This window comes from Oncorhynchus mykiss, chromosome 29, assembly GCF_057628025.1.
Source record: "Oncorhynchus mykiss isolate SJ-2025 chromosome 29, ASM5762802v1, whole genome shotgun sequence".
Lineage (NCBI taxonomy): Eukaryota > Metazoa > Chordata > Actinopteri > Salmoniformes > Salmonidae > Oncorhynchus > Oncorhynchus mykiss.
The window spans coordinates 33,112,594-33,365,000 of record NC_143050.1 but is presented as its reverse complement, the minus strand read 5'-3'; the positions used below and the strand labels follow the sequence as shown (position 1 = coordinate 33,365,000).

At 42.5% G+C, this 252,407-nt stretch overlaps 5 protein-coding genes across 28 annotated transcripts in view; 2 read left to right on the top strand and 3 right to left on the bottom strand.

Moving 5' to 3' along the window:
* LOC110509694 (microtubule-associated serine/threonine-protein kinase 3) overlaps positions 1-19,520 on the bottom strand; it is a 178,209-nt gene extending 158,689 nt beyond the window's left edge. For all 3 annotated transcript variants that reach the window (XM_090227064.1, XM_021590733.3, XM_021590734.3), the window contains exon 1: positions 18,756-19,520. In XM_090227064.1, the coding sequence (XP_090083190.1) occupies positions 18,756-19,007 (252 nt within the window). In that variant the 5' untranslated portion in view covers positions 19,008-19,520. The remainder of the gene's footprint in view (positions 1-18,755) is intronic.
* An 18,129-nt stretch (positions 19,521-37,649) lies between these two features.
* On the top strand, positions 37,650-60,454 carry LOC110509696 (interleukin-6 receptor subunit beta). The gene is made up of 16 exons (XM_021590738.3): positions 37,650-37,980; positions 38,343-38,396; positions 43,474-43,530; positions 43,640-43,763; positions 43,914-44,074; positions 44,251-44,396; positions 45,499-45,640; positions 45,782-45,864; positions 46,040-46,244; positions 54,016-54,195; positions 54,387-54,518; positions 54,790-54,951; positions 55,343-55,486; positions 55,588-55,681; positions 55,807-55,888; positions 56,014-60,454. Exons 1-16 carry the CDS (start codon positions 37,941-37,943, stop codon positions 56,455-56,457), a joined length of 2,250 nt encoding a protein of 749 aa, XP_021446413.3. The 5' UTR covers positions 37,650-37,940; the 3' UTR covers positions 56,458-60,454.
* A 5,404-nt stretch (positions 60,455-65,858) lies between these two features.
* On the bottom strand, positions 65,859-194,603 carry LOC110509697 (erbin). Of its 4 annotated transcripts, none has more exons than XM_036967586.2 (27): positions 193,937-194,603; positions 172,165-172,240; positions 126,907-127,104; positions 126,159-126,276; positions 121,822-121,900; positions 120,954-121,043; positions 117,820-117,876; positions 100,358-100,421; positions 100,075-100,149; positions 98,976-99,120; positions 98,086-98,158; positions 90,815-90,944; positions 90,507-90,622; positions 88,698-88,767; positions 85,951-86,050; positions 83,005-83,126; positions 81,829-82,002; positions 81,111-81,284; positions 80,862-80,994; positions 80,407-80,590; positions 78,419-79,955; positions 76,351-76,503; positions 74,155-74,211; positions 71,709-71,894; positions 69,833-69,925; positions 69,503-69,577; positions 65,859-69,343 (listed from the first exon to the last, which is right to left on the bottom strand). In XM_036967586.2, the coding sequence occupies exons 3-27, from the start codon at positions 127,093-127,095 to the stop codon at positions 69,236-69,238; spliced, it is 4,302 nt and encodes a 1,433-aa protein (XP_036823481.1). In that variant the 5' UTR covers positions 127,096-127,104; positions 172,165-172,240; positions 193,937-194,603; the 3' UTR covers positions 65,859-69,235. The 4 variants fall into 4 exon arrangements, with proteins under 4 accessions (XP_036823481.1, XP_036823484.1, XP_036823485.1 ...); XM_036967589.2 differs by having other exon boundaries at positions 80,877-80,994; positions 193,937-194,594; XM_036967590.2 differs by lacking the exon at positions 76,351-76,503.
* A 13,190-nt stretch (positions 194,604-207,793) lies between these two features.
* LOC110509699 (small glutamine-rich tetratricopeptide repeat-containing protein beta) lies at positions 207,794-223,898 on the top strand. The gene is given in 12 exon segments (XM_021590740.3): positions 207,794-207,852; positions 209,110-209,213; positions 209,943-210,046; positions 210,236-210,317; positions 210,483-210,582; positions 210,938-210,954; positions 210,957-211,041; positions 211,259-211,397; positions 216,587-216,649; positions 218,690-218,727; positions 220,751-220,834; positions 221,135-223,898. Coding segments are annotated over 11 exon segments (924 nt in total). The 5' UTR covers positions 207,794-207,852; positions 209,110-209,113; the 3' UTR covers positions 221,247-223,898.
* A 1,445-nt stretch (positions 223,899-225,343) lies between these two features.
* Positions 225,344-252,147, bottom strand: LOC110509700 (trafficking protein particle complex subunit 13). Of its 19 annotated transcripts, XR_016493354.1 has the most exons (18): positions 251,843-251,973; positions 248,568-248,648; positions 246,420-246,478; positions 245,725-245,787; positions 241,958-242,093; positions 240,068-240,136; positions 234,776-234,875; positions 232,743-232,827; positions 232,499-232,626; positions 232,215-232,287; positions 231,715-231,759; positions 231,284-231,301; positions 229,441-229,574; positions 228,975-229,173; positions 227,897-228,793; positions 226,825-226,925; positions 226,390-226,537; positions 225,344-225,646 (listed from the first exon to the last, which is right to left on the bottom strand). XR_016493354.1 is itself a non-coding variant. In XM_090227048.1 (17 exons), exons 5-17 carry the CDS (start codon positions 241,998-242,000, stop codon positions 225,539-225,541), a joined length of 1,251 nt encoding a protein of 416 aa, XP_090083174.1. In that variant the 5' UTR covers positions 242,001-242,093; positions 245,725-245,787; positions 246,420-246,478; positions 248,568-248,648; positions 251,843-251,973; the 3' UTR covers positions 225,344-225,538. The 19 variants fall into 19 exon arrangements, 15 of the variants coding, with proteins under 15 accessions (XP_090083174.1, XP_021446418.2, XP_090083180.1 ...); XM_090227048.1 differs by lacking the exon at positions 227,897-228,793; XR_016493355.1 differs by lacking the exons at positions 246,420-246,478; positions 248,568-248,648 and having other exon boundaries at positions 251,843-251,909.
* Between the last annotated feature and the right edge of the window lie 260 nt (positions 252,148-252,407).

Genomic DNA, 252,407 nt, shown 5'->3' with positions numbered 1-252,407 from the left:
GCAAAGGTTTCTGTACCAAATATTAAGTTCTGCTTTTCTGATGTATCAAATACTTATGTCATGCAATAAAATGCAAATTAATTATTTAAAAATCATACAATGTGATTTTCTGGATTTTTGTTTTAGATTCCGTCTCTCACAGTTGAAGTGTACCTATGATAAAAAGTACAGACCTCTACATGCTTTGTAAGTAGGAAAACCTGCAAAAATCAGCAATGTATTAAATACTTGTATATCTGTATATACTGTATATCTGTTCCTGGTTTTTTTTTTTTAATAATGGCGCTTGCTTATTTAAGATGGTGAGGAAAGCACTTTTAAAGAATAACTTCTTATGGCTAGCGGAACCCCTCGACAATATTCCTCTGAAAAGGCGAAATTCAAAAATATTTTTTTGAAATATATAACTTTCACACATTAACAAGTGCAATACACCAAATTAAAGATAAACTTCTTGTTAATCTACCCATTGTGTCCATATTTCAAAAAGGCTTTACAGCGAAAGTACAACATATGATTATGTTAAGTCAGAGCCAAGTCACAAAAACACACAGCCATTTTTTTCAGCCAAAGAGGAGTCACAAAAAGCAGAAATATAGATCGAATTAATCACTAACCTTTGATGACCATCAGATGACACTCATAGGACTTCATGTTACTCAATACATGTTAGTTTTGTTCGATAAAGTGCATATTTACATACAAAAATCTCAGTTTACATTGGCGATTTATGTTCAGTAATGTTTTTCTTCCAAAATAGCCGGTGATTTTGCAGAGAGCCACATCAATTTACAGAAATACTCATAATAAACATTCATAAAAAGATACAAGTGTTATTCACAGAATTAAAGATAGACTTCCGCTGTGTCATATTTTTAAAAAACTTAACGGAAAAAGAAAACCGTGCAATAATCTGAGTACAGCGCTCATTCGACAAAACAAGACAAACAGATATCCGCCATGTTTGAGTCAACAGAAGTCAGAAATAGCATTATAAATATTCACTTACCTTTGATGATCATCAGAATGCACTCCCAGGAATCCCAATTCCACAATAAAATGTTTGATTTGTTTGATAAAGTTAATAATTTATGTCCAAATTCCTCCTTGTTGTTAGCGCATTCAGCCCAGTAATCCAAGTTCATGACGCACGAGCAAACGAAAAGTCCAAAAGTTCCGTTACAGTCCGAAGAAACATGTCAAATTATTGATTCTATACATCTTTAGGATGTTTTTAACATAATGTTCCAACCGGAGAAATCCTTTGTCTTCAGAAATGCAATGGAACACGAGCTAACTCTCACGTAAACGAGTTTATGGCACTCTGCCAGACCACTGACTCAAAGAGCCCTTATGAGCCCCTCCTTTACAGTAGAAGCATCAAACAAGGTTCTAAAGACTGTTGACATCTAGTGGAAGCCTTAGGAAGTGCAATTTGACCCCATAGACCTGGTTTTCAATAGGCCAAGCGTTGAAGAACTACAAATCTCAGATTTCCCACTTCTTGGTTGGATTTTTCTCAGGTTTTCGCCTGCCATATGAGTTCTGTTATACTCACAGACATCATTCAAACAGTTTTAGAAACTTGTGTGTTTCCTATCCAAATCTACTAATAATACGCATATATTAGCAACTGGGACTGAGTAGCAGGCAGTTTACTCTGGGCACGCTATTCATCCAAACGCCCCCTATCTTAAACAGAATAACCAGGCATCCTCTACTGATGGAATGAGGTCAATCCTAATGAGCAGTAATTCTGAATGCAACATTCTAACAGTGTTTTTAATATATTTCACAAGGCTTTGGGTAACGGAATATGATTTGTATTTTATTTCAAATAACACAATTGCATTTTAATTTGTTTATATGTTACGACTATGAAACAAAGCATATGCGTTGGAAGATGGTAACAGCTTAGGTTTATAACAACAACAAAAAAACACCAAGAAGCATGGTCAGATGACACGCTGTCAAATTATGAAAACATCAGTAACAACACTAGAATCGCCAAGTGGCCTTGATAGTGAAACTCAGCACAAAAGAAATAATGGCATAGTAATGAATATAAGTGTCTATATGATATCAGTAAAAAAATAGTACATTTTTGCCAGCTCGTGCTTGTGTGCGTTACTTCAAGCAATGTCATCAGTTGGATTTAACTTTTTTGTGACAGGGGGCAGTATTTTCACGTCCGGATTAAATGCATGCCCAAATTCAACTGCCTGCTACTCATCCCCAGAAGATAAGATATGCATAGTATTAGTAGATTGGGATAGAAAACACTCTGAAGTGTCTAAAACTGTTTGAATCATGTCTGAGTATAACAGAACTTATTTAGCAGGCAAAACCCAGAGGACAAACCATTCAGATTTTGTTTTTGTTTTGAGGTCAATCTTTTCAATGGGTTTTCATTGGGAATCCAGATTTCTAAGGGACCTTCTTGCAGTTCCTATCGCTTCCACTGGATGTCAACAGTCTTTAGAAATTGGTTGAGGTTATTCTTTGTGTAATGAAGAAGTACGGCCATCTTGAACGAGGGTCACTTGAAGTGTACTGTTAGATAGAGGCGCGTGACCAGAAAGCATGCTTCAGTTTATTTTCTTCCTGTATTGAACACAGATCATCCAGTCTTCAATGTTATCGATTATTCACGTAAAAAAATACCTAAAGTTGTATTACAAAAGTAGTTTGAAATGTTTTGGCAAAGTTTACCGGTAACTTTTGAGATATTTTGTAGTCACGTTGAGCAAGTTGGAACCAGTGTTTTTCTGGATCAAACGCGCCAAATAAATTAAAATTTTGGATATATTTTGGACAGAATTAATCGAACAAAAGGACCATTTGTGATGTTTATGGGACATATTGGAGTGCCAACAAAAGAAAAAGGTAAGGCATGAATTATATCTTTATTTCTGCATTTTGTGTTGTGCCTGCAGGGTTGAAATATGGTTTCTATTTGTTTACGGAGGTCTCTCCTCAGATAATAGCATTGTTTGCTTTCACCGAAAAGCCTTTTTGAAATCTGACATGTTGGCTATATTCACAACAAGTGTAGCTTTAATTTGCCATCTTGCATGTGTGATTTAATGAAAGTTAGATTTTTATAGTAATTTATTTGAATTTGGCGTTCTGCATTTCCCCTGGCATTTTCCCAGAGGTTAATTTAGTTATCCCATACCGAACAGTTGACACAATTTTCGTAACTTTCACTTGCTAGAGACACTGACATACCTTTGTTTGGTTGTAGTGTGTAATAGTATAGGGTAATCTTGATTGTGTCTAGTTGTCTTGTCATTCTTCAGCAGAGTTGTGTACAACGGCTGTGCAGGTGCCTTATTTTGAGCAGAGGAAGGGAGCTCCTAATTATAAATACTTATTTTCCACCATGATTTGCAAATAAATTCATTAAAAAATCCTACAATGTGATTTTCTGGATTTTTTTTTCTCATTTTGTCTGTCATAGTTGATGTCTACCTATGATTAAAATTACAGGCCTCTCATCTTTTTATGTGGGAGAACTTGCACAATTGGTGGCTGACTAAATACTTTTTTGCCCCACTGTATATTGAAGCAACATCTCAATACTCACAGACATAAATCAAACAGTTGTAGAAACTTCAGAGTGTTTTCTATCCAATACTAATAATAATAATATGCAAATATTAGCAACTATGACTGAGGTGCAGGCCGTTTGATATGGGCACCTTTCATCCAAGCTACTCAATACTGCCAGTGCAGCCATTAAAAGTTCATCCTGATTACAGGTTTTTCACATGGACGATACACTGGAGATGATATAACACAATTGCGTGAAACAATAGAACTATATGAAACCAGGCCTGGTCTTCATAGCAGATTTGGAAAAGGCATTTGATAAAGTACAACGAGAATGTATATATACATTCTGGACTCTGTTCATTTTGGTGAATCTCTTGTACAATGGGTTTAAGTTATATATGGTAACCCCAGATGTAAAATAGCAGTAGCGGGAAAAGTACCCAATTGTCATACTTGAGTAAAAGTAAAGATACCTTTAAATGACTCAAGTAAAAGTCAACCAGTAAAATACTACTTGAGTAAAAGTTCAAATGTATTGTGTTTTAAATCTACTTAAGTATCAAAAGTAAATCTAATTGCTAAAATAGACTTAAGTGTAAATCATTTCAAAATCTTCATACTTAAACCAGACAGAACAAATGTTTTTTTTGTTAGTTTACATTTACGGATAGTCAGGGGCACACGCCAATACTCACACACAATTTACAAACTAAGCATTTGTGTTTAGAGAGTCCGTCAGATCAGAGGCAGCAAATGACCAGGGATGTTCTCTTGATAAGTACGTTCAAAATGTAACGAGTACTTTGGGTGTCTGAGGAAATGCATGGAGTAAAAAGTACATTTTCTTTAGGAATGTAGTAGAGAAAAAGTAAAAGTTGTCAAAAATATAAAATAGTAAATTAAAGTACAGATACTCCAAAAAACGGCATAAGTAGTACTTTCAAGTATTTTTACTTAACTTCTTGGATATAGGGGGCGCTATTTTAATTTTTGGATGAAAAACGTTCCCGTTTTAAACAAGATATTTTGTCACGAAAAGATGCTCGACTATGCATATAATTGACAGCTTTGGAAAGAAAACACTGACGTTTCCAAAACTGCAAAGATATTGTCTGTGAGTGCCACAGAACTGATGTTACAGAAAAAACCCAGATAAAAATCCAATCAGGAAGTGCCGCATTTTTTGAAACCGCCTAATTTCAATGACTCCTTATATGGCTGTGAAGGTGCTAGGAGTCAGCTTACGTTTTCCATGTTTTCCCCAAGGTGTCTGCAGCATTGTGGCGTATTTTTAGGCATATCATTGGAAGATTGACCATAAGAGACTACATCTACCAGGTGGTCGCTTGGTGTCCTCCGTCGCAATTATTGCGTAATCTCCAGCTGCAGTATTTTTCCGTTTTCTTCTGATGAGAAGGCAACTGCCACCACTGATAGATTATCGAATAGATATGTGAAAAACACCTTGAGGATTGATTCTAAACAACGTTTGCCATGTTTCTGTCGATATTATGGAGCTAATTTTGAAAAAAGTTTGGCGTTGTAAGTGACTGCATTTTCCTGTGTTTTTCTTAGCCAAACGTGATGAACAAAACGGAGCTATTTCGTCTACACAAATAATATTTTTGGAAAAAATGAACATTTGCTATCTAACTAAGAGTCTCGTCATTGAAAACATCCGAAGTTCTTCAAAGGTAAAGATTTTATTTGAATGCTTTTCTTGTTTTTGTGAAAATGTTGCCTGCTGAATGCTAGGCTTAATGCTATGCTAGGCTATCAATACTCTTACACAAATGCTTGTGTAGCTTTGGTTGAAAAGCATATTTTGAAAATCTGAGATGACAGTGTTGTTTTCATGATTAGGAAACTTTGCGTTATGGTAATGAGCTTGAGGCTATGATTACGCTCCCGGATACGGAATTGCTCGACGCTAGAGGTTAAGGTCCTTACACCACTGTAAAATAGTAAATAATGTCACAAGGAGGTAAACAAGGTTGTCCAATGTCTCCTTATCTATTTATGCAAATCGAAATGTTCGCTATTAAAATCCAATCCATCAATAATATCATGGGGTTAGAAATCCAGGGCTTAAAAACAAGTGTCAACATATGCCGATGACTCTAGTTCTCTTAAATCCGCAATCAGGATCCCTGCACAATCTCATTAGCGAACTAGATGATTCCTGGCCGCTCTAGGAAGAGCCTTGGCCAGGGAAGTGACCAAGAACCCAATGGTAATTCTGACAGAGCTCCTCTGTGGAGACGGGAGAACCTTCCAGAATGACAACCATCTCTACCGCACTCCATTTGGCCTGGCTCGCAGTCAGGGTTTGCAAGGGGGGTTAAAGAAAGGAAAGTAGAGAATCATAGTAGTCACAAACCACAGTTGGGTTCACAAGCTTGGACAGTACAGTAAAGAAAGGTAGAGTACAGTTCACAGTAGCGCACACTAGAGTTGAGTACACTATAATGTACAGAACTCTGCTGTGCTGTACTTTGATTTCCAAACTTGTGAAACAGACATTAATGATTTGGTTCATATTTAGTCCCGTCCAACCAACTTTGCATCAGTAAATCAGTAAAAAAGTAGTCCTTGTGCATAGAGCTGCATGGTTTGTTAAATTTTGAAATCAAATGGGCAGCGGTCTAAGATCCTGGTTCGATCCCAGGCTGTATCGCAGCCGGGCGTGACCAGGAGACCCACGAGGAGGCGCACAATTGGCCCAGCGTCGTCTAGGGGAGGGTTTGGCTGTCCAGGTTGTCCAGGTTGTCCTGTCCCATTGCACTCTAGCGACTACTGTGGCAGACTAGGCGCAATGCATGCTGACACGGTCACCAGGTGTACGGCGTTAAGTGGGCATCGTGTCGAGAAGCAGTGCAGCTTGGCGCAGTAGTGTTTCGGAGTACGCACGGCTCTCGACCGTCGCCTCTTCTGAGTCAGTCCGGGAGTTGCAGCGATGGGACGATTGGATATGACATTGGTGAGAAAAAGGGGTAAATATTATTTTTATTTTTTTACATTTCATAAATAAAAAACATATTATTTTTTTGATTCGCATAGATTATAAGTGAAATATCTGGAGACTCTGTTTCCGTGCATTTGCCCATGACACATTCAGTCGACTACCTCTCAGATGATATAGCATATTGGTGGGTTGCTGAAGAAATAAGCACCATCTGATAGATGGTCCACTTACAAGCAAAGTGGAGAGACAAATATAAACAAACATTAAGGCAGACTGGCCAATAAAAAGACAAAATTAAGATGGGCAAAATAACACACACTGGACAGAGGAACTGTGCCTAGAAGGCCAGCATCCCAGAGTCGCCGCTTCACTGTTGACGTTGAGACTGGTGTTTTGCGGGTACTATTTAATGAAGTTGCCAGTTGAGGACTTGGTCTGTTTCTCAAACTAGACACTAATGTACTTGTCCTCTGGCTCAGTTGTGCACAGGGGCCTCCCACTCCTCTTTCTATTCTGGTATGAGACAGTTGGTGCTGTTCTGTGAAGGGAATAGTACACAGCGTTGTACGAGATCTTCAGTTTCTTGGCAATTTCTCACAAGGAATATCCTTCATTTCTCAGAACAAGACTGACAAGTTTCAGAAGAAAGGGCTTTGTTTCTGGCCATTTTGAGCCTGTAATTGAACCCACAAATGCTGATGCTCCAGATACTCAACTAGTCTAAAGTTGTATTGCTTCTTTAACCATGACAACAGTTTTCAGCTGTGCTAACATAATTGCAAAAGGCTTTTCTAATGATCAATTAACCTTTTAAAATAATAAACTTGGATTAGCTAACACAACGTGCCATTGAAACACAGGAGTGATGGGTACTAGAGGTTGACCGATTAATTAGGGCTGATTTCAAGTTTTCATAAATCGGAAATTGTTTTTTTTTTACACCTGTATTTAATCTTTATTTAACTAGGCAAATCAGTTAAGAACACATTCTTAGGTCAATCCAGAGGTTTAATCCACAGTAAAACTATATAAAACAATGATAGTAAATGGTTGAAAACTGTATCTTAAAACGGCGTCTTCTATACAGGCACCCATCATCTGTTCCATGTAGATTTCAACTGACCCCGTCTTCCCATAATACAACTATAAAAACACACCCACAATGGGCCACTAGGGGTCATGACAAATAAACAACTTCCATACAACGCTGTACACAGTCAGCATTTCTATATTAATTCTATATACTTTAAATAATTCTATAGAAACATTCTATTCAATAACAAAAATATCTACAAATACTTTCTGATGCCAAAATGTTTAACAGTTTAAGTCTGGACATGAGACAGTCATTAGTTACAGTGCCTTGCGAAAGTATTCGGCCCCCTTGAACTTTGCGACCTTTTGCCACATTTCAGGCTTCAAACATAAAGATATAAAACTGTATTTTTTTGTGAAAAATCAACAACAAGTGGGACACAATCATGAAGTGGAACGACATTTATTGGATATTTCAAACTTTTTTAACAAATCAAAAACTGAAAAATTGGGCGTGCAAAATTATTCAGCCCCCTTAAGTTAATACTTTGTAGCGCCACCTTTTGCTGCGATTACAGCTGTAAGTCGCTTGGGGTATGTCTCTATCAGTTTTGCACATAGAGAGACTGACATTTTTTCCCATTCCTCCTTGCAAAACAGCTCAAGCTCAGTGAGGTTGGATGGAGAGTATTTGTGAACAGCAGTTTTCAGTTCTTTCCACAGATTCTCGATTGGATTCAGGTCTGGACTTTGACTTGGCCATTCTAACACCTGGATATGTTTATTTTTGAACCATTCCATTGTAGATTTTGCTTTATGTTTTGGATCATTGTCTTGTTGGAAGACAAATCTCCGTCCCAGTCTCAGGTCTTTTGCAGACTCCATCAGGTTTTCTTCCAGAATGGTCCTGTATTTGGCTCCATCCATCTTCCCATCAATTGTAACCATCTTCCCTGTCCCTGCTGAAGAAAAGCAGGCCCAAACCATGATGCTGCCACCACCATGTTTGACAGTGGGAAAGGTGTGTTCAGGGTGATGCGCTGTGTTGCTTTTACGCCAAACATAGCGTTTTGCATTGTTGCCAAAAAGTTCCATTTTGGTTTCATCTGACCAGAGCACCTTCTTCCACATGTTTGGTGTGTCTCCCAGGTGGCTTGTGGCAAACTTTAAACACTTTTTATGGATATCTTTAAGAAATGGCTTTCTTGCCACTCTTCCATAAAGGCCAGATTTGTGCAATATACGACTGATTGTTGTCCTATGGACAGAGTCTCCCACCTCAGCTGTAGATCTCTGCAGTTCATCCAGAGTGATCATGGGCCTCTTGGCTGCATCTCTGATCAGTCTTCTCCTTGTATGAGCTGAAAGTTTAGAGGGACGGCCAGGTCTTGGTAGATTTGCAGTGGTCTGATACTCCTTCCATTTCAATATTATCGCTTGCACAGTGCTCCTTGGGATGTTTAAAACTTGGGAAATCTTTTTGTATCCAAATCCGGCTTTAAACTTCTTCACAACAGTATCTCGGACCTGCCTGGTGTGTTCCTTGTTCTTCATGATGCTCTCTGCGCTTTTAACGGACCTCTGAGACTATCACAGTGCAGGTGCATTTATACGGAGACTTGATTACACACAGGTGGATTGTATTTATCATCATTAGTCATTTAGGTCAACATTGGATCATTCAGCGATCCTCACTGAACTTCTGGAGAGAGTTTGCTGCACTGAAAGTAAAGGGGCTGAATCATTTTGCACGCCCAATTTTTCAGTTTTTGATTTGTTAAAAAAGTTTGAAATATCCAATAAATGTCGTTCCACTTCATGATTGTGTCCGACTTGTTGTTGATTCTTCACAAAAAATACATTTTTATATCTTTCTGTTTGAAGCCTGAAATGTGGCAAAAGGTCGCAAAGTTCAAGGGGGCCGAATACTTTCGCAAGGCACTGTATATATATATATATATGCATGCATTTGGAAAGTGAGGCAGGTTGGACGTACTGCCAAATTCTCTAAAACAAGGTGAGGCGGCTTACGATAGAGAAATTAACATTAAATTATCTGCCAACAGCTCTGGTGGACATTCCTGCAGTCAGCATACCAATTGCATCTTCACTCAAAACTTGAGACATCTGTGGTATTGTTGTGTGACGACAACTGCACATTTTAGTGTGGCCTTTTATTGTCCCCAGCACAAGAAGCACCTGCATAATGATCATGCTGTTTAATCAGCTTCTTGATACGTCACACGTGTCAGGTGGATAGATTATCTTGGCAAAGTAGAAATGCTCACTAATAGGGATGTAAACAAATTTGTGCTCAACATTTTAGAGAAATACGCTTTCTGTGCACATGGAACATTTTATTTCAGCTCATGAAACATGGGACCAACACACGTTGCATTCATATTTTTGTCCAGTGTTGTATTTCTGATTGGCTTAATGCACCACCACTAATGAGCTGTTGGGCCTCTCAAAATAAATGTTTTCACCTCAAATCAGCAAGCAAACAAAGACTGTTTTTACATCCATTGAAATGACAATTCCTCAATGCATTTGAAAAATCTTTCCAGCCCTCTCCTTTTCGATAACCACTCAGCGTGAAAGGGAAAATGTCAAGCTCTGATCCAGTGGAAACGTCATAAAATAGGATTACCTGATTACTTGTTATCCCTTGCACAAATAGCCTACAGCTGTGTCTGTCCCGAGGTCACTGGGTAGAAAACTCTGAGGGCCCAGAATATTTTATACAAAGTTGCAAAGTGCTTCAGGCCAGACCCAAGTTAATAGCTGATACAATGTTTCAAGTTCATTACAGACAGGCCATGCGTAGCCAATGTGATTGATAGGATATACATTTTTAAAAATCAGGATATTTTCTACCTGCAGGCTGCAATGTTTTTATTTGTTGGCTTAAGGTAGGCTATTTTTACAGTTGGAAATGGCAATAGAAGTAACCTTTTAGGTTTGTATTTTTATTTAGATGTGGATAGAATTTTGATTAACCACTTGACAATGATTGAGATACAAAGACGTGATTCTAAATTAAACTGATCCACGAAAATGTGCATATGAAAACCATAACTGGCACGCAGATCGGTAGAAACTGAAATAAATTGGCATTCAACATGAAAGTTTGCGGACTCCTCCTCCTTGTTTTCCCAATATTTTGCCCCAGGAGCATCATTAACTTTCTTTGGTATGAAACAATACGTCCGTTGTGATAATTTACAATTATGGACTGTTAATGAAACCATAGGATGTGGTGAAAACAAGTCATCTTGGCATTACAATCTTGTTTTTATACATCATATTCTTCCATCCAACGCCACCCCCTGCATGATGAAGAGAAAGAGAACAGATTTTTTCAAAAGCTGATATTCTCTTTACCCAGCCAGGGTGAAAAAATTAGAGCAGATATTTTCCATAGTCCCATATAGAAGGTGAATAACAAGCTGTGGTTACATAACAAGGCATTAATCCTTCAAAAGCACCGAAATCCAGGTAGACTCCAGCAGCAGATTAAAATTCCACTGCTGTGTTATACTGTAGTAGACGGTAGAGCCCACAGCCCACACAAAACAAGGACTTTAGAAACACCACTAACCACTTGCAATCCAGAGTCGACTGCTCCAACGTGTCTTACCCATAGAGACACAATAACACTGTATTACTGTACTATATTTCATCACGTAGTCTTACCTAATGTGATTTGAATTTTTCAGAGCATTCTATGGTCCAACGCTCTCTGATAATGCACTGGACAAAAAATAAAACGCAACATGCAACAATTTCAAAGATTTTACTGAGTTACATATAGGTCTCCAGGGCCTAAGGGATTTCACAGGACTGGGAATACAGATATGTATCTGTTAATCACAGATACCTTTAAATAAAAAAATATTTTTAAGAGTAGGGGCGTGAATCAGAAAACCAGTCAGTATCTGGTGTGACCACCATTTGCCTCATGCAGCGCGACATCTTCTTCGCAGAGTTGATCAAGCTGTTGATCGTGGCCTGTTGTATGTGAACCCAATCCTCTTTAATGGCAGTGCAAGTTGCTGGATATTATTTAACTAGGCAAGTCAATTAAGAACACATTTACAATGACGGCCTAGGAACAGTGGGTTAACTGCCTTGTTCAGGGGATGAACCAGATTTTTACCTTGTCAGCTCCAGGATTAGATCTAGCAACCTTTCAGGTTAATGGCCCTAACCACTAGGCTACCTGCCACCCCATAGGCGAGAACTGGAACACACTGTCGTACATGTCGATCCAGAGCATTCCAAACTGCTCAAAGGGTGACATGTCTGGTGAGTACTCAGGCCATGGAAGAACTGGGACATGTTCAGCTTCCAGAAATTGTGTACAGATCCTTGCGACATGGGGCTGTGCAATATCATGCTGAAACATGGAGGTGATGGCGCCGGATGAATGGCACGACAATGGGCCTGAGGATCTCATCACGACAATGTTCCCTCAAAATAGTTTTTGTTCATCACTGAACTAATTTTAGGTCGGCTGAGCGCAAACTTGAACGTTGTGAAAATTCTGTGCAACTTCCAGTGAGCATTAAAGTTAGAGTTGTAACAGTGGCCAAGTAGGCTACTGTGGCTATTTGATCCTAAGGTAGTGCTACCAGTGGCCTACCATAAAAAATAATGGATAAAATGTATCCAATAACATTTTTAACATAGAAATAGCTGTTCTATCATTCAGCCTACAGTAGCAGCCAATGTGAGGTGTTCAATGTAAGCCTACGTTCCATGAGACTTTCGGAAAATCTGACCACGACTCCATTTTGTTGCTCCCAGCCGATAAACAGAAACTAAAACAGGAAACGCCCGTGCTCAGGTCTGTTCAATGCTGGTTCGACCACTCGGATTTCACTCTTCAAGATTGCTTCGATCACGTGGACTGGGATATGTTCCGCAAAGCGTCGGACAATAACATTGAAGAATACGCTGATTCGGTGAGCGAGTTTATTAGCAAGTGCATCGGTGATGTTGTACCCACAGCGACAATTAAAACCTTCCCCAACCAGAAACCGTGGATTAATGGCAGCATTCGTGCAGAACTGAAAGCGCAAACCACTGCTTTTAATCAGGGCAAGGCGACCGGAAACATGACCGAATACAAACAGTGTAGGTATTCCCTCCGCAATGCAATCAAACAAGCTAAGCGTAGAGACAAAGTAGAGTCGCAATTCAACGGCTTAGACACGAGAGGTATGTGGGCAGGGTCTACAGTCAATCACGGACTACAAAAAGAAAACCAGCCCCGTCGCGGACCACGATGTCTTGCTCCCAGACAAACTAAACTTCTTTGCTTGCTTTGAGGACAATACCGTGCCACCGACATGGCCAGCTACCAAAACCTGTGGGCTCTCCTTCACTGCTGCCAACATGAGTAAAACATTTAAACATGCTAACCCTCGCAAGGCTGCCGTCCCAGACGGCTTCCCTAGCCGCGTCCTTAGAGCATGCACAGACCAGCTGGCTGATGATTGATTATGTCCAGTCTGCTGTTACCACATGCTTCAAGAGGGCCATCATTGTTCCTGTTCCCAAGAAAGCTAACTGAGCTAAACGACGTAGCACTCACTTTCGTCATCATGAAGTGCTTTGAGAGACTAGTCAAGGACCATATCACCTTCACCATACCTGACACCCTAGACCCACTCCAATTTGCTTACCGCCCCAATAGGTCCACAGACAACACATAATACCTATGTAAGAATGCTGTTCATCAACTATAGCTCAGCATTTAACACCATAGTACCCTCCAAACTCGTCATTAAGCTCGAGACCCTGGGTCTCGACCCCGCTGTGTAACTGGGTCCTGGACTTCCTGACGGGCCACCCCCAGGTGGTGAGGGTAGAAACAACATATCCACCCCACTGATCTGCAACACTGGGGCTCCACAAGGGTGCGTTCTCAGCCCTCTCCTGTATTCCCTGTTCACCCATGACTGCGTGGCCATGCACACCTCCAACTCAAATCATCAGGTTTACAGACGACACTACAATGGTAGGTTTGATTGCCAACAACGACGAGACGGCCAACTGGGAGGGGGGGAGGGCCATCGGAGTGTGGTGTCAGGTAAATAACCTCACACTCAATGTCAACAAAACAAAGGAGATGATCGTGGACTTCAGGAAACAGCAGAGGGAGCAGCCCTCTACCCACATCTACAAGACAGCAGTGGAGAAGGTGGAAAGTTTTAAGTTCCTCGGCGTACACGGAAATGGTCCACCCACACAGACAGAGTGGTGAAGAAGGCACAGCAGTGCCTCTTCAACCTCAGGAGGCTGAAGAAATTCAGCTTGTCACCAAAAACACTCAAACTGTAATAGATGCACAATCGAGAGCATCCTGTCGGGCTGTATCACTGCCGGGTACGGCAACTGCTCCGCCCACAACCGTAAGGCTCTCCAGGGGGTAGTGAGGTCTGTACAACGCATCACTAGGGGCAAACGGCCTACCCTCCAGGACACCAACACCACCCGACGTCACAGGTAGGACAAAAAGATCAAAGACAACAACTACCCGAGCCACTGCCTGTTCACCCCGCTATCATCCAGAAGGCGAGGTCAGTACAGGTGCATCAAAGCTGGGACTGAGAGACTGAAAAACAGCTTCTATCTCAAGGCCATCAGACTGTTACACAGCCATCACTTACATTGAGTGGCTGCTGCCAACATACTGACTCATCTCTAGCCACTTCAATAATAAAAAATTGGATGTAATAAATGTATCACTAGCCACTTCAAACCATGCCACTTTATGTTTACATACCCTACATTACTCAACTCATATGTATATACTGTACTCTGTACGATCTACTGCATTTTGCCTATGCCGTTCAGCCATATATTTTTATGTACATATTCTTAAATCATTCCTTTAAACTTGTGTGTATAAGGTAGTTGTGAAATTGTTAGATTACTTGTTAGATATTACTGCATGGTTGGAAGTAGAAGCACAAGCATTTCTCTATATTCGCATTAACATCTGCTAACCATGTGTATGTGACAAATAAAATTTGATTTGTCAGTTAAAGCTTGGTCGCAAATGGGTCTTCCAAATGGACAATGACCCAAGCATACTTCCAAAGTTGTGGCAAAATGGCTTAAGGACAACAAAGTCAAGGTATTGGAGTGGCCATCACAAAGCCCTGACCTCAATCCTATAGAACATTTGTGGGCAGAACTGAAAAAGCGTGTGCAAGCAATGAGGCTTACAAACCTGACTCAGTTACACCAGCTCTGTCAGGAGGAATGGGCCAAAATTCACCCAACTTATTTTGGGAAGCTTGTGGAAGGCTACCCACAACGCTTGACCCAAGTTAAACAATTTAAAGGCAATGCTGCCAAATACTAATTGAGTGTATGTAAACTTCTGACCCACTGGGAATGTGATGAAAAAAAACAAAAGCTGAAATAAATCACTACTATTATTCTGACATTTCACATTCTTAAAATAAAGTGGTGATCCTATCTGACCTAAAACAGGGAATTTTTACTAGGATTAACGGTCAGGAATTGTGAAAAACTGAGTTTAAATGTATTTGGCTAAGGTGTATGTAAACATCTGACTTCAACTGTATATATATATATATATATATATATATGCCTTAATTTCTCCAAAATAGACTTATCTTTCATTTGACACCCAATTTTAAATGCTCTATTGAATTTCACATGTTGGTGCTCCTGCATGGATCCTTTTACATGGAAATGGCCTACTATCAATTCATTGCTTGAAAATTACCATCACTTGGAAGTGCTATAGATTGGAGAAGAGATGTGTGTTGGAGGGATGATTTGTGTGTAGGCCTGCACAGCTCATTAGACTCACAAAAGGAGAATCCACCACAACGTTATTGGTGTAAAAATAAGAATAAACATATAAGCCCATTTCTCTAACACAAGGGAAATCATGCAGGGATATTGAGGAGCAGCAAACAAGCTGTTCTGATCTAGAAGGAACACAGAATTCCTGATCAGCCCACAGACATGAAAAAACATGACTGTATAAACACCTGGAAAATGTTTTAGTTCTAGTGTTCAAAAGGAGGACATTTTCACATGGCATAGTGGTAGAGTAAGTAACATTCCAGGGACCTGGGCTTGTGGAAGGACCACAAGTTGACAAAACTGTTCTAGTCTGGTATTGAAATCCAAAAAGGGTTGTTCCACCTCAAAAAGTACAAGAAAGAAGATTAACACCCACCATCTCAGATAGTTCTGAAATCGTTTCTGTAGTTCGATACGATTGGCATTCCTGAAAAATTATATTGTTTAAATATAATCCGATCTCAGAAAAACAGAGAACTGATACTGTATACTGGATATTCGGTGTGATTGGCAAGGGTGTGAGGGGTCCATGGGTGTCTTTTTTTGGTGGGGGGATTCCTCATGTCTCACACCTTAGTAGGAAAATCTGATGTTGGGTACTACCTTTATTGAATATGATCTGAATCTTACACATTAAAATGACAATTTTGGGCGTAATCAATAAGCGTAATTTCCCAAAGATAAAAATGTAATTTCAACAAAATAATGTTTCAGGAATGCCAGTGTTACCTGTTTCTAACTACAGAAACCATCTGATGTGGGTGTCATGGCTTGCTGAAATGACATGGAACAACTCAAAAAGGTAAAACCACATCCTTTTTGTCAATCATCCCACCAGGATGTTGGAAATGTATTGCTACGTTTTAGGACACTGAAATAATCTGCTGTGTAAATTGCAGAGGGGCACAGGATCATCCGTTTTATTACTCTGGACAAAACTCTGAGTTGTGTGTGAGCAACTGCAACAATGTTTTCCAAGTTCGCCGATATTTCATAGAATCAAAACATCTGTCTCCAGATAAAAATAACTGTTTCATTTACAAGGGCTCTTTCCAACATAGTAGCCTCCAGGACCTGTCCTTACATGGCAAACATACATAACTAGCCATATCTGGCTGGACCACCAGTTCGCAGCTTTCATGAGGTAAGTATAGACAGACAGTACTGCTAAGATGCAGCTGGACTGATGAACACAGGGTTCAATTCAAATTTGCAGCATTTCATTTTTCAGGCAGTAGACTTCGGCCGGTTAAATGGCGTCGAAGAGAGAAAGAGGGTGAGCTTGAGTCAGTAAAAAATGTCAGGGGAAAAAGGGAGATGATTTTTTTTTAAAGAAGAATGGTAGAAAGTGTAAGCAGAGTGAGCTGTTCACCAGATCGAAGACAGGAGGAGAAATTAAAGTGATTGAGGGCAAAGTATCAGAGCTGGTAGGTTTGGTGAATTTCTCGGAGCTTGAGGCTAACAAAGAGGGTCAGGATGGAAAAAAGTGGACCCTTGCCTTTTGGCTGATCCATTTGTGGAATAAGGGTGGGTGAAAACAGAGTTGGGTGCTGCGGAATCGGTGAAGGTAGCCAGAAGTGGTCTTGTGATAATTGTTTGCGTTTCTGCTGGTCAAAGGGAGCAGGCAATCCGCGTTAAACAAACCGGGACAAGAGGGGTGAATTGTTTTGCTCTCAAGGATAGGGCGCAATTGAGGAGTAATTACTGAGGTAGGGGTAAATGTGAAAGTTTGACCAACTGAAGGGGAAGATACCCGGTGTTTGTGGTGCTCGTCTGATGGCGCGGCGCAGACAGAGTGGCGTGAGTGGTAAAACAGAAGAGTCGTTGTCTGTCCTTTGGAGTTTTGATATTGAGTCTTTGCCCGACAAGGTGATGTTCGCATATAGAAGGTTTCCGGTACGAGCTTCTGTGCCAAATACATTGCATTGTTACAGGCGTCAAGCGTTTGGGCATGTGGCAGCAATGTGTAGGAGGGAGGTTCCTAGGTGTGAGAAGTGTGCAGAAGTGCATGAGACAAAGGAATGTGTAGCATTAGGGAAAGTAGTGGTATGTGTTAATTGTAGGGGTGCCCATGGGGCTGGGGACCAGAAATGTCCAGTGCGAGAGTGGCAGTTTAAGGTTTCCAGGGTTAGAGTAGTGCAGAAGTTGTCGCATGCTGAGGCAGTGAAGAAAGAGGAAGATGGCTCAAGGGGGAGGGATCCTGAGAGGAGTGGTGAAAGTAGTAGATCTGTACCAGTACAGAGGGATAGATCAACAAATGCTATGTTTCAGCAAGATTGGATTTGTAGCATTTATAACAGAAAATTGAGGTTGTGGTGACAAGTCTTCTCAACAAAGCCTGGATACATACACCACAGTTCAAAAGTTCGGGGTCACTTAGAAATGTCCTTGTTTTTGAAAGAAATGTACTTTTTTTCTCCATTAAATAACATCAAATTGATCAGAAATACAGTGAAGACACTTAATGTTGTAAATGACTATTGTAGCTGGAAACGGCTGATATTTTGGAATATCTACATAGGCTTCCAGAGGAACATTCTCAGTAACCATCACTCCTGTGTTCCAATGGCACATTGTGTTAGCTAATCCAAGTTTATTATTTTAAAATGCTAATTGAGCATTAGAAAACCCTCGTGCAATTATGTTAGCATAGCTGAAAACTGTTGTCCTGATTGAAGGCTATTCCATGTGAAAAGTTGGCAAGAAACTGAAGATCTTGTACAAAGCTGTATACTACTCCCTTCTCAGAACAGCGCAAACTGGCCCTAACCCGAATAGAAAGAGGAGGGGGAGGCCCCTGTGCACAACTGAGCAAGAGGACAAGTACATTAGTGTGTCTAGTTTGAGACAGACGCCTCAAGTTCTCAACTAAATACTACCCGCAAAACACCGGCCTCAACGCCAGTGACGAGGCGACTCTGGGATGCTGGACTTCTAGGCAAAGTTCCTCAGTCCAGTGTCTATGTTTTGCCCATTATAATATTTTATTTGCCAGTCTGCGATATGGCTTTTTCTTTGCAACTCTGCCTAGAAGGCCAGCATCCCGGAGTCGTCTCTTCCCTGTTGACATTGAGACTGGTGTTTTTCGGGTCAAACATTTCTATTTTTGTTTCATCAGACCAGAGGACATTTCTAATACTAATACGTTTTATTCAGCTAAAATATTATACTCTGAATAATACTTTAGCTGAAATTAAGTAACAATTTCTTATTTCTCACAAGCAGTGCGCACACATACGCAACAAGGCATGATGGTTGTCACCTTTGCGAGGGCGCACACACACCTGCCATTCAAGCCACTCCACCCAAAGACATTATTACTAACGTTTAATGGGTAAATTACCATTTTGTCGCCTCCTTCACCATGTTCTTTATTCCCCGGTTCCACCGCCTCGTCTGCCACACTCTTTTCTTCCTTCCCTTCTGTTTTTAGAGTGACGAAGTCTGAAGTGTCTTGGTTGTTGAAATACTCGTAATATTGGTGCACTTCTTCTAAACAGATGTCTATACCTTCTCCCTCTGACAAGGTTTCGGAGCCTGAAGAGGACTGGCTCCCGCTGTCGCTTCCAAAAGTCTCCAAGTGTTGCGCTTCCATAATGTCAGAGTCCACTAACACCCATCACGCCAGTTTAGGTCAATCAATATAAGTCACCGCGTATTATTGGTTAAAATGTTAACCCAGAGCAATGTCTACCTGTACACCGTTTAGGTCATATTGCGGTTTGAATGCACCGTGTTGCATGAACACCGTTGAAAAGTTCCATTCAGTGGAAGTTCCAATGCTACAACACGGACACAACCGTTTCATCTTTGGCTGCGTGAAATGCTGTTCGTAGCAAAAAGTGCCTGGAGTCGGTTTCATTTCATATCTCTGCCGACCAAAAGATCCGCTGTGCGCCGTCAATCTTGTAGTATGAATTCTAACAGACAGACTGACATCCACCAGTGGCGTGTATCCATGGTTTCCCCCAACAAACTACTAATTACAAAAACGAAATAATGAATCTTTCGTCTCTCTGTGTCATCATTTCCCTTCAATTCTCAAGAGGCAGACTGTAGCTCACATGAGAAAACACCCGAGCGAGCGAAACAACGCCCCTCTGTCTCTGGACGTGTAGGCCATCTATCTGATGCTGTCTGGTCCAAACGAGTATGACATTGTTGCTGCCCGTAGCATTGAAAGCAAGGGAAGCCAGCGAACATTTGGCCTCCCTTGATAAAACAAAGTTTACAAAATTAGCCAAGCTCAACAGCCACATCGTATTTAGCTTACATTGATTGGACTAAATTGTTTTTGGTATCTTTTAGTTGTCACTGTATTAGACTAAGCAGAGGTGATTTGATGATGTTGAAATGGCGTTGGAATAGTGGAGGCAGCTCCTGTTTTCTTTGCGACTTGCGGTAACTCTCTGTGGTTCTAAATCAATAGTTTAATGGTTTGTAAATGTCAGAAACATTAACTTGCTTGACCGTGCTGTAGGTCATGTAACTGTTGTTACATGCAATATGCTTTGTGGACTTCACCGGACAGAGGTTGCTATCCGGTTTTGTGATAAAACAAAGGTGTGGTTGAATTTATTCTGCCACTGTGTCTTCTTATTGTCTCAGCGTTTAGGCCGACAGGCTATATCACGGTCGCAAGACATATGAACTAACAGGTTATAGAGCAAACAACGCAATCATCACAACACCGGTTGTAATATGGCTTTTTTTTGCAGGGGTGGGGCTTGGCTTCCCCAGTGATTTTTACCCACGCACCACTTCTGACATCCACACTCATCATATTACATTGGTACCATGTGTGTCACGTTCTGACCTCTATTTCTGTTGTTTTGTATTTATTTAGTATGGTCAGGGCGTGAGTTGGGTGGGCAGTCTATGTTTGTTTTTCTATGTTTTGGGGCATTTCTATGTTTTCGGCCTAGTATGGTTCTCAATCAGAGGCAGGTGTCATTAGTTGTCTCTGATTGAGAATCATACTTAGGTAGCCTGGGTTTCACTGTGTGTTTGTGGGTGATTGTTCCTGTCACTGTGTTTGGTGTCACAGGATAGGACTGTTTTGCGTTTTCACATTTCTTGTTTTTGTTAGTTTGTTCATGTGTAGTGATTTATTAAAACATGAATAACCACCACGCTGCGCTTTGGTCCGCTTCTCTTCCTCCTACAGACGAACGCCCTTACAGAATCACCCACCTACCAAGGACCAAGCGGCGTGGTAAACAGAGGCAACAGCAGCAGCAGGAGAAGCGACTGGTGCAGCAGGAGCAACAGCAGCAGCAGCAAAAGCAGCAGCAGGAGGAGCAACAGCAGCAGCAGGAGAAGCGACTGGTGCAGCAGGAGCAACAGCAGCAGCAGCAAAAGCAGCAGCAGGAGGAGCAACAGCAGCAGCAGCAAAATCAGCAGTGGGAGAGGCTGCACTACTTGGAGAGATGGACTTGGGAGGAGATTCTAGACGGGAAAGGACCCTGGGCAGAACCAGGAGAATATTGCCGCCCCAAGGCCGAGCTGGAGGCAGCAAAAGCAGAGAGGCGGCATTATGAGGAACTAGCACGGCAGAGCGGATGGAAGCCCGAGAGTCACCCCCAAAAATTTCTTGGGGGGGGGCACAGGGGGAGTGTGGCAGAGTCAGGAGTCAGACCTGAGCCAACTCCCCCCGTTTATCGTGAGGAGCCAAGGAGGAGCTCAGAACCAGAGCTGGTGTTGGAGGTGAGCGAAGCAGAGACTGTGAAGGAGTTAATGGGGAAATTGGAGGAGAGTGATATGAGGGACTTGCTGGTTTGGTGCATGAGGCACGACATTCGCCCGACGGAGCGTGTCAGGGATTTAATGGCACCGGGGTCAGCTCTCCATACTCATCCTGAGGTGCGTGCGAGGGGTCTGGTGAAGACTGTGCCAGCCTCACGCACCAGGCCTCCTGTGCATCTCCCTAGCCTTGCACGTCCTGTGCCATCTCAGCACTACAGTGCTCCTAGCAGTGCTAACTGTGGCGGGCGTGGTGCTGGTCAGGAACCGTGTTATGCAGTTGTGCGCACGGTGTCCCCAGTACGCGTGCTTAGCCCGGTGCGCTACATCCCAGCTCCCCACATCTGCCGGGCTAGGGTGAAGATCCAGCCAGGGCGGTTGGTGCCAGCCCTGCTCTCAAGATCTCCAGTACGCCTTCACGGCCCGGTCTATCCGTCACCACCTCCACGCACCAGCCCTCCGGTGGCAGCCCCCCGTACCAGGCTGTCTCTCCGGCCCATCCTTACAGGGGCTTCCTCCTCTGTCCGGCGCCGCTGCCGGAGCCTCCCGCCTGTCCGGCACCGCTGCCGGAGCCTCCCGCCTGTCCGGCGCCGCTGCCGGAGCCTCCCGCCTGTCCGGCGCCTCTGCCGGAGCCTCCCGCCTGTCCGGCGCCGCTGCCGGAGCCTCCCGCCTGTCCGGCGCCGCTGCCGGAGCCTCCCGCCTGTCCGGCGCCGCTGCCGGAGCCTCCCGCCTGTCCGGCGCCGCTGCCGGAGCCTCCCGCCTCTCCGGCGCTACCAGGGCCTTCCTCTTCTCCGGCGTTGCCGGAGCTTCCCGTCTGTCCAGCGCCAGCTGAGCTTCCCGTCTGCCCAGCGCCAGCTGAGCTTCCCGTCTGCCCAGCGCCAGCTGAGCTTCCCGTCTGCCCAGCGCCAGCTGAGCTTCCCGTCTGCCCAGCGCCAGCTGAGCTTCCCGTCTGCCCAGCGCCAGCTGAGCTTCCCGTCTGCCCAGCGCCAGCTGAGCTTCCCGTCTGCCCAGCGCCAGCTGAGCTTCCCGTCTGCCCAGCGCCGCCAGCGCCGCCCGTCTGCCCAGCGCCGCCCGTCTGCCAGGGGCCGCCAGTGCCGCCCGTCTGCCAGGGGCCGCCAGTGCCGCCAGTCAGCCAGGGGCCGCCAGTCAGCCAGGGGCCGCCAGTCAGCCAGGGGCCGCCAGTGCCGCCAGTCAGCCAGGGGCCGCCAGTCAGCCAGGGGCCGCCAGTGCCGCCGGGCCGCCAGTGCCGCCAGTAAGCCAGGGGCCGCCAGTAAGCCAGGGGCCGCCAGTGCCGCCAGTCAGCCAGGGGCCGCCAGTAAGCCAGGGGCCGCCAGTGCCGCCAGTCAGCCAGGGACCGCCCGAGCAGCTGCCCCTCTGTCCAGAGCAGCTGTCGCCCCTCTGTCCCAAGCTGCTGCCGCCCCTCGGTCCCGAGCAGCTGCCCCTCTGTCCCGAGCAGCTGCCGCCCCTCTGTCCCGAGCAGCTGCCGCCCCTCTGTCCCGAGCAGCTGCCGCCCCTCTGTCCCGAGCAGCTATCGCCCCTCTGTCCCGAGCAGCTATCGCCCCTCTGTCCCGAGCAGCTATCGCCCCTCTGTCCCGAGCAGCTATCGCCCCTCTGTCCCGAGCAGCTATCGCCCCTCTGTCCCGAGCAGCTATCGCCCCTCTGTCCCGAGCAGCTATCGCCCCTCTGTCCCGAGCAGCTATCGCCCCTCTGTCCCGAGCAGCTATCGCCCCTCTGTCCCGAGCTGCTATCGCCCCTCTGTCCCGAGCAATTGTCCCTCTGTCCCGAGCAGCTGCTTCACCTCTGTCCCGAGCTGCCCCTCTGTCCCGAGCAGCCCCTCTGTCCAGTGGGGTCATTGAGAGGGGTGGCCATGGTGAGTAAGCCAGGGAGGCGGACAATAAGGCGGACTAAGACAATGGTGAAGTGGGGTCCGCGTCCCGCGCCAGAGCCGCCACCGCGGACAGACGCCCACCCAGACCCTCCCCTATAGGTCAAGGTTTTGCGGCCGGAGTCCGCACCTTTGGGGGGGGGGGTACTGTCACGTTCTGACCTCTATTTCTGTTGTTTTGTATTTATTTAGTATGGTCAGGGCGTGAGTTGGGTGGGCAGTCTATGTTTGTTTTTCTATGTTTTGGGGCATTTCTATGTTTTCGGCCTAGTATGGTTCTCAATCAGAGGCAGGTGTCATTAGTTGTCTCTGATTGAGAATCATACTTAGGTAGCCTGGGTTTCACTGTGTGTTTGTGGGTGATTGTTCCTGTCACTGTGTTTGGTGTCACAGGATAGGACTGTTTTGCGGTTTCACATTTCTTGTTTTTGTTAGTTTGTTCATGTGTAGTGATTTATTAAAACATGAATAACCACCACGCTGCGGTTTGGTCCGCTTCTCTTCCTCCTACAGACGAACGCCCTTACAATGTGTGTAACACTCAATACGATGAGAGAGAATTGTGTGAGCTTCGCTCCTGTTGACACCCAGATCATTTTGATCTGAATTTCCAACCACATTTTAGCATGGAACCTTTTTTGCATAGTGGTGCTTTTCCATCAAGATCCCTGCACCAGTGTGTCGCCAGTGTCTTATGTTAAAGTAAGCTCTAGTGTTATTGTGTTTACATCAGAAGTTTGACACCAAAACTGCATTTCCAAAACTGGGGGTCGCGGCCTGATTTGAAAACGGGGTTGCGAGAGAAACTCAAAGAAATGTGTGGTTAAAGTAGTCCTGTCTAGCTAGCTAGCTTACAAATGTTGCTCATATTCTAATAACACTATCTACCCAGCATATAGTTTACAATATGACTGCCTTCATATATTTGATTTAAATAATCAACTTTGCTTACCTTATTAATAAATGGATAAATAACCCCTTTGTTAATCTAAGAGTGTATTATTTTATTAAACACATTATTTCCTCTTGCATCTAGCTAGCATTTAGTTTGCAACAGCAAAGGTTTTTATGAACCTTGCTGTTTGCCACTCTGACCTCGGCAACAATGTTGCAAAATACGAATTTGCTCTCCCCTTGCTATAGAGAGTTAGCAGTGTCAACGGTCAGCTAGTCATTTTTCTGATCAGGCAAAATCATGCAGCATTAATATGGATATAAATGTCAATGCAAAACAGCTAAATCAAATGAAAAGGGAGCTAGTTAGTCATTTCAGAGTTTGATTTGGCTGGGTTAAGTTTAGTTAGCTGTTGTTTGCTCAAACCACATAACATAGGTTCTTTGCTTTCACAGGGAATATACAGTACCAGTCAAAAGTTTGGACACACATACTCATTCAAAGGTTTTTCTTTATTTTTACTATTTTCTACATTGTAGAATAACAGTGAAGACATCACAACTATGAAATAACAAATATGGGATCATGTAGTAACCAAAAAAGTGTTGAACAAATCAAAATATATTTTATATATTTTATATATATATTATAAAATATATATTTTTTTATTCTTCAAAGTAGCCACCCTTTGCCTTGTCAGCTTTGCACACTCTTGGCATTCTCTCAACCAGCTTCACCTGGAATGATTTTCCAACAGTCTTGAAGGAGATCCCACATATGCTGAGCACTTGTTGGCTGCTTATCCTTCGCTCTACGGTCCAACTCATCCTTGTCACCTATACTCCCTCTCTGCCCTCTAGGTCATCAGGCTACTGATTATCCCGCACACCTGTCACCATCGTCAAGCACACCAGCGCCTTATGTCACTCACCCGGACTCCATCACCTCCTGGATTATCTTCCCAATATCTATCACTACCCTTGGTTCTTTCCTCAGGTGTTTTTGACTCTGTTTCATGTCGATGCGTTGTTTGTGTTTCGTGTTTGTTTTTATTTATTAAAACACTCACTCCCTGTACTTTCTTCTCGACTCTCAGCGCACTCGTTACAATCCCAAACCATCTCAATTGGGTTGAGGTTAGGTGATTGTGGAGGTCAGGTCATCTGATGCAGCACTCCATCACTCTCCTTCTTGGTCAAATAGCACAGCCTGGAGGTGTGTTGGGTCATTGTCCTGTTGAAAAACAAATTATAGTCCCACTAAGCGCAAACCAGATGGGATTGGGGTATCGCTGCAGAATGCTGTGGTAGCCATGCTGGTTAAGTGTGCCTTGAATTCTAAATATATCACTGACAGTGTCACCACCAGCACCTCCTCCTCCATGCTTCACGTGGCAACCACACATGCAGAGATCACCCGTTCACCTACTCTGCATCTCACAAAGACACGGCGGATGGAAACAAAAATCAAACATTTGGACTCATCAGACCAAAGGACAGATTTCCACCGGTCTGATGTCATTTGCTCATGTTTCTTGGCCCAAGCAAGTCTCTCCTTATTATTGTTGTCGTTTAGTAGTGGTTTCTTTGCAGCAATTCATCCATGGCCTGATTCACGCAGTCTCCTCTGAACAGTTGATGTTGAGATGTGTCTCTTACGTGAACTCTGTGAAGCATTTATTTGGGCTGCAATTTCTGAGGCTGGTAACACTAATGAACTTATCCTCTGCAGCAGAGGTACCTCTGGGTCTTCCTTTCCTGTGGCGGTCCTCATGAGAGCCAAGCTTCATCATAGCGCTTGATGGTATTTTGAAACTCTGGGTCTTCCTTTCCTGTGGCAGTCCACATGAGAGCAAGTTTCATCATAGCGTCTCACCTTTATGCTAAGGGTCAAAATGCACTTTCAATGGGTTATGACTTCCAACACCACCCCAGGTATTCCTACTGAATCACTACATTGGTGGCAGGCAGTAGTGGGATAACCCCCCAGTCTCTCAGGCCTGTGTTGGACGTGATTTTCGTTTAGCTTGTTCGTAATCAGATATCTCTATCAATGCTGAGGTCTTTAATCACATTGTTGTTTGCTGATGTGTTTTCTTTCCCTAATGCACTGTATCATCTGTAGACGTTGACTCACATACTGTAATGAATGACATGCCTCTTAGCCTCTTAACTACTACCACACAAACACACACAGAGGTTAGGAGAATTGGGCACCGGAATCATTTGAAATAGTGATAAACAACTGAAAAACAGGTCTGTTTCATTTGAGGAAGTGAGTAATATGCGATGTCCCGGTGCTCGTTTACGCAATAATGATTTGTAATCGTTACAGAAGATGGATGCAACCAGCTCCAAAGCCTTCAGAATTGGGTCAACATACTGTAAAGTATACATGGAATTGTTTTAAGAAGGTTATACCAAGGATGATTTTGCTATTTGATTTGGAATTGTAAGACCCCTTGAAGTATAAAAAATAAAATACAAAAAAAAATTGGTTCTGAAATGTCGCTCCTATTTCTGAGAGATATTAGAAAGATCAGGAAATTGTACCATTTTTTAGATGTATTCAACCCCTTACTCTTGTCACTAAACAGGCTCTATATATACAGTACATTACAATCATACCTTATTTGTCACATGCCCCGAATATACACAGGTATAGTAGACTTTACAGTTAAATGCTTACTTACAAGCCCTTTACCAACCATGCAGTTTTAAGAAATAAGTGTTAAGAAAGTATTTAATAAAATAAACTGAAGTAAAAAAGAGAAATTGAAAAATAAACAATTAAGGAGCAGCAATAAAATAACAGAAGCGAGGCTATATACAGAGGCTACCGGTACAGAGTCGAGGCAATTGAGGTAATATACTGTATGTAGGTAGAGATAAAGTGACTATGCATGGATAATAAACAGAGGGCAGCAGAAGCGTAAATATGGGGGTGGGGGAGGGGGATAATGCAAATAGTCCAGGTAGCCATTTGATTAGCTGTTCAGGAGTCTTATGGCTTGGGGGTAGAAGCTGGAAAGAAGCATTTTGGACCTAGACTTGGCGCTCCGGGTATCGCTTGCCATGCAAGTAGCAGAGAGAACAGTCTATGACTAGAGTGACTGGAGTTTTTTCCCATTTTTAGGGCCTTCCTCTGACACCGCCTGGTATAGAAGTCCTGGATGGCAGGAAGCTTGGCCCCAGTGATGTACTGGGCCGTACGCACCACCCTCTGTAGTGCCTTGCGGTCAGAGGCTGAGCAGTTGCCATAACAGGCGGTGATGCAACGAGTCAGGATGCTCTCGATGGTGCAGCTGTAGAAAGTTTTGAGGATCTGAAGACCCATGCCAAATCTTTTCAGTCTCCTGACGGGGAATAGGCGTTGTCTTGCCCTCTTCACAACTGTTTTGGTGTGTTTGGACCATGATAGATTGTTGGTGATGTAGACACCAAGGAACTTGAAGTGCTCAACCTGCTCCACTACAGCCCCATCGATGAGAATGGGGGCGTGCTCGGTCCTCATTTTCATTTAGTCTTCAATCATCTCCTGTGTCTTGATCACGTTGAGGGAGAGGATGATATTCTGGCACCACACTGCCAGGTTTCTGACCTCCTCCCTATAGGTTGTCTCATCGTTTTCGGTGATCAGGCCTACCACTGTTGTGTCGTCGGCAAACCTTAATGGTGGTGTTGGAGTCGTACGTGGCCTTGCAGTCATGGGTGAACAGGGAGTGTGTCCCCCCCCCCCCTGGGGGTCCACCGTGTTGTGGATCAGCATGGCATATTTTTTTTAATCCATTTTAGAATAAGGCTGTAACATAACAAAATGTGGAAAAGGGTAAGGGGTCTGAATACTTTCTGAATGCACTGTATTTACCCCAGTGGTCAAAATTGGTTGGAAGATATATTTTCATTGTTTTTTGACTGTCTTTTCATCCAAAAAGTATTGTGTTCACATGCTGTTTTTTGTTATTTCCTGTCAATTCATGTCCAATTAAGATCCTGCTGAGGCAAAGATCCTGCAATGGCTTGTTGTAATGTACCTCCTTTGGTGCTTAGTAATGATCATAACAACTCAATGATATCGTTTAGATTTGGTTTTTATTTAATCCATGTAGATGTATTTATTGAATCCATACTATCATTCACAGCATGCACTATGATCATGTTATTTTTCCATTTACCTGTGATTCCCCCCTTTCTGAGGAGGTGAAGGGAGATAAGTATTTATTTGTCATATTGAATATTGTGTTATGGTGCAATGCTCAATGGCCTGCTTCTTGACATTTGTACTATCATGTTGTCCACTAGGGTGTAGTGTCAACCAAGAGAATAATGCCAAATACAGCATGAGTGACGGGGACCAGTTCTGAGAGGGGAGTCAAACTCAATTCCTGGAGGACTCAGTGTCGATGGGTTTTCACTCCTACCTTCTATTGGATTGATCAATTAAGGTAATTGATTGGTTGGGATTAGGAACTCCCCTCACCTTGTTAATAGGTCTTAATTGGACATGAATTGAAAGGAAATAACAAACACCCTATGAGCACAATACTTTTTGGTTGAAAAGACAGACAATTTTGATCACTGGGGTAAATACAGTGCATTCGGAAAGTATTTATACCCCTTCCCTTTTTCCACATTTTGTTACGTCACAGCCCTATTTTAAATTTGTGTTTTATTTTTTTATCCTCAATCTACACGCAATACCCCATAATGACAAAGCAAAAACAGGGTTTTTTTAAATTTGCAAATGTATTTAAATAGAAAACAGAAATACCTTATTTACATAAGCATTCAGACCCTTTGCTATGAGACTTGAAATCGAGCTCAGGTGCATCCTGTTTCCATTGATCATCCTTTAGATTTTTCTGCAACTTTATTGGAGTCCACCTGTGGTAATTCCTTTGAATGGACATGATTTGGAAAGGCACACACCTGTCTATATAACGTCCCACAGTTGACAGCTCATGCACGTCAGAGCAAAAACCAAGCCATGAGATTTAAGGAATTGTCCGTAGAGCTCCGAGACAGGATTGTGTCGAGGCACAGATCTGCGGAAGGGTACCAAAACATTTCTGCAGCATTGAAGGTCCCCAAGAATACAGTGGCCTCCATCATTCTTAAATGGAAGAAGTTTGGAACCACCGCCTGGCCAAACTGAGCAATCGGGGGAGAATGGCCTTGGTCAGGGAGGTGATGGTCACTCTGACAGAGCTCCAGAGTTCCTCTGTGGAGATGGGAGAACCTTCCAGAAGGACAACCATCTCTACAGCACTCTACCAATCAGGCCTTTATGGTAGAGTGGCCAGACGGAAGCCACTCCTCAGTAAAATGCACATGACAGCCCGCTTGGAGTTTGCCAAAAGCCACCCAAAGGACTCTCCGACCATCAGAAACAAGATTCTCTGGTCTGATGAAACCTAGATTGAACTCTTTGGCCTGAATGCCAAGCGTCACGTCTGGAGGAAATCTGGCACCATCCCTACAGTGAAATATGGTGGTGGCAGCATCATGCTGTGGGGATGTTTTTCAGCGGCAGGGACTGGGAGACTAGTCAGGTCCTCAGACTGCGACGACGGTTCACCTTCAAACAGGACAACAGCTCTAAGCACCCATCCAAGACAAAGGCAGGAGTGGCTTCGGGACAAGTTTCTGAATGTCCTTGAGTGGCCCAGCCAGAACCCAGACCCCAGATCGAACATCTCTGGATAAATCTGAAAACAGCTGTGCAGCTCGAGAGGATCTGCAGAGAAAAATGGGAGAAACTCCCCAGATACAGGTGTGCCAAGCTAGTAGCGTCATACCCGAGAAGAATCAAGGCTGTAATCGCTGCCAAAGGTTCTTCAACAAAGTACTGAATAAAGGGTCTGAATACTTATGTAATTGTGATTTCATTTATTCTTATGTTTATAAATATGGAAACATTTCTAAAAACCTGTTTTTACTTCATCATTATGGGGTATTGTGTGTAGATTGAGGGGGGGAAACTATTTAATCCATTTTAAAATAAAGCTGTAGTAGCAGCTACTGCTGTAGCTGTAAAAAGTAAAGGGGTCTGAATACTTTCGAAATGCACAGTTAACTTATTTCACAGTTTTGTCTTAGTTCTCCTCTATGTAGACACATATATGAACAACTTATTTTTGCTTTCTAATTTTATGTACAAAATCCGACAATAATTAGAGTTTAGTACATTTGCTAAATAAACTGTAAGATTGAAAAATATTGTATACTATTCAGGCCTCTTTTTAGTTGTATTAATAGTCTGAGTTATGAGTGTTGATTTTACAGTAATCTCCTAAAGATGATCAGTAAATCCTCATATGCATAACATAAGACCTCACATTTTCCTCACTCACTTTCCTCATTAGCCAGAGAAGGAAATGTATTTTGGAATCTTATTGTCTTACCATGTTCCCTCCATTTTGAATCACACATTGGGTTTATAGTTTAATCATACTCTCTCCACAATTGAAAAAAAAAAATGAAAGTACTAACTAACTACAGTCATTAGGAAGATTTCATAAGTTCCATCACAGGTTCCATCATCAATAAGATATGTGAAGATTACTATGCTCTCTTGGTATACACTTCAAAGTGAGCTGTTATAACTCTTCAGAAGGTTATGATATCCTGTTCTCAAGAAAGACCAGCAGTTTCTAACAACAACCCACTTATCTTGCTACATGATCTTTTAGTCACCCACACATGACACTGATTTCCAGGTTGATAAGTACAGTATTTGGGTGGGGAATTTCACAAACACACACGCTTTTGCTAATTTAGCACAAATCAGTTTAGAAATTAGTTTAGTTTCAATGAGTAACTCTGCGAGGGTCCTCTCTTCTTGTATGCTGTACAGGGACCACCATTTTTAGACAGGGGTTCAAAATGAAGACATGTTCAAAATTAACCCTATACATTTTCATATGCCACTCAGTGATGTAGTAGTAAAAAAAAAATAGGTGGCTAAACTCCGATCTCCGGCCATGGTGAAAAAAGTAACTCTTCCTATACTTTCAATGCATTCTTCTGCAAAAGGTGGGTAAACTGTTTGGCAAAGAAAAAGCCGAAAAACTGTGTTTACTTGCGTTAACCTGCAACTACAACACTGTGAGATGTGCCTCTAAATGCAACATTCCAGATCCAACCCAAAATGAGTATATTTACATTGTTCAAAAAGGTGCTTTCGGGCAACTTCTGCCACCAATCAACAATGAACATCAGATACAGTAACAAAAATACAAAAAGCTGAATTACTGTACAATGACTTCTTTACTTCTCCCCTGTCAGCAAGTGCAGCAGTTTTGAGTTTACAATGAAGAGAGTAGAGCACACTAAACAGGGACATTTCTGTGTTAAGGTTTCGGTTTTCTCAGAACCTTATCCAAGTGTGTGATCTCCTTTTATATGAAACCACATTTTAGTTAGAAATGACTTACTAATGGAAAGTATGATATGGAAGTGATAATATATTGGCCCTTCTATACTGACTGGAATCAAGTTACTAGCTTGTCCTATTACTAGCTTGTTCAACCTCTCTTTTGTATCGTCTGAGATCCCTAAAGATTGGAAAGCTGCCGCGGTCATCCCCCTCTTCAAAGGGGGAGACACTCTAGACCCAAACTGATACAGACCTATATCCATCCTGCCCTGCCCTTTCTAAAGTCTTCGAAAGCCAAGTTAACAAACAGATCACTGACCATTTCAAATCCCACCGTACCTTCTCCGCTATGCAATCTGGTTTCAGGGCTGGTCATGGGTGCACCTCAGCCACGCTCAAGGTTCTAAACGATATCATAACCGCCACAGCCGTCTTCATCGACCTGGCCAAGGCTTTCGACTCTGTCAATCACCGCATTCTTATCGGCAGACTCAACAGCCTTGGTTTCTCAAATGACTGCCTCACCTGGTTCACCAACTACTTCTCAGATATAGTTCAGTGTGTCAAATCAGAGGGCCTGTTTTACAGACCTCTGGCAGTCTCTATGGGGGTGCCACAGGGTTCAATTCTCGAGCCAACTCTTTTCTCTGCATATTTCAATGATGTCGCTCTTGCTGCTGGTGATTCTCTGATCCACCTCTACGCAGACGACACCATTCTATATACATCTGGCCTTTCTTTGGACACTGTGTTAACAAACCTCCAAACGAGCTTTAATGCCATAAAACACTTCTTCTGTGTCCTCCAACTGCTCTTAAATGCAAGTAAAACTAAATGCATTCTCTTCAATCGATCGCTGCCCGCACCCTCCCACCCGACTAGCATCACTACTCTGGACGGTTCTGACCGAGAATATGTGGCCAACTAAAAATACATAGGTGTCTGGTTAGGCTGTAAACTCACCTTCCAGACCGAGATTAAACATCTCCAATCCAAAATTAAATCTAGAATCGGCTTCCTATTTCGCAACAAAGCCTCCTTCACTCATGCTGCCAAACATACCCTCATAAAACTGACTATCCTACCGATCCTTGACTTCGGCGATGTCATTTACAAAATATCTTCCAACACTCTACTCAGAAAACTGGATGTAGTCTATCACAGTGCCATCCGTTTTGTCACCAATGCCCCATATACTGCCCACCACTGTGACCTGTATGCTCTCGTTGGCTGGCCCTCGCTACATATTCGTCACCAATCCCACTGGCCTCAGGTCATCTATAAGTCTGCTAGGTAAAGCCCCGCCTTATCTCAGCTCACTGGTCACCATAGCAACACCACCCGTAGCACGCGCTCCAGCAAGTATATTTCACTAGTCATCTCCAAAGCCAACACCTCTTTTGGCCGACTTTCCTTCCAGTTCTCTGCTGCCAATGACTGGAACGAATTGCAAAAATCACTGAAGCTGGAGTCTTATATCTCCCTCACTAACTTTAAGCATCAACTGTCAGAGCAGCTTACCGATCACTGTACCTGTACACAGCCCATCTGTAAATAGCCCACCCAACTACCTCATCCCCATATTGTTTTTTTTTTGTTGCTCTTTAGCACCCCAGTATCTCTACTTGCACATCATCTTCTGCACATCTATCCCTCCAGTGTTAATGCTAAATTGTAATTATTTCGCCACTATGTCCTACTTATTGCCTTACCTCCCTAATCTTACTACATTCACCCACAATGTATATAGATTTTTCTATTGTGTTATTGTTACGTTCGTTGAAAGATGGATTGGACCAAGGTGCAGAGTGGTAGGCGTAAATGTTTCCTTTATTTTAAATTACACCGAAAAAAACAACAAAATACAAAACCGAACATAAAGTTCTGCAGTGCTAGACAGCAACTATGCAAAAACAAGATCCCACAAACTAAAGGTGGAAAAAAGACTGCCTAATCAGAGGCAACAATAGACAGCTCCCTCGGAACCATACCTGGCCAACAAAGAAATAGAAAAACTAGAATGCCCACCCAAATCACACTCCGACCTAACCAAATAGAGAAATAAAAAGGCTCTCTAAGGTCAGGGCTTGACAGTTATCGACTGTACATTTTTTTTATCCCATCCCTTTGTTGTTTTTGTCGCAGTGCTTCACTTTATCTTGGCCAGGTCACAGTTGTAAATGAGAACTTGTTCTCAACTGACCTACCTGGTTAAATAAAGGTTAAATAAAATAAAAATAAAAGGTTTGGGACTAATAGCTGATCCGACCAAGCAACGACCTTCGGTAGGGCATGCTCATGTTTTAGCTTCAAAATACCAGACCAATCAGCCAAAGAATGGCCACACAGAACCTGTTTAACAAAATCAAACATGCATTCTCACAGCACAAGAAACAGACAGCACTTTGAGATTTCAGCTGATGTTAGAAGGGCTATATAAATACATTTGATTTCATAGTAACAAGACCTTAAAGGGAAACAAAAAATAACCCCCATGAATTACACTGAGTGTGTACATAGAACAGGTCAGATCTATTAACCTTGTCCCCTGTCTCAATTGCTGAGAGAGAACCGGCTGGATGACATTAGGTCTGTATCGGTAGGTATTGTAAGTAAGTGAACAATATATAACAGTTGAAAGGTCAACTTCCCTATTTTGGCCTATTTGTGTGTATACCCTTCATGTTGCGGTGGATTACTTTCTGAATGAGGTCATGAGGTCCAGTAGGGGCCTCTTCATGCTAACTGAAGCCTGTGAAGTGTGAATATGCCTCTTCCTGTGTGTGCTCACTGTAAGGACAGTTCAGCCTGGAAGAACACACAGTAGCCTACAGTAGGCCAGTGGAGGCTGGTGGGAGGAGCTATAGGAAGACAGGCCCATTGTAATGGCTGGAAGGGTATAAATGGAACAGAGTCAAACATGTGGTTTCCATATGTTTGATACCATTTTATTCCATTCCAGCCATTACAATGACCCCTTCCTCCTATAGCTCCTCCCACCAGCCACCACTGCAGTGCGTGTGTGTGTTTGTGTTTCAAGTTTTATTAGTCCTATGTAAGGGATGCACATGGTATACACCGTCCAATGAGGGAACAATATTGCTCAGCCCTCTGTTTCCTGTAGTCCACAATCAACTCCTTTGTTTTGCTGACATTGAAGTAGAGGTTGTTGTCTTGGCACCACACTGCCAGGTCACTGACCTCCTCCCTATAGGCTGCCTCATCATCTTCGGTGATCAGGCCTACCACCGTCGTGTTGTCTGCAAACTTAATGATGGTGTTGGAGTCGTGCGCAGTCACGCAGTCGTGGGTGTACCCCTGAGGGACCCCGTGTTAAGGGTCAGTGTGGCGTATGTGTTGTTTCCTACCCTCACCAAAGTGTGTGCCCTCAGGCCTGGAGGGAAGCTAAAGCTACCCAAGAATAGTAAAGCCCCCTTTAATGGCTCAAATAGCCAAACAATCAGCATGTTACCAACCTTTAAGTAAATCTCTGGAGAAAAAAAATTGTGTTTGACATGCCAGTGGCTTTGAGCAAAGCCAGTGTGTCTATGTATGCGGATGACTCAACACTATACGTCAGCTACTAAAGCAACTGAAATGACTGCAACAGTGTCGCATCTGGACTACTGTTCAGTAGTGTGGTCAGGTACCACAAAGAGGGACTGAGGAAAATTGCAATTGGCTCAGAACAGGGCAGCATGGCTGGCCCTTAAAAGTACACATTAATAAAAGTAACATTAATGACATGCATGTCAATCTATCATGGCTCAAAGTGGAAGAGAGATTGACTTCATCACTACTTGTTTTTGTAAGAGGTGTTGACAAGCTGAATGTACAGAAATGTCTGTTTAAAATACTTGCACACAGCTCGGCCACCCATGCATACCCCACAAGACATGCCACCAGAGGTCTCTTCACAGTCCCCAAGTCCAGAACAGACTATGGGAGGCGCACAGCACTACATAGAGCCATGACTATATGGAACTCTATTCCACATCAGGTAACTGATGCAAGCAGTTGAATCAGATTTTTTAAAACCTGGTAAAAATACACCTTATGGAACAACGGGGACTGTGAAGAGACACACACAAAGGTACAGACACATGTATACATTGTGATATTGTTGTATGGTGGTTTTAAACATTTTGTGTTGTAGATATGCGGTGGTGTAACAATGTTACATGATGCACTGTTTTATATTTTGTCGTATATGTAATGTAAGTGCTTTAATATGTTTGGACCCCTTGGCAGCAGCTAATGGGGATCCCTAATAAATACAAATACAAATATTGTTCCTGGGGGCGGCCCGTCAAGAACTCAAGGATCCAGTTGCAGATGGAGGTGTCCAGGGCTCTGAGCTTGTTGTCGAGCTTGGAGGGAACAACAGTGTTGAATGCTGAACTGTAGTCAAAGAACAGTACTTTCACATAGGTGTTCCTCTTGTCCCGATGTGTTACGTCAGCCTCGGAGAGAGAAAGCACCTGGTCGTACCAGGGAAGCGAGAGTCTTCCTGGATGGATCGGCATCGTCTGCCTCGAAGCAAGAATAAAATGTGTTAATGTCGTCTGGGAGGGAGTCATCGTTGGGCACCACACAGCTGGATTTGCCTTTGTAGTCCGAGATGGCCTCAAACATCAATTCAAGTTTGAGTCTGTATTGTCTTTTTGCATCCCGAATGGATTTCCGTAGCTCGTACCTGCTTGCCTTGTATGTGTTGCGAGCCACAGAGTCATCTTGGTTTGTTCTGCTGCAGTACGGGTTCTAAGCATGGTACGGATATCTCCATTCATTCAGGAATTTTGGATGGGTTATGTCCGGATTGTTATTGGGGTACAACATCATCAACACATTTCCTAATGAGCAGAAAAACAAGGAACATTTGGCCAAGTGGGGACATTTCACCGGTCCCCACAAGGAAAAAGTCAATTTTAGGCTTAGGGGTTAGGGTTACGGTTAGACTTAGTGTTAGTGTTATGGGTTCGGGGTTAGGAGTCAGGGTTAGGGGTTTGGGGTTACGGTTGGTCACGGTTAGGTTAGGTTAAGCGTTAGGGTTAGGGATAGGGATATGGAAAATAGGATTTTGAATGGGAATCAATTGTTTGGTCCCCACAAGAATAGTAAAACAAACGTGTGTGTGTAAATATATATACTGTGTGTGTGTGTGTGTGTGTGTGTTAATTTGTCAACTATTAAAACACTAAGACAATGTTCTGATGGATGGAGCGAGACATGATGTCCCAGATGTGCTCAATTGGATTCAGGTCTGGGGAACGGGCGGGCCAGTCCATAGCATCAATGCCTTCCTCTTGCAGGAACTGCTGACACACTCCAGCCACATGAGGTCTAGCATTGTCTTGCATTAGGAGGAACCCAGGGCCAACCTCACCAGCATATGGTCTCACAAGGGGTCTGAGGATCTCATCTCGGTACCTAATGGCAGTCAGGTTACCTCTGGCGAGCACATGGAGGGCTGTGGAGGGCACATGGAGGGCCCCCCAAAGAAATGCCACCCCACACCATGACTGACCCACCGCCAAACCGGTCATGCTGGAGGATGTTGCAGGCAGCAGAACGTTCTCAGACCCCATGTCATCATGTCTTCATGTCTCGCTCCATCCACCAACGCCACGTTGCACCACAAACTGTCCAGGAGTTGGCGGATGCTTTAGTCCAGGTCTGGGAGGAGATCCCTCAGGAGACCATCCGCCACCTCATCAGGAGCATGCCCAGACGTTGTAGGGAGGTCATACAGGCACGTGGAGGCCACACACACTACTGAGCCTCATTTTGACTTGTTTTAAGGACATTACATCAAAGTTGGATCAGCCTGTAGTGTGGTTTTCCACTTTAATTTTGAGTGTGACTCCAAATCCAGACCTCCATGGGTTGATAAATTTGATTTCCATTGATAATGTGTGATTTTGTTGTCAGCACATTCAACTATGTAAAGAAAAAAGTATTTCATAAGAATATTTCATTCATTCAGATCTAGGATGTGTTATTTTAGTGTTCCCTTTATTTTTTTGAGCAGTGTGTATATATATATATATCTATATATATATATATATATATATATATATATATATATATATATAGAGAGAGAGAGAGAGAGAGAGAGAGAAATTTGGCGAAGTGAGTAGTAGATAATTGACTGTAAGCAATTTGAGTTAAACTTTTTTTTTGTTCACTTTAAGCACTTGCCCCTACAAAGGTCTGTGCAAAGGTCTGTGTTGTGTTCTTAGTGGGTATTTGTTGTTTTTCAGAGAATTGCGAATACAATTCCTTGAAAGCAGAGAGAGAACTTGTTAGAAATCCTGAAATAGCTGAAACTTGGGCTATTTCTTTGTCTGAGTAACACTCAGTTCATACCAGTCATTTGTTCTGAATAGAAAAGAGAAGTCAACTCATCCAGATAGATTTTCATTTTTTTCTCTCTCTTGCTCTCTTTCTGTGGGCTTGCGCATGTGGGTGGTGAGCACACATGAATGGTTAGCTACTGCTCATCAAGCCACTTCAACACCACACAGACCTTCTTGGCTGTCAGACACAAAACCAGTCAGACATCAAATATGGCTATGAATGTGATGCTGTGACTTGGAGCTCTATTCTATGAGACACAAAGACCAACAATGCATTTTCTGCACAAACCTCTGCCCTACTTACTCTTTGGTAAGTACTTTTCTTCTCATTTTGTGTTAGAACATTTTACAGAAAATTTAAAGATCTCCACATGAATTCTGTAAAAGTCTAAAGACTACATCTAAGAAATCTACATTTCCAGCACACGGTGTATCCCATCCTCCATTCCCCAATCTACTGTATGTCAATGAGGTTGTCTTTTGAACTATTTCCTCATTCTAGACTCCTCCACTCAGTATATCTAATTTTGAGTAAGCAGGTGTCCCAGGAATGATGACGATCTTCGATTATCTGTTACTGCTGTCTTGGTTACTGCTGTCTTGGTTACTGCTGTCTTGGTTACTGCTGTCTTGGTTACTGCTGTCTTGATTACTGCTGTCCCTTTTTTTTAGGTGTTCTCTTTGAATATTTTACCACACTCTGTTCCCCTCTCCAAGTTTCTCCAGGTATGTTTGAACTATTCTTAAATAATGTCTTCCAGACAAAACACTGTTTAAAACAAAACATAAATGCAAAGGCATGCATATATAGTGACATAGTGCATATATACATATATATATATATATATATATATATATGTGTGTGTGTGTACATACACACATATGTAGGTCCAGTGTTTTTTGGGGGGGTAACGTTAAAAGTAAGAAATGTGTTTTAATCAGTTTTGTGGAGTAGTGAACTATATGAAGTTCAAATAGTAATTATAATGCATTTTGCAGTAGCTTGGTGCTAAATGAACTAAACTAAAAACCTGGCAGTGTTTTCAGTAGTTCATTACTTTTGTGCCATGTAGCGGTGCAGCTAACTACTGGAACTACCTATTGCTATTTTGCAAAAAGAGAAGAAAATCTGGGTGAAATAGGCAATCATTTTCTTTGTTTTTCGGCATCAGACCTGCTTAATTCTCACTTGACACATAGTTTTTGTCTTTACTAATAGGCTAAACAACATACTGAGTTATCACTTGACCCCAGAGTAATCTGTTCTTGCAATTTGTATTCTATGACATTGTAGATTTAGATATAATTTTTCCCGAAGTAGCGTACTATTATTTGAAAGTATCTTTAGTTAAGTAAACTATGTTTATCTTAAGGGTAGCTTTAGTGTAGCTTAACTTCAAGTGTGAAGTAATTATTAAACTCAGCAAAAAAAGAAACGTCCCTTTTCAGGACCCTGTCTTTCAAAGATAATTAGTAAAAATCCAAATAACTTCACAGATCTTCATTGTAAAGGGTTTAAACACTGTTTCCCATGCTTGTTCAATGAACCATAAACAATTAATGAACATGCACCTGTGGAATGGTCGTTAACAGGTAGGCAATTAAGGTCACAGTTATGAAAACTTAGGACACTAAAGAGGCCTTTCTACTGACTTTGAAAAACACCAAAAGAAAGATGGCCAGGGTCCCTGATCATCTGCGTGAACATGCCTTAGGCATGCTGCAAGGAGGCATGAGGACTGCAGATGTGGCCAGGGCAATAAATTGCAATGCCTTACTGTGAGACACCTAAGTCAATGCTACAGGGAGATAGTATGGACAGCTGATCATTCTCACAGTGGCAGAGCACGTGTAACAACACTTGCACAGGATCGGTACATCCGAACATCACACATGCGGGGCAGGTACAGGATGGCAACAACAACTGCCCGAGTTACACCAGGAACGCACAATCCCTCCATCAGTGCTCAGACTGTCCGCAATAGGCTGAGAGAGGCTGGACTGAGGGCTTTTCGGCTTGTTGTAAGGCAGGTCCTCACCAGACATCACCGGCAACAACGTCGCCTATGGGCACAAACCCACCATCGCTGGACCAGACGACTGGCAAAAGTGGTCTTCACTGACGAGTCGTGGTTTTGTCTCACCAGGGGTGATGGTCAGATTTGTGTTTATCATTGAAGGAATGAGCGTTACACCGAGGCCTGTACTCTGGAGCGGGATCGATTTGGAGGTGGAGGGTCCGTCATGGTCTGGGGCAGTGTGTCACAGCATCATCGGACTGAGCTTGTTGTCATTGCAGGCAAGACATCCTCCTCCCTCATGTGGTACCCTTCCTGCAGGCTCATCCTGGCATGACCCTCCACCATACTGCTCATTCGGTGCATGATTTCCTGCAAGACATGGCAGTGTTCTGCCATGGCCAGCGAAGAGCCCGGATCTCAATCCCATTGAGCACGTCTGGGACCTGTTGGATCAGATGGTGAGGGCTAGGGCCATTCCCCTCAGAAATGTCTGGGAACTTGCAGGTGCCTTGGTGGAAGAGTGGGGTAACATCTCACAGCAAGAACTGGAAAATCTGGTGCAGTCCATGAGGAGGTGCACCGCAGTACTTAGTATCTGGTGTGGCCACTAGCTGCATTGACTGTTACTGTTGATTGCGCCCCCCCCCCCCCCCCCCTTTGTTCAGGGACACATTATTCCATTTCTGTTAGTCCCATGTCTGTGGAACTTCAAACTTCAGTTTGTCTCAGTTGTTGAATCTTGTTACGTTCATCAAATCAAATCAAATTTTATTTGTCACATACACATGGTTAGCAGATGTTAATGCGAGTGTAGCGAAATGCTTGTGCTTCTAGTTCCGACAATGCAGTAATAACCAACAAGTAATCTAACTAACAATTCCAAAACTACTGTCTTGTACACAGTGTAAGGGGATAAAGAATATGTACATAAGGATATATGAATGAGTGATGGTACAGAGCAGCATAGGCAAGATACAGTAGATGGTATCGAGTACAGTATGTACAAATGAGATGAGTATGTAAACAAAGTGGCATAGTTTAAAGTGGCTAGTGATACATGTATTACATAAGGATACAGTCGATGATATAGAGTACAGTATATACGTATGCATATGAGATGAATAATGTAGGGTAAGTAACATTATATAAGGTAGCATTGTTTAAAGTGGCTAGTGATATATTTACATCATTTCCCATCAATTCCCATTATTAAAGTGGCTGGAGTTGAGTCAGTGTCAGTGTGTTGGCAGCAGCCACTCAATGTTAGTGGTGGCTGTTTAACAGTCTGATGGCCTTGAGATAGAAGCTGTTTTTCAGTCTCTCGGTCCCAGCTTTGATGCACCTGTACTGACCTCGCCTTCTGGATGATAGCGGGGTGAACAGGCAGTGGCTCGGGTGGTTGATGTCCTTGATGATCTTTATGGCCTTCCTGTGACATCGGGTGGTGTAGGTGTCCTGGAGGGCAGGTAGTTTGCCCCCGGTGATGCGTTGTGCAGACCTCACCACCCTCTGGAGAGCCTTACGGTTGAGGGCGGAGCAGTTGCCGTACCAGGCGGTGATACAGCCCGCCAGGATGCTCTCGATTGTGCATCTGTAGAAGTTTGTGAGTGCTTTTGGTGACAAGCCGAATTTCTTCAGCCTCCTGAGGTTGAAGAGGCGCTGCTGCGCCTTCTTCACAATGCTGTCTGTGTGAGTGGACCAATTCAGTTTGTCTGTGATGTGTATGCCGAGGAACTTAAAACTTGCTACCCTCTCCACTACTGTTCCATCGATGTGGATAGGGGGGTGTTCCCTCTGCTGTTTCCTGAAGTCCACAATCATCTCCTTAGTTTTGTTGACGTTGAGTGTGAGGTTATTTTCCTGACACCACACTCCGAGGGCCCTCACCTCCTCCCTGTAGGCCGTCTCGTCGTTGTTGGTAATCAAGCCTACCACTGTTGTGTCGTCCGCAAACTTGATGATTGAGTTGGAGGCGTGCGTGGCCACGCAGTCGTGGGTGAACAGGGAGTACAGGAGAGGGCTCAGAACGCACCCTTGTGGGGCCCCAGTGTTGAGGATCAGCGGGGAGGAGATGTTGTTGCCTACCCTCACCACCTGGGGGCGGCCCGTCAGGAAGTCCAGTACCCAGTTGCACAGGGCGGGGTCGAGACCCATGGTGTTGAATGCCGAGCTGTAGTCAATGAACAGCATTCTCACATAGGTATTCCTCTTGTCCAGATGGGTTAGGGCGGTGTGCAGTGTGGTTGAGATTGCATCGTCTGTGGACCTATTTGGGCGGTAAGCAAATTGGAGTGGGTCTAGGGTGTCAGGTAGGGTGGAGGTGATATGGTCCTTGACTAGTCTCTCAAAGCACTTCATGATGACGGAAGTGAGTGCTACGGGGCGGTAGTCGTTTAGCTCAGTTACCTTAGCTTTCTTGGGAACAGGAACAATGGTGGCCCTCTTGAAGCATGTGGGAACAGCAGACTGGTATAGGGATTGATTGAATATGTCCGTAAACACACCGGCCAGCTGGTCTGCGCATGCTCTGAGGGCGCGGCTGGGGATGCCGTCTGGGCCTGCAGCCTTGCGAGGGTTAACACGTTTAAATGTCTTACTCACCTCGGCTGCAGTGAAGGAGAGACCGCATGTTTTCGTTGCAGGCCGTGTCAGTGGCGCTGTATTGTCCTCAAAGCGGGCAAAAAAGTTATTTAGTCTGCCTGGGAGCAGGACATCCTGGTCCGTGACTGGGCTGGATTTCTTCCTGTAGTCCGTGATTGACTGTAGACCCTGCCACATGCCTCTTGTGTCTGAGCCGTTGAATTGAGATTCTACTACAAATACTTACACGTTACGTTTGCTGAAAATAAACGCAGTTGACAGTGAGAGGACGTTTATTTTTTCGCTGAATTTAGTTTGGTAAACTATGATTTGAAAGTAGCTTACCCAACACTAGTTTTAGTTGACCCATCACCCTCTTGCATGATTTCTGCAACAAAGCTGATCTTATTGTTGGCATTAGAGTAGGCACCCAAAGGACATGGGTGTGGACCCATGTTCCTGTAAGTGTTGTCTGGAAACTATGGTAAAAGCACAACACGATTTATATGTATTTCTGTTACGGTAACACTGTTTCCTTTGTACAAAGTAGTTATTGCATCACCATATACAGCGTACCTAGTATCTAAAGAGAGTTGTCATGGAAATTCTTACACAGGGACACTCAAAGTCAATCTTAAATTCATTTTTGTTTATTTGTCAGTGCGCTGGAGAGGTTCCAACCAACTCAATGCACCACAGTAGACGTCTGTCAGAAACCTCTGCCAGTGCAGTCCCAACAGTTGTTTTATATACGGCTATACACAGAACTTATATTTGCATAATTAATTCATCATTACCGGTTTGTTCTATTCATGTGACCGACCAATACTGTTTCATAACATTTGACAGACCAACACCTCACAAGGTTTCTCCTCTCGAAGCCAAGATCTTGAAACTGAGATATCTTTCGTTTGTTCTCAAAACAAAGTCTGGGCGTACTGCCAAATTGCAGCTACTGATAGTTGTGATTTGTACAGTCAGCCACTTGCATGAACACAGATATTGCTTTATAGAACAGCACATGAATAGAACACAGTAATTAGTCATAAGAATAGCACAAACATAAAAATTCCCCTTACAGGGTCTTGGAAAATGTTTACTTTATATTTTGACATAATATCTGTTATTTCTTCTGTTTATTTATGGTGTCACATCATTAAATCTTTTGATACATGATGTATTGACAATACTGTACATTTCAGTGTCCTGTGGGTCCAAGAATATCTCTTCATATTACGGACACTGTGTCACATCCCAAGGTAATGACATAACCATTCCAACCACTAAGATTTTGTTCAGATACAGTTGAGAGGGTTGATAAATCTTTATTGTGACAATCTAGTTGCTCTTTTCAACCTTTCTTTTCAGAGGGAGTCCGTGAATTAGTTTGCTTTGTACCTATGGGCTTAAGTAGGAATGGCTGGGAATGTGTGTGGACACCTAGAAAGCATCTTGTCTACCAAACACACAGATACACACTCATTATAGAACAGTAAGTAGTATCAACAGAATTCAATAGCACAGTAATTTAATGTCTCTCTACGGTTGTATTGTATCATTGTAGACTAGACAAAATAGCAAAACATATACATAAAATAAATAATAAAATACTAAATCCTATTCCATTTGATATTCTTCACAGGAAAATGATTCACCATTGCAAAATGTATGCAAACATATCAGGTACATCTCAGACTTTCAATAATCTGTCAAAAAAACGCAACATGACGGCTCAGGTGTTTGACGAGAGTGATCCGAAGAGCTGCACAAAGGACGTTTTCAGAGGTTCACCTCAACAATTGGGTCTGTTTATGTTAATCATCTATGCATCTATTCCCTTCCATTATGTGACAGAAGGATGGCCTATGGGTTTACAGCAAGCATAAGATGTGACCAGTCCTTTTTATCTATTGCTGAATCAAAATAGAGTATAACAATGATACGTTATCACATTAGCCTATGTTGTCTTAACATTGCAGTTCGATGCGGCCCTCCATCTAACGTCGACTTAAATCGCCATTCAAGACAGCTGGATATCCAGGCCTCCTGGAGGAAGGAGGAGAACAAACATATTGCGCTGTACTCTGTGAGGTACAAGGACCTGAAGAGCCAGTCATGGAAAGAGGTGGGCTTTAAAAAGTCAGATCTGAAAGGTACTGGCTACATGCAGCTCATAAAGAGATGCAGGTAATTGGCAAAATAAAGCAAACACTTGAGTAACTGGGCAACCACACACTTGTGGTTCCTGAGTTTATTAAGCAATTAACATCCCATCATGCTTTGAGTCATGTATACAAGTATCCCAGTTGCCCATTATTTTGGCTACCATGGCTAGAAGAAGACTTTGAAAAGGGGACTTCAAAGGATCATAGGGGGTTTAAATGATGTGTGTGTGCACTTTTGGTTTTACTACCATTCTGGGGACCAGAAGACATCACAAGGATAATAAAACAATGAAAATTTGGACAAGCGGGGACATTTCGCCAGTCCCCAAAAGGAAAAAGGCTATTTTAGGCTTAGTGGTTAGGTTTAGAGTTATAGTTATGATTATAATTAGAGTTAGGGGTTAGGGTTAAGAGTTAGGGGTTAGGGTTAAGAGTTAGGGGTTAGGGTTAGTAAAAATAGGATTTTGAATGAGAATAAATTGTTTGGTTCCCACAAGGATAGAAAAACAATCATTCAAGCATGTGTGTGTGTGTGTGTCTCAGCCACCAGATCGAAACCCAATTGAACCCTTATGGGCACCTGAGACAGCATTTTCCACCACCATCAACAAAACACCAAATTATGGAATTTCCCATGGAAGAATTGTGTCGCATCTCTCCAATAGAGTTCCAGAGACTAATGGAATCTATGCCAAGGTGCATTGAAGCTGATCTGGCTCGTGGTGGCCCAATGCCCTATTAAGACACTTAATGTTGGTGTTTCCTTGATTTTGGCCGTTATAAAATAGATTATAGACTTGAAACAAACTGGCATGAATAGTGAAACTCTTGGGGCCAGTTCACCGGTCACAAAATAAGACTAGTCCTGAACACAGATTAAGCCTAGTCATTGGAGAATCTTCATTGAAAATTCACTTCAATCCAGGATTAGGCCTAATCTGTGTCCGGGAAATCTAACCTAGTTTTCCAAGACTGGAGAAGACCTTGTAGGATATACAACTTTACACAGTTTTTTTTCTCTTAAGGTATACTGACCTAACCTCTCATTTGTGTTCTCTATAGCCACCAGTGCAATCCAAGGATAGCAATAGGTGCTCTCTGGGTAATCTTAACTCCTCACTGTCCTATGTGGTGCAAATACAGTGTGTGGCCAACAACAAATGTACCCAGTGCCCCTGGAGCAAGAATTTCACTGTTCCACCTGGTGAGTTTACCTTTGACCTAAAGCTGCAATTTAGAAATCTTCAATGGTCTTACCAAAAATAGTCAATCAATTCTCTACTCTACTGATCTACTGACGTTCAACATCGAAAAACAACGTGTCGTTTCGTTCAATCTTTTTTAGAACTTACTGATAAGCCTGTCATTGAGATGGTAGAAGATTTTCCACAAACCAAAGGAAGTAGATTAGTGATCATAAAATGGAAGGTAACTTATACAGTACTATGTTTGTTAGTTAACCTGCATGCTTCATAAACACAATATCTACAACAGCTGTAGGTATAAAGTAATACAATAGTTTATTGCACTACACTATACGTGACACATGTTGTATAAATCTATGGGTAGGCCTGTAACCTTGCACCGACAATTTGCATTCCAGTTTGCAGCCAGTGAGTTAGCGGAGGGCTACAGTGTGACAGTGGGGAAGGCCTCAGGAGAGGACCCCATTGAGGCCTTCAACACCAGCAGGACCCTACTCCGACTGGCCCTGTCTCACTCAGCCTACCACCTCACTATCACAGCCTTCAACAAGGCGGGGAACTCACCTGCAGCACAAAGAACTATACCTCCACTGGACGACAAAGGTAGAAATAGCTACCGTTACCTACCGTTATATAGCTACCGTTATCTACCATTACCCTCCAATATCGGGATCATACACTCAGGCCATGTTAGGATTTATTAACTATTTTTGCCTGAAGTATTATTAGTTAAGTTCAGTTTTTGCATCGGAAATGAATTACTAGTTGCTCTCCTGCTTAACAGTACACTGTTAAAATGATGTGTTTTGTAACATTAAAACTAGAGGCAACTGAGCTGCCCCCCCAGTGTTGAGACGAAACCTTAACTTCGCTGGAGTTTTGAAGCGCATGGGTGTAAGGGGTTATGAGACATATTTAACATGTACTTAACCATTCACCCTAAAGTGTTCGGAACCATGACACGGTGTGTTGCAACACCACTTAATCAAGAATTGTGCAACACCTTGCAACAGACTAACGCGTAAAAGGTTGACAACACTATTATGGTGTTTCGAGTCCCGTTTAGTGCATAATTAGAACCCTTCTTTTTTTTGGAGTAATTTCCTCTCTCCAAAGCTCCTAAGCATGGTGTTTTGTATTATGGTGTTTTGAATCCAAACAATGTAAATGGGAGTCTAGTTGAGTGAATTCCTTTTCTGTTGCCATTGCCACATACTTTCTTGGATTGTTTTGGAGAGTTTTACCTGAACGTTTGGTGTGTTCTTTCCTGAGTTCGTGAAGGACCTGAATACAGTGGTGGCGTACACAAACTTGCTTGTTTTTAATACTTGACCATAGAGTTTGCTAGATGGCACACCTGACTTGAGTCCCCTCCCTCCAAATCCATTTCCCAGACTGGGGGAATTCTAAACAGTAGGGCAGCACAGTGTTTGAAGTTCACATTTGGCCTTTAATAATCTAAACATTTGTCTTCTGATATGGGGGCCCAAATTCCTCACACGGTAAGTTGCTGTGTGGTTGAGTGTGACAAATTCCAGATCAATTTGCCATCTTACAGAATTCCTATTCAGACTTGAGATTTGAGTTGATTTAACATGGACTTAAACATGTTTTGACTTAAGTCCATGTTTTATTGAGTCCATGCTAAGTCTACTTATCTCAAGTCTGAATTGGGTACCCCATGTGCTGAATGTAACAAGGGTGGTTCAGCAGAACAGTTTAGTCCTGCAGACTGGCTGAGTAGACTAAGGGAGTGTTTTGATAAGCAGGAGACCTGGGTTCACATCAATCTTCTCACATAAAGGCATACTTTATACATGTTACCTCATGTTATCCTTGCTATAACTTACATAGCCCTAAACACTATGAATGTAACATCATTTATAATTTCACAATGGGCCTGGCAACTGTAGCCTATAATTAGTGCCCTAGGAAAAGTATTCATTTTGATCCCACTTTAAATGACGTGCCACTTATAAAGGTTTCATAAAGCCTTCATAAGCCTTCATAAGCACTACATAAAACAAAATAGGATTGTATGTGTTCACAACAATGCATAAACCAAGGATGACTAGTGTAGTCAGCGCACATGTGATGTGATTCGGCCTCCAATGAAATGGGTGGAGTAAAAGGCCAGCAACATGTATTATTTGGAGCCCCATGAAATGATACCATATATACATTCTACTGACCCTACTGAGTATTCCTTACAAAACTTTTACTGTAGCACCCAGAATAGTTATTGCTCTTATAGGCTGACCAGACAGCTCATGTCGCAAAATAAATGTAGAAATCCATGTTATTCAATTATTGCACCCACACTGCTCGCGCACGCCAACGAGCGTCTGCATTGCCATGGGCTAAAATAGAAGTCGTTCCTATTTCTGAAACAGATCGCACTGCAAGTCCTGCCTCTCGTGGTACCCACGTGCCATCTCCTCATTGGTTATATCCATGTGGGTGATTGAAAGACGTAATGTTTTGCCAGTTGTCGTGGTAATACTATGAAAGTGTAGATGCCAATCACCATATAAGTTCAAAGATGAAAAAGCCTAGAAGGAGGAGAGAGGACTAGAAATTATTCAGTTGTGTGGATTAATTGTCGGAGTAGAGGACCTTGTGCATTTCAGGTAAAATAACAACTCAATGTTTATATCCCAGGACAAATTAGCTAGCAACATCAAGCTTGCTATATAGGACAAATTAGTTAGCAAGTGCAAGCTAACTAGCTAAATTGCCATACATTATTAATGCTTTTTGACCTGTCCCCAAATTAATGTCATTGGCTCAGAGTTTGTTTTGATATTTTAACCTGCGTGTCGTGATCGTGTTTGGTGTAGGGGGACAAAATAAATGTATGCACGATAGCGCACGATGGCGCACGTGCACAGCCGGTTTGGGTTCCGTGTAAGTCTATATGTATTCCATATTCCAAGGAAGTAGCTACTCTTCCTGGGGTCCAGCAAAATTAAGACAGTTTATACAATTGTAAAAACATTACCATACTTTCACAACACACTGTGTGCCCTCAGGCCCCTACTCCACCACTTCCACATATCTACAGTACAAAATCCGTGTGTGTGTACGCATGTGTCTGTGCCTGGTTTGTGTTACTTCACAGTCTATGTTATATAAGGTGCATATGTAACTGTCTTTTAAATTGAATTTAATTGCTTGCATCAGTTACTTGATGTGGAATCAGTTACTGAGTTCCATGTAGTCATGGCTTTATGTAGTACTGTGTGCCTCCCATAGTCTGTTCTGAACTTGGAGACTGAAGAGACCTCTTTTTCCCTTTTTGTGGCACCTAACCACATGACTGAACAGTAGTCCAGGTGCGACAAACCTAGGGCCTGTAGGACCTGCCTTGTTGATAGTGTTGTTAAGAATGTAGAGTAGCGCTTTATTATGGACAGACTTCTCCCCATCTTAGCTACTGTTGTATCAATATGTTTTGACCATGACAGTACAATCCAGGGTTACTCCAAGTAGTTTAGTCACCTCAACTTGCTCAATTTCCACATTATTTCCTCAATTTCCACATTATTTCTTACAATGTTTAAGTTTAAGGCTTAGTGAATGATTTGTCCCAAATACAACACTTTTAGTTTTAGAAATATTTAGGACTAACTTATTCCTTGCCACCCACTTGAAACTAACTGCAGCTCTTTGTTAAGTGTTGGTCAGTTCAGTCGCTGTAGTAGCTGACGTGTATAGTGTTGAGTCCTCTGTATACACAGACACACTGGCCTTACTCAAAGCCAGTGGCATGTCATTAGTAAAGATTTTTAAAAGTAAAGGGCCTAGACAGCTGCCCTGGGGAGTTCCTGATTCAACCTGGATTATGTTGGAGAGGCTTCCATTAAATAACGAAAACATATGTTTTTCCGGCAGCAGACTATAATGTCAAAAGCTGCACTGAAGTCAAACAAAATAGCCCCCACAATATTTTTATCATCAATTTCTCTCAGGCAATCATCAGTCTATTTGTGTAAGTGCTGTGCTTGTTGAATGTTCTTCCGTATAAGCATGCTGAAAGTTTGTTGTCAATTTGTTTATGGTAAAATAGCATTGTATCTGGTCAAACACAATTTTTCCCCAAAGTTTACTAAGGGTTGGCAGCAGGCTAATTGGTATTTGAGCCAGTAAAGGGGGCTTAGGTAGCGGAATGACTTTTGCTTCCCTCCAAACCTGGAACACACTTTCTAGGAGGCTTAAATTGAAAATATGGCAAATAAGAGTGGAAATATCATCTGCTATGTCCTAAGTAATTTTCCATCCAAGTTGTCAGACCCTAATGGCTTGTCAATGTTGATAGACAACAATCATTTGTTCACCTCTTTCACAATCACTTTACTCAACTCAAAATTTCAATGCTTGTCTTTCATAATTTGGTCAGATATACTTGGATGTGTAGTGTCAGCGTTTGTTGCTGACATGTCATGCCTCAGTTTGCTAATCTTCACAATTAAAGAAATCATTAAAGTAGTTGTCAATGTCAGTTGGTTTTGTGATGAATGTTTTTACACTGCTGCTACTCTCTGTTTATGATCTATGCAGGGTCACTTTACCCCTACCTACATGTACAAATTACCTCAATTACCTCGACTAACCTGTACCCCCACACATTGACTCGGTAACGGTAAAATAAAATAACAATAGCGAGGCTACATATAGGGGATATGTAGCCTCGCTATTGTTATTTTATTGTGCAACATTTTTTACTTTAGTTTATTTAGTAAATATTTTCTTGAAACTGCATTGTTATTTAAGGGCTTGTAAGTAAGCATTTCGCGGTCACTTTTCTACTGTTACGTGGGGGACTTTTATTTAGAATATTTCAGAAATTCCATGACCCAGAAGTACTTTTGTAGTGTTGCTGACGAGAAGCAGATCATGTGATGAGTTCGCAAATCAAAGACCCACTTGTGCTACCATTGGACAGCAAAAAAACAAGTAAGTTAGCCTTTTATTTATTGTAATTTAAATTTGTTTGTTGTAGTTCAGTGTTGAATTAGATTGCATACTGTAGCTACCTCAATCGTTATTTCGGTGACTTCACAGCAATTGATAGTTAGCCAAGATTTTGCTAGCGAGCAGGCTCAGCGAAATACAAATCCCCCTAGATACAACCACATCTCATAGTCAAGTCGTGCGATTTGTAAATGAAAGAGGAAAATAATAATACGAATTGAATGGAGTTTCCCATCATCCCATTAGAGTTTCTGGCGCAGCACAGAAATGACTTTATTCAGATGGTGTGACAAAGGCATTTCCTAACAGAACTGCTAACTTTCTTTATTGTTACTTTTAAGGTTGGAACCAACATGCAGTACCTCCAGCAGGAAGATAGGCAAGAACCATTCGTCTGCCAGCTCAGGGACAAGCTACACTATTCACAGCCCTGTGTAATGTTCAATGTAATTGCTGGACTTTTTGAAACTTCATTTATTTGTATTGTTTAAAAAAATTACAAATAAAAGGAAATGTATGGTTTAAACAGGTCTTTAACATTTATTTGTTTTGGTTGTTAGTGATAATTCCCTAAGTGTTAATACATGTGTGTTTACATCATTAATCCTTTATGTATGCGTTATGATTATGACCAAATGTGTCTGACTTTATAGTAGGTACAGCGTCATATGATACAAGGCATCTATGTATGTGCTATGAATGACTAAAGGAGTCGGACTTTAAATTAAGTACGACGTCATGCGATACGTTTCCCTCAGGAGACTGAAAATATTTGGCGTGGGTCCTCAGATCCTCAAAACTTTCTACAGCTGCACCATCGAGAGCATCGTGACCGGTTACATCACCGTCTGGTATGGAAACTGCTCGGCATCTGACCGTAATGCGCTACAGAGGGTAGTGTGTATGGCCCAGTACATCACTGGGGCCAAGCTTCCTGTCATCCAGAACCTATAAAATAGGCGGTGTCAGAGTAGAGCCCATAAAACTGTCAGACTCCAGGCATCCAAGTCATAGACTGTTTAATCTGCTACCACACGGCAAATGGTAGCGGAGTGCCAATTCTAGGACCTAAATGCTCCTTAACAGCTTCTACCCCCAAGCCATAAGACTGCTGAACAATTAATCAAATGGCCACCGGACTATTACATTGACCCCCCCCTCCTCCATTTGTTTTGTACACTGCTGCTACTCGCTGTTTATTATCTATACATAGTCACTTCACCTCTACCAACTTGTACAAATTGCCTCTAACCTGTATCCCCGGACACTGACTCGGTACCGGTACCCCCTGTATACAGCCTCGTTATTGTATTGTTATTGTGTTACTTTTTATTATACTATTATTTTAGCCTTTACATTTTTTTTTTTACTTTAGTTTAGTTGGTAAATGTTTTCTTAATTCTTCTTGAACTGCACTGTTGGTTAAGGGCTTGTAAGTACGCATTTCACAGTGAAGTCTACTCTTGTTGTATTCGGCGCATGTGACAAAGTTTGATTTGATTTTGTTGTGTGCATGTTTGTGTATTGGACGAACATGTAACTTGGTTCCAGAAGAAAGACACATTCAATTTCGTTAGGGGGCTTTCATTAAGGTAATTGTTCCTTGGTGTAACGTCGTCCCCAGACTATTGCACACACTGCACATATAAGCCTGGAACATCAACCATTCAAAGTGGCCCTTGTGGGAGTGACCAGAGAATGGCTAAACCCGTATCTTCTTAAAATGTATTTTAAACCTAACCTTAACTAATGAAGGCCTAGTTTAATGTGTTGGTCCACCAGACCATTTGGGGCAGAAGTGTCTGGGAACAAGATTAGGTGTTATGTGACTAACATGACATCACTTTAGAACGTGTGCCATCCTTCAGCACAACATGTCACCCATTATAAAGCACATGTCTATATCATATTCAACATAGTGGATTATGTCACATATGGCATTGGTGATTGTCACAGTCATGCCACATGTATGAACCCTTTATAAAGCATGACATACGGTTATAGGTGCTTTGTAACATATTTAACGTGCTGCTTATGAACGCTTAATGAAGCCTTAATAAGCTGAACATCATTTAAAGCGGGACCAAAAGGGTCAATTAAAATATTGTCTGAAAATCATCACCAATCAATATTTACAGTATAAAGAATTGGCATTTGAAAACCATGTGATTGTATAAGAGAGACGCAGTCTGCCATTTGTGTTTTGATGTTGCCTTCTACATGCACTGAAACACCAACAATGGTTCACAAGACTCTCAAAAAAAAGGTTCTACTAAGCTACATGGAACTGAAGGTCAAACTAAGGATCATTTTGCAACTTGATTTAGAATTTTAAGACCCCTTGAAGTATCTCCCAAAAATGTTGATAAAAAATTGTATTTGCCGTTATTGCTACGAGCCCATACAAACGCATTGAATAACAGATTCACTACATGGAACAATAGATAGTCACCCCTAAAATGTATTTATTTTTGGCACTTAAGTCTCCAAATACAGTACCAGTCAAACGTTTGGACACACCTACTCATTCAAGGGTTTTTCTTTATTTTTACTATTTTCTACATTGTAGAATAATAGTGACGACATCAAAACTATTAAATAACACATATGGAATCATGTAGTAACCAAAAAAGTGTTGAACAAATCAAAATATATTTAATATTTCAGATTCTTCAAAATAGCCACCCTTTGCCTTGATGATAGCTTTGCACACTCTTGGCATTCTCTCAACCAGCTTCATGACGTAATCACCTGGAATGCATTTCAATTAACATGTGCGCGCCTTGTTAAAAGTTAATTTGTGGAATTTCTTCCTTAATGCTTCACAGTGAGAACCACACATGCTGACATCATCCGTTCACCTACTCTGCGTCTCACAAAGACACGGCGGTTGGAACCAAAAATCTCAAATTTGGACTCATCAGACCAAAGGACAGATTTCCACCAGTCTAATGTCGATTGCACGTGTTTCTTGGGCCAAGCAAGTCTCTTCTTATTATTGGTGTCCTTTAGTAGCGGTTTCTTTGCAGCAATTCGACCATGAGGCCTGACTCATGTAGTCTCCTCTGAACAGTTGGTGTTGAGATGTGTCTGTTACTTGAACTCTGTGAAGCATTTATTTGTGCTGCAATTTATGAGACTAGGATCTCTAATAGTTTGGGTCTTCCTTTCCTTTCTTGTGGCGCTCCTCATGAAAGCTAGTTTTTCATAGCGCTTGATGATGAAACACCACATCTCAGCTTAGGTGCACTACTTTTCATGGTTTCATGACACAATGATGGGGTTTCGAGTCTTTCTATTTTAACAGTGCTTGAAATCAGCCTGTTGAAGTGGGACATCTCAAAGACATCTCGGATGCAGGAGAAAGGACCTTGACGTGTTGTTTGGCTTGTCTCTACAGACTTATATGGGAGGCTGAATGTGACATTCAATGGCAACACGTCCTTCACTGTCTCCTGGGTGGATGACCTGATCAAAACCTACTCCTGCTTCTCAGTGGAGTGGTGGAGGAGAGGAGAGAAAGCTGCTCACAAGTCCTTCTATGAGGATGAGAACAACTATGAAGTCATACACTTGGAGGGTAGGGTACATACCTCTCTCCTGCGTTAACATGAAAGCAACAGTGGATTCACATATCCAGACACAGCATATTATTATAACCAGAACTACACATTGCATATGTTTGACAGATTTAAGCCGCCTACCCCCAGCTTGTCCTGATGAAAAATGTTTCCCCATTTAAAACCACTCTTGTTGCTTTTTGAATTATAGAGCCATTAGAGCTGTATAAGAAGTACACTTTCACTCTGCACACAAGGCCACATAAAGAACCCTGCAACCTGAAGTTCATCAATAACAGCGAGAGCACCTATGGGAGCATCCAGTCCTTCTTCACTGAAGGATGTGAGTCTAAAATTAAACTGATTTTAAGGCCACACTTAACATTTCCTTGGGGTTGTACTAGATGAAACCAGTGCTGGAGTAGAACACAAGTCGCATCTCATCGTCACACAAACACATACCATAAGCGCAGACACAGGGAGCCACTTCATATACTTACAAGCTGGTTGCAGTATAAGTACATTACACCTTAGCACCTGTATGTCTAAATCAAACAACCCTACCAATTAGTCATCAATGCATTGCAATAAGATTCAGTGTCTTTTCCTCTCAGCCCCCATCAGTGCCCCAGGGAACATCAGCAGCAGTAATGTTAGCCAGAGTTCCATGGTGCTGGAGTGGACGGCTGTCCCCGAGGAGGACAATAGAGGTTTCCTGCTGGGCTACTTCCTCCATTACACAGAGAGGCTGCAGGACTGGACAGATACTGAACCAAGTAAGATTAATTGATGAGGTCTTTATTTGGATGCTCACAAACAGGTGCCAAGATGATGTTGGCCCAAGAGACGTGCAGTGAGTGAGTATTCATACAGTAGAATGTGAGCAGCGTGCGACTTCTCCTACTGTCTTTTCCATGTCACACGTAGACTGTTTCATAGTTTGTGACTAATATCTGATAAATATGTACACTTCTTTTTTTTTTTTTTAAGTTAAGCCTTCCTGCACACTAACAGATATTCTTACCACCACGTCTAGTTCCCGAAAGGCTAGAGTTTAAAACGAGAAGCGTTGTTGAAGTGTTAACTTCCTTTCCTTTCTTGTGAGGTTACTACTTCTTATTCTGAATGTGTCACTGACTTTAACTATTGGTGTTCTCGCTGCAACAGACATCACTGTGGATGCTGGTTCAACCAGCTATGAGTTGGTAGACCTACAGAGCAGTACTGTGTACCGGGTCCAGTTGTCTGCCTTCACTGGTGCAGGAATGGGAGTGAGAAGCTCAGCTGCATACTTTGAAACCAAACCTGAAGGTTTGCTTGTTGATCTATCAACAGTGGTTATATTGCAATTAACATCTCTGATATCCCACATTTTGAATGGCAGACCAGTACTGTCTTCTGTCCCTCCCCAGCATCCCTGACTGTGGGTGGTGTGATAGCGGGGGCCATTGTTGGAGTAACTTTACTCTTACTGGTGGTTCATCTCGGCTCTCAGTTGTTAAAAAGGTACAGTCGTCATGTTTCTAGGTCAAAGGTGTATTTATATCTATTCGTTTTGCTTTGTTCTTAACTGTTGTCCAGTGAAATTCAAGTGATGGAATTAATTACATGTCAACGTGTTGTATTTTCAGAGCAAAGAAACTACTTTGGCCAAATATCCCCAATCCAGGTAACAGCAATGCCATCCAGAAAATAGATGGGGTCTGCGATCTGGTAAGAAAATGCTATAATGATGCAGGAGAGTTTCATAGCATTTTTACAGCATGTCTCAGATCATGCCCTGTTGCTGTTGGTTTTCTTCCGCCTCCGGGACAATAAAAATTGACTGATTCTCATAGGAACTCCTGGAGCTCATCAACCGACAGATGTTGAAAGAAGAGGAGGGGGACTCCAACAGTCTACACATTGTCAATGGAAGAGAAGAAATGTCTCCCGTTGGCAACCTCCATCGCAATGCTGACTCATGTCTACACCTCAACACAGACCATGGGGAGAGCCAAGGGCCTTCTCTGTCAACCATAGCCACAGACAGAGCTCAAGATCCAACTTCTGACACCATTACATCTATTCCCACAGACATGAGACAGACAGACCCTGTCCTCATCAGTACGGTGGCCCACCAGTGCCACCCGTTGGCCTTTCTAAGTGATTACACCACCATGGAACTCTTCCAACAGGCTATGCCACACTGTGTTCCAACCAATACGTCGTCATCATTGGAATCCCAGGATCAGTCAAGCCAGATCAGTCAAGCCAGATCAGTCAAGCCAGGCCAGAGTTAGATTACATCCACCAGACACAACGCAGCACCAGTCCATCTCTGAACACTAAGGTGGTTCTTTGAGAATGTTTACTGTAGATTCTAGAATCTGCTTTTCTCACTGAGATGCTGTGCAACCATTCTAGGCCTTTCTCTATGTAACAGAGCCACCGGCTGCCATCAGTGTCACCCTGTTAACCAGCATATTCTTAGGTGTTTGAGCGGTTCTGGACTGGTTCCGACTGACATGTTGGTGTAAAAAGCGCTCTGTTAACGCCGTAGGGTCCCGTGACCTATAATGCCAAAAAGCCTCATCTGCCTGCTCTCCGTATCCACTCTCTAAGCAGAGCTGACTTGAAGTGTCAGGTTTCAGACCCACATTTGCATAGGCAGTGAGGTGTCACATTTCTGGCCTATTCAAACAATGAATTGATTATCTCTTCCCCTGAGCCCAGCTTGGGAGATGGCAAATGAACAGTGGACAGTCTAGCGAGGCCATCCATTGTGGATTCATCTCACTGTGATATTCTCAGACGGATTTAGCGCTCTCAACACGATGGGATTGTCATAACTCTGGAATGAGAAAACGTTTAATGATGTAGGGGAACTCATAACAAACTCAAGCTGTTATCCTGTCAATACATGTATTGATAGCTGCTATGTGGTAGCCACAAGATAGTGTGTTGAGGGATTGTCCAAGAAGCAGACATTGCACAAGAGTGGCGTTGATTGACTGCTCTTTATATGAATGGGACTTTTTAATGGTTTTAAATGAAATCATGGATTAGAAACCATTTTATTCTCTGTTTATGTAAACTGGCATAGTGGACCTGTTTTGGTGTTTTCTTGATGGAGGAAAACGATGTCTCAGACACCGCTGCTGAGACTTCCATAAGTGTTTACTTGGGTTGAGATCTGGGGACACACCCTTTAAAACACCCTATGCTCCTTTGAGACCCCTCTTACAAAGTCACTGAGATCTTGTCTTCTAGCCATGGTAGCCAAAATTATGGCCAACTGGACATTTTATACATGACCCGAAGCATGATAGGATGTTAATTGCTTAATTAAGTCAGAATCCACACCTGTGAGGAAGCACCAGCTTTCAATATACGTTGAATCTCTCATTTACTTCATTTTGGCAGTTACCTGTAGATACACTATATATACAAATGTATGTGGACACCCCTTCAAATTAACGTGATTTGTCATTTCAGCCACACCCGTTGCTGACAGGTACAGTGCCTTGCGAAAGTATTCGGCCCCCTTGAACTTTGCGACCTCTTGCCACATTTCAGGCTTCAAACATAAAGATATAAAACTGTATTTTTTTGTGAAGAATCAACAACAAGTGGGACACAATCATGAAGTGGAACGACATTTATTGGATATTTCAAACTTTTTTAACAAATCAAAAACGGAAAAATTTGGCGTGCAAAATTATTCAGCCCCTTTACTTTCAGTGCAGCAAACTCTCTCCAGAAGTTCAGTGAGGATCTCTGAATAATCCAATGTTGACCTAAATGACTAATGATGATAAATACAATCCACCTGTGTGTAATCAAGTCTCTGTATAAATGCACCTGCACTGTGATAGTCTCAGAGCTCCGTTAAAAGCACAAAGAGCATCATGAAGAACAAGGAACACACCAGGCAGGTCCGAGATACTGTTGTGAAGAAGTTTAAAGCCGGATTTGGATACAAAAAGATTTCCCAAGCTTTAAACATCCCAAGGAGCACTGTGCAAGCGATAATATTGAAATGGAAGGAGTATCAGACCACTGCAAATCTACCAAGACCTGGCCGTCCCTCTAAACTTTCAGTTCATACAAGGAGAAGACTGATCAGAGATGCAGCCAAGAGGCCCATGATCACTCTGGATGAACTGCAGAGATCTACAGCTGAGGTGGGAGACTCTGTCCATAGGACAACAATCAGTCGTATATTGCACAAATCTGGCCTTTATGGAAGAGTGGCAAGAAAGCCATTTCTTAAAGATATCCATAAAAAGTGTTGTTTAAAGTTTGCCACAAGCCACCTGGGAGACACACCAAACATGTGGAAGGAGGTGCTCTGGTCAGATGTAACCAAAATTGAACTTTTTGGCAACAATGCAAAACGTTATGTTTGGCGTAAAAGCAACACAGCTGAACACACCATCCCCACTGTCAAACATGGTGGTGGCAGCATCATGGTTTGGGCCTGCTTTTCTTCAGCAGGGACAGGGAAGATGGTTAAAATTGATGGGAAGATGGATGGAGCCAAATACAGGACCATTCTGGAAGAAAACCTGATGGAGTCTGCAAAAGACCTGAGACTGGGACGGAGATTTGTCTTCCAACAAGACAATGATCCAAAACATAAAGCAAAATCTACAATGGAATGGTTCAAAAATAAACATATCCAGGTGTTAGAATGGCCAAGTCAAAGTCCAGACCTGAATCCAATCGAGAATCTGTGGAAAGACCTGAAAACTGCTGTTCACAAATGCTCTCTATCCAACCTCACTGAGCTCGAGCTGTTTTGCAAGGAGGAATGGGAAAAAATGTCAGTCTCTCGATGTGCAAAACTGATAGAGACATACCCCAAGCGACTTACAGCTGTAATCTGAGTCTGAGTTGAGTCTAAGGTACTGCAGTGCTTGAGGTGTCACTACAGACCCGGGTTCGATCCCAGGCGGTGTTACAGCCGACCAGGAGGCCCGTGAGGCGGTACACAATTGGCCCAGCGTACCCGGGTTAGGGGAGGGTTTGGCCGGCAGGGATTTCCTTGTCCCATCGCGCTCTAACGACCCCTTGTGTTGGGCCAGGTCCCTACAAGCTGACTCCGGTCGCCAGCTGGACAGTGTTTCCTCTGATACGTTGGTGCGGCTGGCTTCCGGGTTAAGTGAATGGTGTGTCAAGAGGCAGTCCGGCTTGCAGGGTCGTGTTTTGGAGGATGCATGGCTCTTGGCCTTTGCCTCTCCCGAGTCCGTAGGGGAGTTGCAATGATGGGACAAGACTATAACTACCAATTGGATACCAACAAATTGGGGAGAAAAAGGGGGTAAAAGTACAACAACAACAAAAAATATATGTACTTCCTCGGTTGCAACACTCACTTACGAGTTCCAAACTGCCTCTGGAGGCAACGTCAGCACAACAACTGTTTGTCGAGAGCTTCATGAAATGGGTTTCCATGTCCGAGCAGCCGCAGAGCACGTCGGCTGGAGTGGTGAAAAGCTTGCCGCCTTTGGACTCTGGAGCAGTGGAAACGCATTCTCTGGAGTGACGAATTCCGCTTCACCATCTGGCAGTCCGACAGACAAATCTGGGTTAGGCGGATGCCAGTAGAATGCTACCTGCCCGAATCCATAGTGCCAGCTGTAAAGTTTAGTGGAGGAGGAATAATGGTCTGGGGTTGTTTTTCATGGTTCGGGCTAGGCCCCTTAGTTCCAGTGAAGGGAAATCTTAATGCAACAGCATACAATGACATTCTAGATGCTTCTGTGCTTCCAACTTTGTGGCAACAGTTTGGGGAAGGCCCTTTCCAGTTTCAGCATGACAATGCCCATATGCACAAAGCAAGGTCCATACAGAAATGGTCTGTCGAGATCGGTGTGAAAGAACTTAACTTGACAGGCCTGCACAGAGCCCTGACCTCAACCCCATCAAACACCTTTTGGATGAATTGGAACGCCGACTGCGAGCCAGGCCTAATCGCCCAAAATCAGTGCCCGACCTCACTAATGCTCGTGGCTGAATAGAAGCAAGTTCTTACAGCAATGTTCCAACATCTAGTGGAAATCCTTCCTAGAAGAGTGCAGGCTGTTATAGCAGCAAAGGAGGGATCAACTCCCTTTTAATTCCCATGATTTTGGAAAGAGATCTATCTATTAGAATATCGATGGCAAGACCTGAAATGGTTGTCTCGCAATGATCAACAACCTATTTGACAGAGGTTGAAGAATTTTGAAATTAATAAATGGGCAAATGTTGCACACTCCCGGTGTGAAAAGCTCTAAGAGAGTTACCCAGAAAGACTCACAGGTGTAATCTTTGCCAAAGGTGCTTCTACATAGTATTGACTCAGGGGGGTGAATAGTTACAGTACTAGTCAAAAGTTTGGACACACCTACTCATTCAAGGGTTGTTCTTTATTTTTTACTATTTTCTACATTGTAGAATAATAGTTAAGACTTCAAAACTATGAAATAACACATATGGAATCATGTAGTAACCAAAAAAAGTGTTATGACAGCTTTGCACACTCTTGGCATTCTCTCAACCAGCTTCATGAGATAGGCACCTGGAATGCATTTCAATTAACAGGTGTGCCTTGGTAAAAATTAATTTGTGTAATTTCTTTCCTTCTTACTTTGAGCCAATCAGTTGTGTTGTGACAAGGTAGGGGTGGTATACAGAAGAAGCCCTATTTGGCAAAAGTCAAAATTATGGCAAGAACAGCTCAAATAAGAAAAGCCAATTGGAACTCCATCATTACTTTAAGACATGAAGGTCAGTCAATCCGTAACATTTCAAGAACTTTTAAAGTTACTTCAAGTACAGTCGCAAAAACCGTCAAGCTCTATGATGAAACTGGCTCTCATGAGAACCGCCACAGGAAAGAGAGACCCAGAGTTACCTCTGCTGCAGAGGACAAGTTCATTAGAGTTAACTACACCTCAGATTTCAGCCCAAATAAATGCTTCAGAGTTCAAGTAACAGACAAATCTCAACATAAATTGTTCAGAGGAGACTGTGTGAATCAGGTCTTCGTGGTCGAATTGCTGCAAAGAAACCACTACTAAAGGATACCAATAAGAAGAAGAAACTTGCTTGCGCCAAGAAACACGTGCATTGGACACTAGACCAATGGAAATCTGTCCTTTGGTTTGATTAATCCAAATTTGAGATATTTGGTTCCAAGAAGGAAAGTGATGGAGTGCTGCACCAGATGACCTGGCCTCCACAATCACCTGACCTCAACCCAATTGAGATAGTTTGGGATGAGTTGGACCGCAGTGAAGGAAAAGCAGCCAACAAGTGCTCAGCATATGTGGGAACTCCTTCTAGACTGTTGGAAAAACATTCCAGGTGAAGCTGATTGAGAGAATGCCAAGAGTGTGCAAAGCTGTCATCAAGACAAAGGGTAGCTACTAATCTAAAATATATTTGGATTTGTTTAACACATTTTTGGTTACTACATGATTCTATAATATGTGTTATTTCATAGTACAATGTAGAAAATAGTGAAAATAAAGAAAAACCCTTGAATGACTAGGTGTGGCCAAACTTTTTTTTGACTGGTACTGTATGTTTATGAGATATTTCTCGTAAAAAAAAAAAAAAAAACATGTTTTCACTGTGTTTATGGGGTATTGTGTGTAGATGGGTTAGAAAAAAAATCTATTGATTCCATTTTGAATTCAGACTAACACAACAAAATGTGGAATGAGTCAAGGGGTATGAATACTTTCTAAAGGCACTGTCAGAAAGTCATATTGAGATTTTTCAAATGGGCCCTGGCCAAGAAAAGCACCAAATTGTGTGTTACACAGAATTAGAAATAGCAGGAGTCATGATAAAAAAAAAGGTATTGCGCCAGCAATGTTTCTACTGTGATTAAAATCCTCAATTGTAATAAAACGAGACAGCATTGCTAAAAGCACTCTTGGCTAAAAAAGGGCCTAAAATTGCCACGTTCATCATGATTTTCCCCCAAATTGTTTGTGATACAAATGTTAACTTTTTCAAACATCCTTCCTCCCAATTAAGTTTATATGTGAGAATTGACAGAAAAATCTGAGATACCCCCCAAAAAATCCCCTCCTAGGTCGTGAAATTTCCCTCTTGCCAAACTTAGACCTTGACCTTTAGCTTGCCTCACCTCAAACAAATGATTTGAACATCCTATTCTATTGCACGCCACATACTTTTTCTTTATTTCATACTTAAAGATTCCAAACAGATATTGCAGGCAAGTATGGGTGAGGCCTAAAACCTCTAAACTAGAGTATGGCTATGCGCAACACTGTTCAATCTACACACACATTGTACAAAACAACACTTGCAATGGCACGTCCCCATGTAATTAAAAAAAAAAAAAAGTGTTAAAAGCAAGTATGCTGAACACCAAGTTAGCTGTCTGCAGATTGTTATCAATTCTAGAGATGAAGAGCAGAGTTTCACAGAGATATGATCTTTAGAGCTGTCAGTGAGAAGTAGGTCAGTGTTCCAAGACAGGCTCGGTGACATGCAGATAGTATGCTAATTTTCACAGTGATAATAAGCATTCAAACAAAAAGCTGAAGATTACAATAAGACACAAATTCAGTGAACCACACTTACGATTAAGGCTGGATTTGGAAATCAGTAACTATACCACCTACACTATACCGCCTTCTCACCTTCATAGGTTTGTGCTTGTACTCCATCCTCTCTTAATATCTGCTGCTCTTCATCCTGGAGGTGCACCTCTGCCTCCTCTCCATGCTGCCATACCTTGCTTTATTTTTGTATTTCTTACTTCTGTAAACAGACAACACAACCATTAATAACCACCAGATTTATGTAGTCCTAGAAGAAATAATTTTCTGTACAAATTTCCCAGAGACCACCACAATGCATGGTTGAAGTTCCACACGTGTACCTCAAGTTATGATTTACACTCTATGAGCTTGCTTGTGGTGGTGTTAGGTGTTGTTGAGTGTTATGTTTGGATGGTCCTGTTGTTCTACATGGTTTTACTGTACCTCTTTAGTGAGGGAGATCTGGCTTACCTTCTGGGACTCCTAGAGCGATCCCTGCTTTTCCTTCCGTGTTCCCTGAAAATAATTCACACCAACAGATCATATAAATAACTGGGAGATTTTGTCAATATTTAGAGCTCTCAGACAAGCCTACTGATTTTGTCCAAGTGTGTACATAATTTCAGACCCCGTTTTATATAGTGTTTTAGCTGAACAATTTAGCTGGCCTATTTTTATTCCATCAGTCTTGCCACACCCCATTTAAGATCTGTGTATAACTATAAATCAATTAGCAAGGAATCAGCTATATAGGGTTGGGCGATATTACGGTAGCATCGTCTATCGACGATGATTGGCAGCTATCATCAATGGTGACGACATTGTGATGTGACAGACGATGGTTTAGCCTATTTTAACTTGACTGGTGGCACTCAGTAAAGAACGGAGTCTCGCAGCACACAAGTCACATTCCGAGTAATTTGGCTATTTCTATTTTTCCTATTTTAGCATGTAAATCTTGGTAGGGCAAACTCACCCCCAAATGTTTGGGGATGCATGCCAGCAAAGCCGCTACCCAACACTAAGCAATACATTAATTGCACTATAACGGTGACAGGTGGTGCTCACAAACTGTTAAGGCCTACATAAAGCTGTCCCAACAGCAGAGTCCCAACAGCAGTCCCAGAACCTTACCACTGCTACACCTGGCTATCAGCGGAGCCTTGTCTGGCAGCGAAACAGTTATTTCAGCCTCATTTACTGCCTTTAAAAAAACACAGCTGATATGGCTGACTTGCATAAACAAATGTGGTTTCAACTGACAATTGAGATGTACAAACTATGGCATAAGGGGACATCGAGCGGAAAAGAGACAATCCATAATTTCGATTAAGACAATGAGTGAGCTAGGACGGACGTAGTCAAAATAACTATTTGTTCAGCACTTTTTAAATGTACAGCGACATAACATGGGCTATTCTTACAGTATTCTCCCTGTACACCAAGTCAGAACAGTAGGATAAATAAAGGGGGCATATAAGCTGACAATTAAAGCGCTTACAAAATTCGATGACTACACTTCTCTAAAACAGGCTATAAGCTAAATGTGCACTACCAAGTCAGAACAGTAGACGAAATAGAGGTTTAACTTTATTTTACTATTTTCTACATTGTAGAATAATAGTGAAGACTATGAAATAACACATATGGGATCATGTGGTAATCAAAATATATTTGAAATTCTTAAAAATAGCCACCCTTTGCCTTGATGACAGCAGTAAGTTCACATCTCCTTCCATCCAAAATGCAAATTATACCTTGACATTCAGCGGGTGTCTATTTTTTTTGTACGGGATCTCCTATATGGGCATTTTTTTATTTTTTTTATCGTAGACATGTAATTTCACTGTAAATGGTATTACTTTTTAATGTGTTATAACCGCAACCAGTCATACTTTCATCTGATTGTCAAACTTCATAAAGTATATGTTCATATATAAAAAAAAATAATCCACCATCCGAACTACGCATTGTGCACCCGCCATTTGAATTGTTTATTTTACCTTCAATTAATGAAGCAAGTCATTTAAGAACAAATTCTTATTTACAATGAGGGCCGAACCCAAACGATGCTGGGCCAATTGTGCGCCGCCCTATGGGACTCCCAATAACGGCTGGATGTGATACAGCCTGGATTCGAACCAGGGACTGCAGTGACTCCTCTTGCACTGAGATGCAGTGCCTAAGACCGCTGCACCACTCGGGAGCCCAATGGAAAGGGACACCTACTACAAACACCATAAGTATAATGACATTCAGCCTACAAAGTGGCTTGTATTCATGGAGGATGCCAAGAGAAGCCAGGCTCCGTGTTTTATAATTTGCCATCAAATTTGCAAGAGGCTGAATCTATTTCACCAGAGAAAGCATCCAAGTGAGACAAACAGCGCCCCTCTGCTTTAGTATCTGTAGCCCATGTCTCTGATGTTTGGCCAAAAATAATATGATGGCATCAGATACATACACATTCTAAAACAGAGGGGCGCAGTTTCGCTCGGATTCTTTCTCCGGTGAGATTGAGGAGTGGTCAAAATTAGGGGGGCGGGGGTCAATTCAGATTTCAGGGAGGGTTACGTTCTGTGGGTGTCACAGAGTAGGCTGATTGATACCTATGGGTCTTGAGTCCATGAAATGGGGTAAGGCATTGCAATAAGAACGTTCAATACATACAATAGGCTGACCAGATGGAGCTGATTTCCCACAGTTAAAAGTCCAGCAATCAGAGCTAAGACGCTAATGTTTGTGGAAACTCTTCACAGTTGTGTTCAGTGGGTGTTACGGAGTAGGCTGACACCCCATTTCATGGACCCAAGATGCATATGTAATGCTGTACTTTGCATAAGTATGTCCCCAATGCAATGATGAAGTCTAATACAGCCACAGAGCAATTTCAACTGATTTATTTTACTTTGGTGTCAAATTAACTACTTGTCTTCTGTTCAATTTATTTAAAACAGAATTCCAACCTTTTTCAGCATTATCTAGTCCAAATATATTCTTAATCCTAATACATGGCTGTATTGTTTTAAGAAGCATTTCTTACAACTATCTTCAACATATTACTGTCAGTCTCTGGCATGAGGAATTCAAGCCTTTGGGAAAGAAAGGAGAGAACGTCATTCAATGAAAAAAACTATTGTAAAGAGCATTAGTTTATTTCTTATTTTCCACAGGTTAACTCAGAAACAGTATTGTTATATACAAAATCTGGAATGTTGAATGAATGCATATCAATCATCTTACTGTAGCCGTTTCCAGAGAAACCTTTGAAATAGCTATACATTAAACGGGTTGTGTCTGCATTGCAATTTATTGCTGGTTTTACAAACTCTGAGTGACTAATGCCATGATTAATTGATTTCTTAACTTTTTAAAAAAGTATTTACATTTTGATTAGTAATGTCTAAAAAGTCACAGGAGACTGAGCTAAATAAATAAAAACAAGGTGGGAGAATGAAGAGAAGACCAGTTTATCTTGGATATGGCAGATAGGTGACCCCCTAGGTTTTAGTCCCAGATTGTACAAGGTCTAAATATGACATTGACCCAAGAAATCTCATTAGATTGTTCCTATTCCCAGAAAGAAAGTAACACAGTGCCCACAACAAAATAGCACAAAAGCATAATTACAATGTTCTAATTTAAAACATGATGTACAGTAATCTTGCAAGGGGGAAATGCAGGAGAGAAACCTTAACAAGTCAATATGTTACCTCTCTAGGCTAACATTGACCAATGACAAATATCTGCAGTTATGAGCGTGCCACTGGGTCTGCAGTTGCTAAATAAAAATGGTACAGTGTCATTTGGGGGCAATGTTCAGTTGAAATTCAAAATGGAAAAAAGGGGAGCAAACATTGACAATGTTTTCTATTCAAGTCACAAGTTGACAGTAACATGAGTATAATCTTTAGCTGTACGCATAAAGTAACATTGAATTACATGCATACCTTTTGGAATTTGCGAAGGATTTGGATAACGACATTGCCATTAAATGTGTGGGAAAAAAACTAAACAATGATCAATCTCTGATAAGCACTTTATATACGCTCTGTCACAATTCAGTGTTTGCATTACAATCGATTGACAAAAAAGGTTCAGTGGGGTAATAAGATGGGTGAATTCATGCAAACAACACATACATCTATAGACTGTTGATTACACCAAGTGGACATAGCGTAAAAGGTTTTAAATGCATTTTTATAACTTGACACTATTCAATTAGAAACATTACAAATGACTTTGCAGCTCGGATTGAGGTTCTTTTACACTGGGGTAAAATGTATTAATGTTTGCACAGATACACGTAACCAGTTGGTTTGAACAGTTTTCCGAGCAGTCAAGTTTGGGAAGGCCTGCAACTCATATGTAAGCCTAGGGCTGAGTGACGCAAGAGCATTCACTATTGTACAATGCAGACTTTTACATTCTACTTTCTTTGCTAAAAATGTAACTCCCCATGTTGTTTTTTCATTAGAAAAGATTCTTTACAATATAAAATCCTGTTTAACAATCAGCGATCACTAAAAGGGTTTCTTCTTGCGTTTTTTTCCTTTTATAGGTCTAAAAAAAATGCAATTGGATGTCTTTCTGAATGAAAATAAAGCCGCTGACTATTGCTATTAAACCATTGTGTCGAGTCACACGGGGTGTACTCAAGAAGAGAGCGTTTAGTTTGTTGTGAAGAGAAATATGTGAATATTGCTTGGGTCTCAGGGTAGTCACTCCCTCCACCCCCTTGTTCAAACAGTTCAAGGTCTATGGCACTTAACAGCTCAGTCCCCCCCAGCGTAGAGCAAAGAGTCCATGCATGAAACACTATCCCAACACAAAAAGAGAGTGAAAAGCCTAGATTGATGTCTAAAAAATATGATTTTTATACACAAAAAGGCAAACTATGGTTGTTTTCCCACACTTAAACACAAATATGTTAGACAGACATGAACCCCTTTTTAATCTCAAACCGTTTTGTGAGTGTTTTCTAGTTACAAGTGGCTGAGTTGAGGGAGAAGCCCTTTCAAATCTTACCAACATGAGTGGAAGGGGCCCAGAGACCAGGCCTAAACCTGCTCGGAGTCTTGAGTGGAAGGGGCACAGAGACCAGGCCTAAACCTGCTCGGAGTCTTGAGTGGAAGGGGCACAGAGACCAGGCCTAAACCTGCTCGGAGTCTTGAGTGGAAGGGGCCCAGAGACCAGGCCTAAACCTGCTCGGAGTCTTGAGTGGAAGGGGCCCAGAGACCAGGCCTAAACCTGCTCGGAGTCTTGAGTGGAAGGGGCGGCGTCTGACAGGCTGCATTTCAAAATCACACCCTATATCCTTTGTATATAGTGCACCACTAGTATGTAGCGCACTTTGGGGAATAGGGCGTTACTCTCATCAGCACCTCCCCAACACCTGACCATGGTCTCAACACATGTTTTGGTGACCTGACATTACCACTCTGCCTCCTGACCCACTATCTCACATCCTGGCTAGGCTAATTAAGGCCAAGCAAAGACATTCCTCTATTGTTACTCCCAGTCAGTTTCCCCACAAAATAAATATCATGATCTGTTCCATATCCCAGTCCCAATTCCATTTCACATACGAAGAGTGTTTTACAGCATCCAAGTAGTCAGCAACCGGAGTAGCTGATTCAGTGACGGAGTGAGTGTCCTTGTCTGTCAGGAGTTCAGTGACGGCACAGGCAGGTCTTTTCAGGCGAGGGACATTCCAAGCCAGTGGTTCCACGGAGGCTGCTAAAACTGTTCCTAGACTGCGGACAGTATATAATAAATGTATGCAGTGTGTGGCTCACAGGCTTTATGGAGGCAGAAGCAAATTCATTGTCCTTCTCAACTATCCACCATGTGCAGGACCTGGTCGAAAACTGTCACAATTGCAAGTAGGCGGGGGATTCTTAAACATCGTTCTGAAAGCGCAACCCAGCACTACATTCATCTCCACAAGAAAGCACATAACATTGTCCCCCAGATCAAATGTCGCCTAAGTCTCAGCATCTATTAAATAAAATAAAAAATACATGATTTAAAAAGGAGGGCAGAGAGAGACAGACGGACCCTGCCCTCTAGTGGTCAACTACAGTTAATGCTCAACTACAGCAACTACAACTCCGGAATGATGTAGGAATATTATTTTCTTCAAAAAAACAAAAGTCTAACGATACAGAAAGCACTTTTTGTTGTTGTTGATCTCTGTGTCGTTGGAGCACACGCCGTCTCTGCAGCGCCCTCTGTGTAAAAAATAACCGGCTATCCCACAGTGACTTCTTCTTTAAGACGACTAAGTCGACAACGCATGCTTCCAGATGTTTGCTCCCCCTCCCCAGGTCCCTCTCCTCCCTCACTAAGTCCACTTGATGCAGTGGTTCGGCCCCTGTTATCCCAAAAGCTCTAGAAGGTTCTCTTCCCCATAAAGCAGTTCAGCTCTTTTATTTATAGACCAGGCTCCTCTGTATATAAAAACAAGAGGGATTGGAGGTCGTCGCTCCACAGTCCCGTCTGTCTCTCTCTACGCCGCCAACTCTCGGACGATGATCATATCCACAGTGGTGGGAAATGTCTTCAGCAGGGCCACGGCATTCCCATGGTCAACGTTCACAAAGCTATATCCGTTTGCCTGGGGGGAACAAGGAGAGATATAGCTCAACACCGAGATGGCAACTTTGGCTCTGATGTGTATGGTATTTTGTACTAGGTAAACGTGTTCAGCAAATAATCGCTACAGTAAAGATTTATAGTGATGGGGAAATAGAGGGAATGGTATTATTGGGTTCACCTGGAGTATCTTGTCTCCAGGCTGGAGTATCTTGGAGGCAGGTCCCTCAGGCTGGACCCTTGTCACAAAGATGCCCTGAGAGAGAAGAGCGAGACGAATCACGCCCATCTGGTTAACACTAGTGACGTTTCCTCACCGATTGTTTGCAAAAATCCGTACAAATGCAGTAACAAGCTGAGTTGCTCTACGGTGAACTACTAACATAATGCAATGCTTAACTTAGAGGCCTCAATTGTGTAAGTATTTAGAGTACATGTCACATGCAGTAGGCTGGAAAAATAGACAACACCATATTGCTATGGGAAAAAGAGGGCTGATGAGTGAACATACATTATCGTCCGGACGAAAAGGGTTTCCACGTCCTCCTACTCCTCCTGATATACTGAACCCGAGCTCTGGGTTCTTCTCCACTTTGACCCGGAACTGAAAAACAGACACCAGCAGACATTACCTTCACAGGGGACGTTACTTTGAATATGAGTCGCATACAGTACATTCGGAAAGACCCCTTCCCCCTTTCAACTTTGTTACGTTACAGCCTTATTCTAAAATGGATTAAATAAAAAAAATGTTCCTCAATCTACACACAATACCCCATAATGACAAAGTTCTTGACATTTTTGCAAATGTGCTAAAAATTAAAAACAGAAATACCTTATTTACATAACTAATTAGACCCTTTGCTATGACACTTGAAATCAAGCTAAGGTGCATCCTGTTTCCATTGATCATCCTTTAGATTTTTCTGCAACTTTATTGGAGTCCACCTGTGGTAATTCCTTTGAATGGACATGATTTGGAAAGGGACACACCTGTTTATATAACGTCCTACAGTTGACGGGGCATGTTAGAGCAAAAACCAAGCCATGAGGTTGAAGGAATTATACGTAGAGCTCAGAAACAGGACTGTGTCTATGCACAGATCTGTGGAAAGGTACCAAAACATTTCTGCAGTATTGAAGGTCCCCAAGAACACAGTGGCCTCCATCATTCTTAAATGGAAGAAGTTTGAAACCACAAAGACTCTTCTTAGAGCTGGCCGCCCGGCCAAACTGAGCAATTCGGGGGAGAAGGGCCTTGGTCAGGGAGGTGACCAAGAACCCAATGGTCACTCTGACAGAGCTCCAGTGGTCCTCTGTGGAGATGGGAGTATCTTCCAGAAGGACAACCATCTCTGCCGCACTCCACCAATTAGGCCTTTATGGTAGAGTGGCCAGACGGAAGCCACTCCTCAGTAAAATGCACATGACAGCCTGCTTGGAGTTTGCCAAAAGGCACCTAAAGACTCTCAGACCATGAGAAACAAAATTCTCCATCCTTGATGTTTCCGAAATAAGTCTATATAACACACTGCCGTTGATAGAACAGAGAGATCCTTCATGAAAACCTGCTCCAGGGCACTCAAGACCTGACTGGGGTGAAGGTTCACCTTCCAACAGGACAATGACCCTAAGCATACAGCCAAGACAATGCAGGAGTGGCTTTGGGACAAGTCTCAATGTCCTTGAGTGGCCCAGCTAGAACCCGATCGAACATCCCCGGAGAGACCTGAAAATAGCTGTGCACTGACGCTCCCCATCCAACCTGACAGAGCTTGAGAGGATCTGCAGAGAAGATTGGGAGAAACTCCCCAAATACAGGTGTGCCAAGCTTGTAGCGTACCACCCAAGAAGACTCATGGCTGAAATCGATGCAAAAGGTGCTTCAACAAAGTATTGAGTAAAGGGTCTGAATACTTACGTAAATGTGTTTATATATTATATATATATATATATAAACAAATAAAAATAAATGAGCAAAAAAATCTATAAACCTGTTTTTGCATTGTCATTATGGGGTATTGTGTGTAGATTGAGGAGGAAAAATAAATTTTAGAATAAGGCTGTAACTTAACAAAATGTTGGGTCTGAATACTTTCAGTCTAGCCAGTTAATTTATGTAACAAACAAACCCCCATTAACAATTACTAAGTGTAATGCTATGCATGCTTTAACACAGTGGTCAACAACCCTATTCCTAGATGGTGTAGTTCAAGCCCAGCACTAAAACACACATTGGTGTTTGACCTAATCATCTTAGTTAATCAAGGTTTTGATGATGAATGAGGTTTGTAGCTGCGGGCTAAACACCCTATAGCTCTCCAGGAGTAGGGATAAGGAGCTTCGTTGAACTGTAACTCTTCATCCATCCACCCCCCCCACCCTACCTCCTGCTGCAGTGTGTCGTGGTCGGCCCGTGGTGGAGGGGGCCCCAGGGGCTGCTGGCCATGGGAGACCTTGAGCATCAGGTAGTCGATGAGCTGCTCTCTGGAGGGGTGGCGGGCCATGGGCGTCTGGCACGACGTCATCTGGCCACGCACCGGACCGCCCAGCTGACCGTTCAACGAAGGCACCTGGCAAAAACACACAGACACACACAGAGACAGACAGGTGTTGTTAGAGTTGACGTTCCAACAAAATGTATTAAAAAAAAGAGAGAAGAAGAAGACGTATCTAAAACGCTCACCAGACAATACACTTTAATGTTCAGCAGGGTTTGGGAATACACAGTACTCAAATTCATACTTTCACAGCACTTAGAACAAGATAACAATATACTAGGCTATAATCCAGCAAGAGAGAAAAAATAAGGGTAAGCTAAACTGCAGGCCCGGCATACAGATGAACATGTGACAGAACAAGAGTGCAAATTTCAGTAGAAGCTGCTGATTTACCAGCAGCAAGGTGCTCCGTCTAAAGCAGCAGGCCAGGGGGATTGGATCCACTGACTCATTGCCACTGCCCCCAAAGCAACAAAATCATGGAAATAATTGACCTCTGACTAGTGTGGAGGATGAATTTCAGAGATGAATCAATGAGGTTTTATTAGATGGTGGTGTGATTTTTGGCAGGTTCCACTGATGTAGCTGGGCCGGCAAGGGTTAGGCTTTCTTCACTGTGACTTAGGGCAAATCTGAAATGACATCCTATTCACTATATACCATGTAATAGGATAGGCTAGACTAGGGCTCTTGTCTATAGAGGTACACTATATGTGCAATAGGTTCTTTACGGAGCGACTGAGGAGTCATTATCAATGCCGGGTCTGAAGGACCACGACAGAGTCCACTTCACCTTCGTAAACGTCGAGGTAGAATGTGAAAAAGTCGATATATAACCCCAGTTCAAAAACATTTGTCCTTAGTATTCCTATTCCACAGTGAGATCCATTTTCTCTCCGTATGTCTAAGAACATTGAGTAAATTGAACTCAAGCAAAAAAATACATTGCGTTAGTGCGTTCGAAGGAGACATTTATATGAAAGGCCTCATCAAACGTCTGATAAGGACTTGCAGTCCGTATAATAAAATGGCTCTCTATGAGTCACGCTGTGGTTCTCCGTACGACATCTCTTGGAACAGACCATTTCAAATTCTCCCAGACAGCCGACTGACCTCATTCTGCGGCTCTGTCTGAGCCGGTTACTGGAAAGAGACAGTTGCGGTACCACCGGAGAACCTGCAGGTGGCAGGAGGAACTCCCCAAAATGTCTACATTTCTCTCAAATTCAATTCTCTCAGTGTAAATGGAATTTTATGTCAGTGTAAATGGAATTCTCTCTCAGTGTAAATGGAATCGCAAAAAAATGGGCCTGTTCTAATTATTTCACAGGTCATGGAAAGGGAGAGATTTCTGGGTATCAAATATTTCAAATGAGCCTCTTCACATTCAGTCCTCAACTGAGAAGTTCATATGGAAACACTATATCCTGTACATACGGTAGAACTCCACTAATAGTCTCGCATATTACTCTATTAAATCGCAATTCCTCGACTAGTCCACGGACACCGTACCATACAGTATCTAGCCTAGCGATGAAGGTCAAGAGCCCACTGGGGCCCGGACTGAGGAGCTTTACTACGCTGAGCTTCCCCCACCGTACTCCACCCAGCATAGCTATTAATAATAACAGTATAACAGACGCGGCGCTCCTCCAAACCTCACTGCGAGGCACCGGGGACCCTGGTGGAGGCAAGAGGGGCCACCGTGAGAATAGATAGGCCTGAACAATAATCTCTTTCAAGGCAGATCTTGTTAATTAGAACTCATTAAATCACTGGTGGGGAGGAGGATGGTGCTTCTAGGTACAGCTACTGGGTCAATATCTTAGATCTCAGCTAGCTCTACTCAGGGTATTGGGCTGGGGCAGGGCAACGTTCTACTTATAGCGGTAGAGAACAAAGCCATGGGTCAGGGAATGCATGTGCTGAGATGGGACAGACAGGCACTTCCAGTTATGGTGGGGTTGTATGATTGATTTGTAGAATTATTGCCCTCGTTTTGTTAAACTACTCCAAACTGTATGGGCCTATGACTATTCCATGGGCTTTATGGTCTGCATTTCTAAATTATAGTAGCAAAACAAACCAATTTGAGGAGACCATCTTTGAGGAATGTGAAAATGATCAAACTAGTATTTGCCACATGTGCCGAATACAGCAAGTGTAGACCTGACCGTGAAACGATTCCTTACAAGCCCTTAACCAACAGCGCAGTTCAAGAAGAAAACATTCACCAGGCAGGCTAAAATAAAAAAGGTCATCATTAAAAGTAACACAATAGGAACACGGTTGATTGGTTCAGGGGTATCCTCTACATATAGTGTGCACTTACTTGTCGGAGGGTGTCCATGGTGTAGCCCTGCTGCCCTTGAGGTCCAAACACGTCATCCTGAAGAGGGAACCATGTCAGATGATTGGTAACAAAGCCCATGTCCTGTCTGTGACAAACCCACCTCTCCTATTTTAGGCAAGTCCCTGAAGCCGTGTACTATTAGATAATGTTGAGGTCATTCTTCATTTTGAAGCTGAATTAGTCGTCCATGTTCTGGTCGAGGCTAATAATGTTTTGTCGCATGTTAGGTTAACAAAAAAATATAATATTTCTCCAGGTAATTCCCATGAAACGTACATCTATAGACAACGTTCTTAACAATGAGGATGATTATTCCCTACGTCGGGCACTAGAGACAAAAGTAGTGTCCTTTAGAGAATAAACAGAGGAAAGGAAACGACGATTCATTAAATCGTAAGACTACACGTTGAGTGGAAATCAGTAGGCCGCCATTTGACACCACAAATCAACCTAACACCCCCCCGTACTTACCTTGGACAAACACAGTGCTCATCGCCACAGAGAAGTGAAAAGGGTTATGAAGTGATTCTGAAGTGATCAACAGTGGGAGTGAAGAGGAGTCATTAAAGCGAGCTGATGACGATTGATGAGTCAGCGTGTCGTTAAAAAGGGGAGAATCAATTTGATTGAGGAGGGAGGCACGCTACCTGATTGGAGTGCGTGGGTGGGTCTGGTGGATAAAGCCCTGGGATAAGTGAATTATAGGTTGGGAGGGAAACCTTGTTTAAAAAAGGGGGCATTTTGTACCGTGCAACATGCTAATATTATTATACTACTGCTCATGATCCCAGGTGATATTTATTTAGAACGTTTCGACCCTTAGGTCTTCATCAGGCATCCATATCCCAGGTGGGGGTGGAAGGTCCTGTATATAGAGGCAGTACAGTGACATCATGCCAATGATCATTTTGAAGGACTAACACAGTTGGAAAGCCTAAAACCAAAAGTAAAAGCAAAACATGTCCCATCATGCTTCACCCAATACTCACCATTGGGGGAAGGCATTTAAGGACATTAGCAGGAAGCACTAGTACATTTTTGATACTGACCCACAATTGAAACCCATTTTTAAATATCCCCCACGTATGGTTTTTAAAAGATCTCCAAACGTGAGAGATAGTGTGGATAAATCTGAGTCCCCACCATAGCAAAGGGAGAAAGGGGCAAGGTTCCGGAGGGTAATTACAAATGTGGCCAATGTGCTCAATGCAGATTTGGCCTGAGTTGGCCTACAATGAGTTATCCATGAGTTGGCCTACAATGAGTTATCCATGAGTTGGCCTACAATGAGTTATCCATGAGTTGGCCTACAATGAGTTATCCATGAGTTGGCCTACAATGAGTTATCCATGAGTTGGCCTACAATGAGTTATCCATGAGTTGGCCTACAATGAGTTATCCATGAGTTGGCCTACAATGAGTTATCCATGAGTTGGCCTACAATGAGTTATCCATGAGTTGGCCTACAATGAGTTATCCATGAGTTTGTCTACAACTCCAGCACCTGCGGAAAGTACCTGGATGTGCGATGTTCTTCAGCTTTTTTTTATACTATTAATCTACACATCCAACTGTACTATTCAACATGAATGTTATTTCACATCAGAGATGACACTTGTAGCATATACAACTAATCAAAGGCTTCCGACGCAATGTCGTCACTGGATAAATTAAATTCCTCGACGTCAAGCCAGTGAAATAGCTGTTCGGTATCTCACTGTCAATTATGTGCACAGACAAAGGATGCCCCCTTTCAAACAAGTTAGGTTGCGTCACACTACAGCAAGGAGCTATACAGTTCAAAGCCCCTGTCCCAATAGTTCTAAATGGCATCCTTCCTTGAATCCTTCTGTGAAGTCATCCCAGATCTGAGGGTTGAAGCGATGGAAGCAAACAAGGTGGAGAAAACTTGTTTCCATCCAGCACAGATCAATGGCAACATCAAGGACTGAACATCACAAAAAGGCCACGCAACAAAATGATCAATCTTAACTGAGGAAGTCATTGTATTCTGAATGGAGCAACGAGGAAGCCAAGGATGCCTTTGAAAAGTATTGGAAAAGGGCCCCAAGCTGAAAAGCAGTATGAGGTAAGAATAAGATCTGCCTGGATAGGAGGCAGCTAGGAGCTAGGAGGCTGAGCTGTAGTCTAGCTCCAGTCCAGTCCAGTACTCACACAGTGGCCCTGGGCTCCATAGGGCCGTCCGTCTGCGGCAGCACTAAAGACCAGAGAGCCTTGACTGCCAGAGTGGTGCACGTCCCGAGAGCTGCCGTAGTGGGAGCAGCTCAGCGGGGCACAATTGGAATTATAGGACCGAGACAAGGCGTTCTGAACAGAGGAGGGCAACACACCACATTACATATACAGTAGGGTTTCCGTTAGCCGGTTATAGCCGGCTTTCGTCCAAAATATATTTTGTTAAACCGAAAAATAAATAAATATTGACCCTGCCAATTGTCTGGGAGAAGAATAATAAATCCCATTGCAAAATAATGCTTTCTAGCCTATTCATTGATAGAAATACATTTGACTGGTCATTTCTATCAATCTATAGGGCATCTTATTTATCACATGCTTATAGCATACCGATACAGAGCCCTTTAGTGGAAAAATATATGTGATTTCTATCATTCTGAGCACCGTGGGTGGACGCCCTAATCAGGTTACGCACCCAATCCATATGGGTCTGGTAAATTTCACCACATTAAAATGTTGTCGGTCAAAATGTCCGGGCGCCACATTTTCCTAACGGAAACCCTGACATGCAGCCAACACACACATATACAGGCAAGACGCGTACAATTGAGTGGGCATGCATTTCACTAAGTGGTAATGAATGATAAAACAATGGAAATAATATTGTTAATGTTAACATTCCACATGCTCTAACAGCAGGCAAGCATGCAGCGAATCACAAAACATTGGATTTCATACATCGAGTTAGTAGCAGCTTGTTTGCTTGTTACTCCAAACATACTGATGCAACATGGACATGCTGAAGAAACAATACGTGTTATACGTAGACCCTTGACAAGCCCAAACAAGTGCAAACTGTTTAAATTTCAATATGTAGCTTTCCTGTACAAAGCCGCTCCATTTATCAGGAGTCGACTGCACTGCCATTGACTACATGTTACAGTCAAACTCAGACCACAGAATCTGTTAACGTGGTTGTGTTATTTAAGGAGATTTCAGCACGTAGCAAGTTGATGCTCTACAATTTAATTAGGAAGGAAATGGAATAAAATTAGACGAATCTCGCTTGTGAACAAGTGATTAAATGGCATCTCCCGCATCATGTCTTCCTCTGTCTGTTCTGACGGGCCTCGACTAATTAAGGATCAAGTGAGTAATCTCTCCTTTTCAAACCGAGGCCATTCATTCCGCGTTCTAAGTCACTTCACTGATTAAACCATGCGTCTGCGATAACATCACGGCGGTCACTTTCATGTCTGCGTTCTAAAAAGGTGCCCACTGTGGTGATGAAGTAGACAAGGAGAATGCAGACTGTAGCCCCCCCCCCCCCCCCTCAACCGGTGGTACCTAGGGAGCCACGTATTCATTACTTGTCCCATTCCTTTGCATAATTCTGAACTGACGTCGAGGAATGGGACAAGTAACGAAGGTAAGAGAGTGAAAACAGAAACGCCACTATGATGTGGGTCATGAGGTTTCTGAATGGACGGTGTGAGGTCATCTCGGCAATGACGTGATCAAATCGAACGGACCTAATAACAACCTGGGCCGGTGACATCAGAACAGAGTGATGATCTTAACACGTTCTCAATCAAAAACACAAGTGACCTCTATTAGAGCTGGGACGATAAACCAAAAATGTAAAAATCGGCACCAACCAAACCGACATTTATCGAGGACATTTTACTGCTTTCGACAATAATGATAAGTAGCCTTTACTAGGAATGAAATAAGTCTGCTAATATGGGCTATTGCTTACAGAACAATTGATAACTACCATATTCAAAGTAGTAGTAGTAGTTTTAAAGATAATATAGACAATTAACTGGTGCACTTAAAGGTATTCACTTTTTAACGTTGCGATAATTCAGTCAATGTAGAGAGAGATGGATTTTTGTCCATATCACCCATGTTTGACCTCTTATCGTGGCTATGCCTTTATATCATACTGGATTTCTCTTAGTGGCAATTAAGACTATTATTAAACATACTGAATGAAAAGTACAATCAAATGGATTGCTCATTAAATATTCATCAAATACTCTACCTTTTCCATCTTCTTGGCCTCGATGTGGCGCATCACCTGATCTCTCCAGTCCACCGGTACCCTTCCTCCTGCTCCCGGTCCTCCCGGCCCATCCAGCAACGAGTGCTCAGACTTCACCCTGGCGTTGGGCCTCTTGCTGGGGCTGACGTGCTGGTAGTTGAAATCGCTGACTGACATGGTCCTCTCGGGCAGCTCGTGGGGCTGTGGCCTGGAGCTCTGGGGCCTTGGGGTGCTGGGCCCGTCAATGCTGTAGGTACGGGCCGACAGAGGCCTCTGCATGGCCTGAGCCACGGCCAGCGGCCCCCGGCCCAGGGTGTGGATGTCCCTGTACGTCATGTACTCTCCCTCGGGCACCTGCATGCGCCGGGGGTCCCCCATGGAGGAACTGCTGCTGCTTTGCCTCTGAAGGGTGCCGCTCCGTGGCTGACCTCCGAGTGACAGGTGTCTCTCCTTAGCCCACATATCACCGGGCGTGGGCCCCGTGGGCGGGCCTCTCTGCTGGGCCTGGAGGAGGTAGGGAGGAGCCTGGTTGCGGTTGGAGTAGTTGGTGTTGGCCAGAGAATGCTGCGGCGGAGGAAGGAAGCCCTGGTCGGGGAGGACGGGGGTCCTCTGGGTCCACAGGCCGTCTTTGGGCATGGTGCTGCTGGAGTACTGGACATTGTACTGGGGCGGCGGGCCCATGGCCATGCCAGAGGGGACGGGGTAGCGGCCGGTGCTGACGGGGGGCTTGGAGGAGCTGGAGAGCAGGTCGGAGGAGGAAGCTGAGGAACCGGAGTAGACCTGGAAGGGCTGGTCGTTGAGCAGGGAGGCTGACTTGCTGCGGACGATGCTTTGGCCCTGGGCTCCCGGGCCGGCTCCGGCCATCCTGCCCACAACGCCACCCTCATAGGAGCCCCCCTCAGCGTCCAAGGAGTACAGCTTCATCCCCCCCGCCTCAATGTTGGTGATGCTCTGAGCCTTCGCCACTACAGGAGGGGAGCATCGTTTCTCCGGGGACAGCTCCTCCGTGCTGCGAGACAGAGACATGTTGCTGCTGGCCGTCACGCCCGCAGAAGCCGTCCGCACCATCGACGTGGCAGAGTCCACCCTCATAGGCGACACAGCCAGTCCCTCGCTGGAGTGGCTATTGAAGTGGTCGCCCAGCTGGTTGCCGTTCTTCAAGTGGTCCGTGATGGGCGCCGTAGAGTTGTCATTGTTATATGGGGGAGGCAAGTGGTTAAAGTCCTCCTTGGCGCTTGAGCCGTTCGGGCGGTCGTCTGGTTGGACCACCATGTTGTCCGGGTGTGGCGGCAGCTTGGCCAAATTCATGTTGATCTGGTCCCACTTGGTGTAGGCGTCACCCATGCCGTTGTTGTTGCCCTTCTCGATGAAGGCCAGCCTCTCCATGGACAGGTCGTAGTCAACCACCATCTTCTCGGGCTTGGACTCGTAGCCCTGCTGGGTCTTCAGGAGGGCCTGCAGGGACGTGGCTGAGCCATTGCCGTTCTGGAGGAGAGGGGTGCTTTCCTTCCGCTGGTTCATGTTTACATCCTCTTGCCTGGAACAGGAAGCGCAACATATTGGTTTGTTGTTGTTGACGAGTATTGTGCCATACAGAGTATAAGGGGGCGGCGGCAGGTAGCCTGGTGGTTAGTGTTGGACTAGTAACCGAAAGGTTGCAAGTTCGAATCCCCGAGCTGACAAGGTACAAACCTGTCGTTCTGCCCCTGAACAAGGCAGTTAACCCACTGTTCCTAGGCAGTCACTGAAAATATGAATTTGTTCATAATTGACTTGCCTAGTTAAATAAAAAGGTCAAATAAAATTAAAAATACAAATAAATAAGGAAACAAACAGACTACCACGCAGCTTAGCAGGAACCCCGGCCTACATCCCTATGACTAGGAAATCCCACCGGCTTATTTACATTGAGTGTGAGCACACCTAATAGCAAGGAAATCACACCCTCCATCCTCAAGAAACCTAGAGAGGAACCATACTGCGCCCACCTGCTTTTGGGTAGGAAGGGCATCTTGGCCTCTCTCTCGGGGGTGCACAGGGAGTTGTCCTGGCTGCTGTCCGTGGTCAGAGACACAGAGTCCGACATGCGCGACGGGGACGAACAGTTGCTGTTGTTCTGATTGCTGTTGGCCACCGTCTCGTCCAGCAACGAGTCAGCGTCTTTACCGTCATCTGTCAGACGAAGAGAGGAGAACTCGGTCAGCGTGAACACATGACGGGCTTTACGACAATTTCGGGGGGTATACTACCAAGCGGTGTCCCCATGATGTAACAAATGTGTCAATACTACATAGAACTACTTAACTCAAATGAGGATTTGTCCATAAGTAACAACTTTGTTACATATGGACAAACCCTAACCTGAGTTAAGTACCAGCGTTCTAGCCATGTACTACTTCTAGAGGTGGTGAATCCCGCAAGGAGCCGCTGGTCTGGGTGGTACCTTTTTTGTTCTTACTTAGGGCCACCACTTTGGGCTGGTTGATGGTGATCTCGATCAGAGGAGGTCTCATCTCCGCCATCTTCATCTCCTCCTCCTCAGACGAAAGCTCCTCGGAGTCCTGCAGAGAAAAAGACTTGACACACACACACACATTTATTTATAATTATTTTTTAAATCACAAAATAAATGTGCAAGGGTCATAATGTGTATGGCCAACGAGGTGTGTAGCATGTTTCCGTAGTAGCGTACCTCCAGGGTGTCCTCATGGTTCATGGTTCTGGTGTTGTCGGAGGTTCGGAGAGAGGTCTTCTGGGAGTTGTAGGATTCAGAGGTCTCCAGGGGTGCCGTGGAGTCCTGGATACAGACAGGCGCTTTGGGCTCCATCTCCACTGGCTTGCCGTTGGCACAGGGAGCCTCAATCACCTGGTTAAAACCCCAAAACAACAGAAGGTTATATAAAGGAGACGTGTTTCTATCACAAAAAAAGAGTCATTATTAGGTTACGTTATTTGTTACCCATTTAACACAACCGCGAATTCCTGTTGATCTCAGGTTTATTACGGCTGATTGTAATTCCACTCATTTCCAATATATTATGTTTAACATATCAAATCAAATGAAAATATTTGCAAATACTTGGACATGTGGAGCAGTCTTTATTTTCTCTCATGCAATCGTCCAATACAACACCACAGGGTTCCTCAACTGGAGGCTTGCGGGTGACTTTATTTGCCCCCCCCCCCCAAAGTTTTCTGAGCAAAAAAAATGTATTAAAAAAATTGTCCCGCAGCTGAATCTAGTTGATCCCTGCAATACACTGTATACAAGTTGTTTGTTGTATTTACGGAAAGCAGAAGACTAGAAACTAGACAGTGTGTGTGTGTGTGTGTGTGTGTGTGTGTGTGTGTGTGTGCAGTTTGCATGTCTGCCAGTGTTTCCAGACAACAGGGCTCAGATGGAGGCCAACCTTGACTCCCACGTCCTGCACTCCCACATGGTTACGCTCGCTAGGTCTGGCATCCTTCCCTGACTCGTTGCCTGACTCGTCCTCCTTCAGCCTGTGGGCGACTGACTGGGCCGTCTTCACCATGTTCTTCAGCTCGTCTGGGTATGGTGTCGGGTAGCGCTTCAGGTTGCCCTCCTGGAAACACACACACACATGCGTCACACACACACGTGCATAGTGGAGAGAGAACGCGACACGCGCATTAAAACCAGTGATCACAGAAGGTCCCTCGACCACGGGGTAGGAGGTCGGTAGGGAGGGGGAGTTGGGTTTGCCTGCCAAGCGGAGGTGACGCCACCGCTCCTCAGTCAGACTGACCGTTTGAAAGGCGGTGTGCCTTTTCCCGGCAGGCCAGCCCCCTCAGTCTGCTGGAGAGACACTGCAGCCAGGCGGCCATATTGTGCCAGTGGGAGACGGTGTGAGACGGCACAATTGGTGGGAAGGAAATGATTTAGAACCACCGCACCATGAGCTTCAGGCAGCTTCCATTTCACAACGAGACGGTAGACACCAAACAACTAAATGGAAATTCTGTAGAACTTGGGTGCAGGCACACACATCTCTCTTGAATACAAGGGACAAAGGGAAAGGCCAATCTTTTATGGGTTGTAGCTTGAAGCACAAGATGACTAACAGATCTAGGCTTCGTGCCAAATCGCACCCTATTACCCTATGCAGTGCACTACTTTTGACCAGAGCCCTATGGATTCTGGTCAAATACTGTGCACTAAATAGGGAATAGGGTGCCAGTTGGTACACAACCTAGATTTTCCATTATAAGAAGAGGAGATTGAAAAAAAGCTTGCTTTTGTGCCAGAAAGCCCATTTGTAACCCTTGCTCCAGTGTTTTAACAGCCTTAACAACTTAGTAATGAGAACTGTGTAATGTGCAAAAGCAATGAGAGTACAGAGCAGCGTTATTTGACCCTGGTTCTCAACGGGGCCAAATGGACATCGTTTGTCATCTCCTTTCATTAGCTTGCATTTGCATAGTGTCACCCTCAGTTTGTCATCCGCGCTAGCTACAATCTATAGCACAGCAAGTTAGAGTTTGTTTTTCTTGGCTGTGTGCATACACAAGGGTGTGTGCTTGTGTATGTGTTTGTTTGTGTCTATGCATGTGTGTGGGGTACTGACCCGTGGAGGCGTCTCCCTCTCATCCTTGTCCTCGTCACACTCAAAGGCCACCTGGGCCCGCTGCTTCCTCTGCTCCTCCCACAGGGAGGGGTTAAAGCTCTCGCTGTCAGAGCTGGGGATGTCTGGGGAGGAGAAAGACAACCAAACGTCAACCTTTATGCAGAATTCCAATGACATTTGTTAAACATACATCTAGAGATAAAATAATTGAGTAAAATATGAAACCTTAGAAGTTATGTACCACTAATTAAAACATTGTCCCCTGCCTAGAGTAGGTTTTTCAGTTTCCCCCCTGAAACCACATGGTATGCGGTATCAATATCACTTGATAGCCTCAAAAATGTATGTTAGGTAAATTCATAGTGTTGACAAAACTGGTGGGAATTCTGTTTGTTTTTGACAGCTTAGCCTAGTCATGTTTCTGGACCAGTTTTCTCTAAGCCTGGGCTGCATTCGAAGCAAAGATTCCACTTCAGAGTAGTACAAAAGTAGTCTTGCTAGGAAACAGATTAAGACGTTTTAGTCTCTCTTCCTCCAGAATCTATTTAGTTTCAATTTTGGAGATTTACCTCTGTCTAGGCAAACAATGGGAGCTACAAAAGGTAGTGCGTACAGCCTAGTACATCACAGGGGCCAAGCTTCCTGCCATCCAGGACCCGTATACCAGGCGGTGTCAGAGGAAGGCCCTAAAAATTGTCAAAAGACTCCAGCCACCCTAGTCAGAGACGGTTCTCTCTGCTACCGCACGGTAATCGGTACCGGAACGCCAGTTCTAGGTACCAAGAGGATTCTAAACAGCTTTACCCCCCAAGCCATAAGACTCCTGAACATCTAATCAAATGGCTACCCAGACTTTCTACACTGCTGATACTCTGTTATTATCGATGTATAGTCACTTTAATAACTCTACTTACATGTACATATTACCTTAATTACCTCAACACCGGTACACCCTGTACATAGCCTCGCTATTGTTATTTACTTTTTTTATTTGGGTATTTTCTTAAAACGGCATTGTTGGTTAAGGGCATGTAAGTAAGCATTTCACTGTTGAATACTATATTTCCTTCAGTGGTAGGTTTTTAAATCCAAAAGTAACATAACATGTAGCATATTTTCAGTATTTTCACGAGATTTAATTTCCCCTGCAACTTCACCAGACAGCCGCTGTGTCAGACTTCATGGTCATTTGATCCGACTGCTATTTGTGGTGCAGAAAATATGAAGTTGCCGCTGTTGCGCTTGAAAAGGGCTCATATTTCTTATGCGGCTTCCACAACACTTTTGACAACCCCTGGTCATTCCAATTAACGGGCTGAGTAGATCTGGCGGGTGCCACAAAAACAAATTGTAATGCAAAAGCAGTGCACTGATAACGGATTCACTATTTCCCCTCCAAGAGCTAGCACCTGTGGCTCTCCTGAACACCGATTCTGCTTGTTCACTATAAAAACAAAAGTAATAGGTGAGAAAGTCACTATGTTTTTGCTTCTCTTTGCACTTGATCTAGCTTGCATGGCGCAAGGAAACAAATGGAACTGTCCCAAAAGCCTTGTCCCCCCCAGCCCCGTTCAAAATGTCAAGCTAAATCAGCTAAAGAAAATAAAATATATTTTTTATATCTAACCTGTAGTATCCTCGACCAACAGGAGGTCAGAGAGAGCAGGCTGGCTAACCTATGTAACAGTACACCTAGTGTCCCAGGTAACAGGTAGTGCCCCAGGTAACAGGTAGTGCCCAAGGTAACAGGTAGTGCCCAAAGGTAACAGATGCAGAGAGGGAGTGGTAACGGATAGTGTTTCTACACGGTCCTCCTCCTCAGAGTAGGCCGTGACTGACGTCGATGGTGGCCCAGTTCTATTCGATTGATGAACGTATTCGGAGGGGAAACGTGGCATTCGTGTATCTAAACACATACTATATAGATCCGTGAATACCTCGAGGAGAGATGCATTGTCGAGATGTTTGAACAGGACCGAGCCTACAGCAGATCTTTTTAGTATTAGTCTAGGTTAGCAACACGCATGCGCATCTGGTTTCTCTTAATGTTTTACTATTTTATACACTGCAGAATAATAGTGAAGATGACAAACGATGAAATAACACATAAAGAATGATGTTGTAACTAAAAAAGTGTTTAACAAATCAAAATATATTTGATAATTCTGCAAAGTAGCCACCCTTTGCCTTGATGACAGCTTTGCACACTCTTGGCATTCTCTCAACCAGGTCAGGAACAAAGGGACAATGTATCCAAGACCCCTTGATAAAGTTGCTTGGATTCCAAATTTGAGTTGTTGACCAATAGCATTACTGTTGCGTTAACCTTCAGGATGTTACCACACCAGAACCTACCCAGAGGTGTTAGACAATGGAGGATGGCAAGAACAACACAGAGAAGGCTGATTTTCTGAGAAGACAATAACACCTTTTCAATAGAGTGTAAAGAGTCACTTTGGGGGATGGGCTACCCTACACAGTATAATAAAATATTGATTATAATCAAACCTTCTATTTGATTATAATAGTTGTGTATCTGGGTTTCATTATTCAATGTCTTGGCTTGATGTGGGTATTTCAATTAAATCACTGGAGAACAATATTTTCTTCGTTGGTAGGTTTATAAATCAAAAAGTAACATCTCTCCTGCAGCATATTTACAGTATTTTCACGAGATTCAATTCTCCCTGAAACTTCTTCAGACAGCCGCTGTGTCAGATTCTGTGGTAATTTGATCAGACTGCTATTCGTGGTGCTGAAAATCAGATATAGCCTCGATCGAGCTTGTAAAGGGCTTGGATTTTATATGGGGCTCCCTTAATACTTTTTTTGGGGGGGGGCTGGTCTAGGTTGTCTAGTGTAGGATGTATTGTAAAAGTGAACAGAGCCTACCCCACAGATAGTAGGCCTTAGTATTAGTCTAAGACTCGGTTGTCTAGTACTCACAGTCCTCTGTCCTGGTCTGCTGGGGGAACATGTAGTTGGTGAGAACTGTCTTGTGGGTTTCTTGATCCTCCTCCTTCTGCAGAGGGATGAGGGGCTTCGACTGTGGGGGGAGGGGAAAGAGACAATATAAGACCGTGCTATAAGAGTAAACGTTGAACATCCTTATGGCTTATGAAAACTGTCAGGAAAATGCAATTTCTTGACAAGTAATAGTTTGTCAAATAAGCAAGGGAGAGGACAGTCATTAGGAATCTAATCTGAATATGTATTCACTGGGGTTGTCACAAGTTACCACAGCCACAAAGTAAAAACAATCGTTTGCATTTTTGGTCTTCATTTAAGGTTAGGCATACAATTAGCAGTGTGGTTAAGGTTAGGTTTAAAATCACAATTTAAGAGAAATGGTAGAAATAGGCGGAATTTATGATGTTGTGGCTGTGGTAACTAGTAACACACATTCACTGGTGGAAATCATCCATTTAATTTGGTTTCCAAACCTACTAAAGCCTTTGGACAGTAACATTAAGAGATGATCAGAGGTGTATTTCTTTGGAGGAGATCTAGTGTGGCAGGAGTAGGGCTGGGCAATATATCACATTTATTTGAATGTATGTTTTTACGTGATTTTCCAAATGCCTGTATCGCAAGAATCAAGTCATCTTTTTGTTTTTATGCGCCTTTATGCATTTTATGCGCCTTTATGCGCCTTAATTCTTGTGTTGTCTTTTTGGTCTCGTCTCCTTCGCTCCTTCTGTGCTGTTTGCACCTTCCCATTTACACCAGAGATTTGTATCTAATGACGAGACGCTCATGTCTCCGCAGTATGTGAGAGAAGTTGGAGCGGAGCGTTCCCAATTTGACTGGAGCGTGGAGCGAGATTCCCAAAGGCTGGAGTGTCGGCCTTCTCGCCCTCTCCAATTTCACTCCAGTAGCGCTCCCTTCACGAGCTCAGGGCATGCCCGGACCAGCATGCATTTGTAGTCTACTTGTGTGCTCCTATAGCCCCTTGCTTTAGCTACTGTCATGGAGTTAATAAATATTCTCATAACGAAACTGATAAAAAAAAACACAGGTGCTAAATCAAGGTGACTTGATGACCAAGAGCAAGAGAGGGAGTGTGGTGATGTAGTGTCCACAACTAAAGAATCATTGCGGAATCTGAAAGACAAGTATCCCAAAAGCATGATGGTGTACTTTCTAGATGCACATGCTAAAAGAAAGGAACAAGGTGGCTAGATAACTAAGTGTGTCATTGCAGCAAAGTATTTAAAAAACGTTTAGTTCAGAATCTAGTTTCTCATGATCAGAGTCTTTAGGTACCTTTTGGCAAACTCCAAGCGGGCTGTCATGTGCCTTTTATTGAGGAGTGGCTTCCATCTGGCCACTACCATAAATGCCTGATTGGTGGAGTGTTGCAGAGATGGGAGAACCTTCTAGAAGGACAACAAACTCTAGAGCTCTGTCAGAATGACCACTGGCTTCTTGGTCACCTCCCTGACCAAGTCCCTTCTCCCCAGATTGCTCAGTTTGGCCGTGGTTCCAAACTTCTTCCATTTAAGAATGATGGAGGCCACTATGTACTTGGGGAACTTCAATGCTGCAGAAATGTTTTGGTACTCTTCTCCAGATCTGGGCCTCAGCACAATCCTGTCTCGGAGCTCTATGGACAATGCCTTCAACCTCATGGCTTGGTTTTTGCTCTGACATGCATGAGCTGTCAACTGTGGGACCTTATATAGACAGGTGTGTGCCTTTCCAAAACATGTCCAATCAATTTAAATTTACCACAAGTTTACTCCAATCAAGTTGTAGAAACATCTCAAGGATGATCAAAGGAAACAGGATGCAGCCGAGCTCAATTTAAAGTCTCATAGCAAAGGGTCTGAATACTTCGGTAAATAAGTTCTAGTTTAGAATAAGGCTGTAACGTAACTAAATGTGGAAAAAGGGAAGGGGTCCGAACACTTTCTGAACGCACTGGAAGCCACTCAACCAAAACATGCTTGTTTTGTTTTAGAGAGTGCTTCTCCCTCTCTGGTCAAATCTTCTCAGCACAGCGAACGGTCAGCGGCTTTAAGTTTTCAGCTTTGGAGAAAGGCCCTCTGTGCCATATGGTGTGTCTGCAGGATTAGACGCCATGGAAGTGTTTTATTACGTTTAATCTGAGTTTTTGGCGGGTTGTACTGTTTCCAACGGGATTAGTCCATGGCTGGCTGGCGGGAGCTGTCGGGTTGCACCACTATACTTGGGTCGCTCGTTTTCTTGCCCCAGAAAATGACCACCAATCGCCATGCTTTCCACAATGACCACCATTGTGTGTGAGGTAACAGTGGGTAAAGCTATCGATGCCTCCGTCAGCATTGGCTGATTGTTAGGCGTAAAAAATCACAAGATGAAATATGCCATGGCGTGGTATCTGGAGTTACTGTAGGGGTTTGACATGTTTTATTACGCCGTTTGAGAAGTAGAGCGACATGGAAGTGCACTGGCTCCCACACGTTTGAGAACATCTCAGAGACCACGTGTGCGTGTGTGTGTGTCATTCAATTACAGATTTCAATTACAATTCTCATGACACTGCAGGGAGGCTTTTGAAACAACAGGGTCATACAACAAGCACCTTGATGGTCCATACAAACAATGAACAGAGATTTCCCCACGAGTAAAGAAATAAGCCTATATGGAATACAGCACAAAGCACTGAAATACCCTTAGTTGAGGTGAAAGCCAAGAGGCTGTGTACACACCTGGTTCTCAGACAGCCACATAGCAGTCATCTGGTTGAGCTTCGTGAAGCTGTAGGGAAGATTCCTCAACCTGGAGACACAAACAGAGAAAGAATTACAGTTAAAGTCACCCTGCACATTACCGACCTGAGAAAGATATGGGACAGATATCAACTGGCAACGAAAAGCACTATTTAGAGAATAGGCTGTAATATTACGCATCCATAACAACTTAATTTAAACCACACTTAATTGTACAGATACTGCTATCCGATATTAATAATGCCCCAAATCTTTAAGTGCTATTGTCTAACGTCTACAGGATAACTTTTTAAAGTGCACATCGAGTTGCATTCCATGTCTGAAATATGCTGTATAAATAAAGCTTGATTTGATTACATCTTGAACAGGTAGGAAACAGGTGCTGTGTCAAATGTGTCTCCAAGGCCAAAGTGGGAATGAGAAATAAGTGGTCCTGGGGTAATAAACAGGTCTCTTTCTCGCTGTAAAAACTGGAGGATAGGAACTCATTTACAGCAGGTTACAGGGTTACTGCTGAGTCATGGTAAAATCTATTTAGTGCTGCTGGCAGTGAGAGGACTGGAGCGGCTAGTGCGTCTGTGGCCATGCCTGGAAAAACACCTGGAAATAACCCCTATTCCTTCCTGATGGAGGTTTTGTGAGTGTCTGAAATCAATCCACTCAATCTTCCTGGTCCAAACGTTATCTTCCTGGTTCAAGGCTTTAACTCCTGTATCATTATTCACCACTGATTTACTTCCAGGGTCTCCGGGAGTTTGGGTAAGTGTGTGCAAAGTGGGGGAATGCATTCTGATTATTTTTTTCTCCATTGTTGACACACACACGTGTGTGTTTCTTCAGCGCCTTATATAATCCACTTTGGTGGCGGACGCAGCAGAGAGAGATTGCTCTGGTGCCAGCGCTGGTTCCGATAAGCTGGATGGACATGTTTTACAAGGCACCATGTGGCAACAGTAGAGTGGCTTTGCACAATAAAGGGAGCAGCTGGTAGACCGGTACCCATTTTAACTACTGCGTTAAACTGGTATTTCGACTGTTCGAGTGCTCCAATGAAAACCCTCTGAGAACACCAGAACCAATGGGAAAAGTTAGAGGAGATCAGATTGATTTGAGTGATGTTCACAGCAACAACATAAGCGAAAGTTGCCGTAATACATTGTGTCGTCAAGTTCCACGGATTAAAGATTGGGTTAACGTGATGCTGTGAAGCTTGGGCTTTTGCCATGGTACCACATATGGATGTTCAACCATTTGTTTTATTCATAAACATCTCCATTTCAGCTGCATGTGAACCAGGCTAAGTAAAGTAAATACTGTGTGTGGAAATGTGTGACGCCTCCCTGGGGGAGGGGGGTTTAGAGCATATGCGTAGCCTCTCCTGCAGCGTCTGTGACTCTCCATTCAACCCTGACAAATGTGCTGCCTCCTCCCCACTAGTACTACAGATTAATTTGCAATGCAGTCATATTTTCAACAATGCCTATACTCATTTGTAATCCATGTTTTATGTGATTAACGTTCCCCCATCTTAGCTGGGATAAGGAGTGTTGCGGGTTGAGATGGTGGTGACGAGGGCCCAAACAGGAGTACAGGGGGGATGTGACATGGGAGAGTTGCGCCGAACCTGGATAAGATTGTGTGATGAAGAATGACAGACTTTCTCAATAAAAGAGGCCCCATCAACACTGGTCTCCTGCCTATCTGGCTGCTTTCCAGAATGCATCAACAATCTGACTGGACTGCCACCCGGCTGAGACGGGAGGAGTAGAGACAGGAGGCTAGACTCACTTGTTGTCACTGAGGTTGATGACCTTGAGCTTGGTCATGTCTCCCATCTCCTCGGGCAGAGACTCCAGCTTGTTGGAGTGCAGGAACAACACGGTGGCACTCTTCCAGCTGCCCATCTGAGTGATGTGCAGATAAGAGGGATAGGACAAAGGGATAGGACATCAGCACACAGCTGGGGCCGGACACGATAAGTTGATGTGAAACACACACACACAATTGATGTTTTGTACATAAGCACACAGCACAGCGTGCACATAATAACACAAACCGACACTCGTAAACACACTGCGTGGGACTCCAATGCTCACCTCTGGGGGCAGTTGTGTGAGGAAGTTGTGGTCAGCTGCGAAGGTGCGTATGCTGACACACTGTCCGATGGAGGAGGGCAGAGCCTCAATCTCGTTAAAACTACAGTCCAGCTCATCCAGGGCTGCCAGCCTACCGAGGTGGAACAAGAGGAGGAAGAAGAAACAGAGGGAAAGGAAGAGGACAGGCAGAGGAAGAGGAGAAGAGAAAATAGGTGTTTAGTGTGGAGAGGGCTTTGGTTGATTTATTCATTCTAGAGGCATTTTATCATGAGGGACAGGAGACAGCTTTATACCATAGTGAGGGAAGTCCTATAAAACGGTATTTTTCCGGCTCGAACTATCCAACAGTCCTTGGAATCTTTATCCCCTGTCAAATGTTCTATTTCTGACTGACTCAGCTACCATCACTATCTAGGACTGCACTACATGGCATATGACCCTTCATGAAAAAAAGAGTGAGCGATTATTCTGTGACTGGAAGACTCGCTGGAGAAGAGGTTACTCTATATCCAAAACTCTTCCATACTCTATCTGGTTCTCATTATTCTGTTTTTTTCATGCTAGCATACAAGCTAGCACACACTAAATATATATGGTGTTTTTATTCCAGCATTAATACAAAAAAGACATACTGCGTCTGCGGATAGATGTTTCACATGTGAAATTTAAGCTGGAGTTGAGCCAGAGTAGCCTCCGCTGAGGTCCCAACAACCGGATGTTCCGGTTATTGTCTGTGAGTATAACAGAACTGATGTTGCAGGCGAAAGCCTGAGAAAAATCCAGTCCGGAAGTGCCTCCTGTTTTGAAAGCGCTGCGTTCCAATGAGTCACAATTGAGCAGTGAATGGGCTATCAACCAGATTACTCTTTCTCCGTATTCCCGAAGGTGTCTACAGCATTGTGACGTAGTTTTACGCATTTATGTTGAAGAATACCCGTAAGCGGCTACATTGCGCAAGTGGTCACCTGATGCTCCCAGAGAGATTCTCACGTAAAATACAGAGGTAGCCATTACTCCAATCGGTCCTACTGAAAAACGAATTGTCCTGATGGATATATTATCCATATATAAATATATAGATATTTGAAAAACACCTTGAGGATTGATTATAAACAACGTTTGCCATGTTTCTGTCGATATTATGGAGCTAATTTGGAATATTTTTCGCCGTTTTTGTGACTGCAATTTCCGGGCGATTTCTCAGCCAAACGTGAAGAACAAACGGAGCTATTTTGCCTACAAAAATAATATTTTTGGAAAAAAGGAACATTTGCTATCTAACTGGGAGTCTCGTGAGTGAAAACATCCGAAGCTCATCAAAGGTAAACGATTTAATTTGATTGCTTTTCTGATTTCCGTGACTAAGTTACCTGCTGCTAGCTGGACAAAATGCTATGCTAGGCTATCGATAAACTTACACAAATGCTTGTCTAGCCTTGGCTGTAAAGCATATTTTATATCTAGTTTCAGACGCTTATTATACTACATTAGATAAAGCCAGAGTAAGCATATGTGACCAAAAACGTTGCCATGCGACCAGCAGTTTCATTTTGGGAACACTGTGCACCCAATAGAATATCTCTCAGATAATAATTGTTGTAATGATAAGGCTTCGCTGTGCCATTGTTTCCGAGTGCCCTAAAGGGGAAAAAAGTGCAGATTCGTCAGTGTCCTGGTTGCACCATTACTACAGTGAAAACAGCTGGCTTTTAGCCCAAACAGGGCAAAGGATCGGATCCATATTAACAAATAAAAACCTTCCTATAAAAACCACATTTTACATTCATAAACCAGGTCGTGTGCCATTCTAAAACTACTTGCATGCCGCTAACAAAAATCGTGATTTTACACAAATGTAGAAACTTATATTGCACAAATTACTTTGTAAAATGATAAGACAGGTATTCGCATCAACATTTGAGCTTTTATAATAAACTGAAGTATTTACAGTGTTACATATTAATTTCTAGAGCACAACATGTTCTTCAAAAGTAGCTAGATTTCATATAGGCTATCTCAAAACAATTAAAATAAAGATTTGCTACTAACTACAATTTTGGGAGCACCAGTGATACCAATGAAAAATATTAATTTAGAACCCTGGTCACCAGTAGACCAGAAGGCATTGCAGGGGTGCTGCAATCAAATCAAATAATTGTATTTGTCATATGCTTCGTAAACAACAGGTGTAGACTAACAGTGAAATGCTTACTTAACTTTTCTAGGGTTGGGGGCAGCATTCTCTAGGGTTGGGGGAGCATTCAGAATTTCGGATGAAAAGCATGCCCAAATTAACGGCCTGCTACTCGGGCCCAGAAGATTGGATATGCATATAACTGGTATATTTGGATAGAAAACACTCTAAAGTTTCAAAAACTGTTAAAATAGTGTCTGTGAGTATAACAGAACTGATTTGGCAGGCGAAAACCTGAAACATGGGGTACCAGTACCGAGTCGATGTGCAGGGGTATGAGGAAATTTAGGTAGATATGTACATCCACAGTATCAGTCAAAAGCTTGGACACACCTACTCATTCAAGTTTTTTTTTTAACATTTGTAAATTATTTTCTACATTGTAGAATAATAGTGAAGACATCAAAACTGCCAAGAGTGTGCAAAGCTATCATCAAGGCAAAGGGTGGCTACTTTGAAGAATATAAAATATATTTAGATTTTTCAACACTTTTTTGGTCACTACATGACTCCATGTGTGTTATTTCATAGTTAGTTTTACAATGTAGAAAATAGTACAAATAATGAAAAACCCTGGGATGAGTAGGCGTGTCCAAACTTTTGACTGGTACTGTAGCTCGGGGTAAAGTGACAAGGCAACAGGATAGATAAACAGTAGCAGCAGCGTATGAGTCAAAAAAACGGGTCAATGCAGATACTCCAGGTTTGTTTAACTATTTAGTAGTCTTACGGCTTGTGGGTAGAAGCTGTTCAGGGTCTTTTTGGTTCAAGTCTTGCTGTATTTAATGCCGCTTCACACGAAGTAGCAGAGAGAACTGTCTGACTTGGGTTGCTGTAGTTCCTGGTATAGAGGTCTGGTATAGAGGTCATGGATTGTTTTATATTGAAACTTTATTTAACGAGGCAAGTCAGATAAAAACAAATTCTCGTTTACAATGACGGCCTAGGAACGGTGGGTTAACTGCCTTGTTCAGGGGCAGAACGACAGATTTTTACCTTGACAGCTCGGTGATTCGATCTAGCAACCTTTCGGTTACTGGCCCAACGCTCAAACCCCAAGGCTAACTGCAGCCCCGATGGCAGGGAACTCGGCCCCAGTGATGTACTCCGCCTTGCGGTCGGATACCAAGCAGTTGTCATACCAAGTGGTGATGCAGCCAGTCAAGATCCTCTCAATGGTGCATCTGTAGAACTTTTTCAGGATCTGATGACCCACCATGCCAAAAACCCTTCCAGCCTCTTGAGGGGGAAGAGGTGTTGTCGTGTCTTCACAATAGTGTTGGTGTGTGTGGACCATGTTAATTCCTTAATGATGTGGACACCGAGGAACTTGAAGCTCTTGACCTTGAAGCTCTCGACCATCTACAGGCCCGTCGATGTGGATGGGGGCATGCTCATCCCTCAGTTTTCTGTAGTCCACAATCAGTTCCTTTGCCTTGCTGAGGGAAATGTTGTCCTGGCCTTGCTGAGGGAAATGTTGTCCTGGCCCCACACTGCCAGGGCACTGACCTCCTCCCTATAGGCTGCCACATCATCGTTGGTGATCAGGCTTTACCACCGGCATGTCGTCAGGAAACTTAATAATAGTGTTAGGTGAACAGGGAGTACAGGAGGGGACTAAGCATGCATCCCTGAGCGACCCCCCCGTGTTGAGGGTCAGCGTGGCGGATGTGTTTTTGCCTACCCTCACCACCTGGGGGCGGCCCATCAGGAAGTCCAGGATCCAGTTGCTGATGGAGGTGTTTAGCCCCAGGGCCCTGAGCTTAGTGATGATCTTGGAGGGCACTATGGTGTTGAACACTGAGCTGTAGTCAATGAACAGCATTCTCACACAGGTGTTCCTCTTGTCCAGGTGGGAGAGGGCAGTGTGGAGTGCAATAGAGGTTGCGTTATCTGTGGATCTGTTGGGGCGGTATGTGAATTGGAGTGGGTCCAGGGTGTCTAGGATGATGGTGTTGATGTGAGCCATGACCAGCCTTTGCAACCATTTCATGGCTACAGATGTGAGTGCTACGGGGTGATAGTCATTTAGACAGGTTACCGTGGTGCTCTTGGGGACTGCTTGAAACATGAACGTATTACAGACTGGGTCAGGGAGAGGTTGAAAATGTCAGTGAACAGCTGGTCAGCGCATGCTTTGAGTACGTGTCCTGCTGCAGCTGACCCTGTGCCTCAGTATGTGTGTACGCATGCATGGGTTGGGAAAAGGCAGAAATCTCATTTCGCAGAAAAACGGACAATAAAGTTCTATTGAAAACAGAGAAGCTAGGAGAAAAGGCTGCATACGCAGCTGGGGATTTCTGCGCTATGAAAAATGTAAATGCATGCTTTTCCAAAGGCAAAGTAAGAGGGACCTGCTGCTTGCTGGCCAGTCACCAAAGGCTGTGGGATAAAAATAGCTGATAGAGGAGAACAACTTGTGTTCTAGTACTATCATTCCCTATATTCTCTATGCAGTGGTTCCCAAACTTTTTATAGTCCTGTACCCCTTAAAACTTTCAATCTCCAGCTGCGTACCCCCTCTAGCATCATGATCACTCTCAAATGTTGTTTTTTGCCATCATTGTAAGCCTGCCACACACATACACTATACATTTATTAAAACGTGTGAGTTTTTGTCACAACCCGGCTCATGGGAAGTGACAAAGAGCTCTTATAGGACCAGGGCACAAATAATAATAACCAATCATTTTGCACTTTATTTAGCCATCTTACATATAAAACCTTATTTGTTTATCGAAAATGGTGAATAACTCACCACGTGTTAACGAGCAGGGTGTGCTTGAAAGGATGCACATAACTCTGCAATGTTAGGTTGTATTGGAGAGAGTCTGTCTTAAATCATTTTCCACACAGTCTGTGCCTGTATTTAGTTTTCATGCTAGTGAGGGACGAGAACCCACTCTCACATAGGTACGTGGTTGCAAAAGGCATCAGTGTCTTAACAGCACGATTTGCCAAGAAACTCTGAGCGCAGCCCCATCCAGAAATCTGGCAGTGACTTCTGAATAAATTCCATTTTCAAAGAACCACTTGTTGCAATTTAGATGAGGCTCTGTTGTTCAGATATCAGTAAGTGGACAGAGGCAGGGCATGAAAGGGATAACAAATCCAGTTGTTTGTGTCATCTGTTTAATGAAATTACCTGCATAGTTGCGCACCCAGCTCACTCAGATGTTTCGCTGTACCACATTTGACATTGTCCGTCAGCTTGAGTCAGGGAGTAACTGCTTGCATGCGCGTTACCACTCCACTATGTCTCCCTGTCATGGCTTTTGCACCATCAGTACAGATACCAACACATCCATCAGTACAGATACCAACACATCCATCAGTACAGATACCAACACATCCATCAGTACAGATATCAACACATCTTGACCACCAAAGTCCATTTGATGTCACAAAGCTGTCCAGTACTTTAAAAAATATCCTCTCACGTTGTCCTGGTTTCCAGTGGTTTGCGGAAGAGGAGGTCTTCCTTAATAGACCCCCCATAAACGCAACGGACGTATACCAGGAGCTGTGCCAGGCCCTGTCACCCAGCTGTAATGCATATAATTCACTGGCTTGTAATAATAAGCAGTAATAGTTTCAAAACATCTCCTGCCATGTCAGTGATGTGTCGTGAAACAGCGTTGTTTGATGAAGGCATTGTCTGTATAGTTTTTTTGGGGCCTTTTCCCCCAAGCATTGTCCCAGCCATATCCACAGCAGCAGGAAGAATGAAGTCCTCCACAATAGTAAGGGGCTTGCCTGTCCTAGCCACTCAGTAGCTCACCATAAAAGACGCTTCTAGCCCCTGCCTAATAATGTTATCTGTTGCTTTTATACATGTCTTACTACTCGAAAGTTGTCTTCATTCTCGCTCAGAAAACTTGTGGCTTATTTTTTACAAATGGTCATGTTTTGTTTCTGAATGTCTGAGCAAGAGTGAAGGTTTCCCGTGAGAGAGTAACGGTTCATGTGATTGGATGTTAATTATTTGACATAGACCTGACATTGTATTGTTACTTCGCTGAACACTAGATGGTTTCATTTTATTTTGGGCAGTGAAACGAGACTACTCAGGCCAGAAAAATACCTCATCCAAATGTATAGCCCCGTTGGATAAAATAAATATACTGTTTGAAAACGTGAAGGGAAAAAATGAATAATAATTGTGTGAATCACATTTGTATTTGGCGTACCCCCGACAGCATTGCACATAACCCAGTTTGGGAATACCTGCTCTATTCCAACCAAGTAAAATGAGGAATCTGATTCCCCTGCTCAGAAGTCAAGACCAGGGACAAACAAGAGTGTAGGACATCAAACACAATTCAAGATCTAAAGAAAATTCAATTAAATACAAGATTAAATGCATTTAATCAGTTTGCTTTACAATCCTGGTTTGGGATTAAACCACGGTTCCCCTTGCATTCACTTATTTATAATCCCGCCAAGAAACTTTTCCTAATCCTGGACCAGGAAATACAAGATAACATACTAATTGGCAATGTTGGGAAACAAAAACAAAAATGGACCAGAAGGGGAAAAAGAGAAAAGAGAAATGTCAAAAATACAGAAAAATTATAAACCAAGTTGCCAAGATCTTTAAACACAATTTGGCTACCACACATACTATGTTGATGGTTTAAAATAATAATGTAATTTGTCTTTGTTGCTCCATACAGATGATCACGTCTATAGTCAGAGTTCAAGTCTTACATTGGTAAATTAGAGTGTGCGGCTTTTCCTTTTCTTCCACAGAGGTCAAATCTAAACTTGGTCAAGTCCCAGCCTGTATTGACTTCCGTGTTACCAGGAAACAGCAGTCAACTGCCAACAACTGGCCTAACCTGTCGTAAGTAGTTGAGTATTGGCGAAGCAGACTTAAACGGCGGCTTTAATCTGTCAATATGGTTTTAGGAGGTTCCTGGGGTCAGGGATTACCATTGCACCCATCCACAATAGAGCAGTCAGGATTTGTTCAATCACCTAAATCATTGGGAGTAACGCCTCAACCTCTACAATCAATGTGAACCAATCAGGATGGGTCTGGTTGTTTTAAAACTATGGCAGTAGTAGTACTCACCCTCCGACAGAGTCGGGAAGATACATGAGCTGGTTCTCATCCACTTTCAGAGCGGTTAGTTTCTTCAGGGAGCCTGAGAGGGAGGGAGAGATGGAAGGAGGAAGAGGAGGAGGGAGAAGAGGGAGGGAAGGAGGAAGAAAGAGAAAAGAGGGGTAGAGAGTGAATAAGAGGGCGGTAGGACGAGCGAGATAAAGATAAAATAATACATTAGGTAACAGCACACTGCTGCAGTGCACACACAAATTGATTCTGATTCTCAGCTAGATCACCAAAAGAGTATGCATTACAGTAATGCAACAGATTAATAATTAATACCAGCAACAATACTGTAACTGGCTTTACGGCCATCGCTTGGGGCTTAATAAATTGCTTACTGAATCCAGCTGTACGCATTTGCTTCATCTTATTTTAATGGGAAAGCAAAGTATCTCCCATCAGAATGAGAGCTGGAATGCTTAGACATAAAATTCCAAGAGGGCTGCCATAAACACATATCCCCGTAAAATGTTATCATATATTTAGATGTTCAAACCATATCACCATATAAATTAAAAAATGGCGGCTGGAACAGAAAACTGCTTTGGTGAAGAATCATGCTTCTGGAAGTCCACTTCTTCAATATGCATCCAGGTGAGTCATTCATTCCAGAATGAGATTCAATTAAAGCCAGTATTCCTCTTCGCCCCAGAATAACAACCAACGACGTCCATTAGACACACATTAACAAGGGCATGGCAGAGGCCCCATGGTCTGGTCACTGGGCTTCGTCATACAGCCTTTATCACGAGGTAAAGAGATGGGCACTTTGTGTATTCATGCCGGTCTATCTGTTGGTCTTTGTCCATCTTTCGGTCTGTGGGTATATACAGTCTGTGTGTGTAGCCACTCACCTATGGATCCGGGCAGCTGTGTGAGTGCGTTGTTGGAGAGCAGCAGGTCCTGCAGGCTCTCACAGCCACAGATCTGCTCGTCCACCATCTCCAGGTTGTTCTTGGACACGTCCAGGTAGGACAGCTGCTTCAGAGTGCCCAGCCTCTGGAGAACAGAAACATGCGTGAGTACACACACACACACACACACACACACACACACACACACAGCTATGTCTTACAATACTTGGGGACTTTAGGGGACCAAATATTGATTCCCATTATCCCAAACCCTGAAGCATAAAAAAGCTAAATGTCCTCACTTCAAATCATTTTTGTTGGTTTACTATTATTGTGAGGACTTCTGGTACTCAGAAGTATAGTCAAACGTGTACACACACACACACACACACACGTGTACAAACAAACAGATCGACAAAAGTACAACCTAATATAAGCCTGCTTTCATGGAAATGAACATAAGACAAAAGGAAAGGAGAAAGAATGGTCTGGCTGCCGTGTTTTGATGAGCGTTTGGTTTCTTAATTAAACAGTCATTTCAATGTCATTATAACAAACACTAGCGCAGTGAAATGCAGTGTACATCACAGCATTCCTAGGCATGGTTTATGAGGCATTCTTTAATAATGTTCTACAGTGAGGCCAGGCAGTATTCAGTAATCCTAATCTAGGGAGAGCCTGTGATTACGGGGTTGCTGTCGAAATGCTTGCGGCGCGCTAATGTTTTAATTATGACCTATTTATCAAACAAGCTAGCCATTTCCATGAGCGAAAAAGAGCGAGAGGCATTACGCAACACGTACTGATGACGACGAGCCACAGCAAAACAATTGTTTGGATCACACAATGACGTCGAAGCAACAGATTAATTGGTCTGTGGATCCGTCATTAGCGACATGACTCTTATGACGTTGGACAGGGAGCAAAACGTCTTTAATAATATCGTACTGTGTTGGCTTTAACAGTTTTGAGTTAACACACAGTTTGTGTCTCTGGGGAATGTTTTACCACCATACTGTATGTAGGACAGGACAGACGGTGTGAAGGTGCACAGGAAGAATAAGCCTGTGGGGAGTTGAATGGCAGTTTATCATCTTACCCCTGGTAGGAACGTCAGTCTGTTTCCATCCATCCACAGCTCTTTGATTCCAGTGAGCTGCTCCAATACCTCAGGCTGGGGGTAGGGGCAAGAGAGGGAAAGAGAGTCGGGAGAGACAGTGAGACAAAGCGTGGATGGAAAGAAAGAGTGGGGAGAGCGAGAGACACAGAGAGAGGGACAGAAAGGGAGAGAAATGAGAGCTCAATTCATTTACAACCATTCAGGAAGCCAATGACTTTAGAGGACTGAGGTTCAGCCGAGGGCAGGACAGAGAGACACTCACCACTTCAGTGAACTCGTTACTCCCCAAGTCCAGCCTCTCCAACTGGGTGAGCTTGTGCATACTTCTGCAGAAAGAGAGGGAGAGAAAGAGATTGATGTTGAGCTAAGGAACTGGGAATAGTCAACCACAACAGCAGCATCAAAGGATTACCCTGCCATTCTGCAGGGTTACTTAGAAATCCTTAAAAAAAATAATTGCCGCCATCTCCGTACAGAGATCGAATACAAAACATGCATAGAAAATGTATGACGAGTTAATTATTGAGTATTATGTGTGAGTGTGTATGCACAGTGCCTATAGAAAGCCTACACACCCTTGACATTTTGCTGCCTTAAAATTAAATCTGAAAAGGGATTAAATAAATAAAAAAATCCCTACAGATCTACACAACCTACTCCACATTTTCAAAGTGAACGAAAGTTAGAGAAAATGTTTAAAAAAATAATAAAAAATATGACTGACATAATTGGATAAATCTCCATCCCCGAGATAATTGGTGGAAGCACCTTTGGCAGCAATTACAGCTGTGAATCATTTGGTTCTACCAACTTTGCACAACTCTTAGGGCAACATACAGCCATTGTTTATGTCAAAATTGCTCAAGCATTAGGTTGGGAATCATTGACGGACAGCAATATTTAAACCTCGTCTCTGATTTTTAATCATATTTAAGTCAGGATTGAGAGTAGACCACTCAACACCTCTTGGCATGTCTTTGGCATTAAAATGTGTAGAATTGTCTTGCTGAAAAATACAACCACCCCAGGATTAGGTTTTCAGAAAACTGAGGCGGGTTTTCCTCAAACTCCTTTCATATTAGTTTTGATCCTGACAAACTCCCCAGTCCCTGCCGATGACAAGGATATAACATAACATGGTGCTGCCAACACAATACTTGAAAATAAAATAGGGTTTCACTCTGTGTTGTTGGATTTGACCCAACCCTGTAGTTTAGGCAAAAACGTTACATTATTTGCTGTGATGTCTTGCAGTATTACTTAACAGCCTTGTTGCAAACAGAATGGATCATTTGGATTGGATTTTTTATATTTTAAACACAGGCTTCTTTCTTTTCACTTTGTCATACAGGCCAGTAACGGAGTGAATGCAATGTTGTTGATTCTTGAGTATTTCCAAGTATCAGGGTGGCAGCATCATGTTATGGGTATGCGAGGTCAGTACAGGTGCATCAAAGCTGGGAACGAGACCGAAAAACAGCTTCTATCTCAAGGCCATCAGACTGTTAAACAGCCATCACTAGCACAGAGGCTGTTGCCCTATATACATAGACTTGAAATGACTGGCCACTTTAATAATTGGAACACTAGTGACTTTAATAATCTTCACATATTTTGCATTACTCATCTCATATGTATTTACTGTATTCTATACTATTCTACTGTATCTTAGTCTGTCACTCTGAAATTGCTCATCTAAATATTTATATATTCTTCATTCCATTCTTTTACTTTAGATTGTGTGTATTTTAGATATTACTTGTTTAATATTACTGCACTGTTGGAGACAGAAACACAAGCATTTCGCTACACCCGCAATAACATCTGCTAAAACACGTGTATGTGATGCATAACATTTGATTTGATGCTCGTCATCGGCAAGGACTGGGGATCAAAATAAATATGAAAGGAGCAAAGTCCAGGTAAAGACATGCCAGAATGGCTTTCCAAGAGATGTTGAGTGGTCTAGTCTCAGTTTTGCCCTAAATATGCTTTAAAAGAATATTGATGTCAATCAATTACTACCAAGCAAATGTAATGAGCTTGAGCAAATTGACAAAAACAAATGGATATACACAGAGTATACAAAACATTAGGAACACCTGCTGTTTCAATAACAGACTTATTAACAGGTGAAAGTTATGCCTTATTGATGCCACTTGTTCACTCTACTTCAATCAGTGTAGATGAAGGGGAGAAAACAGGCAAAACAATGATTTTTAAGCCAATTGAGACATGGATTGTGTATCTGTGCCATTCAGAGGGTGAATGTACAAGACAAAAAGTTGAAGTGCCTTTGACTGGTGTATGGTAGTAGGTGCCAGGAGCACCGGTATGAATAACTGCAACGCTGCTTTCATGCTCAACAGTTTCCTGTGTGTATAAAGAATGGTCCACCACCCAAAGAACATCCAGCCAACTTGACAACTGTGGGAAGCATTGGAGTCAACATGGGCCAGCATCCCTGTGAAACACTGTTGACATCTTGAAGAGTCCATGCCCCAACGAATTGAGGCTGTTCTGAGGGCAAAAGGGGTGCAACTCAATATTATGAAGGTGTTCCTAATGTTTTATACACTCAGTGTATGTTGCCCTAAAAATTGTGCAAAGTTGGTCAAATCTTATTCCAAATGATTCCCAGCTGCCAAAGGTGCTTCCACCAAGTATTAACTCAGGGGACGGAGACTTCCAATTATGATATTTCATTTGTAATTTTTTTGTGTTAAATATTCATTCACTTTGAAAATGTGGAGTAGGTTGTGTAGCCCTGTAGGGGTAAAATATATCTATATATATACATAGATATATATATATTTTTTAAACTTCTTAGGGCTGGGCTAGGCCCCTTTTTTCTCCACTTCCTGTCTGAATGACGTGCCCAAAGTAAACTGCCTATAGCTCAGGCCCTGAAGCCTGGATATGCGTATAATTGGTACCGTTGGAAAGAAAACACTGAAGTTTGTAGAAACATTCAAATAATGTAGGAGATTGTAACACAATAGATATGAAAGAAGAAAATCCAAAGAAAAAAACAATTCAAACTTCTTTTTGGAGAGACCATCCTCTTAGAAATGCAAGAGTAAGAAAATTAGCTCCCTGGATGCTATTCCTATGGCTTCCACAGGGTGTCAGCAGTATATGTTCAAGGTTTCAGGCTTGTAACTTCAAAAACAAATAAGAAATATCAGTTTTAGCAGAAGGACAGTCTTGGAAAATCGTGTTTGCGTGCGACATGAAGACATTACGCACCTGCTAAAATCATTTCCCTATTGAACATAGTTCTTTCCGTAAGAAATATTATAGTTTGATTACATTTTAGGATATCTGAGGAGTAAATAGAAACATATTTTGACTTGTTGAAACAAAGTTTAGGGGTAGATTTTCAGATTCCTTTCTCTACATGTTGAACGAGTGGATTACTCAAATCAATGGCGCCAACTAAATGTACTTTTTGGGATATAAAGAAGGATTTTATCTAACAAAAACGACACTACATATTATAGTTGGGACCATTCGGATGACAAATCAGATGAAGATTATCAAAAAGTAAGTGAATATTTCATCGTTATTTGTGAATGCATGAAACATTAGACAAATATTTTGATGTGGGGCGCCATCCTCAAACAATCGCATAGCATGTTTTCACAGTAATAGCTACTGTTAATCAAACAGTGCTGTTAGATTAGCAAGAATTTAATCTTTCAGCCAAAATAAGACACATGTACATAAATGTTTAAAATCCATAATATTTATGATTATTTATTTGAATTGCGCACCCTCCAGTTTCCCCGGAAGTTGTCCCGCTAGCGGCTAACTTTCTATATGCACTGTATGTTAGTGATGTGCGGGTTAACTCATAACCCGCAGTCCCATAAAAAAAAATCCATGAATGTATCATTCTTACGCAAGTTCTAACTACAGGCTACATTGAGGTTCTCTTTCATTTTTTTTGTAGGTTATGTGGCATTAGTGCATAAGCCTAAGCTTTAGGGCCTAACTGTACATGAGCCAAATAGCCTTCACTCCAATCACCAAATGCTTCTGGGAACTAAAGAGGCAAAAAAAGACAATGTCAGAGTTGAATTCAATAAGAGAAAAGCTGTGAAATGTAGAGCTGAAAATAAAGAGAAGGGAGGGCCAGAACAGTAATGTTTAGGAAAGATTTGGTGAAGTGGTAAAAGAGGACGATAGCAGTGCCAGCTACTGTACGTTAAGTGTGATGATTGTGAGGCGCTGTACAAATTCAACTGTCACATGACGGGGAAGTCATATTGACCTATGGCACGTCAAGGGGACCTGTAGCCTACTGTACTGATGGGTTAAATGGATACGGAAATCTGGACACTGACTGTAGGTCTATAACCTCTTACATAGCCTTAATATGAACTCCTGCAGAATTAAGCATTACTTGCGGTAAAATGAATGATACACCAAATGTAGGCAAAATGTTCTCTCTGGAACAAGAGTGGAGAAATATGATTTTCTTCCAGCGTCTTAAGAGAACACAAATGTGCAGTAATATACCGTCTGTAGAGGTGCTATCTTTATCAGCATCATAAAAGCTAATAGCATGTCATCCACATAGAATATGCACCCAAGCTGAACCGAAATCTTATCAAAAACATGTTGGGTCGTTTTCAGAGCTTTCTATTTCCTTACAACCTGTCAAACTGATGTTATTTAAACATTTTGCACAGAAAATCTTTGCAGTTTTATTTAAAAAAAAAGTTTGCTTTTGTATTTTCTCCTCAGTCCCTAAACGTCTTTGCACCACGAAAGAAGCAGAGATGACAGAGAACTTTACCGATATCAACTAGATTGAAGCACTCATTCTATCGATTTATGACGGCCTGGTGAGCAAGGGTTAATTTAGTCTTCTAGGGCAACATACGAGGACAGAAGAGGAGCTGCATGAAATGTAATTATAGATTATACAAATTATAAGCAGAAACATATCTAAATCAGGCAAAATAAATCCTACACCCCCTGTCAATAAAAACATTCTGCAGTCTCTGACAGTACCTTACAGTGCATTTTCTATAATAGCGGGTTAGGGTTGGGACTCAGATTTTCACTTTATCACATAGTTGGTCGGCTGTGGATGGATTATTAGCCATTCCTGGCGGGTGCAGGTAAACCAACAGCTACCAGCACACTACTACTGTATGTGCCTGCTCGCTGTGTACTAATCCATTTACAGTGCATTTGGAAAGTATTCAGACCCCTTGACTTTTTCCACATTTTGTTACTTTACAACCTTATTCTAAAATGGATTACATTGTTTTTTTCTCGTCAATCTACACACAATAGCCCATAATGACAAAACAAAAACAGATTTTTGAGATTGCAAATGTACATATAAAAAAACAGATATATCACATTTACATAAGTCTTCACACCCTTTACTCAGTACTTTGTTGAAGCACCTTTGGCAGTGATTACAGCCTCGAGTCTTCTTGGGTATGACGCTAGAAGCTTGGCACACCTGTAACTTGGGAGTTTCTTCCATTCTTCTCTGAAAATCCTCTCAAGCTCTGTCAGTTTGGATGGGGAGCGTTGCTGCATAGCTATTTTCAGGTCTCTCCAGAGATGTTCGATCGGTTTCAAGCCCGGGCTCTGGCTGGGCCACTCAACGATATTCAGAGACTTGTCCCGAAGCCACTCCTGCGTTGTCCTGGCTGTATGCTTAGGGTCATTGTCCTCTTGGAAGGTGAACCATCACCCCAGTCAGAGTCCTGAGCACTCTGGAGCAGGTTTTCATCAAGGATCGCTCTGTACTTTGCTCCGTTCATCTTTGCCTCGATCATGACTAGTCTCCCAGTTCCTGCCGCTGAAAAACATCCCCACAAGCCTGATGCTGCCACCACCACCCCTGTCATGTGCCTTTTACCGAGGAGTGGCTTTCGTCTGGCCACTCCACCATGAAGGCCTGATTGGTGGAGTGCTGCAGAGACGGGAGAACCTTCCAGAAGGGCAACCATCTCCACAGAGGAACCCTGAAGCTCTGTAAGAGTGACCATAAGAGAGTGACCACTGGTCATCTCCCTGACCAAGGCCCTTCTCCGCTATTGCTTAGTTTGGCTGGGCGGCCAGCTATAGGAATTATCTTGGTGGTTCTAAACTTCTTCAATTTAAGAAGGATGAAGGCCACTGTGTTCTTGGGGACCTTCAATGCTGCAGAAATCGTTTGGTATCCTTCCCCAGATCCATGCCGACACAATCCTGTCTCGGAGCTCTATGTACAATTCCTTCAACCTCATGGTTTGGTTTTTGCACTGACATGCACTGTCAACTGTGAGACCTTATATAGGCAGGTGTGTGCGCATTTCCAAAACATGTCCAATCAATTGAATTTACCACGTTGGACTACAATCAAGTTGTAGAAACATCTCAACGATGATCAATGGAAACAGGATGCACCTGAGCTCAATTTCGAGTCTCATCGCAAAGGGTCTGAATACTGATGTAGATAAGGTATCTGTTTTTTATTTTGAATACATTTGCAAAAAAGATTATATAAACCTGTTTTCGCTTTGTCATTATGGGATGTGTAGATTGATGAGGAAAAAACAATTGAATACAATTTTGAATAAGGCTGTGACGTAAAAAAATGTGGAAAAAGTGAAGGGGTCTGAATACTTTCCGAATGCACTGTATGTGTATGCAAACTTTCACCTAGTGTCCCTGTAGTCTAGTTTCTTAAAATAATAAAACAATAAATACTGCTTTATATCACACAAGGGCCCTGTTATAGTAGGCTCACTCCCAGGTCTCCTTCTCACCCATTTAAGGCCGATTTCGTCACAGGAAAAAGCATCGCAAACATTTGACACATATAAAATTGTTATGTTACACCAGGGGGACATGAAAAATGTTATGACACATGCCAAAGACATTTGTTCAAATAACGTCCTGGGATTGATGCTGGTCTAACTTTACTCCATATCCAGGCTTTTCATTCAGACTTTTATCGATTTCTAACAAATTGGCAGCAATAGATTTTCAGGTCTGGGGGAATTCATATGCATCTAGTGACAGACTTGTGGCAAGATATTGATGGGCGATTTAACAACCATGAGATCATCTGGCCAACATCCATCCCACTTCACTGACAGGTGCTACAGATCCATGCTGTGTCGATCGACGCATATAAATACAGGAGAACTGGACGCTATACGACATAAGCTAAATTACATGAGTATAACATAACGTGTTATTGCATGTGTTACTAAGACAAACAAAATCTAAACACGACCTATAACATGAGACAAAATGTGATATAGGCGATGGTTTCTCAGTGAGGATAAACCTCTAGGGTTGCGTCGCAAATGGACCCTTTTCCCTTTATAGTGCACTACTTCTGACCAGAGCCCTATGGGGCTCTATGAAGGGATTAAGGTGCCATTTGGAACACAGCCCTAGTCCTCAAAACACCCGTCAAACCAAACGCAGCTCGGCGCTAGCCTTGACAGTTACGCGCTTCCCCCCGTGGAGGCTGTTTTGTCTTCGCTGCTCCTCAAAACATCCCACTTTAATCCATACCATGTACCTGTCTGTACAATCAAACTACACAACGAGCCGGTTTCATGGCAATCTCTGGGTTTGGTGTAGTAATAAATGTTGGGGTCGATATAAAAACACGGCCTGTGTATTCGGACCGTGATATGGAGAAAGTAGGCTTAATGAAAGCATGTGTTCCTGCTCTACCAGGCTCTGTTTCAGAGCTGCTGTCAGAGACACTGGGTTTGGTACAGGGTCCCAGAGGAATAAGTGAGTAAGAAGAGGAACGCGTGACGGTGCTTTCGTCATAAAGCGCCTGGGGTAAGATGAGTGTGTGGGTGCGTACGTGCAGTTGTGTGTGTGTGTGTGTGTGTGTGTGTATGTGTTTATTTATATCCAGGGATGTTTGTGCATCTCTGGCATCCATCCTGCCATTAGGCCTTCTGTTTGTCAGAGCTCCAGCCCCTAACAGGCCTGGCTGTTGTCTCAGACACAGAACACAGAGGACCAGTCAGCTAGGGGACAACAGAAGAACTGGACCTAGATACACCGGATAGGCTTCAATTAGACAGAAATAGAGGAGACACACAGAGAGAGGGTAGAGAAAGAGAACAAGGTAATGAGACCGAGCAGAGGGGAAGAGCGAGACAGAAAGAGAAAGGGAGACTTCAAAACCACCTGCGGCCCTCTGGATCCTCTTAATAATCATCGTTTTTAATGTTAAAGAAGAGGCTTTCAAAAGATGAAACGGAACAGGAGCTACGGTCAGAATTTCATGATTTTTACATGACTTCACGACTTTTAACCACATTTCCATGATCAACAAATAGGCGGCGTAGCTATGCAAGTATAAAAAATTAAGCAAACATGTGGTATCAACACTGGGAGGCTAACCTCTGATCCCATGTACCATCTCCTGTTGCTGTGAAAAGCACTTAATCCCCCCCCCCACCCCCCAACAAAGTAGAATACATGTTAGGTAACTATATAAAACATGTGGTCAGTCAGCTTGGAGAGCTACTGCTCAAACACATCAGTGTCATTTTATCGAGGTCTGGTTGAGCAGCTCATTTCTGAAATGGGGTTTGTTAGAGGGGGACTGGAAAGAAACCCAGCACACCCAGTAGCTCTCCTGGAGGATGGTTGACCACCCTTGTTGTAAAACATTGCAACATTACAACTGAATCCATTTTATGCCTTTATAAAATCATTTCTTCATTCAATGTATCAAAGTTCAAATGGCTACAGAAGGCAAAAAATATTTTAATACAGCTGAAGCAAGCCCACTTTTTTTTCGTTTTCTTCCAGGAACTGCTCCCTTATAGTACAGTCAACTGTATCTTAACTACCTTAGAAGTGTTTCGTGTGCAGGCTGACTAGCATCTACTGAGCTGCAATACATTGGAAGCCCAAATCAACTGGAAGTATTGCTGCCACATAATCCAAAAAAGGCTACATCCAATAATGTTTCAAAAAATTACTGTTCGTGATTCAAAAATTTGATTCAACTTGAGCAGAATCCCAAGGAACACAATGGCGAAGTGAGTTGTTTGTTTTGTTGGTTCCAAAAAGGAAAGCAACTTTGTATGGCCTTACAGTATTTGCGAGTGTCAGTGTAAAGTTTTTGGGGACATGACAAAAAAATGAATACATGCTAATAATAGCTAAACCGATAACTAGTCAGGCTACAATATACACTAAAGAAAATTATAAATGCAACAATTTCCAAGATTTTACTGAGTTACAGTTCAAATAAGGAAATCAGTTAATTAAAATAAATGCATTAGGCTCTAATCTATGGATTTCACATGACTGGGAATACAGATATGCATCCGTTGGTCATAGATACCTTAAAAACAAAAGTTGGGTGTGGATCAGAAAACCAGTTAGTATCTGGTGTGACCACCATTTGCCTCATGCTGCAGGACACATCTCCGTTGCATAGAATTGATCAGGCTGTTGATTGTGGCCTGTGGAATATTGTCCCACTCCTCTTCAATGGATGTGTGAAGTTGCTGGATATTGGCGGGAACTGGAACACGCTGTCGTACATGTCAGTCCAGAGCATCCCAAACATGCTCAGTGGGTGACATGTCTTGTGAGTATGCAGGCCATGGACAGTTTCAGCTTCTAGGAATAGCGACATGGGGCCGTGCATTATCATGCTGAAACAAGAGGCGATGGCGGCGGACGAATAGCACAACAATGGGCCTCAGAAACTCGGCACGGTTTCTCTGTGCATTCAAATTGCCATTGATAAAATGCACTTATGTTAATTGTCCATAGCTTATGGCTGCCTATACCGTAACCCCACTGACACCATGGGGCACTCTGTTCACAGCATTGACATCAGCACACCGCTTGCCCACACAACGCTATACACACTGTCTGCCATCTGCCGGCCCCAGTTGAAACCGGGATTCATCCATGAAGAGCACACATCTCCAGTGTGCCAGTGGCCATTGAAGGTGAGCTTTGCCCACTGAAGTTAGTTACGACGCCGAACCGCAGTCCGGTCAAGACCCTGGTAAGGAGGACGAGCCCCCAGACGGTTTCTGACAGTTTGAGCAGAAATTATTCGGTTGTGCAAATCCACAGTTTTATCAGCTGTCTGGGTGGCTGGTCTCAGTCGATCCCGCAGATGAAGAAGCCAAATGTGGAGGTCCTGGACTGGTTGAGGTTACATGTGATCTGCGGTTGTGAGGCCAGTTGATCAGCTTTAATATTGTTGATAGAAGCCACAGTGTAATTGTCTGCATCATTTCCAATCCCCTATATACTTTTTGGTAAATATATATTTTTTTTTATTATTTTCCCGGTAACCCCATCATCCCTAATTGGAGTAAACTAACGGACAAAAATACTTGGGCTTCTACTACCTGGTTATACATAATATATACAGTGCATTCAGAAAGTAGTCAGACCTCTTGACTTTTTCCACATTTTGTTAATTTACAAATCCTAAAATGTATTAAATAAAAAGGGTTTTCCTCAATCTACACACAATACACCATAATGACAAAGCAAAAACAGGTTTAGATTTTTTCTCTCAAATGTATTAAAAATAAAAAAATCACATTTACATAAGTATTCAGACCCTTTACTCAGTACCTTGTTACAGCACCTTAGGCAGCGATTATAGAGTCTTCTTGGGTATGACGCTATAAGCTTGGCACAACTGTATTTGGGGAGGTCCTCCCATTCTTCTCTGCACTGCAGATCCTCTCAAACTCTACCAGGTTGGATGGGGAGCGTCGCTGCACAGCTATTTTCAGGTCTCTCTAGCGATATTAGATCGGGGTCAAGTCCATGCTCAGGCCAGGCCACTCAAGGACATTCAGAGACGTCCCGAAACCACTACTGCGCTGTCTTGGCCGTGTCTGAGGTCCTGAGTGCTCTGGAGCAGGTTTTCAACAAGGATATCTCTGTACTTTTCTCCATTCATCTTTTCCCCAATCCTGACTAGTCTCCCAGTCCCTGCTGCTATAAAACATCCCCACAGCATGATGCTGCCATCAGCATACTCCACCATAGGGATGGTGCCAGGTCTCCTCCAGACGTGACGCTTGGTATTCAGGCCAAAGAGTTCAATCTAGGTTTCATCAGACCAGAGAATCTTGTTTCTCATGGTTGGAGAGCCCTTTAGGTGGCTTTTGGCAAACTCCAAGCGGGCTGTCGCGCATTTTACTAAGGAGTGGCTTCCGTCTTGCCACTATCATAAACGCCTGATTGCAGCACTCCACCAGAGACGGCTGTCGTTCTGGAAGGTTCTCCCATCTCCACAGAGGAACTCTGGAGCTCTGTCAGAGTGACCATCGGGTTCTTGATCACCTGCCTGACCAAGGCTCTTCTCCCCAAATTGCTCAGTTTGACCAGGCGGCCAGCACAAGGAAGAGTTTGGTGGTTACAAACTTCTTCAATTTAAGAATGGAGGCCACTGTGTTCTTGGGGACCTTCAATGCTGCAGAAATTGTTTGGTACCCTTCCCCAGATCTGTGCTTCGACACAATCCTGGAGCTCTATGGACAATTCCTTCAACCTCATGGTTTGGTTTTTGCGCTGACATATCAACTGTGGGACCTTTTATATAGACAGGTGTGTGACTTTCCAAATCATGTCCAATCAATTGAATTTACCACAGGTGGACTCCAATCAAGTTGTAGGAACATCAAGGATGACCAATGGAAACAAGATGCAGTTGAGCTCAATTTCAAGTCTCATAGCAAAGGGTGTGAATACTTACGTAATTTATTTTTTCTATATTTGCAAAAATGTTTTTATTTTATTTATTTTTTAAACTTTTTGCTTTGTCATTATGGGGTACTGTGTGTAGACTGACAAGAAAATAAATGAATGCATTTTAGAATAAGGGTTTAACATAAAATGTGGAAAAAGTCAAAGGGTCTGAATACTTCTGCAACATGCTCTGGTTAGGCCTAAAATTAGCCAATGTGACCCATCAGAAGTGCCATGGTGTTTCCTTGGCATCTCTATATAGCTGACCATCGATGTACAGTTTATCAAACACCCTAGAGACGCTGCCCATCAATATACAGAACCAGTCAAACGTTTGGACACACCTACAAGGGTTTTTCAGTTTTTTAAAACTATTTTCTAAATTGTAAAATTATAGTCAAGACATCAAAACTATGAAATAACACACATGGAATCATGTAGTATTTTGTAATCATGTAGTATCATGTGGTATTTTAGATTCTTCAAAGTAACCACCTTTGCATTGATGACAGCTTTGCACACTCTTGGCATTCTCTCAACCAGCTTCACCTGCTTTTCCAACAGTCTTTAAAGAGCTCCCACATATCCTGAGCACTTGTTGGCTGCTTTTCCTTCATTCTATGGTCCAACTCCACCCAAACCATGTCAATTCGGTTGAGGTCGGGTGATTGTGTAGGCCAGATCATCTGACGCAGCAATCCATCACTTTCATTCTTGGTCAAATAGCCCTTACACAGCCTGGAGGCGTGTTGGGTCATTGTCCTGTTGAAAAACAAATGGCTAGTCCCACTATGCACAAACCATGAGATGGTATATCGCTGCAGAATGCTGTGGTAGCCATGCTGGTTTAGTGTGCCTTGAATTCTAAATAAATCACTGACAGTGTCACCAGCAAAGCACACCCACACAGCTCCTCCATGCTTCCGCGGAGATCATCCGTTCACCAACTCTGTGCCTCACAGACATAGCGGTTGGAACCAAAAACCTCACATTTGGACTCATAAGACCAAAAGGACCACTTTCCACCCGTCTAATGTCCATTGTTCGTCTTCTTGGCCCAAGCATCTATTCTTCTTATTGTTGTCCTTTAGTAGTGGTTTCTTTGCAGCAGTGATTCAATCAGTCTCCTCTGAACAGTTCATCTTGAGACGGGTTTGTTCATTGAACTCTGAAGCATTTATTTGGGCTGCAATTTATGATGCTGCTAACTCTAATGAACTTATCCTCTACAGCAGAGGTAACTCTGGGTCTTCCTTTCCTGTGGCGGTCCTCATGATTGCCAGTTTCATCATAGCGCTTGATGGTTTTGCGACTGCACTTGAAGAAACTGTCAAAGTTGTTGAAATGTTCTGAATTGACTGACCTTCGTGCCTTAAAAGTAATGGACTGTCATTTGTCTTTGCTTATTTGAGCGATTATCTCCATAATATGGCCTTGGTCTTTTACCAAATAGGGCTTCTGTATACCACCTCTACCTTGTCACAACACAACTGATTGGCTCAAACGCATTAAGGAAAGAAATTCCACAAATTATCTTTTAACAAGGCACACCCGTTAATGGAAATGCATTCCAGGTGATTACCTCATGAAGCTGGTTGAGAGAATCACAAAAGTATGCAAAGCTGTGATCAAGGCAAAGGTTGGCTACTTGAAGAATCTCAAATATAAAACATATACACTGCTCAAAAAAATAAAGGGAACACTTAAACAACACAATGTAACTCCAAGTCATTCACACTTCTGTGAAATCAAACTGTCCACTTAGGAAGCAACACTGATTGACAATAAAGTTCACATGCTGTTGCAAATGGAATAGACAACAGGTGGAAATTATAGGCAATTAGCAAGACACCCCCAATAAAGGAGTGGTTCTGCAGGTGGTGACCACAGACCACTTCTCAGTTCCTATGCTTCCTGGCTGATGTTTTGGTCACTTTTGAATGCTGGCGGTGCTTTCACTCGAGTGGTAGCATGAGACGGAGTCTACAACCCACACAAGTGGCTCAGGTAGTGCAGCTCATCCAGGATGGCACATCAATGCGAGCTGTGGCAAGAAGGTTTGCTGTGTCTGTCAGCGTAGTGTCCAGAGCATGGAGGCGCTACCAGGAGACAGGCCAGTACATCAGGAGACGTGGAGGAGGCAGGGTAGCCTAGTGGTTAGAGTGTTGGACTAGTAACCGGAAGGTTGCGAGTTCAAACCCCCGAGCTGACAAGGTACAAATCTGTTGTTCTGCCCCTGAACAGGCAGTTAACCCACTGTTCCCAGGCCGTCATTGAAAATAAGAATTTGTTCTTAACTGACTTGCCTGGTTAAATAAAGGTGGAGGAGGCCGTAGGAGGGCAACAACCCAGCAGCAGGACCGCTACCTCCACCTTTGTGCAAGGAGGAGCTCTGCTCAAACGGTCAGAAACAGACTCCATGAGGGTGGTATGAGGGCCCGACATCCACAGGTGGGGGTTGTGCTTACAGCCCAACACCGTGCAGGACGTTTTTGCATTTGCCAGAGAACACCAAGATTGGCAAATTCGCCACTGGCGCCCTGTGCTCTTCACAGATGAAAGCAGGTTCACACTGAGCACGTGACAGAGTCTGGAGATGCAGTGGAGAACGTTCTGCTGCCTGCAACATCCTCCAGCATGACCGGTTTGGCGGTGGGTCAGTCATGGTGTGGGGCGGCATTTCTTTGGGGGTGTGGGGTGTCATAGTGTGGGGTGGCACCTCCATGTGCTCGCCAGAGGTAGCCTGACTGCCATTAGGTACCGAGATGAGATCCTCAGACCCCTTGTGAGACCATATGCTGGTGCGGTTGGCCCTGGGTTCCACCTAATACAAGACAATGCTAGCTCTCATGTGGCTGGAGTGTGTCAGCATTTCCTGCAAGAGGAAGGCATTGATGCTATGGACTGGCCCGCCCGTTCCTCAGACCTGAATCCAATTGAGCACATCTGGGACATCATGTCTCGCTCCATCCACCAACGCCACGATGCACCACAGACTGTACAGGAGTTGGCGGATGCTTTAGTCCAGGTCTGGGAGGAGATCCCGCAGGAGACCATCCGCCACCTCATCAGGAGCATGCCCAGGCGTTGTAGGGAGGTCATACAGGCACGTGGAGGCCACACACACTACTGAGCCTCATTTTGACTTGTTTTAAGGACATTATATCAAAGTTGGATCAGCCTGTAGTGTGGTTTTCCACTTTAATTTTGAGTGTGACTCCAAATCCAGACCTCCGTGGGTTGATAAATTTGATTTCCATTGATCACTTTTGTGTGATTTTGTTGTCAGCATATTCAACTATGTAAAGAAAGGTATTTAAGTATTTAATAAGAATATTTCATTCATTCAGATCTAGGATGTGTTATTTTAGTGTTCCCTTTATTTTTTTGAGCAGTGTATTTCAATTTGTTTAACCATTTTTTACTATATGATTCCGTGTGTTATTCCATAGTTCTGATGTCTTCACTAGTAAAAATAAAGAAAAACCCTTCAACGAGTAGGTGTCCAAACTGTTGACTGGTACTGTACAGTTTATCAACCACCATAGAGAAGCTTCTACTCATTTGTCTGCATTTTATTTATTTTTTTACATTGGGTAAAGTATTTTCGTTCTTTCTCTGATTTCTTTACGGAGGTGGTCGTTCATTCCATAGTTTGTGCCTTTGAGCTGACTTCCTTTCTTTGTACCTTGATTTTCTGCTGGCAGTGCTGAAAACAAGCTACTATGGGGCACGGGCCATGGTGGGATGTGCTTTCTATTCTATGTACTTGTGAAAATGTAATTCATTGTAGCTGGTCTAGTGAAATTGTCAGATCAGTAGATATGAACTCGCGCACAGACGCCTCACGGTTTCTAGATTTAACCTTTTCAGTGCCAGAGAATATTAAGTTATCCCCTCATACTGCGTATCTAGCACGGTCTCTTGAAGGACTCCGTTGTCACGGTCAACATTGTTTACTTTGATTTCCAATTTGTCGACAGTGCCCCTTAGCGTTTTATTCTCTTTGAGCATTTCCTCAAGTTGTTTGTTATTGAAAGCGATGGCAATGTTGAGGTCAGCTAGGTTCTTTCTCAATTCATCTAAAAACAGACAGCTTTTGAGTTATGGAGACCAGAACACTTACTTTGGAAGCGTTGACGTCATCGCCAGTGGAGTTGTTTAAATCCACCGTGTCACTGGATGAGTTCCTAAATCTTTTGGCAGGCTTTATGGCAGAGATCCCAGTGTCTTGGTTATTATGGCCAGCCTGAGTTAAGGAATCCCCGCAATCCATGTCGCAGTCGGAATGGTAGTATTGGTCAATGAAAGATTCCAGATCCCACAGGCTGTCATGTGATTTATCCAGCTTCTCCAGTTTGGGTAAGCTCAAAGTTGTTAATAGCACATTTTCTGGATTTTTTTGCACACCGCAAGGTATTGGTAAACTTTCATTAGTAGGGCTTGCAGGAGAACTGCCTATTGCAATATAACATATTTATCAGAAATGTTTGTATTTTGGAGTGCCGCTCCGCCACGCTGCTTACCTGCTCCTCCCGTACGGTTGTACGTACTGCCAATTTTTCTAAACCGACGTTGGAGACTGCTTATGGTAGAGAAATTAACATTCAATTCTCTGGCAACAGCTTTGTAGTCAGCATGCCAATTGCGCGTTCCCTCACACCTGTCAGGTGGATGGATTATCTTGGTAAAGGAGAAATGCTCACTAAAAAGGGATGCAAACTAATTTGTGAACAGAATTTGAGAGAAATAAGCTTTTTGTGGCTATGGACCATTTCTGGGATCTTTTATTTCAGCTCATGAAACATGGGACCAACACTTTACATGTTGCTTTCATATTTTTGTTCAGTAAAAAAGATGGACTTTACATTAATCAAAATTCTCAACTTAATTGAGCGAACAGTAGGCCTAAAAGCCTATCTTATTGGCATCAGCTGAGAGCATCGGCCATATCCCTGGTGAGCGCGCACTGCGCATATCCACTCTATCATTGTTGGGTCAGTGCCACTTAAAAGTTGGTTTTCGGACAATCATTTCCTCCTCCAGTTTAGATGAACGTCATTCTAAGGCGTCTCTCTCCTTCTCATTGGCCTCTTATATGGACATTGTTTTTATTGATCTGTTTATCAGTGTCAGCAGAGTAGGCTACCCTGTAATTTGCCATAATAAAAACAGATTCTGCTTATGTCTCCAGTCATATAAAGTGAACTATAACTGCGTGAAATGTGTTTTTCCTGTGCAAAGAAAAACTTCTGATATAGCCTATAGCCCAGGTCTCTTCTACACTATACACGCTCAGCCATGCATTGAACAGTCTTTTTTGCAAACAGTGATTGAGTTCTATTATTTGCCTAAAGTATGACTATCCAATCTACTCATCACATAAGTCTGCAAATGTGATGACGCATGGAATGCTTTATTATAAAAAGGTGCATTCTTTTAAATGGTGAAAATGTACTTCCCCAAACTTAACTCACGCTCCGCCTGCAAAGGCTAGTGATTTAGCTGTTCATTACTCGTCTTGTTGGCTGAGGAAAAGTAAACGTGGACAGTTATTCTAACAGCTTCAAAGTGAGCGGTAAGGACACACGGCGTTGCATCCTCGACTTGCATGTTCTGTTAAGATTAATTACCATAATCTAAATGCGAGTTCGGTCATTCTGAACACCGTGGGTGGGCGCCCTAATCCGGTTACGCACCCAATGCATATGGGTCTGGTAAATTAAAATTCCATACGGTGAAATTCAATGCCACAGAGAAAAAGTGAGAGAGACTGAGAAAGCAAGAGTGTGTAGGGGAGAGAGGGAGAGAAAAGAGAGAGCGAGATAGAGGACAATAGAAAGGCACTTGTCCTTTTTTCTCCCTCCCACAAACATGGTTGCTCACAAAGAGCCACCTCTTGTTCGTCCGTGGACTGTGAGCTGTGAGGTCTGCAAGGGCTTTGATATGGGGAAAACAACATGTGAAACAGAGACAGAGAAAACTTACTTTGGCAGCATCTTTAACTGGTTCTCTCTCAGCTCCAGGATCTGCAGTTTAGTCAACCTGAGGGAGAGTGAGAGAGGAAGAGGAGAGCGAGAGATAGAATACAAGTCAATGACATAACACTCACTGTGTATACTCAAAGTGAAATCTATTGACCAGCCTTCAGGGACATGGGATAGTGTTGTTTTACTGGATAGTTTTGTCTAAAAACAAAGGCTTATCCTGGAGCTGGATCACTGGGGCCTGACCAACGATGTGAGCCATACAGATATGAAATTCAAGATTCCACATGACTCCTGCTAGTTTGAAACCCAGCTGTGATTCAGCTGTAAAGTGGGGGAACTGAGCCCAAGAGAAAGCTACATAAGGTCAGAAGCAAGGTTTCCTCCCATGTCATAAACCTATATGATCTAGCCATGATTACATACTATATCTTACAGTAAGTTCGGAAAGTATTCAGACCCCTTCCCCTTTTCCAGATTTTCTTACGTTAGTCTTATTCTGAAATTGGTTTCATAAAAAATGTCTCAGTCTACACACAATACCCCATAATGCCAAAGCGAAAACAGGTTTGTAGATTTTTTGCAAATGTATTACAAATTAAAAAAACTGAAATACCTTATTTCCATAAGTATTCAGACCCTTTGCTATGAAACTCAAAATTGCGCTCAGCTGCATCCTGTTCCCATTGATCATCGTTGAGATGTTACTACAACTTGATTGGAGTCCACCTGTGGTAAATTCAATTGATTGGGCATGATTTGGAAAGGCACACACCTGTCTATATAAAAGGTCCCACAGTTGACAGTGCATGTCAGAGCAAAAACCAAGCCATGAGGTTGAAGGAATTGTCCGTAGAGCGAGACAGGATTGTAAAAGAGGCACAGATCTGGGGAAGGGTACCAAAACATTTCTGCAGCATTGAAGGTCCCCAAGAGCACAGTGGCCTCCCGAGTGGCGCAGCGGTTTAAGGCACTGCATCTCAGTGCTAGAGGCATCACTACAGACCCTGGTTCGATTCCAGGCTCTATCACAACCGGCCGTGATTGAGAGCCCAAATAGAGCGGAGCACAATTGGCCCATTGTCATCCGGGTTAGGACGTCATTGTAAATGAAAATTTGTTCTTAACTGACTTGCCTGGTTAAATAAAGGTTAAATAAAATTTTAAAAAATACATTCTTAAATGGAAGAAGTTTGGCACCATCAAGACACGCCCGGCCAAACTGAGCCATCAGGGGAGAAGAGCCTTGGTCAGGGAGGTGACCAAGAAGAGTTCTTGGTCACTCTGACAGAGCTCCAGAATTCCTCTGTGGAGATGGGAGAACCTTCCAGAAGAACAATCATCTCTGCAGAACTCCTCAGTAAAATGCACACAACAGCCTTGCTTGTAGTTTGCCAAAAGGCACCTAAGATTCTCTTTTCTGATGAAACCAAAATTTAACTCTTTGGCCTGAATGCCAAGCGTCACGGGACAATGTCCGTGAGTGGCCCAGCCAGAGCCGGGACTTGAACCCATTTCGAACATCTCTGGAGACCTGAAAAAAGCTGTGCAGCGACGCTCCCCATCCAACCTGACAGAGCTTGAGAGGATCTGCAGAGAATAATGGGAGAAACTCCTCAAATACACGTGTCAAGCTTGTATCATCATACCCAAGAAGACTCGACGCTGTAATCACTGCCAAAGGTGCTTCAACAAAGTACTGAGTAAAAGGTCTGAATACTTATGTAAATGTGATTTTTGTTTTATGTTTTTTTTTATACATTTGCAAAAAAATCTACAAAACTATTTTTGCTTTGTCATTATGGGGTATTGTGTTTAGATTCATGAAAAGAAGAAAAATAACAATTTAATCCATTTTAGAATTAGGCTGTGTAAAGTAACAAAATTTGGAAAACGTAAAGGGGTCTGAAAACTTTCCAAATGCACTGTATATACAGTTGTGATCTTCACCCTGGGAGAGATGAGTTATATGATAAAGAGTTAGTCTCTATAGAGACAGGGGAGTGTGGAAGTTGAAGCAATTGAAGAAGAAAGAGGGTTCTAGCAGTTGATTTTATCTCAAACTTTAACATCACACTGCATTCATACACATATTGGTTCCTCTGACTTCTAACCTCACACACACACAAACTGCAACACACACAACTGCAACACACACAACTACAACACACACACGCTACTGCAACACACGCAACTGCAACGCACACACAACTGCAACGCACGCACGAACAACTGCAACGCACAACTGCAACGCACAACTGCAACGCACAACTGCAACGCACAACTGCAACGCACAACTGCAACGCACAACTGCAACGCACAACTGCAACGCACGCACAACTGCAACGCACGCACAACTGCAACGCACGCACAACTGCAACGCACGCACATTCCCAGTTTAAAACATTTCCATGGGGAGGTTAAGGTCCCCAACTCTGAAGATGAGATAAGAAAACATGGATTCATGCCCGTCATTCCAACATCACTATAAGGTAACAGCTTCCTGTCTCGAGGGAATAACCTACAGTACCTTGCCATGCTATTTTTTGTGACTAAAATTTCACCCCTTGAGTCCATTTTCAATACCTGCCTGCTTCCTTGCATGTGCGCACTTGTGTACTTTAAGGCCAACAAATGCAGTGTATTTGCTTTTGGAGGTTTGCTCCCCTTATGCCCTCAGAACAGCCTCAACTTGTCGGGGCATGGACTACAAGATGTCGAAAGCGTTCCACACGGATTCTGGCCCATGTTGACTACAATGCTTGTCACACTCGTGTCAAGTTGGCTGGATGTCCTTTTGGTGGTGGACCATTCTTGATACAGACGGGAAACTGTTTAGGGTGAAAAATCCAGCAGCGTTGCAGTTCTTTACGCATAACCCGTTCAAAAGGCACTTAAATATTTTTGTCTTGCCCATTCACCCTCTGTCTCAAGGCTTAAAAATCCTTCTTTAACCTGTCTCCTCCCTTCTAAACTGACTGAAGATTTAACAGGTGACAATAATAAGGGATCATAGCTTTCACCTGGATTCACCTGGTCAGTCTATGTCATGAAAAATGGCATGTTCCTAATGTTTTGTACAGTCAGTGTATATGAATTGTGATTGATTGATTGATTGATTGACTGATGTCTTACCTGCCGAAGCTGGCTGGAAGGAACTCGAGGAAGGCGTCATTCAGGTAGAGCTGTGACAGGCTGAGGAGCTGGGTGAAACCCTCTGGGAGCCTGCAGGGGAGACAGGAGCAACATGATCACGTCACTAACATAAATCACTAACATTGTAAAGACAGAGGAAATAAAACTGGAGACACGCACAGGAGCCGGACGAAACAATACAGGCCATTAGTTGTAGGACAGTGTTATTTTTCTATTTTTAAAAGAACCATAAAAAAAGAGACAAATTACTGTATCTACGCACATCTCGGCTAAATGTGGCATAGGAGTCGGGCAGAAAACTATATCAATACAACTCAAATCAAAGTTGAATGGTCACGTACACAGTTTGGCACACGTTTTAGCAGGTGCAGCGGAACGCTTGTTACACTAGCTCCTAACAGTACAGAAGAAAAATGCAAAAAAGTACACAAATGTCACGCAAATAGACAATAAGAGGTTTTATTGTTTTACAGAAAAGTATTGTGTGTCCAGTGTCCAAGACAATTTCCCCTTTGGGAACACTAACGTTTATCTTATCTTTGTAGTGGAAAGTATATGTCTGCCAACTTTTTGCTGTTCCCAAGAAATATCATTTTTTGAACCATCTTGCTTTGAATATGATCTTTACTCATTGCCAGTGGTAGCATTAGCTCAAATGAAAATCACATTTGACAAGAGCAAACATTCACTTCAGTCAGTGAGAACAATGAACACGAGGGGCCTTATTTCGTGACTGGTCTAGCCAAAGGTGTTTACGAAATGAACATTTCAAGGCCGTAGTCATATCCTTCGGCGTGTGTAGGTAAATACACAGGTGTGGCTTTTAAAGTATTTGAACCGAACTTACTTGGAGATGGGATTCACACTCGCTTCAACGATAGCCAGGACTTTGCAGTTCTTGATATTTTCTGGAAACTCCTGGATACCTAGAACACGAAGCAGATGTACAGTTACATCATGTCATCATTTAGGGGGTTTAATTATTTAACCGTGTTACAATTCCTGGGGGATATTTAACAGAGCAGTATCAAAACATCTCCCTATCTCGTAGATCTAAAGAGCAATATCGACTTGATCGTATAACTTATTCAATATTTTCAATATCCCACATTCAACTCCGGCTTGTTTTTCTTTTATAAACAGGAAAATCAACCGCTTCTACAGTAGCCTATACATTGCCTTCAGAATGTATTCATACCCCTCGACTTATCCCACATTTTGTTGCCTTACAGCCTGAATTCAAAATGGAGTCAATTGATTTTATTCCTCACCCATCTTCACGCAATACCCCATAATGACAAAGTGAAAACATGTTCAAAGAAATGTACTGAAAATGAAATCTCATTTAAGTGTTCACACCCCTGAATCAATACATGTTAGAATCACCTTTGGCAGAGATTACAGCTGTGAGGTGTTCTGGGTAAGCGTAAGAGCTTTGAACACCTGGATTGTACAATATTTGCACACTATTCTTTAAAAAAAATCTTCAAGCTGTGTCAAGTTGGTGGTTGATCATTGCTAGACAGCCATTCTCAAGTCTTGCCATAGAGTTTCAAGAAGATTTAAGTCAAAACTGTAAATAGGCCACTCAGGAACATTAAATGTCATCATGGTCAACTACTCCAGTGAGTATTTGGCCTTATGTTTAAGGTTATTGTCCTGCTGAAAGGTGCATTTGTCTCCCAGTTTGTTAGAAAACATTCCTCTAGGATTTTGCCTGTGCTTAGCTCTATTCCACTTATTTGTATCCTACAAAACTCCCTAGTCCTTGCCTATGACAAGTATATCCATAACATGATGCAGCCACCACCATGATTGAAAATATGAAGAGTGGTACTCAGGACATTGTTAAATTTCTTTGCCACACTTTTCACAGTTTTATTTTAGTGACATATTGTAAACAGTTTTGTAATATGTTTTGTCCTGTACAGGCTTCCTCCTTTTCACTCTGTCATTTAGGTTAGTATTGTGGAGTAACTACAATGTTGTTGTTCCATCCTCAGTCTTCACCCATCACAACCATTAAACTGTTAAGTCAACATTGGCCTCATGGTGAAATCCCAGAGCAGTTTCTTTCCTCTCTGGGAACTGAGGACACCTGTATCTTTGTAGTGATGGGTGCATTGATACACCATCCAAAGTGTAATTAATAACTTCACTATGCTCAAACGGATATTCAATGTCTGATTTTTTTAAATTTTAATATTTAACTAGCAATAGGTACCTTTCTTTGTGAGGCATTGGAAAACCTCCTTGGTCTTCATGGATGAATCTGTGTTTGAAATTCACTGCTCGATTGAGGGACCATACAGATAATTGTATGTGTGGGGTAAACAGATGAGGTAAAAAAAAATCATGTTAAACACTATTATTACCTACAAAACGAGTCCATGCTCCCGAGTGGCGCAGCAGTCGAAGATACTGCATCTCAGTGCTCGAGGCGTTACTACAGACAACCTGGTTCGATTCCACACTGCATCACAACCAGCAGTGATTGGGAGTCCCATAGGGCAACGCACAATTGGCCCAGCGTCGTCCAGGTTTGGCTGGTGTAGGCCGTCATTGTAAATAAGAATTTGTTCTTAATAAACTGACTTGCCTAGTTAAATAAAGGTTAAATTACAAAAATAAATTCTAACATTTAAGCAAATGTCTTACTCCTGAACTTATTTAGGCTTGCCATAACAAGGGGTTGAATACTTACTGACTAAAGACATTTCAGCTTTTCATTTTTAACACATTTCTGATAATTACACTGACGTGTGTTGGCCAATGACACAAAATTTAAATTTAATACATTTTAAATGCAGGCTGTAACACAAGGGGTATGAATACTTCCTGAAGGCACTGTATATGATTGTATGTGAATATTTATCAAAAATAGCAGGCTAACATATTGATCTTGATTTGTGAATTGCCTATCCCTCAGAACCCACATCTAATGTGTTGACACAAAACATACAGATGTACGCCATCATTTTCCATTTAGACCAGGGATGGGCAACTGGCCCCCACCCCCAAATGTTGCCTATCCCTGATTTAGGCCAACATTTAAAAAAAAGATACCCTCCAATCTTTGTAAAGCATGTTCACAAATGTTTCAATAAGTGGTGGGCAGAGGATAACATTTTTTTTGTTTTGTTATGATGTGTCAAACTTTGAATTATTATGAAAAGGGGATCATGCAGCAGGAGAGTGGCGTAGACTAGTACCAGCCAGCCAATCAGTCAGTTAGTCCTCTGTGAGAAGTGTCTGGTCTTAGCTCTGCATTACAGCGCCTGAGCTGCACCTTTCCTCTGTAAACAACCACAGGGCTGAGTGCTCGAGGAGTTGACACATTAGCAGAAAGAAGCTGACAGAGTGTGTCTGGCAGTTCTCACCAAAAACATCCGCTCGACAGTGGCTCAACTCGAGGGGGGAGGGGGGGGTCGTGAGCACGTCTCGAGGTTTATTTCCATATACTTTGATTCGTGTTCACAACACTTAGCCCTGAGTACTAGGTGAAGGAGGGTAAGCTTCTATTAAGTAAACAGACATGGCCTTAAGTCACTAAAAACTCCCCAGATGTTCCTTACTCTGTTGGATTAGTCTGGTACGGACTCCACTGTGGTGGATGGACACAAAATACCAAGTGGAGATCAAGAAACAATATGGTGCTACTTTACTTTCTTTGCTACTTGTTTATTTAGCTGCCCGTCCCTCAGTGCACTGGAGCAGTAGAACAGAAAATGGTGTGCGTGTGTAGCAGTGTGTGTTTGAGAATGTCTGTGTGCTGAGGCTGGACTCTGATCTTTCAGTTTCGATCAGAGATAATGCAATAACTGTAATAAAGGCAGTACGAGTCATTGTCTCAAAGCACAGCAATCTGAAGGGACTGGCCATTACAGCATTTCTATCAAACTCAACAGTGCTCAAATGAACAGGTGGCAGATTATTTGGGAATAGTGTTCTAGTTGTTTTTCAGATATGATATTTTTCCCCAATCACGACAGCTAGATGAAGTGAACAAACTGAAAAACTAAATGTCACTCAATAGTAAACGTGTGCTGATGCAACTCTGCGGTTTTAGAATCTTAGAGAACGTCTGGGAGGCCCGTATTTGGTGTTAATCCCATTTGATCAATCCAGAAGCCATCAACACATACACATGCTTTCTCTCACACTGACAACTAGCAGTGAGCGGCTCCTCCATTAGACTGGAGATGAGAGACAGCTCTGCGGAGCTTCATTCACAGTTGGCACCGGTTCAGTCTCAAATGACACCCTACGTAGTGCACCACTATTATATACATGAACGAGGATGTCATTTTCGATTTTGGCCAGTTGTTGTAAGGTAGGTGCTAGGCCTACATATTCTAGTGTACAGAATCATTTGCAGGCCTCAGCTTGTCCTGTCATAACTTCCTTGTATTTTTGTGTTTTTTTTACACAAGGGTTTTGTCAGCGGTGTGATCTTCTGTTGGGTGTAAAAAAAAAAATGTGGTGAAACGGCACTTCTGTGTGGCATTGAAACTTTTAAGGGTTTTCTTTGTTTTAACTTCTCAATTTAAAAAATGGAGGAATGATGGTTGAACTGACACAGAGACACTTTTTACATAATCTAATCCACTTTATGTTTCAGTAATTTTCTTTGACAACAGAGGGACACTAAGGGGCAATTAGTTAAGTAGACTGAACATCCCACTGCTGATAAGACACTGACTTGCACACAAACTTAAAACTACGGTAATTCAACGGCAGGGCTTTTTCACTTTCAAGCTGGCCGGTATTGTCTGGTCTCTTCCAGTCTAGCACGCAAGTCTAGTCCAGAGACGGTAGAAACAGTCTCAAACTATTATTGAACCATCCATCTCTAACTAGCCATTGTCAACTTCAACATTCTTTAGTCATACTGCACAAATATGGAGAAGCGGGATGGCTCTTCAGTCAAAATCCACTTTTCAGAATGAGTGGCTTGATAAGTGATGGAGAGGCCTAAAATAAAAGTTGAATGGGAGACAGCAGTCATTCTAAACATAAACACCGTACCCAAAGGGGCTAAGGGGTAGGCTGCAACTCCTTAAAAGACCTCAACAAAATTATATTATGTTATTGATCTGGTCATACAGTGCTTTTGTATTGAATGAATGGTCATTCTTGTCATATTATTTTTGAAAGAGTGGTCATTCTGGTCATTGTGCTTACTGTTCTTGCTGACGTCCAGCTCCCTGAGATTGACGAGGTTGGCGATGGCCGCAGGCAGCACCGTGAGGTCATTGTCTGGCATGCTCAGCCGGTGGAGCAACTGGCAGTTGAACAGTTGCTATGGAGGGAGGAAGAGAGAGAACGGGAGAAAGAGCGAGAGATAGGGAGAACGAGAGAGAGGGTGGGGAATAAGACAAGTTGACTTCGCAGCATGACTCAGCCAGGACTCTGGCTTGTAAAGGAAGCTGCAGCTCATTCACAGCCAAGCATCAAGTCGCTGGGCCCCAGCAGCCAGCCGATGCTGACTTCGTTACAACACACTTGGAGAATTATAGACTGATTGAGTGTGTGGGGAGAGGGGTAAGCACAGGGCAGTACTGTGGATTGGCTCCGTTCTATCGGCAGGATATTCTCGCCTTATATAACCACTACAATCATCCCTTGGTAATGTACTCCGTGTTGTAAGCAGCAGGAGGAAAAAAGGCCCAACTGACATCAGAGGGCGCAACTAGATCAAGTCCTACAGCCTGGTGCCGTCCTTACGGACTGATTTCATTGTGTCACTCTACTGAGATAGTGTTTGCCAGGGAGTGGTCACTGCAATTTGGAAAGGTTCATGTTTCTAAACCATTAAATACACATTACAGGACCACCTTTGTTTATAAAAAAAAAAATGATCAGGGTATTTGGGTGTGTATCATTCTGAAATGATCATGAACACATCCATCTGTGTGTGTCTGCGTCCTACTTTGGGCAGTTCCTCGATCTGGTTGGCGTCCAGGTAGAGCTCCTCCAGGGTCTTCTCCAAGCTGAAGATCTCCTTGGGCACAGTCTCCAGGCTGCAGTGGGAGTAGTCCAGAGACGTCACCGCCTCCTCCTCCCCCCGCAGGCAGCGGCACGGCACCAGGCGCACAAACAGGTTCCGCTTGCTCGACATCCTCAGGCACTGCAGAGAGAGGGAGAGGAGAGTCAGGTGTCAAGACAGCTCAGTGAACTACTGGTGCATCTTGGGGCTAAAGCTACTACAGCTAACGTCCTAAGGCAAGAGAGAAATGTCAGAGGGAGAGTGTCAGATTGAAGAAATTGAACTAGTGGGCAGGTAAGGCAGTTTTTTTTTTTGTGATTACCTACCAGCTTATGAAAAAAAAAAACGACTAACATTTTGAAAACATCTACTGCAGAATTTATTTTGCTATAAAATGTCATGCTTCTATTTTTATTCACAAATGCGAGTAAAATGCTTGCACTCTGGAGCCCTGACTAAATCGCCAGCCTGGGCACTAGATGTTTGAGTGCTCTGGAAAAAAAACAGTACAAAAAAAATGTTTTTATGGCCATCCCTAGTATGGCTCCACTCGGTGCTTCAATAACAGTCCAAGACGTTTAACCAAAACGTACAAAGACGATCTAAGGGCGAAGGCAGCATCCGTTATGATCTGCTAGTTTTCCACAGCCGCCCTGAACTATGGGCATAAATTGCACTGGAAGCAGTTACATAACAGGGCTGGCAGAATTATCGCGTAACCGACAATTATTAACAACCGTAAGCTTACATTTTTTTTGTCATAATTGGCTTAATACATTATTTGAGTATTTTTATATTCAAGTTAATAGTTTACTCAAACACAGTTTTTCATTTTTACATAAAGTGGGTACATTTGGCAATAATTTTACGAGCAGAACGGCACGGTCAGGAGGAGATGCTTCATTCCCAAAACGTCCAAGCGATCAAAACCATTCGGCTTTGAGACAGGGGTGTCACCAAATCTGTGTGGTATTCACTAGGTATGTCTTAGCAAAGATGCATTAGTGGCGCAGCGGTCTAAGGCACTGCATCTCAGTGCTTGCGGCGTCACTACAGACACCGTGGTTCGAACCCAGGCTGTATCACAACCGGCCGTGATTGAGAGTCCCATAGGACGGCGCACAATTGGCCCAGCGTCGTCGGGGTTTGGCCGGTGTAGGCCGTCATTATAAATAAGAATTTGTTCTTAACTGACTTGCCTAGCCATATAAATATTATGTTTTCTATTTTACAAACTACAAAAACATCTCACAAATAATTAATTATGACAATAACCATGGCCATTTGCTTGACAATCGTTACCCAAGATTCCATAATCGTCACAACCCTATTACATAGACTAATCGTTTGTTCTCCGAGACCATATTGACACATAATTAGGATCTGCAACGCATTATCATGTACATCTGTGTTGTGTTGAAAGTGCTGGAGCAAAAGGGCCAGCTATCATCAACACAATGCCCTCTGAGCGTTGTTTAGTATGGAAACACATTGCAGATAAACGGGCCCCTTTAAAATCTCTTCAGAAAGAGAGCTGTGTACATTTTGGTACAGAACGTCACTAGATAATGAAAGCAAAGCTCTTCAACAGGTTTCACATTACTTTCAATAAAGCTACAGAGCCACAGCACGGTAGTGGCACTCATCTGGCCCAGAGAAGAGACCTAATCTGGACAAGCAAAGCATACCTCATGGATATGCCTCCCCAACTCCCCATTATTTTACCGGAGGTATAAACAGTGAGCTGGCACTTGAATTTGCATATAGATTACTCTGTTGCTCATCAGTGCACTGACAATGCATCTCCATTTAGACACTAAGCCTAAGGCAAACATATGAAAAGGTCAGAGCAGTGTTTTCTACAAGCACATGGAGTCGCCAGCCAGACAGACAAAGTAGCCAGCCATTTTTGTCAAACAAACTATTTTGGTTCCCTCTGGTACATTCTAATGCCTAGATTCCGTCCGAAACCCATAGCAACATTTTGGAATACTTCATTGAGTTTACCTCCCAGATTGGAGAAAGGAGTTGTGGTCTTGTGTTTACAATTGAAATTGACAAATTGTGACGGCAGTTCTTCAAACGACAAAATGGGTTTCTAAAATAAACAGAACAGATGTTCAATTAAGTTCTGGGTCAATGCCTGTTAAGAGAAGAGACAAAACCTCAATTAAATTCCTGAAAGAAGTTCAACAAGTGTTTTCAACTCTGTGAATTGCAGTACGTCATTTTGTTTAATTAAAAATACTTGTTTTGCAACTGACCCACAGATTTCTTATTAAAGAATCCTGTAAGAGTCTGCCGACTTCCACAGGCTTCAAGCTTCCTTTTAAGAGCCATTTTCTCAGTTACCTGCGATACAGGTATGATTGAAGAATGAAGCAGGTATTAGTCATGGGCTTTGCTACCCAGAAAGCAGCAGTTGATGGCTCCATTGTCAACACTTTGACCACAATCAGTAGATCTATATCAATGTCTTTAAAAATACCATAGGCCTATAAGTATAGTTAGCTTTTAAAACAATTCCGTCGGTTTTCTTTGATCATATTAACTTGGCTGTTAAAAGTCAAATAGTTATCCTAATTTCAGCTTGTGACAAAACAAGCAAGTATAGTGTGGAGAATCATTGTACAATTTAAACTGCTATGAAATATATTTTCCATAACCACAAATATTGTATCTTCAGCTGTTTGAAGCTGGTCTACAGAACCGAAAGTAAAAGACAAAGCATAGAAATAGCACACACAGAACAGATCTACCGCTTCTTAGATGAGAATGACAGATCTACAACTCACATTTCCAAAATGTCATAAATATGCCTCCTTTGATTGATTTTTTTTATTATTATGCTTTCAGATACAAAATGTCAAATACATGTCAACAATCCTTCCTCCAAAAGGACCATTCTATGGATTAAATGTTGTGAAAAATCTAAGAAAACACTTGTCATTTTTGTCCTGGTTTTGTGAAGAATCAGGGCCTTCCTCCTTGGAAAACTGCTTAGGCTAAGTTTAACAAAACAGCATTTGAGAACGGACTAAATTGACGCCAGCTAACCATCTAGGGGACTGCTCAGAATCATCTCCGGGACCCAGTGCCGTTCCGAGGACCTGAGGTTGAGGAACATCTAGCAGGTGAAGGTTGAAAATAGCGTCATCAGCTCATTGTGAGGCCAGAAGGCAAAATCAAAATCTCAGCTATTTCTTCCTCCACTAATGACTGAATTATTGCAAACTCTGCCATTGTGAGAGCCTCTTGTTCGAAATGTTTTATTATAGAGCAGTTCCTGTTGGAAGGCGTCCAAAGAAACACCACTTTCAGTCAGGCAGAGCAAGCAGCATCTACAGCAGCTCAATACAGCAGAAGGCTGCAGGCTTAATTGTGTTGTGTTGAAGGATAAACAGAAACAACGTTGTGACGCAAGTCATCCTCCAGAGAATCCAGTCCTTGACTATCGCACTTTGTCATGAAACAACAGTTGGCCCAGGTATGAAACGGCTGACGCTCGACTACTCCTCAAATCAGGAAACTAAAAGGAAACTGCTGGGCGGATTGGAAAGAAACATGTGAACGGCTTACGCTTTCTTCCCAATGCGCGCTCTGCACTCGCTTCTTTGAAGGGGCCACAAGATTCACAGTGGATATTATTGGTCTGATGACAGAGTTGGCTATGGCTGGGGGGCTTTATGGCAGTCCAGAGTACAGTATATATGATATAAATGTATGTTGTTTTATGATGATACCATCTATCTTTTCATATTTGTGCAAATCTTTCTAAAACAGAACACACCAATCAATCGATAATCAATCAACGAAGAGGGAAGAATATGTAGGCTATAAGAATATGTTGAAGGCTGGCTGTATAGCGTGCAGATGACTGAACTGCTCACTTTTGTGTCTGCAGGTATGCAGACAAGTAGGCATAAAAGGTATGTCAATTGGTATGTTATGCAGATCACATGTACCATCCTCCGCCCTTACCTCTTCAAATAAATTCTCATAGGCCTCGACATTATGGTATGTGTATGAAAACCATTATGAAAACATTTTTTTCATTACCACAAAAACCAAGGTATGAATACTGTTGTGTGCATGTTTTGTTAAACATCTGTATAATTACTGTTTGATGAATATAACAGGAAACCTGTTTGATCACCATGCACTGGAAGATCATTCTGACTATGGATACGGAGAACGTCAACACATTAACGTCAACACGCCAGAGGAAAGGTGAAAGGGGGATACCTAGTCAGTGGTACAACTGAATGCCTTCAGGATATACCCATTGGACTTGGGGCTCTGCTGGGAGTTTACCTCATATTTGCATGTTTTTATTCTGCTTTGCAACAAAAATCATAATAAACATTACCAACTAAAATATTGTGTTATTGTTGTGTGTATTAATAATAATTATAATTATTATGGCGGGGGTAGTTCAGAAACTAACCCCAAAAGGTTCTTCAAAAAGGTTATTCCGAGGATCCATTGAGGGGTTCTTTGAAGAAGCATTTTAAAGGGTTCTTCCAACTTATAGGGGTTCCCCCCAGTTTAAATTTGAAGAACCCCTAAAAGGATAGACCAGGCACCTTTTCGAGTGTAAGAGGTGAGAAATACATGACAGACCTCACAAAAAGCTGTGACTCTCCTTTCTCTAACTAGAACTGCATGTTGAGCAACGGTCAAATGCTTGTGCTTCCCAGAATGCTTTTCTCCGTCCTCAGTGCGCAGCGACAAAAGGGAGCAAGAGATGCTCGCTCACGCAGCAGCCAACAGCGAAACAGGGACGGGCAGATATTTTCGTAGCATAGGCTATTACCGTTGACCAAATAATAGTTTTAGAACAATCTGCAGGAACGCCGTGTAGCAAATTCACAGACATACGCAAAATGTCTCGGTAAAAGGAAGGTAATGTCGGTGTCTGTAATTTTTGGTTTATTGCTCTAGCCTCTCCTTATCAGTCAAAATAACACACACACACACACACACACACGACTGGGCCTCTGACGTCTGCACACACTGAGGGCCAAACAGAGGGAAATGATTGCGTGCTTCAGGGATAAAAGGTCAAACTTAAAATGTATGCATGCATGACCAAGCCTTAGATAAAAGTGTCTGCTAAATTGCATATATGATTCTATATTATGAATGCATTCAATTACTACTGTTACCGGGGTTTCCCAGGGAACCCATGCTCCAGTCTGTACTATCCAGATACTAATCACCATGCCTCGTTCTACACACTTTCTCCTTCTGTAATCTCTATACTGACCTACTGTTACTGGCATCTAGCCGTATCATCATGGTTGTTATTTACCAGGGGCTTTCCCAGATAAGTCGGCCTGTCAGGACCCAATCATTGGAGGACCGAGGCATATTTACTATTAGACTGTCAGCCATCAGCAGCTGTTGCGTTGATTTCACACACGAGCACACACACAACCCTAAGGGCCTGTCAGCATCCTACATTGTGAGTAATCAAGTATATCAGAGGAGAACAGTGTGTGTGTGTGTGTGTGTGTGTGTGGAGGTCTGGACTCCATTCACTTCACAGCATGATGGAGTAGCTGGCTGACTACTTAAAAGGTTATTCATGACGCAGAGAGCCAGAGAGCGTGTAGGAGGAGAGGAATAGGTGTTGCAGATGAGGTGTATGAAGGGAAGGGTGAATGTGACCGATGGACGTGAGGAGGAGAGGGCGACGTGAGGAAGAGGGACGCGTGTGAACGGCAGAGAGAAGGAAACGTCATGTCAAAAGGAAGGCAGCGCGCGAAGAGATGACGAACATACTTCAATCGCAGAGGTGAGACTGGACTTCAGGAGGGGTGGATACAGAAACTAAAGCAGGTGAATAGAGGATTAGGTTACAAACAGGGGGGGGGGGGGGGGGGGGAGGGGATAGGCTACACTGAAGAAGAGCCGGTGGATTGGGGAAGGGGATAGGCTAAGGCTAAGCTACAGTGTTAGCATAGCGAGAGAGCCTTAATCAGAGTTAGTGCTAGCTAGCTCCCTGGGAGGATATGCTGCCTGATAGGCTGCTCTCATTAACAAGAAACGTATGCTGCCTGTTGCCTCACCACAGTGCAACATACGTCTTTTCTATGGTTTAGCTAGCCTCTGGGGGCTGATGCCTGCTCTGGCCCTAGTCCACAAAACTTTCCCCAGGCCTTGCCTTTGGAGAGAGCCTTCATGTTTAGAGCATTTCCAGACATGCTAAGCTCTCGGTATTAACCGGTTTTCCCTCTACGTACTCATTTACATGTCTACAGTAGCCCTCATCCTCCACACCTACTGCAGCCCTCATTGTCCACATACAACACCCATTCTGCCAGCCACATTCTGTTAAAGGTCCCCAAAACACACACATGCCGGGGGTCGCTCCTCTTTCCAGCTCGCTGCGGCTAGCGACTTGAAAAGAGCTGCAACAAACACTCAAACCGGACCGTTTTATCTCCATCTCTTCATTCAAAGACTCAATCATGGACACTCTTACTGACAGTTGTGGCTGCTTCGCGTGATGTGTTGTTGTCTCTCTCTACCTTCTTGCCCATTGCGCTGTTGTCTGTGCCCAATAATGTTTTGTACGGCTGCCATGTTGTGTTGCTACCATGCTGTGTTATCATGTGTTATCATGTGTTGCTGCCTTGCTATGTTGTTGTCTTAGGTCTCTCTTTATGTAGTGGTGTCTCTTGTCGTGATGTGTGTTTTGGCTTATTTAAACATATATATTTTTTTATGAATCCCAGCCCCCGTCCCCGCAGGAGGCCTTTTGCTTTTTGGTAGGTTGTCATTGTAAATAAGATGTTGTTCTTAAACTGACTTGCCTAGTTAAATAAAGGTTAAATAAAAACAAATATATAATAAACAAATATTTTTTAATTTTTTTTAAAGTAGTACGTGTGTCAATAATAACTGCGTTAAGTAACAGTGGAGTGGCTCAAGTGAGAGGTGTGTCAATGGTCTCTTTTTAAAGCCCCAGGCCACAGGCATACAAACTCCTTGCAGGCCTCTGCGTGGTTGGTTGTGTAGGTTTGTGTTCGTCTCTGTATGCTTGTGTCTGTCACTGGTCCAGTGTAATGGTGAATGAACTGGGTCAAAGGGCAGGTCCTTAGTCTCCCCCATCTCTCCTCTCCTCAGAGCAGTAAAAGCTCTTCCCCCTTCAGACAGTAACCCATGTCTCGCAGGTGAGTGGCGTCGTCATGGCAACTGCTGTTAGGGGCGGCTAAAGAGACCCCCCCCCCCCACCCCTTGAGTCACACATACACAGTGTGGTAGAAACCTGCTTTGTGTTGCAAGAGTGAGATCCTTCAGTTCACATTCTTCCAACCTACCCTGGTGATGTTGACTATTTTCAGTGTTAAACACAGTCAATTATTTAAGCTAGGACACGCACACATACAAAACGCACACACAAAAATTGGCACCTGCTGTAGTTGTCTTATCCAAACATAGCTCAAGTGGCCAATAAAGCTGGTGAATTAGAAAAGGTGGTAGCTAGGTGAGAGGCAGGAGGAGGAGAACGAGCGATTATCTCCCACTGCAGTACTCTGCCATCAGACAGACATGTCCCCGGTGCCAGAGTCAGTGGTCTGGACAGAGAGGGCGGGGTGATAAAGGAGGCAGGAGGGGCTGCAGCTGACCTGGAACCTGAGCAGATAGAGAGAGCTTCCTGTCTCCAGGGCTACCATTCATCTCCCCATCTCTCACTGTCTGTGTGTTCATGTTCACACGCACTCTGGGCATGTGCAGACCTCCCAACAGTCTCTGCCGGCCAACTGAGACTCGCTGACCCACTTCAAGTTCATCCACTGAAATACACTGGGAACCAATTACAAAACACTCCAGTTAGCTCTCTCTCGCTCCCTCTCTCTCACCTAACCTTACCTAACCTTAGGGGGAGCTAGGGATTCATTTGCGACTGGGTGTCCCTGGCTGGTTCCCGAAATGGCACCCTATTCCCTTTACAGTGCCATAGTTTTGAACAGGGCCTATCAGGAATAGGCTGCCATTTGGGACCCGTCTGAGCTGTTCAAATGAGAGAAGGGAAGTAGTCGGTGAATAGCGCGTGTTTGTGTGTAGAGCGGAAATGTGAGGCGCACAGGGTCTGATGTGACAGGATAGCGTTATTTATAGAAGGTAGTAGCACTTATCTGGTTAATATGCTAGAATGTGATTAGACTAGAAGTCTTGCAGTCTTATGGAAGGAGCTTTATGATCCTGATTCTGTAGGCTGCTGCAGGAATGCTGCCTGCCTGCTGGGTCAATGACAAAACTCGTCACCCAGAGAATTAGGCCCAAAGAAAAGAGAAAAAGAAAGTTGAAAAAAAAAAAAAAAACACAAAACAAATAATCCTACAGTGGGAGGGAAGAAGAGAGGAAAGAAAAGGCTGCTTCCTCAATGTGAAGGAACAGCGGCGGGCCAATGGCTAGGAGGCCTGGCTAGCTGCCATGTAGTTTCATGATTTCACCGCAGACAATGCAGTCTTCTTGATAATGAACTTGTTCACAAACACTGTAGTACGCCTCCATTGAAACGTCTGTCAACGTCTGTCTGAAGTAGAAACAGTATAGCGGCCAGGTTAAAGCCAAGCTGACGTTGAACGAAATCAAAATGCAACTAATGTTAGGTGACATTAGATCAGGCCTACTTGTCGAGGTTGCGATCTCATCACACAGGTGTGCGTGTCACCTCGGTCGCCCGGTGTGCGTGTCACCTCGGTCGCCCGGTGTGCGTGTCACCTCGGTCGCCCGGTGTGCGTGTCACCTCGGTCGCCCAGTGTGCGTGTCACCTCGGTCGCCCGGTGTGCGTGTCACCTCTGCACTGGATTCACCCCCAGCGGGCACCGCAGGAGAGGTGCAGGCAGCTCCTCAACAATTCAGAGATGATATTGGGTTAGGGAGGTCCACACACACACACGGTAGGCCTACTACTAAACACACGGTACACACACACATCCAGCTCTTCCTCTGCTTATGACTCTGGCCAAGAAAACGACCGCACTCAAGTCTCCACTGAGGCACTTGACAACGTGGGAATGCACTAGAAAGGCCCCAGAGTGGAGAAAATAGAAGTGACTTTCAATGGAAATGGGTGGAAAGATGACACTGTTGTAGGTATCAGTGGCAGCAGCATGGGGCCGAGGGGAACCGGCTCTTCCAGTTTCCAAGGTTTTGGTTCTCACCGGTGTCCTCGATTCTCTGCGGTCTTATGGGACCGGGGAGAACAAAACCATGATTGTTTTTCTTTGAATCTCTGGTGCAATGAGGCTTAGTAATCGGATCTTGGTGACAAACACAAAGGGCGGGGGGGCGAACTGAAATGAAATCGAAACTGCAGAAATGATAATGGACGTATATTCATAGAGTTTGACTGCTCTAATAATCCCTGTGCACCGTCAACGGATCTACATTTATCCTGCTTCTTGATTGTCCAGCGCTTTAATAATCACTAGACAGTCAGGGAACATAGAAAATTCCCAAAACGTTGACAATGCGGCCCAGAGGAAAAATGAGTTCGACACCCCTACTTTAAAAGCCTCTTTCCTCCCCTTCTACAGTTCACATACACACTAACCTTCTCACGCCGGGCTAGCTAGAAGACTAGATTATCTCTCCCTCACACACGGACTCTTGATACATGCGCATATCTCTTTATGATTGAGTTCTCCATTGGAATGTTTTCACTAACATCATGTCTTGGTTCTGTCACTCACTGGCACAACATGTTTATGTATCTCTCATTCGCTCTCTCCCTTTCCTCCCTTCTCCTCCCCCTCGGTCTCTCTTGCTAGGATCTGGCAACGGTCCTTCCTTCAGTATCAGAAAGGTCTTGGAACACTCGGTTTTAACTGAGGATGTAGTCGGCCGGCTACTGCAGGACTGATCATTATGAAAGCAAAAACCACAGGCTAATGTTGCAGCACACATCACTCTGGGCCATCCTTGATTATGCCATTCCATACGGCCCAACTAACAGCCATCCTCATATAAAACACAACGTACCCTACCTTACAAGATAATAGTGATGGGGGGAAAAAAAAAAAAATCTACACAGTTCCATATTGGGATTTATTTTTGACAATAGATCGTATTGTTTTGACAATATCGCAATATTTCTGCACTAGATTTCTGTACCTGCACCAAAACAAGGCACTTTAATTTCCATGACTGATGAAAACGTGTTTTGTCATGGCTCTCTCGTCCCTCTGCAGCAGACATATGGTGACAAATATGCTTGTGACATCGAATCGTGTATATAAAAAAATACTTCACAGTATCGAATCGCAATACATATACAATCATGAGAATCGCAATACATATCGCATCGGACACCGAAATATTAGGATATAATTTTCATGCGGTCGCTGGCAATTCCAAGCCCTAGAAGATAAGATGTGCAATACTGCCTAATTTGAGCAGCAAATTCACCTGGGTACGTCTTCATTTCAATTCCCTTTGAGATGCCTATCATAATTATTCTGTTCAATAACTCCCAGTACGTTAACGCTGCTTTAGATATGCATGGCCCCGGGCAGAGGAATGCAGCCTTATATCTTTCACCTTATTGGTTCAGTCTCTCAAAGCTCTGGGGTCACCAGGATGTCATAGCAGCCCCTGAGACTGGAAATACACAGGCACAGGATCGGCTAATCAAACATAAACACTGCATGTTTGATTGACAGCCTGTCAGGCTTTTTTATAGGCTTAGAATGCCCACAAATACAGATTGAATTCCAATGCTAAAAAAGCACTTCACATTGCAATGGAGAGAATTCGCCTCATCCACCACAATGCAACACCAACCTGAAGCTTCTCAAGCTAGCTAGTCAAGCTACATCTTTATTAGCAACACAGGAGGATTTGCCCACTACCCAGTGGGTCCTTTTGACCAACATTTGGGGAAACACCAGTGTCAGTCTTAAACAAAGTTAGAGGCAAAATAACAAGACCATGGTAAACACATGGTATTGTTATGCTCACTTGGTAAAGAAAATGTGTGTGTGTATTTGCTTTCTAAATGGCAGAAACATGAGAGCATTGGCCAATCACACCATGTCCAAAGGCCAAAGACAAAAATATGAGATAAGAGAGCACGTTAAATCACACTGGATATCATCCACAGATCTAAATGTCAAAGTGGAGTCCCTACTGCACAGATAGCCTACGCTGCACAACACAAACTGGGCCCTTCATTTGTTAGAGCAATGCAATATGAAATGCAGCTTTTAAAAGAGCATTAAAACGACATTAAAAACAAACAAGTAAATGACAAACAAGTGAATACAAAAATCATGAGGCAGCCACCAACCTGTTTCTTTTCCTGAGATGGCAAAATGTTTAGGCCTAGTTTGCAGATTAACATGCATAGGACACACCTGGTTTCTTAATCGTGGTCCTGGGGACCCAAAAGGTTGTGTACACAACCGTTCAAACATTTGGGGTCACTTAAAAATGTCCTTGTTTTTGAAAGAAAAGCGCATTTCTTGTCCATTAAAATAACATGAAATACAGTGTAGACATGGTTAATGTTGTAAATGACAACTGTAGCTGGAAACGGCTGATTTTTAATGGAATATCTACATAGGCGTACAAATGCCCATTATCAGCAACCATCACTCCTGTGTTCCAATGGCATGTGGTGTTTTGTAATTATGTTAGCAGAGCTGAAAACTGTTGTCCTGATTAAAGAAGCAATAAAACTGTTCTTCTTTAGACTAGTTGAGTATCTGGAGCATCAACATTTGTGGGTTCGATTACAGGCTCAAAATGGCCAGAAACAAATAACTTTCTTCCGAAACACGTCAGTCTATTCTTGTTCTGAGAAATGAAGGCTACTCCATGTGAGAAATTGCCTAGAAACTGAAGATCTCATACAACGCTGTGTACTACTCTCTTCACAGAACAGCGCAAACTGGCTCAAACCTGAATAAAAACAGGAGTGGGAGGCCCCGGTGCACAACTGAGCAAGAGGACAAGTACATTAGTGACTAGTTTGGGAAACAGACTCCTCAAATGGCAGATTCATTAAATAGTACCCGCAAAACACCAGTCTCAACATCAACAATGAAGAGGCGACTCCGGGATGCTGGCCTTCTAGGCAGAGTTCCTCTATCCAGTGTCTGTGTTCTTTTGCCCATCTTAATCTTTTATTGTTATTGGCCATATGGCATTTTCTTTGCAACTCTGCCTAGAAGGCCAGCATCCCAGAGTCGCCTCTTCACTGTTGACGTTGAGACGGGTGTTTTGCGGATTCAAATGATCAACTCATCAAGCCTTTGGACCTGGGTCTGAGTGGAATCAGGTGTGTAACGCTAGGACAAAAACAAAAATATACATCGCTTTGGGTCCCCAGGAGCAGGATTAAGAAACACTGATGTAAAGTTGAGCGAAGCCACTTGGGTGTGTGACTCTGTGACCACTTCCTATGTGAGACGAGCAGACAACGGCGAGAGCGCGAGCTCCGGTGAACAACACTAGGCTGAGCATGCAGCATGGGAGCTCAACCTTTAGACCTGTTTCACTTTTGTTCTCCACCACAAAATACCAGTAACAAATGCCAGTTTCAAAGAAAAACGAGTGTGTACAGTGGATGGGTATTTGGGTACCCATCCCTAGTATTATTGGGTACTCAATATTGAGTACTCAAGTACTCACATGTTAGCGTGAAAGGGAAGGCTAAAATGCTTGTGAGATGCTATTTGTGGTTTCAATTACTGGTTGTTCAGATACACTAAAAACATAACATTTTCACTGGACTTGACATAGCCTAGCCCAGGGGTAGGCAACTAGATTAAGCCGTGGGTCAGGGGGCCTGAACAGAATTAGAATAATTTGTACACTGCAAATTGATCACCACTAAGCCCAAAAATATATTATTATTTTTTAAATACAATATCTTAATAACATTGAGACATGATCACATCATCTCTCTTTTTTTAGTCATGGGAATATTTGGGACCAGATTTCCTCAAACATTTTTTTTTGCTGAATTCCGGGTCATGTTACAGACCTTTTAGAACCGAAAACTAAAATAAAAACAATTACATTTTCACTTTAAATGTTGAGGCCTGGCTGTTGCCGACCCCTGGCCTAGCCTACTCCAAACCAACACATCTTAGAGTTTGAGATTTTGCCATTGCTTAACAATTAAACTGATTTACTAATAGCATTTCTATATTTTGAGAAATTCATTCTTTAGCCTATCTTATTGCCTTACAATCTGGAATTAAAATTCATTTTTGGGGGGGGTTTGTATCATTTGATTTACGCAATATTCCTAACACTTTGAAGATGCAAAATACAAGTTTCTTGGGGTATGTCTCTATAAGCTTGGCACGTCTAGACACTGGGATTTTTGCCAATTCTTCAAGGCAAAACTTCTCCAACTTAAGTTGGATGGGTTCCACTGGAGTACAGCAATCTTTAAGTCATACCATAGATTCTCAATTCGATTGAGGTCTGGGCTTTGATTAGGTCATTCCAAGACATTTAAATGTTCCCGCTTAAACCGCTCGAGTGTTGCTTTAGCAGTATGCTTAGGGTCATTGTCCTGTTGGAAGGGGAACCTCTGTCCCAGTCTCAAATCTCTGGAAGACTGAAACAGGTTTCCCTCAATAATTTCCCTGTATTTAGCATCATCCAACTTTCCTTCAATTCTGACCAGTTTCCCAGTCCTTGCCCATGAAAAACATCCCCACAGCATGATGCTGCCACCACCATGCTTCACTGTGGGGATGTGGTTCTCTGGGTGGTGAGAGGTGTTGGGTTTGCACCAGACAGCGTTTTCCTTGATTGCCAAACAGCTCAATTTGAGTCTCATCTGACCAGAGTACCTTCTTCCACCTCCTTTGCCTGGTCCGTCAGTTTTGGTGGGCGGGCCTCTCTTGACAGGTTTGTCGGGTTGCCATATTCTTTCCATTTTTTTTAAATGGAGCTCTTTGGGATGTTCAAAGTTTCTGACATTTTTTTATAACCCAACCCTGATCTGTACTTCTCCAACAACTTTGTCCCTGACCTGTTTGGAGAGCTCCTTGGTCTTCATGCTGCCACTTGCTTAGTGGTGTTTCAGACTCTGGGGCCTTTCAGAACAGGTGTGTATATATACACTGAGATCATGTGACAGACCATGTGACACTCAGATTGTGCACAGGTGGAATATTATTTAACTAATTATGTGACTTCTGAAGGTAATTGGTTGCACCAGATCTTATTTAGAGGCTTCATAGCAAAGGGGGTGAATACATACACACCACTTTTACGTCTAGTATTTTTTTTGAAAGAAGTTGGTCTTTTTCCTCTTCAAATTTAGACTATTTTGTAAATGTCCAATACATGAAATCCAAATAAAAATCTATAAAATCTATAAAATCTAAAACACCAAGGGGTTGAATACTTTTTCAAGGCACTGTAATCTGACATATGGAATTGTTTTAAGATCAAATCAAATCAACGTTTGTCAAGTGCGACAAATACAACAGGTGTAGTAGACCTTACAGTGAAATGCTTACTTACAAGCACTAAACAATGCTGCGGGAAAAAAAATTGAAAAAAAAGGTTTGTGTGTGTAGGTAAGTAAAGAAATAACACAGTATAAAGACATTTGAAAAAAAGAGTAGCAAGACTATATACAGAGAACTGTTAGTCAGGCTTATTGAGGTAGTATGTACCTAATACAGTGGGGAGAACAAGTATTTGATACACTGCTGATTTTACAGGTTTTCCTACTTACAAAACATGTAGAGGTCTGTAATTTTTATCATTAGGTACACTTCCAACTGTGAGAGACGGAATCTAAAACAAAAATCCAGAAAGTCACATTGTATGATGTTTAAGAAATTAATTTGCATTTTATTGCTTGACATAAGTATTTGATCACCTACCAACCAGTAAGAACTCTTGCTCTCACAGACCTGTTAGTTTTTCTTTAAGAAGCCCGCCTGTTCTCCACTCATTACCTGCATTAACTGCACCTGTTTGAACTCGTTATCTGTATAAAAAGACACCTGTCCACACACTCAATCAAACAGACTCCAACCTCTCCACAATGGCCAAGAACAGAGAGCTGTGTAAGGACATCAGGAATAAAATTGTAGACCTGCACAAGGCTGGGATGGGCTACAGGAAAATAGGCAAGGAGCTTGGTGAGAAGGCAACAACTGTTGGCACAATTATTAGAAAATGGAAGAAGTTCAAGATGACTGCCAATCACCCTCGGTCTGGGGCTCCATGCAAGATCTCACCTCGTGGGGCATCAATGATCATGAGGAAGGTGAGGGATCAGCCCAGAACTACACTGCAGGACCAGGTCACTGACCTGAAGAGAGCTGGGACCACAGTCTCAAAAGAAACCATTAGTAACACACTACGCCATCATGGATTAAAATCCTGCAGCGCACGCAAGGTCCCCCTGCTCAAGACAGCGCATGTCCAGGCCCGTCTGAAGTTTGCCAATGACCATCTGGATGATCCAGAGGAGGAATGGGAGAAGGTCATGTGGTCTGATGAGACAAAAATATAGCTTTTTGGTCTAAACTAAACTTGCGGTGTTTGGAGGAAGAAGAAGGATGAGTACAACCCCAAGAACACCATCCCAAGTGGAAATATCATTCTTTGGGGATGCTTTTCTGCAAAGGGGACAGGACGACTGCACCGTATTGAAGGGAGGATGGATGGGGCCATGTATCGCGAGATCTTGGCCAACAACCTCCTTCCCTCATTAAGAGCATTGAAGATGGGTCGTGGCTGGGTCTTCCAGCATGAAAACGACCCGAAACACACAGCCAGGGCAACTAAGGAGTGGCTCCGTAAGAAGCATCTCAAGGTCATGGCCTGAACCCAATAGAAAATCGTCGGAGGGAGCTGAAAGTCTGTATTGCCCAGCGACAGCCCCGAAACCTGAAGGATCTGGAGAAGGTCTGTATGGAGGAGTGGGCTAAAAATCCCTGCTGCAGTGTGTTTCAAACCTGGTCAAGAACTACAGGAAACATATGATCTCTGTAATTGCAAACAAAGGTTTCTGTACCAAATATTAAGTTCTGCTTTTCTGATGTATCAAATACTTATGTCATGCAATAAAATGCTAATTAATTACTTAAAAATCATACGTGATTTTCTGGATTTTTGTTTTAGATTCCGTCTCTCACAGTTGAAGTGTACCTATGATAAAAATCACAGACCTCTACATGCTTTGTAAGTAGGAAAACCTGCAAAATCAGCAGTGTATAAAATACTTGTTCTCCCCACTGTAGGTATCGTTAAAGTGACTATGCATATATGATGAACAGAGAGTAGCAGAAGCGTAAAAAGAGGGGTTGGCGGGTGGTTGGACACAATGCAGATAGCCCGGTCAGCCAATGTGTGGGAGCACTGGTTGGTCATGCCAATTTAAATCAAATTTTTTATTTGTCACATACACATGGTTAGCAGATGTTAATGCGAGTGTAGCGAATGTACGTGAATGTATAGTTAAAGTGACTATGCATATAAGATAAACAGAGAGTAGCAGCATCGTAAAAGAGGGGTTGGGGGGTGGCATACAATGCAAATAACCATTTGGGGTCTTTAACCATTTTTAGGGCCTTCCTGACACCGCCTGGTGTAGAGGTCCTGGATGGCAGGCAGCTTTGCCCCAGTGATGTACTGGGCCGTACGCACTACCCTCTGAAGTGCCTCGCGGTCGGAGGCTGAGCAATTGCCGTACCAGGCAGTGATGCAACCGGTCAGGATGCTCTCGATGTTGCAGCTGTAGAACCTTTTGAGGATCTCAGGACCCATGCCAAATCTTTTTAGTTTCCTGAGGTGGAATAGGCTTTGTTGTGCCCTCTTCAGGACTGTCTTGGTGTGTTTGGACCATTCTAGTTTGTTATTGATGTGGACACCAAGGAATTTGAAGCTCTCGACCTGCTCCACTACAGCCCCGTCGATGTGAATGGGGACATGCTCGGTGCTCCTTTTCTTGTAGTCCACAATCATCTCCTCAGTCTTGGTTACGTTGAGGGATAGGTTGTTATTCTGGCACCACCCGGCCAGGTCTCTGACCTCCTCCCTATCGGCGGTCTTGTCGTTGTCGGTGATCAGGTCAACCACTTGTGTCGTCAGCAAACTTAATGGTGTTGGAGTCGTGCCTGGCCATGCAGTCGTGGGTGAACAGGGAGTACAGGAGGGGACTGAGCACGCACCCCTGGGGAGCTCCAGTGTTGAGGATCAGCGTGGCAGATGTGTTGCTACCTACCCTCACCACCTGGGGGAGGTCTGTCAGGAAGTCCAGGATCCAGTTGCAGAGGGAGGTGTTTAGTCCCAGGATCCTTAGCTTGGTGATGAGCTTTGAGGGTACTATGGTGTTGAACGCTGAGCTATAGTCAATGAACAGCATTCTCACATAGGTGTTCCTTTTGTCCATGTGGGAAAGGGCAGTGTGGAGTGCAATAGAGATTGCATTATCTGTTGATCAGTTTGGGCGGTATGCAAATTGGAGTGGGTCTAGGGTTTCTGGGATAATGGTTTTGATGTGAGCCATTACCAGCCTTTCAAAGCACTTCATGGCTACGGACGTGAGTGCTACGGGTCTATAGTCATTTAGGCAGTTTGCCTTTATGTTCTTGGGCACAGGGACTATGGTGGTCTGCCTGAAGCAGATGGTCATACTATGAATAATTTAGCTATTTGATTTGACATTTTAGGACACTTTTAGGTATCAAAATATTATATACTATTATTTGATAAAATAGAATTTGGCCTTTATTACTACAGCCAGAGAAATGCATTGAATAGCACATTCAAAAATGGCAAAAAAGACAGTAAAATCATGTATCATAATCAAAAAGGTTTTGAAGGTTTTGAAGCTCAGGAAATATATATATTTTTTTACACATATACTACATGCCCAAAGTATTTTGACACTTGCTTGCTGCTATAACAGCCTCCACTCTTCACGGGAAGGCTTTCCACTAGATGTGGGAACATTTCTGCGGGGACTTGCTTCCATTCAGCCACAAGAGCATTAGTGAGGACAGTCACTGATGTTAGGTGATTAGGCCTGGCTCGGAGTCGACGTTCCAATTCATCCAAAGGTGTTTCGATGGGGTTGAGGTCAAAGCTCTGTGTAGGCCAGTCAAGTTCTTCCACACCAATCTCAAACCATTTCTGTATGGACCTCGCTTTTTCCGCGGGGACATTGTCATGCTGAAACAGGAAAAGGCCTTCCCCAAACAGTCGCCACAAAGTTGGAAGCACAGAATTGTCTAGAATGTCATTGTATGCTGTAGCGTTAAGATTTCCCTTCACTGGCACTAAGGGGCCTAACTACTCCACCAACAGTTGGCACCACGCATTGGGGCGTGACACACACGCGAGCACACCCATCTCTCACTCCCTTATGCCCACCATCTCTTTCTCTGTCACTCTTTTCTCTCTCACCGGCTTCACCCTGTCTTTTAGACCCAGGCCTGGGCAGAAAAAGAGAGCAAAGCGTGGTGCTGTGCTCTTGTGCTATATTGGTCATAAATAGCAGCCTGTTTAAAAAAGCCCTCCTGCCGGGAAGTCTTTAATTAAACATGCAATGAAGTTAAAACGGCAAGCGATGAGTGGGGTTTGTGCAGAAACAAATGCCTACGGGCTCAAGTGAGACACCCATAAACAAGGACCTCAGCTGCTTTCAACAGCAAGGTCATCATAACAAAAAAGGGCTTTCGGGAAACTAGTACTCAAGTCCATTTTCAGGGGAAGTTGTGTGAGAGCAGTGAAGGAGAAACATCTTTCACCAGCAGCTAGAGGCAGACAGTACGTCAACATGAGACAAAACGGACTACCAGAACACTGCCGATGGCTTGAATGCCAGAACGTTTGTCCTGGCTATGGCTCTTCTTCAGTTAAAAACATATCATGCATTACAGCAGGGTTCCCCATCTGGCCCAGTTCTCTGAGTATTTTTTATTATTATCGTTGGACATAAAAGACTTGAGTTTTTACACCAGCAAATCAGCTCCAAGTGATTTTAATTTTGGAAAGTATTCCCGACACATAAGAGTCATATATGTGATTGTACAAAGGTTTGGAATGATTATGTTTTAGTCAAATATTATATCTGTTTGGGTTTCTTGTGGTCAATTTGTAGTCTACTTATGATTTGTAATTATGGTCCGACCCCTGACCATCTGCTCAAGAAAAAGTTGATGATCCCTGTCCTACATTTTCTCTATTTTTAGAGCAGACCTCCAAAACACTAATATATGGAGTCACATTCATGTAGCCTAGAGTCACAGAGTGAGCAGACATTAATAACCCCGAGATGACCAAACAAACGAGGGTCAAGAGAGAAAGTGACATTTCAGGCAGAGGGACCAGCACCTCGCCTGAGGTCACTGTGTACTCCCTGGGACCTGACCTCCCAACATCCTCCCGGCTTAGATATTATGACTGCATACACATGATATGACAGTCTCAGACCTTGCCTGGCTGGCTTGTTTTGAATTCCAGCGCAGGAGGGCAGACTGCTGTCAGTGTATGAGTGCCACCAGTCAGGGATATGAGTGGGAGTGGTCAAGAGCTCAGTGCGGAATACAGGCGGGCCGTGACATCCTAATCATCTGGGTAGAATTATGATGTGGAAGAGTTACCAGCAGCGTGGGAGAGAGGGGCCCACCTTGCCTCAGGCTCATATGTCACCGATTACCTGAGGAGATCTTATCTGATGATTCACTCCTACACAGGGGAGAGAGGGGTGTGTGTGTGTGTGTGTGTATATCTCTGCATTTGGGCAAGACTGAATAAGATCTGTAAACCAGACAAAGGAGTCCCTTCCCCACCAATCAAAACATCCCAAAACCCTGTACTGTTCCTCCACCTTGTCAGAGCTAAGGCTGAGGAGAGACTCGACTACCCCGGGATGGATCGAAATTTGAAAGCAGCTTCCCCTGTGATGATGCCTTGTAGGTGAGTGAGAGCGAGATGCAGTTCAGAAGTGTGTGTGAGAGAGAGTGAGAGAGAGAGCGAGAGACATAGTTCCCCCAGTCTTTGTAGTTAGGTCAGACACATTCAGGTCAAGTCAACGCTTTCAACATCACACAAGAATCCTGCAGAGCAGAAGACCAGAAAATGGCTTATATATCCCCCAATGTCTAGTTTGAAATCACGTAGACTACTTTTAAAACGCTTTATGAAGCACTGACACTGTCGTCGTTTTGCCTGATCGTCGACAACACAAAGCGCTACAGTCTCCAAAAATAGCCTAGCATCTGTTGGAGCAACAGTGAATATTTAACGACCAATCGAATGAACCGCTCCATGTGAGACACCAAAACATGGCACCAAACACACAACTCTTCTCCCATCAATGGCTTTATAAAACAAGGATTTTACTGTTGACTGTCAACACACCTACATTGAGACATCTCTCCCAATCAAGGCCATTACACTGAAAAGATAACAAATAACACTCAAAGCTTTAAAAATGGGCTCTTTGTTTACGGCCATCAAAGCTGTGCAGACAGAGATATACTTCATTTATCCCTCTGTATCCATTGAAATGCATTCATTATCCAAGTCATTTCTCATTCCAAACTTCAGCCTTCAGGAATTTGCTGCATTTGAAAAGCAGCAGTGATACGGTCTGTATTCTTAATGTCCCAGGGTGCATTTGCATGACACGGTTTGTATGGGCATCAGGTTGCATCGTGACTTCCCTTGGACTCAGCATCTCGCAATACGGATTAGCATGAGGTTTATCATTCCTTTATCATTTGGGTGAAGAAGGTAAGTCAAGAAGCCCAAATCAATCCTATGATGAGCATTGCTGTGTGAATGAGACGGGTTAAGTCCTGTAATTGTCTCCATGTAGCTACAGCCTGTGGCCTGTGCTTGCACAGCTCTGTAATCATGTGCTAGCCCTGCTGTGCCACAGGAGTGAAAGGGGCCATTAGACCACGACGAACACTGTACTCAGGGAAAATGGCTGGAATGTACAGACTAATTTCCCTTTTCAAGGAGGGAATCCCTGTTCTATCTAGAGTCTGAATCTCTCTGCATCGCGAGGATCGAAATCTAGGCCAAGTCCAGTGGTTCCAAATGAATCAGTTGATTACAGCATGGTGTTTTGCAACAGTTGCCGTGCGTTGGATTCCTACATGGGTCATACTGAACTCAATACATGTGCAAGTTGCTTTGTAAAAAACAACCATACCTCAGCTAATGCTTTGGGGTGGACAGAACATGATTCAGCTACCTTTTCTGTGAACTTGTGTGAGAGATCGAGGAAATCCCTGTGATGTTACAGGGAGAGAGTGACGTTACAGGAAATGAGGGATTAGGCTAGGTAATAACCCAGAGCTTTAGAACCAGTTCGCTAAGAACCAAGGATCAAGTTTGAAAGCTTGCCTAGCTACCCAGACTCCTTGCCCTGGCCAAACGCTATGCCACGCCCACAGACGTCAGTTCCTTCTCTGCAATGAGTCTGTATCTGAGTACATGTCCGACCCTTCACCAAATGCAAATACATTCAGGGCCGTCTGATTGGTCCAGAAACCGATGGGTTGGGCCTGAGCCCAAACACACGAGGGTAAAGCTTTGACACTGATTCGTTAGACCACCCCTCGTCACCACTAACGACTAAAAGATGGCAGTCTCAGACTAAAGTCTGTAGCGAACCACAGAGCAGCAGAATTTAGTGTGAGGAGTCAGGCTTATGGAAAGCCTAGGAGGTTAGAAAAAGTTACGCAAAAAAAAAAAAAAAAAAGCCCAGTAATAGGGAATAGGGTGCTATTGCCATTAATAAAAGAGAGAAGTGGGTTTTGTCCAAATCACGAGGGTTAATGGAACATCATTCCGTCTCGCTCTGTCATGTACAGTTCAAGTGCTGACGCCTGAGGCTGATACGTCAACAACTTGGTGGAGACAAAAAAAAAAACACTTATGCTGCTACCACTAACAGGAAGTGAAGACAGAACAGGTCTTCAGATGTCTCCTGTCTGACTGTAACATGCAAAAGAGTAGCAGAGCCCCTTTAACCATTAATAACTGGTAAATCAGATATTTCTATTGAATCTGCCCAATCGTCAAGTTTTCCTTAGCAATGGGTCGGGACCCAAAATGGGCCCTGGGCATGCGATAGGTGTGTTGCGAGTAATGAGAATGCATCTATAAAATCACACTATTCCTTCTTAATGTAAGTTGTTGGAAGACAATTTGGGTCACAGAAGGACAGTGCATTTTTCATTTGGGTATTCATCTAAAAAATAAAATGAAAAGTTTAAACTATTGGAGGCTGTGTAATCTGACCCAAGTTCTGTGTTTAGAACCTCTACCGTGAGCAAGTAGTAAAGGTTGAAAACATGAGCTTCGGGCCGGAGACCCGATTTGTAGAGGCGCACCAGTCAAGATGCGGAGAGGAGTGGAGCAGGATACTGAGCAGCAGAGAGGAGAGTAGGCAGTTAAGGCATAGGTCAAGGAAAGGAAGAGAAGATTAGCTAGAGGAGGAAGCATGAATAGATATCTGGTTCTGACAACAGCCATAACACGAGGGAACACATTCTCTGTCTCGGTCTCTCTTTTTCTTTATTTCTTGCAGTCTAACTTTTTCTTCCTGTTCTTGCTCTCCCTCTCTGCCGACACGGGTTTGATGACAACTCTCTCACTATGTCCAGTGACTGGTGTGGGTAGGCTATATGCTACCTGAACTAGTTGTGCAGGCGTTCCCAAACTTTGGGCTGTAACCCCATTTTGATATTTAAAAAAATGGTTTGTACCCCACCATGTAAAATAATTGATGTAATCAAAAGGCCAATGTAAAAAAAAAATAATAATAAAAAAAAAAATTGGGGCTATGACAGTCTATTACAAATCAGTCTGGCAGTACCTAAATCTGAAGTAAGTATGGTTTGATGTGACTGAAATGCATCTGAAAACCTATTGGAAAGAAGATCAGCAAGCCATAATTGTGTATTATATTCTGTGCAAAAAAAATGATAATGATTGAAAGTAAACGGCCTATTTCTCAGGACCAGATGCTAGAATACGCATATAATTAACAGATTAGGATAGAAAACACTCTAAAGTTTCCAAAACTGTCAAAATATTGTCTGTGAGTAGAACAGAACTGATATTGCAGGCGAAACCCTGAGAAAAATCAAACCAGGAAGTGGCCTCTATTTTGAAAACTCCAAGTTCCATAGCCTCCCTTTGCTCCATTTAAAGGGATATCAACCAGATTCATTTTCCTATTGCTTCCTCAAGGTGTCAACAGTCTTCATACATAGTTTCAGGCTTTTATTTTGAAAAATGAGCCAGAACGATAACATCGCGTCAAGTGGTCACATGAGTTTTGCGAGTTTGGATAGGTATAGCTTTTCCCTCTCACACTGTGAAAGACATTTGCGGTTGATATATTATCAATTATATATTTTAAAAACAACCTGAGGATTGATTATAAAAAACATTTGACATGTTTCTGTGGACATTACGGATATTATTTGGAATTTGTCTGCGTTGTCGTGACCGCTCTTTCCTGTGGATTTCTGAACATAATGCGCCAAACAAACGGATATAAAAATAATCTTTATGGAACAAAAGGAACATTTGTTGTGTAACTGAGAGTCTCGTGAGTGAAAACATCCGAAGATCAAAAGGTAAACGATTAATTTGATTGCTTTTCAGATTTTCGTGACCAAGCTACCTGATGATAAGTGTACTTAATGTTTTGTCGAACGATCGATAAACTTACACAAACGCTTGGATTGCTTTCGCTGTAAAGCATAATTTCAAAATCTGAGACGACAGGTGGATTAACAAAAAGGCTAAACTGTGTTTTGCAATATTGCACTTGTGATTTCATGAATATGAATATTTTTAGTAATATTATTTGACTGAGGCGCTATGCTATTCAGCGGTTGCTGATGACAATTATCCCGCTTAAGGGATGGGTAGCGTCAAGAAGTAAAAACGTTCAAAAGATAGTCACATTTGTAGGAAGAAAACCGAAACTCTGGTTATTACAACCACACCTAGCGGCTAATGGGGTCACGACACTTAGTTTGGGAAATGCTGTATTGGGGGGGGGGGGGGAAATCATTATTTATTTTTATTATTATTTCCTGGTTGGCCATGAGTCAAAAGGAAGAACAATCATCACACAGGGATTCACTGCCTTGTTTGTCAAAGGGAAGGCCTTCGGTCTGTCAACTTAAAACTAGTGATAAAACAACCTCTGAGGTAAAGCAACATGATGACCACCAAGCTTACATAGAAGCAGCCCAGAGTGGTTTATGGTTGATATGAAACTTCAACACTATTCAGAGCAGTAGGAGCAGACAAGGGAAGGCCTAGACAATATCCATGTAGGCACTGCTAAAAAAAAAAGAAAGTAGGTAAATGTACAGCCTAACAAATGGCATCACCACCATATTCTGTCGTGACACATTTCTCTTGTCAATTAGCCTATATGGGGAAAATAACACACACTGACCTACACCTGACCTCTGTTGGGAGTCTGGCTTGGACACATACTTCCGTAAGGTCCACGGCATATCTCCCCCCCACACCACACCACACCACACACTAGCAAGCACGCAATCACAAGGAAGCAAACACACGCAAGTATCGGCAGAAACCAAATCCGGGGACACAGAAAAGCAGACTTCCAGTGGGAACAGATTAACTGCTTCAAATTCATTTAGCAGGGTAAGGAAAGACACTTGCAGTTTGCACAGTCAGAATCTATTCCAAAAGTCTAGAAAGCCCTCACACTAATCCATCAGGCAAAACGGATACAAACTAATTCACCTGAAATGTATCCAGCCTGTCCACCACACGCTATTGCTAGCCAGTTTGCACATTCAGTTTGGACATTCATGCATTGATTCAAACATGTAAATATTCAACATACAGATAAGTCTTGGGCCTAGTATAAAATGCAAGATAAACCAGGTGCCACGTTATTTGCCAGTTCCTTCCAGATAAGCAGCACAGCTAGCTCCGTCTGTCGTCTCCCATTGCATGTGGCCTCGGCCTTATCGACCGTGCATACAGTGACAGGGCACAGTTCATTTGTGTATCACCCATGTTCATGCATTCAAACAAGAGGCCTCAATGTTGGATGCAGATTAGGTTACACTACACAAAGGTAACTCAGTGAAATAGTCAGGCTAAGACATACACAGGCTCGTTCTACCTCCACATTGCTGCTGTGTGTTGCTTTCAAGCAATTGAAAAGCCGTCTAACAATTACGTCTGCAATTCACACCTGCACACACACTTTATCTTGGCACGTTTCTTCCACCCACTGTTTGGCGTACCCCCCCCCCCCCCCCCCCCCAAGACGTTTAATGCGTTTCAAGCCAAGACATTGTAGCTGCAGGGAAAGCGATCCCTCCATAGGACAGAGCTCAACAACATGGCAGTCAAAAAAAAACACACAAAAAAAGCCACAACGCCACGTCTGGTTAATATCGAACAGTGTTGAGGTCAGGCCAGGCACCCTCCTGCAATGGAAAATGCACTGGAAGGGAGCATAGGGAAGAAGTGTGTTGGGATTAATGTTGTCATCACAGAGGAGCTGCTGCTGTTCTGAAGCTTATAATGCACAGGCATTCATCAGCACAGTGCACCCCCAGCATTCAACCTGGATCTCAACCAGCCATTTTCTCCATTTCTTTCTCCACCACATGTTCGTTGCGTAGGTATTTTTCGCTCCCCTATTTCCATTTCTCACTCTGCCTCCATTGTCCTTTTCTGGCACTCTTTCATCTCCCGCCTTTTCCCTCTCTCTCGTGCTTTTCCTCGTTGTCCTTTCTCTGCTCTTTCTTCCTACCTTTCTCTCCCACTATCACTCTCTCTCAGCAGCCCAGCACTTAGCCAACAACGAGGCTACACTTCCCTGTTTGAAGTTAAACAGTGGCTTAAGAGGATTCATTGATCTCTGGAGAAGCCGGCTGCGTTTGATGTTCTGTTCTACACTTGATCCAAGCAACGTAGTGCAGGTATTTGTTGATTAAAAAAGGGAGCGAGAGCGCCAGGAGTCTAAAATGTCCTATTGAAAAACCAACATTGATGAAAGGGACAAAGAACTCATCAACCAACCATCCAAATGTTATTTATTTAGAAATCTTCTCTTGAAGTGCTTCACAGTGACCCGGCCTACATGAGTCTTCCTTCCTCATATAGGCCTGAGCCATGAGTCTACTCTTTTGCCAGAGTGTTTGATCTCCCGTACAGCCTCATTCATTAGGGCTGGTGGGGCTCTGAAGAGGGGCCGACTGGCAAGCAGCCCCAGTTCAACTGGGCACTCTGGAACAGGCCTACATGGAGAACCTCTGGCCCGGGCAGACAGGCTAATTTCAGCTGCTGCCCCAGTTACAACAGTAACAGTTCTGTAGTGTAGACTACAGTACCATCTGCCTGGATCAGACTCTGTGGGCGGCAGGGAGAGAAAGGCAGAGAAATGGTGCATAGAACATAATCCTGTTTTGGTCCAAAAGAGAGTCTGCTGTTTCACTTGGAATGGGTCACAATAATAGAAATAGCCTTTCTCCAGACCTCAGATAAATGAATCAGGCATGTTACTAGGAAAAATACATTTTTGGTCAGTAATGAATGACAGGTTTGGACCAGATCTTGACAAGCTGTCAACCAGGCAAGTTATTGACTAAATAGATGTAAAAAATAAAATAAAAAATATATTTAACCATTAATTAACTAGGCAAGTCAGTTAAGAACAAATTCTTATTTTCAATGGAGAACGGTGGATTAACTGCCTTGTTCAGGGGCAGAACGACGATTTTTACCTTGTCAGCTCAGGGATTCGATCTAGCAACCTTCCGATTACTGGCCCAACGCACTAACCACTAGGCTACCTGCCTCCCAATGTAATACCTTTGTTACTGATGCAATCTTTCTATCACTATCAATCTTTTTTTTTTCCCAAGATGGCATAGCAGTTCAGACGTATTTTTGTCCTCGTCCTGTCGTGTATATAAATATATAGATATATTTACAACTTTTTTTTCACATACATTTTTAATTTTCCAAAAACTCATCTTCAGAACACTTTCCTGCAATCCGCTTCACCAATTTATATTTATATAAAAAAGTATTATTTACCTCAGATCTGTAATCCTCCGAGAGGCTAGCCAGAAATTAGCCAGAAGCTAGCCGGGAGCTAGCCAGAAGCTGGTCCAGAAGCTACTCTGAAGCTGGTTCAGAAGCTAGTTAGCTTATTTACTGGCTAATCGTTAGTACTCAGCTAACCACGGTTTGTGGTCATCGGCTGTCCTTTGGCTCCAGAATCTATCGCCAGTTTTGTACGGCGCGGTGCAGCGCAGCGCGGCTCGGAACGGAACATCCCGGATTTCGGCCGCTGGCTCTGGACACCCATACCTGGATCTCACAGCTAGCTAGCTGCTATCCGTGTGACTATCGGCTTTCGTCGATTCCTGAGCTAACATCAATTGTTCCGGAGCTAGCCAGCTGAAGAGTTCCATCAATCACTCCTGGGCTGCAGTCACCTATCCGGACCCGTTTTGCTGCCTACGCGGAGCCCCACCGGGCCTTCACAGTTGGACTGCCGACGTTGTCTACCCGAGGGAATTGTCCGGCTGGCTCCTCCGGCGCAACGTTGCCTGGGCGCCCATCTGCGGCCTGCTAGCCATTGGCTATCTTATCGGCTGCTATCTGAATAGACAATCGGACAATTGTTATTTTATTTTATTTTTATTTATTTATTTATTTTTATTCTTGGGCCTCTATAACTATATCTATTGTTTTTATTTTTGTTGTTGTTGTGTGATTTGGATTAATCCCCTCTACCACACGGAAACCCACTAATCTACTGACGGAACGTAAGAGTTGGCTAATAACAGACCTCCATTCTATGCTAGCTTGCTCCTATGCTAGCTTGCTACCGATTTAGCTGTCTAAATCGCCGTGACCCCCAACCAACCTCTCCACTCACTGGACCCTTTTGATCACTTGACTGAGCATGCCTCTCCTTAATGTCAATATGCCTTGTCCATTGCTGTTCTGGTTAGTGTTTATTGGCTTATTTCACTGTAAAGCCTCTAGTCCTGCTCATTATACCTTATCCAACCTATTAGTTCCACCACCCACACATGCAATGACATCTCCTGGTTTCAATGATGTTTCTAGAGACAATATCTCTCTCTTCATCACTCAATACCTAGGTTTACCTCCACTGTATTCACATCCTACCTTACCTTTGTCTGTACATTATACCTTGATGCTATTTTATCGACCCCAGAAACCTCCTTTTACTCTCTGTTCCAGACGTTCTAAACAACCAATTCTTATTGTTTTTAGCCGCACCCTTATTCTACTCCTACTCTGTTCCTCTGGCGATGTAGAGGTGAATCCACGCCCTGCAGTGCCTAGCTCCACTCCTATTCCCCAGGCGCTCTCTTTTGACAACTTCTGTAACCGTAATAGCCTTGGTTTCATGCATGTTAACATTAGAAGCCTCCTCCCTAAGTTTGTTCTATTCACTGCTTTAGCACACTCTGCCAACCCGGATGTTCTAGCTGTGTCTGAATCCTGGCTTAGGAAGACCACCAAAAATTCAGACATTTTAATTCCAAACTACAACATTTTCAGACAAGATAGAACTGCCAAAGGGGGTGGTGTTGCAATCTACTGCAAAGATAGCCTGCAGAGTTCTGTCCTACTATCCAGGTCTGTACCCAAACAATTTGAACTTCTACTTTTAAAAATCCACCTCTCTAAAAACAAGTCTCTCACCGTTGCCACCTGCTATAGTCCACCCTCTGACCCCAGCTGTGCTCTGAACTGATTGCCCCCCATCTATCTTCAGAGCTTGTGCTGCTAGGCGACCTAAACTGGAACATGCTTAACACCTCAGCCATCCTACAATCTAAACTTGATGCCCTCAACCTCACACAAATTATCAATGAACCTACCAGGTACCTCCCCAAAGCCTTAAACACGGGCACCCTCATAGATATCATCCTAACCAACTTGCCCTCTAAATACACTCTAAGATCTCAGCGATCACTGCCTCATTGCCTGCATCCGTAATGGGTCAGCGGTCAAAAGACCTCCATTCATCACTGTAAAACGCTCCCTGAAACACTTCAGCGAGTAGGCCTTTCTAATCGACCTGGCCGGGGTATCCTGGAAGGATATTGATCTCATCCCGTCAGTAGAGGATGCCTGGATATTTTTTTAAAATGCCTTCCTAACCATCTTAAATAAACATGCCCCATTCAAGAAATTTAGAACCAGGAACAGATATAGCCCTTGGTTCTCCCCAGACCTGACTGCCCTTAACCAACACAAAAACATCCTATGGCGTTCTGCATTAGCATCGAACAGCCCCCGTGATATGCAGCTGTTCAGAGAAGCTAGAAACCATTATACACAGGCAGTTAGAAAAGCCAAGGCTAGCTTTTTCAAGCAGAAATTTGCTTCCTGCAACACTAACTCAAAAAAGTTCTGGGACACTCTAAAGTCCATGGAGAATAAGAACACCTCCTCTCAGCTTCCCACTGCACTGAAGATAGGAAACACTGTCACCACTGATAAATCCACCATAATCGAGAATTTCAATAAGCATTTTTCTACGGCTGGCCATGCTTTCCACCTGGCTACTCCTACCCCGGTCAACAGCACTGCACCCCCCACAACAACTCGCCCAAGCCTTCCCCATTTCTCCTTCTCCCAAATCTGCTCAGCTGATGTTCTGAATGAGCTGCAAAATCTGGACCCCTACAAATCAGCCGGGCTAGACTTTCTTTCTAAAATTATCTGCCAAAATTGTTGCCACCCCTATTACTAGCCTGTTCAACCTCTCTTTCGTGTCGTCTGAGATTCCCAAAGATTGGAAAGCAGCTGCGGTCATCCCCCTCTTCAAAGGGGTGACACTCTTGACCCAAACTGCTACAGACCTATATCTATCCTACCATGCATTTCTAAGGTCTTCGAAAGCCAAGTCAACAAACAGATTACCGACCATTTCGAATCTCACCATACCTTCTCTGCTATGCAATCTGGTTTCAGAGCTGGTCATGGGTGCACCTCAGCCACGGTCAAGGTCCTAAACGATATCTTAACCGCCATCGATAAGAAACATTACTGTGCAGCCGTATTCATTGATCTGGCCAAGGCTTTTGACTCTGCCAATCACCACATCCTCATCGGCAGACTCGACAGCCTTGGTTTCTCAAATGATTGCCTCGCCTGGTTCACCAACTACTTCTCTGATAGAGTTCAGTGTGTCAAATCGGAGGGTCTGCTGTCCGGACCTCTGGCAGTCTCTATGGGGGTGCCACAGGGTTCAATTCTTGGACCGAATCTCTTCTCTGTATACATCAATGAGGTCGCTCTTGCTGCTGGTGAGTCTCTGATCCACCTCTACGCAGACGACACCATTCTGTATACTTCTGGCCCTTCTTTGGACACTGTGTTAACAACCCTCCAGGCAAGCTTCAATGCCATACAACTCTCCTTCCGTGGCCTCCAATTGCTCTTAAATACAAGTAAAACTAAATGCATGCTCTTCAACCGATCGCTACCTGTACCTACCCGCCTGTCCAACATTACTACTCTGGACGGCTCTGACTTAGAATACGTGGACAACTACAAATACTTAGGTGTCTGGTTAGACTGTAAACTCTCCTACCAGACCCATATCAAACATCTCCAATCCAAAGTTAAATCTAGAATTGGCTTCCTATTTCGCAACAAAGCATCCTTCACTCATGCTGCCAAACATACCCTTGTAAAACTGACCATCCTACCAATCCTCGACTTTGGCGATGTCATTTACAAAATAGCCTCCAATACCCTACTCAACAAATTGGATGCAGTCTATCACAGTGCAATCCGTTTTGTCACCAAAGCCCCATATAGTACCCACCATTGCGACCTGTACGCTCTCGTTGGCTGGCCCTCGCTTCATACTCGTCGCCAAACCCACTGGCTCCATGTCATCTACAAGACCCTGCTAGGTAAAATCCCCCCTTATCTCAGCTCGCTGGTCACCATTGCATCTCCCACCTGTAGCACACGCTCCAGCAGGTATATCTCTCTAGTCACCCCCAAAACCAATTCTTTCTTTGGCCGCCTCTCCTTCCAGTTCTCTGCTGCCAATGACTGGAACGAACTACAAAAATCTCTGAAATTGGAAACACTTATCTCCCTCACTAGCTTTAAGCACCAACTGTCAGAGCAGCTCACAGATTACTGCACCTGTACATAGCCCACCTATAATTTAGCCCAAACAACTACCTCTTTCCCTACTGTATTTAATTTATTTATTTATTTTGCTCCTTTGCACCCCATTATTTTTATTTCTACTTTGCACATTCTCCCATTGCAAATCTACCATTCCAGTGTTTTACTTGCTATATTGTATTTACTTTGCCACCATGGCCTTTTTGCCTTTACCTCCCTTATCTCACCTCATTTGCTCACATCGTATATAGACTTGTTTATACTGTATTATTGACTGTATGTTTGTTTTACTCCATGTGTAACTCTGTGTCGTTGTATGTGTCGAACTGCTTTGCTTTATCTTGGCCAGGTCGCAATTGTAAACGAGAACTTGTTCTCAACTTGCCTACCTGGTTAAATAAAGGTGAAATAAAAAAAATACAAATAAAAAAAAATCACAATGTGCAATCTGCGTATCCCTCTATAGGCATACTAGGGATAGCACAATTACTGTATAACCGTGTAACCAACGGTTACGGATGAAGACTCATGAAAATAAAATAACCGTCAAAACCGTTTCCTTTTTTTTTTATAAACCACTGTCTGAAGATGGGACGGCCGGGCATTTGAGGTAGTTTTTGAAATAACATGGACTCTACTGTGATGAAACTTTGTTGCAAAAAGCAAGGTGTTGTAGCAAACGATAATAGCACACGTAGAATGTTCATTTAAATTATGAGCCATATACCAGAGCCATATACTTACGGGGTGGGGGTGTTCGTAAATTCACTCTGGCTGTCTACTCCAATAACAATCTGTATTTTTGGACACCGATTTGGCAATATTTTTTTTTTTACACCTTTATTTAATCTTTAATTAACTAGGCAAGTCAGTTAAGAACACATTCTTATTTTCAATGACGGCCTAGGAACGGTGGGTTAACTGCCTTGTTCAGGGGCAGAACGACAGATTTTTTCCTTTGTCAGCTCGGTGATTCAATCTTGCAACTTACAGTTAACTAGTCCAACACTCTAACCACCTGCCTCTCATTGCACTCCACGAGGAGACTGCATGTTACGCGAATGCAGTAAGCCAAGGTAAGTTGCTAGCTAGCATTAAACTTATCTTAGAAAAAACGATCAATCATAATCACTAGTTAACTACACATAGTTAATGATATTACTAGTTTATCTAGCGTGTCCTGCGTTGCATATAATCGATGCGGTGCGTATTCGTGAAAAAGGACTGTCGTTGCTCCAATATGTACCTAACCATAAACATCAATGCCTTTCTTAAAATCAATACACAGAAGTATATATTTTTAAACCTACATATTTAGCTAAAAGAAATCCAGGTTAGCAGGCAATATTAACCAGGTGAAACTGTGTCACTTCTCTTGCGTTCATTGCACGCAGTCAGTGTATATTGCAACAGTTTGGGCTGCCTGATATGCCAGAATTTTACTTAATGATGACATAACATTGAAGGTTGTGTAATGTAACAGGAACATTTAGACTTAGGGATGCCACCCATAAGATAAAATACGGAACGGTTCCGTATTTCTTTGAAAGAATAAACGTCTTGTTTTCAAGATAGTTTCTGGATTCGACCATATTAATGACATAAGGCTCATATTTGTGTGTGTCATTATGTTATAACTAAATCTATGATTTGATAGAGCAGTCTGACTGAGCGGTGGTAGGCACCAGCAGGCTCATAAGCATTCATTCAAACAGCACTTTCGTGCGTTTCAGCCAGCAGCTCTTCGCAATGCTTCAAGCATTGCGCTGTTTATGACTTCAAGCCTATCAACTCCCGAGATTAGGCTGGTGTAACTGATGTGAAATGGCTAGCTAGTTAGCGGGGTGCGCGCTAATAGCGTTTCAAACGTCACTCGCTCTGAGACTTGGAGTGGTTGTTCCCCTTGCTCTACATGGGTAACGCTGCTTCGAGGGTGGCTGTTGTCGATGTGTTTCTGGTTCGAGCCCAGGTAGGAGCGAGGAGAGGGACGGAAGCTATACTGTTACACTGGCAATACTAAAGTGCCAATAAGAACATCCAATAGTCAAAGGTATATGAAATACAAATGGCAGAGAGAGAAATAGTCCTATAATTCCTATAATAACTACAACCTAAAACTTCTTACCTGGGAATATTGAAGACTTATGTTAAAAGGAACCACCAGCTTTCATATGTTTTCATGTTCTGAGCAAGGAACTTAAACGTTAGCTTTCTTACATGGCACATATTGCACTTTTACTTTCTTCTCCAACACTGTTTTTGCATTATTTAAATCAAATTGAACATGTTTCATTATTTATTTGAGGCTAAATGGATTTTATTGATGTATTATATTAAGTTAAAATAAGTGTTCATTCAGTATTGTAGTAATTGACATTATTACAAATAAATACATTTAAAATATATATTATCTAAATAAAAAAAATACATATATAAAAAAAAAAATGGGTATCAGCTTTTTTTGGTCCTCCAATACTCGATATCGGTATTGGCGTTGAAAAATCATAAATCGGTCGACCTCTACTCTGAACACTCCAAGAGCGAAACACTGTGCACTTACGAAATTGAATTTACGAACACACCCCTAAACACTCAGTTTTAGTATTAAAGAATATACATTCCCCATGGCTGCCATAGAATGTTGAAGTGTCATGCAAATGCCTCATAACGCAGAAACTGCATTTGCCCAACTTTAAATACATAGAAATACTGTTAACTTATGTGGCTAATGCAATAGAATGTCTTTTTTGTAATGTCAGGTGAGTTGAATCAACAAATCACAGCACATATTGATGGGTACAGCTCCTTTTTTTACTTCCTGCTTTGCTCCTATGGGTACACTCACAATGGCCGCCAGTCCACCCATTATACCATCAAAACTTCAGGGTTTTGTGCCATTTGAACAGTTATTATAGAAAGCTTGGTCATTTGGTTGGCAAATTACCGTCATCTAAAATTACACGACCATCACAGCCCTAAAGCATACAATCCAGTGTTTCCACTATATGCATTCAGCAGCTGTATGTAGATATATAGGTTTGTGTCTGTGTCCTCAGACAAGTTTGCTGTCACTCAGTCAGAACGCGCACCGGCGGTTCATCGTTTTCCTATACCCTCGCCCGCTTGTTAGATATTATGGACATTAATAGCTTGACGATCATCCTATGGTCCTCAGACACTTGATCTAAAGATGTACCTTACATGAATAGCCAATCCCTGCAAAACGGTTCATGATAGTGCTAACAGGAGGCAACAACAATCTAAATGATCAGATCAAAACATGTGAGAAGTGATAGGGTAAAATCATGACGCAAAGTGAGTAGATTACGATACTTATCCTACTACTCGCCATACCTCTAGTAAAGAAGTTGTGTGACCAAGTGTGGATGAGTGTATTGAATGATTGATCTCCATCAATATGACCTTTTTGACTTGGGCTGGCGTCATCGCCTCGCTATTACAGCCGTTAACAGCCATTCGACCCACTGACTAATAGGCTACCAGCTCACTAACAATACAGTGGCTTATAAATCAAGAGTTCCTCTTGGGCCACAGCTATAAACAGTACAGTTCGCAATCATGCAAGGACGGAGAAGGACGACAAGACATCGTCTGCTGTAACCATTTTCTCACAGGGCCTGAGAGGCTACAGTACTGTAGCATGGTACAGTACAGTATATGTACTCCACAAACGTAACCATTTCCTACAGGGCTAACTTCAGTTGAACATGAGGCAGGTGCTAGTTAACCTATCAACCACCAAGCAGACTATTGGCCATAGATTACACCTCTACATTCGACTGTTTTCAAACACAAAATTACCCCCTGCTGCCGACCAGTGGGGCTTGACACTACACAGAGTCAAGGTGACAGTAATCAATAGGCTTTAGATAGTGAATAGATGAATAGTCATTGTGGTGTTTATATACAGAGGCTTACACAGATAGCCTTCAACTTCAAGTCACAGTGACCATTGATTTGGTGATTTACCTTTATCCCACAAGTCAAATGATCATACAAATAGACATCCTTATTTCTAAACAGAGAATCAGTGCTATATTTCAAAGAAACACACCGAATGGTCTACTAGAGAAACACATGATGCAAAAACGTGGGATGGGGTCAGTTTGCAATTAGGTGGTTTGGCTCTTGAAAGCATTTTTAAACCTCCTGCGACACTAGGTTTTCTGAAAGAACTCGCAAAGGTTTTTATGCGACAGCAGTATAGCATAAGCACAGGTTCTCCTTGCAATATGTCTACCCTGGGCTTGGTTATTAGCAGAGAGCTTAACCCCGACACTGTGTTGATTGAAGAGTGTGTCGGCGTGTATTAAGAGTGTGTAGGTAGGCCCACATTTGCATTCGAGTGGTTACATCCTCTTCCTCTTGGTGATCTTACAGATCCATGACGATCAGTTTTCACTACCTGAGAACATTAGACTGATACTCCCAGAGGAGAGTGATACACCCAGAGGGCTGCTTTTTCTGCTGGTGTGTTCATGCAAAACATGAGTAAAACCTGACAAGCGTCAACAAGAGCAGTATCCCACCCTGTTCCCCTGGCGCCCAAAAGATAGTGCACATCTGACACGTTGGCCGATCAAAAACAGGGTAGGAAGCTCTTCTGCATCACTCAAACCAGCATCATGTTTCCTCTCAGAGAGGGGAGAGGGAGAGCGTAGTTTTATCTCGGCCCTGATTGTGTTGATCCCCTTTTCAAACAGCTGCACGCATCACAAGCGGTGGGCGGAAATGAAAGACTTAGCAACGGGGTCTTGAATCAGACCTCTTTAGGTGAGCTATCACAGAAACTAGAACGTCACCCTTTCCAGGACTTGTTGCATATTCCATATGCTTGACAAAGCTAAAGTTAGACCAGTAACCAAGCAAGGCTATCTAGGATTATATAATCTAATTTTCTTTTTGCCCGATTCAGTTTAGTCTTTCCCAAATTCCTTTTTTCCCCCCCATTTAGTTTTTCTAGGTTTCCGTTTCCCCCATTTTTAGTTTTTTTTTTGCGCTCAAAAATCACACTAATTAAATAGAAGAAAAACGAACAAAATTGGATGTTCTAAGTCTACAACAATCCTTAAATCACATCAGGAGACAACGTTTGAGTAGGGATGTGACAAATAAAATTTAAGAAAATGGACCAGTTCTCCATTAAAATTATAAAAACACATCATACAATTGCATGTAAAATCCTATTGTGTGGTATGACCGCTAGGGGGAATGAAGTTATACCGCAATTATACAGTAGACAACATCTGGAATCTGCATTGAGCAAGCGAAATCTTGTCACAGACATCCGTTGCATCATGTTGACCTTAGCATTAGCAACTCAAAAACAATAAATAAACCTAGCCAGGTGATCAGTTATTCTCCCTACATTCACTCTTTCCTCAGTTACTTGACTCTTAAATTTAGATCCAACCACTCATTATTTTAATCAGATGGCTCTTCCATCACAAAACCCACTGATATTGCCAACTATTTTAATTACTTTTTTCATTGGCAAGATAAGCAAACTTAGGCAAACTCAGCAACAAACACTGACACTACACATCCAAGTATATCTGAGAAAATTATGAAAAGTCAAGAAATGTACTTTTGAATTCCGTAAAGTCAGTGTGGAAGATGTAAAAAAAAGTATTGTAGTCTGTTGACAAGCCACCGGGGTCTGACAATAGATGGAAATTACTGAGGATAATAGCGGACGATACTGCCACATCTTCAATTTAAGCCTACTAAAAAGTGTGTGCCCTCAGGCCTGAAGGGAAGCAAAAATCCTTCCACTACCCAAGACTAGTAAAGCCCCCTTTACTGGCTCAAATAGCTGACCAATCAGCCTGTTACCAACCCTTAGTAAACTTCGGGAAAAACATTATTTGACCAGATACAATGCTATTTTACAGTAAACAAATTGACAACAGACTCTCAGCACGCTTACAGGGAAGGACACTCAACAAAGCACAGCACTTAGCCAGTCATCAGTCATTTGTGTGAGAGAAATTGATGATAAAACGATTGTGGGAGCTGTCTTCTTAGACTTTAGTGCAGCTTTTGACATTATTGATCATAGTCTGCTGCTGGAAAAACTTGGGTGTAAAGCAATAACACCACCTGCTATAATGTGGATAAAGAGTTACTTGTCTAACAGAACACAGAGGGTGTTATTTAATGAAAGCCTCTCAAACATCATCCAGGTAGAATCTGGAATTCCCCAGAGTAGCGGTTTAGGCCCCTTCCTATTTTTACTAATGACATGCCACTGGCTTGTGTGTCTATGTATGCGGATGACTCAGCACTATAAACGTCAGCTACTACAGTGCCTGAAATGACTGCAACACTTAACAAATAGCTGCTGTAAATTTTGGAATGGGAAGCAAGGAATAAGTTAATCCTAAATATGTCCAAAACTAAAAGCATTGTATTTGGGACAAATCCTTCACTAAACCTTAACTACGTCACATAATGGATAATGTGGAAATTGAGCAAGTTGAGGTGACTAAATTGCTTGGAGTAATCTTGGATTGTAAACTATCATGGTCAAAAAAAATATTGATACAACAGTAGCTAAAATGGGGAGAAGTCTATCCATAATAAAGCGCTGCTCTGCCTTAACAACAACACTAGTAACAAGGTAGGTCCTACAGGCCCTAGTTTTGTTGCAACTAGACTACTGTTCCGTAGTGTGGTCAGGTGCACATGCATACGCACACATTGTGATATTGTTGTATGGTGGTTTTGAACATTTTGTGTGGTGGTGTAGGGATGTTATATGATGTACTGTTTCATCTTTAGCTCATTCAGTACAAACATAGATCACTGTTGTATCTTTTATTTTATATGTTATGTGGGTGCTTTGGTGTGTTTGGACCCCAGGAAGAATGGGGATCCCTAATAAAGACAAATCTACACCAGGGGTTCCCAAACTTTTGATATCTGAAAATTCTCATGACCACCAACCATGTGGGAAAAAAAACGTAATTTGCAAAACATTAACATTATTTCTGATTGTATTCTCAACTCACCATCATATACTTTTAATGTGGTGCTATGAAAGTAAATTGCAAATTAGTCTGACAATGTATCTTATCTCACGACCACTAATGAGATGGGTGTGCTTTTTTTTTTTTTAAAGTTCCCCCCCCTTATAATTTTCCCCTAATCCGACCACCCTCCCCTAACTTGAATAAACTAAATGGACAACACCACTTAGGCTTCTATTTCACACGTATAGATAATTTGTCCTTTGTTTGTTTTTAGTCCCATCCTTCAGCTACCCTCAACCCCTCCCATCTATCTCTGAAGCCCACCCAGTTTTGATTTCTATTTGCCATAGTTTTATCAACTGTGCCGTTTCAAAAGATCTGAACCTATATACATTTCACGCACACAGTATATTTTTACATTCGTTATCTTGTTATTTTTAGTCCCACCCTTCAGCTACCCACAACCCTCCATCTCTGAACACCATGCAGTTTTGATTTCTATTTGCAATATATTTTTCAGAGATGGGTGTAATTGATGCATGATGCGTCAGAGCTTCTCAAAGTCATGGGGTTTGGTCGACAGTGCACACCATCTCTCCTGTCACATACAACATGGATCGATATTTGTTTTTAATGCAGAAGAGAGCACTGAAATCACGTACCATGAGTTTTAATGCGCAGAGGGAGAAGGCACAGTATTCCCTTTGAGTCAGTAGCCAAAACCCCTCCATAGATACCCATGAATGTGTTGTCTACAGCATTTGGTGACGACAGCTCGATCTGCTGCTCGATGACTGTCATTTCAACAGTCAGGATCACTGTCAAAATTATTTCGCTGATTCGGTCACGCATCCTTAGATTTTTTTTGTATTTCCCCTGCATGCTTGCGTTCAGTTAATTCAGTTCCCAAATATGTCTGTTACATAGGCAAGGAGACACATTTTCTTTTAATTACACAGAAAGTCCCTCTCTCAATTTAAAAAATCTTACTAACAATCCCCCTCGAAAACCACCAAGCCTCAATAGAACATTGTCATGGTCTGATCCCATATCTCCACATAGTTTTGTGAACAGGAGTGCGCAATGTAGTTTGCGATCAAAGCTACCTGCAGCATATTCCAAGATGGCGTAGCAGTGGGATGTCTGTTTTGATTGTCTTGTCCCGTCTGTTTATATACTGTTTTTCTTCGTTTGTATTTAAAAAAAAAAAAAGTAATCTCAATTTCCATCTACAGACTGGACATACTCTCCTGCAACCCACCAATGTGGTATGGATCTGCTATTTTTTAAACTTTAGAACCGGAACTCCCTTCAGAAGCTAGCCAGCTAACTAGCTACTAGTCAATTAGCCACTGCTAGAGGTCATCACCGATAACCCGGACATCTGCCAGCCTCAGCCCGGTCAATTCCTGCCAGTCTGCACAGCACGAAATTAAACCAGAGCATATCGGACTGCTTTTCTCTACCACGTCTTTGGATTCCTACCGCAAGCTCTGAACCTTTACTCCGGATCATCGCAGCTAGCTAGCTGCTATCCGACTGGCTACTCCTGGCTAACGTCTCGGTCCCGAAGCAAGCACCAGTTAGCCTTGAGCTAGCCTCAAGCCAGGCCCATCTCCCGGCTAGCCAAAGAGATCCATCAGACAATTCCTGGGCTTCAATACCTCTTGACAATTGGCCTGGACCCTTTGCTGCCGACACGGAGCCTCGCCGATCAATCACTACTGGTCTGCCGAAGTAACCGTCCAAGGGAGTTTCAACAGGCTCTCCCGTTGCGACGTCCCCGAGGCCCATCTGCTAGCCGCCTAGCAACTCACTGGACCCTATGATCACTCGGCTACACATGCCTCTCCCGAATGTCAATATGCCTTGTCTATTGCTGTTTTGGTTAGTGATTATTGTCTTATTTCACTGTAGAGCCTCCAGCCCTGCTCAATATGCCGTAGCTAGCCCTTTTGTTCCACCCCCTACACATGCGGTGACCTCACCTGGCTTAAATGGTAACTCTAGAGAACAAAAACCTCTCTCCGTCACTAAATGCCTAGGCTTACCTCCACTCTACTCACATCCTACCATACCCTCGTCTGTACATTATGCTTTGAATCTATCGTTCCGCGCCCAGAAATCTGCTCCTTTTACTCTCTGTTCCGAACGTACTAGACGACCAGTTCTTTTAGCCTTTAGCCATACTCTTATCCTACTCCTCCTTTGTTCCTCTGCTGATGTAGAGGTTAACCTCGGCCCTGCAGCCCCCAGCATTACTCCCGTTCCCCAGGCGCTCTCATTTGTTGACTTCTGTAACCGTAAAAGCATTGGTTTCGTGCATGTTAACATTAGAAGTTTGTTTTATCCACTGCTTTAGCACACTCCACCAACCCGGATGTCCTAGCCATGTCTGAATCCTAGCTTAGGAAGGCCACCAAAAACCCTGAAGTTTCCATCCCTAACTATAAAATGTTCTAACAAAATAGAATTACCAAAGGGGGCAGAGTTGCAATCTACTGCAGAGATAGTCTGCAGAGTTCTGTCATACTACCAGGTCTGTGCCCAAACAATTCAAGCTTCTACTTTTAAAAATCCACCTTTCCAGAAACAAGTCTCTCACCGTTGCCAGTTGTTATAGACACCCTTCAGCCCCCAGCTGTGCCCTGGACACCATATGTGAATTGGTCGCCCCCCCCATCTATCTTCAGAGTTCGTACTGTTAGGTGACCTAAACAGGGACATGCTTGACACCCAGGCCATCCTACAATCTAAGCTAGATGCCCTCAATCTCACAAATGATCAAGGAACCTACCAGGTACAACCCTAAATCCGCAACCATGGGCACTCTCTTAGATATCAACCTGACCAACTTGCCCTCTAAATACACCTCTGCTGTCTTCAACCTGGATTTCAGCGATCACTGCTTGCATGTGTAATGGGTCCCCGGTCAAACGACCACCCATCATCACTGTCAAACGCTCCCTAAAACACTTAAGCGAGCATTCCTTTCTAATCGACCTGGCCCGGGTATCCTGGAAGGATATTGACCTCATCCCGTCAGTAGAGGATACTTGGTTGCTCTTCAAAAGTGCTTTCCTCTCCATCTTAAATAAGCATCCCCCATTAAATTTTTTTAGAACTAAGAACAGATATAGCTCTTGGTTCACCCCAGACTGCCCTTAACCAGCACAAAAACATCCTGTGGCGTTCTGCATTAGCATCGATATGCATTAGCATCGATATGCAGCGATATGCAACTTTTCAGGGGAAGTCAGGAACCAATATACTCAGCCACTTAGCTTTCCTAAGGCTAGCTTTTCAAACAGAAATTTGCTTCCTGTAGCACTAATTCCCCCCCCAAAAATGTGTGACACTAAAGTCCATGGAGAATAAGAGCACCTCCAGCTGCCCACTGCACTGAGGATAGGAAACACTATCACCACCAATAAATCTACAATAACCGATAATTTAAAAAAGCATTTTTCTATGGCTGGCCATGCTTTCCGCCTGGCTACCCCTACCCCGGCCAACATCTTGGCACCCCCTGCAGCAACTTGCCAAAACCCCCCCCCCCCAGCTTCTCCTTCACCCAAATTCAGACAGCTGATGTTCTGAAAGAGCTGCAAAATCTGGACCCCTACAAATCAGCTGGGCTAGACATTCTGAACCCTCACTTTCTAAAATGATCTGCCGAAATTGTTGCAAACCCTATTACTAGCCTATTTAACCTCTCTTTTGTACCGTCTGAGATCCCTAAAGATTGGAAAGCTGCCGCAGTCATCTCCCCCTTCAAAAGGGGGAGATACTCTAGACCCAAACTGTTATAGACCTATATCCATCCTGCCCTGCCTTTCTAAAATTTGCGAAAGCCAAGATAACAGATCACCGACCATTTCAAATCCCACTGTACCTTCTCCACTATGCAATCTGGTTTCCGACCTGGTCATGGGTGCACCTCAGCCACGCTCAAGGTCCTAAACGATATCATAACCACCATCGATAAAAGACAGTACTGTGCAGCCGTCTTCATCGACCTGACCAAGGCTTTCGACTCTGTCAATCACCGCATTCTTTCGGCAGACTTAATAGCCTTGGCTTCTCAAATGACTGCCTCGCCTGGGTCACCAACTACTTCTCAGATGGAGTTTGGTGTGTCAAATCGGAGGGCCTGTTGTCCGGACCTCTGGCAGTCTATGGGGGTGCCACAGGGTTCAATTCGACTCTTTTCTCTGTATATATCAATGATGTCGCTCTTGCTGCTGGTGATTCTCTGATCCACCTCTACAACACTCCTTCCGTGGCCTCCAATTGCTTTTAAATGCCAGTAAAACTAAGTGCATGCTCTTCAAACGATTGCTGCCTGCACCCTCCCGCCCGACTAGCATCACTACTCTGGACGGTTCTGACCTAGAATGTGGACAACTACAAATGTCTAGGTGTCTGGTTAGACTGTAAACTCTCTTTCCAGACTCATATTAAGCATCTCCAATACAATATTACATCTAGAATCGGCTTCCTATTTCGCAACAAAGCCTCCGTCACTCATGCTGCCAAACATGCCCTCGTAAAACTGACTATCCTACCGATCCTCGACTTCATTTACAACATCGTCATTTCCAAAATAGCCCCTAACACTCTACTCAGCAAACTGGACGTAGTCTATCACAGTGCCATCCGTTTTGTCACCAAAGCCCCATATACTAGCAACCACTTCGACCTGTATGCTTTCGTTGGCTGGCCCTCACTACATACCCGTCGCCAAACCCACTGGCTCCAGGTCATCTATAAGTCTTTGCTAGGTAAAGCCCCTCCTTATGTCAGCTCACTGGTCACCATAGCAACACCCACTCATAGCACACGCTCCAGCAGGTTTATTTCACTGGTCATCCCCAAAGCCAACACTTCCTTTGGCCACCTTTCCTTCCAGTTCTCTGCTGCCAATGACTGGAACGATTTGCAAAAATCTCTGAAGCTGGAGTCTTACATCTCCCTCTCCAACTTTAAGCAGCAGCTTACCGATCACTGAACACAGCCAATCTGTAAATAGCACACCCAACTACCTCATCCCCATATTATTACATAACCTCTTGCTCTTTTGCACCCCAGTATCTCTACTTGCACATCATCATCTGCACATCACTCCAGTAGTAATGCGAAATTGTAATTATTTTGTCTCTATGGCACATGTATTGCCTACCTCCCTACTCTTCTACATTTGCACACACTGTACATCAATTTTTTTTCAATTTTTCTTTCCTATTGCGTTATTGACCGTACGTTTGTTTATGTGTAACTCTGTTGTTTATGTCGCACTGCTTTGCTCTATCTTGGCCAGGTCGCAGTTGTAAATGAGAACTTGTTCAACTGGCCTACCTGGTTAAATAAAGGTGAAATAAAAAATATATTTTTTAAATCTCAGAGTTCTGCGCTAAGCTCTTTTGCCGCCAGCTTCTCTCGGTGTATCCATTATAGCTCAGTGGGTGTATCATAAAATGTATCCATATGGCAGAGGGAGACAAATTCATAACTAGAGTGCAGAGGCCAGCCTTCCGTCCCGCCATAGATGGAGCCCCATCTGTGCAAAAGCCCGCCATTCGATCCCATTGAATCTGTTTTTCATCAATATAGCCAAGCAGCACATGAACATCTCCATTGCATGCACGGTTATCATGATAACAATGTGTTCTCGTGAATAGAATTCCCTGACATGTAGAGAAAACAAAAGTCAATGAATGGGCATCTCGGCCCTCACAGCTAACATCAGGTGGGGAGATTGAGTTCTTCAGTCAGTTTCCTCTTGATTGCTAGCTAGAGCATAAATTCCTAGTTTAACAGTGTTATCTGACAACAGTATTGATGCGAGTTTCTGCGTCTCTGCCTCCCCACACATTGTTTACACCATATTAATTGCGGCCAGTAATATCAGTCTCTGCAATAGTGTGTGGTTTCATAGCGTAGTGGGCTTAGCCAATTACCGTGGGAATGATTCAAGTGAAACGGTCAAGTGCCGTCTTTTCCCCATGATCTAAGAGCGCTCTCTGGTTGAATTTTAAATGTTGGATTTTAATAATTTTTTATTTAGATTAAGGTTAACCACATTACAATGACTGAGTCAAAAGACGTTACAATGTTAAACCAGGATTTTGGAAATTCTCCCACGACCCCATTTTCATATCAGGTGACCCCACATTGGGTCTTCACCCCTAGTTTGAGAACAGCTGTTCTACACACACACGTACTGCACACCCAAGCTCCCATAAGCCTACGGAAATGACTGCCTATGCAAACATTTTTTAAATGAAGGGATACACAAAAACTGTAGACAAGCTACATTGCTTGCCAAATCACAACAGCTATATCACACATTCAAAATGGACTGGTTGATTAAAGTAGGGAATATATTTATCTACCTCTACCACTCCAGTATCCTTGCACATTGTAAATATGGTATTTGCACTGACCCCAGAACTGTATATATAACAAATACAAATATAAAACACACACACACTTTAACCCTACATATATGTACATGGCTACCTCAATTACCTCATACCCCTGCACATCGACACCGCACTGGTATATTTAGAACATGAATTCATTTTCTAATAACTTCAATACAACGGATTTCCTACTAAGTTCAACAAATACTTAAATATTGTTGAATTCTGTTTTAATGTCTGGATTAAGGTTAACACTGATTTTATGAGGCCCTAGCTATGCAGACTAGGCTATAGAGAATCCCTGCATTGCATTGTTACAGGAAGGATCTGGGAAAGGTAGGCACTTGGATAACAAATGGAGGTTGTCCAAAAAAAACGCTTCTTTATCATTCAATGCCACCATTGTTCAGAGTCACGATGTTATCCAGAGCCATGTTGTACAGAGCACGGATCAAGGTCAAGTCCAGTAGGTTGCTTATCATCTCTGTATGACTTATCGTAGCCACACATGGCTTTAACCAGCAAATCGGGAATGTTGACTATAGTAAACAGGAAAGTATAAACATGGGCGGTCTACACTGCAATGCTTTTCTTACCTTGTCATTTATGACCTAGGCCCCTGGATCCCAGCTGATGGCAGGTGAGAGACCCAACAGCAGCACAGGTGCTTATCTGGAGAAGGGAATAAGCAGATTTGCTGTGTTAAGTACAGATGCACTTACGGTAAATCTTGTCAATCTAAGCGTTAAGACTAAATTACCTGTTATTGGCCCATTACCCATATATTATTAGTAGGGTTTTTACATTTTAGAGGCCCCCCTGTTGGCCGTAGTGACAAAATGTTGCTTTTTTTAAAAGCTACTTTCATGCAATTCTACACATTTTGTCATGCGGTGGAGAGAAAAATGTACCGTTTTGTAATTTCCTTCAATTCTACAGTTTATGCTATGAGTGACTCAAACATTAAAACAAAATCAACAGGGGCCCCATGCCATGAATTTTTGATTCTCCCTGGCAGTCTAGCTTTTCTTTTAGGGATTGCTAGTTCTCAAAGATGGTCTCATAAAAAATATATAGGTCCATTATCTTTTCTACATATCTGGTTTTAGTCATTTAGGTTTACAATTGAGTTGTTTTTTCTATGCAGAAAAAAACCCTGATTAGGCAGGATTATCTGAGCCAAGTTATCTTTATCTACTTAAACCAATATGGAGAAAGATAGGGGAGTCTGATGTAAGGCTTTTGAAAAAGAGCTCATAGTAACACTAGGTGTCCAGGATTTCACCATCCCCCACTCTGAAGCTGGGGCGGCAGGTAGCCTGGTGGTAAGAGCGTTGGGCCAGTAACCGAAAGGTTGCTGGATCGAATCCCCGAGCTGACAATGTAAAAATATGTCGTTCTGCCCCTGAACAAGGCAGTTAACCCACTGTTCCCCGGCAGGCCGCCATTGTAAATACAAATTCGTTCTTAACTGAAAGCTCTGAGGCAGTGCATATGTCTACATTTAATTTGGTGTCGTTTTGTATATTGACTTTTGTGAGCCCCCCCCCCACAAATTGAAATTCTACAATAAACTTAAAACATACAAAATAACCTATATCTTGGGCAACAATTACATTTATAAAACAGAAAGGTAAGCTGTGTTTACAATTTGATTCAATAGTCAATGTAACCTAATAAGCTATCTTTAATGCATGCGAGCTAAATAGAAATGTAACTAGCCCATTATTATTATTATTATTATTGTTGTAAGGACATGCCTGAATACAGTATTGGTGAATGAAACATTTGTGAGACGTCAGATGGATGACAATAGCTCTATTATTATGACTACGGCAGGGAGCGGGACGAGAAATATGCATGACATCGTAGGCAAACAACTGGATTGCGGCATTATTTTAACTTGTCACAAAGAAATATATCCTGTTTGACAAAGAACCTCTAGTTCAAAACGAGTCAGAAAACATTTATTCTGAATAAAGCATATCGCAGTATGATAATCCTCCACTGTTGTTGTGGGCAAATTAATGATACTATCCTATTCCATTATGGTGGAATAACTAGGCTTTTTTTAGGCTACATATGTGGTTTGTCATCTCAAAAAACATTGCTAGATTAGCTGTATGTTTTGTCAAGATTGGGGCTAAAGGATGCTTTATCCTAAACTACATTATGAAAATATATCCAAACACCTCTTGGAAAGCCATAGGAATAAAGTAGCATTAAAATACACAGCCTAGTGTAGACTAGAGTGTAGCCAGTAAGGCCCATTCTGTGGATAGACACTACACAGTGTAGAACATCCACACAGGATGGGGCTCAACAGTACACATGGATATTTCTGCCATTGAAAGTATACATTTTGGGGGGGTGGAAAAACCCTTTCAGTGTAAACTTAAAGCAGATATTAAGTATGTAGAAGATATAGTGGACCTAGATATTTGTAAATAATATAATCGTTAAGAACTAACAAACACCAAACTAAAGAATTGAAAAATTCCCATAACAATTTAGCAGAATTTATTAGAAAAATAACAGCATTAGCCATTGCAAAATGCATAGAGTTGCAGATAATTAGCTTTTCTCAGCTACATGGATAAGTCTGTAGAATTTAAGGAAATTGGCACAAAAAAAACCAGCCCACTACCTAAGCCCCTTTTTGATGCAGAAAAAACCCTGGGATGATAATGATCATTCCTCTTGGCCCAGCGTAGCATGCCCTACATCAGGCCAGTATTGTCTGCCTGTTCATGTCATTGCGGCCCGTGGCCTTGCCAGCTGATCTGACACAAACCCAAATCAGCCCTGGGCTCATCCCTACCCCCCGACTATCCCTGTGCCGATACAGCACAATGGAGCTACAGTGCAGCCCAACGCAGTGTGTGTATGTGTGTGAGGGGTTTTAATTGCACACAGGCCCTGACTCTCACAGTCAGCTGAGCACACTATTGGGCTGCATCATCGCCACTTATTACATTCTGCTCCACTTCCTCCGTAGAGCTTTTATGTCTGTCATGTATTAAGGATTTACTATGGCAACACACACGCAGCATCCATTTATAGGCCTACAGAATACACACACAGTGCATGTATATGCAAAAATACAAGAACTCACGTATGCACCACTCGTAGGTGCACACTCACAAGTACAATGGGGTTACTGTAGTACTCTCCCTTTGGTGTGCTGTGGAGTGAATAAAAGCCTGTCTGCCTGACCTGCACCTAGCAGACACCATCACATACACAGGGCAGATCATTAGAAAGACTGGAGGAGTGGAGGACACAGTGTGGTGAGGGGAAGAGCAGGAGATAGCCACCATTACAATGGACGCAGTGTGTACCGCATAGGCCTGTCTGTCATTCCTGGCACGTGTTTCGGCTACATGTAATATTGTGGTGTGCTTATGCATAAATATGCTCCTAGAATGTCTCTCTGTGTAGGCACTACATATAAAATAAGGATGTGGGTTTGTGAATATGTAACAGCCATGCAGTAGTAGTGAAAAGGGGAGGAAGGGAGAGAGAGAGAGAGCGTGAGTGAGACAGATGTTCTCTAAAGTGGGTCACAGAGGCAGGCAAATTAGTAGGGAGAGGCAGAGTGCACAGATGTGAGTTCAATTTGACAGACTGGCATGTCAAATGTTTCACAAACTGACACCTCCCAACAAATATTAGGGTTATATTATAAAGTCAACAAAATATTGTGAATCGCCTACCAATAATGTTTTTTTGGCTGAAATTAAACAGGCTACTGGCTACTTTTCAAAATGCGCATTGAGGCATAATCGGATGGTGTGGCGAGCGATGGCAAACAACCAGCACATCAAACAGAATATTCAGCACAAGATGCGGAATTCAACATCATTGCGCACAGTCTATTGAAAATTAAATCAGGCAGATTCAGAAAGGTGTGAGATAATAAGAGGAGGAATGGAACTAGGAGTCATCACATCAATCTAATGGTTAGTTCTGACACTGTCATCTGTGAGATAATGGTTAATTTAGCCCAACACAGCCAAGTGAAGGGGATTTTGTGTTGCCTCTTTCAACAACAACTTGTGTACAGCTACCAAGGCTTTCACCCCTCTAACACACATCATTATCTTCTACAAACAGATGCAAACAAATCTCTCAATGCCTCAATGGCTCATTTCTGTATACAAACAAATCAAATTCTCTTCTCCATTTTTGTCCCAGTATCACTCTCTGAAATGTCTTACAAAAGACACTTACGGTAAAGCACACCCAAAGGAAGCCCAGAATTGCAAGAAAATGGGCCGCCATTTAACGTTAGCATCAATATTTCTGAGAAAACTATAGTGCTACATCGTCCGCTTTTCACTTATCTGCTCAGACATAGGTCTATCCATAAACGTACCGTTTTTTACTGTATAGAATCCTGCTGTTGGCCATTTTAGTCAAACAACCCAGTCTCCTCAGCAACATACAGGTCAATGCCTGTAGATGAGCTGTCCTGGTCTGACCCAGGGTTTCCGTTGGGTCTGAGCGGAGCGACTGGTGTTTAACACCATCATGTGTCCGAGTCCTACAGAGAACAAGGCTCTATCCTCACTAACCCAACAACCGTTTCCATCCCTGCTGACTTGGCACACAAAATGAAAACCTTTTTAAAATGTTGATTGCTCTTTCCTCCTTCGGCAACCCGAACACAACCACCCGCCCACAGCAATGAGAAAATCGCATTCCACAAACTCCAGTGAATTACTGCCCTGGTTTTAAGACACCCTTTGCTCCTGCATGGGGTGGGAGTTAAGTTAGGGAGCTGGAGCTATGAGGTTTCCATTTACACCAGCCAGCCATCAAGTGAAACTGGCCAAATGCCATTCTCTTGACTCAGGGACAATAGCAGTAGGCCTACAGTATGTACTTCAAATCGACTTGGGGTTTAATAGGCTGAACACCTTAAAGGGCATTTGTTTACTCAGTGCAGAGTGTAATCTCAACTAGTGATGCACTGATATGACAATTTTTGGCCGATACCCAATATTTTCCTTGCAAAAAACCCCCCCAAAAACAATACCGTTAACAGATAAACATTTTAGTGGCCTTTTAAGCATTCTAGTACAGTTAAATAGTTAACACACACGGACACAGCGGTCTAAGGCAATGCATCTCCGTGCAAGAGGTGTCACTACAGTCCCTGGTTCGAATCCAGGCTCTATCACATCTGGCCGTGATTGGGAGTCCCATAGGGCAGCACACAATCGGCCCAGCGTCATCCGGGTTTGGCCGGGGTAGGCAGTCATTGTAAATAAGAATTTGTTCTTAACCGACTTGCTTAGTTATAAAAAAAGGTTACACACACCAAAAAATGATTTTGTTGGCATTTACGCATGTCCCCATTACCAGTAAAATATTATCAAACCTATTTCTTTCACTTACTTGCTGTGCTGTTTCGTTGTTCATTTCTTCAGTTGTTTCACTCTCAACCAGGATTTCTATAGAACGCCGTTTGGGTCTTTACGTGTCAAAAAATATAATTTTATTTTGAAGGCAAACAACAAATTCCACTATTGTGCCTAATCCTTATTGTGGCTAGCTCTACAACAGATAACCCGTCCGGTCGAGCCTCACTAGCCAGATGACGCTAGCTGGCGGCTTATAACATTAGCTTTGAGAAACAGGGTTAAGTAGCTGGCTAGCTATTTATTTTCATGAACTGAAGTTCAATATCAATAGGCAAACAACAAGTGGCAACCTAGCTAATACTTACAAGGATTCCAAAATCATTGCTAAGAATAATGAAAATGACTGCAATTTCTACTGGTCATTGTTTTCAGGCTGGTTGTATTGGTGCTAGCTAGGTACCAAGCTAGCTACCCCAGAAGTTGCGGTCAAACAAAAGATGCTTTATTACCAACTTGGAAATTTTAAAACACATCGTTCGTGGCGGGTGCTTGCAGACTTTTTTGTAGCTTTGACAGTGCTACTGCATATTTTTTGACACGCAAAGACCCAAACGGGGTTCCATAGAATGCATGTCATGAAGCTAATAGCAGTGACTATTACTGTGCAACTCTGTTAGGGCAACATCGGACTAAATAGTGTACTTGGTAGTGTGTACCGGTGCTCGACCAGGCGGTGAAAGCCCACATCACCCACGACAGAGAACGGTTGATTGTCAAGGACAATGAATCCCATTATCTTGGATTTAATGGATTTTGCCTTTGGAGTTGTCTCGTTAAAATGTTACTCTTTCAAATGACTGCTTGACTTGTTGACTGCTCGATCCACACAGCAGACATTGTGGGCTAGTTTAGGAATGCTGTGTTGCACGTATAGCGCAACATTTTACGTGGCGTCATTACGTAATGTACCTACGTTATATAGGTGCGCATGTCGGCTTTGACATCGGTTTTGCACATCGGGCGTTAAACTAGACATTGGCCGATACCAATGTTGGCATTTTCTAGCAATTACGGTATGTTCACCGATATATCGTGCATCTCTACTCTCAACCCTGTGAGTGTATGCAGGCTTTTGACTACATCGAGCTTAGCGCTATACCACCAACTAATTGTTGAGACCTAGTGCTGGGGCTGGGACAAAATCCCCCACGGACACTGCAGCCCACCGAGACCGGGAGCAAAAAGTAACTGTCATTGTGTCCCACTATGCATATGTATTGGTTTTGTTGACAAAGCCACACAACCAAGTGAACATAGAGATAAAAGCATTCTCTTGGGCCTCCTGATGACTTCCAGTTTGAGAAATGTCAGTTAACTGGCTGTTGATGAGTTGAACAAAGGGCAGATGTAAGGGGAATCAGTGAAAGGGGTGGACAGTGAACTTGACAATGTCAAAGCCAAAATGACTGAAATAGGCCCCATTTCTAGAGAGGAGCCACAGGGGAACAGTCACTGATGTGCTACAGGGGGGACATTTATACATTAGCAGTCGAAAAGGCCAGACCCTACTCCCTATAGATGATGAATGGGGTTTCAATGTCATTTCTAAAGTGATTCAGATTAAAGAGAGTGTGGGAGAGAGAGCAGGGAGTGTGGGAGAGAGAGAACAGACTTGTGCATATTCTTAAGGACGCAGATAGAAAAATCCAACGGTTCCAAAGCTGCTGTCACAGGCAGCAGAAAAATGGGTGATAGATACACTGAATCAAAATATAATTTGTGCACACAAAATTTGAGGGAAATAAGGTTTTTGTGAGTATGGATCATTTCTGGGATCTTTTATATTTCAGCTCATGAAACATGGGACGAACACTTGATATGTTGCATTTATATTTAACATGTTATAGATATTTTTGTTATACAGTACCAGTCAAAAGTTTGGACAGCTACTCATTCAATGGTTTTTCTTTATTTTTACTATTTTCCACATTGTAGAATAATAGTGAAGGCATCAAAATTCTGAAATAACACATACGGAATACTTCCATTTTTGCAGTAATGCTGCAATTAGTTGGTTGTAATTTTGAGTTGAGCAGACATTTCCATATATTTTTGTTTGCTGCATGTGTGACCTAACTCCACCAGTCCTATTTATGATATAATTTCCAAAGATACATTTTTATGAAAAATATTTTAAAAATATCAAAAACAAGACATTTCTAAGTGACCACAAACTCTTGAATGGTAGTGTAGAACTTTTCAAAGAAACGTGGGTCATCATTATTTGGTCCGTAAAGGTTAATGAGCCATATTCATTTATGGCCCAATAATATATTTAAAATAATCCATCTACCATTCAGATCGGTTTTGACAATTCGCACATTCTTTAGAGAATAAACCCCTTTAGAGTTTATTTGCCCATGGCAGAAGTATTTCACCCCCTAGTCCTTTTTCCACACAACTTCATCTGAAATTGTTGAATGAGTTTCCTGTAAACAATAGCTATATTACTTCTTTAAGCCAGGTAAATATTGTTAGTCTTTTCTTACTATCTCCTAAGCAATTACAATTACAACTGGCTGTACTTATTTCACCAATTACCATAATGAGATACAAGTTTCAAATCTATTTTTCATAATATATGTTTGTAAATGTACCATTAAAAAGTACCACACTGTAGTGATTGAGTGTCCATAAAGCTGTACCATATTAGCATTGCTACTAAGTAACACTCCAATTGTTATCCACTATTCCACCCGCTAAAGCCCCTTGCCATCCCAAGATGGGATGTCCTCCCAGTGACCGGCATTCTACCACCGCCCCCCTCCCCCCATGAAAGGCCAGGACCCATCCTTCAAAAAGAGCACACAGTGCCACCCACAGAATAGAAGCAGATTAACCGCTAAAAGCCTTTCCAATGCTCTCACCTCAATTTGCTTTATAAATAGTGTTAGGTTATAAATAAAACAGAGTTAAAAACTAACAGACAACTAGAAAAAGCTCAAACAGACAGCTGAACAGAAAGACATATGCACACAAGCAGTTATTTAAAAACCTTCTTCATATGCCGAGTCTCCTTACACATCTGGACAGCCAATACATCTCTGATGCTAGACAGGACTTCAGTGATGTATGTTCTTTCTCACTTCATCTGACCTCGGCGCAAATTCGTCACTCCTCCCCAACTTATGGCTGTCCTGTTGACTTGTACCAGACTGTGGACCTTCTCCTTTCCATAGGAAACCTGATGTCAAATAATAACATGTTTGGACAGAATGTAAACATTCTGCATTCCCTTCTCTCCCTCAGTCCCACGAACAAGGATTTCAAGTTTAGAAGCCAGAACCCATCAGTAGCGATTAAAACACTACACCCAGATGGTTGAATATCTTAATTTCCATCATTAACAATGAATATGCGTAATAATATCGACCCGTAGCACTAACATCTGTAGCCATGAAGTGCTTTAAAAAGGCTGGTCATAGCTCACAACACCATTATCCCAGAAACCCTAGACAAACTCCAATTTGCATACCGCCCCAAGAGATCCACAGATGATGCAATTTCCATTGCACTCCATACCGCCCTTTCCTTTGCTGTTCTGGGATTTATTTGCACTTTTCGCACCAAAGTACGTTCATCTCTAGGAGACGGAACGCATCTCCTTCCTGAGCGGTATGATGGCTGCGTGGTCCCATGGTGTTTATACTTGCGTACTATTGTTTGTACAGATGAACACGGTACCTTCAGGCGTTTGGAAATTGCTCTTTTGATTTTCCCATGATGTCAAGAAAAGAGGCACTGAGTTTGAAGTTAGGTATTGAAATACATCCACAGGTACACCTCCAATTGACTCGAATTATGTAAATTAGCCTATCAGAAGCTTCTAAAGCCATAACATCATTTTCTGGAATTTTCCAAGCTGTTTAAAAAAAAGGCAGAGTCAACTTAGTGTATGTAAACTTCTGACGCACTGGAATTGTGATACAGTGAATTATAAGTGAAATAATCTGTCTCTAAACAATTGTTGGAAAAATGACTTGTGTCATACACAAAGTAGATGTCCTAACCGACTTGACAAAATTATTTGTGGACTGGTTGAAAAATGAGTTTTAATGACTCCAAGCTAAGTGTATGTAAACTTTGACTTCAACTGTATGTGAGAATGCTATTCATTGATTACAGCTCAGCATTCAACACCATAGTGCCCTCAAAGCTCATCACTAAGCTAACATCTTCCTTTGCAACTGGATCCTGGACTTCCTGACGGACCACCCCCAGGTGGTAAGGGTAGGTAATAACACATCTGCCACACTGATCTTCAACACGGGGGCCCCTCTCCTCCTGTACTCCCCGTTCACCGATGACTGCATGGCCAAGCATGACTCCAACACCATCTTTAAGTCTGCTGACGACACAGGTGGCAGGCCTGATCACCTACAACGACGCGACAGCCTATAGGGAGGAGGTCATAGACCTGGCCATGTGGTGCCAGGACAACAACCTCTCCCTCAAAGTGATCAAGACAAAAGGAGATGATTGTGGACTACAGGAAAAGGAGGACCGAGCACGCCCCCAGTCTCATCGACGGGGCTGTAAGGGAGCAAGTTGAGAGCTTCAAGTTCCTTGGTGTCCATATCACCAAACTATCATGGTCCAAAACACACCAAGACAGTCGTGAAGAGGGCATGACAATGCCTATTCCCCCTCAGGAGACTGAAAAAATTTGGCATGGGTCCTCAGATCGTCAAAAAGTTCTACAGCTGGCCTCCCGGGTGGCGCACTGCATTGCAGTGCTAGCGATGTGCCACCAGACTCTGGGTTCGAACCCAGGCTCTGTCACAGCCAGCTGCGACTGGGAGGTCCATGGGGCGACGCACAATTGGCCTAGCATCATCCGGGTTAGGGAGGGTTTGGCCGGTAGGGATATCCTTGTCTCATCGTGCACTAGTGACTCCTGTGGCGGGCCAGGTCGCCAGGTGCACAATGTTTCCTCCGACACATTGGTGCGGCTGGATTCCGGATTGGATGCGCGCTGTGTTAAGAAGCAGTGCGGCTTGGTTGGGTTGTGTTTCGGAGGACCTTCGTCTCTCCCGAGCCCGTACAGGAGTTGTAGCGATGAGACAAGATAGTAACTACTAACAATTGGATACCACGAAATTGGGGAGAAAAGGGGGTAAAATTAAAAAAATAAGAAGTTCTACCATTGGGAGCATCCTGACTGGTTGCATCACTGCCTGGTATGGGAACTGCTCAGCCTCCGACTGCAAGGCACTGCAGAGGGTAAATTAGGGTAGTGCGTACAGCCTAGTACATCACAGGGGCCAAGCTTCCTGCCATCCAGGACCCGTATGCCAGGCGGTGTCAGAGGAAGGCCCTAAAAATTGCCAAGGACTCCAGCCACCCTAGCCATAGACTGTCTCTATGCTATCACACGGCAAGCGGTAAGAGCGCCAATTCTAGGTCCAAAAGACTCATGAACAGCTAATCAAATGGCTACGTTATTCTTCTTAATTTTTATTTTTTAATAGGCATTTTCTTAATAAAACTGGGTTGTTGTGGCTGGCTATAGGGCTTGTCAGTAAGCATTTCACTAAGTTTTATTCAGCGCATGTGACAAATCAAAATTGGATTTGATTGTTACCTATAAATCAGGATTGCCATTGCATTTTTCTCAAGCAGATCCTTACCCCCTAGCAACAGATGGGTTGTGTGTGTGTAGCCCACAACCCCTCTCCCCACAATCAACTACAAGTTCAGATGCTCAATGGTTGTTACATACCAGAGCCCAACTCAAGGAAGGACTTGATTTACAAATGCATATAGTTACAGCTGTTTGAGAAAGCACGCAGGATTGAGCAGAAATGGGGAGATTTGATTTACCAATGTCAAGTCCTAGGTGATGAGATCAGATACCACCCCTTCCCCTGAAAAACACACAAACAGGCCCCCATTGTAACCATTTTCCCAAGCCTCTCAGATCTTTATTTTGTGCCACCAGGGTCACAATAATATGCCCCTTCTCTGATTGTCTGAATGTGACCACCTCCCCATGGGTTACTGCAGCCAGTGTTGCCAGCACTGCCACAACCGGAATCCCCACCAGCTAGGTACAAGGTTGTCATTAGCAGCTTTGAGAATGTCCTTGTATATTATGCTCTCCCATCAGAGGGATCTGGCTTGGTAGAACCAACCCTGCCAGGCAGGCTCAGAATCTTGAGGGGGCTGTGCTGCTCAGTAGGCCTCTGTCCACATTCCTCTTTATGTTTTGGCTGCATATAGCCAATTTACAGGAAGTTCATAAAACAGATAAGGACTTCTCTTTAGTGTATGGGTCGCTCAGGTGGGTGTCTAGGGTATAGGGTTGGGGACCGTTCCATCATGATAGGACAACAAATAAATAAAATTAGATGTATCATTTATATAGAAATGTATATCCCTCAGGTGCACAAAATTGTGTTGCCTGTTTTTGTAATATTTCAAATCAATACATTTCTCAAACCTTATGATTTGTTTAGTTATCCAGATTGAATGTTACGATTATATGAAGTACTAATATATAGTCTAACTTACAAATATTGAATATTACGATTTTATCTTGAGGAAATCTGCACCGCTGTGTTCAGTCCGCCATCTTTTTTCGAGAGCCAAGTCTGCCTACAGTCTACCCTAGTACTTTGTGATAATATGCAGACCATAACTCAAAATATGTTGATTGACACCAAAACTTTATTAATTTACTTATATTGTTCCCTCTTTCACATCTCTCCCAAAGATGATCTATTGCCAGCAGCGTCTGAAAAGCATTTTCCTCACGTCCTCTCTTTCCACCTCCGTCAGAGGGGAGGGACCTCTGGCTTCCTCATCCAATGGATTTTGAGAATGAGGAGGCTGCAAGGAGTATGCAATTGAGATTCTCCCTGTTGGTATGCATGTGAGAGAGAGAGAATAGAACTCCGATGGGCCACACTCTTGCCTCGTTAATGATGTCATTACTGGTTACAGCGCACACTATAATAAAATAAGGTACTTCTATACAAAGGTTGTTGATCAGTACATTAAAATAAGTCCCAAATGGAAGAGAAATACATTTTCATAGGGATACAGATGACATCAGCTAAAACCACCTCAATAACTCAATGCATGCACACTCCTATTGAATATGCATTCACCTGTATTGTGAATAGGCCTAGGCTACATCTTGATTTACCCAGTTAATCAATAGAGATACCATTATGTTACATTGTATAATTGATTCATTAGGCTAATGCATACATCAAAGTCAAAAGTCTGGTATCGTGACAACACTAGTCTCATGTGAGTGAATTTATGTAACAATGAGTTGAAATCCACTTAATTGTTGTGTGGCACATTATTTTCTTCTGTTGTGTTTCATAGGCCTATAGCCAGCCACGAAGTCGCGCTCACAGGCCATTTACTGTTCTTTGATTGATGACAGAACAGCTCGTGTTTACAAAAAGGTGTCAATCTCCTTCAACCAAATGATCTTGTTTGTATTTTCCTAGGATATGAATCCCATGTCAAGACTTTCCAGTGACTCGTCGGTGTAGCCCAGTGATGGATAGTTTTTGAACTAACGTCTCCTTCTGAACAGATCTGTGATGAACTGAACCAAATTGCATTGAGAGAGCCATTGATTTGGCTCCCTAATAATTTATGAAAACAGATGAAGATGTTGAATCTGGAGGCCTCCCAAGTGGCACAGCGGTCTAAGGCACTGCAGTGCTTGAGGCGTCACTACAGATCCGGGTTCGATCCCAGGCTGTGTTGCAGCCAGTAAACGGGACACGCACAATTGGCCCAGCATCATCCGGGTTAGGGGAGGGTTTGTACGGTGTGTTTCCTCTGACACATTGGTGCAGCTGGTTTTCGGTTTAAGTGAGCAGTGTGTCAAGAAGCAGTGCGGCTTGGCAGGGTCGTGTTTCGGAGGACGTATGGCTCTCGACCTTCGCCTCTCCCGAGTCCGTACGGGAGTTGCAGTGATGGGATAAGACTAACTACCAGATGGATTTCACGAAACTGGGAAGGTATGTGAACCCCTAGGCTAATGACTTCTCCAAAAGCTAATTGGAGTCAGCTAACCAGACGTGGAATCAATGAGACGAGATTCGAGATGTTGGTTAGAGCTGCCCTGCCCCGTAAAAAAAAAAAACTCACACATTTTGAGTATGCCATTCACAAAAGGCATTGACTGATGTGAACCATGCCTCGAACAAGAGATCTCAGAAGACCTAAGATTAAGAATTGTTGACTTGCATAAAGCTGGCAAGGGTTACAAAAGTATCTCTAAAAGCCTTGATGTTCATCAGTCCACAGTAAGACAAATTGTCTATAAATTGAGAAAGTCCAGCACTATTGCTACTCTCCCTAGGAGTGGCCGTTGTGCAAAGATGACTGCAAGAGCACAGCACAAGAAGGCTCAATGAGGTTAAAAATAATCCTAGTATCAGCTAAAGACTTACAGAAATCTCTGGAACATGCTAACTTCTCTGTTGACGAGTCTACAATACGTAAAAACTAGAAGAAGCCACTACTGTCCCCCCCCCCCAAAAAAAAGACATTGCTGCCTGTCTGAAGTTCGCAAAAGAGCACCTGGATGTTCCACAGCGCTAATGGCAAAATATTCTGTGGACAGACGAACTGTAAAGTATGGTGGAGGAAGCATCATGGTTTGGGCTGCTTTGCTGCCTCAGGGCCTGGACAGCTTGCCATCAGACAGAAAAAAAATATTCCCATGTTTATCAAGACATTTTGAAAGAGAATGTAAGGCTGTCTGTCTGCAAATTGAAGCTCAACTGAAGTTGGGTGATGTAACAGGATGACCCAAAACGCAGAAGTAAATCAACAACAAAATGGCTGTAACATAAGAGTCTTGACCTCAACCCGATTGAGATGCTGTGGCATGACCTCGAGAGTGGTTCACACCATACATTCCAAGAATATTGCTGAAACGAAAGTTTTGTAAAGAGGAATGGTTCAAAATTCCTTCTGACCATTGTGCAGGTCTGATTCGCAACTACAGAAAACATTTGGTTGAGGTTATTGCTGCAAACAGAGGGTCAACCAGTTATTAAATCCAAGGGTTCACATACAATGAAGAGATATAATTGTGTGTGTTTAATTAGATCAAGCAGACTATCTATTGTTGTGACTTAATTGAAGATCTGATCAAATGATGACCAATTTATGCAGAAATCCAAGTAATTCCAAAGGGTTCACATACTTTTTCTTGCCACTGTATATTGATAGGCCTACTGATTTGATTAAAATTGTCGACAACAGAGTAGTCAATTGCTGCTTTCTGTGTAGCAAAGCACATGTTTAACACCTGCTGAATTTTTCAATCATTCATGGGCGTCTGACTTTGTATAAAAATGGGGGCGCACAATCTGGCAAGGGTCTAGGGGTCTTCCCCCTGAAAATGGTTGAAAGAGTAGACTAGATTTAGTTGTCACAAATTCAAAGGGTAGACGAGTAATCTAGTTGGAAAAACTAGTCTAATCTATCGCCTTCCCTCAAAGTCCCACCCACAGTGATTGATCAACAAGTCTGACTCTGAAACCCTACCAACTCTGTGACTCACAAACATCCTGCCCCATTTTTTTTCAAAAGTAACAATTGTCCCAGAAATGTCACTTAACAGAATGCTAACAAGTACTAAGGCATTCTCATAGCGGATGCTAGGTAAATGCTAATGAGCGCATGTAAACATTTACTGTTAGGACAGAACACCCAGCTCATAAAGTTATGCAGGTATCTCAAAAACACACAGTTTGCAGCACACACTCAAAACAAACATTAAGCAGCAGGGATCTTAATCCAGAAGGGGATTGTATTTGCTGCTCTTAACAAGAAGCTTAAACTGGCATGCTAACAGAAACCAGATGGACAGAATTTATTTGGCACATCTTAGACAGCTAACTTAGTTATAATCTATATAGCTGACAAACAGTCGTGAATTTCATACAAGTGTAAACTGATCTCACTTAAGTTCTGCTGCAGGAGTGACTTACCTTTGCTCATTGTGCTTTTTTGTAAACAAACACGTGACTGGCTCAAATCGCTGTTTTGGGAACCCCGAAACCCTAGTATACCGCCCAAGCCCCATTTTTCTGAACATTTTATTGCAAAGTCATGTCTTTCTAGTCAATATCACAACACATTTTACCAATCAGTGAGGTAAAGTTGTCAAAATATTCAATAATTTAGCAGTGTATTTCAGATGGAATCACCAATATCGAGCTCGTTCTGCAACCCCCCCCCCCCCCAGTGAATACACTAACACTCGGGAGAAAGGGTTCCGTACATCTTAATAGAAACATTCCATTGCACTTACACACTCACTCAGACCCGACGCATTGCTCTGTAGTAATGGATCTGGAGGATGCGTCTAAATATTTCCTTTCCAGGGGGAGAAAAAGATCAGGTCATTGCGAAGCAGAAGATGGCTCCATGGAAAATGCCATAAATCACTACGGTAAGGTTTGACTGGTGAGAGGGGCCTTAACTTCAATGCATCATTGTTGCCGTGTCAGCTTTTTGCCATGCTGAGGAAGCAATGAATCTAGAACTATTTGTTGAGAGAGAGCGAGTGCTAAAATAGAGATACAACAACCAATTATGTCCAGAGATAGAAACACTGAGCAAGGCAAAGGGAAAATACATGGGGTGTGTTTACAACAACATTGTCAGGGACATAACATCTTGTTCTGAGTGTCTAGCTTTGTATTGCTCCACCGATATCCTATTTTGTAAATGCCCTTTGATATTCTTCTGTGTTGTTTTGCAACTACTGAGTGACATGCATGGGTGGTTAGAGCAATACAGCCCAACACACGTTCTCGGTCATCAAGCAAGACAATATCAACATCTTCCTCAAATCAGAAATGTGGGAGTCTGCCAAAAATAGCCACAACGTCTTCCATTGGAGAATAGTGTGTTGGGTTTAGTGGAAAATCTTGGCGAATTCAAGTCAATTTCACATGAAATCTCTCTACATAATCCTCTTACACAGCTGGTTATTTGCACAGGCGAGCCAGTGGAACTGGCATGATCAAAGATGGGCTTACACCCATAGAAATAGAATGAATAGAGTGGGCGTCCCCATTCACGTCAATGATAGCATAATGGTTGGACTGGTGGCCATTGTGAGCAGAGCCATATAAATAGAGAGTTAGGCCAGGTTTTAGAACAGCCGACATGTTAGAACCCATATAAAACTTTATTCTTGAAATGTTGGCGATGTAACAATACGAGAGCGCCTATGACAGTTCCCTAAGAAATGACCCGCTGTAAACAAGCAAAACAGAGCAGCGAATTTAACATACATTTGTATTGATTAGCATTTGGGATAATGCATATCCAAGTCTTTACTGTGTTGTAGTGTCAACAAATTGCATATCTGGGTCTTTCTATAAATAAAAATGGGGCCAACGTGCTGACATTAAGATCAAAATGTCAAAATGGGTTGAAACAACAAAAAAATATATATTTTCCATGCAGTACCACATGTACTTAGAGGAATAAAATGTAATATATGCAAACTGACCCACAACTCCACCTATACACAGTGAATAGTCCTGAGCCTGAATATACAAAACATTAAGAACACTTTCCTAATATTGAGTTGCACAATCCATATCTACATTTTCTCAAGGCTTAAAAATCTTTATTTAACCTGTCTCTTCATCTTCACTAATTTAAGTGGATTTAACAAGTGATATTAATAAGGGATTCACCTGGTCAATCTGTCATGGCAAGAGCATGTGTTCATAAATACATCATCAAGTCAAATTCAAGGACATTTTCAAGCACTTATTTGTCATTTTCAGGGACCTCATGTTATACAATTGTATAATATATATAATTCTACATAAGGCCTAATATAGAACCCCTCCATCCCCACAAAAAGCATGAAAAAAAGCATAAAAAGAAAAAGTAGGCCATTACCACTAAGAATAATTCATGTTATAGACCTTGGCAATGCATTGATAATCAAATTATTATTACGTTCTAAAATATGTGACAATGATATGGACATTGGCTCCAGAAAGATTGCCATGCCTGCATCCAATGTGGCCAACGCAGGCACACATAATAAATCCATGAATAGCGGTAGCATTAATCTCACCATCACTGATTTCATAATGTGAAAGTGGCCAAAAACCAGGTTCCCTTTTTTAATGGAGGGATGTACGGAAAGCCAAGTTGAAGTCAACATGTGTTGTCGTCCTCATAACAACCACACGTGATTTAACCGCAACAGAGTAGCGCAACACCCTTCAATTAAAGCGGCGAGAAACAAACTAAAGCGGCCACATCTCTCACAAAAACTGTAAAAAAAAATATATTTTGTTTTAATCGTGGACCAGGAACTTCTAAATTGGCTACAATAATTACAAGGACTTTTCAAGCACCAAATTGAGGAAATGTCTGATTTTAAAGGTAGGCCCATTCCAGTAAACCACTTCAAGTCAGGTATTGTTTAAAATTGCAGGTCTAACATGGAAAACAAATGTCATGTTATTTCATTACCAGATCATGTTGTGAATAAGCCCACTAGGCTACGTAATTTGTAATCATTATATCCAGAATAATTCATAGGAATAGCGTTGAGTGTTGCTCTAGTCTATTTTACACAATTGCGCAGTGTCCAATCCGAAACACAAAAACATGAAATCATTACCTTGATATTTTCTCTGTTAAATCTAATGACAACCTGCTGTAAATCAAGCAGAAAACAGATTATCAACAATTGGCTAGGGATATTAGATCCAACGTGGATCCAGCCACAAACCGTCTTCACCGGCATAATGAATGAGACACCAATATATTCTGGACATTCCTCGCAAACACCTTTTTTCAGCACTTGGACTGTTGTTGCATCACATGCGCTATCACAACTGCTGTTCATCCCTTGACAGTCATTCGGAAAATTCCTACCTAGATCTGATGATGACGATGTGTGAAAATATCACAACGTAACTAATCAGCTGGACACCAGATACACATCCAACAAGTATTACGCAGAAGTATTGAAGAACCACTTAATTGTTAGTATCAATATAGGTTTTAAATATCAAGGTGACTCGTTCGTTTAGAAGCATTCGATTTTGCAATCCGATATATTATTTTGGACTTGTGTGCCCCATCCCCACAACATACTGCTGCTGTGTCATTTTGGGAACATGATGAGCATGAGGGGTAAGGGAAAATATATAGTATGCATGGAAACCATCCTAATTATCTAATGTAAATGTGCATTATGTAACACTTTCACCTACAATAGTAATTAGCCTAATGTAAGCCCTGCCTATGGCTTCAAAATCTAAGTGGAAAATGAAATAATCATAGAAACATTTCAATTGTAATAGGTAGGGCCCTAACGAGTTTATTTTCAGAGACAAAACGGGCTGAATCACTGAGTCAGCCAGGTGTCGGGAACATATCCTCTTTGTTCAACACCATCAGAACAAGACATCTTGTCTCGTGGAACATGAAAGCAGGAATAGTGATACAAATTAGAAATACAATTTAAATCGAGTTACATATCGGGATATTATTTGACGATACACCGTATCTTTTTGACAATATCGCAATATTATTTTTGAGCTAGTTGACTAACTGCACCAAAACTCAGTATTTTCCCTTCCTTTCTCCATATTTTTACATTTCGAGCCAATCCGTTGTCAGCACTTTAATTACCATGACTGATCAAAGCCATGAGAAAACAAGTTCACTCTTGTCCCTCGGGAGAAGACATATGGTGAGCAATATGTTTGGAATATCAAAATGCAAAAATCACATTCATGAATTGCAATACATACCATATCGGCACCTAAGTATCGTGATAATACTGTATCGTGAGGTCCCTTGCAATTCCCATCCCTAAGCAGGAAGTAAACAAAAAGGTGAACAAAAAAGTTGAGATGGGGGAAGAGTACTTCCATATTGAGTCAATGTGGAGGTATTGGTTCTATTTGAATAAAAATTAATGAGAGCAAGAACAGATTATTATTTTGTTTAGGCTACATGTGGCTTTGGCTATCATCTAGAGCAGTGGTCACCAATAGGTCGATCGCGATCTTCAAGACATTCTTAGTTGTTTACCAAACATTTCTGAAGAAAAGCCAATGATAAAGGCATTAAAGGCCTGCGCTGTTGGCAGTAGGTGCACTTGATTCAAAAGCCCTGCACATCGGGTAGGCAGTGTTCCCATTTTGAATCATTTCATTAGTCTGAAAAGAAGATGAGAGAAAAAAAAAAGTGAGAAAAAAAACAGCAGGCTGTGGCTAAATCGAATGGCCCACACAGTAGGCACAATCAGATAGCTTAAATCACTGTCAAATCACAGTGCCTACAGCTTCCACGACCCCGGCCACAGCAAAGTTTGATACCAGCCTACATGAGATTTCATAACTTTTAAAATCATGACCAGAGAGCGACTCAAAGAATACAGCAAAGAGCTGCTGTTTTTATGAGTGAGTTCACGTCTAAGTTTTTAATTCAGCACCGTCACTGTTTTTATTCAACACTATTACAAAACATGCCTCTCCCTACTTCCACTCGGGCTGCAATGAATGAGTAGTCAAGTGTATCGATAGCCCTGCGTTTTCATAAGGAAGACTGTGTCCCCTCTCTCTGGTCAGCCTCATCAGAAGGAAGGAGAGAGCAGTGACCATGAGAGGCGGACCATCCGCTGCTCTCTACGCTGAGACTTATTCCGTGTTCAAAACAACTGGGAACTAGGAAATATCTAACTTCAGTGCATTCAAGACAACTGGAAACTCCAAAAATAAAAAATAAAAGCGAACCGGTCATCCAATCCAAGTCGGAAACTCTGGCATCTTTCCAGAGCTCAGACTTTCTGACCTGAAAATCACTGACGTCATGATTTGACCTCTTTCACTTGACCTCAGTCATTTTCTATTAAAAAAAGGTATCTTTACTTTTACTAAAGAATGACAATTAGGTACTTTTTCCACCACTGCCAAAATACAAGTGGCCCACTTCCTTATAGCAAGGCTTGGTTGGTCAAATCTGATTATACAATCAAATCACCCTCATAAACTTTATCTTATTAAACCTTGCATTGGTAACCGGTATGAACATGCCAGGAAAGGAAATGCTACAGCCTACACTTTGCCTACAAGACTTCAACAAAATCATGGTCAGTCTCAAACCAAAAGCACAATAAATCTTACCAATGAGCCAAGTCAAAGAACAAATAATTCAACATGGGCCAAATTTGAATTGGCTGTTCTACAGGAATGCAATCTGAGAGGGAGCTGAGGACCATTGTGTGTAATATGCTCACTCACGTCTACTGCTGTACATTGCTATGAAATTCTAAACTACCTGTAAGAGGATGGTGCTGTTACCAAGAAGCTTAAACTTACAGGCTAACAGAAACCAGATGGACAGAATTTTTTTAGCACATCTTAGATAGCTAACGTAACAGTTATAATCTATATAGCTGACAAACAGTAGTGAATTTCATACAAGTGTAAATTGATCACCTCACTTAAGTTCTGCTGCAGGAGTGACTTACCTCACAAAGCTCCCATTTCGCTCCTTGTGCTTTTTTGTAAACAAACACGTGACTGGCTCAAATCGCTGTTTTGGGAAACCATCCCATGTCTTTTTCCAAATACCCTGGTATACCGCCCAAGCCCCATTTTTCAGCACTCGAGAGAAAGGGTTAAAAACAGACCCTGTTAATGAGAGGACTTGAGCAGTGTTACCTGAACTGTGCCTTGTCTTGCATTTTCCCGTTACCAGGATGACTCAGGATGTCAAATCAACAGGATCACCTTTGGACAGTTCTAATAACCTGAGGTGTTAGTTTGGCCTGGGTAAGTGTGTGTGTGCTGGTGCTGAGTAGTCAGCCTGATAATCCAGTGAAGATGAGCCTGCCTACTAAGAGCCTACAATCCCCTGAATCAACCTTATCTTGTTAGCTAGATTCATCACCTGCTAATTGCCTAAACTCACTAACAGTAAAAGCAACACAAAGCAGTCATTTTTTAAAAAGACAGGTTTTACTTGGCATAGACAAAGCATATGGTGACTCACAGATAAAGCTTGTAATGGCCTACTTATCCAGGGTAAATACAAAATCATAGATGTTTGCATTTTAAAAAGAAATTCACAGCTTCATGGTTTTATAAAATGTTCACCTCCCATTTTAAAATCCCAGAGTCATTGTAGGGTTCCGGTCTAGCTAGCTAATCATTCTAGAATGACATTGGATAGCTCCATTTTTAACACTAAGGTTACCATATCAGATAAATCCGTTGTGAGATTAGCCTCATTAAAATACATTATCAAAACCAGCAGATCGAAGTTAGCCTGGGATTCTAGCTAATCGTATTAGTAAAGGTGAAAGCTAATGAAAATGCCAAGATGTCGAGTACAGGTCAAGACATCTGTCCTAAAACACGAACTGAAGGTATTCGGCAAATGAAGTGATGAACAACATGCATTTAATCTCGTTATTTACAGTTCTTTGTCCTCTTATTTCCTTCCGCATTATACTGATTGTCAATAAAGAGGACTCGTGCCTTTATCTGTGTCACGCCTATGGAACGACTGCATTATCCAATACGTTAGACAGCATGAAACATTGTCAGATAGTAATTAATTGGGTTGTTGGTCGCCTACTAGCTAGTAGGGTTACCTAGTTAACACAGAAAGTACACGGTATATTTGACATTGCAGTTTAGGAAAACAAAACAATAGTAATTGTCATAGTGATATTCCAGTCTGTAAAACTAACAACCTAACAGCATATCGCTAACTAGCCAAAGCCATTCCATTAGTAATTGTGAGCTTGCCCACACTTTCGTAAGGAAATCCACCTGTGAAGAGTGCAAGTTAGCGAGAACACACACACGCCAACCGCTAGTTTGCTAGCTAGCTAACACGTTACAACAAAGTGGTTATGGTATAACAAGTGTCGTTAACTGACTTCACTTACCGTAAAATGATGTCGAATTAGTTATATAGTCCAGAAATTGCTGAAAAACCACGAAACTTTTAAACTGTATCAATTCGCTGGCCGACTACGTTTTCCCCTTCAAGGATCCACTCAAAAGTACACTTAGCGTTAGCTAGCTAGATAACTGGCTAGCTATCCAGTTAGCAAACGCATTCTTTCGCGAGAGACCAATCCCCTCGAAAGTTGTTTAGCATTCCGAGTTTGCGTCTCGCTGAAAAACAGTGTCCAGTGTGTCAGACAATAAACTAAAAGTAATGACTAAAATAAAACGGGGGACACAAGTATTCGATTTGATAAGATATTTGGGTTAAAAATATTTAAAAAGGAACATTAAAATGAATCCAAAATGTCCACAACAGCCAATGAAATTGCTACAGGCAACAACAACAAAATCCACCACCACGAAAGAAGAATCCTTTCCTCTGAAGAACGCTGCGCCGAAATGTTTTCAATCCTAATCTCCCGTTATTTTTGCCATTCAAAAAATTATACATACATCTTGTTTGTAGCAAGAACACGCTACAATTCACGACGAAACACAGAGTTGGCCACAGACTGTCAAGCCAACACCAGTGTATGCTGCTGTATCGTTGGCCCAGTCAGTAAATCCAGTGGGGGCAACGACAACCCTGCATCTGATGGACATGTTGATGTAACCAATGGAATAGGTGTATCAGTCGTTCGTAAATTATGTTCACCAATACGCTTTGTGGAGAGGTAGCTAGGACATATTTTACAGTATATTTTTCGCTGTTGTGATACTTACTGCTCACAATTACTTGGAAGGTTATTTTAGATGTTATTTTACAACAGAAAACAATGTACATTTGTTGTGTGAACAGGACTTGCATTAGGTCCATTGAGGGATATGCACATGACAAAGGGGTACAGTCACTCAAACAGAGTAAAGTGATGATAGTGATGGAATGTGTCACTGATGCATAATCATAATCGAGTTATTTTCCCTCCCTTCTTTGATGTAATAACCGCTGATACCATTTGAATAGATTAAAGTAATTATCCAATGATCCCCTGTGAAGATAGATTGGGAAATAAGCGTTGTTTTGACATGACATAAATAATTACTCCCAAATACAACAGAGAGACTGAAGAACATCAATGTAGCTACAAGTGCAAAAGCATATACTGCATTTGAACGAATATGAACTGCAATTGAACGAATATGTTTTAGACGTCATCTTGTGGGCAAATTCGATTTAAAATGGTGATTTTTCTACGATGTTCCAGCCTTTAGCCAAAGAGTGGTCTCCCAGACGAGGATTACATCTACCTCTGGACTGAAAAGCACGCCCAACTGAGAATCTCCATTGAAGTGCTTTTTAGTTAAGGCTTAATCTTGGTCCCAACCCTGGAAACTGACCGTAATGTACAATGGTCAGTGTAATGTGATGATGTATGATGTTTTGTCTCCCCCTTGTGGACACACACACACACACACACACACACACACACACACACACACACACACACACACACACAAAACAGTATTTGTATTAATTAAGGATCCCCATTAGCTGCTGCCAATCTTCCTGGGGTCCAAACACATTAAGGCACATTTAAAAATAAAAAAAACAGTACATCATATAATGTCATTACACCATTACACCACTCCCTGTATACCAAGACTTCGTGGCCTCACACAGTTCCCACTTCATCAAGTTCGCTGACCCCTTACAAAAAAGATTGCAGTTTTGAAACTGTTGTAAAATTGCAGTAACTGCAGTTGACTGAGGTATTTTGGATGCAGTAATTGCAGAATACTGCACCGTAAGTGCAGTTACACTGCAAAATTACAGCAGAATTTGTATTTTATTTTGGACGCAGTATTTTCAGCTCTACTGCACACTACTGCCGTCAAACTGCAGTTATACTGTACTCTGACTGCAATCTTTTTTCATAAGGGACAACACGACAGTAGTAGGCCTGATTACCAACAACGACGAGAGAGCCTAGGCACTCTGACGGCATGGTGCCAGGTAAACAACCTCTCCCTCAACGTCAGCAAAACAAAGGAGCTGATTGTGGACATCAGGAGGATCCAGATTGGGCATGCTCCCATCCTCATCAACGAGACTTCCGCGGAGATGGTCAAAAACGTCAAGTTTTGTGGCCACACATCTCAGAGGAGCGGAAATGGTCAAACGACACAGACACTGAAGTAACTCTGCCTGTCCTCGAGGGCCCTCACAGTGTTCTACAGGAGCATCATTGAGAGCATACTGTCGGGCTGCATCACAGCCTGGTACAGCAACTCCATCGCCGCTGGAGCAACGGATTTTTTCTGGCCACTCTTCCGTACAGCCCAGCTGTGTGGAATGTACGGCTTAAAGTGGTCCTATGGACAGATACTCCAACCTCCGCTGTGGAGCTTTGCAGCTCCTTCAGGGTTATCTTTGGTCTCTTTGTTGCCTCTCTGATTAATGCCCTCCTTGCCTGGTCCGTGAGTTTTGGTGGGCGGCCCTCTCTTGGCAGGTTTGTTGTGGTGCCATATTCTTTCCATTTTTTAATAATGGATTTAATGGTTCTCCGTGGGATGTTCAAAGTTTCAGATTTTTTTTTATAAACCAACACTGATCTGTACTTCTCCACAACTTTGTCCCTGATCTGTTTGGAGAGCTCCTTGTTCTTCATGATGCCGCCTGCTTGGTGGTGCCTCTTGCTTAGTGATGTTGCAGACTCTGGGGCCTTTCAGGACAGGTGTATATATACTGAGAGCATGTGACAGATCATGTGATACTTAAATAAAGTCCACCTGTGTGCAATAAAACTAATTATGTGACTTCTGAAGGTAATTGGTTGCACCAGATCTTATTTAGGGCCTTCATAGAAAAGGGGGTGAATACATATGCATGCACCACTTTTCAGTTAAACATTTTGTAGAATGCTTTGAAACAAGTAATATTTTTTCCTTTCACTTCACCAATTTGGACTATTTTGTGAATGTCCATTACATGAAATCTAAATAAAAAATAATTTAAATTATAGGCTGTAATGAAACAAAATAGGAAAAACGACAAGGGGGTGAATACGTTTGCAAGGCACTGTAATATTACACACGTGGTAGCATTCAAAGATGCTTGCCAATCAAAGGGAACTTGCAGGCTTAAATTCTCTTTCTTCTTAACTATAGATGCATAAAAAAAGGAATATGGTAACTCAAGATGAATGGTGAGTGGACTGGATTGACTGTGCCATACCTAAGGATTCATTATTCCTCTCTATTTTAAAACGACTGACAAAGATGCCCATGGAGTAGACCTCGGTCCACAGGTAGCCATAGTACTGGCCATCGTAGCCCCCAGCCAAGTGACTGAAACTGGTTGTCATATTAGTGCCTGGAGGGAAAGTAATACTTTTGTGTTCTTTGAGAACAATACATCCTTACAGGAGGAACATTGCTTTAAATTGTCCATTCATATCTTAATTAAAATGGCATTATATTGTCACTGGTGTGAGACCTGGAGTAGCGGGGATCCCCAGGATGTCTTGGCAGTGCTTGGCGAACACCCTGACAGTGTCCGCTTGGGACTTGGTGTGCAGAGAATGGTCCACTTTACTGAGCACTACCTGATGCTGGTTCATCAGGTAGTGGGAGTGGGAGTATATTGGATGTCAAGTTATTTTATGTTTTTTTAACAAATATTTTAGATTTGAAGGGAACAGACATGCATGCTATCCAGTAGATATATACAGTACAATAGACCCAGTAGGATAGATCCAGTAGGATAGATGCACTACTTATTTCTTAGTTAACTTATTACATATGAATGGGTGAATTGGTGGAGAGGTTTCTATATGTGTGACATCTGACCTGTATTGGCGACTCGGGAGGAAATTAGTTTGTTGAGCAGATTGTCAGAGATGGGGTTCCTTCTCCCATACCCAGTTCTCCAGTATCTGAAATGACACCTCCACAAAGTCTGTCTCTCCAAGGGTCCCACTGAACTCTGAGAACGTCATCCAGGGAGGGATTCATGGAGATTAGAAAACACTGTCGATTTTCAGGACCAGGCTGGTGATTATTGCGTCGAGGGTCAGTGTTGAATGTGCACCCAATGTGCCTACCCTGGAGCAGAGCTTGTGCATGATGTGGCCAAACTCACGGAAGAAGGTCTCCAGCAGAGAGGGCAAGCATTTCGTAGGCTTGGTTAAGTTGGCCACCACCGCCACTGCCAGCATCCTACGTTTCCCATCAGCCCACCGACAGCCGGACTGAAGCCCGCAGAAAGGACACAAGATCAACGATTCAAAATCAAGCACAGTGTGAATCATGCTCTGGACCTTATAATTAGCCACAATAGTATGATATCTGCTATGGAAGCTTCGAACAAAGCAACTAGCTCTGCATCCCTACCAGGAGTGTACAACTATAGCCCCAATAGCCCCATACAGTCCTGCTGATGTTCATTCTTCCGTGGCCTTTCAGCTGGACTATCTGGGATGTAGAACTGGCCAATCTTCTCCCCGGTGGCCGTGTCCAGTACGGAGTAGAGGCTGACGTTATCGTATCACACGTGGGCGTTGTTTACCCTCTTGAAGGTGAGCCCCAGCAGGTCCTGTTAGATACTGAGCAGCCCCTCCGTCACCACCTCGGGAAGAAAGTACTCGATCAGCTTGTCCTTGTCCGCGGCAAACTTCACCTGCTCCACCTGGTTCATGTAGTAGGGCATGTCCCAGGCATTGATCTGTCCATCAAAGGCTTTTCACCGCATTGCACAGTCCCTGTTCTTTAGGGCCAGGATGTACTTCCTTTCCTTCAAGCACACCGACTTCAGTTTCTCCTAGAACTCACCTGTAAAGTAGAAGACATGGAAATTATATCAACATGGAGTGGATGCCACCTCACCTCGATTTCAATTAGCTGTTTTATTTTAAAGTTTCTTTCCACAATTTGTGATTATAGTGCTAGAAAAGTTATTGAAGCACAGAGGCTGCTGACTCATAAACATATTCCGGATCTGACTATTGGTAAGACATTACATATTTATTAAATATCTATTGCATTTATATCTGAATACTGTGTAATACAGCTCTACATTGATTTACTGATAGGCCATGAATACAGAAAGCATGCCATGTGTTGGTATTCAAGTACATTCTTGGCGTGGGTACTCATTGCCAGTAGCTGTGCCACCTTTGACCTCAGCTCAATCAGCTGCTCCAAAATGACTGTGTTAAACCTCCAACAAGACGTAAAACATTAAACTTTCAGGAAGTCTGGCACATATGGTCATAAATACTGCATGTTGACTTCTATGAGAACTCTCTGAACTCTATCAATAAATTTTTGAGACTTGAGAACAAGGGTATTCAACAGCACAAACTTGTCGTGGGGATAGAAATAGATGGTCCTGAAATAGATGGATAAACTTAAAACTTTTTTTTTTTTTCTAGGGTGCCTGGATTTCTGAAGGAACTGCACCCCTTGGCACCCTTATAATTCCAAACTTTGTTATAGTAGATGCCAAGTGGCATACCAACATTGCAGATTTAAAAGATCAATCAACCAACCAAACAAACAATAAATCAATGAATAAAACAATATATGAATCTATTATCAATATGATTTGTAGAGCACTTTTGTACAAGTGGACCAACAGCAGGAGGTTACCTCTTTACACTGCTATAAAAAGCAGTCTCCATCTTCCTCTTCATTTTTATTTATTTATTTATTTCACCTTTATTAAACCAGGTAGACTAGTTGAGACAAGTTCTCATTTACAACTGCGATCCGGCCAAGAATAAAGCAAAGCAGTTCGACACATACAACAACAGAGTTAAACATGGAATAAACAAACATACAGTCAATAATATAGTAGAAACAAATCTATATACAGTGTGTGTGTCACGTCCTCGCCATAGAGAGGCTTTTATTCTCTATTTTGGTTAGGCCAGGGTGTGACTAGGGTGGGCATTCTAGGTTCTTTATTTCTTTGTTTTTGACAGAGTGTGGTTCCCAATCAGAGGCAGCTGTTTTTCGTTGTCTCTGAATGGGAACCATACTTAGGCAGCCTTTTTCCCACCTGTGTTTTGTGGGTAGTTAGTTTCTGTTTAGTGTCTGCACCTGACAGAACTGTTTCGGTTTTTGACTTTTTTATTTTGTTCTAGTGTTTTTTTGAGAAATAAAATATCATGAACACTTAACACGCTGCGCTTTGGTTCGATCATCATTCCGACGAGAGCCGTGACAGAACTACCCTCCACAAAAGGACCAAGCAGCGTGGTCATGGCGGAGAAGGGATCCTGGGCACGGGAGAGAAGGGAGTTTAGGAGATCGTGGACATGGGAGGAGATCATGGCAGGCGACAAAAGCCTGCCATGGAAACATGCGGAGGCAGATAGAGAGGAGCGGAGAGATCAGGAGTTACGGCAGAGACGGGAGCACGAGAGGCAACCCCCCAAATGTAGGGGGGGGCACACGGATTGGCGAGCGGGGCAAGCGGAGTTGGTCATGGTTCCAGTGCCATGTTTTACGGTTTTACGCACCGTGCTTTCAGTGCACTGTCACAGCCCGGTGCGTGCAGTACATGCTCTCCGTACCAGCCGCGTAAAGAGGGGTATCCAGCCAGGAAGTGTGGTGCCGGCTCAGCGCTCCTGGTCTCCAGTGCGCCTCCTCGGACCAGGATATCCTGCGCCGACGCTGCGCAAGCTGTCTCTGGTGTGCCTGCACAGCCCAGTGCGTCCTGTGCCAGAGCCTCAAACGTGCCGGGATAAAGTGGTGATTCAGCCAGGAGGGGTTGTGCTAGCTCTAAGCTCCAGACCTTCAGTGTGCTTTCAAAGCCCAGTGCGTCCTGGGTATCCAGCCAGGACGGGTTGTGCTTGCTCCACGGACCAGGCCTCCAGTGTGTCTCTCCAGCCCGGTGAGTCCTGTGCCTGCTCCACGGACCAGGCCTCCTGTGTGTCTCTCCAGCCCGTTGAGTCCTGTGCCTGCTCCACGGACCAGGCCTGCAGTGTGTCTCCCCAGCCTGGTGAGTCCGGAGCCTCTGGCGACGGTCCCCAGCGATGATCGGCGGCCCGGTTCCTCCAGTGAAGGTCCATGCACCAGGGCCGCCACCAAAGCAGAGGGATCTGCGGGCGGAGGGGGGTCTACGTCCCGACCTGGAGCCGCCGCTGTGAAGGGATGCCCTCCCCTTTAGAGTCAGGTTTTGCGGCCGGAGTCCGCACCTATGGGGGGGGGGGGGGGGGGGGGTACTGTCACGCCCTGGCCATAGATAGGCTTTTATTCTCTATTTTGGTTAGGCCAGGGTGTGACTAGGGTGGGCATTCTAGGTTCTTTATTTCTTTGTTTTCTATTTCTTTTTTTTTGACAGAGTGTGGTTCCCAATCAGAGGCAGCTGTTTTTCGTTGTCTCTGAATGGGAACCATACTTAGGAAGCCTTTTTCCCACCTGTGTTTCGTGGGTAGTTAGTTTCTGTTTAGTGTCTGCACCTGACAGAACTGTTTTGGTTTTTGACTTTGTTATTTTGTTCTAGTGTTTTTTTGAGAAATAAAATATCATGAACACTTACCACGCTGCGCTTTGGTCCAATCCTCATTCCGACGAGAGTCGTGACAAAGTCGTGTGCAAATGAGGTAAAGATAGGTAATGCAATAAATAGGCCATGGTGGCAAAGTAATTACAATATACCAATTAAACACTGGAGTGATTGATGTGCAGAAGATGAATGTGCAAGTAGAGATACTGGGGTGCAAAGGAGCAAGATAAACACAGTATGGGGATGAGGTAGTTGGATGGGCTATATTACAGATGGGCTATGTACAGGTGCAATGATCTGTGAGCTGCTCTGACAGCTGGTGCTTAAAGCTAGTGAGGGAGATATGAGGCTCCAGCTTCAGTGATTTTTGCAGTTTGTTCCAGTCATTGGCAGCAGAGAACTGGAGCGTACAGGTCGCAATGATGGGTAGTATATAGGGCTTTGGTGACAAAACGGATGTCACTGTGATAGACTGCATCCAATTTGTTGAGTAGAGTGTTGGAGGCTATTTTGTAAATGACATCGTCGAAATCGAGGATCAGTAGGATGGTCAGTTTTACGAAGGTATGTTTGGCAGCATGAGTGAAGGATGCTTTGTTGCGAAATAGGAAGCCAATTCTAGATTTAATTTTGGATTGGAGATGCTTATTGTGAGTCTGGAAGGAGCGTTTACAGTCTAACTAGACACCTAGGTATTTGTAATTGTCCACAAGTCAGAACCGTCCAGAGTAGTGATGCTGGATGGGCAGGCAGGTGCGGGCATGATCGGTTGAAGAGCATGCATTTAGTATTTATTACTTGCATTTAAGAGCAGTTTGAGACAACGGAAGGAGAGTTGTATGGCGTTGAAACTCATCTGGAGGTTTGTTAACATAGTGTCCAAAGAATGGCATCAGAGGATAGTGGTGAGGGTATGCCAGTCACCTTGTAATGTCTGTCCGCTGTCTTCTCCAGCCCATTCAGATAGCTATCCGCTAAAAAGCAAGAGTCAAAACCCAAATATTCTGAATACATGGGAAGGATATATGAAGAATACATGACAAGGATATGACTACAAAGATATACACAGAGGACAAATCATTAGGAACACCTTCCTAATATTGAGCTGCACCCCCTTTTGCTCTCAGAACAGCCTCAATTCATCGGGGCTTAGACTCTACAAGGTGTCAAAAGCGTTCCACAGGGATGCTAGCCCATGTTGACTCCAAGTGCTTCCCACAGTTGTGTCAAATCGGCTCTGGATGTCCTTTGGGTGGTGGACCATTCTTGAAACACACCGGAAGCCCCGATGAATTGAGGCTGTTCTGAGAGCAAAAGGGGGTGCAACTCAATATTAGCAAGGTGTTCCTAATGTGTTGTCCTCTCAGTGTATATAGCCTGAGCGTGAAAAACCCAGCAGTGTTGCAGTTCTTGACATACTCAAACCAGTGCACCTGGAACCTATTACCTTACCCCGCTCAAAGGCACTTAAATATTTTGTCTTGACCATTCACCCTCTGAACGACACACATACACAATCCATGTCTCCAATTGTCTCAATGCTTACAAATAATTATTTAACCTGTCTTCTCCAATTCATCTACACTGATTGAAGTGGATTTAACAGGTGACATCAATAAGGGATCATAGCTTTCACCTGGATTCACCTGGACAGTCTGCCATCGAAATAACAGGTGTTCCTAATGTTCTGTCCACTCAGTGTATGAAGGACAATCATGAATAGTTCTTTCATTTCTTTTAGTTCTGGTTCTGGTTCTGCTTGCTTAGTTCGTTTTCACTGAGTGTTAGTCGTTGTTTCTACGTCATTCAGATTTTGGTTGAAGTTGATTGAGAGTTCACTGAGTTTTGACAATCATATGATTTCCATGAGAGAGAAAAAATAGTCACATTGGTATGAGAACTCTACAGTGTTGAAAAGTGTAGACCATTACACTTTTAGCTCTGCAAACCACATAACAGCCACATTTCAAATCTTCAACACTTAAGTGCCACTGAGAAATCCTGTCCCTTATGTACAGTGTGTGAAACTCCAAAGCTTGTATCACCTTCTGTATATCCTTTGAAAAAAGCAATCATTTTCTCTTCCCTAATGTGATAGGACGGTCTAAGAATCTCTTGGCCTCAGGCATTACAGTGTCCAGATGCTTCTCCTGCAAGAAAACATCAGACCACTCTCTGAGGATGCACTTGTACCAAGTTGGCAGCATATTCAATATTTCTCATCTGTCCCATTGAACTGTGGCGCAATGTCTGTATGTGTGTGTGTGTGTGTAGTTCTGTCAGTCCGCCAGGTGTCCACCTCAGGCAGGCGTTGGAGCAGTACCTAGACAGCTTCCAGGGCCATGTGACAGTTAGGACTTCATCTGGACTCATTGAAACTACTTAAAGACAAATTATATTTTGGTATTTGTTTCATTAGTCCAAGTGCAAAAGGCATCATGACGGCTGTATTTCTGTATATTGGAAGTTTTTTTTTTCAACATTTTGTTATGTTACAGCCTTATTCTAAAACATTTTAAATTCATTTTTCCCTCAAAGCTACACACAATACCCCAAAATGACAAAGCAAAAACGTTTTTTTTTTTGTTGAAATGTTTGCAAATGTATTACAATTAAAAACGGAAATATAACATTTACATAAGTATTCAAACCCTTTACTCAGTACTTTGTTGAAGCACATTTGGCAGAAATTACAGCCTCGAGTCTTCTTAGGCATGGCACTACAAGCTTGGCACACCTGTATTTGGGGAGTTTCTCCCATTCTTCTCTGAAGATCCTCTCAAGCTCTGTCAGGTTGAATGGGGAGCGTCGCTGCACAGCTATTTTCAGGTCTCTCCAGAGATGTTCGATCGGGTTCAAGTCCAGGCTCTGGCTGGGCCACTCAAGGACATTCAGAGATTTGTCCCGAAGCCACTCCTGCATTGTCTTGGCTGTGTGCTTAGGATCGTTATCCTGTTGTAAGATAAACCTTCACCCCATACTGAGGTCCTGAACACTCTGGAGCAGGTTTTCATCAAGGATCTCTGTACTTTGCTCCGTTCATCTTTCCCTGGATCCTGACTAGTCTCCCAGTCCCTGCCGCTGAAAAGCATCCCCATAGCATGATGCTGCCACCACCATAGGGATAGTGTCAGGTTTCCTCCAAACGTGACGGTTGGCATTCAGGCCAAAGTGTTCAATCTTGTTTCTCATGGTCTGAGTCTTTAGGTGCCTTTTGGCAAACTCCAAGCGGGCTGTCATATGCTTTTTACTGAGGAGTGGCTTCCGTTCAGCCACTCTTCCATAAAGGCTTGATTGGTTGAGTGCTGCAGAGATGATTGTCCTTCTGGAAGGTTCTCCCATCTCCACAGAGAAGCTCTGTCAGAGAGGCCATCGGGTCCTCCCTGACCAAGGCCCTTCTCCCCCGATTGCTCAGTTTGGCCAGGCGGCCAGCTCTATGAAGAGTCTTGGTGGTTCCAAAGTTCTTCCATTTAAGAATGAGGCCACTGTGTTCTTGGGGACCTTCAATGCTATAGAAATTTGTTGGTACCATTCCTGAGATATGTGCCGACACAATCCTGTCCTTTGACCTCATGGCTTGGTTTTTGCTCTGACATGCACTGTCAAGTGTGGAACCTTATATAGACAGCTGTGTGCCTTTCCAAATCATGTCCAATCAATTGAATTTACCACAGGTGGACTCCAATCAAGTTGTAGAAGTATCTCAAGCATGATCAATGAAAACAGGATGCACCTGAGCTCAGTTTTCGAGTCTCATAGCAAAGTGTCATAATACATTTGCAAACATTTCTAAAAACCTAAAAACATTTCTAAAAACCTGTTTTCGCTTTGTCATTATGAGGTATTGTGTGTAGATTGACGAGGGAAAAAATATTTCATACATTTTTTTAATAAGGCTATAACGTAACAAAATTAGGAAAAAGTCAAGGGGTCTGAATACTTTCTGAATGCACTGTATCTTGAAAACTTAATTGCTAAAATGCTAAACATTTTGGGCCTATATCAGCAATGGACTAATAGTTTATTGGTGGAGTTTTCCTTTAAGTACAAAGGGTAATAAATAGTCTGGAGAAAACACTGTCTCCTCTCAGTGCTTTTGCAGTACACCCTCTTCCAGATGATTAATCCAAATCATTTGATTGATAATGACATAATGTTTCATTATGTTGATGACTAGTTGAGTATGTATGATATGTGAACATGATAGTTAGTGGAGTAACAGGGGTTTTAACCAGGATCAAGCCACTTGGCATCAGCTGCTGCCAGACCGTAATCAGGTCAAATTACAACTGTAGGCTAAATATAAACCAGTGGTATCAAATGAGGGCACATTTAGAATGAATGAACTCTAGCCAAAGCCAACAACGTAACACCTCAAAATAAAAATTTTGCTCCTGATTTATCTCCTGCTCCATTTTTTATCATAAATTATTTTGGCTATGTGTGTATGTGTGTATGTGCATATTGTACTTATAATAATAGTTAGTTCATAGGTACTTAAAGGAAGGATTCACCCATTTTGAATGTTATATCATTTTGGGGCATTTCTGAGCAATGTTGGGGGTCATTTCATGTTTATCTGAGCTATTGCCGTTCAAGCAGGCAGAAATACTGTAGAAATACTGTATATGATGAAACACTTCTTTCTGGCCAGTATTGCAGGTGAATCCAAGTTGTTATTAACTACACTCTAACAACTGTCAATGTTTCCCTAGCACTACACACGCCCGAACAAGGAGAGGCATCGACTTCGGCAGAAGTCGTGACACCAGGTTTAAAAAAATAAAAATAAAACGCTATTTTCTACATTGTAGAATAATAGTGAAGACATCAAAACTATGAAATAACACATGTAGTAACCAAAAAAGATTTAAACAAATCAAAATATATTTTATACTTGAGATTCTTCAAATTAGCTACCCTTTGCCTTGATGACAGCTTTGCACACAGTACCACAGTAGGAGTCACAATACCAAGCAGTCAAACAAGGAAATGGTTCCAATCGTTTTTCCACCGTTCATTCCACGGATTTCAGAACTCGGTCCACCAGAAAGTGGAAAGCAACACTTTTGCAGTTCTACTACTTGAGGTCTTTCAAAAAAAGCAGTGTTAGAAAGGATTACCTATACATAATGACCAGCTCATGTTATAGACAGAAGCGAGCTACATGGCAAATCAATCCGAACTCATCTCTCGGCATGTCCAGCCCATCCATTATCTCAGCCAATCACAGCTAGTGGGAAGTTTCCTGCCTTTTTCCATGGCTAAACCAACTTGGCTCGTAATTTAACCATTTTATCCGTATTTACAGATGGCATACAAGTTTGTTATTAAGGCCACATAAGGTTCACAAAAATAGAGTATCACAGTATCATAATACCCATAAAACCTAGCAGTCAAACAAGGAAATGGTACCAATAATCTTTCCACCATAAATTTTTCCCATCGGGCATTTTAGAAATGCTTAAAATATGGGTTGTGTTTCGTGTTGGCTTACACTGGAGTGATGTTTTGATAACCGTGTACATCTCTTTAGGTCAAGATGACTTTTATCAATATATTTGCCTGTATTTACCCCCCCAAATGAAATGCTAATTAGCTGCTAATGTGGCAATCATAAAGAACTACACATGCCATGATGATCTGGACGAGACTGCTGAATCGAGGCAATGTGAAGAATCTCTGGATTAACTGTCTGTTAGCTAAATTTAGTGATGAATATATTGGCTAAATTTCTTTCACAGCACAATGCTGTGAACTGTCTTGGGACAATTTTAAATTGACACAATACCTGTTAGCAAAGTTATCAGCTAGAGATGAGGTGCAGAAGCTTGCAGGGATTTGTAGTCTTGCATGATGTCTACTTTAATGCTAATTAGCATTTGCGAATATGTGAGTAAATAGAGCCGAATATATTGATAAAAGTCTCCTTGTCTGAGAGATTTACATGGTTATCAAATTGTCACACCACAGTAAGCCTACACGAAACACAGCCTTTATTTGAAGTGTTTCTAATATTCCCAAAGGGAAAAATGAATGGTAGAAAAACGATTGGACCCATTTTCCTGTTTGACAGCTAGGTTTTGTGGGTATTATGACACCTCCACTGTGGGGCTCTATTCATGTGGAATTAACAAACACAACCACGACTTTGACAATAGCCTACTTGCACAGCGTTCGACACACTACAATTCGTACCGAAAACATGATAGCAGGAAGTTCATGACGTTTTCTACGTGCAATTCGCAAAACCCTCTCTTATTCAACCTCTCCCCTTCACAGCTCCAGTAGTGCTACTGAATCGGTTTACTTCCGTTGTAAATGCGCAGGCGCCAGAGATGCGCTCAATCAGAGAAGATCTCATGACGCGATAGCAGGGACAGCTGCAAAATATCTCAGGTAGGTGGGCGCACTGGGCGGGGTCGTCGAATGGCATCCCCTGACTCAATGTTGTTATTTACAATGTTACAGTACTATATTTAGAAGGATAGGAATGAGCAGTGGAGCTGGCTTTGTTTTTCTCCCTTGTATAGGCAGCTTTATGATAGCGATGCTCTGCCATTATAGGTTGCAGACTGCACTGCATGGGTAGAGAGACGCACTGTCGGTGATGATCAGGGAAGATAATGTATTTGGACACGCTATGTACATGATAAATAAATGTCTGTCATCAACGACTGCTATTTACTTTAGATAAGGATGCATTAGGTTGACATGGGATGAAAATCTCAAGTCCCTACTGGCATTAACAGCTACACCGCATCATCCCATGTCATCACTACATCTTTTGTTATGAGGCTGATGTCAACATAACAGAGGGCTAGAGTTGCCTTGCTTTGAAATGTCAAACAAGCATGATGATACATTTTAGGGTTTTACAATTTATGCATGGTTGCAAAACTGTCAATGATACAATAGAGGTAATTCATTCAAATGTATGTTTGTATTATGCCATTCCAAACATTGATTGTGTCATAATTTATTACAGTGCAATGTCAAGAAATATCCCATATTCTCATATCTAATAATATGGGAAAATATGGGTTCCCTGTTGTGTAGGTTATGGATCATTTATAATGGCACACCTGGTTGTGCTTGATGTTTATGCAGTACTACTGTACAGTAATGCAATATCCTCAGTATTAGTATTGTAAATATGTTTCACCATCCCAAATTAAAATGAGTAGACAATAGATATGAAAAGACTACCAAATCCCCACTCTAAAAATGTGTATCACATAGAAATCTGAATTATGTTGAATAATCTGAAGGAATCATGATTACTGAACTGTAAAACACATTTCAGTTGAAGGCATTCATTGGTGCAATTGACTAGGTATCCCCCTTTCCCTTACTCATACAGAATGGCTTATACACACACTCAACTTCCCTCTTGAGTTGTCTTGGAAACAGACCTGCATCTTACCACAGGCAGTATTGTATTATATTTGGTGCAATGTATTATCAACTTGGCTCCAATGTACCACATTACAGTGGCTTGAGCTAATCATACCGTAAGGGAGTCCAATAACAATAGAACTGTCATAAAAAAAACACATTTGTGACGCTTATTCTAGTTTGAATGAACGCTACAGCCTCTCAATGTGTGGGATTCTATTCTATGTATCCCTAAATGCTGTATTATTTTTTTTGCAGCAAAATGGCAGTGGAGAAGCGCTTGGCATTCTCTATTGTGCAGTTCCTGCGAGATCAAACTCACTGTGGCGCTTTGAATTCCGATGAGCAGGAAAGCCTCGAAGGTAGATCAGCTTAGGATCGCTGTCCGATCACAACGTTTCTTAAAACCGCTTATGAAAATACTGTACCCTGCTCTCTCCAATTCAGGGATTTGTGACTGGTGACTGGTGACTGAGTCTTCTTATCAAATAGACCCACAGATAACTGCCAAAAGAAAAGAAACACCTACATAAATGGTCATAATAGGGTGTTGGGCCAAGACGAGCCACCAGAACAGCTTCAATATGCATTGGCATAGATGCTACAAGTGTCTAGAACTCTCTTGGAGGGATGCGACATCATTCTTCCACAAGAAACTCCATCATTTGGTGTTTTGTTGATGGTGGTAGAAAACGCTATCTCAGCCATCACTCCAGAATCTCCCATAAATATTAAATTGGGTTAAGATCTGGTGACTGAGACAAACACACACAACAACGACTTTAAATCACCCTATTCTCCTTTAAGACCACTCTTTCAAAGTCACTGAGATCTCTTCTTCGAGCCATGGTAGCCACAATAATGGGCAACTGGGCATTTTTATACCTGATGCCTAATCATGGGATGGGATGTTAATTGCTTAATTAACTCAAGAACCATACCTGTGTGGAAGCACCTGCTTTCAATATATAATTTGCATCCTTCATTTATGCAAGTGTTTCCTTTATTTTGGCAGTTACCTGTATAACAATAAAATAAACAGCTCAGTGTTGACTATTGTGTTATTACAACACATTTTTTCCCCCTTGTAGTTGCAATACAATGTTTGGAGACCACCTTCAAGATCAACTCCAGTGACTGTCATCTCGCAGCACCACAACCTCTCACTGAAATATTCCTCAATTCTCTCCTCAAGGTGGGGTTACTCTCTGATTCTCTACCTTATTTCAAACTCTTTTACCTTAACTACAACATCAACTTGTCTGTGTGCAGTTCATCAATCATTATCAAATCAGTAACCTCACAATCAGTAAACTAAGATGATGTATAATGTATATTAGGCTTTATTGATATCTTACTTTATCTGTCATTGTATTTTCCTCAGAATGATCAGAATAATCCGGTGCCACCAGAGACGTCCCCATCACCAGAAGACACAGAGAGGGCAGAACAACTGAAGAATGAAGGTACCTGCCACTGTTTTAATATGTAGTGTAGACATATGATAAATACACTTTGGATGAGTGCAAACTCAGTTTAAGTGCACTTCCGTTTTCCTTCAGATTGACATTGTTTTGTAATGTTGTAAATTCTGATTATCAGGCTGAACTAAAACAGCATTTCATTTTCAGGGAATAATCACATGAAAGAGGAGAACTACAGCTGTGCGGTGGAATGCTACTCAAAAGCCATCAATCTGGACCTCCGAAACGCTGTCTACTACTGTAACAGGTACACACAACCGCTTCTGAAATGGAGAAGTATCAACACTATATTCAAATGAGAAATATATAACACAACACCTAAATTAAGTCTGTATCTATTGTGTTTTTATACCAACTATATTGGTAATTATTGTGTACAACTGTGACAATAACTCATGTTATTCTTGTACTATACATAGATAATGCAGTCACAGTTACAGTACTGTCTGAGCTGAAAGACATAGTGGCATACACATCTGGTGAACCAGACTACTAGACAGGCACACAGCTGCTGCAGCCTTTGCATGTGCCTGCCTTATTGATCTGAGTGCAAATAAATAAACCTGAGCGTCTGGCTGCTGCTGCTGTTGTCATCACCGCAGGGCTGCCGCCCACAGTAGACTGGTAACTACACAGAAGCAACGGGGGACTGTGAAAGGGCCATAGGGATCGACCCCAGCTACAGTAAAGCCTATGGGAGAATGGGGTGAGTTAGACATGGGAGAGTAGTGGAAATGTTGTTTACAATGTCTAGTCATGTATCATTTGAGGAATATAGTATTGCTTTTTGGAACTTTGTTTACAGAGCAATAGCAGTATCTGATGATATTGCAAGAAATTTGGCTTGAAAATAGCTATTGTTTTGCTCTGGAGTTAAATTTACTGCACTTCTCCAATGTCTCTTATTCCCTGTGTGTCTCTAGATTGGCATTTACTGCTATGAATAAGTACCCAGAGGCCATCTCCTTCTTTAAGAAAGCTCTGGTGTTAGATCCAGAGAACGACACCTACAAATCCAACCTGAAGATTGCTGAGCAGAAGCAAAAAGAGGCAGTCAGTCCTGTAAGTAGTGCTGTTTTACCTCCTTGTGTGATTTCATATCTGAAGGTCAATCTAAAAAAAACACATGTAATAATATATCATTACTCCCCTAAAAATACTGTCACTACAGCTCCAATAATGGACACTTTATTTACATGTGAACACAACTCTAGATTTCTTCATGTAATATTAAATGTGTATCTTATATCCCACGGGCATTCAAGTATGTCAAGATATCCCAATTGTGTCAACAGCTTTATCAGACACATTTAATATTCCTGCTTTTAGCAGTGGTACAAAATTATATCATACTGAACCTACAGACGGATTTATCTTGTCCGATTCAGCGTCAAACTGTACTATGAAACAAATAAAAAATATATAAAGAATGATAGTCAAACGCTTTGGAGCACCTGAAATTAAATTTGAAGCAAAAAGTCAAACTTGGCTCCATCATTGAATCAGATGGCTCATTCAACACAAAACGCACTGGTATTGCCAACTTCTTTAATTCTTTTTTCATTGGCAAACATAGACATGACAACAACAAATTCTGAACCTAAATGACCAAATTATGAAAGACAAGCATTGTTATTTTGTTGTCGATCAACAATGACAAGCCACCTGGGTCTGACAACTTGGATGGAAAATGACTTAAGATGATAGCGGATGATATTGCCACTCCTATTTGCCATCTCTTCAATCTACATGAAAGTGAAGCAAAAGTCATTTCGCTACACAAGAATAGCAAAGCACCCTTTACTGGCTCAAACAGCCCACCTATCACCCTGTTACCAAACCTTAGTAAACTTTTTGAAAAAAAAAAGTTTGACCAGATACAATGCTATTTCACAGTAAACAAATTAACAACAGATTTTCAGCACGGTTATAGCAAAGAGCATTCAACATGTACAGAACTTACACAAATTACTGATGATTGGCTGAGAGAAAATTATATTACAAATATTGTGGAAGCTGTTTTGTTACTCAGTGCAGCCTCTGACATTATCAATCATAATGACTTTATGACTTTAGATCCCTTGCTATAATGTGGATGGAAAGTTACCTGTCTAACAGAACACAGAGGGTGTTCATTATTGGAAGCCTCTCCAACATAATCTAGGTTTAGTGAGGCATTCCCCAGGGCAGCTGTCTAGGCCCCTTCATTTTTCTGTCTTTACTAATGACCTGCCACAGGCTCCGAGTAAAGGCACTAGGTTTGTGGCACTTGGACTACTATCAAGTCATGTGGTCAGGTGCCACAAAGAGGGACTTAGGAAAATTACAATTGGCCCAGAAGAGGGCAGCACACCTGGCCTTTAAATGTACATGGAGAGCTATGTGTACACTGGCTCAAAATAGAGGAGAGATTGACTCCATCACTACTTGTATTTGTGAGAAGTATTGACATATTGAATGTTCCGAGCTGTCTGTTTAAGCTACTAGCACACAGCTCAGAAACCCATGCATACCTCACAAGACGCCAGAGGTCTCTTCACATTCCCCAAGTCCAGAACAGACTATGGGAGGCGTACAGTACTAAACTACCGGTCAAAAGTTTTAGAACAACTACTCATTCAAGGGTTTTTCTATTTTTACAATTTTATACATTGTAAAATAATAGTGAATACATCAAAACAATGAAATAACACATATGGAATCATGTAGTAACCAAAAAAAGTGTTAAATAAATTAAAATATATTTGAGATTTGAGATTCTTCAAATAGACGCCCTTAGCCTTGATGACAGCTTTGCACACTCTTGACATTCTCTTTTCCACCTTCATGAGGTAGACACCTGGAATGCATTTCAATTAACAGGTGCGCCTTCTTAAAAAGTTCATTTGTGGAATTTCTTTCCTTCTTAATGCGTTTGAGCCAATCAGTTGTGTTGTGACAAGGTGGGGTGTATACAGAATATGGTATTTTACCAAATAAGTCCAAGAACAGCTCAAATAAGAAAAGAGAAACGACAGTCCATCATTATATTAAGACATGAAGGTCAGTCAATACGGAACATTTCAAGAACTTTTAAAGTTTCTTCAAGTGCAATCGCTGAAACTGGCTCTCATGAGGACCGCCACAGGAATGGAAGACCCAGAGTTACCTCTGTTGCAAAGGATAAGTTCATTAGTTACCAGCCCCAGAAATTGCAGCCCAAATAAATGCTTCACAGAGTTCAAGTAACAGACATCAACTGTTCAGAGGAGACTTTGTGAATCAGGCCTTCATGGTCGAATTGTGGCAAATAAACCACTACGAAAGGGCCTCAATAAAAGAGACTTGCTTGGGCCAAGAAACACGAGCAATGGACATTAGACCGGTAGAAATGTGAGATTTTTGGTTCCAACCGCGGTGTGTTTGTGAGACGCGATGTGGGTGAATGGATGATCTCCGTAGTGTATTTCCCACCGTAAAGCATGGAGGAGGAGATGTTATGGTGTGGGGGTGCTAACCCTAACCCTGTGATTTATTTAGAATTCAAGGCACACTTAAGCAGCATGGTGACCACAGCATTCTGCAGTGATACTCCTTCCTATCTGGTTTGGGCTTAGTGGGACTATCATTTGTTTTTCAACAGTATAATGACCCAACAGACATCCAGGCTATGTAAGTGCTATTTTACCAAGAAGGAGAATAATGGAGTGCCGCATCAGATGCATCAGACGCATCAGACGCATCCCCCAACCTCAACCAAATTGAGATGGTCTGGGATGAGTCAGACCGCAGAGTGAAGAAAAAGCAGCCAAGAATTTGTGGGAACTCCTTCAAGACAGTTGCAAATGCGTTCCAGGTGAAGCTGGTTGTGAAAATGCCAAGAGTGTGCAAAGCTGTCATCAAGGCAAAGGCTGGCTATTTGAATATTCTCAAATATACAGTTGAAGTTTTACATACACCTTAGCCAAATACATTTAAACTTAGTTTTTCACAATTCCTGACAATATATATATATATATTTTTTTTTGTTTTGAATTTTACCCCTTTTTTTCTCCCCAATTTCGCGGTGTCCAATTGTTGTAGTAGCTACTATCTTGTCTCATTGCTACAACTCCCGTACGGGCTCGGGAGAGACGAAAGTTGAATGTCATGCGTCCTCCGATACACAACCCAACCAGCCGTACTGCTTCTTAACACAGCGCGAATCCAACCCGGAAGCCAGCCGCACCAATGTGTCGGAGGCTACACCGTCCACCTGGAAACCTTGGCTAGCGCGCACTGCGCCCGGCCCGCCACAGGAGTCGCTGGTGCGCGATGAGACAAGGAGATCCCTACCGACCAATCCCTCCCTAACCCGGACGACGCTAGGCCAATTGTGCGTCGCCCCACGCCCTCCCGGTCGCGGCCGGTTACGACAGAGCCTGGGCGCGAACCCAGGGACTCTGATGGCACAGCTGGCGCTGCAGTACAGCGCCCTTAACCACTGCACCACCCGGGAGGCCTGTTCCTGACAATTAATCCAAGTAAAAATTCCCTGTTTTAGGTCATTTAGGATCACCACTTTATTGTGTGAAATGTCAGGATAATAGTAGAGAGAATGATTTCTTTCAGCTTTTATTTATTTCATCACATTCCCAGTGGGTCAGAAGTTTACATACACTCAATTTGTATTTGGTAGCATTGTCTTTAAATTGTTTAACTTGGGTCAAACGTTGTGAGTAGCCTTCCACAAGCTTCCCACAATAAGTTGGGTGAATTTTGGCCCATTCCTCCTGACAGAGCTGGTGTAATTGAGTCAGGTTTGTAGGCCTCCTTGCTCGCACACACTTTTTCAGTTCTGCCCACAAATGTTCTATAGGATTGAGGTCAGGGCTTTGTGATGGCCACTCCAATACCTTGGCTTTGTTGTACTTAAGCCATTTTGCCACAACTTTGGAAGGATGCTTGGTGTCATTGTCCATTTGGAACCCATTTTCAACCAACCTGACTGATGTCTTGAGATGTTGCTCAATATATCCACATAATTTTACTTCGTCATGATGCCATCTCTTTTGTGAAGTGCACCAGTCCCTCCTGCAGCAAAGCACCCCAACAACATGATGCTGCCACCCCTGTGCTTCACGGTTGGGATGGTGTTCTTCGGCTTGCAAGCATCCCCTTTTTTTCTCCAAACATAACGATGGTCATTATGGCCAAACAGTTATATTTTTGTTTCATCAGACCAGAGGACATTTCTCCAAAAAGTTGCAAACCATAGTCTTGCTTTTTTATGACGGTTTTGTAACAGTGGCTTCTTCCTTGCTGAGCGACCTTTCAGGTTATGTCGATATAGGACTCGTTTTACTGTCGATATAGATACTTTTGTACCTCTTTCCTCCAGCATCTTCACAAGGTCCTTTGCTGTTGTTCTGGGATTGATTTGCACTTTTCACACCAAAGTACGTTCATCTGTAGGAGACAGAACACGTCTCCTTCCTGAGCGGTATGACGGCTGCATGGTCCCATGGTGTTTATACTTGCGTACTATTGTTTGTACAGATGTACGTGGTACCTTCAGGCGTTTGGAAATTGCTCCCAAGGATGAACCAGACTTGTGGAGGTCTACAATTTTTTTCAGAGATCTTGGCTGATTTCTTTTGATTTTTCCATGATGTCACGCAAAGAAGCACTGAGTTTGAAGGTAGGCCTTGAAATACATCCACAGGTACACCTCCAATTGACTCAAATTATGTCAATTAGCCTGTCAGAAGCTTCTAAAGCCATGACATTATTTTATGGAATTTTCCAAGCTGTTTAAAGGCACAGTCTTAGGGTATGTAAACTTTTGACCCACTGGAATTGTGAAACAGTAAATTATAAGTGAAATAAGCTGTCTGTAAACAATTGTTGGAAATATTGTCATATATCATGCACAAGTTAGATGTCCAACCGACTTGCCAAAACTATAGTTTGTTAACAAGAAATTTGTGGAGTGGTTGAAAAACGAGTTTTAATGACTCCAACCTAAGTATATGTAAATTTCTGACTTCAACTGTGTATTCCACATCAAGTACCTCATGCAAGCAGTAAAATCTGATTGAAGAAACTGATAAAAATACACCTTATGGAGTGTGAAGTGATGGGGACTGTGAAGAGACACACACACACAGGCACAGACACACGTATACACACACACAATAACAAATGTACTATACACATGCCTTGCTAGGCAGCAGCTAATAGGTATTCATAATAAATACAAAATGAAGCCTTTGAATGTTTGCTTGTTATAGATAGCTACGGGACTGGGATTTGACATGGCCAGCCTCATCAACAACCCTGCCTTCATCAGCATGGTAAGACTATAATTCGTGCTGGGCTGGAACAAACACCTGCACACAACATGTACAGTGCATTCAGAAAGTATTCAGACCCCTTCCCCACATTTTGTTACGTTACAGCCATATTTAAAAATTAATTAAATAAATACAAATTCTCATCAATCTACACACAATACTCCATAATGACAGTGAAAACAGGTCTATACTTTTTTTGAGCTCAGGTGCATCCTGTTTCCATTGATCATCCATTGATCATCTTTGAGATGTTCCTACAACTTGATTGGCCTCCACCTGTGGTAAATTCAATTGATTGGATATGATTTGGAAAGGCACACATCTGTCTATATAAGGTCCCATAGTTGACAGTGCATGTCAGAGCAAAAACCAAGCCATGAGGTCGAAGGAATTATCCGTAGAGCTCCGAGAAGGATTGCGTTGAGGCACAGATCTGAGGAAGGGTACCAAAAAGTGTCTGCAGCATTGAGGGTCACCAAGAACATGGTGGCCTTGATCATTCTTAAATGGAAGAACTTTGGAACCACCAAGACTCTTCCTAGAGCTGGCCAAACTGAGCAATCGGGGGAGAAGGGCCTTGGTCAGGGAGATGACCAAGAACCCAATGGTCCTTCTGACTGAGCTCCAGAGTTTCCCAGTGGAGATGAGAGAACCTTCCAGAAGGACAATCATCTCTGCAGCATCACCAATCAGGCCTTTATGGAAGAGTGGCCAGACATACTCCTCAGTAAAACGCACATAACAACCAGCTTGGAGTTTGCCAAAAGGCACCTAATAGAGACTCGGACCATGAGAAACAAGATTCTATGATCTGATGAAACCAAGATTCAACTCTTTGGCCTTAATGCTTAGCGTCACGTCTGGAGGAAACCTGGCACCATCCCTACGGTGAAGCATGGTGGTGACAGCATCATGCTGTGGGGATATTTTTCAGCGGCATGGACTGGGAGACTAGTCAGGTTCGAGGGAAAGATGAACCGAGCGATCCTTGATGAAAGCCTGCTCCAGAGCGCTCAGGGCCTCAGACTGGGGCGAAGTTTCACCTTCCAACCGGACAAAGACCCTAAGCGCACAGCCAAGACAACGCAGGAATGGCTTCGGGAGAAGTCTCTGAGTGTCCTTGAGAGGCCCAGCCAGAGCCTGGACTTGAACCCGATCGGACATCTGGAGAGACCTGGAAATAGCTGTGTAGTGACGCTCCCCTTTCAACCTGACAGAGCTTCAGAGGATCTGCAAGGAAGAATGGGGGAAACTCCCCAAATACAGGTGTGCCAAGTTTGTTGCACCAAAGATTGATGTGTGTAGATTGATGAAAAAAACACAAATTTAATCCATTTTAGAATAAGACTGTAACAAAACAAAATGTGAAAAAAGTCAAGTGGTCTGAATACTTTCCGAATGCACTGTACCTGGGTGGAAATAGAGGTTGTTTCCTTAATGTACTTTAGGTGCACTTAAACGGTGCACCAGATGCGGGGGGTGGGAGTATGCACTTTTGGGACTATGCTATTGGTTCTATTACATCAGAAAAGTAAATCAGGCTCACCTGCAATATTTGAAAGAAAATAAATACTATATTCGACCCAGGTATGACGCACATTGCAGTCTCTCCAGGGCAAAGGCCATCCCTGGTCTAGACAAATCCTAGACACAGATTCCTCATACTTCTTTTATGAGTGTTTGTGATACAGTTACTAGTGGAGAATGCTTCCTAAAATTAACCGCATACCTTACACAGTTGGCCTGGTCAAGGGGCCTGGGGACATTCAAGGCGTTGATCATGACTAGTTGATTGAACGGGTGGCTGATGGAATGCCTGACAGGCAGAGAGTGCATGTCATTATAAGCATTCCAATCCTACATGGCAGAAGCTGGGCTGAATTATGAATAGTTTTACTAGACAGCTGTAAATTTGGTACCAGCACTAAGTAGTCACGCCACTTGAGAATGCATCTGGTTCCCCATCAACGCTGTTAATTAATTGTCATTTTCACACATTTAAATGGGTGACATGGTGATTGGCTTTGTGTGTATTTACAGGCCGCCAGTGTGATGCAGAACCAGCAAGTGCAACAGCTGTGAGTGTTCGGCATGTTTCAGCATACCCAGGGCTGGGGCTCAATAGTGTGAGGCATCCTTTCCTCATCTCGGTTCCTTCATCTGCACTGATCTGGATGAATAAATAGGTGAAAGCCACCCCACTGAATCTATCGAGACACAGCCCATCAATATCACCCCTACCTACTGTATATGTACAGTACATAGCTACCTCAATTACCTCATTCCCCTGCACATCGACTTGGTACTGGTACTCCCTGTATATAGCCATGTTATTTTCTACTCCCCATATACACTACCGTTCAAAAATTTGGGGTCACTTAGAAATGTCCTTGCTTTTGAAAGAAAGCACTTTTTTTTGTCCGTTATAAAATTGATCAGAAATACAGTGTAGACATTGTTAATGTTGTAAATGACTATTGTAGCTGGAAACTTATGATATTTATTAATGGAATATCTACATAGGCGTACAGAGGCCCATTATCAGCAACCATCACTCCTGTGTTCCAATGGCATGTTGTGTTAGCTATTCCAAGCTTATCATTTTAAAAGGCTAATTGATCATTAGAAAACCCTTTTGCAATTATGTTAGCACAGCTGAAAACTGTTGTTCTGATTAACGAAGCAATAAAACTGTCCTTCTTTAGACTAGTTGAGTATCTGGAGCATCAGCATTTGTGGATTCGATTACAGGCTCAAAATGGCCTCGTCAGTCTATTCTTGTTCTGAGAATATAAGGCTATTCATGCGAGAAATTGTCAAGAAACTGAAGATCTCGGGGCCTCCCGGGTGGCGCAGTGGTTAAGGGCGCTGTACTGCAGCGCCAGCTGTGCCATCAGAGTCCCTGGGTTCGCGCCCAGGCTCTGTCGTAACCGGCCGCGACGCACAATTGGCCTAGCGTCGCCCGGGTTAGGGAGGGCTTGGTCGGTAGGGGTGTCCTTGTCTCATCGCGCACCAGCGACTCCTGTGGCGGGCTGGGCGCAGTGTGCGCTAACCAAGGTGGCCAGGTGCACGGTGTTTCCTCCGGCGCATTGGTGCGGCTGGCTTCCGGGTTGGATGCGTGCTGTGTTAAGAAGCAGTGCGGCTTGGTTGGGTTGTGTATCGGAGGACGCATGACTTTCAACCTTCGTCTCTCCCGAGCCCGTACGGGAGTTGTAGCGATGAGACAAGATAGTAGCTACTACAACAATTGGATACCACGAAAAAGGGGTAAAACATTTTTTTTTAAATCTTTAAAAAAGAAACTGAAGATCTCGTACAATGCCCTTCACAGAACAGCACGAACTGTCTCTAACCAGAATAGAAATAGTGGGAGGCCCCGGTGCACAGAGGACAAGTACATTAGAGTGTCTAGTTTGAGAAACAGATGCCTCACAAGTCCTCAACTGGCAACTTCATTAAATAGTACCTGCAAAACACTGGTCTCAACATCAACAGTGAAGAGGCGACTGGGATGCTGGCCTTCTAGGCAGATCTTGGCAATTTCTCACATGGAATAGCCTTCATTTCTCAGAACAAGAATAGACTGACGAGCTTCAGAAGAATGTTCTTTGAGCCTGTAATCGAACCCACAAATGCTGATGCTCCAGATACTCAACTAGTCTAAAGAAGAACAGTTTTATTGTTTCGTTAATCAGAACAACAGTTTTCACATGGAATAACAACAGTTTTCAACATAATTGCAAAAGGGTTTTCTAATGATCAATTTGCCTTTTTAAAATTATAGATTTAGATTAGCTAACACAACTTGCCATTGGAACACAGGAGTGATGGTTGCTGATAATGGGCCTCTGTACACCTATGTAGATATTCCATTAAAAAATCATCCGTTTCCAGCTACAATAGTCATTTACAACATTAAAAATGTCTTCACTGTATTTCTGATCAATTTAATGTTATTTTAATAATCCTGTTAGAATTTCTTGAAAGTCAGAATGTAGGATTTACTGTTCAATTGTACTGATTTGTTTCAAGTTTTTGTCATAACATGGCATGTGACACATGTTTATAACTGTCTTTTGGGTTCTCTCCCTCTGTGGGCAGTATGTCTGGGATGATGTCCAATGCAGTTGGGGGTCCAGCAGCAGGAGTGGGAGGACTGTCGGACATCTCCAGCCTGATTGAAGCGTACGGCAGCACCATAGTGCTATTACTGTAACATACACAGGGACTCTCTGTTTATGACATTAGGGCTCTAATTACACATTTAAATAAGCATCAGACACATCAAGAATTAGTGAGGTTTAATTTGGACTAAATGATCATGAATTTCCCTTGACATTTTAAATTATTTTAGAAGTTTATTTTGAAATATTTGATGTAGGATGCTACATCCTAGTTCTTTCACAAGCTGCCTGACACAAGGAGTACATAAGTAAAGCAGAGAAACACTCAATTCTAACTCCCCTGGTCTCTCTCTGTTTGCAGTGGTCAGCAGTTTGCCCAGCAGATCCAGCATCAGAACCCAGAGTTGATCGAACAGCTGAGGAACCACATCCGCAGCCGCTCCTTCAGTGGCAGCGCTGAGGAGCACTCGTGATCCACACAGGTCTGTGTACTACAACACAGAGGTTAGGGCTCGCTCTTAGAGTGCATCTCCATAGTCTAATAAAGAGGCGTCCTCCCCTTCATGTGCTCTAATGGAATGGTGAGAATTAGCATGGAGATTGTGGTGGATTTGATGCCACCTGTCCAGTTATATCATAGCAGAGACCTGATTGTACATGTGCGCTTTTGTTTTACTGGCAATAGATGGATCAGGATCTGCATATTAATTACTGAAACTGTTATTACCATGTTGTTACACAAGGTGAAAAGGACATTTGAAGGCATGTAAATGTTTCTTACCTTCAGCGTATATGTTTCAATAAAGGAAGGGCAACCATATGATGTGATTACAATCTCTACACCCATTCCTTAAACTCACATCACCGACAGAGCTGGAATGAAGGGACCGATGGGGACGATGGCACTTCACTGGGACTGGGTCTTCAGAGAGGAGAGGAAACATTTTACACACCCAATCAGGAGACAGAGTATCTAACACATTCTATGTACACTGAACAAAAATATGAACACCACATGTAAAGTGTTGGTCCCATGATTTCATGAGGTGAAATCAAAGATCCCCAAAATGTTCCATATGCACAAAATAGCTTATTTCTCTAAAATGTTGTGTACAAATTTCTTTACTTCCCTATTAGTGAGCATTTCTCCTTTGCCAAGATGATCCATCCACCTGACAGGTGTGGCATGTCAAGAAACGGCATGGTCATTACACAGGTGCACCTTGTGCTGGGGACCATAAAAGGCCACTCTAAAACGTGCAGTTTTGTCACACAACACAATGCCACATATTTCTCAAGTTTTGAGGGAACGTGCAATTGGCATGCTGACTGCAGGAATGTCCACCAGAGCTGTTGCCAGAGAATTGAATGTTAATTTCTCTACTATAAGCCACCTCCAATGTCATATTTGAGAATTTGGCAGTTGTCCAATCGGCCTGACAATCGCAGACCACATGTATGCCAACATGTGGGCGAGTGGTTTGCTGATGTCAACATTGTGAACCGAGTGCTCCATGGTGGCGGTGAAGTTATGGTATTGGCAGACATAAGCTATGGAAAACGAACACAATTGCATTTTTTAGATGGAAATTTGAATGCACAAAAATAATGTGACGAGATCCTGAGGTCCATTATGAAGCCTATTTTTTCTTTTAGGTATATGTGACCAACAGATGCATATCTGTATTCCCAGTCATGTGAAATCCATAGACGGGTCTAATGAATTTATTTCAATTGACCGATTTCCTCATATGAACTGTAAGACAATGAAATTGTCTTTTATATTTTTGTTCAGTATAGATGATACCCAATCAGGAAACAGAGTTTCAAACACATTCAAGACACCCAATTAGTTTCAAATACATTTCCACCAAACATTGTGCACAGTTCAAGAGACCCACATTAAATAAAGTTTATTTGTCACGTACACAGATTAGCAGATGTTAAAGCAGGTGCGGCGAAATGCTTGGTTTTTAGCTCCAGCAGTGCAGTAAATGCCTAACAGTATAATACTAATACACAAAAAAGAAGAGACAGAAAAACAAGAAATTAAGAAATCATAACAAGGATTATTGCAAATGGATTTGTGTTTTTCTATTTTGTTTGTATATTGTGTTGTAGTAGCAATGTCCTAACCATTGCCCTGTTCTTATACTGAATTACAGATCCTTTGTTCCTCTGAAAGATTTCACTGATCCAACAGAATTGTATGTAGTAGAATGCAGGGGTGTATTCAGTGAGGGGAAACCAGATAGAAATTAAATGAATAGAGCGGATACAATTCCCTATTCTACATGACAGGCAATTGTACCTGGTCTACACAATACAGTTCTATGTTAACGTTCTGTAACATTGCACCTGCAAGTACTGGCCCCAGGATTTGATTTATTAATATTGCTTGTAGTAATTGCCTTGATGAGGGGAAGGAATTAAGGAAGGGGAGAAATTGAGGAAGGAGTTAAGGAATGAGAGTAAAGGGATGAAGAAATTAAGGAGAGAAAGGGAGAAAATAATTAAGAAAGGTGCGAAAAGGGATTAGAGAAAGGAGGAAGGAATTAAGGAAGGTGTGAAAGGGAGGAAAGGATTATTAAGGAAGAACTGAAAGGGATAAAGGATGCATGTGTGAAGTATTTGAACAAGGAGCACGTATTCCTTTTCTCATGATTACATGACAATTATACACGACAGAAGGGTTACATTGTTTTCTATTCTACCATGTTCAAACTGTTATTTTTGTACCAAATATTTTGCTATAGTTGCTGTTGGGTCAAACAAAGGGCCGAAGCCTTGATCATGTGGAATTCTAGCATTGCTTTCAATAGTAATTATCTAACTGCTAATTTGACAATAAATTAGTGTCCTTGAAAGTATGTTTTGTGTCTGCAGCCCAACACCCCTGTATTTACAATCATAGCAAACACACGTCAATGCCATTTCCCTTTTGATTCAGTTTCATTTCACATAGCTAAAGCAATGTTGATAGCTAGTATAAGACGCATTCAGTCTTGTTGATTTTGCATGCTCTTCCATCTGATGTGTCAGACAAGCTAATGAATATGCTTGTAAAACAAAGCAGCATCATGTTTTGTCCAAAAATATGTCTCAATAAAATGTATTACAATTGATAGCTGTTGAAAGTCTTGTTGTGAAATCATAATGAAATCGCTTCAGAGGCAGATTTGTACAATACCTTGAGTGTGTAAAGTTGCCACGAGTGTAGAAAGCTGTCAAGGCAAAAGGTGGCTACTTTGAAGAATCTAAAAAATATTTAGATTTGTTTAACACTTTTTTGGTTACTACATGAATGACTACATATGTGTCATTTCCTAGTTTTGATGTCTTCACTATTATTCTACAATGTAGAAAATAGTAAAAATAATGAAAAACCTTTGGATGAGTAGTTCTGGGAAAGGGCACCAAAACATTTCTGCAGCATTGAAGGTATCCAAGAACACAGAACACTTCTTAAATGGAAGAAATGTGGTACCACCAAGACTCTTCCTAGAGCTGGCCGCCTTGCCAAACTTAGTAATCAGGGGAGAAGGGCCTTGGTCAGAGAGGTGACCAAGTACCCAATGGTCACTCTGACAGAGCTCTCGAGTTCCTCTGTGGAGATGGGAGAACCTTCCAGAAGGACACCCATCTCTGCAGCACTCCACCAATCAGGCCTTTATGGTAGAGTGGCCAGACAGAACCTACTCCTCTGTAAAAGGCACATAACAACCCACTTGGAGTTTGCCAGAAGGCACCTAAAGGACTCAGACCATGAGAAACAAGATTCTATGGTCTGATGAAACCAAGATTCAACTCTTTAGCCTGAATGCCAAACATCACGTCTGGAGGAAACCTGGCACCATCCCTACAGTGAAGCATGGTGGTGGCAGCATCAGGCTGTGGGGGTGTTTTTCAGTGGAAGGTACTGAGAGACTAGTAAGGATCGAGGGAAAGATGAACGGAGCAAAGTACAGAGAGATTCTCAATGAAAACCTGCTCCAGAGCACGCACGACCTCAGACTGGGGGCGAAGGTTCGACCTGAAGCACACAGCCAATACAACGCAGGAGTGGCTTCGGGACAAGTCTCTGAATGTTCCTGAGTGGCCCAGCCAGAGCCTGGACTTGAACCCGGTTGAACATCTCTGGAGAGAACAGAAAATAACTGTGCAGCAATGCTTCCCATCCAACCTGACAGAGCTTGAGAGGATCTGCAGAGAAGAATGGGAGAAACTCCCCATACATAGGTGTGCCAAGCTTGTAGCATCATACCCAAGAAGACTCAAGGCTGTAATAGCTGCCAAAAGTGCTTGAAAAAAAGTGCTGAGTAAAAAGGTATGAATACTTATGTAAATATAATATTTGTTTTGAATTTTTTATTAAGTTAGCAAAAATTCCAAATAGCTTTTTTTGCTTTGTCATTATGTGGTATTGTGTGTAGATTGAGGAGGGAAAAAAATACAATTTTAGAATACAGATGTAACCTAATAAAAAGACATGGGGTCTGAATACTTTCCGAAAGCACTGTATATAGTGCACCATACATGTTTTTATAGTGAAAGCACAACCAACCATGGATTAAATTACCGCTTTTATTCACATTTAAAATCCAGATTTTTTTTGCAAAGAAAACATTAAAAACATAACATCTGTTAAAACATGATAACCTTGGGGTGTGTACTGTAAGGTGATAGTATAGGTGCAGAGTTTGGAAGTTGGTGCATGGAGATTTGAGATTTATAGTGCTGGGTTCTAGAAGGGTCTGGAAAGGTCTTAGCTCTCCCGGCTCATGTATGGACAGACCACACACACCTGTGCAATGTCATCGTATTCATACGTCCTCTTCAGAAATGAGTCAGTTAGTCTCAGGCCGGATATACTCTGAAATATAAGAAAATGGTAATTAGTTATGATTATTATCAGCAATATATTTTGAACTATTAACAGTCAAAGTGAGACGTAACATAATATCATAAAGGGGCATATGCTTTGTGGGTAACACTATAAAAACATCCAGGTATCCATTGTGATGCAGTTACAATGCATTGTAAAACTTGTCATGGAGCATGTATGACCCCATTTAGGCCAATTGAATGTTTAATGGATTTATTGTCAAGGCGAGCGAGTAAATAAAACATTGAAAAGTGGACCTTCTTGCTAAAATACTATAGCAAACGTAGTTCAACAGCTAGTGACCTAATCAACAGATTTTAGCCTCTTGGGGAAGATAAAAGAGGCAAAGTTCAGCCATAATCCGTGAGGAAGTTGTGTCTCTCTCTTTACTGGAGGCTTGAGGACATTCTTTTTGCTATAATATTGCAACTTATTCATTTTTCAGATGCCATTTTTATTTTTGGGAAAAGTGAAGTGGGGCATTCATGTAATTAAAATTGTATGGCCTTATAATATCTTTTAATCATCTCACAATGACCACACACTAAATAACAGCCAGTTTGAGGCAGTTGAAAATGTTATGGATCGAGGGACATAACATATTATAAGCCTTGTTAAAAAGACAAAACAAATATTGTATTACATGCTTGTGACAACTATTAAAGCTTGATGCCTCTCTGCTTTAACCTAAGGGTTACCAAGTATTATAACGTGAATAACTTTAGAAATACCTGCAGTCCCTGGACAGAGGAGAGGAGTTTGAGGGGCAAAGCGAGTGAGGCACTGGGGCTGACTTTGCCTAGCTGTCTCCCTGATACACCACACCAGTGGATGGAGCAGGTGTTACACATCTCCAGCACCAGGTCCATGGTCCTCTCACTGCAACAACACACACAACCAGCCTGGTTACACATCGGTATGTTCTTTAACCAAGCCATCTGACTGTCGGTTGTCATTTCTTCTTGTACATGAATGAAATGGCATGACATGACAATGACAGACAGGGGAGTAGACTAAAGCATATAGAGATCAGTACATGCGTATAGCAGAGTTGAGGTCAATTCCATTTCAATTCATTTTTAATTGAATTCAGTCAAGTGAATTGAAACGCTATATAACCCCACCCCTGGTGTACAATAATATTTGAGGAGTCTGTACGACTATACCTGCAGTTGGTGATCTTACAGGTGATGTCAAAGGGTTCCTCTAGATTGACGGTGTCTGGGATCATCTCCAGCGATAGCCTGACGTCTCCGTAACCTGGAGCCTGTGGCGACAAGAGGGGAAAAAATAAATACCTTGATGAAGGTTGACTGAGACCGAAACGTTGGTACGTACATTTTCCTGGATTTACCGCCTACAATTTTGGACCGATTTTCTTCATGTTAGGCTAACAAGAAGGGCATCATCTGGGACCATGGTTGAGGCCACTTTAGATTGCACTGTGTTTTGTACTTTGTTCAATTTTCCGCTTTTTGTGTTTTTGGGTGGTCGTTTGGTTGATACGCAATTTGTGATGCAATTGTAGGCCAATTTGGAAACCGTGTAGAATGACTGCATTTCCCAATTGAGAGTATATTCAAATAATTTTTTTTTGGTCACATACACATATTTAGCAGATATTATTGGTCACATACACATATTTAGCAGATGTTATTGCGGGTGTAGCGACATGCTTGCGTTCCTAGTTCCAACAGTGCAATAGTATATGACAATTTACAACAATACACACAAATCTAAATTAAAATAATGAAATTAAGAAATATATAAATATTAGGATGAGCAATGTCAGTAGCATTGACTAAAATATAGTAGGATAGAATACAGTATATACATATGAAATGAGTAAAACAGTATGTAAACATTATTAAAGTGGCCAGTGATTCCATGTTTAGGGGTGGCAGGTAGCCTAGTGGTTAGAGCGTTGGGCCAGTAACCAAAAGGTTCCTGGATTGAATCCCCGGGCTGACAAGGTAAAAATCTGTCGTTCTGCCCCGGAACAAGGCAGTTAAACCCACTGTTCCCTGGTAGGCCGTCGTTGTAAATAAGAATTTGTTCTTAACTGACTTGCCTAGTTAAATAAAGGTTAAATGCGTATATAGGGCAGCAGCCTCTAAGGTGCAGGGTTGAGTAACCAGGTGGTAGCCAGGTAGTAGCCATGGCTATTTAACAGTCTGATTGCCTTGAGATAGAAGCTGTCTCTCAGTCCCAGCGTTGATGCACCTGTATTGACCTCACCTTCTGGATGGTAGAGGGATGAACAGGCTGTCGGGTGGTTGATCTCCTTGATGATCTTTTTGGCCTTCCTGTGACATTGGGTGCTGTTGGGCAAGCAATGTGCCCCCGGTGATGCGTTGGGCAGACCGTACCACCCTCTGGAAAGCCCTGCGGTTGCCATACCAGGCGGTAATACTCCCCGACAGGATGCTCTCAATTGTGCATCTGTAAAAGTTTGTGAGGGTCTTAGAAGCCAAGCCAAATTTCTTCAGCCTCCTGAGGTTGAAGAGGCGCTGTTGCCCCTTCTTCACCACACGGTCTGTGTGGGTGGACCATTTCAGATTGTCAGTGATGTATACGCTGAGGAACTTGAAGCTTTTCACCTTCTCCACTGTGGTCTCGGTGATGTGGATAGGGGCGTGCTCCCTCTGCTGTTTCCTGTAGTCCACGATTAGCTCCTTCATTTTGTTGACGTTGAGGGAGAGGTTATTTTCCTGGCACCACTCCGCCAGGGCCCTACCCTCCTCCCTGTAGCTGTCTCGTCATTTTTGGTAATCAGGCCTACTAATGTGTCGTCTGCAAACCTGATGATTGAGTTGGAGGCCTGCGTTGCCACGTATGGGTAAACAGGGAGTACAGGAGGGGCCAGAGCACACACCCTTGTGGGGCCCCTGTGTTGAGGATCAGCAAAGTGGAGGTGTTGTTTCCTACCTTCAACAACTGGGCGCGGCCCGTCAGAAAGTCCAGTTGCACAGGGCAGGGTTCAGGCCTAGGGCCCCAAGCTTAATGATGAGCTTGGAGGGTACTATGGTGTTGAAGGCTGAGCATTTGTCAATGCTGCGAATACAATCATCTTGAGCTTTGCTATTTTCATTGTAATTCTCCAATGAGTCACATTCAGCAACATCCCAGGTATGACTGACAAAAACAATGACAGCATCAACACCACCACTCAACATCATCACCAATACTAAACATCTCCACCACTCAACAAATAACCACAAAGACAGCATTGAGACTGAGAATGTCCTGTTATGCAACAACCATACTGTATACTGTGACTAGGAATCATATACTCTAACTGATAATGTACGGGTACCATTCTCTGTAGCTGGCTTGTCTGCAGCCTTCCTCTTTCTCCTAAGTTGGTCTTCCACACAATGTCCAGTTTGCCGATCACCGTCACGCCCTTGATGATGCCCGCCTTCTCTGCAAACTCTGGTTTGGGCTTCAGACAGTAGAGATACTGGCGCGTGTCCATGGGCTGCAAGTAAGACATCTTCCCAAATGTAGACGTTCTGGAACACAGTCAGGGTGGAGAAGTCTGAAAACCTATTGACATATAGTGGGGGCGTCTCCAGCTACACTGACAAAACCTGGCCAAGCGAATGCTGTATTTTGTAAGCAGCATAGTTTCCAAATCAGAAGTCATACAGCTTTCCCTTCCTAAATGTTTTAACAAAAAAAAGCAGTAAAATAACAAAGTACTGACACTAGAAACTCGGTTCCCCTTTATTTTACTGCACAATCAAAACAAAGCTAAAATGTGTGTGTGTCTCCCCTACCCTTCGTCCTCAGTCTCCACTGTGTTGAGCTCAGCGATGTTGTACATCATGGAGGGCTCCAGGGATACTTTCTCCATGAACATGGACGACGTGGTGATGTTCTGGATCTGGGCCTCCAGGAACACCTCGTCTGTCTGGGGTCAGGGGTCGGCGCTAACGTTAGACGCCAATACTAACTAGAGGAACACCTCAAAGGATCTAACTGGGCAGCACTTCGACTTCAATCCCCTTTCAATGTACTTATATTGGCCACTCAAGGGGATATTGTAGATTTAAATTTGGGCCTAGTGTGTGTCACATTTTTCTGCTCACATGTAATTTATACAGGTAGAATCTGGAAAACACCACAAAGTACCTGTATAATTTAGGCATGTACTGTATGAATGTGCCTGAAATGTTACACATTAGAATCCCAGTAAGACAGGGTTTTTGTTTCTTTGTCAGCCCTATGAAGAATCAACCAGTGGGGCCCAAATGGAGTACAAAAGTCTGCTCAGTTTACCTTTGAGGAGTGGATTAGTACTGAACTGAACAGAGGAGTGCTCCGAGATTAGTTCATGCCTTTAATCCAAAGGCTAGTGATTAAGTAGGGACCACAGTCAGTAACATTCTGCCAGACTGACAGATTGGGGTTGTTGTTACAGAGCAGAGCACCTCTACTTCCCATCTCCCATGCCGAGCCTGACCAGCCATCCACCCAACCCAAACCCTCAGATCTGACACATCTCAAATAGCACCTTATACCCCATGTAGTGCAGCTATTTTTGGCCATAGCTTTGTGTGAACAATGTTTCACTTGATCAGATCTATTTGGACTCTTGAAAGAGTTTTCAGTTAAAAGAGTGAAATAAACATATACATTTACAAATCAGATTTATAAAATCACCAACTCCATAAACATCATTCAAATGTACAGCCCTTTACATAAGAGATATCATTCAAATCTACATTCTGAATCCAATCATTCAAAAGAAGTGTTGAAATGGAAACCCCACTACAATCATACAGACCTAGGCTTTGTCTGAAATAGTACCCTATTCACTATAGTGCACTACTTTTGACCAGAGCCCTAAGTAGTGAACTATATAGGGAATAGGGTGCCATTTCACAGCCCTACACCAATTTTGTCTAGGGCTGAGAAAGTCCTGTGAGAGATGAGTTAGCAAGAGGGAAAAATCACCGAAGAGGAAAAATCAGAGCAACGGCAAAACAGTGGAAAAAGCATTTCATGGACTTTTATTAACGCAGCATGATACCTCTGATTTCCTTGCAAAAAGTAATAGCTCTCTAGTCCGGCTGAAACCAAACTTGAAATCTTCCTGACTTCACAGTCTGGAAAGTTTATTTTGATGTTTTCGGCATGATGCGTTGATATTGAAGGGGCCTGTGCTTTTTTACTGATTGGTTCTCCTTCTCCATGTCTTTCTCGCTCAAACACCCACATGGACAGCCCCACACAGCTCCCAATCGCTGCCCCCTTCCAATACAACTATTGGATTTTAAAATCCAAACAACTAAGGTCTCAACCCCCCAGATTTTTTTTTTTTGAGAGAGAGAGAACCAATCAAAGCTCAAGCCAATTTCTGTGCAAATATTGTACCATCAACAGGCTCTTGCCCAGAGCAGTGTGTCACAGCTCTCCCTCGCATCAGCCAGGCTACTGTACCATTGAGTTTTCTACAGACTTTTATTCCCCACAATCGCGTGTTAACTTCCATGCATGCCTTTTAATTATTTTGCCTTTGCTCTTGCTCATTTCCTACAGAAAGAGACAGACATTGCTGCAACAAAAATGATTAAGAAAGCGAGGGTTAAGAGCAGTGAAAACAGAAAAAACTATTACCACAGAACTGAGGTCACTCTAATGGAGAAAACAAAAACACAAGAGACAATAAACAAATGAAGGTTACATGTCAAATGAAAGTGACAATACATCTGATGCTCTAGCGAATGAAAGTATGAAACAGTACTATGAGAGAAAATCAGAACATTTTACTATATGCGTCACCAATGGAAAATGCCTGACCATGGAATGAAACATGACATACAGCAAACAATTTTTATGTCAAATTAAAAACCAATTGCTGAAATGATAGTGGAAATTTATGGAGAAAAGATGTGACTATGTATGAGTGAAGATAGCTAAGGTATGTTGACAAAGGTGGAAGGTGGAAAGTTGAATATGCTGGTAAGATGACTATTTGTCATTGTTTTGGTACAGGTAATAAAACAGTGAGGTAAGTGCAGCTGGGAGAAAGAGAGAAACAAACATACCTCTGCATTGTAGAACTTGGTTTTGACGTCGAGCGGCTTCAGAACCTGATTGAGAATACATTGCAAGCTAAATGATGCAAATGTCTCTGATTTCCCAAACGATTCCTCCATTCAACAGCCATAAAAAAAAAAAAAAAATCTTCCTTCACAACAACAAAAAATATAGCCATTTATCTCTGGTAACAAAAAAATACTTAAATCCATGAGCCAACAAATTTGATTTAAAACAGGTCGTATACAAAAAAGTATTACTGGAGAAGTTAGATTTAGTTTCATTGTGTGACTCAGAGTAGATCCCGTCTGAGACTGAGGATAGTAGGTAGTGAGATTGTTCGGTAGTCAAAAGCCAAAGCTAGTGTGCTATTGCCTTTTTACATTGACATTTTAGTTCATTAGCAGACGTGGACCAGTGACATTGTTCAGGGTTGAGGTCTCCTCTTCCAATATAACTCAGTGAGGGGGAATGGGAGAGTTCAAATAAAGGATGCTTTGAAACTCACCTGAAATTTGAAGAACTTCCTGAAGTACAGCTTCTCTCCGGCCTGTGTGGTATAACTGACTGCACAAACCAAACTGGAGTAGAGACACAAATTCTTTGCATTTTAGCACTCAAATCATCTCCTATGAATCTTTGCAGATGTGTTGATGTACATCTGCCCCATAGCTTTGTCTAGAAGTGACACCCTTTCCCCAGAATTATATAGAGCACTGATCAAAAGTTGGGTACTATATGGGGAATAGGGTGTCATTCCAGATTGACTCCATGTCAGAAAAGAAAACGTACATGTGAGTCCCAATCTCTTTGACTTCATGGTGGATGACATCATCAACGCAGGACTCAGGCTTCAGCTCTGTGACTGCGTTGTTGGACGCTGATAGGTTTAACCTCTGAGAGCTGGTCTGCAGGTCTGCCTGTAAGACATGACAAAAAAAGAGAGGGATTTCACTTAAAGGAGTGTGAATAGGACAAGTGGATTCATCAGAGATGAAAGATGCTTCCATTGGATTGATGTAAATCTGTATTGTACCTTGACTAGTATGTCCTTGACCACCTGGCTGCTGTCATTGTGCACACTAATGTAACTCGAGAAGGTCTCACCAAGGAAAATATTTCTGTGCAGAGGAAAGTTAGTATGCAAGTGTCACACACAAAGACAAGGGACTACACACATAAACAATGCCCACTGAAGACCAGAAACAACACTTTTCTTTTCAGTGAAAATTATTAATGTATGGTATATATCTCCATATACAGTGCATTTGGAAAGTATTGACTTTTTGACCCCTTTCATATTTTATTAAGTTACAGCCTTATTCTAAAATGGATTAAATACATTTGTTTCCTCATCAATCTACACACAATACCCCATAATGACCAAGTGAAAACAGTTTTGTGTGTGTGTGTGTGTGTGTGTGTGTGTGTGTGTGTGTGTGTGTGTGTGCGCAAATGTATTAAAAATAAAAAACAGAAATACCTTATTTACATACATTTTCAGACCCTTTGCTATGAAACTCAAAATTTAGCTCAGGTAAATCCTGTTTCCATTGATCATCCTTTAGATGTTTCCACAACTTGATTACAACATTGAAGGTCCCCAAGAACACAGTGGCCTCAATCATTCTTAAATGGAAGAAGTTTGGAACCACCATGACGCTTCCTAGAGCTGGCCGCCCTGCCAAACTGAGCAATCGGGGGAGAAGGGCCTTGGTCAGGGAGTTGACCAAGAACCCAGTTGTCACTCTAACAAAGCTCCAGAGTTCCTCTGTGGAGATGGGAGAACCTTCCAGAAGGACAACCATCTCTGCAGCACTCCACCAATCAGGTGTGTCTGGTAGAGTGGCCAGATGGAAGCCACTCCTCAGTAAAAAGGCACATGACAGCCTGCTTGGAGTTTGCTAAAAGGCACCTAAAGGACTCTCAGACCATGAGAAACTAGATTCTCTGGTCTGATGAAACCAAGATTCAACTCTTTGACCTGAATGCCAAGCGTCATGTCTGGGGGAAGCATGGTGGTGTCAACATGTTATGGGGATGTTTTCAGAGGCAGGGACAGGGAGACTAGTCAGGTTCGAGGGAAAGATGAACAGAGCAAAGTAGAGAGAGATCCTCGATGAAAACCTGCTCCTGAGCGCTCAGAACCTCAGACTGGGGCGAAGGTTCACCTTCCAACAGGACAACGACCCTAAGCACACAGCCAAGATAACGCAGAAGTGGCTTTGGGACAAGTCTCTGAATGTCCTCGAGTGGCCCAGCCAGACTTGAACCCGATCGAACATCTCTGGAGAGAAAACTCAAGGCTGTAATTGTTGGTGCTTCAACAAAGTACTGAGTAAAGGGTCTGAATACTTATGTAAATGAAATATTTCAGTTAAAGTTTTTAGAAATTAGCAACAAAAAACAACATGTTTTTGCTTTGTCATTATGGGGTATTGTGTGTAGATTGATACATTTTAGAAATAAGGCTGTAATGTACAAGTGTGTAAAGTATAGGGGTCTAAATACTTTCCAAATGCACCGTATACTTCCACTACCAAAAATGGAGAACACCATTGTGTTCATGAGAGTCTCAGCATTCAATCGATTGGTTTCTAGGCCAAACCGTTTGGACGCTACAGACGTTTTTGTGAGAAGACCGATTTCTGGGATGTCGCATGGTCTGACAAATACAGCTCTAGCTCTGCTACCTTTCACCACAGAAGCAGAAGGGTGATGTCAGCGAAAAAGGTCAAGGGGTTACGAATTGCAACGCTGTTGGGTTTTTCACACTCAACAGTTTCCCCGTGTGTTTCAAGAATTGTCCACCACCCAAAGGACATCCAGCCAACTTGGCACAACTGTGAGAAGCACTGGAGTCAACATGGGCCAGCATCTCTGTGGAACGCTTTCGACACCTTGTAGAGTCCTTTCCCCCGACAAATTGCTGTTCTCAGGGCATTATTAGGAAGAACGTTCTACATGTTTTGTACATTCAGTGTAAACTGGTTGTGTGTTCTTCTCTAGACGTTTCATCCTGTTCTATATACGTAAAAGGGTTCAAAGGGCTGTTGTAGTGTTTATTACCCAAAGTTCTGAGGTAGTGTGAGCATCTCTCCCAGCATTAAAGCCTCTGCTCCTTTAATAGTGCATGGATCCTCCTTCATGAGCCGACCAAACAAATCTCCTGTAGAATGCACGCGCACACACAATCGTCAGGTCTCATCAGATTTCCCATCATGTTAGTTTTGTAAATGAAATATTGATGATCAATGTCAATATTCTAAATCTGAGTAAAAGGCTGCCTTCAGAGGAGCAGTGTGGAAGATACGAGAGCTGGGTGGCATAAAAACGATCACAATTTATTTTCTGTCTCTGAAATATAGTGTTCTAGTCGTTCATCTTGATTTACGGCTATGCCTTCATTTAATTTCTCCACCCTGGTATAAATAGCGTCCCTACCCAGAAGTGTCACTGTGATTTATGGGTTCCGTGGCGTTGGGTTACCAGCCCAGTGCTCACATTGCAGTAGGCAGGCCTCCAAAATGAAAAACACTAAATTATCATTGCGGGACAATGCATATTTATCTACATCACAACATCCATGTAAATGTGCTGGGTTTAGCCAAAAGCTAATGTGCACCCGTAGTCCCTGGGCAGGTAAGTGCCTTTACACAGCCCACTATACCAATACTCACTAAAACAATACAAAATACATTACATCCAGTATTATATAATCAGTTTACCTGAATTGCCTTCTGAAAACCTAACACTATAATACAATTTTCTATCAAACTTAGCTAGTCATGTTGACAATAGAACAAGCTTTCAAATGATGCCCACCTGACGTAGATTGTGATTTATAATGGACCGTTTTTGGAACTGTAATTGTGTGATGGCTGGGATGCAGGGTTGTGTTCAATGCAACTACAAGTGTGCTTGCTGTAGTTCCTCAACAGCACAGCTGGGAGAGCTCAAAAAAGCCCCTTATAGTTGAGTCATAAAAGTGCATTGAAATTATTTAAGAAATGTGCACACTTTGGAGAGCTGTGGCCACTTGGAGACACCAGTTAGTCCTTTCACTCAAACACTTGTCATTTTTTTCTCTTATGTTGCACCTACAACACATTTTCCAGGAATATTCTTATCATGCAACTGAATGGATCCAGAGAATTTTCAAATTTCATTAACAACAAATGCAGTGAAAAGTACAGTAACTATAAAATGCACATAAAATCAGTGTAATGTTTGGATTCAGTCTTGTGAACGGTTGTGTCGTCAGCTTCAGTCTAATCAAATTTTGCATCATCTCCAAATGGTTCCCTTTCAATTGGTACCATGGTTGTGCATATGCGTTTCATATTTCTTCTGTAAGAAACAGAAACAGTCATATCCATATAGGCCAATTCTCACAAGTGTAAAGGGTTAACACACATATTTTTATTTGATTTATTTAACCAGGTAGGCTAGTTGAGAACAAGTTCTCATTTACAACTGCGAACTGGCCAAGATAAAGCAAAGCAGTTCGACACATACATCAACAGAGTTACACATGGAGGAAACAAACATACAGTCAATAACACAGCAGAAAAAAGTCTATATACATTGTGTGCAAATGAGGTAAGATAAGGGAGGTAAGGCAATAAATAGGCCATAGTGGCAAGGTAATTACGATATGGCAATTAAACACTGGAGTGATAGATGTGCAGAGGATGAACGTGCAAGTAAAGATACTGGGGTGCAAAGGAGCAAAATAAACAAATAAATAAATAAATAAATAAATACAGTATAGGGATGAGGTAGTTGGATGGGCTATTTACAGATAGATCATTGCACCTGTAGATAGCCTGTGAGCTGCTCTGACAGCTGGTGCTTAAAGTTAGTGAGAGAGATTAGAGTCTCCAGCTTCAGCGATTTTTGCAGTTCGTTCCAGTCATTGGCAGCAGAGAACTGGAAGGAAAGGCGGCCAAAGTCGGAATTGGCTTTGGGGGGTTACAAGTGAAATATACCTGCTGGATCTCGTGCTGCGGGTGGGCGCTGCTATGGTGAGCAGTGAACTGAGATAAGCGGGGCTTTACCTAGCAAAGACTTGTAGATGACCTGGGTCCAGTGGGTGTGGCGACGAGTATGAAGCGAGGGCCAGCCAACGAGAGTGTACAGTTCGCAGTGATGGGTAGTATATGGGGCTTTGGTGACAAAACGGATGTCACTGTGATAGACTGCATCCAATTTGTTGAGTAGAGTGTTGGGGGCTGTTTTGTAAATGACATCGCCGAAGTCAAAGATCAGTAGGATAGTCAGTTTTTACGAAGGTATGTTTGGCAGCATGAGTGAAGGATGCTTTGTTGTGAAATAGGGAGCCGATTCTAGATTTAATTTTGGATTGGAGATGCTCAATCTGGGTCTGGAAGGAGATTTTACAGTCTAACCAGACACGTAGGTATTTGTAGTTGTCCATGTATTCTAGGTCAGAACTGTCCAGAGTAGTGATTCTGGACGGGCAGGCAGGTGCGGGCAGCGATCGGTTGAAGAGCATGCATTTAGTTTTACTTGCATTTAAGAGCAGTTGGAGCCCACAGAAGGAGAGTTGTATGGCGTTGAAGCTCATCTGGAGGTTAGTTAGCACAGTGTCCAAAGAAGGGCCAGAAGTATACAGAATGTTGTCGTCTGCATAGAGGTGGATCAGAGAATCATCAGTAGCAAGAGAGACATCATTGATGTATACAGAGAAGAGAGTCAGCCTGAGAATTGAACCCTGTGGCACCCCCATAGAGACTGCCAGAGGTACAGACAACAGGCCCTCCGATTTCACACACTGAACTCTATCAGAGAAGTAGTTGGTGAACCAGGCGAGGCAATCATTTGAGAAACCAAGTCTGTTGAGTCTGCTGATAAGAATGTGGTGATGGCCAAGCCTTTCGACTTTGTCAAAGTCGATGAATACGGCTGCACAGTATTGTCTCTTATCGATGGCGGTTATGATATTGTTTAGGAGCGTGGCTGAGGTGCACCCATGACCAGCTCGGAAGCCAGATTGCATAGCGGAGATGGTACGGTGGGATTCGAAATGGTCAGTGATCTGTTTGTTAACTTGGCTTTTGAAGACCTTAGAAAGGAAGGGTAGGATAGATATAGGTCTGCCGCAGTTTTGATCTAGAGTGTCTCCCCCTTTGAAGAGGGGGATGACCGCGGCACCTTTCTAATCTTTAGGGATCTCAAACGATAAGAGAGGTTGAACAGGCTAGTAATAGGGTTTGCAACAATTTCAACAGATAATTTTAGAAAGAGAGGGTCCAGATTGTCTAGCCTGGCTGATTTGTAGGGGTCCAGATTTTGCAGCTCTTTCAGAACATCAGCTGTCTGGATTTGGGCGAAGGCGAAATGGGGAAGCTTGGGCCAGTTGCTGTGGGGGGTGCAGGGCAGTTGACCGGGGTAGGGATAGCCAGGTAGAAAGCATGGCCAGCCGTAGAAAAATGGTTATTGAAACTCTCAATTATTGTGGATTTATCGGTGGTGACAGTGTTTCCTAGCCTCAGTGCAGTGGGCAGCTGGGAGGAGGTGCTCTTATTCTCCATAGACTTTACAGTGTCTCAGAACTTTTTTGAGTTTGTGCTACAGGATGCACATTTCTGTTTGAAAAAGCTAGCCTTAACTTTCCTAACTGCTTGTGTATATTGGTTCCTAACATCCCTGAAAAGTTGTATATCACGGGGGCATTTCACTGAAAAGTTGCATTTCAATCCTATGAATTTAGGATTGCGTGCAGTTTGGTCATAAATGATGGGTCGTGAAATGTAGAATACGGCATCTGTTTTTCTGTCTGAGTAATACGGATTTCAAAAGAGAAACATGACATGTGAATGTGTTGGTACGGGCCGTGGATTTAAATAGCACTACATCAATGTTTTTACCATAGGCTCACTGTGAGCTTGACGTTACAATATATAATACATATCTATCTATCTATTCTGAAAGTAATAAAACCCTGGACTTTTTCCACATTTTGTTGTGTTGCAAAGTGGGATTCAAATGGATTGAATTGTCATGTCAACGATCTACACAAAATACTCTGTCAGAGTGGGAGAAAACTTCTAACACAGTCTAAGAGCTTTGCACACTTGGATTGTACAACATTTGCCCATTATTTATTTGAAATGTTTTTTTGCAGTATTACTTTAGTGCCTTATTGCTAACAGGATGCATGCTTTGGAAAATTTTTATTATGTACAGGCTTCCTTCTTTTCACTCTGTCATTTAGGTTAGTACCCAGCTAGCATGTAATGTTTTGAGAACCATGTTTCTTAAGAGCTTGGTGAGAGTATGGTTGTGCTATGGTTATTTAGCATACATCCTTCCCACAAATATCTGGGAATGGTGCAGGATAGCTGTTTGGCTTTGGAATATTCTCATATTCAGCACATTTAAGGAACTTGACAAAACAAACGTTTTCTTTAACAGAATGTTTCCTAAAAGTTCAAACATGGTTGCATCTCATTTAAATTTGGGTAATGTTCTAGGAACGTTTTGCAACTGGTTTGACATTGGGAATGTTCTCCAATAGTGGACATTTCCGTACTTCAGCATAACATTTTCTACAGGTTTCCTCATGGTTCCATTTAAAGTCATGTTCACAGAACATAAAAATAAAAAAAAACTTTCCATAAAAACCACAAGAAAACATTAGTAACGTTCAAAGGTTATTTAAAAACATACATTCCATTCTCAGCATCAACAAAACTTCTTCTGTCCTCTATATTGTTGAGTGAGTTCAGGTGTGTTGGCCGCACCACTAATTGGCCACACCTATCACAGCCATTAAACTCTGTAACTGTTTTAATTGGCCTCATGGTGAAATCCCTAAGCGATTGTCTTTCTCTCCGGAAGGATGCCGGTATCTTTGTAGTGACTAGGTGTATTGATACACCATCGAAAGCTTAATGAATAACTCCACCATGCTCAAATGGAAATCCTTTTTTTTCTCTTTTTTTTTTTACCTATCTACCAAAAGGTGCACTTTTTTGCCATGCATTGGACACCCTTCCCGGTCTTTGTGGTTGAATCTATGCTTGAAATTCACTACTCGACTGAGGGACCTTACAGATAATTGTATGTGTGGGGTACAGAGATGGGGTAGTCATTCAAAGTCCACGCATCTTTTTATGTGACTTGTTAAGCAAATCTTCACTCCTGAACTTGTTTAGGCTTGCCATAACAAAGGGGTTGAATGCATATTGACTCAAGACTTTTTAGCTTTTCTCTGTTCTATATTGATATGCCTGTAATTTATGTTGAATACAGCTGCAAAGAAAATTGGATAGGCCTAACAAAGATTATACAACTCTACTACATGTTGGCAGTAAAATAAACCAAGATGCTTACCTGGGAGGTCTCGATCTTCACATGTCACTGGCATGTTAGTGAAGAGTGTGGGATTTGTTAACCGCATCACTGTGAAAGGCAAAGGATAAAAGAGATAAAATAGTTCAGTTAGGGTAAGGCTAGTTTACTTGCTTGCAATTCTAGATCAAAATCCCATGTTAACATGAAATAACATGCTATTTGACACTTTAAAGAGCAACTGCCTTTATTTCACTTCTGAGGAATCTAGTGTCTCATGGTGGACAAACATCATTAACCGAATGTGGAATAGGTCAGCAAACACACCTGCAACACTTCTATCTTGTTTCTCTAATCAGCAACAGAAAAACACACGTGCCAATCGACGTATTCAGTGGCTCTTTAATTTAGTTTAGGTTAAAAATCGCACTTGGTTCATTGGTGGTCGTTAGATGCGTGTGAGTGAGTGGTTTCTGGCTCCATCTTTTGAACTGTTTAAGCTTCAAAATATTATGACCCCATCACTGAAAGATAAGGAACACATATATACAGTACCAGTCAAATGTTTGGACACACCTACTCATTCAAGGGTTTTTCTTTATTTTTACTATTTTCTACAATTTAAAACAACAGATATTCCCATTCAAGTCAACATTCTCTGATGTGGTACCATTTGAAAGTTCAAATGTTATTTCCGTTTTAGTACATTTATCAGCCAAAACATGACACCCACCCTGTATTCAAGAACATGTCGTGTCTCAACCAATGGCGGGGACAACACAAAACCCTCAGATGATGTAAAATGGGGTCTAAGCTACAACATATGTTAATGAAAAAAATTCTAACGTTTTAGATCATTGACGTTTAAGGTTATAAAAGTATTTTTTCCTAGAAAAAAAAAAATATATATAGGTTTGACAACCCTGTTTGTAAACTTTTAGATTTGATCAAATCTCAACCATTTATATTTTCCAGTGATGAAGCCATGGATGTCTCATGGTATTGTGGGGTATGCAAAATTCTTCAAAAGGCAAATATGAATGGAAGTTTTGGTTCAAATCAAAAGGAGTGATGTCAAAATGTTTTTTAATTCAAATGGATTTACCCACACAAGGCATGGAACAATGTGTAGAATTGCAGGAAATTAGCTATAACACTGCAACATTTTCTCTCAGCCAACAAAACAGTTTGAAGGCGCATGGGTTTAAGAGGTGGGGGTTTGTTACAACACCGATAAATGACAATATCAATCCAGACCTTTGCCACCTAACAAATGTGTGACCGAACCTTCTCAAAAAGTAATTGGGTAGCTACCCCAGCTCTATATGATGCTGCAAATCCTCTTACTTTACAATGGTAATACCAAATGATAACTTCACCTTTCATCTGTGATAATCTTCGGGAAACCCTAATACCTGTAACACATACCCTAACAAAGATGGCGGCGTAAACATCGCAGCAAAAAATGTATCATTTAATAACGGAGCCTTTTCTAAATTCAAACAAACCACCTGCAACTAGCAATGGAAGTTTAGAAGACACGTGTAGTCTTCCAAGTCGGGAATTGAGGAAGTGTCGTCAAGTAATGGTAGGTGGAAAATTATCTGTGCTATGCTTTACACTACCTAAGTAACAACAGCTATCCTCCAGCTAAAACAGTAGTAATGGTAACCAAACTCAGCAAAAAAAAGAAACGTCCCCTTTTCAGGACCTTGTCTTTCAAAGATATTTGGATTTTTAGGAATTAACTTCACAGATCTTCATTGTAAAGGGTTTAAACACCATTTCCCATACTTGTTCAATTAACCATAAACAATTAATGAACATGCACCTGTGGAACAGTCGTTAAGACACTAACAGCTTACAGACGGTAGGCAATTAAGGTCACAATTATGAAAACTTAGGACACTAAAAAGAGGCCTTTCTACTCACTCTGAAAAACACCAAAAGAAAGATGCCCAGGGTCCCTGCTCATCTGAGTGAAAGTGCCTTAGGCATGCTGCAAGGAGGCATGAGTACTGCAGATGTGGCCAGGGCAATAAATTGCAATGTCCGTACTGTGAGACGCCTAAGACAGCGCTACAGGGAGACAGGACAGACAGCTGATCGTCCTCGCATTGGCAGACCACGTGTAACAACACCTGAACAGAATCGGTACATCCGAACATACCTGCAGGACAGGTACAGGATGGCAACAACAACTGCCCGAGTTACACCAGGAACGCACAATCCCTCCATCAGTGCTCAGACTGCCCGCAACAGGCTGAGAGAGGCTGGACTGAGGGCTTGTAGGCCTGTTGTAAAGCAGGTCCCCACCAGACATCCCCGGCAACAACGTCACCTATGGGCACAAACCCACCATCGCTGAACCTGACAGGACTGGCAAAAAGTGCTCTTCACTGACGAGTCGCGGTTTTGTCTCACCAGGGGTGATGGTCGGATTTGCCTTTATCATCGAAGGAATGAGCGTTACACGTTACGATTTCATGGTCTGGGGTGGTGTGTCACAGCATCATCGGACTGAGCTCGTTGTCATTGCAGGCAATCTCAACACTGTGCGTTACAGGGAAGACATCCTGCAGGCTCATCCTGCATCCTGTGGTACCCTCCTGCAGGCTCATCCTGACAATGCCACCAGCCATACTGCTCGTTCTGTGCGTTATTTCCTGCAAGACAGGAATGTCAGTGTTCTGCCATGGCCAGGGAAGAGCCCGGATCTCAATCCCATTGAGCACATCTGGGACCTGTTGGATTGGAGGGTGAAGGCTAGGGCCATTCCCCCCAGAAATATCTGGGAACTTGCAGGTGCCTTGGTGGAAGAGTGGGGTAACATCTCACAGCAAGAACTGGCAAATCTGATGCAGTCCATGAGGAGGAGATACAAGTTTGTACTGCAGTGCAACTACCCATCCCGGATCCGGGAGCGTTGTCATCAACTACAGTAATTAGCATAACGCAACAGACAAAAAAAGGACAACAATTTTCTAGAAAATATTCATATTCATGAAATATAGTGAAACACAGCTTAGCCTTTGGTTAATCACCCTGTCATCTCAGATTTTGAAATTCTGATTAACAGCCAAAGCAAGACAAGCATTTGTGTAAGTTTATCGATAGCCTAGCATAGCATTATGCCTAGCTAGCAGCAGGCAACCTGGTCACGAAAATCAGAAAAGCTATCAAATTAAATTGTTTACCTTTGATGAGCTTCGGATGTTTTCACTCACGAGACTCCCAGTTAGATAGCAAATGTTCCTTTTTCCCCAAAAATATTATTTTTGTAGCCGAAATAACTCCGTTAGTTCTTCACGTTTGGCTGAGAATTCTACCGGAAATTGCGGTCACGACAACTCCAAAAAATATTCCAAATGAGCTCCATAATATCGACAGAAACATGGCAAACGTTGTTTATAATCAATCCTCAAGGTGTTTTTCAAATATCTATTCGATAATATATCCACCGGGGCAGCTGTATTTTCAGTAAGACCGGGAGGAAAAATAGCTACCTCTGTCTATTACGCAAGAATTACTCCGAGAGCCCTCAGCCGGACACTTACGCAATGTAGTCCCTTACGCTCATTCTTCAACATAAAGGCGTGAAACTACGTCAAAATGCTGTAGACACCTTGGGGAATACGTAGAAAAGGGAATTTGGTTGATAGCCCATTCACTGCTCAATAGAGACGCATCGGAACACAGAGCTTTCAAAACATGAGTCACTTCCTGATTGGATTTTTCTCAGGCTTTCGCCTGCAATATCAGTTCTGTTATACTCACAGACAATATTTTTACAGTTTTGGAAACTTTAGAGTGTTTTCTATCCTAAGTTGTCAATTATATGCATATTCTAGCATCTTGTCCTGACAAAATAGCCCGTTTACTTTGGGAACGTTATTTTTACAAAAATGAAAATAATGCCCCCTAGATTCAACATTAATGCAGCTGGTGGCCACACCAGATACTGACTGTTACTTTTGACCTCCCCTTTCTTCGGGACACATTATTCCATTTATATTAGTCACATGTCTATGGAACTTGCTCAGTTGTTGAATCTTATGTTCATACAAATATTTACACATGTTAAGGTTGCTGAAAATAAACGCAGTTGACAGTTTCTGTTTTGCGGCGTTTAGTAGCCAAATAGGTATAGCTCGGAAGACATTATCCAATATTAGCTACATAAATGATACATAGCTCGGTTACAGTTATCCCAATAATGGACTAAAGGAGCCTAACGTTACTCCTTATAGGCCAAGGACCTCACATGCTCTGTTTAAATGGGCAAATTTGCTCTGGAAGTCAAAACAGCCAAATACTCTAAACATGAATCGATTCTCAATTGCGGTACAGTTCTAGAAAAATAAATCCTTCTACTTTTAAATTACATCAAAAATAATTTCACAAATGCAAAACACACTTACCGTTAGGTTCTAATTGAAATGTACTGATTCACGTTGCCATACAATAACTCACTAATTACTTTACATGTTTAAGGATATGGATATGTTGGGTCAATGAAGGGTATATGGGAACTAGGTGTATGGAAAGTTACTAGAAACATCTTCTGTTCCATGTTTCTAATGAGGGAGGCGAAAGGCAACTAGGGAGGAGTGAGGAATGTGTCGAGGTCAAATCAACAGATGAAGTGAGAAGAAACCTCTGGGAGGCGGGCAAGAGAGGCCCACTACAACGACTCTCCTACTGCAGTACTATCTCACACACACACTTCCACGAAGGTTTTAGTAACAGACAGGGCTGTGACTACACCAATGAGAGGAACCAATTCAATTCCTGCCTAGCAACAGAGATGTATTGGTTGTCTAGATGTGTAAGGAGTTGTGTAATCATGTCTTGGCTTTGTAGCTGTATGACCCAGTGGGTGAATAAACTTGGTTTGAGCTATTTCTAGTTGTCCGTTTGAGGTTTACTCAGTTTGTTCAGAACATAACAGTTGGCGTTGTCGGCGTGATTCACCACGATTTAGTGTCGAACTGGAGAGTCCGAATCAGTGGAACAGGAGCCGGCACATTTAAACAAGGTAGGCAAAGTTCCTACACCTGTTACTACTCATTCTGACATCTTGGGGAGATGGATAGCGACCTAGAAAGCCTGAGATTATTCAGTAGTCCCAATGTGTTACGATCGGTCGTAGATTTAGGGTCGGTCGTAGATTTTAGTCCCGAACAGGCGACGGGTGTGGAACCAATTTTGGGGTTAGATAATCTATGCAAAATGCCATGGGAATGGTTTCTAAAAAGATAACAAGTTCAAATTGGCACGTCCAAACATTCCTTGCAAGCTCAGAAAATCGTGTTTTTTTTAAATCACGTGAGACACTTTATTCCATCTTATTCTGAATTATAGAATTGACTAAAGGGAGGAGGGGTCCTCACGAGGAATTAGAGTGGAGTTAATATTATGAGTAATTGTTTGTAGCGTTAAAGAAACAATTGTAATTAGAGTGTAGTAATATTGTGAGTTATTGTTTGTAGCATTAAAGAAACAATTGTAATTGTAAAGTTTAAAAAAGCAAGTGTCAAGCGCCAGCATTGGGGTTACCAAACCTAAAATTACCTTTAAAAATGTTGTTAATGAGTAGATCTGTCTCGATTTAGTGCATATTAAATCTTAAAATAGTATACATTAATGAGTGTGAAAAAAAGTGTGAATATCCAACAGAGGTTGGTAATAGTACTTACAGTAAACGTTGGGGTTAGGGTTGCAAAGGGTCGGAAACTTTCCGGAAATGTCCATGTGCAACCCTAGTTGAGGTAGATTAAAACACAAACGATTAAAGAGTGGAGGGAGGACAGTGGCCTCTCTGTGAACAGAAGTTATCATGTTTTGTTTTGTCTGTAGTTCTGTTCTGTTACTGATTAAGACTTGGCAAAGAGAAAACTAAAGGAATGTACATTTTCCCTTTTAGGAGAAGATGGGGTGTCCATATCGCTCCCTTTGAAATGTATCCAGAAGCTGTTCCCTTGGGAGAGTAGTTAGTAATATTCTGCAGTTCTTTTAAGTATAAAAGGTACCCAGCTCCCAATCAAGTTAGGCCTGGCCATGTTTGTTTTTGCCCTGTGTTACCACACACATCAGCACACGCACACACAACCCATCTGTTCTGAATATTTGTTAGTGATGTTAATACTGAATTTGATTTATGGGGTATTTTTATTCAGTTTTAGTGGGGGGTTTTCACAGGTTAGAAAGGATGCACCTTAAAAGGGAACAAAATTGTCTGAAGTATCTATTTTCTGAATTTTGGTTGCATTCTTCACTTCTCTTGATAAGAAATGTGCTGAAAAACCCAAAGTAAACCTGGTACACAAAATGTTTGAAATGTCTTTAAATAATATCTGAGGTACAAGGGTAGAGAAGGGAAAGAAACACTTACTGGGACTGAATGACCTCTGACCTTTGTTCGGACTTTCTGGTGTGGCCTGATCACCCTCACTTGAAGCATTGGGTGAGATTGAAATGTGATATGTAAACACTAACGATTAGGAAAAAGTTTATAATTTAGCAATAGTCATATTCGAACCATGAGAAGGGCAGAGAGCGCTGCCCCTGAATGAGGGACACCTGTCTCTAGTCTATTTTACTATTCCTTGAATTACCTAGTGGGATTCAATCAAGTAAAAATTCACTTATCAAAGGTTGTAATTCTAATTTAATTTGTTATCTCGATTTAACAGGCAATGTTGTTGTTTATTTGGATGTGAGTCGGTCGTAGATTATGTTGTTGTGATAGTTACTCCAAATGGATTGAAGTTCTCACCACCTCGAGTGATATACAGCGCATTCAGAAAGTATTTAGACCCCTTGACTTTTTCCACATTGTTACGTTACAGCCTTATTCTAAAATTGATTAAATTGCTTTTTTTAATCATCAATCTACACATAATGACAAAGCACATTTTTTTGCAAATGTATTAAAAACTAAACTGAAATATCACATTCACATAAGTATTCAGACCATTTACTCTACTTTGTTGAAGCACCTTGGGCTGAGATGCTTGGAGTCTTCTTGGGTATGAAGCTATAAGCTTGGCACACCTGTATTTTGAGAGTTTCTCCCATTCTTCTCTACAGATCCTCTCAAGCTCTGTCAGGTTGAATGGGGAGTGTTGCTGCACAGCTATTTTCAGGTCTGTCCAGAGATGTTCGATCAGGTTCATGTCTGGCTCTGCCTGGGCCACTCAAGGACATTCAGAGATTTGTTCCGAAGCCACTCCTGCGTTGTCTTAGCTTTGTGCTTAGGGATGTTGTCCTGTTGGAAGGTGAACCTTTGCGCCATTCAGGTCCTGAGCGCCCTGGAGCAGGTTTTCATCAAGGATCTCTCTGTACTTTGCTCAGTTCATCTTTCCCTCGATCCTGATTATTCTTCAGGTCACTGCTGCTGAAAAACATCCCCACAGCATGATGTTGCCACCACCATGCATCACCGTAGGGATGGTGCCAAGCTTCCTCCAGACATCACGCTTGGCATCCAGGCCAAAGAGTTCAATCTTGGTTTCATCAGACCAGAGAATCTTGTTTCTTGTGGTCTGAGTCTTTAGCTGCCTTTTGGCAAACTCCAAGCAGGCTGTTATCTGCCTTTTACTGAGGAGTGGCTTCCGTCTGGCCACCATAAAGGCCTGATTGGTGGAGTGCTGCAGAGATGCCGGTCCTTCAGGAAGGCTCTCCCATCTCCACAGAGGAACTCGAGAGCTCTGTCAGAGTGACCATCCGGTTCTTGGTCACCTCCCTGACCAAGGCCCTTCTCCCCCGATTGCTCAGTTTTGCTGGGCGGCCAGCTCTAGGAAGCGTCTTGGTGTACCAAACGTCTTCCATTTAAGAATGATGGAGGCCACTGTGTTCTTGGGGACCTTCAATGCTGCAAAAAAATGTTTGGTACCCTTCCCCAGATCTGTGCCTTGACACACTCCTGTCTCGTAGCTCTACGGACAATTCCTTCGACATCATGACTTGGTTTTTGCTCTGACATGCACTGTCAACTGTGGGACCTTATATAGACAGGTGTGTCCCTTTCAAAATAATGTCCAATCAATTGGATTTACCATAGGTGGACTCCAATGAAGTTGTTGAAACATCTCAAGGATGATCAATGGAAACAGGATGCACCTGGGCTCAATTCCCAGTCTCATAGCAAAGTCTGAATACTTATGTAAATAAGGTAATAACATTTATAAAAACCTGTTTTCGCTTTGTCATTATGGGGTATTGTGTTTTATTTAATTCATTTAAGAATAAGTCTGTAACATAACAAAATGTGGAAAAAGTCAAGGGGTCTAATACTTCCCGAATGCATATACCACAAACCCCTGAGGTGCCTTATCGCTATTATAAACTGATTACCATCGTAATTTGTTCTGTCATACCCATGGTATATGGTCTGATATACTACGGCTGTCAGCCAAATCAGCATTCAGGACTCAAACCACCTAGATTATAATTGATTTTATAAAACATTATGTTTCTTTCCCATTATGTATTTATCAGAGTTATTGACCTCTCAATAAGCCAGATTAGAGTAACTTACATTGTGTTTCTGAAACTTGATGCAGCAGCCTGCAGCGCTATCAATCGGAAATGGACAGCTCGTGGTGCTGAAAGTAGGCAGCTGAAAGTATGCAAATTCAAGTAGGCATAATTAATTTAAACTGTCTTCATTGTAATTGGAATTTACTAGCAACAAGAGGGTTTTGTGTTGGTGCCTATTTCTTCCTATTTAATACATAAGAGCTAGGACTACCTGTTTGAAAGAAGAAATTAGGCTATAGGCTGCTACATCCATACATTTGCCAGTCAATTCCTCCACACACCATGCACCCTTTAAATAGCCTACCTCCATGTAAGTGAAGGGCTTTTAAGTAAAATCCAAAACTCAAATTGAGGGGGTATGAGAGGGTATGCTATAGGCCTAACTTTAATTAAAGAAAATGTCAAAAAGCACAAGCCTACCCCTTGTTAATTTAAGTTTTAAAAAATAAAATGGATTCCGATTACATAAAGTGGACCGAGATGCTTTATGCTAGAAACAAGCTGTAAAATACCCGGGAAAGACATTACTCCCATACTGCATATAGGAATATCATTGTTTTGTTTCTTTTACATTCAGAAGCTGATGCCTCAATCACACTGTCAGCGTCAATGCATTTTGGTACACCAGAAGTATATTTATTTCCAATGGAATGCTGCATTTGCCTAGCAGCATTAGTTTGCAGAGGCAGTTGCAGTTGCAGTGCGTTCTGTGTGGTGCATACGTTGGATTTATCAAACGTATGCATCAAATTGTATGCGTAGACAGCTTTACAGAAATGGTAGAAGGTGAATGTTGAACTTTTGTTGCATACATACAATATATATATACACAAAGTTATGTGCACACCCCTTCAAATTAGTGGATCCGGCTATTTCAGCCACACCTGTTGCTGACAGGTGTATGAAATCAAGCACACAGCCATGCAATCTCCAGAGACAAACATTGGCAGTAGAATGGCCATACGGAAGAGCTCAGTGACTTTCCAACAAGTCAGTTCATCAAAGTTTTGCCCTGCTAGAGCTGCCAAGGTCAACTGTAAGTGTTGTTATGGGAAGTGAAAATGTCTAGGAGCAACAACGGTTCAGCCGTGATGTGGTAGGCCATGCAAGCTCACAGACTGCTGAAGTACGTAAAAATCATCTGTCCTTGGTTGCAACACTCACACCAGAGTTCCAAACTGCCTCTTTTATTTATTTTTATTTTACCTTTATTTAACCAGGCAAGTCAGTTAAGAACAAATTCTTATTTTCAATGACGGCCTGGGAACAGTGGGTTAACTGCCTGTTCAGGGGCAGAACGACAGATTTGTACCTTGTCAGCTCGGGGGTTTGAACTCACAACCTTCTGGTTACTAGTCCAACGCTCTAACCACTAGGCTACCCTGCCGCCTCTGGAAGCAACGTCACAACAATAACTGTTAATCGGAAGCTTCATGAAATGGGTTTCCATGGCTGAGCAGACGCACACATGCCTAAGATCAACACGCGCAATGTCAAGTGTCAGCTGGAGTGGCGTAATGCTGGCCGCCATTGGACTCTGGAGCAGTGGAAATGCATTCTCTGGAGTGATGAATCACGCTTCACCATGTGGCAGTCCAACGGACAAATCTGAGTTTGGCAGATGCCAGGAGAACGCTACCTGCTCAAATGTATAGTGCCAACTGTAAAGTTTGGTGGAGGATGAATAATATCTGGGGCCCCTTAGTTACAGTGAAGGGACATTTTAACACTACAGCATACAATTACATTCTAGATGATTCTGCGCTACCAACTTTGTGGCAACAGTTTTGGGAAGGCCCCTTCCTGTTTCAGCATGACAATGCCCCCGTGCACAAAGCGAGGTCCATACAGAAATGGTTTGTTGGGATCCATGTGGAAGAACTTGACTGGCCTTCACACAGCCCTGACCTCAACCCCATTGAACACCTTTGGAATTAATTGGAACGCCAACTGCAAGCCAGGCCTAATCACCCAACAGCAGTGCCCAACCTCACTAATGCTCGTGGCTAAATGGAAGTAAGTCCCCACGGCAATGTTTCGACATCTAGTGGAAAGCCTTCACAGGAAAGTCGGGGCTGTTATAGCAGCAGCTCCATAACTTCATATTAATGCCCATGATTTTGGAATGAGATGTTCAACGAGCAGGTTTCCACATACTTTTGGTAATGTAGTTTATCTAGATGATGCTGCATACCATTTTGCACAATGACAGTCAGTGTGATTGAGGCGTGAGCTACAACCTTCTATAGCTGAGGAGACAAAAAAAATGGACTTTACTTGGTAAGCAATGTAATTCTGTCATTATCAATTGATTAAGCTATTCACTTTCTGTACAATAGACAATGTTTAAACCCAGACAGCTTTTAGGGAAATACTTGTGACCTTCTCTCGTTGGGTTAAACTACAGAAGAAGAATAGCCAGCAGTTAAAGTTGACATTTTTCTGCATTGGCCTCTGTCTGGGGTGGAAAGGTAGGCCTAACTTTTGAAAGTATCATGCCCAGATTCCCAATGATGTCTCAGATTTAATTATTTGCAAACAGGGAACGTTTTGTTGCAAACAAGACACAATTATTTGAAATATGACAAAATGAACATATCCTGTAATTCCGGTAACTTGTGTGGTATTAAAGCATTCTGCTAATGTGTAAAATTACATGAAATGTTTATAAAAATGTTTTTTTTTTTAATGGACCAGAAAATACGATAATAGATCAAGGCAATGCTTTTACTATTAACAAGATCTTTCCACCCCAACTCTTGTCCACGGTGGTTCGCGAACCCACAACCTTCTGTCCTGTGCGCTATCAACATTGTGATGTAAGGCTTACAAGACCAAGACTAGTTTCTAAAACTGCATATCTAAGGCTCTAGACATAGTTTGCAATTTGTGCATGATATGGCAAATTATGTGACAGAATATTGGTAACGTTAACGTTTGATAGTAGCTAGCTAATGATAACAGTCGTTACGTTAATAAGGTTGGCTCTCGGAAGAAGAAAAAAGACAACTAAAACAGCTTGCTGTTGATTAGGGGTTACTCGATACTAGCTACGCATTTAGCTAGTTTGTTCATCATATTCTTATTTGACGTTTACTTGGCATCTATGTTAGCCACACATTAGCAAGTAAGTTAATTGTCAGTCTCAGATGTAAACAACCTCTTCTTTTCAGATATCAACATAACGGACAAATCAAACGCGACCCAAATGAGTATATTGCTTAAGTATATTGTTTTAAACAATGTTATCATATATTTAACTCAGTAAAATACCTTTCAATGCAAGTAGATGCTCTTGTTTTGCCTGATTTACTTCCATTATGTCTGGAGTTCGGTTGAACTTTCACCTGGTCGTTACAACAGCCACAAATCGCTAAACCCCGCCTATTTCTACAATTGATCTTCTTAAAATCTGATTTTAAATTTAGCCACACTGCTAACCTTATGCCTAATCCTAACCTTAAATTAAGACCAAAAATATATTTTTAGTTTTCATGCATTTTTACGATATAGCCACAAAGTTTCTGTACTGTCTTTGATATAGCCAGAGAGGAAGAGGCGAAGCGAAAGGGATAACTGGGACCAAAATCTGTCTTCTCCAGCTGGTGGCGTTTATTTTGCTCACCAGGCGAGGAGTTTTTGCCAATTTCGACTTTGTGGCTGTTGTAACTAGTGACAACCCTTTCATCTCGCAATATCAGTCCCGGTGATAGCATTGTGGTACACAGGTGTCACGTCAAATTTCACGTCCCTACCTTAAACTAGTGATGCGTCTTTCGCGAATAAGTCTAAGAGCCGGATCACATATCAGAAGAGCCGAGTCTATTTATAAAAATAT

Excerpts from the sequence above, each read along its gene's own strand:
- LOC110509696 (XM_021590738.3), top strand. The coding sequence starts at position 37,941 with ATGCATTTTCTGCACAAACCTCTGCCCTACTTACTCTTTG. Across the intron at positions 43,531-43,639 it reads ACACTGTGTCACATCCCAAG|AGGGAGTCCGTGAATTAGTT; the intron begins GTAATGACATAA and ends CTTTCTTTTCAG. Across the intron at positions 45,865-46,039 it reads TAGTGATCATAAAATGGAAG|TTTGCAGCCAGTGAGTTAGC; the intron begins GTAACTTATACA and ends TTTGCATTCCAG.
- LOC110509697 (XM_036967586.2), bottom strand. The coding sequence starts at position 127,095 with ATGTCGAGCAAGCGGAACCTGTTTGTGCGCCTGGTGCCGTGCCGCTGC. Across the intron at positions 88,768-90,506 it reads ATCAACCTCAGTGACAACAA|GTTGAGGAATCTTCCCTACA; the intron begins GTGAGTCTAGCC and ends TTGTGTCTCCAG. Across the intron at positions 69,344-69,502 it reads CTGGAGACAAGATACTCCAG|GCAAACGGATATAGCTTTGT; the intron begins GTGAACCCAATA and ends TGTTCCCCCCAG.
- LOC110509700 (XM_021590741.3), bottom strand. The coding sequence starts at position 251,888 with ATGGAAGTAAATCAGGCAAAACAAGAGCATCTACTTGCATTGAAAG. Across the intron at positions 231,760-232,214 it reads GGAAGTTCTTCAAATTTCAG|GTTCTGAAGCCGCTCGACGT; the intron begins GTGAGTTTCAAA and ends ATTCTCAATCAG. Across the intron at positions 226,538-226,824 it reads TGTAAGATCACCAACTGCAG|TGAGAGGACCATGGACCTGG; the intron begins GTATAGTCGTAC and ends GTGTTGTTGCAG.